This window comes from Sylvia atricapilla, chromosome 19, assembly GCF_009819655.1.
Source record: "Sylvia atricapilla isolate bSylAtr1 chromosome 19, bSylAtr1.pri, whole genome shotgun sequence".
In the NCBI taxonomy this organism is placed as follows: Eukaryota; Metazoa; Chordata; class Aves; order Passeriformes; family Sylviidae; genus Sylvia; species Sylvia atricapilla.
Window position 1 is genome coordinate 68964 of NC_089158.1, and position 247131 is coordinate 316094.

A 247131-nucleotide genomic window follows, 5' to 3' on the forward strand; every position below is an offset into this window, starting at 1 on the left:
CTTTGCATACTTTATAATTCCAGTAATTTTTTTACCATTGTGACTGTAAGTTTGGGCTACTGACAGTGAAATTGTAAATGGCCATGCTACAGGGACAGAGAGCCTACTCATACCTCTCAACCTCAGGGAGGAATTTCAAATTGAAATCAGAAACTGATTTGAACACCTACTACCATCATTCATTTGTGTATTTAATGACAATAAAGTGACACCTCTGACCTCTGTGAAAATGACAGGTTCAGGGTCTACATGTTCCAAGGCATGTGTATTGCACATTTAAATGGAATTTAAATGCACATTTAAAAGCCTCATGGACAGATTTAAAATGTTGCAGGGGGAGGATAGAAGGAAAGTGTGTCAAATGAGATTGCAGCAATGAACAGAAAAGACCAGCAGAGCTTGCAGTGGTAGGGATGAGCTAAGCACAGTTACACCTTGAGATTGTCTAAAGATTAATAAAGAGCCTAGAATATTTGCTGAATGTACTCTCTTGCCAAAGTGGAAAGACACTTTATATATGAAGCTAATAATTTATTGTTAATAAAACTGATATTTTAACAATCTAATCCAAGAATCATTAATAATCCAGACATATTTATCATGCAAAAAAGAAAGAACCTTCTATATGGAAAAGTCTCAATGATACAGTTAAAATTCTTTCACATACACTTAGTTTCTATCCCTTGGTGTGATGCTTCCCCTGGTTCTCTGGGCCCTAAGGTTGGTGGTTTCACATTTATGGTGATAGCAGGGTATTTCAGGGGGTTGTTGGCACCTGGAGTCCTCTGCTAGTAGGAATTTGATGATCATCTCGATGGTTTCTTCATCCTCGTGTTAGAGATCCATGTGTAGTCATATTTGTGTGTTTATATCTTTTTACATCTTCCTCTTTTTTATTCGTCTCTGTATCCATGTTATTTTCAGTTTTATTGTATGGTACATTTTATATATAGATTTAAAGATGTTAATTGTTTCTTTTATAGTATGTGTATAAGTATATGTAAAGTCTTTATGTTTATATGTCTCTCTTTCTGCACTCATATGGAAATTAACATTGCTTTCTACATCGCACTTTTGCAGACTTGCAAGTGAATGCTTTTAAAAGATTGAGACACAAAGTTTTACATTCATACTTTTCTTACATGGTTTCTGTGTGTCAAGCATATCCCAGAAAATAATTCCTTCCACTTTGTCTGGGAAATTACCCCGTGTTCCAAATTCTTCACATGTAAGGTATAACTGCTGGGGTTTCATTAGATATTGGTTCAATTGTCAGAAGATGTAATGGAATCCAAATTAGCATTAATAGATTTTAGCTCATCACATGTGATACACATTTCTGAATTAGGCCAGAAGTATTTTTATCTGATCTGTAAACTTAATTCATCCTGAAAAACAGATTACATTAATTTTAACTTACTGGGAAAACATACATACACAGATGAACTTTAGAAACAAATCTCTAATTCACATCTTACCTGTTTAATATCTGTGTAAGAAATGAATCTATTGCAAGGGACAGTGTACTTTCAATCCAATTTACTGGTTCCATTTACAGCCATAAACACTGGGACACAATGAAAACAGAATCTCGCATAAAAGCACAGCCTTGTTATAAAGAAAAGTATACTGGAAGTGTCAAAGCCTTTGAGTGTCACTATGATTAGTGATAAAGAGTAGAACAGTAACAAGATGTGTCATAAATGGAACACCTGTGAGATGGTGGGAGTTACAGATTAGAAACACAGCAGATATAGCAGGAAAAAAATACTACTGTGGAAGAAAAGTGGAAACAGTTTAATTTAGAGAAGTAAATCTGGAAGCAAAGGGATTCAATACCAAACACAACTGTGAGAGCCTGGGAGAAATCACAATAGATGTGACAGAACAGAAGGAGCATATGGAGGAGGCACCTCTCCTCTAAGAGAAGGTTACAGAGATAACTTTTACCTTTACATTTGTCCCCTATAAGGAAATAACTTTGCTCTCAGATTTGTTTGCAGGGATATGAACACTCAGCCTTATTTCAGATGAAAGTATCAAGTTTAGAAAAGAGTGCTCATTAAAATGTCTAAAGCTAATCTGGCTTCTTTGAACTGAAACACATTATAAAACTACATTCATATGAATATATTCTATATTCAGTTATAGAAGTAGTGGAGGCAGCTTATTGAAGGGGGCAATGGCAACCATCAGTAGGCTGGGGAGCTGCTAGAAGCCTCAAAGCCAGCATTGTTGGAGTCCAGGACATCCCCTTAGATGGCCTGGGACCCGAGGAAGGGAATTTGAGCCCTGGACAGGGGGTTGTGGAGCCGGTCCAGGGGGCTTGGAGACCTTGGCACAGAGCCCAGGAAAACACCGGGTTTGATTTTAACCCATGGGAGAGGTTTCCGACACAGAGAAAGGAATTACAAACCACCGGGATGTGAAAATAGTAGTTTAGTACAGTAGACGATACAGAATTCAGTAGTTTTAGGGTTTATAGAATAGAGGTAAATGGGGACAAGATGGTGGAATTTGGGTGGTACCTCATGTACTTCCCCTTCTTCTTCGTCCTCCATCTTTTGGGGTGGTGATGGCACAAAGTAGTTAGAGTGGATTGGAGCAAAGTAGAAATGTCACTTTTAGTGTGGGCACTGGGCATTGGCACAAAATAGTAAATAACCAATACGTAGTTATCTGTATAAATGTTAGGGGACATCCCCTGAGGCGGGCAGTCACCTCATGTCCCAGCTGCTGTCCAAACCTCGGCTGGGAGCAGAGAAAATTCTGAGATACCAAATAATAAACAACACGAGAAACCTGAAAACAGACCTTGAGGACTCTGCTTTTTTACACCGACACGACTCGGGGCTTTTAGAGGGCCAAGGACTTTAAACCACCTAAAGCTCAGGTCAGGAAACCCCCTCGACATCTGGCGTCCCTGGGTGGGCACTGAGTGGGCACCTCACCGAGAATTGGCTTCACTGGGTGCTTTCCAGTGAACGAACAAAGCCCTCTAAAGCCAGGAAGAAATCCAGAGAAGACAGGGGAAGATTTGTGGCCACAGCAGCTGACTTCAACTTCGCCTCGGACAGACGAATTCCAAGGGCCTGGACTCGTCACCCTGAGATCTGCTGGTCGGCGATCAGGACACCTCCGGGACGAATTTGAGAACATCTGCACCCTGTTCTTCAGTTTTGGTGAGACCGGTCAAATTTAGAACACATGGGGGTGGGAGTCTACCAGGAACAACTTAAGATCCTATCCACTTTTCGGGTAGTTATGTCTGCACATCCTGCAGGCCTTCCTGAAAAGGAGCTTCAAGCTCTGCTTTTGTGGGTTCGGTGTAACTTTCCACATTGTGAAACCCACGTCCTATTTGAGCCAGCATTTTGGGAAGAGGCAAATAGGGTGTTGTACCACAGGGCAACTAAAAAGGATAAAACGGCTGCGAAGCTATTGCCCGCAGGGAGAATCATGCTAGAGGCAATTTCACGTAATAAAAAGGCAGTTCCTCCTTCTTTACAGCAGCGGAGGGCTGCGCAGGAGGAACAGAGCGATGTTTCTTCTGTTGAACAGCAGCCAGCTGCTTCTCAGCAGCAGGCAGGTCCCATATCTCCTAGTGAGAATGTGGGAGGAGGGGATAGCCAGCCGCTTCCCCAGGCTACAGCAGCAGGGGATAGCCAGCAGCTTCCCCGAGATGAGACACATAAATCACAACAGCCTATCTCGGAGCCTCAAATTCTGAAACCTGATTCCCCGATGCCAGTCCCGGGAAAGAAAAAAATTGTACTTCATCCCAGCGATCAGGATAGAGACATGCTTTCTTTTGAGGCATGTCCCCTGGACATGGGACAGTTGCCCCAAGGGTGGGGGAACGGGAAGATTTAGATCGGATTCCATCTAGAAGTCCGTTTACCCCTCCCCAGACACCGCGCGAAATCGCTTCGCCATCCCTTCCTCCACCCGAGCAAGGACAGACACAACAGGGGGGAGGGGGAGTGAGCCAAACCCCAGAGCAGCAGGGAAAACAACCCCAAATCGCGCCGGCGGCGGGAGATAACACCGCGGCGCAAGGACGCCAAGGCGATGGGAGTCAATTGCGCCGGGAACAATCACACGGTGCGGACGCGGAACGTGACGGGGGGCAGCAGAAAAACACACCATGTCAGGGGGGCGCGGATCGCGGGGAAAAACAACTCGCGGGCGACCGTCGGGATTTCACGGACCGCGAGACCGGGACAAAGGGGGAGGAAAAGCCCGTGCCGGTAGCTCGGCGTAGGGTGATGATGGAGGCTACGGGAAGCAAAATGGACCAAACTGTGTCCACATCGCAAGGTGTGGGCAGAGAGCCAGGAGGGGCGGCGCAGACGCAGGCGCAGAGCCGTGCACTGCAAACCCCAGAGGCGCTCGCGGCTCACGTTGGCGCAGGCGCAGTGGGGTGGGATGTATCCCAAACCGCAGTCTCGCTGCGGGCGGGGTAAACCCCGATGGCGAGCGGGACGGGGCGGCCCCGGGGCCGGGTCGAGAGGGAACATCTCCCAGGGCGGTGCCGGGACGATGCGAGCGGGATCGGAGCAGGCGGGGGTGGTGCAAGTGTTGATGGGGTGGGGCCAGGGCGGAGAATTTCCCCAAGGGGCCGCTTCCTCACAGCAGACGCCACAAACCGTAACCCCGCCCACGAGCGGCGCCTCAATACCAACACGGCAGCCACTCAGTGATTCAATATCAGCTAGCTCGTTCAGGCGAATGGGTGCACATCCAAACATCACTGCAGTGTTCCCCAGAGATCCAGAAACGGAGAGTTTGTTACAAGCACAGCGTCTTTTGTCAGAAATAATTGAAGAGATCCCGGACAAAATATCGATCGATCGACAGGGTCCGGTTGTCGCGATGCCAGCGTCACCTAGTGGCGGGACTGCACAATTACAGCGGCCACGGCGACTGCCACACCCAGCCACTGGAGCAGCAGCGCCACCGAGTGGCGGAACACCCACATTGCATCATTTTTTCCCATTCACATATGAAAAACAGATTTATTCTCCAAAACAACAGTTCCAGCAAGAACAAATGGAGTCGTTGTCAACTTTAGGGGACCATGCAGCAACTCAACTGCACCAACAAGCATTCGCCACAGATGACAAGAAGATTCATATTACTGCTTCACAAGGCATTCCTTTCCGATCAAGAACTGCATGTCCTTCATCTCAAGCTTCTTCAATTTTATTATCTCAAGATTTTATGAAACAATTTTTTCCACAATTTAAAGAAACAGCTTTGGAATTCAACCCAGATTCAAACATTCAATTCCCTTAAGTGCTCCTTCCACTAAAAGGCAATCAAGCTCCTCTTCAGTTAACTCCACAGACGCTTTCTTCAGTTACCTTCCAACTATCTGATGGTTCAACCCTTTGTTTTGGTAATGCTGCACAAAGATCACGTGCTGCACAAAAATCCCAGCTTTATACTCCTCAACTAGAAGGGAGAGAAATATCAAAAAGAGAAATATGCCTCAAGGATGAAAGGATCACATCTCAAGAAGATGGGAACAAACAACAAATAAAGGCAGACTCCGGAATAGGAGAAGCAGTGTCACAATCAAAATCACAACAATTAATTCTTTTTTCTGAAAATTCACAGATGTCTGATGCACAGATATCCAGTGCAACAGATTGGACTGAGACAAAGAAAGAAGTATTAAAAGAACTTAGTTCAGCAGGCACAAGAAGTTTAGTATTGCCAGTGGCATACGATGCACAAGGTCAAAATGCAAGATGGGAGAGATTGGATCATGATATGATCAAAGACTTGATAAAAGCCATCCGTGATAATGGATTGGGATCCCCGTACTTCAAGCAGCTTTTGAAGGCAACATTTAATACATATGACTTAACACATTTTGACCTCAGATCCATTGCTTCGATGATTTTTACAGATTCGCAAATCCTTATCTGGGAAGCAAAATGGAGAAAAGCTCTTGAAGACCTCAGGAGAAGATACCAAAGAGGACCAAATGCAGGTATCACTGTGGCAGAAATGGCAGGTGATCCACCAAATGATGAGCCATGTCGTCAAGCAAGAGATTTACCACGAGAAGTGTTAACAGATATAAAAGAAGCACCAAGAAAAGCAATCCTGCAAATTTCACCAGCAGGAGTTCCAGAAAGTATTTATACAGAAATAAAGCAAAGCACATCAGAATCTTTCTCCTCATTCATTGATCGTCTCACACAAGCAATAGACAGGCAAGTCAATGATGAGGGAGCGAAGCCACATCTGCTTCGAAGTCTTGCATTTGCAAATGCCAACACAGAGTGCAAACGTATCATTAGTGCGATGCCAGGTCAGCCTTCCCTAGCAGAAATGTTAGAAGCATGCAGGAAAGTAGGATCACCACAGCATGTGGCATCCATTCAAGCAGACATCTTGGGAGAACGTCTAGGAAAACTTACTGAAGCCCAGACTGAAAAGTTCCAAGAGGCTTTTGCAACTCTTCGACAAAATTATTCCACAGCAGAAATGATGGCGAAACTTGTGAAAGCACAATGTTACAAATGCAGCAAACAGGGTCACTTCAAGAAAAACTGCCCAGAACATACAAAGAATGCAGATCCATCAGGTGTTTGCCCGAGATGCAGAAGAGGAAAGCATCATGCAAGCCAGTGTCATTATAAAACAGATGTGGATGGAAACCCTCTGCCTCTCCCGGGAAACTCCAAGAAGAGTCGTCAGCGCGCGATGACTCAAATCCAAATTCCACAAGTGGGACAGTTGTCAGAGAAAGTCAATCCGACACCCTCAGCAGGACAATCTTCAGGATCCCCAGTGATCCAGACCTGCTGCCACCAGGGACACATCAAACCAATGAATAGTCCCTGGAATTCTCCAGTGTTCATGATTCGCAAGAAAGCCTCAGGCTCCTGGAGATTGCTTCATGATCTCAGAAAAATAAATTAGATCATTGAAGAAATGGGTCCACTTCAGTTGGGACTTCCAGCTCTCACGATGATTCCCAGAGACTGGCCGCTTGTGATCATTGATCTCAAAGATTGTTTCTTCAACATTCCACTTCATCCATATGATGCTCCTCGATTTGCATTCTCTATCCCAAGCATCAGCAGACAAGAACCTCTGCAAAGATACCATTGGGTGGTCTTGCCCCAAGGACTCAAAAACTCTCCAACAATCTGCCAATGGTTTGTGGCACGAGCTTTGTCTCCAGCGTGGAAAAAATATCCAGAATCAAGAATCATCCATTACATGGATGATCTCCTCATCACAGCATCAACACAGCAGGAACTGCAGAAAACTCATGACTGCGTGATGGCAGAAGTGCAACGTGCAGGATTGGAAACTTCTACTTCAAAAATTCAGGAGATTGCACCATGGAAGTATTTAGGATGGAGAATCTCAGAACAATCCATAAGACCTCAGAAAATTCCAATTAGAGCAGAAGTTAAAAATCTGCAAGATCTACAACAACTCTTAGGAGAAATCAACTGGATGAGACCAATCTTAGGAATCACAAACTATGAACTTACGTCGTTGTTCAGTCTTTTAAGAGGAGACAGCAACATAAAATCTCCCAGAACTCTCATGCCAGAGGCTCAGAAAGCCCTTGAGAGAATTGCTGAAGCTCTCCAACACAGACAGGCACATCGTTTTGTAGAATCATTACCATTCTTTCTTGCAGTGTTGGGGGAAAAAGTACAATTGTTTGGTTTAATTTTTCAATGGGATGTGTCACAAGCAGACCTGTTGTTGATTTTAGAATGGATCTTTTTATCTTACAAATCTCCAAAGACAATCCTCACAAATTTGGAAATGATAGCTCAAATCATCATCAAAGCTAGGTCCAGATTGCTGACAATGGCAGGCGAAGACTTTACAATGATTTACCTGCCTTTGAAAAAAGAATATTTTGATTGAGCATTGCAAAAGTCAGAAGACTTGCAAATTGCATTGTTGAATTATCCTGGCACATGCACAATTCATTTTCCAAGTCACAAATTGCTGAAAGCAAAAATAAGTTTCAGAGAAAAGCCAAAAGTAAGTGAAGCGCAGTTGGATGCAATAACTATATTTACCGACGGCTCAGGAAAAACTCACAAATCAGTGATCACATGGCAAAATGTGACAACAGGACAATGGGAATCAAACATAAAAACAGTACAGGGTTCACTACAGATAGTGGAATTGGCAGCAGTGGTTCGAGCTTTCGAACTGTTCCCTCAGCCTTTTAATCTGATCACAGATTCAGCTTATGTAGCAAATGAGGTCAGACAGCTTGAAGATTCACTTTTGAGAGACGTTGATAATGAAGATTTAATTCATACTTGCTTTGTATGAAAACCTTATTACAGGAGAGAAAACATGAATATTTTGTCTCCCACATCAGAGCACACTCTTCTCTTCCAGGATTTTTAACAGAAGGCAACGCACAGGCAGACAAATTGGCCATGCCAATTTCAAATACTTTGCCAAACATCTTTGAGCAGGCAAAGTTGAGCCATGCATTTTTTCATCAGAATGCTCAAGCATTGATGGAAACTTTTCATATTTCCAAAAGTCAGGTGAAGGAAATCATCAGTGCCTGTCCAGACTGTCAGCATGTACAGCCTCCTGCATCCATGGGAGCAGTCAATCCAAGAGGGTTGCACAGTCTGCAACTGTGGCAGACATGTCACCAAATACCCATCTTTTGGCAAACTTAAAAATATTCATGTTTCTGTTGATACATTCTCAGGTGCAGTTTTTGCATCACTGCACACAGGCGAGAGGGCACAACAAGCTTGTTGACATTTTTTACAAGTGTTTGCATCATTAGGTGTGCTGCAAGAGGTCAAAACAGATAATGGTCCAACCTATATAGGGAAAGTGCTTGACAAATTTTTAAAGAAGTGGGGTGTTCATCATACTTTTGGTATCCCACATTCTCCAACAGGTCAAGCAATCATTGAACGAACACATCAAACACTGAAATCCCTTTTGGAAAAACAAAAAAGGGGGGAGGCAGATGCAACACCACACATGCGCTAGAACAAAGCCTTGTATGTGTTGAACTTTCTAAATGGCTCTTTCATGGAGCCCACTCTGCCAATCATCAGACATTTCTCAGATAGTACAAAAGCAAAACTAAAGGAGAGTCCTTTGGTTTTGGTCAGGAGCCCAGACACAGGACAGATTGAAGGACCATTCAAATTAGTAACTTGGGGCAAGGGTTATGCCTATGTCTCCACAGGAGCCAGACCGAGATGGGTGGCAGCAAAGAACGTGAAACCCTACCGAGTCCAAGCGCAAGCAGACGTGGACCCCAAGACTGGAAACAGGAACGCAGGCACGCAGACGGGAGCGGGTGTCAAGACAGCAGACGTCCCCTTGTTCTACATGCAAAAAAGACTTTGGGATTTGGGTTTTCTTTGGAACTTGGGTGGTGGTGCATTTCAGTGGTTCCCAGGGGAAAGAGGCCTTTGATAACATGTGTGCCTCACTCTCTCAAGGATTGCTTTGAGCAATGCAGCAGTTTGGCCCATGGCTCTGCCAAAGGAAAATGTTTGGGAAACTCTGGCCAATGCATCAGGGCTGGACACCATTTGTTTGACACACTCAAGACCAGGGAAGTCTTTTTCAACATGTTTAGTGGGGTTGCCAGTCAGTAAATGGCCGATTCCAGAAAACATCCCTCCAGCAATCTTAAAGGTCATTTCAAATCCAGTGGACAAATGGGATGTTTGGACGAACTTCCTTCCTGTGGCTCCTTTTGAACCTCAGGAATTGGAAATTCTTGGATCGGTCAGAATGAAATTTTGTGTGAAATTTAATCACTCTGGAGTGGTGGGAAACAAAACAATAGATGTCACTCCCAATCACATAATTTACAGAAAAGCATCATCTTGGTGTAATTACACTAAGATGGTAAGCAGACCATCCAACCATGTTCCAGTGCAATTGCCAAGTGGAATCTTTTTTATCTGTGGGGACAGAGTTTGGCCCGCAGTCCCTGCAAATGTCAAAGGTGGTCCATGCAGCATTAGAAAACTTTCATTGCTAACACCCAACATAACATTGCTGAGAGAGGGAGAACATAAAGAAAAAAGATCTATCCAACAACATGATTCAAAATGTGAGGACAATGTTCACACACGGACCAAGGCGCAGAGAATTGTGATTGCAATTTTTTCACCGCAGGCAGCATCAGGAGAAGCTTTGACACAATTGGACCACATGGCTTGTTGGCTGAGCAAGCATACCCGAGCCATTTCTCTTACACTGAGTGATACGTTAATGGACATTGACAGTGTAAGAAGAGCAACTATCCAAAACAGGGCAGCAATCAATTATCTTTTGCTGTCACATGGGCATGGGTGTGAAGAATTTGAAGGAATGTGCTGCATGAACTTGTCAGATCATTCTAAATCAATTCATGAAAACCTCAAACAATTGCGAGAGAGTGTAAACAAACTTGGAGAGGTAACTGGGTCATGGCTGGATGGCATGTTCAATTTTTTTGACCTTTCACCATTGTGGAAGGAAATTTTAAAAACAGGTTTATGCATCCTTTTGGGGTTTGTAATTCTTCTCATGGTCATGCCGTGTCTGTTTCAGTGTATGCGACGGCTCATGAACAAAGCTGCAAAAGAGGTCTTTTTGGTGCAAACAGGAGGGGGAGATGTTGGACTCCAGGACATCCCCTTAGATGGCCTAGGACCCGAGGAAGGGAATTTGAGCCCTGGACAGGGGGTTGTGGAGCCGGTCCAGGGGGCTTGGAGACCTTGGCACAGAGCCCAGGAAAACACCGGGTTTGATTTTAACCCATGGGAGAGGTTTCCGACACAGAGAAAGGAATTACAAACCACCGGGATGTGAAAAGAGTAGAAGATACAAAATTCAGTAGTTTTAGGGTTTATAGAATAGAGGTAAATGGGGACAAGATGGTGGAATTTGGGTGGTACCTCATGTACTTCCCCTTCTTCTTCGTCCTCCATCTTTTGGGGTGGTGATGGCACAAAGTAGTTAGAGTGGATTGGAGCAAAGTAGAAATGTCACTTTTAGTGTGGGCACTGGGCATTGGTACAAAATAATAAATAACTGACCCGTAGTTATCTGTATAAATGTAAGGGAACATCCCATCGGGGGGCAGTCGCCTCGTGTCCCAGCTGCTATCCGGACCTTGGCTGGGAGCAGAGAAAATTCTGAGATACCAAATAAAAAACAACACGAGAAATCTGAAAACAGACCTTGAAGACTCTGCTTTTTTATACCAACGCAACTCGGGGCTTTTAGAAGGCCAAGGACTTTAAACCACCTAAATCTCAAGTGAGGAATTCCTCCCCAAGATTTCAGGTTTTTCAGAGGCGCTGAGACGGATCAGTGAACTTCTTGCGAGATTGGGATTCATGCAAGCGAGGTTTGGCAACCATCTGACAGACCTCATATTAATCTGAGACCCCCACTGTTGATCCCAAACAGGATGCAGGCTCTTGCAGCCCAATGCATACAGGAAATTGCACTCTAAAAAAAAATGAAACTAGAAGTCAGGGAAGAGAATGAGCCGGCTACATGATCTACCCTAGAGACAGGCCAACACGTCTTCCTACTTGGATGGTTGCAATGGCATCATCTGGTTCACACACAGCCTTGGAGTTACAGCTGTGTGCAAGACTCCTGTCCGTGACCACTTAATATCATATCTGAAAAGGTGCTTCCCTAGAAAACTTTTAAAGGTATAGGAGGCTGTGCAGGAATTTTAAATAAATCAAAATCTCACAAGCAGCTCCTCTCAAGTTAGCTCACAGCTCCTTAGACCCTCTACCCTAAAATCCAGTGCACCACTCTTGTCCATCTTCTCTTCTAGGACCCTGTGAACTCTGCACTGACCTGAGAGACTTTGAGAACAACTACTGTTTTGCCAAGTATGCTTCATTCAGAGTTTTAGGAGAGTCAGAGAAATACAGGCTCGTTCAGGAGACTTCCTTGGTGGAAATGCTTTGAGGCATTTTGAGGCAGCTCACTGAGAAAGTGTGTTTCCTAGAGCATTTCAGAAGTCTTAAGCTTCTATGCAGAAATGTACCATACACACTCCTTGCATCAGCTACATTTTGAGTCAATTTTTTAAAACTGGCTATGGTACCTCCGGTAATGAGTGACCTCTGGGTACTGGGATGGAGGGGGACACCCACTACCCAAATAAATGTGACTCAGAGCATAACCTAAAAGCCCAGTCCTATGGTTTAAGGGCAAATGAGCCTGGTCCTGAGCAGCACCCAATTCAGCTGACCTTCCCAACAGCCCTGCAGCAGCTAGGTCAAGTTCTGCTTTTGGTTACACTGGCAGGGGACATTTGCCCATGAGGTTTGGCATTTCCAGGGGTGGAGTGCTGTTCAACACTTGCAGCATCAGCACTCCATCCTCTTAACACCTGATGTTTTGGGTTTTTTTAAAAAAAGTAAACAAATCTTTAAAATTCAATATCCATCATTCACGAATGAGTGAAATCAACACCTGAGAGCAGTGTTCTAGTTTTTATACACTGCAGCCTTGTCTGGTAATTCAGACCTCAGTGTGTCTGCAGAGAATCTGAGCATTGCAAGAGAAGTGACACCTCTGTAACTGTGAAGATAATGTGGCCCATTTGATTCACAGGCATAGATAAATTCTCCATGTGTATTAACAGAACTCAGGATACTTATTTTGTCCAAGATGAGGAGGAAACCTGGGCAATGTGGGCAAGAAAGCAGCAGGATTTATACAACCTGCCTTGCACCGAGCAAGGGCCATTGGTGCTTAGCAGGAGTGCACAGACACATCAGGGTCCCATTTGTGATCCCTACTGTTGTAACTGTGAATGTGTGCTCTCTGCAGGAGACTCTTTATCATACCACAGGGACATGCCATTTTCAATAGCAGGACAATGACATGAGCTCCTTTAACTGTGCCACAGAACACAAGGGAGCATGGTGGTTCAATGACTACCATTACTCTAACCTGAACGGGATGTACTGGATGGGTCCACATGAGACCTACGCTGATGGCATCAACTGGAAGACAGGAAAAGAATACCACTACTCCTATACGCAAATGGAAATGAAGTTCAGGCTGGTTTAACATGGTGACTGGGTGCCTGACTAGCTCCAAGAGGTGCCACTCACCAACCAAGAGAAGACACAAAACATAATGTTGTTTGGGGACAAAAATGGACCAGGATGAATATTACAGGTAGTGCCTTCTTCCTAGAGCAGGATTTCTGAAGCCAGAAGATATTGGTGCTGGTTTGAGCTCCTGTAAGCACAGACCCTATTGCTTACTCTCACTCTCTTAATCTCACCCTGACTACCACCAGCAGCCCCACTGATGCTGACTGAGCCCAAGGACCTTTTTCTGAAAAGTGCATTGAAGACATGAAAAAGTGGTAAGTTAAAGTGTGAAAAGTGATTCAAAGATCAAGTGATGAGTGGGGCTAAGGAACCTTAGTAAAGCTCTCTGATATTATCACTGTAATCACTGGTAATTTTCAGTCTAATCCATGTATATGAAAACTCCAATATGCATGCAGCCTCTTTCTGTTGGATCCAGGAGCCATCTAAAAGGCACTGAATTCCTGACCTGTCCCACTTTCCCTGCAGGCTGTGATGGAGCCATAACATAGAACAGCATGGAAAAGACTGAGCTTCCAGCACAGGGCTGTCAGCACTACCAGTTTCCCCCTTCCTTCCCCAAGTGTTCCAAGTCCTCAGCTGGAACCTCATCTTCTAGAACCACAGCAGAACTGCTCAGCACTTCCCAGCAGGATACATCTGTAGCTAGGTCCAAAGCCAGCTTTAGCCACTCTTCCAGGGCATGTTCCTAGATCTCATTAGCTGCTGTGGACCAAGAACTGTATGCAAAACAGTCTTTTCAGCAGCACATGTGGCACCAAGACAGCAGTTCCAAAGTCAAGCCTTGCACATGTGGTCATTATCTAGAGTGCCAGTACCCTCCATTTCATGTTTTTTTGAGTAGTGTTTGAGGGTGGGCTATCTGCTGGTTGGTGGACACAGTTTATCTGGTTCATGTATTGTATTTGACTCTTAGCAGAACCGAGTCTCTTCTTCCCATGCTCGTGCTGCTGGACTCCTCACCGCAGCTGACACAGGAGAGCCAAGTCCTAACTCTTCACTGCAGGGATAGACACAGACAGTGGAAATAAAGTATTTCTTTGCTTTATGTTCCTAATGTTTATTTCACTATATTTCACACAGACATGCAGGAAGGGCAGCTCCAGCAAGACAGAATCCAAACCTTATGGGTGAGAGAAGTGAGGAAGTCACTCAGCCCACCACAGCAGGTCAACAGGGTGCTAAGAAATAAATCTGAGGGTTTGTATCTCCCCACTCACTAGGTCCTGTCTCAGTTTACTTCTTTTAAGTTACACAAGAAAGTGTGTGTCGGAGCAGAGAAGTGCACATTGAAAGCCCCATAGTCACTTTTCCTTCTCTAGGAGTTCCGTCTTGTTTTTCTCCTATTCCCAATCAGATCCACATGCCGTTACCAGGAGCAGGAGCAAGGTCCCAGAGCATTCAGCTGTATCTCATCCATCAGCCACTGATGCTATCTTCCAGGAGTAGCTACTCAGTGGCACAAGGTACTACCAGAGACTCTTCTGCAGAGAAGTATGAGCAGGTGCTGACCTACTCAGCTTTAAAACAGCTAAAATGTTAGTTTGTACCACATTGTAGTGGTTTCACATTCACCAATTTCTGTTTACCGTTTTTCTGCAATGAGATAGGATTAGGAGGAAGGCAAAACAGGTTCAAAACTTGAAAGAGTATAAAGACAGATTTATTAACAAAACTACAAGAGAGAAAAAAATAATAAGAATCAGAATTAAACCTTCAAAACACTCCTCCTCTTCCCCAACAGCTTATTTTCTTTCTCATAGACAACATATAAAGACGAAACTTGGAACTCTAGATTAGTTTTTTCCACTTATAAAATAGTCTTTCATCAGTTCATTTAGAGAGAGAAGTCTCTTTTGGTTTACCATGGAACTTTCCACAAGAAAGAACAGTCTGCTTGTGGCTTTTAACTCTCACAAAAGCAGCTACTTGGGAAATCAGCAGTTGTGAAGTCCCTCCCATATTACACAGCCTCCCACTGCTGCAATGTGGGTCATGCATACTCATGGGGTATCAATTTAAAGAGAAATCTTTCCAAAAGCAAAGGCTTTTCTTCATCTCTAGGAACAGAGATCTTTTCTCTTTCTAGGGGGAGATTCTCACCTTCATCTCGTATCTCTCTCTCTGTTCAAGCTTCTCATAACATCACAGTTACTTCAGTATCTACTTAGTCCATCACAAATGCCTTTGCTTATATCTACAATCTGAATGCTCTCAACTCCCCAATGCATATTTTTTCCACAATTAAAAGGATATTCTAGCATATTACAGTCTTTTACCATAGCTCACAAAGGACTTTCAGCCTAAAACCAAGGCATCTTCTCTTCCATCTAAGATGTAACTCTTCATTCACTGACTTTGATATCTTCATATTGTCTCTTTACATGTCCCCAGTCTGACTTTTCTCTCACTCAGAGAAAAATTAGTGCTTGGCAGTTTCATCTGTGCAAGGAAAGAGTTAACAGCATGCAGAAGGCAGGATGATTCTTCCAGGCAGTGGTCAAAGGTGGTAAAATCAGGCTGCGCTGTGGGCCATTCTACACAGCTGCAGAGCCACCCCTGATCTCAGCTGCATGATCTCTTGTGCAGCCAGGGAAAGGGCTTGGCCTGAGGTCTTGGTAGCAGTGGCAGGGAGGGCAGCTAGGATCTCACAGCAGCATGCCCGCTGCTGGGGGAAGGGCCCAGTCCTGCCACGCCTCCTGAGCTGTGGCTTTAGCAGCAGATGTTAGCAGCCACTTGGGCCCGATCTGGCCAGGACAGGGCATACTCTCCTCCCTTGCCCAGGAGCCATCAGGCCCAATCCAGGTGGGACTCCTGCAGCGGTAGGACCCATCCAGCTGTGTTAGGCCCAGGGGACCATGTGGTAGAGCAAGGCCGGCCCTGCCTCCCCCTGTTACCTGTTCTGAGGCTAGCCGAAAAAGGATTTTTCCCAGGACTACTCCGATTTTTAACCTGTGTTTTCACAGAGGCATACCATCTTTCTAGTGGTTACACCAGATATCGATATTCAAACCTAGTCATTGATTGGTTATGCTATAACTTCCTTGAAAAAAATCACTCCCATGCTAAATCAGCACACAGGCCCGCTCGCAATAGCACTGTGCCCCCCAGGGACCCGGAAGAATTGTGGTGCTGGATGCCGGAACAGAAGCCAGCAGCCCTGGAGCCAGGGTCCTCGCCAGTGCCGAATGCTTCTGTGCAGCCCACACAGTGACTGCTGAGCTGCTGGCATCAAAGGCACCTGCATGACAGTCGGGCTTGCCCCCACCTTGGCACCCCTCACCTTGGCTGCCGGAACCCAGAAGTGCACTGGCAGCTCTTGAACCTGGAAGAGCCAGCAGCGTGCTGCCGAAGCCTGCTCTCACCACCACTGCGACTCCACCATGCCTGCAAGCCAAGGCTTGAATAGTTGGAGGAACCCATATCGCTGATGGATACATGAGACTCCCACAGAGAGAACCCGAGTCACTGCCCTTCTGCTGACTCCTGAGAGGAAGCCTTCTCCGCACTGCTGGTACTGGCTCCATCACTGCTCCTATTCAATACCATTCCTGCACATGATGACTTAAGAAAATGAGCCCTGATGAAAATTGCAAACATGTCTCACTCACAGGTACTTAAACTTAAAGCAAGATCCCAAGAATTATATGCACAAAAAATTTTATATAAATATGCACAAAAATTTGGGGTAGCGTAAACTGGTTAAGACCCTATTTAGAGTTAACTACATCACAGTTATCAGCCCTGTTCAATATTCTTGAAGGTGATCCTGAGATAACATGTCCAAGAGAATTAACTCCAGAAGTGAAAACTGCTCTTGAAACAGTAGAGTGGATGATAATAGACAGACAAGTTTACTTGTCAGGGATATGTCCTGAAGTTTGTATTACCGTGTTTATTAATAATCATTGTTGACTGGCATCCTACAGGAATTATTGGTCAATGGAATAAAGAGTGGTCTAACTCACTGCACATTTTTAAATGGATCTTTTTGCCCTACCAACCTAAAACGACAGCATCTACAATTTTTAAACTAATTTCACAGTTAATCATCAAATGCCATCCAAAGTGTTTTCAGTTAAAGGGTAGAGGTCCCTCAAAAATTTTTATACCAGTACAACAAGAATATTTTGAATGGCCCTTTGCAAGTAGCATACCACTACAAATTGCTTTGCATAGCTATACAGGGCGAATTACCTATCACTTACCCAGCCACAATTTGTTATGATTAAGCAAGACCGCTGTGTTATCCCTGAAATCAGTGAACCTACCATGGCTGCTGAGAGCCACCATCCTCAGGGGGTCCCAAGCAGCTGCCCCCACACTGTGACCATGGAGAGGGACATGGGCAACGTAGCTGATGTCTTCCAAGTCTTCTTTGATATTGCTGTGAACTTAGAATTAACAAAACTACCTAAATTTGAATTTGATTATGACCTATTCAACTCTAATGAAAGTCTGCTTTATTAAATGTGAAATCATCTTGCAGCATTTGGCCATGCACAAAAATAACTTCTGAAGATTCTGGTGATTAATTATGCTAACTAGTTTTAATATTTATCCTCTTAAAAATAAGCTAAAAGTTTTTAAGGGTGCCTTTTTGGAATTGGTGTAAAATCATGTTAACTACAGATGCCAAAGAGGAATGTTGTTAAGTATACTGATGCATTTGCAAAATTTAGTAACATGTGACAAAATTGAAATCAACATCAAATTGCACAATATTGCAAAACTCCAAAACCCTGTCATCTTAAATAATTTATTTGTCATTACAGTCCTCTAGTGACATCCAGTTACCTAAACCTAAGGTATTGGGACCTTGTTACTTGGGGGCATGGGTGTTGCAGTCTGTTCAAGTTGCAGAGTTACAGGGTCTGTTCTGTATCTCCTTTGTTTTGTCTAAGTTTGCGGTTTTGTCCCAAAAGTTGTTTGCTGCTCGGAGCTGTCAGTTATGCAAACCCCAACCCTTTTTCTTGAATGTTCTAAGTCAATCTTTTTACTGGACCAGTTTCTGCCAGAACCTGGTTCAGGGGTTCCCCTAATCCCCAGTGTTCCACTTGTCCATATATTGTTTTCCTTCCACTGGTTTCGTATTAGTTCCTGAAGTCCTTGTTTACCCCCCGTACCCTCCCTCTATTGGTCAGAAGCTGTTACTTACCTCTTGATTCCTCCTGATTTATAACCCACTGTGCCCAGTGCTCGGGGTCGGTCTGTCACTGGCTGTTCAGAAGAATAAACCCTTCCAGATCACACATAGACTGCCTCTCTCTCATTCTTTGCTTCCCACCTGGGCCCGCCAAACGCAGCAGTAGTAGAGCTGGACTTTTATACACTTATCTGAGGGCGGGTACAAGAACTTGGACCAATCAGAACATGGATCAGAAAAACAACCAATCAACGAACAGATCCAAAATACACCAGTGGGAGAACAGAGAAACTAGGGACTGTATGACCAACAAACCAGGGAGGAACAATCTGCATACTGCAGCAAAGACTCACAGGGCTGTTTTAGTTACCTTGCCACGAGTCACAGGGAAGTCACTTAGAAAGACCTTCCAGAGGGCAAGGCCTGCCACCTTGAAAACAGCTCATGGGCTGCACACTCTCCAAGGGAGAGCGCTCTCCTTTGTGGCAGCCTGAGGGACTGCCACAAGTATAAATTAAGATTCAATGTAATTTACCACCAAAAGGATGATGGAGTATACATCAAATTCTTCTTTTCTTGATTATCAGGAAAGTAACCATGGAATTTATGTCTCTTCTGGGTTGATGCTGTCTCCTATCCCATATCTTGGACCTTGGACTACATTGTTATGTATAACAGCTGCCCCCCCCCCCCCCCCCCCCCCCCCCCCCCCCACCTTTTGGCGGGGCCTGCCGCTTTGCTGCTCACTCTCTGGCTCGGCTGCTCACTTGCTGCTGGCTGCTGATGCTTGGCCGCTGCTTCTCTCTCTCTCTCTGCCTGCCTGTTGCCGCTCCTGCCTGCTGGCTTTCACCGCTTCTGTTTGTTTTTTTTCTTTCCTTCCTTTTCTTTTCCCTCCACCCCCCCACCCAAAGATTTTGGACCAGCTCTGGACCTGACCTGACCTGAGAAGTCGGAGAATCTCCAGGGCCTGCAGAAGAAGCTCTGCGCCCTCCCCCTCACAGTAACTTAGCATTGTTTTTTCCCTTTTCCTTGGTGTTGGGGAGTGGTTTTTTTTTTTTTTTCATTTGTCAATAAACCTGTTCTTTCCACTTTTCCTCCAAGGCATTTTCCTTCCCGAACCGAGGGCTGGGGGGGGAGGGGTGGTGGAGGTTTGTTTTTAGGGGACTCCTTTTAGAGGTTCTTCCCTAATTTATTCCAAACCAGGACATTTCTTGGTGCATTGGCTGGGAAAGGGGCCAGAGAAAGTGGAAAAACCTTAATAATAATATTGGTGGTTCTAGTTGTTTTGTGGGTGTATTGGGATGGTTTTTTCTGGACTCATAATGTCATTCAGGGTGAAGGCCTGCCCATATTTCTGGTCCCCAGGGTTTTTTGAGGTTTTAATACCTCTGGTATTGCTCCTAATACGTAGTTCTTGTGGCTGTGGGGCACTAACCAGAATATTCATTGGGCTGGGCTTGTTTGTGATGTTTTATAGGTGGGTTGTTAAGATGCCTGAATCTATTCCAGGAGTGTATAGTTCATTGTCATGGTTGTGCACTCAGTTTGTTAGGGGAGAGTTTTTTCAGCCTCTGTCTTCCCTCGTCTCCTTTGAATTGTTTACATCTCTATTAGAAAATGTTCAGTTTCCTCTGAGTGTTAAAGAGACCATCTTTCTGGCAATTAATTTAGTAAGTTTTCTCTATACTGTCTGCAGTTTATATAAAATGGAAGCTGAGATTTCCAAAGGGGCTAATGAGACTTCTGATTTAGGGGCAAAGCCCACAAAGAGGAATCTTGAGTGGAGTGGGAAATGGGAAGATATGGGCCGAATTTTAAAGGAATTTTCTGATCCTGTAGTTTAGGACTTCCCATCTGAACAAATTCAGAACTCAGCTGAAGTGGCAAAGCACTTGAAAGAAAAGTGCCATAGTAATACTAAAAAGAAAAGGATTATTGCAGTGAGCTGGGCCCTGGCACATGTTTATCGTACTCTGCTAGATACTGAAGGGCAGCAGATAGAAGAAAGGGAATAGGGAGATAAGCTAGTTACCATCCCAGTCACTCAGGCTGCAGCTAATATCCTGGGCTCCAGGCTGTTCTGGGTTGACTTGCCTCCTATCCCATATATCCATCCCATATCTTGGATACATTGTTATGTCTGGCAGCTGCCCCTCCCTCTTGGGCAGGTGCCTGCAGTTTTTTTTTTGCTTTCGCTTTCACTGCGGCTGTCGGCTTCTTTCCTGCTTCGGCCTTTCTTTGCTAGCTTGGCTGCCTTTGCCTTTGCTTCACTTTGCTTTGCTCTTTGGCTGCCCCTGCCGCCGGGTTGTTTTTTTTTTCGCTGCTTCTGTTTGGTTTTTTTTCTTTTTTTTCCCTCCTTCTTTCTCCCCACCCAAGGTTTGAACCGGCTCCGGACCTGACCTGACCTGAGAAGTTGGAGAAGTCCCGGGCTTGCAACAGAAGCGTCGCACCCTCCTCATCACAGTAACCCCTCTTTTTCCCACTATTCGGTGCTGGGGAGTATTTTTTTGTCAATAAACTGTTTTTTCCACTTTTCCTCCAAGGTATTTTTCCTTCCTGAACCCAGGGCTGGGGGGAGGAAGGGGTGGTGGAGGTTTTGGTTTAGGGGACTCCTTTTGGAGGTTCTTCCCTAATTTATTCCAAACCAGGACATTTCTTGGTGCATTGGCTGGGAAAGGGGCCAGAGAAAGTGGAAAAACCTTAATAATAATATTGGTGGTTCTAGTTGTTTTGTGGGTGTATTGGGATGTTTTTTTCTGGACTCATAATGTCATTCAGGGTGAAGGCCTGCCCATATTTCTGGTCCCCAGGGTTTTTTGAGGTTTTAATACCTCTGTGGTACCTAGGGTTATTTCATTACCCAGAAAAAGCTCTGGTATTGCTACTAATACGTAGTTTTTGGGGCCGTGGGGCACTAACCAGAATATTCATTGGACTAGGCTTGCTTGTGATGCTTTATAGGAGGGCTGTTAAGATGCTTAAATCTGTTCCAGGAGTGTATAGTTCAGTGTTACGGTGGTGCATTCAGTTTGTTAGGGGAGAAGCAGGGGGAGAGTTTTTCCAGCCTCTGTCTTCCCTCTTCTCCTTTGAATTGTTTACATCTCTATTAGAAAATGTTCAGTTTCCTCTGAGTGTTAAAGAGACCATCTTTCTGGCAATTAATTTAGTAAGTTTTCTCTATACTGTCTGCAGTTTATATAAAATGGAAGCTGAGATTTCCAAAGGGGCTAATGAGACTCCTGATTTAGGGGTAAAGCCCACAAAGAGGAATCTTGAGTGGAGTGGGAAATGGGAAGATATGGGCCGAATTTTAAAGGAATTTTCTGATCCTGTAGTCAGGGACTTCCTATCTGAACAAATTCAGAACCCAGCTGAGGTGGCGAAGTATTTGAAAGAGAAGTGCTGTGGTAATACTAAGGAGAAAAGGATTATTACTGTGAGCTGGGCCCTGGCACATGTTTATCGTACTCTGCTAGATACTGAAGGGCAGCAGATAGAAGAAAGGGAATAGGGAGATAAGCTAGTTACCACCCCAGTCACTCAGGCTGCAGCTAATATCCTGGGCTCCAGGCCAACAGCTAAATCAGACAGGGAGTCTAAGACACTAGTAGTTGCCGGGGCAAAGAGAGCATGAAAGACTGATCGACCAGTGGAGGATGAAGATGATGAAGAGGAAGGGCCCTCAAGGCCTCCCGAGGACACCCAATCAGAAGCTGGACAAACTGACATAAAATCAGAACTTGAACCAACTGACACCAAACTGGAAGCCGGACCAATTGGCCTAAGATCAAATGCCCAACCAGCTGACACAAAATCAGGAGCCACTATTGGTTCCTTTTCCCTGAAGGACCTTCGAGGCCTAAGAAAGGAATACACTCGAAGACCAGATGAGTCTATAATTAGTTGATTAGTCTGTCTTTGGGATGCTGCAGGCGAAGCTACAATTCTGGATGGCACTGAAGCAAGGCATTTGGGCTCCCTGCCACATGATCCAGTTATTGACCAAGGAATGATGAGGGAGGCTACCCCTTTCTGTCTCTGGGAACGAGTCCTGGGAAGTGTGGCACAAAGATACCTGTGTGCAGATGATCTATACATGCAGCAGACCCAGTAGAAGACCATAGAACAAGGGATTCAATGCTTGAGAGAAATGGCAGTGGCAGAGATCATCTTCTCAGATGACTTAAACATTAAGAACCCAGACTTGGTACCCTGTACACCCATGATGTGGCAAAAACTTGAACGACTTGGGCCATCTGAATACGCTTCTGCTCTAGCAATAAAGAAGCAGGAGGAGACATATGAAATCGTGCTCGATATGGCAAGGAAGCTTCGAGCATATGCTGATGCAGTACATGGCCCAACTCATGCCAGAATTGTAGCCGTGGAAACACGACTGCAGAAATTAGAAGACAAAATAGAGGACAATCATAAGAAACTCAGGGAAGATATTAAGGAGGACTTCCTCCAAATTTTGGCTGTGCAAATTAGAGGCCCTGGTATCCAACGCAGGCACACCTTTGATGGGGAGAGAAGGTACACCCCGCGAGCTGAGTTGTGGTTCTTCCTGTGTGAAGCTGGGGAAGACATGAGGAGATGGGATGGAAAACCCACTGCTGCTCTGGCACAACGGGTATGTAATTTGAAGGAAGGTAGGATTCAAAGAGGAAGTCTCACTAAACAGAAAGCAGCTCCAGTTGTTTGCAGCCAGGATGTTAAGTATGATGATGATGATAACATGTCTGATCCCCATGAAGGAGCCTCTAAGACACATATCCAAGGAAAGAAGGATAATCATGCTTAGAGGGGCCCTGCCTCTAGCCAGGTAGAGGTTAAGGAAAATCGTGTTTTTTGGACTGTGTGGGTTTGTTGGCCTGGCACATTAGAACCACAACAATATGAGGCCTTGGTTGACACTGGTGCACAGTGCACATTGCTCCCATCAAGATATGTGGGAGAAGAATCTGTTTCTATTGCTGGTGTGACAGGGGGATCACAGGATTTAACTTTGGTGGAAGCTGATGTTAGTCTGACTGGAAATGAGTGGAAGAGGCACCCTATTGTGACTGGCCCAGAGGCACCACGCATTTTGGGCATAGACTTCCTCCGAAATGGGTATTTCAAAGACCCAAAGGGATTCAGATGGGCATTTGGGATAGTGGCTGTAGAGATAGAGGGTGTTAAGCAATTGAACACCTTGCCTGGACTATCAGATAACCCATCTGCTGTAGGACTTCTGAAGGTGGAAGACCAACAAGTGCCAATTGCCACTTCCACAGTGCATCGCCAACGGTACAGAACAACTCGAGATGCAGTGATTCCCATCCACAAGATGATCCGTGAGCTGGAGAGCCAAGGGGTGGTCTGTAAAACCCACACACCCTTCAACAGCCCCATCTGGCGTGTGCGGAAGTCGGACGGAGAAAGGAGATTGTGGACTACGGGCATTGAATGAAGTGACTCCACCGCTGAGTGCTGCCGTGCCGGACATGCTGGAACTCCAGTACGAGCTGGAGTCCAAGGCAGCAAGGTGGTATGCCACTATTGACATTGCCAATGCCTTTTTCTCCATTCCTCTGGTTGCAGAATACAGGCCTCAATTTGCTTTCACCTGGAGGGGTGTGCAGTACACTTGGAACCGACTGCCCCAGGGGTGGAAGCACAGTCCTACCATTTGTCATGGATTGATTCAAACTGTATTGGAAGAGGGTAAGGATCCAGAACATCTGCAGTACATCGATGACATCATTGTGTGGGGGAACACTGCAGTTGAAGTGTTTGAAAAAGGAGAGAAGATTATCCAGATTCTCCTGGAAGCTGGCTTTGCCATCAAGAAGAGGAAAGTTAAGGGACCTGCTTGAGAAATCCAGTTCCTGGGAATTAAGTGGGAAGATGGACGGCGTCAGATTCCCACTGATGTCATCAACAAGATCACAGCGATGTCTCCACCAACCAATAAGAAAGAGACACAAGCTTTCCTAGGTGTCATAGGTTTTTGGAGGATGCATATTCCAGAATATAGCCAGATTGTGAGCCCTCTCCACCTGGTAACTCACAAGAAAAACACTTTCCAGTGGGGCCCTGAGCAGCAACACGCTTTTACTCAAATCAAACAGGAGATTGCTCACGCGGTGGCCCTTGGCCCAGTCAGGACGGGACCGGACGTAAAGAACATGCTGTATTCTGCAGCCGGGAGCCACGGTCTGTCCTGGAGCCTTTGGCAGAAGGTGCCTGGGGAGACTCGAGGCCGACCACTGGGATTTTGGAGTCGAAGTTACCGAGGGTCGGAAGCCAGCTATACTCCAACAGAAAAGGAAATTCTAGCAGCCTATGAAGGGGTTCGGGCTGCCTCAGAGGTTATAGGTATGGAAGCACAACTCCTCCTGGTACCCTGACTACCAGTGCTAGGGTGGATGTTTAGAGGAAAGGTTCCCTCCACCCACCACGCCACCAGTGCTACCTGGAGCAAATGGATTGTCCTCATTACACAACGCGCCCAAGTTGGGAAATTGAATCGCCCTGGAATTTTGGAAGTAATTACAAACTGGCCCGAGGTGAAAGTTTCAGTGTTGCAGATGAAGAACAAGAACCAGTGACCTAGGTTGAGGAAGCTCCGCCATACGACCAGTTGCCAGCAGAGGAACTATGTTATGCTTTATTCACTGACGATTCCTGTCGTGTCATAGGGATGGGTCGGAGATGGAAGGCAGCTTGTATGGAGCCCCACACGACAGGTCGTAGGGGTCACTGAAGGAGACGGTGGATCCAGGAAATTTGCTCAACTCAAAGCCATTCAACTGGCCCTAGATATTGCAAAGAGAGAGAAGTGCCCAAGGCTCTATCTATACACTGATTCTTGGATGGTAGCCAACGCTCTGTGGGGATGGCTGAAGAAATGGAAAGAGGCGAACTGGCAGCATAGAGGAAAACCAGTTTGGGCTGCTGAAGAGTGGAAAGATATTGCTGCCCGGTTAGAAAACCTACCTGTGAAGATTCTCCATATAGATGCCCATGTCCCCAGGAGTAGAGCTAATGAGGAGCAGCAAAATAATCAGCAGGTAGATCAAGCTGCAAAGATAGGGTAGTTGAAGATAGACCTTGACTGGGAGCACAAGGGAGAGTTATTCCTAGCATGGTGGGCCCATGATGCCTCAGGTCACCAAGGTAGAGATGCCACCTATAAGTGGGCACGAGACCGAGGGGTGGATTTAACCATGGACAGCATTTCTCAAGTTATCCGTGATTGTGAGATGTGTGCTGCCATTAAGCAAGCCAAGCGGATGAAGCCTCTCTGGTATGGAGGGCAGTGGTCTAAGTACAAGTATGGGGAGGCCTGACAGATTGATTACATCACACTGCCTCAAACCTGCCAAGGCAAGCGTCATGTGCTGACCATGGTAGAAGCCACCACGAGATGGTTGGAAACCTACCCTGTGTCTCATGCTACAGCCCGCAACACCATCCTGGGCCTTGAAAAGCACGTCCTTTGGAGGCACGGCATTCCTGAGAGAATTGCGTCAGACAATGGGACTCATTTTAAAAATAATCTTATTAAAACCTGGGCTAGGGAACATGGTATTGAATGGGTATATCATATCCCCATATCATATCATATGCACCAGCTGCAGGTAAAGTGGAGAGGTACAATGGGTTGTTAAAATCACCCTGAAGGCATTGGGTGGGGGATCCTTAAAAAACCTGGGAGCAGCATTTTGCAAAGGCCACCTGGTTAGTTAACACCCGTGGTTCCACCAGCGGAGCAGGTCCTGCTCAGTCCCAGCTCCTTAATATAGTAGATGGAGATAAAGTCCCAGTGGCCCGTGTTAGAGGTTTGTTGGGAAAGACAGTATGGATCAACCCTGTCTCGAGTACAGGCAAACCTATCCGTGGAATTGTCTCTGCTCAAGGACTGGGCTGTACATGGTGGATGCAAGGATGCAATGTGAGCAAGGAGCACATGGAGGAGTTCAAAGTCACCTGCTCTGCCTGGGTTTCACTGAAGAGGATGTGTTCTACACCTCTACAGAGGTACAAACTTCTCCCCAGGGTGGATGAACCCCAGGCCAGGTTCTGTTTCCAGTTGGGACAGAGGTCTGGGAGGAATATAAATTTAGTATCCCAGCACAGCTTCCCTGCTGTGCATCCCCCTCCTCCTCGAGCATCCTACCCCAGCCATTCCAGGTGGCTGTGGGGTGAGTGAGCTCCAAAAGCCAATCTCATCTCTCCCACAGCATGCCTGTCCCATGCCTGGGGGTGAAGACAATGCAGATCCACAGCTCGAATAACTCCCATGGACCAGCTCAGCTGCTCCATCCTCATCCTCCTCCAGCCCCAGCCAGGCTCAGCGCAGCCTCAGAACCTCTCATCTTGTCCATATTTTGGTTTTTCCTCCTGGATTAAACATTCAGTTTCACTGTTCTCAACTGGGCCCAAAATAAACTCCTGAGTTTCAATCACCGGCTGCTCCTGCTCCATCTTCTCTGGGATGCTCTCCTGCCCGCCCTGCCCATAGTGCTGCATTTCCAAACTCACCCAGAGATGTGAAATGCTCCAGAAAAACCCAACCAGGGCCAAGCACGGCAGTGGGCACAGGGGCTCATCCCTCACTCCATCTCTGTGGTGGCAGGGGACCCTCGCAGTCTGAGGATATTGGGACATGAGCACCCACCGATCAGGGTGACACACAAACCTTACAGCCCCCTCGAGTCTCCCCCACCACAACACTCTTAGCACCTCAACACCCTCAGCCTCAATTTTCAAGCCAAATCCCACAAGGCTCCAATCTACAGCATAGGCTTGTGCAGGGGTCACTGCAGGGTGGGGTGACAAGAGGTGACACTGCACCTTCCCCAAGTGCCTCTGAGGAGGGCAAAGGGGAGAGGATGGGAAAAGCCATCACCCAGAGCCAGACCAAAGTGTTCAGGGAAGCTCTGCTGCCACAGAGGAAAAGGCACACAAAATGCCAGAGAAACAAGACCTGCCTGTCCGACAACACGCAGACAGCAGCAGGGCAGGGAGGGTCAGTAGCTGCCAGAGGGGATGTGTCCAACTGGACAGAGGTGACCTGTCCATGAGCACCGCTTTTAATGCCAGTTTTGACAAGGATGGCAAAAGCACCTTCTCTTCAAAGCCCCCTTGGGTTTGCCTGAGTTTGGGGTAGGGAGGTCTGCAGCCAAACCAGCACTGGGAGGGCTGCATAACATCTCACTAGCAGAGCAAGACAACTATAGCAGCTCCTCACAGGGAAAAAATGGACACATTTAGGGCAGATTTAAGTTTCAAATGCAGTAACTGCATTACCAACAGCCCATTCCTACCAACACCTGCTGACAGCAGCTGCATCTGAGGCCAGGGCAAGTGCCAAGCACGTGGCTCTTCCCTGGGCATTGCCCCTGAAAGGCATTGGTTGCAACACAGGTGCAGATCCAGCAGCCCTGGGCACATCCTGTCCCCTCCCAGCAGAGCTGCAGGAGCCAACAGCATCTGCCTGTGCAGGGCTGTGCTCACTCTGTGCTCAGACAGCCATGGACACAGTCAGGTTCATGGTCATCCTGGGCCTGGCAGCTCTGCTGCCCACGGACGCTGTTCCCTGCAGAGCCCAGTGCCCAGACAACTCCACGGCCTCCAAGGTAGGAGACACCAGCCCCGGGGCTGCCCCACGCCTGCAGTGAGCTTGAGGGTGTTCTGCTAAGCCTTGGGAAAGGGGAAAATCCCACTTTGTCCCCATTGCTCCCTCCCCCAGCATATCTGCCACTGTGCTGTCAATGAAACACCTTCAACAAACGGGAAATGTTTACTGTCCAAAACGACTCGAATTACCCAGTTTTCTCAAGTTCCCAACGATGACCTTGAAACAAGGCTGGGTATTTTTTCGTGCAAATCCCCTGCGACACAGCTGGGCTGTCCTGACCCTGCTGCACCACCCAGGGCACCTACAACTGGTGCCAGCACCCTTCCCAATCCCTACACTCAGATATTTATTTTATTTCCACCCCGCCCCTCCCCCCATTCATTTGCAAATGTTTCACCTTGTCGCTCAAATGCAAGAGGGAGAACCAGCAGCACTGTCAATTTTTTGCCACGGGGAGGGTAGAAATCTCAGCGTTTCTCCTACAAACCCAGCAGCTGTCACCAGCCTGTCCCTCCCTCCCCACAGCTGCTGGGGACGTGACTGTACGTGGCAGGGGCTGCCCAGATCCCCCAGCACCGCATGGAGATGCTGCTCATCGACCACCCCTATCTGCGCTTGGATCCCGGTGCCAGCAGACAGGAGCTGCTCATCAGCCACTACATGGCTGTGTAAGATGCAGTCCCTGTGCTCTCAAGCCATCCCCTCCCTGCTACAGCCCTAAAATCTTCTAGCACAAGATATGAGCACGATTCTGGATTGGTTTCTTCAAAAGGAGTCTCTCCTGACTGCTCTGTGCATCCTCTCCCCCTCTCCCTCATCCCTTTTATTTACTTGACTTATTTATTTCAACAGTCTGCAGGTTTAGACAAGTTTTGCAGGTACAGGGGTCTCACAGGCACCAAGCCCTGCAGGCATAGGGGATGCAGGAAGGAAAAGACCTCTCTAGAAGTCCTTATGCCACAGCTGCTGACTTTGCCAGGCACCAAAAGCTGTGTCCCTCACAGGGTCAGGATTTCAGGGGACGAATTTTTCCTTCCCACGCAAGTAGCACTTTGACGTTTCAGGGTGGAAAACGTCTGACCACCAAGGAGGGGCGGAGCAATGGCAAGGCTGAGACCACGAGCTGCCACTGGAGGTCAGGCAAAGGCACAAAAGAAACACCTCGATTTTAACAGCGAAAGAAATGAACCCTGAGGAGGGGGTGGCAGATGCCCCGTGTGGGGTCAGGGCCAGAGCCAGGGTTTTGCTGGTCCTTTCCAGACCACGGCATCACCTCCTTCCCCTCTCTCTCCAGGAGGGACAAATGTTTTACCAACAACCTGACCTACTTGGAAGTCACTTCCAGGAAGTCACTTCACCACGCTGGTGAAGCACAATGAGCAGCACGGGTGGGGTTATCACCCAGCCCACGCTTTCACATGAACTGAGACACACAAAGGACACACGTCCATGTTTTACATTATCTGATGCATTTTATTCCTGAATCTCTTTGCCTGTTTGAAGCCCCGGTGGGCTCCAAACAGCTTCCCAAACTCGGGGGCACCCAGGGTATTCCTGCTCCTGGGCACTCCAGGGATCACAGCGCCACCATCCAGCCACATTAAACCCACAGAGTAATGCTGTGCCAGGAGCAAACCTGCTCCCATCCCTGCAGAACACCATACTGTTTGTGAAGTTATTTCACAATCCCCTGGGGGAGGGAGGGAACACTCCTGGCAGGTTTCAGTGAATTAATGAAGCCTCTGGTTCTGAGTCGCTTCCTCCTTGCTGAGGAAGTGGGATGAGCCAGTCTGGGGTGGGAATTGCAATCCCCTGGGATACAGTTTGAACTGACCCTTCATACCCTGACTCCCAACGCACCACATCATTCAGCGCCTTTCAACAGCAGGACAGGAGCTGAGGGGCTTGGGCTTTTTCACAACCCCAGCTCTATTTTTAGGAGACAACATTTATACAAACCAAGAGCCAAAAAAATCACCCTATTTCAGGATATTTGTCTTCACCTGCTACTGAGGGTTGAACATCAGGGACTACCGACATTGCCCACACCTGGGCTGGAGTTTATTGCTGCTGCAGCACTGAAAACCTGAATTATTGTAACTGTTCTCTCAAAGCCGAGACCCAGAATACTGAGGGGATGCTGATGAACGTGAGCTCTGAAAACCTATTACTTGTCCAGTACCAAATGCAGAGGGAAAGGATGTATTTGGGGCAGTATCTCTATGGTATGAAACTCCATCCTAAAGTAATTTAATGCTATTGCAGGACACCCAAACACACACACTAAATCAACTAAATGCATACAGCAACTTGGTTTCACCAGCAGTCAGTGACTTTCCTGAGAGCAACACTCCAGGGGTCATGGGATTTGCAAATTCCATTAAACCTAACATCTCTTGGAAAGAAGAGCAAGTTAAAGACCAAACGAGTTTATATCATAAATATTCAAAGAACAGGAATACAATATCAATACAATTCAGCATTGATATCATTGTAAAATCTCAAAATTTTCAAGCCAACCATGATGCTTCAGTACTTAGCTCCCAGGGTAGAGCATGTGGCTTTGCAGGGCCAAAGCTGATCAGATTTAACCACAAACCCATACAGCAACAGTTTTGACCCTGATAAGGCTCCCCATCATCTTGCCATGCTGCAAAGCAGCTGCTTAAGAGATTTTGAAGACACATACAGAAAACTGCCCCTATACTCTGCCTCAGCCCCTCCTGACACCCCAGAAGTATCAAAGCACCCTGCGACCCCTTTAAGTATACAGGACCAGAGGTTTTTTTGGGAGAGGGTTAAACAAGTGATGCCCAAGGTTGGTTTTGTTCAGATGTGTTCACTATGGGGGTGAGACACCCTCACACAGCCCACATCCACAGCAAACACTGGTGGGGAAATGGAGCAGCAAGAACAGGGATGTGGAACAAAGGGCTGTGCTGAGGCCACCAGCCTATAAATTGACACCTGACAAATCCTTCTCCTTCTCCAGCCCGGAACTGGAAAATAAGCACGGCCGAGTTGGGAGGAATTTCAGCACCACGCTGAGTGCCTGGGGCTGAGAGCGGAGCAGATTGTGTTTGTGCCATGGAGAACGGTACTGGGATCCCTGCGGGGGACAGGGTCACCAAAAGCCACCACAGGCCCCTCCAGGCAGGGCTTCCAGACCCCTCCAGGCAGGGCTGCACCTCCAGCTGCCAAACTGGGCTCTTGGAGACACATTTTCAGGGTGTTGGGAATTATTTGGGGGGTTAAATAACTACAGGCTTGCTTCAACTGAGATTTAAAATAGCACCCCTAAAGCAAATACCCACACCTGAGAATCCCTTCTGGGAATCCTGGTAATAGCCTGCCTACCCCTGTCAGGGGGGAATTAGGCAAGGGATTTTTGCCCTGAAATTACTGATTTTACCTTGAAACCCCTGATTTTGCACCCCTCCCCCTGCCATTCTGATGCACCAGCCAAACTGGTTGTGAGTAATTCTATCAAACCACCTGCAGTTTTGTTGTTAGAGCTCTCAGGAATTCATCAAGATTACTGAGAAAACAACAGGATCAAAAATAAGAAGAGAGCCTGAGAAACTGTCTGCAAAAAATGTAGACCCTAGATAGGGGAAGCACAACATGAGGATGGATGCTTGACCAATTGGATGTCCTGAAGGATGTGTGCCAGGCTTATAAAGAAGCAGCTTGGCCAGCCCAGAGATGTGTGCCCACGTGGACAGCAGACCTAGAATCTATATCTGGCATGTAACATAAACAATAAGTGGATTCTGTTGGAATCATGTTGGTTCTGTTATTCAGTGGCCCATTTTCCCCCTGCAATACGTGACATGCAAGTGCAGTTGTACTCTGGTGTACTCTTGAGCTGAGGAAGACTCCAAGTCTTCCTCGGGGGCTGTTCCGATAAAGGCTGGCAGTCTTCCTCACTTTGCACTTTTCACCTTTCTGAAGCATGTGCAGTCCTTCACTGGCTGGCTCAGCGTTTCCTGGTGACAGTAGATTTTGTTCCTCTTACCTTGACAAGGTGCATTCTGTTTCTCTTATCTTGACAAGGCTAAGGCGTATCCTGCTTCTTAGGCTTGTAATTAATATTTGCCGACTCTTAAGAGTTAATTCATGCTTTCATGAACTGTTGATCAGCTTCTTTCAGTTTCAGTGAGATTAAGATGTGAAAGGCTGCACTGTCTGACTGAGAAAACCTTGATATAGTCTTTGATTTGGGGTGGTGGACATCAGAAGAAAGGTTTGGCCTTGTCTTTTGCTGATACTATGCCTGTAAAGTGCTGGTTGGATGTTTCTGGGGCTGTGCTAGCTGCTGCCTTGAGCCAGAGCTCAGGATGGTGGTACTGGAGGGACAGAGAAGCTATGTGCTTGTGGAGTGCAGGGAGCTTGGAGTGGCACAGCACTGAGCCTTGTGTGTGGGAGGTATAATGCAGGTTTGTGCCAGCCAGCTGACCAAGTCCATGTGCAGGCTTGTCAGAAGCTGCACAAAGTGGGGTTATAGCACCAGCCTCCTGATAAGATTCTTCAGGAGGTTGGGTTTGGAGGCACTGCAGCAATGACATGGCAGTTCACTGAGGAGCGATGTAGCTGCACTGCTCAGCAGGGCAAGCGCCTGCAGGAAGCTGGGGCTAGGCTGCACGGAGCCTGCCCAGCATGAGACTGGCTCTGTTGGCCACCCCTGCTCTCTGGACCAACACCATGCAGAAGTGGTGGAGTGTTAACTCTGGACCCTGCAGCCTCAGGAGGTGCTGTGGTCAGTGCCCCAGGGTGCACCAAATCTGTTAGTGGCACTTGGTTCCGGCCTGCTGCCAGGATCTGCAGCCCATGCTGTAGGCTGGAGTGGGCACACATTAAACTGACCACTGGGCAGCTGTGTAGCCTGAGGAGGTGAGTGCTGGTGAGGGGCTCTGCCCCCCAGAAATTAAATTTTTGCCATTGGTTTTTCTTAACCTGAGCAGTCCATGTACTTCTGGCAAGTGTCCATTGCTTTGAATTTACTCTGAAATTAATGCCTTCTGTGCTGTTTTTACAGGATACAGCACAGGAGGCATTACTTGTGAGTAAGATATTGTTGGCTCATATGTGAGAGTTTCAGTACAACTTGGGTGTTGTGTTTTGCAGGAGAATGGCAGATCCATCTCTGAGTAAGGTTCAGAGGTACCAAAAGCTAGGAATGATTTTTGTAAGCCAGAAAATGGGAACTTGTAGGACATATTGGGGTACATAGGACAGAGGGTACTGTGGATTTAATTAGCATAACCAGTTTGATAACAAGATGTCTTGGCAAAAACAGAGCTTTGAAGATTACAAGAAGATTGGATCAAGACTGGTGACAAGAAAAGAAGATTGAATCCACTTCTGCAAGCAAGAGATGTTGTAAAATGTGTAAGTTTATCTGTGTGATGTTGAACCTAATTATTGTAGTAAAAAATTATGAGCCTTCCTAGACTAGTATATAAGCTTTTGGAAATCACAGTAAAAACAGATTCTGATCACCAGTCTCCCCTTTCTCTCTCGCAATTGTAGATAGGAGCTTGCCTGTGGGCAGGTGGGCTGGTGGTGACAGGGCCTGTATCTGTCAAGCCAGTAAGCATCATCTTATCTGGGCAGAAGTAAGGCCAGAATCTTCCTGCACAAGCTACCCCTGCCAGAGTGTGGCAAGACCTCCCCGCTACCACAGAAGAGTTTATCTGTAGCTGATATGTCAGCTCTGGACATCTTTGCTCCATGTTAAGTGATGAGATAATCCAGGCTAGCTCTCTGACTAGTAATGGTGTGATTTTTGGTTTTATCAGTTTTCTGTATGTATTTATTACTTGTTTTATACTGTTTTATAGAAGTTATAATGGTTTGTCCCATGTGCCCCATGTTTTACCCCTTTATGGTTTACCCCGGTGGTTGTTATTAATCAATCATTTATGTGACACCTGGGCCCAGTCCATCACCTCAAAGCCTCGCCCTGATGTCTGGAAAGTTCTAGTGAGGGCGCTGAGTGATTGGATGTCCCAGTTGTCCCCTCCCTTGTGTTATTGATTTGTTATTATATTTGTCATTTATGTTCAGAGTCACACCCTGGATTGGTTCCAAGCTGTCCCCAACCCCCTGCTTCTCCCCTGTTTATAAGATGCTGTCCAGAGAGGAGCCCCGCTTTTCTGGGCTCTCTGGGTGTGAGGAAGTCCCGCGTGGGCTGAATAAACCCCAGTTGAAGTTCCCCATAAGAGACCTCTCTTTATTTCTTGCCACTATTCATGCTTCTGCGGGGCAACGACCCACAGGATCGGGGATGTGTCCCAGGATATGGAACCATACCTTCACTGCAGCTCCAGTGCCAGGGCTAGCCGAGACGTGGGACATGGGTCCTGAGAGACACATTGGACCTCAGGAAGTTGCCACAAGCTAGTGAGTTATTTCTCTCTCTGGTACCAGGAGTAGAACTCCCAATAAACAACTGGGCATGAGAACAGATGTGGGGAGATAAGCTAGAAATTCCTGACTGAAGGACACTACCTTTACAACAATAAAGGCTACACAAATTTTCATGGATGTAAAAGCCTTCTACATACCCCCTGGAAATGTGCAGGGGGTCCTTTCTGGAGTTTGGACATTGTCCTGGTTTGGAATAAATTAGGGGAGAACCTCTAAAAGGAGTCCCCTAAAAACAAACCTCCACCACCCCTTCACCCCCCAACCCGGGGTTTGGGAAGGAAAATGCCTTGGAGAAAAAGTGGAAAAAACTGGTTTATTGACAAATGAAAAAAAAAAAACACTCCCCAACACCAAGGAAAAGGGAAAAAACAATGCTAAATTACTGTGAGGGGGAGGGTGCAGAGATTCTTCTGCGGGCCCCAGAGATTCTCTGACTTCTCAGGTCAGGTCAGGTCCAGAGACAGTCCAAAATCTTTGGTTGGGGGGTGGGGGAGGGGAAGAAAAGAAAAGGAAGGAAGGAAAAAAAAACAAACAGAAGCGGCGAAAGCCAGCAGGCAGGAGTGGCAGCAGGCAGGCAGAGAGAGAGAGAGAAGCAGCAGCCAAGCAGCAGCAGCCAGCAGCAAGTGAGCAGCCGAGCCAGAGAGTGAGCAGCAAAGCGGCAGGCCCCGCCAAAAGGTGGGGGGCAGCTGTTAGACATAACAATGTAGTCCAAGATATGGGATAGGGGACAGCGTCAACCCAGAACATTCCACCCCTTATCCCATATCGTGGACACACAATAAAAACTTTCATCTCACTTACTCAGACCTTTGACACTTCTACATTTCCTTCTGTTTCATGTCTGACTGATCTAATGCGCAGACAATGGTAGTAACATTCAGCACATATCACAGATTCAGATCTCCCTGAGGCAGACATTGTATTGTTCCATCTTTCTGCATTATCAACATTGGGTATCCCTGCTGTCAGAGAAATGGAGAAGGGGGGCAAAGAAGTGTAGTTTTAGGGTTGCTTTGCTCCTGGGTGATCGCCATAGTGCAGATGGAGAGCTCACTGCCTGTCTCCATCTTTCCCCTCTCTGTATCAGGGGAAAAGGGGCTTTTTGCCCAGTTTGTGAGGACTGGAGATGTCCATGCCCCTTGCTTTGTCCCTGGGGAAGCATCTGCTCACCTGAGAGTGAAGATTCTGAGATTTGAAGTCAATGTTGATGTGGTTCAGGATCAGCAGGTCTTTGTCACTTTGGATCAGTCTGGCCACGGAAGCCACCTGGTTATCATCAACTAGAAGGTAGGAGAGAGTGAGACTTCCCCACTGGTGAGAATCCACTCCATACTGAGGCTCATCACGTTTTATCCTTGTGCCTCATCCCAGTGGGGACTGCTCTGGTCCCACAGTACTGCCATAGATGTGATGTGTGGTGGAAGAAATATTTTTCCCCCAGCTCCACACATGATTTTAGGTGTAAAAGGCTGAGGGTGCCAAGTACTGGGAGGCAGAAGCAGGAGGGTTCAAGGGGGGGCTGAGTCCCCTCACCCCACCCCACCCCATCCCTAGAACTGGAGCTTTACCATGCTTCAGGGTGGAGTTCTCCTGGAAGACCTGGACCTTGCTGGAGTTCCTCACCACACATCTCATTCCTTGTGGGGCAGAGAGGTCAGTGGGAGCAAATACTCACAATCTTGCCCCAACCAAACCTGAGGGATTTGGAACATGAGCAGGACTGCAGAGCTTCAATAAAAGCAGCCAAAGCTGCTCTCCAGCCCCAGATTTGTGAAGTGTCTGAGTCCAGAAGATAGAAATGCCCATGGGGATAGAGGACCCAGATCAGGGTGTGAATCTCTGTCCTTATGTTCCTATGATTTCGGTGATGTTGAGCTCATCCTCATAGCTACCAGGGGAGAAGGAAAATGCCTCAAATGTCACTGCTTTCATCACTTCCAGGTGAGGGGGATACCTGGAGGCACCAGCAATGTAGAACCACTGTCCCAGGATCTGCAGAGGGGAGCAGAGTGGGGAAGGTTGGAGGGGCTGTGCCAGGTTTACTCACAGATACCCTGTGAATTATTAAAGCAAATGCTGTGGCCTGCGTCCTGCTGTCCCACAGCCAGGAGCAGCCCTTGTAGGTGACGTCCTTGGGCAGGATCTTTAAGGCTGTGAGTGTCTCTGGGCTATGTCCCCTTTTTGTTAAGGCAGTGCTCCAGCTCCCACGATGGCCAGTTCTTTCTGCAATGGCATTTCTCCTGCTCCGTGCCGGGCTGTCATTGCTTTCCTCCCATTAAAACCTCCCGAGGGATTAAATATTGTTTATGCAGTGAAGGGTTTGCGGATGGAGATTTCTGACCTGAGCCACTATCACTTGGACTTAAAACAGGGTGGTTAGGCATTTAGATGGTGCTGCCCAGCCTGGTTTGCAGGGAGATCAAGGTAGTAACCCCTAAAAAGCACTTGGTCATGAGATTATGAGTGCAGAGCTGCAAGGCTTCACCCCTTCCTTGTGCCTCTGTCCAGCAGTCTGAATTTTTTTTAGGAAAACAAGCATAGACAGGCAGTGAGATGAACACTGAGCTGCCATAACCTCCTCCCATATCCATAAGGGGTAGGGATGCTGACAGGAGAGGATGGGTGCCTTGGATGAGGGCAGGGCTTACCTGAGGGATGGTGCTGTTGTCGAAGGTGACCAGGACCAGTGGGGCACAGCTTTGGGACTTGGTGGCCAGGGCAAGGGGCAGCCCCAGAAACACGGTGAGGGTGGCCAACCTCTCCTGGCTGTCCAGGAGGATACTCCTGCCCTGCCAGGCTGTTGCTCAGCTTTGTCCCTTATATAGGGCTGCAAGCAATGCTGGACATCCCCAGCACCAGTGTGCCTGTTCCGCTGCTGGGCTGCTTGCTCAGGCATGAAGCAATAGCAGGTTGAGGAAATTCAACTTGCAAAATCTTGGATTTCTCCAGCATAAAAGGAGGAACCTCCCCAACCCCCCCAGCCCACCTAATGCCTCCCCAGTGCAGGCTTTTGTTCTCAGAAACTGCAATTAATTTTGTGGGTGCCTGGTGAAGTGTTCAGCAGCTTCAGGTGTGTTTAGAGACCTTGGGGACACTGAGGGCAGTGGGACATGGCTTTCCTCCCCAGGGCAAATAAACCCTTATGGAGATGGCAAATAAACCATCCATGGATATCATACAGCTTCCATGGCAGCTCTAAGAGCTCTGGTCCACACTTGCCTTGTTTCCCCTTGGGTTCTCATGTGCTCTTGGGAGGGCAGGTGCCATGGGGGATTCCATGGGGTCTTGGCTTGGCTATGAGGCAGGGAACTCATCAGTGCAGTGGGCCCAGACTTTTTAAAAACTGTAAATTACAACCTCTTTAAATGCAGCATCTTCCTATTTAACAACGCCATACAGCTCCTAATATGTTTGCATTGTAATTAAGTGTGATGATTAATTAATTAAAAGTGCTTGCAGGGTGAAAACCCTGCCCACAGTAGCTGTTTCAGGAGCTGTGGTTCAGGGGAGGGACAATCAGCCCGGGCTTTGGTGCCAGAGCAGAGCTGGTGCCAGCACTCAGCAGTGCCGGGAAGGACCAGAGCAGGGCTGAGCAAACACGACTCAGCCCCTTCCCACTGCCCCTGTTGCAACCAGCACCGGCCAAGGCAGCTCCTGTGCTTATTGTCACAGAAAACCCAGGATTATTCTCCCCTCACTCTCTTCCTTCCCTTTGCCATCCTCTTTTTTTGGGCCCTCACCCTGCTTTGTCCCCTGCTGTTGCCCTCCTCTTTTCCCCCCCTCCTCTTTTCCCTCCATCCCATTTCCCCCTACTCCTTCTCCTTCCCTTCCCTTTTTTCCCTTTCCCCCCTTTCTTTTTCCTTTCCCTTTCTTCTTCCTCTTGCTCTCCCACCCTGTGGCAGGATGGGGACAGGGATGAGGCATAGCAGTTGGGAGCCAAGGGGATCCCAATCTTGTGCATTTGCCATCATAGGGAGGTTTGGGGTGTGGGTTTGGCTCCTCAGATCACTCGAGGAAATTTCTGCACCTCTTGCCCACCTCGTTTCTTATGAAGAACCCAAAACCACAAACAACTCCAGTCCTGTTCCATTGCCTCAGTTTTAAATATTTATTTAAATTTAAAAAAAAAAAAAAAAAAAAAAAAAAAGGCTTTAAGGTGAATGAATGGTAACTGCGGCCTTGAGAAAAAACAAAACCAATGGCATGGCATGAGAAATGGAGAGATCTGGAGTATGGGGTGTGCGGGGAGGCAGCAAGTGATGGGTGTTGGTCATTTTGACCTGGGGATGAGGTATTTCTGGCAGGGGCTGCATGGAGGGTGAGGTATTAGGGACAGATCTTGTTAACCTTTTCCTATGGTTGCCGGGAACCAACCAGCAGGCAGTAGTGACAAAAAAAAATACACAAAGAGAGACTCACAGATAATTTTTTTTCCCTCAAAAAAATAAAATTCATAGTCCATGTGAGACATGAAAACTTCAAACAGGCACTGAAGAGTTTCTGATACAGTACAGCTCTGATTACATCAATAATTATTCCTTTTACAGAATTAAAGACTACCATAATTATCCTCTTTAAAAAAAAAAATCCTCCAAATTTACATATAGAGACTAAATTTCTACAAAACTTAACAAAACAAAACCCTTCCAAGCTCGGCTGGGTTCTGAAACAAGGTACCATCATGTCAGTCTTGACAGAGGAGCCGAGGAAAGAGTTGCAGAGCTGGTTTTAAATGTGAGCTTAGTCCAGGGAGTCGTGTGGGAAACTCAGTACAGCCCAACTCAACCAACTCCAAAGAGCTCTCCGAGGCTCAACACTTCTGGATGAGCAGTGTCCCTCACTCCCCTCCCAAAGCAATGAAGTGCTGATAAACAAAAAAGCAAATTTGCTTGTACATTATCCCATAAGTGATGTTGACTGTGGTGTGAGTTGTGTTATTGACACCCATGGCCACTGAAGGATCCCTTTTAAGGTGGCTGTTTCTCTGATTTAACTGTAGAACATAATCTTTTCTCTTCCCAGAGAGATTAATCTGTGGGGCTTTTTTTTGGGGGGGGGGGGGTGGTCTTTTGGGTCTTTTTTTGTGACAAGACATTATAGCACCTTTGCAACCTTAAATAAAGTCATATATATAAAATAACACACTTTTTTAAGAGCACCGGAGATTTCACAGTGAGAGGTAGAAACAAATCAGATGAGCCCATTCCCTCTCTCTATTTTAGCACCAATCTCTCCCACTCCCCTCTTTCCATTCTCTTTTCTTTGCTTCATGACTCTCCCCTACTCCAACACCACACGTGTAGAGGGGAGTGTTGATTAAACTCATGGAAGGAGAAACTTGGCTTTTTTTTTTTCTTTTTCTTTTTGCATTAAATAATATAATATATATATTTTGTTTCTTCTAATATTGCACATCAAAATGCTTCCTGTACACAGAGCAGCCAGATTCAACTTGCAGCTCCACCTGGGAGACCTGATGCAGCACATGGCCGTCCAGAGTGCAACAAGCTCTGAGAGGGAAGCTCTATTTTTTTTTAACTATTTTTTCACTGGAAAAAATATTTGGTAACTCAGGAACCAGACAAAAATGGGTGGGTGGGTGGGGGGAAAAAAAAAAACGAAAAACAACCCCACATGCTGCAAGTCGCTTGAGGTTTCTCTCAATGTTTTCTTTGGTCATGGAAAAAGCTTTCTGTGTGGAACCACAACATCCAGTCCCCCGATCCCTTTTCATTGCTCATGTCCTGACTGATGCCCACTTCCCCCACGTCCTTGTTCTTCCTCTTTTCAACCACTGGCTGAGTTCAGTAGATCATGGGTTCCTGGAGACCTTGAGCCAAAGGCTGGAGCAAGAGTTGACCCAAAAGACACAGCCTAGCTGTCCTTGCTGCAGAGAGTGAGGAGAGCCCCTGTAAGAACAGGCCAGCCATGGGACTGCAGCCTCAGAGCGTGGGTTCCATAGCTTGGTTCAAAGGAAGCAGACAGGGCCGACCTCGAGGTGATATTGCTGTCCTGGCTTTGATGGGGGCAGGTTGTAGATGTTGACAATTGGCAGCTGCTGAGGGTCTTGTGTCCGAAACGAAAAGAGGGTCCGATGCCAGTGTCCATCCTTGATCTGTGCGGGGAGGGGAGACAGAGAGGCAGCCGGTGAACAAGGGGGGAATCCTGCTTAGAAAGGAGTACGTTCCATGAGGTATAATCCTGAAAATCCCTCTGTGAGAGAAGGGACTGTCCCTCTGGCTGAGCAGGGCTGGGGTGGGTTTGGAGAGCATTTTGGGGAACCCTTTATCAGGCTGATGAAAACTGAGCTTGAGTGGTACCACCAAGACAAGCTTCTGATGCTGTGAGCCTGAATGCAGCCCAGCATCTCCTGACCGTGTGTGGCACCAGACAAGAGCCAGGGTCACCACCCCTGGGGAGTCATTCCCCCTTCTGTCATTTCACTGCTGCTATACATCACAGGCAACTTCAGAATTTCAACTTTTGCTTTCTATTTGAAGGCCATCTGCTTCACAGGAGCTGCTATGGCATCCTGGACTGGAGAGAACAGGTAAACCTGACCCTTCTCCCTTGCAGGATGAACAGCATAGGTGTTACTTGAGCCCCAGGGTGGGCTCTGGCATTTCTCTCCACTTCTTCCCTCTTTCACAGCAACATACCTTGCAATCATCAGCTGCCACTTCTGGCCTGAGCTGCCCACTGGCTTCAAACACCTGCCCATTCCAGGCCTGGAAGCGCAGGGCTTTCTCCGAGGGTTCCTCCGAGGAGCCTTCCCGCCACACAGAGGTGTTCAGGCAGTGAATGGTGATGTGCTGCACCACCTCTGAGCTCAGCAGCCGCAGGAAGTTCATCTGGACTCTCCCGATGTCAAAATCCAGCTGTAGAGGTGACATAGAGGTCATGGGGGCACTGTGCAGAGAGGCTGAGGGCAGCAGGGTTAGTGCAAGGTGGGATAGCAAAGGGAATCCCTGCCCTCTGCTTCATTCTGCTCTGGTGTCCAGAGCTGGATCTGGTGTGAATGGGAGCATGAGGATCAGACGCCAAGTCATTTTGGAAAGTTTTCATGAGGGCATAGCAGGTCCTCTGCTTTGCAGAACAAACTGGAAGGTCCTTAAGTAGGAGGAAACAAATGTAAACTTCAAATTTAATACAATTTGCAAAGCAGGTTCCAATTCATCTGCAAACAAGCCCAGGTATTGCTATTTGTATTTTTAATACAGGTACTTCCTCAACAGAAATCCAATAGCAACAACTTCACCGGAAACTTGTGTATTTAAGCTGATCTCACTTCTCCAGGTGGCAGAAAACAAAATGCGAAAGTGACCCAAACATGAAGTTACCGGTCACGTTAAGGCTATGGGTTCATTAAACACCACTGGAACACATGGCTTAGTCTTGACAAGAGCCAATAACACCTGAGGTGCAGCTTTTAACTCCTAAAAGCAGTTCTGAGTGTTACAGTCACACAAATGCTCCTCCAATCCGTGTGCTGTGTCCTTGTGGTCACTGTCCCATGTCCTGGGACAACACACACACAAACAAATATTTGGCAATAGCAGTGTAGGAAATGCTGCTCTGGGGCTGAGCTGTGCCTACCTTGGAGATAGTGACAGGGCTGAGACACGTCTGGCCACCATTGGTGAAGTTACAGATGACCTGTATGGTGTCTGACGAGCAGCCAAGGTTTGGGTCAATCCAGTAGGTACCTGAGGAAATGGAGGATTTGGGGGTTAACAAGGCCACTCAACCTTTTCTGCAAATGACAAAAGGAGAGTTTTGGTTCCTTGGTGACTGGTCCCAGGGAAGGAGACCATGTGGAACAGTCCTGGGGAGGAGGCAGCCTTTGCACATTTGGGGCTTCCTACCATCAGTCATCTTCTGTTCACAGTTCATGAGGTCCCGGCAGATGCGTGCAGGGTTTTCCTTGGTTCCCAGAGGTCTTTTGATGCTCTGAATGAGGTTGCTGAGGTAGTGTAGAGTCTTAAAGATCTCCCCTCCATGGTCCAGCATGAGAAGGTCTGGATGTTGGTAACCCTGGAGAGAAAAGAAGGCAAGTCAGGGGTGCCCTAGGGGCACTGGGTGTTGTATCCACAAGGGTTTTTGAGAAAAATCAGTGGTCAAGATCCTTGGGCTGTGCTGGCTTGGGGCCAGTGAGCCACAAGCCTTTGCATTGTCCCAAACACGACATTACTGAAAAGCTGGCAAAGTCACAGTGGCAAAGTCAGGAGGTCTGAAGCTTCACAAATCAGTGACACAACAGAACTATATCTTTTAACTGGACCTTTGCCTGCATAAATTCCAGATATTCCACTAGAACAATGACAAATCAGGGCTTTGTGTAAACTTTCTGCACACAGAAAGCACTGATGAGACCATTCCCAGTCCCCAGCTCAAGCAAATTCCCTCGTACCTCTCTCTTTAGCGCGGTGCTGGAGTCGGTCAGGGTCTGGAAAGCTGTACCAAAGCCATCCTGTTGCTGGTGTGGTGTGAAAAAGATAGAAACTGAGATTGTTAGAAGTTGAACATGCCCTGATGCAAGAAAACACTTCTCAATCCAAGGCTGCACTTCAAGCATTGCTCTGCTAACAGAGCATCTCCTGCTGGAAACTCAGAACCCTGAGTGTGTGTCTTCAGGGTTCCAGCAGCACCTTGGCTCTGCAGGACTTGTTATAATCATTAACAAACATACAGAGAATGTCAACTTACAAATGAGGCTGGAACTCTTGGCGGGCCCTGGAAATCAGAGGAAAAAAAGGGCATCAGACAGAAAGCTGGTCAGTCACTGTTGCACAGATACTCAGCCATGGCCTTTTGAAACCCCAGTTTCCCATGCTGCTCCTCAGTGCAGAGAAGTGAGAGAGACAACAATGCTGTCTCTGTAAAACTCTTGGGGATGGTTTGGACTAAAGCACAAGGAACACTGTTCCATTCACACACATGGTTTTGCATATGAGGAATGGAGCTAAGCCATAATTTCCAGTGAGGGAACAGTCCCTGTGGAGAGGAACACAGCAATCATTTCAGCTTGTTTCAATCATGAGCTCTTCCCCCATCTACGTACCGGAGGGCCAGGGTGTCCTCGTGGGCCTGGAGGACCCTAAAGACAGAGCAGTATCAGTTAGTGAAATATCTCGTTTTTATTTCCATTTCTCATGTTTTTTACTGGCAGGAATCTGTTTCCCAGCTAGATTTTTAACACCTCCCAGCAGCCTGTCCCTCAAACCTTTCAAAACACAGGGGGTGACCCCATTTTGTTCCTGCTCTGGGCACATCTGTCTAGACCTGGTCTATTCCTGCTGCATCCCATGTTCCTAGCCCTTTCAGCTCCTCAAGTATCACTAATGCCATGTCCCCAAGTACTCAACATATTCCATGTGTGCAATTACTCACCCTGAAGCTTTACACTTGCTAAGAAAAACTGTTTTATTTAAATACAAGATACCAGTCAGAAAAAGAGATGTCAGATACTTACCCTTGGACCTTGAAGACCCTGCAGGGGGAAAAAAAATATGCAGAAGCAGTCAGAAAATGCTCATTACTGACACAAAATCTCCCTGTACACCCATGTGCTGTTCCCAAGGCATCTGTGCCAAGGGCTGGGTGCTGTACTGGAGACACCACAGTTGTGGAAAACATGGTGAAGAGTTGCTGTGTTAAGGAAACGGAAATTTTACCAGCAGAGTGGTGTGGATGTGTGTACACATCTCTAATCAGTGTCTTGCCATGATTGGAACCTGATGCACCCTCTGCTCACAACAGAGCCCAGAGTGACTCTTGGTTGTTCAAAGTCAGGGACCCTCTTAGGGACACCCAGGGTGGGATGAGCACTTACCATCTCCCCACGGCTGCCTTTGTCTCCCTTGGGCCCCTGCAAAACACAGGAGGTGGCTGTCACTGACCATTCATCCACAGGCTGCTCTGCTGCGTGCTGCCCCCCAGAAGCTCCTTGGAAGGACTCAGGTGCATCTCTATCTCACCAGCTCAGGGTGTTATATTGGCGTCCCCATCCCAAAGCAAAAAATGCCATTACTGGCTGTTTTGTCAATGTCTGAGTTCATCTCACTGTTTTTTATCTCTGCCAGTGGCAGGACCGAGCTCTGAGTGGTGCCATGCTTGTGCTTTCACAAAGTGCTGACCTAATCTTTCATCTGTGTTCAGGGCAGGCAGGAATTTTCAACACTTCCCAAAATCAAGTGGTTCTCAGTTTAACATATTTATATTTAAATTTATTTAAATGTGTTCCTCCCACGTTCCTCCAGGCCAAGTTCTTTGGAAACTCTGGCTTTCAAAAATCTGTAATAACATTCTTGTCCTCCAGTCTATTGAAAACCTTGCACTTCTGTAGTGCTGCTCCTCACTTTTCAGCTAATAATCTCCTAGCAGTTGTCTATGCAGCCAGAGACTAAGCCTGCACTTTCCTGAAGCTGCTGGTCTTAAAGTCCATTTTGCTTTCCTGATTACAGCAGGATTTGAGGGTTACTTGTGCTGGCCTCAAATATCTTGGATCTCACGGACTTAAACTCTTCTAAAAAATACAGGCAGAAAAGAAGTGTGGATACTTACAGGGCTTCCCGTGGGACCCTGAATGCCCAGAGGACCAATAATTCCTTCTTTTCCCTAGAAAAGAAAAGACATGTGAACCACGTGGGACCTAACAGTCATTTTCACTAGGGCAGACTCAGTGAAGACACTGAATCTTTGCTGCTTTTCAGCAACTTGGTGGTGGTATTTATAGCTGGAATAATAATAAAAAAAAAAAATTCAAACTGCAAGTCCAAAGAGATGAGTCCTCACAGTATGGTTGACATGAGCCTTGTTAAACCTCAGAAATTCGATAAATAGAAGGATTTCAGTGCAGCTGGAGTGCTCTGTGCAGCATGGCTGTCTCCAAGCCCCATGCAGATGTGGTCACCTACAGCAGTGGGGCTCAGAGGTGGTGCCATGGCCTTGGGCACTGTGCTCCTCACAGCCCCTGGAGCTTCACAGAAACAGGGGTGAAGGAAGAAAATCCTCACAAACTAGAAAACCACTCACCATGACACCTGGTGGCCCATGTGGTCCCTGAATGCCTTTGAACCCAAGGTCTCCTGGGGGGCCCTGTGATCAAAAAGTGAGATGTGAAGTCTACTGAATAACCAAACTCTGTGTTTATGCCCTTGCTTAGAGCTCTGCTTTAAGGACAGGGGTGCTGCCTCCTGTCTCTGGGACTGGGAAGATCCAATTTGTTTTAAATTTGTTTCAAATTTGTTTCCCACTCCTGTTTTGCAAGGCTTTTACTTTTGACAGAAAACAGTTTCCTCTCACCAGGAAAATTATATGTCGATAAAATGAGTCTAAATTTCAAGTCAAGGCTCTCAGTGTTAGGGATGCACTTTGGGTATCTCAGGTGTAGGCTGATGGTTGATGCTAGCAATAGAAATGTCAGAAAGGGTGAAAACAGCCACAGAATCTCTAGGACACCCCTTTTCCTCCAACAAAGTACATGTAAGCACACACTCCTTTAAGAAATGAAGATTTAAAAAAATAAAGAAAGTTGGGATCAAAATTCAATTTCTAGAGTTCCTGCAGAGCTGCTAGCAATGCAACAAGTGTGGCATTCCCTGTCCCCAGTTACAGTGAGACTAGAAAACCAACTGGCCACCAGCAGCCTCTTACCTTTGGCCCAAACAGTCCTGCAATCCCTGGAAATCCTGCCTCGCCAAAGTCTCCCTGCACATGACAGCCAAGACAAATACAAGAACAAAGGACAACAGTAAATTCACACTGGTGGCTGGAGATGTCACTCAGAGGTGCACCAAGAGTTCAGCAGCTCCAGAGAAAAAGGAATCTGTGAGTATTCCTCAGTCTAAGCAGGACTGATGAGAAACAAGAATGAAAAAAAACCTGGAGGAGGAGCTACACAAACATCAGGCTAGAAGCAACTCTCTTGATCCCTCAGATCTCATCAATGCCACCTTTCTGCCCCCATAATGGGAGGCAAACCTACACTATTCCCAGCTGATGTTTCTGTGGCTTAGCCGAGCAGAAGCAGGATGCAGAGCATCTACTCTGAGATTGATCTTGGAATTTCTTGCTGCAAAATAACAGCCTCAAAGTTCTTTAAAACAAGCTACTCTTTTATTTCTAATAAAAAATAGACTGGCCTACTAATTCAAACTAATTTTAAACTATGCTCATTCAAGCTGTTAAAAAAGTGCATGTTCCTGCAACATAACCTCCCACTCAAGCCCAGGATAACCACACATACCTTTTAATTCTTTTCCTATTCTACTCTGCAGGGATTGTTCCTCAATTTTGTAAGAAAAACAATAATAAAATAGTTGAAAGACTGTCAAGCTTGAATCAGCACAGAGCATGTACTCTGAGAATAAAAACCCACCCTGGGTAGCATGTTCTTATGTAAACATCCTCCTTTCACCATGTTTGAGATGGTCATCCTTTGATATTTTTGGGCTTCTCAGATGTCAAAATTCAAGATGATTCAACGTTTAAAAAACAAAAGGGGTCAGAAACTTTCACCAGCTGATTCTTCTCCAGTGTTAGGAACATCAGAGACAGATAAGGCTTGTTTGGCCTTTTGGCAGGATTGTCTCCACTATTCTGACTATGCCTTTTGGGGTGTATTGCAATGGGTTGTTCACTCCGTTGTGAATGACCCAAGTGATGGGGCTTCCACCCCCTTTACTGTACAGTCATTCCTGCATCAGCCTAGAAACCTCACTGTTAGGAAGTTTTCCCTTGAAAAAAGCCATGACAGTGAGAAACTGCTTGGCAAGAAAGAACTTGATTGGACTTGATGGAGCGTAAAAAACTTTCCAAGGATACAAATTGATTTAACTCCCAATTTCTGGGTCCTGGAAAGAGAAATTGCTACCAACAGGGGACTAAGGTCTTTCCTGCATTAGGAGAATCAACCAAGCCTTTTTTACAGAGGAATTTCAGGCAAAAGCACATGGAAAGTCAGAAGGGTTTAAATGTCATGGAGTCATCTCAGCCAAAGGGACACGGTCACTAGTCCGGCAGCAAATCAGGCAGTGACAATATGAGGCAAAAGAATGTATCACTTGTGTCACAGAGACAAAATAATTTGTGAGACTGATCTATAATCAATGACAAAATGATATGTGGTGGTGTTGATTGCTACCTTTCAGCTTGAAAACTGTTAGCATAAGGTTTTACATAAAACAGCCAAACAAGTGTATTTTATTTGAGGTAGTTTGGGTTCATTCTTGTTTCATATCAGTCCAAATCTCTCTCCCAGAATCTCTCTCCTAATCTCTCTCCCAGAATCATGCTCAAGCTGGGTATGGGCTCCCCTGTAAAGACCCTCCCAGGGATCCCCCTGCTGTCCAAGGCTGTGGATCTGTACCCTCTCCTGCAGGAGGAGCCTGGGGCCAGCTCTGATCAGTTCCATCCCCACTCACCGGCTGTCCTTTGGCTCCTGGGTCACCAGGGCTCCCTGGAAGGCCTGTTCCTCCCGGTGATCCTCGCTTCCCTGTTGGGCCAGTCTGTCCAGGCAATCCTCTTTCACCCTAAAAATAACAGAATTTAAGTTAATTTCAAAGGACAAGAGCTAAACATAACAGCACTCAGCTGAAATAGCCATAGATGGAAGGCTGGAAAAGATAGCTCATTGGGATAAGGAATGTGGTTCCATCAGGGGATGCCCCAGGTCTGCTAAGACAGGTTGCTCAAGAGGCACAGGGTGAGACCAAGGTGGGCCTGGCTGTGTCTCCTCCTGGGTTGCCCACAGAGCAGGAGCCTCAGGAGACCTCTCCCACCTGGAAGGCGGTAGGGGTAGAAAGGGGATCAAATCTCTTCTCTTTGCACTTCCTACATTCTTTGTCCTGCCCTGCAGTTTCCCATAATCTCTTCCCCCAGCAGGCTGGCAATTGATGATTAATTCATGGGAAATGCTGAAGGCAGGCCAAGAGCAGGACCTCACTCCAGAGGCTGCAAACCCAACATTTCCCCCTGTGTTAACTCTACAGCTTCAATCCAGAGAGAGACTTCTGCCATCCAGTACTACATTTTGCTGCTCTCTCCCAGTCTGCCCAGACTGAGTGGCTGGAGCCTGTGCTGCTTCTGGCCCTTGGCATGGGGAAGAGCAAAGGCAGGGAGAGCCTAGGATGATGGAACAGCTGGAAAAGGGGAAACAAATTCCCCTGGAGACATGGTGTGAGTGTGTGACAAGGACACAGACTCTGTCAGACACCTCCTGTTGTACTGTCCAAGGCAGCTGGAAGGCAGGAAGTGACAGATCAAGGGCTACGTGTTGTGGAGCCCAAATTTAAATCAGATCCCAGAGCCTATCCAAACCCAGCTGGAGTCTTCCTATTTACAGAGTCTTACTACAAACGACTGAATTGCTGTGGGTCCAGTTTAGATCCTATGGTGAGCTTTGATCAGGGCAAGGACCAGGAAGAAACTCCAATGTCACAAAAGCAGCTAGTCCCTCTTTCCACCCGGTGTGATGTCCAAGCCCATACTGGCTCCAGTTGTTCTAATCCAGTAAACATGCTAAAGACCAAGCAGCAAGATTTCCCTCCAGAAGTTCAGGTCTTGCAGAGTAGCAAGAACACCTGAATCTCCCATGGAGTTTTCCATCCTGGACACCCTACAGGTGAGCTGTGGCAGTTCCTCTGCAACTTCTCCATGTTTTTTCTAGCCAGGTTTCTAATGATAGAAAACTCAAGTGTTTTTAGTGTAAGTATGTGTGTCTGCAGGCTCCTGAGCTCCATTGGTAAGGGAGGAAAAGTCTCTGGGACATTCAGCTGCTGTGTACATCAGGAAAATGGATGGAGGGATGGATGAGAAGAAAGATCTACAGAACGTCTAGCTAAGTGAAAGACGTCAGCAGGAACTGAGACCATATTAGACCTTGGAGAGCTCAAGCTCAGAGTCATCAGGCTCACAGACTGGATCACTCCCAGCAGCATATTAGGGAGTCAGAAACTCACCTTAAATCCTGGTGGTCCCTGGGCCCCAGGCAGTCCTGGCACACCGGGGTTCCCTCTCCTGCCTGACATCCCAGTCACACCTTCTTCCCCATCATCACCCTGCTCTCCCTAGAAAAGGAATACACAAAAGGTTATGAAACAAACCCCTTTCCCCCCTCTTCTCAGCTTCTGGGGGGACAGGGGAGTGGTGGGATTCTGCCCTGAGCAAGAGAGGAATAGGTTTGCAGGGGTGGGCTTGAGGACGTGGACAGACTTCTGTGCATGTGAGTGTCTGTCAGGCTACAAAGCCCAGTTTATTTACAGATCTGGTCATGCAAAGGCAGCTGCTGCCTCTATGTGCAAGTAATATGTGAAGAAGACCCACTCTGGGTACATGTAAACTGGAATACCCATAGCTGGATTATGTAATTTGTCCTGTGCCACCTTTCAGTTTTCCAGATACAACGTTGTGTTTGCTGTTGATGCCTCAAGGCTGCAGTTGAAGCTTACCAGCACCCCAGGCACGCCGTCCTTCCCAGGCACTCCGTCCACTCCAGGGGCACCCTCCTGACCCTGCCTTCCCACCACTCCTCGAGGACCTGGTAGCCCAAGGATGCCCTAAAATCACAAAGGTGTTAGAGAAGGAGCTCCCAGACAGCATTTCCTGGGGCAGAAAACTGAATTTTCACCTACCAGTGAGCCTCTGCTCCCTGCACTGCCCCTTGCTCCTTGCTTTCCTTTTTGACCCTGCAAGTAAAAAACCCAGAAAGATCTAAAATTGCAGCAGTTCTATCATAGCTCCACTTGGGACTGTGACTTCAGGGTGTGATTCTGGATAATGACTGGAAAGAGATTTATTGTCAGTTGCTCCAGTGCCGGGGAATGAACTGCTACTTGGTTTTATTACAAGTGATTCTTCGTATGTCTTGAGAGTTCTAGAGCAGGAATGAATAGCTAGAAGGCAAGGACCTGCATTTTTCCTAATATGGAGCAGATGAGGACAAATAAAGCAGGATGAACTCAAGGGAGGACTTGGTACACTGGCAAACATTAGAACAAGATGCTAAAAACCTCCATTAGCTCACAAGATGCTAAAAATCTCCGTAAGTCCTCCATTAGTTTATTGACAGCAAACCCAGGACCCAGTGAGTTCTCTAAGGGTGTTCAGAGGGGGCTTCTTTCTGAGAAGTAACTCTATTTTGGAGAGCTAATGGAAATTAAAAAGGGTGTCTTCTGTCTGAAATTTGCAATTCTGCTTTGTGAATAAAGGCAGAAAAGAAATACTCCTGAGGTTTATTAGCTGTAAAAAGAATTAATTTGTGCAGGATGAATGGAAAACTCAGCCTCATCACCTTCACGGGTTCTCTTAGTGAGGTCATGTACTAAAAGCACTTTTAAATTGAAGAACTCATTTTCTGTGCATTGTTTTCCCATCTGCAAAGGACCAGACTGGCCAGCTACATGAAGTAAATATTCCTGGGGGTGCTTGCCCTGCTATTCATTAGACCAAAAGCAGTTCCACATTGTCCATCGATGGGCAGAATTTATTTATCTTATCACCTGGTACACTTCTTGCCAAGAAGACCTAAAACTATCTTCTGGCATTACTCCCAGCATGGTCAGATCAAAAACCCTGACATCTGCCAAGAGAGAGCAGGAATTTGCTGAGTATTGAGGTCACATATTTTTATGTTTTAGCAAATAAAGTCCCTGGTCTGTGAGAGTAATTAGCAGGCTGTCATTACAGCCAGATGTGGAGGTAGAAGTAGGTATGAAGTGCCCCAATGAACCCTGAAGGACCCATGTGTCATGGGTTTTCTTGCTCAATAAGAACAAGAAGTTAGAGGGATTGTTCCAAGAAACAACTCCATGGATAAATGGACTCCAAAACCTGGAAGGTTTCAAGCCAGAAAAGTTTATGGTTCAAATGAAAGTGAGAGACTCTTGCCTGGCTCAGTCCTCCTTGGGGATGGAGACAGCACAAACAGGGCATGGGAAAGAGACCCATGGCAGGGACTTAAGACCTGCCCTGCCCAAGAGTCACCCATCATGCTGGAGCTGGAACTGTCTTGATCCAGTTCCACACAGCCAACAAACCACTAGGCTCAGACACCCACATGTTTACAGCCCTCCCACTAGGATCTCCACAGCCTTTCAAGTCATAGACCATAGGCAAAAATCCCACATGCTGGGCAAAACCATGAGAGTCCTCTTAATTAGAGTTTTTCCTTAAACTTAGTACAGCATAAATTCACCCTGCTGAAACCTACCACATCACCTTTGGATCCCTTTGCTCCTGGCTTGCCTGGTGATCCAGGATCACCCTACAAAACATAAACAAGAAAAATCTGCTTAAAATTCTCTTCTGGCAGTATCTTGCATGAAGTACAAAGGACAGCATTTTTTGTGCCCTAATAACATTGACTGTATGGAAACAATTCAGGGAAACTGCCTGTACTCAGGCCCCTGGAGAAAAAAGGAGCAGGGAACTGTCTCCAGAGAGCATTTAACAGGGCGTCGATTGGAGAAGCAGCAACCCTGCCCCTCATTTGGGTGGTGCCTGTATTTGTGGAAATCATTCACCAAATTCCAGATGGTGCCTGGAGAGCAGTGCTGGGAAGTGGGCAGGAAGGAGCCTCTGCGCAGAACGAGCAGTTTACACAGTGACTGCTGGTGCCACCCCTCTTTTGCACACTGCAGACCTTGCCCTGGTTACTCCTGGGGGTCAGGTGTTAGAAAACTGCCTATGGAGTACAGCAGAGAGGGTATTTCACTGCTCTCTTGCTGGTCTCTTCCCCATCACACCCATCTCAGCTTTTTCTCCTGGCCAGCCAGGTTGGGTTTTTTGGTCTGTATTTGTGCCAGTGGCAAAATCTGGACTAACACCAAATAAAAGGACTCCCTGCAGAGCTCTCCTTTTTCAGCTTGTTTCTGAGCCACGTTTTTAATGGACCTTTACTAAAGATAATCCAAAGTTCCTGCTTCCATCTGAATCATCTTAGGGACTACCAACCCCCAAATAAACTACATTCACCGGGGAATGCAGCAGCTCCAATAATTTCTGGGCCATATAACAGAGAACTATCATTTTTAATCCCAAAATAGAATCTGTGGTTCTTCCCATCATCCTTACAAAGAGTGGGAATTGATTCAACTTTATTTCTCAATACAAACTACATTTAATGTGCTGCTGCACTCTCAGTTGCAATAGTCACATATAAAGATCAGATGCTACTGTATAAAACAAGGGAATAAAAAGTCCTTCCCTTGAGTTTGGATTTAATTTAGTCTTTCACAAAGTCTTTCACTAGTTTGAGAGGAAACAACTTTTAAGTAGAATAATAGGGTCTCATCTCACACTGGACCAGCAGCACATCAAATGGATCATTTTCAGGCAGAGCCTTCCACTGCCATTGCCATCTCCCACCACCCATCTCCTAAGATTTCTTGCCGCCCATTCAGAAAGGATGGTTTTGGAACTGTGTGTGCTCCCTGGTTTGTCACCCATTTGTCTCAAATGTGGCTCAAAATGCCCATTCCATAGGTTGATGGAAGTGCCCACATTTCACAGCTCACCACACACTCCTCCTGCAGCTCTTCCAATCTCCCTGTTTTTACTATGCCTGGGGCACTGGGTACCTTACAATAGAGCAGCATCTCTTACCGGTAAGCCTTGCTGCCCAGGTTTTCCTCTTTCTCCATCAAGCCCTTCCTGACCCTTAAATAAAAAAACAGAGAGGGAACATGTCTTTGTTCTTTTGTGGTAATGAGAAAGAAAAATTAATGTAATGTGATTTAAGGGGCAGAAGAAGACACACGTGCCTGCATTCTGCTGATATAGAAATGGTGATGTAGAGGGTAGGGCCTATGCTCCTGTGGATATACTTTGGGAAGAGGAACTTCTCATCACTCTCAAGCAGCAAAGAAGGTGTTCTAATGCATCCCAAAATACACACAGTGCTAATGGAAGTGAAGAGTTAGAGACAGCTGTCCTAGAAAATAAGGCAGCAGCACTGCTACTCTGATGAATTCAAAATCTGTAAATTACTCTAATGGGTCACTCTGACCAGATGCTTTTGAATGGAGGTAACACTTAATTCCTGGAGCCATCGCAGATCAGCCCAAATCAGCTGAAAATGTCCTGCAAAGAGGGCATAAGAAGCACAGCAGGATAATTCATAGCCTTGTTTTTGCTTTTGAGAGAAATCTTATAAAGATTTTGGAAGTCTCCAAATCTTAAAGTTCACAGATGTTGCCATGGAAGAACCTACAGCCACAGGCACATCAGTCTTGCAATTTGTCCAGCACTGACATGAACTCTCTTGCACACACCTTGTCTGGGATATCTCCTTGATAATCACAGACACCTGTGCAAAAAAGTGGTCCTGCTCATTCTGTTAGCTTCATCCAGGGAGCTGCAGGGCAGGGCGAGGTGCTGACTTCCTTGCTTTCAGCAATGTTTTTATTGCTTTGGGTTAAGACAGCTGAATCACAGCCATGTGCAGCAGCTGACCAGGGACAACAGCAGGTTAGGAACTGGGACTGCTGGGCAATTCTGTGGGCTGATGTGGGCTGGGAGCACTTCCCCCAGGCAAACATCTTTGAATCATCCATTTGGCATAAGACTCACAGGATAACCAGTGTCTCCAGGCTCCCCTCGGTCACCTCTGTCACCAACAGGGCCCTACAAGAGCACAACAAAGACTTGAGGTGGATGTAAACAAGCTGTCATCTGCAATATCTCAATGGCTTGTGCATGTTCTACAAGTAAGGCAGCAACCCAAGTAATCCAGCCACAAAAATCACTCCAGGATTGATTAGAGAAGGGATTTAACATCTTACTCTGTCGCCAGGTGGTCCCTGTGGGCCTTCTACCTTCCCATCATCACCTTGTTGTCCCTGTGAATGAAATGTTAGTATTAATATAAACAGCAGATTTTAGAGAAGATACTTCTGTCCAGACCCAATCCAGTTCTTCCATATCACGGGAAGTCAAAGCCTCTGTTGAATTTACTCCCTTTTCATGCAAGGAAAGACTAAACAAATTTTTTTTGTTGTTTGTTTCACTGACTCTTCACGTTGCTTTTCTGATCTCTGGTGGCTGTTTTTGCCTAGTCTAACTCTCCTCCTTAAGTAACCAGGTGCAAAGGGTTATTTTCAACAATTCCTAAAACTAGGCAAGCAGGATGTAATTACGACAATATGGGAAATAGCTCTCTGCCTCTGAATTTTATTGCTGACAGTTTGACCAAACTCTTTAATCAAGCATTTCCCCACCCTTGTTGAGTGCTCTCTGGGCTGTCGTGGGAGCATGGGTGGTCTGGATGGGCTCCTTGGTTGTGTGCCACCATTGCAGGCTTGTTTTACAATCAGCCAGGTGAGACAGCCTCTTACACACTCCTCTCCTTGCTGGGATGCTCCACAGCATGAGCTCAGAGCTCAGTGTTTGGCTGGTGGATAACATCACCTGGCTTATTTATGACTGAGATCTCTCCAAAACATCCACAGAGAGATCCCTTAAGACTTGACAGAGACGCTAGCCTTTTAAATTCTGTTGTGAAAGTCACTTAGAGTCACAATGTCCTGTTTTCTCTGGAGTCTAGCTCAGAGATGGCTGTTTCTCTGCTCCCCATGGAATAATGCCACATTCCAGCTCCTCCAGTGTTTGACTACTCCACGGCAGATCCTGGCACTTTGACTCCTCAGGATGAACATGTCTCAAAGCTCCTTTAATGCAGTTTGGGGGGTTCTGGCACAGTGGAGCTGCTGTTTTGGAGGTGATTGGGTGCTCCAAGAAGCTTTGAACATCCAAATCTCCAAAGATTGCAGAGCCCCGTTTTTCACAGACTTGTGTAATTCTCAGTGTCTGCACTAGCCCTTTCTAGTGTATTTACAATTCTCTTTGATGTTCTCTTTGGGCTACTCCCCTGTTGGAGTTGCAGCTGCTGACAGTAAGGACACTTGGGAAATTTCTTGGTGAGCCTGCCTGCCTCTGAGAGAAACTTGAGTGTCAGAGAAAAGAGGTGGGGAAGCAAACCCTCACAGGCTCTGCTGATGGTTTCCAGTGCTACTGAACTTGCTGCTGGAAGCCAGCAGCAAAATACCTGGCAACTGGTTTGCTTTCTAGCCACTATCTAAGGAATGCTGACTAGAAGGGAAACAAAGCCACCATTTCTCAAGTCTCAGGGAAAAAAAAAATCATCCCAGTGTGTCTGTTACTATGCAAAGTGCAGAAGTCCTGGCACTGATTGCTTTTTCCCAAGCAGAATGTGCACACCTTTGCCATTTGGGAGCTGGGATGAGTTTGGTGAACCCAGAGAAAGCTCCTAATTCTGGGGACCCTTGAAGAGCATCAAGGCTCACAGCCTTTCTTTCTTCCCGTTTTGGCTTTGTTTCCCCTTGAGGCTAATCCCTCACCTTGTTCTCTGTCTCCTGCCTGAGAAAATCCTGCAGCCTGGTCAGCTCTAGGACTGTGCAACCAAGCTCCTCCAGAGCTCCCTGATGTCTCAGCTGCTTGAGAGAGAGATGAAAGGTCTGCACTAATTCTTTGGAAAGTTGCAGTGAAAAAAGTTAGAGTAAAGGGCAGCAAAGTAAACATGTTAGGGCACAAATGGAAAATGCATGGAGAAGAAGGGAAGGCTTGTGGTTGTTGGCTCTTGTCCCAAAGTGAGATACACCAGTTTGTAATTTTTAAAAGGATCCCATCTGGACTGCTTTAAGCAGCTGCCAAGAGCAGGCGTCTGCTCTGAGCAAGGCCTCTTTGAGGAGCTGCAAATGTATGAGATGTGGCAGACCGGCTGTCTGGGATGGCACAAGGGAGCAGGATTCCACAGCAGTGCCTCTCACCAAACCACATTCTTCTCTGAAAAAAGGAAGACCTTCCCCACTATTATATCCTCTCCTTCAGCACGGCTCCATGTGCCACGTTACTTAAAGCTCACAGAGTACTTACGGTCCCATTCCATTTTCTCTTTATTTCTCACTTTCAGGCTTCCATTTTTGTGTTCACAGGCTTGTGAGAGGTTACAGAGGTCTGGAGGGAAGGAATCTACCTGTCTTTAGGCAGGGATCCAGGCAACTCTTAGGAGATGAGGGAGGGTGGATAGGCGAACTTAGATGCAAGATTTTGTGGAGCACCTGGATGCTGCAGGAAGTGGTGCTGGAGGCTCAGTACATGATTTCATGCTCTCCTGGTTCAGCATCTTCTTCTGCTCCCATCAAGGTGTCAGCAGACCCACTGGCCTTCCAGGAGAACATGAGTGAGGAGATCCAGCTGTCAGTGGTCATTACCAGAGCTGATTTCTCTTAGCATGATGCATTGGATGCTTTGGTGGCTTTATTAGGCTTCAGCTTGGATTCTTGCACGTAGAATTAATTTATCATAACACTGCTGTGCTCTTTTAACACCAGGTCTGCTTAGGGAGTGCTCTTCTACTATCCCTTTGCAGAGCAATATCTTGTTGGTGAAGGCCAAAATGCTCCACTGAGGGATTGAGATGAATAATTTGGTGATCATTTCCTACTGAAATTACAAGAGCTTTCAAGATGGCAACTTTAAATGTTTTCAAATAAAACTACAGCCACAATTTAAGCAATAAACATACATATCTGCACATCTCAATAGCTGCAGGATCAATGGCTGACTTTGCTTTTGCTAGTCTTGACTCACAACTTTTTGCTCAAGATTCAACAGTGGAATTGCAAGAAACCTCTGGGGCACGTTCTGAGCTGACAATGTCCCTGGTCACAAGCTCTCACTTCATCCAGGGCTGGTTGTGCTCATCTAACACTTGTCAGGAAGTTCAGCAAGGCAGCAGTGGAGATAGGGAGCAGCAAGAACATCACCAGCTGTTCCTCCATGGATGTGTTTCAGCAGCAGGAAGTGAGAGAAGAAGCACAATGACCACTGTTCACCCCTAAAGCAAAACTTCTGAGGTGTGATAATGTCTTAGTGGAACGCAATAGCTTCCTCTGCCCCACTGATCCTGGGTGCACAGGGAATCCTCAGACAGAGCACAGTGTGAACAGGGTATCCTGACACCAGGAGCCTGAGCTGAAAGGATCCATTCAAAGCCCCAGCAAGGGCAAGTCTTATAAACTCATTTTATAAGGGATGAAGCTCCTGTTTGCACTACAGCTGCCCTCCCTCCTGTGTGCAGAGGCAAAGCAAAATGCTTTCTTGGTGATGGGGAGTAGAAAGAGTTCATGCATCTCTCCTCTTCATGGGGTCCTCATGACTGATCAGTTCCCATCACCATCACTTCCCTTCCCACACTTAAGGGAGAATCACAGAATGGTTTGGGTTGAAAGGGACCTTAAAACCCGTCTGGTTCCACTCCTTGGCATGGATAGAGACATCTTCCATCAGACCAGGTTGCTCCAAGTCCCGTCCAACCTGGCTGTGGACACTTCCAGGGACAGGGACGCCCAGACCTGTGGCAGTGCTTTACCACCTTCTGAGTAGAGAACTTCCTGACATCTAACCAAAATCTTCACACTTTCAGTTTAAAAGCATCCCCCTTGTCCTATCACTATCTGTCTGTTGTAGGAAGCTGCTCCCCTCTTTTAGATAGCCCTGTTTAAATACTGGAAGGTCACAATGAGCTCTCCCCAGAGCCTTCTGCAGAGAGGTCTCAGGAAGGAGGGAGCATGGCTGAGGAAGGCATGTGAAGGACACCATCAGCCCTCGGAGCACCGAGCAGCTGGTGGAGCCGACAGGAAACCATTAAAGCGTGAGTCACTGCTCCAGCCTGAACTGGTTATGGCTGTGCTGACTCAGCAAAAGGGGGAAAACACTGGGGAGAAGCGACTGTGGAAAGAGGTCTCTGAGTCAGGGCATCTGCAGCCAGGGGGCTGTTGAAAGGTAGGGCACAAGGAACATGAAGTAAGGGTGATGGGAGGAGAAACCAGCCAGCAGCTGAAGATGAGCTCATTTGTGCAGGGAGTTATCCTGACCTCATCACAGAAAGCTACAAGCCTGATTTCTTTTGGCTTGGGGGTTGAGCCAAATTCCTGTGGATGCAGGATAAATACAACCTCAGGGCTCAGGCTGGCTGGCTCAGCCTCTGGCACAAGGGCACGTGGTGTCTGGTGACACTGCTCTCCTGGCACTGACTGGCAGAGGCAAGGCTGCAGCTTTGAGGGGTCTTGTAAGTGGCCGTGTGGTCAAGAAGGCACATCTGCCACAGGGTGAGGAGAGTGCAGATGCATGGGAGTTACAGCAGTGAGAAAATTGTCTCATTCAAGGAGAAATAAGAAGGCCAGACCTCCTGACCTTACCTTTTCCCCCTTTGGCCCTGGTGGTCCAATCGGCCCTGGTGGTCCTGCATGTCCCTGTGGAGAGCAGACAGCACGTGAGGAGGCAGGAAAGAGCTGTGACACTGAAAGTCCTCCCTGGTTCCCTACCAGATCTCACAAGCTCTGGGTGGTGCATGTCAGCTTTGGAGAGACATATGGGTCACATGGGCAGAGATTAACCACATGCAGGTGATGAAAATGGAGACTTGACAAACAACAAAACACAACGTCAGAAATAAATCATGGTTTAAGAAAAACTGGCATGCTGGAGTGGCAGATTTGTTGCGTTAAGGAACAGATAAGAGCTAGGAGATGAAAATAAAATCCTTACCTGGTAACCCTTTAAGCCTGGGTCCCCTTGAGCACCCATCCTTCCTGGAGCTCCCTGGAGAGGCAAAGACAGAGGGACTGAGAGAGCAGGCAATGGTGTAAGCACGAGAGGAGGATGCCCTGGGCTCAAAGCAAAGCTCAGCACTACGTGGGAGTGTGGGCAGTCCTTCTCCTGGCCACCAGTGAGCTCTGCTGCAGCCACATGATGGGCTTTTGCTTGGCTTTAACCTCTTACACATGGAGAGCGGTGCCAGGAAGACATTCTATGCTTTTTCCAGCCTGCAGCAATACATTCCACACCTCACTCAGAGCTGCTGTTAGAAATGGATGCATCTGTGTGCTCTTCATCTACCCTCCTGCACATCTCTGTATCCAAATCAGACTTGTGCTAGGAAGTCCACCAGACTTCCACAGACCAGAATCACATCTTTAGCAGAGTGAACAAAAGGGTTTAAATCAGATTATCAGATTAAAGTGAGTCCCAAAATTTCCATATAATCCCATTTAGCGTGGAATAAAGCCCTTTCCACAAGACAGAGATGTGTCCACTCCAATAGACTGTTGCTCAGATATTGCTTTTCCTTCTTGTGAAATAATCCATGGAGGCTTTGCCAAAGACTATTATGGGAGGATATATGGTGAGATCATAATTTTTTAGTGCAGGAAAACACTATCAGCAGAACCATCACTCATTTACTACTGTTCTGAAATATAACCACTATTCCTAGTTAATAAATAACTCCTGATTTTGCACTAAGTTCTATCAAATAGAGTGCAAGAAGTTTCCTAACCAGCCTGTAATGCACAAGAGGTACTTTTATGTACCACTGCTGTCCCGCTACATTTGTCTCTTATGCCTAAAGCAAATTAACTTTCTCCCCTCTCTGCCATACTATGGCTGCTCTCTCTGGAAGCTTCACCTTCGGTACCCAGTTCAAACCCCTTCCCATGCTGTATTTTTTCTTGCTCCAAGTGTTTTAGATAAGTAGATCAAGAGTGGGTGTAGAAACAGGGCAGGAATCCAAGGCAGAGTTCCTTAAAACAACACAGCTCGACTTGGAAGCAGCTCTTGCCATGAGTGTGCAGTCTCAAAGGGGAAGATTTTAGCAAAAAATAGCTTATCAGCTGATTCAGCTGAGGAGAAATCTCCAATATTTCAGCAATTTCAGCCTATCTGGACAGTTGTGAAGAGCTGCCTGGATGCAACATGAGCAGGGCTCACGGGGCACCAACCAAGCCACCCCTATGGACTTTCCCCTGTGCTGCTCGGAATGAGGGTTAAGATGTTTTGGCCAATAAACCCATCTAACAGCATTTCCCTTTCAGTGCCCTGAGGCCTCTGCTGGGCTCCCTGCTCCATTCAGGCCCATGCCCACCACTGCCAGTCGGGTTTCTCTGTGTTGTATTCAAGCGTTTGCAGAGCTCTTCTCACCGTCGGTCCCAGGGTACCTCGGGATCCTTTAGGGCCTTGGTTCCCCTTTGGCCCCTGCTTCCCTGGGGATCCCATTTCGCCAAGCTGCCCCTGGTAGCCTTTGCTGCCCTGCAGAGAAAAGGCACTGACATCAGTGTAGGACAAAACTTCTCCTGCAGGCAAATATCAGACACAAGTAATGAAAGGGAGAACCACAGGCTGTGATGTTTTCAAAGAGAGATGTTCCTACCTTCTGGCCAGGCTTGCCCTTTTCCCCCTGTTTTCCTGGTTTCCCTTCTGGTCCCTGGAAGAGGAGAAAACAACAACAAAAGGCTGTTGGAGTGGGAAAGCAAAGCCACTCATTTTCCTAGCACACACAAACCTGAGAGCATCCTCACCCACCCATGGGGGCCAACAAGGAGCCCAGGAAGTTGTGCAGGTCAGACCACAATCCACAGGTGCTACAGCTGGGGTATGGCTGAATTTGGTCTTTAGCTGCTCCAACACATAGAAGAAAACTCATTGCTTAAAAGTGGGAAAATCTTTGTGCTCACATGACTATTGGGCAACACAGCTGAAAGGTAATACTGTGATAATTTTGATGATGGTGACTTTAAAATCACATCTTCAACATAGGTGGGTCATGGAAAACTGCCTAAATCATATGCATCCGTCTCCAAGGGTGCAAAAGAAGGATCTGCAGAAGTGGACCTACCCAGCCTCTGCTACAGAATGGGCTGAAATATGGAAAACACATTTACCCTGATTCCCACAGGAGATTTCCTCTGGTTTGCACCTGAGCTTCCATCTCTGCACCACTACTCTACCAACAGTTGTATCCTTCATAAACTTTGGCACTAAATTAACATTTTTTATACAGTTTTAGGACCCTACCAATAGAACCATTCATTCCACAGCACCTCTCCTTATTTTTACCTTGTGAAAACAGGCAGTGGTTTCCTTCTCTATCCACCTACCACACACGACCTCCTGCTCACAGTGAAAACCCTCTCCCTCTATCTGTATTATTACTGTCACCTACAGAAACCACAATCTACTGCTCAGGCTTCTAGAAATGCAGTGGGATGCAAAACTTCAGGTGGGAGCAAGCAGAGACAGGAATGCTGAGCTGCTTTCAGAACCCAGTGTGGGTGCAGAACCTGCTGCCCCTCCTTGCACCCACACCACAGAAATGTGATATGGTGAGCAGCTAAATACAGCAGCCTCTCCTTAGGGACCTCAGGGAGCTTGTTTTTTCCAGTGTTTGACCCTGTTGGCTGCAAGGGAGACAGAATATTTTGAATTTGACAAAAAGAAGCAAAAACTATAACTGAAGAAAACAATTCATACTTTTTTGGCAATTGTGACAAACTTTTCAACAGCATCTCCATACCAGAACTACATTTCTCTCTCTGCTCCCCCACCTCCCAGCTAAGAAGGTATAATTTTCACCATGGTTGGTATTGCAGTCTCAGCTGAATAAAAGCAACTTATAAAGGGAGACATTTCAGGGGGTTTTCACTTTGATCTGAAACATGGGCCTCAGAAGTGCCTGAACACAAAGGAGCAATTCTGACTTATTCCAACCCTAAAGGATTGTGCCAGTTCACCTGCCCAGAGGGAATAGCTCCATTTTACCTAAGTCAAACATTTCAGGAGTCCACCTTGCCAACACCATTAGGCTTCACAAAGAGCAGGTCCCTGCTGAGGAGCATATCAGCCTTGTTCTGTGTCTCTTCCATACTGCTCAGGGCTTTTTTTTCTTGTGTGCTATTTTTTGCTGCCACTTTCCAAGAGATCACTTTTGGAACTACTTTCCCACAGATGCTGAGCAACCGCAGTAGATGATGGGTGCCAAGCCTCCAGAATCACCCATATGATTTACACTTTTGACAGCAGTACAGAGAAGTTCTCACTAATGAAAGCATCAGAAATGGGCAGACCCTTCCAGCTTTAGAGTAGCTCACTGTGGGAGCTGGTACTCAACACCTGAAGCACAGTAACACACACTGCCCCTGCTCTGCAGCATTACCCTGGCACATTATGGCTTAAAATCTGGAGAGGGAATAGTGGAATCACTCACTAAACTTTACTGACAAAACAAAATGTGACTGAATAAAGAGACAACTGGGGCTCTTAATCAGTTGCATAGTGTTTCCCCATCAGTCTCCCCGGACTGTGCTTCGAGAGCTTGTGGAAGCACAAGCAGTAGATGCTTTCTGCAGATGGAAGAAAGCCCATTTTAAGCTAGATCTGTTCCTAACCCAGTGATGGCCAAGCCCTTAGTCTTCTCCAGAAGAGAGATGCACCCTCAGATGTGCTCCTGGAACTGCTGTGCTGTGGCAGCTCATGAAACAGAGATTTCCATGCAAAGGTTCCATGCCCAGGCTGTGAATGTGTTATATTGTCTGTAAAAAATGCAGATACCAGGACATTGATGAGACACACGCTTTATCTTTGTGCAGGTCAGATGGACCCTCTTCATGCGGAGGTCATGAGGATCTCACAGTTACTTCAGAAGAGTCTGAAGTACAGCCTAGCTCCCTCCACCAGGATACATACATCTCCCATGGAAGTTTCATGACTGAAACTTGATTCTACCCTGCATTGGAAAATGTCTTTGTTTTTTGAGAAGACAAGTTTAGGCTTTAAAGTTTCACATCTGAGAAACAGAATTTCCACACTGCTCCTAAAATCTGCCAGCATTCAAGTTCCTGCTTGCACTCACCATCACAGAACACAAATAGAGGGGCTGGAGTCATCTGGGAGAGGGTAAACAACAAAAACCAAACCAAACTTTGACAGTCCAAATCCTGGTTGCAAAAATGAGCTCAATCTACTGTGCCATGTACAAACAGCTTCTCAAACTTTCTCAGCATTCTTTCAGCTTGTTTTTTTCCCTTGGTGGTGGATGTGAGCACAGATTTGGGCTCCAAAAATCTCCTTGTACCATTTCCTCCTTATGACACATCACGGAGCAGGGATGTTCATCTGCTCCAGAAGTCTCCCCTGAGTCCTCCAGTTGGGGTGTAGCTCTTTCTCCTTTTCTGAAGTAAAAAATCATTGGCAGCATCACCAGCCACCTGTCAATAATAGTGAGAGGACCTGTCAATCACAGGAAGCCATGGAGACCTTGTTCCAAGCCTCCCTTGCTGTTCTTGACTCTCATCCACTGGTTAAAAGCTTGGCTGGTATAAAAAAAAATGGATCAAACCATGCTGGCAATGCCACCGGCAGAGACGTGGCTCAGATTTTGATTTTTTGAGTCACCTCCTCCAGAGGAATAAGCTCTATGAGTCAGGGATATTTCTGTGCTCTCCCAGCACACTTTCTAGGACTTTGGCCAGCAAGCTCTGCTGGTGAGTGGCAAGCCTACGATGTGTCTGATTTTCCTGGATATGCTTTCTCCAACTGCACAGAAATTCTGCCCAGATGAATTTAGAGGCAGTTTGACACTTGTCTGGAGTTCCCAGATATGAGATATCTCTACTTGTGATGACCCAGATGTGGTTGCTGTTGCAATCTCAGATGTTCCCAGGGCACATGCGCAGGGGTTTGCACATTTCCCAAAAATCACTGCACTGCCACACTCCACACATTGCACAGGGAAGAAAAAGCCCAGCAATGACCTTGGTCGCCTTCAAAAATAGTCCCATCCTTTTTCTCTCCATTCTTCTGACTCATCTGTCCAGGGATGAAAAAAATCAGAGCCAGAACAGGAAGAAGAAGAAAAAAAGGATAAAAATAAAATTCAATGAGATAATTTCTTCATCCAGGTTTTCCCCAAAGTACACTGGAAATGCAGCATCTTTTACTGCAGTGTGAAGTTCCTAAGGTTCCTATGACTTCTTCTCTCTTTAACAGAGATAGGAGTGAGGGCAGAAGATGTACAAAAGCCTGCACATCAAAATAATGAAATCCAAGTTCTCTTTGCTGGACTCACATCAGCTGGGTCACTGTGCCAAGGCACTGAACACTTGATGCTTTTGTTCCCGAGGTTTGTTGTATGCTTTGGGTTACTGGTTTGCTGAGAAAATATATCTTCCTTCCAAGCTTCTTCCATCGGGGCACTATTTTTAAATGGTGATTTCTCGTTATATGCAACATTCTTCACTAAAGAAGCATATCAGTATCTCCAGATGATGATGGTATTTGTGACCAGGGACACTGGAAAGCAGCAGTTTTATTAAGTCACATGCCTTCAACTATGCCAAAATATCCAAAGAAAGCAAAAAAAAAAAAAATTATAGTATTATGTTTAAAATTTCATTATCATCTTCAGTAAGGACACAGATTTACAAGGATTTTTTTAGTATAGCTTTAGATATTCCCCTAAGGGAAAGAAGAATGGCTTATTTTCCAATGCAAATTGATTAATTTTTAAAGAAATAGAAAAAGAGACTTCCAGCTGCAGATGGCCTTGTCAGAAAAGTCAGATCTATTGCCCAGCACAACAGCAACAGTGGGGGCAAATAGATGAGTAGCTCAGCTTTAAATTATCCAGACATCAACAGTTGAAGTCTATGTTCTGACAACAACATCCAGAAAAACAAAGCAAGGAAGTTGAATGAACTGCAAAGAGATATGCCCTGAACAGAGCTAAACAACAAACAGGGATAAAATCCTGACCCAAACTTCCTCACACCCAGGGATGTTCCTGCTGCAGGCAATGGTCCAGGAAAGTGGTAACAGAGATATGACTCACCCATCATGCTCTGGCTTTTGACATTCCAGAGGGCAAATATGTTCCTGCCTTCTTTGCAGCACAGCACAGGAAGGAAGCTCTCCAGGGCACAGAACTGGTGGGAGAGCTACCCAAAGCTTGCCTCAGGCTGCCTCAGGATTGCTCAGGAGTGCTGTGTAGCAGGAGCATATTTTCAAGATATTTTTTCTCTGTGTGTGTCGAGTGAAGGTCTGAAGTTGCTCCTCCCTCCCAAAAATGAGGCAGGAAGAAATAGAATCACCAGAATACAGCTACTGAGCAAAGGAAAAAAAGTGACATGGTGACAGAGAAAAAAAAAAGTGGTAGTTTGAGGCACTGGATGTCAAAAGGGCAGGAAAACCAAAAGCAGCAATAAAGGTAAGAAGCATGAACCATAGGATTACCATGCCCATATTGTCCAGGCTCAGCCAGTGAGCTCATTTAAAGGGAAATGAAAAAGCCCCATATAATTTCCTAGTGCTCTGCAATGTCTCCATATGAGAACCTCTACTTAATAAACTTTGATCGAGAGAAGCTTCCCCCCATGGAGGACAGTTCACAAGCACTCAGGAAATTAGTGGGATTATTTAGGCTGGGCATTTGAAGACATAAATGTTTTGGATTTATAAGAAACACATTTCATAATCACTCTGCCTAGCAGTAGTCTGGAAGAGGAGGAGACAGGGCAGCAGCTCCTGAATGAGTACGGGGAAAGAAGAAAGACTCAACTGTTCTCAAGAAGAAAGACCTGACTGTACTGTAAGGTTCAGAGGGTTTCTGGGAGCACTCAGAAGTAATAGGCTCTTGGCCTGCTTGCGGAAACCTGATTGAGGGAGTGCAGGTAGAGCTGGCTGGCTGTGCTCAAAGAAACAGCAAATTGTAGAAATCCTATAAAAAGGTCTTGGATGGCAAGACTACAGCCAGAGTCGCTGTGACTTTCCTTTCAGCTGAGCTCCTCAGCTTAAAAAGGGGATTCCAACCCAAAGTTGTGTATCCTGAACTCTCTGCTTAAGAGCAAACTCTTATCTGCATGCAACTGTTGCTCTAAAACTCGCTGCTTTTGGTTTTGTGGAGGAGGAGATCTATTTAACTTGATTTTCCTATGCAGTCACAGTGTAAGGCAACTAAGAGTCATGTACAGAGCAGTGCTGTGTACTCTGAGCTGCTCTGGTTCAGTCTGATAGCTCTGAACTGCCACTAACTTGTTGTTTCTGGGAAAATTATTTTTCCCCCACTCTCTTCGCCTCTACTTCCTCATCTATAAGAAAGCACAGGAGACAAAGGTGCCACTAAAACACTTGATGCATGAGTGGGAAGTGGAGGAAAAGTGCAAGGCCTCATCCCCACTGAGCTGTGAAGCTTTCATACACAACAAAACCAAAATGCTCCAAAAAATTACTGTTGGAATCTGGCAATGAGAAAGAAAAGAATAGAGAGAGCACCCAGGCAGCACAACTCTGACTGACACTCCCCCAAACACTAAGGTTAATATTTTCCTTCTGAAGGACACAGATGCCCTGGGGTTGTGGAAGAGGAGGGGAATGAAATCCTCTCTTGCAATAAGGAGGGGAATCTTGGAGCAACTGCCCAAAAAGTGTGTCTCCTTCGTCTGAGTCAGGAAAGAAACTGTGCCAAGTCAATGGGATTTATTTCAAATTCTGGCTCATGTTGACTCCTATTAACTCTAAACAAAGACCAGCTGGGATCAGCCTGCCTTCCCCAGCAGCATAGCCTGCAAGGGCCAAACAACCCCTCAGCTGCTAGAGAGCAGCCTCAGTGCTGCAAGCAGCAGTTCTCTCAGGATTGGGAAAGCTCTGTGTAGGATGCACAGGGCTCACAGGCAACCCTGGTCTACTCCAAAGGTTTCAATGGATGTGGTGGACTGAGTCACAGAGAATAGAATGGCCAAAAAAGGGGAAAAAGTCCCCCACAATAATAACACCCAAAAAACAAAGTCCAGCACGTGCCTCTCCATTAAGTGGGATGCTCAGAAAAGGCTGACCCTGGAGCCACCAGCACTGATTATCAAAGCAGGAAGAGAAGCTGATTGCAGCTATGGGCAGAGGTGCCCAGGGATGATCACATTGGTTCTAGAAGGGGAAGCAGAGACACCCAGGCCTGCAGCTCCACAAAGAGGCACTGCACTGACTCTTGGTCTCACCCTCCTCAAGGCAGAGGTTTTCAGCATATTGGACTGCATTTCTGAGAAGCTTTATTCACCTCTGGTTTTTGATGCAGGACAAATACCCGCTTATGGCCTTCTTGGGTGTTGTTCTGCATGAGGAATGAAACTCCAAGGCTCCAGGGCTGTAACTCAAGGACACACCAGGGCCAAGGGCCAACACCTTCAGGTCTGGAAACTAGGCTCCAGTATAGGAACTGGCCCCACTGATATAGCAGCTACTGGAAAGAACAGGCTGTGGGGCAGCGGTATGGCCTCTTGTGATCTCCTGGGCCCCCTCTGACTTCCTGCATGACTCTGGGCAAGCCACTTTACTATCTTCTGCATCTACTCCTAACACATTATTCAAGGGCAGAATTTGGAGTAACACTACACTACTCACTTCTTAAGATTAAGGGTGTGAGGATCTCGCTGGTACCACTGACTCACTGTCCTCCCCTGCACACCAAGCCTGGTGTTCTCCATTCCTTCCTCTGCTCAGTCAAAGGGTGACCCCACATCCTTTAGCTGGGGGAGTTTAAAAAATTTTCTTCAAGTAATTACTCCACAGACAGCCCATGGTTCCGGGCACAAACTCCAGCTTTTCCAGGAAGCAAGATCTCAGCACATTATTAAAAAAAAACCCCATAAACTCCTGCATGGAGACCAGAGATTAAAACCACTGGCGACTCCAGGATTGTCCTTCGGCAACCTCAGTGTTTTCAGGGAGCTGAACGCCATGGATGTGGTGCTGCCAGCTGAGGCTGAGCTCATGTACATGCAGTGAATGCCTGGATTCAGCGACAGCAGAACAAGGCGCTTTGTTGCAAAAAACCTTTAAATCATGTTTTCAGTGGCAGGAAACAGAAAATTACAAAGAGCAAAAACCACTCTGGGACAAATTCTGCTGTAAGTGATGTTTGGACAACTTTGCACAAGAGCAATGTGTTTAATGAGTAGAAGCTCCTGCCCCACCCTGGCACTGTAGAGCCCAGAGAGCAGCCCTATCTCAGCATGGCACTGCTGCAGCAGATCTGCTAGCTCAGAGCAGAAGGTCCATCCTGGCCAGCAAGTCTTCCTTCCACTTGAGGAAGGAAGATGTAGCTTGTAGATGAGACAGGGACAAAAATGTGATGGGAGGAATCCTCAGGATACCATCCAGAGCTGTGTGTGAGGTTGCTGTTGCTCTGGGGAGCAACCACAGCAGCAGAGCCAAGAGCCATGAGTCCACTCTGTGCTCTGTACTGGGCTGGAGAGTGTCTTGATCCTGTGAGTTCCCTCAAAAAACCTTCTCAGCTCTCCAGCCCAACCCAACTCTGTCACTCTATCCTCCTGAAGAGCAAATGAAAGGACTTTGGATCTCATTGCACCAGAGCAAAAGGATTTACAGCCCTTCAAGCTCTTCCGGGCTGATGGCGCACATCTGCATGCCACAGTAGGGCCGGCAAATGCAGCAAGATCTTCTCTGATGTAATAGTTTATGGCAATTTAGATCATTGGAGTGTCTGGCTCAAAGCTTTCTGAGTCCTGACATGGCTCGAATGACACTGCAGATAGGATTTCAGGTTAAAATTGAAGTGGAAAGAACTCCGCTCACAGTTTTGCTGAACAATGAGGGAATTTCTGGTTTCAGAGCATGTTGTATTTCAGTACTTCCAGGCTCCCCAATTGCTTTCCTGGAACTGTAAACCCCTTGCTATCAGATATCTGCCGTGTATGGCAACCAGCATGTTACAAAAACCACAGTGCAGAGCCACAGAATGCAGCTGGAAACCCATCACCTCCCTCTGCCAATTGGCCTGGGCCTTCCTCAGCCACTGCTTGATCTGTCATCCTCCCAGGGAAGGGATGAAATGCCATATTTTCTACCACTGGAGAGGAGAAGCAGCAGAGGGAAGCACTTCTTGGGGGAAGAGGTTGCTCTCAGGGCCCACTTGCCTGTGACCAGGTTGTTGGTGGCACAGCAGTGACTCCAGCCTCTAGCTTTTACCATCCTCTGATGCAATGACAGCTCTGAGAGGCACTCAGATCCTTTGTGAATGCAGGTTACTCTCCAGGGATGTTATCTGCATGTTTCAGGCTCTGTGCCACTATTCCCTCACAGCCTGACAGATGAGCAGATAAATTATCTTTTTATTTTGGCAAACCACACCGTGACACTTGCACTGCTGATAGATGCCTTTCCAGAGTTCACCAGACTGCTGTACTTTCCAGTGTCCCCACACACTGAGGAGAATATTCTTGTTGTGCCTTGCCCATACAAAAAGTCTGGATTTCCAGCCAGTCTCTCTGAATGCAGATGCCCGAACAGTCCCTGGTGCTCTGCAAGGGAAAGGGGTTTTCTGCCTTTTGTTTTTCAAACCAGGTGGCAAATGGCCATGTTCAGAAGAGAGACAAGGTCAAGTGAAGGCAATGAGTTTGTGTTAGAAGGCAGAAACCACTGGGAGGAGATAATACGTGGGCAAGCAGCTCAGGAAAGGTACACATCTCTGGAAATTCCAGCTGGATCTTGCACTGGTGCTCTGATTCCTCTCTTATGGCTAGGGGGACAACAGGAACTGGGGCTGAAGGGAGGAGCAATATGAAGTCAGACAAAGTGACCAAAAGATAGAGGATACTCATTTATCTCAGCTCCAGCTGCCTTGAGCCCTGCCAGCTACAGCTGTGAAGGTCATGGACCATCTCAGCTGCCAGGTCTGTTTGCTGAAATCCACTGGTGTTGAAACACGTACAAACTACCCCTGGAGACTTGACTGGAGCCTCCCTGCTGCATTTTGTTTGAGATTCAAAACCACACTGGAAACGGGTTTTCAGATATGTTAATGCTGGAAATGGCTGAGCCAAGTTAAAGCTAAAGATCTCTGAAAAAACGTTTCCTGAGCACTGAGACAAGTTTGCTTGTGCTCAGGCAGTCATGTGCTATCAGGATCAGGATGATTCTCTGGAAAATGAAGCCCTGCTCAGGAAAGCCAGATGTGCCTCTGATGACTCCATCAATCATCAGGTGAGTGTCTCTCCTGCAGGACCCAAAGGGGCAGCACACACCCTCTGTGCTTCCTCCAGCTTTCAAAGTTGCTCTGGGGTACATCCCTTCATCTGCCATCTCCAGGAAGCTCCAGATCCTCTAATCTCCTACCATCCTTCATACTGACCTGTTGCCACATTAGGTATGAGCTGGTCATGCCAAATTCCCCAGCTCCTATACCTGCTCTGCCAGCACCAGCCTCTGCTCCAGGCCAGGATACACAAAATGGGCTGAAAATGTACCACCAATGAAGTCAGATCATTTCAGAGCAATTGGGCACCTCATTTCCTACATCTGTCACAAGGACACTTGATAGTGAAGTGTCACATTCCTGCAGACATAAGCAAAATAAAGATTAAGACTAAACATTTCCTTGGCATTACGGACAAACCTTCAACACGTGGTGTGGCTGCAGAACCTTGTGATGAAAAGGGGTTTTTCCAGAAGTTGTTGCTGTCCATGGAGGGCATGTCCCTGCCGATCCCTTCTCTGGAGTAACACAGGGACAAGCCAAGGTTTAGGAGAGCCTTGTCTGTGTCCATAACTGCAGATGGGCATCAGCTTCCTCAAACTAACTTCCAGAAACAGAAGATGAGCTTCACACCCCCAAACGGAGCTGTGTGCTGGCACAGGTAACTGCACAGATCCTTGTGTGTGCATCTGCCCTACTGAGGGCACAAAGCATCAACATCTTCCCTGTCCCCTTTTGCAGCTGAAGAAATCCCAAGAAATACTGCTGAGGAAAAGCCCAGGAAAACAACAGTGGATCCAGGCAGGGATGTGGTGAAGCACAGATGGAAGGACTTGGGGGTATCACACCAGGAGAGGCCACATGGAGATGCAATAGCTAAAGATGAAGTTCTTAAAACCACCTAAACTGATTATTGCACAGCATAACACTGTCACATCAGAAGTGTTAAAACCATTCACAACAGGGTGGTGTGGAATCCCTCAGTATCTGCAGCACCCAAACCCAACACGCTCCCTTTCCCTGCAATCTACATGCCTCCAACACCTTCCCCAATCAATTTCGGTGCCACCACACAAATCCTGGACAGGAGTTTGTCACTTTGACGTCTGCCCTTGGCTGAACAACCTTCAGGATTTCCCCATTACAAGATCTTTTGTTATCTTAGTCCAGTAGCCTTAAAGACTCCTGTGCATCATGCAGTTTGTGGCAGGCTGTGCCTGTGGTAGCTTTTGCAGCATGTCCTCCAGAGGATGGCTTGGCTGGATATTCCAGCTCCTAACCCTCAGCTGGAAAGGAGGGGCTTGGAGCTATCTCTAGGAGTTTGCACCTCTAAGCTGTAAACCTTATCTTGACAGAAATCTAAGGAAGGACCCACTGATATTTGTACTCTCCATGGGAATGTAGAATGAAATTCTCAGTAATGGGAAGAGGAAAATGCTTCTGTCAGAGGACTTCCATATTTAAACGACACCTCATCAGCCTGTGCATTAGGTAACAGTGTCTGGCAGGGGAGGCAGCACTATCTGGAGCCTATGCAGCTCTGAAAGTCTGCCTGAGTTTAGGCATAAGGAAATACAAAGAAATATACTGAAATAGTAGATGGAAAAATAGCACTCTGCAGAAAAAAACCCAAAAACCAAAAAACAACCAAAAAACCAAAAGGGAGTAATTATGAGCAGGAATCTTGGCTCTATTGACTCTTAAAAAAAACCAAAACCAACCAACCAACCAACAAACCAAAAAAAAAAAAAAAAAAAAACAAAAAACCCACAAAACAACAACAACAAAAAAACAAAAAACAAAAAACAAACAAAAAACCCACACCAAACAAAAAACAAACAAAAAACAAACCCCCCCCCCAAAAAACCCAATCCCAAACAAAAAACCAAAAAAAAACAACAACAAAAAAACAAAACAAAACCAAGAAAAACCCCAAACCCAGCCACAAAACAAACCAGAAAAACAGCATCATGTTCCCAGGGACATGCTGGCAAACAGCAGGGACAGAATCTGAGAAAATCTGTATTTTATACTTTATAACTTAATATGGCATTTGCATGATTTTAGTATTTTTATTGGCTCTTAAAACACACACAATATAAACACGTGAACCAGCCAGAAGCACAGCACATGGAGGGCAGCTGTCCAACTGCGCCAGCCTGCAGCTGGGAAGGAGCTGTGGTGTTGGGGACCACCCTTGCCTGTGGTATGATCCCAATCCTGAAAGGGCTCCCTGTTGGGTACAGGGGCCTGTGGCCAAGGGTGGCCTTATTTGGGGCAGGACTACAGGCTTATTCTGCACATTTATGGTGCTGTACTACAGTATTAAGCCAAAACTTTCTCGTCGGGTCAGTGCTCAAATGCCAACTTCAGCCCAAAAATAACATAAATCCATCTCTTTTGCTGCTTCCATCACCTTACACCCTTCTCCCTGCCCTCCTTTTAGTCAGCCACAACACCACCAAAAGGAAAATCAACATTTCACCATGGAGCATCTACGCAGGGCTTGGCAGTACCCTGCTGGATACTCAGCTGGTCCCACCCAGCCTGGGCTGGGATTTCAGAGCTGCCTTTAAACTTGGGCCTCTTGCTCTTTTTCCACAGATGTGTGGGGCTGAAGCTGGTGTGTTCCCCAGCTGCAGGAGGGGTAAGACACAGGGGAGAAGAGGATCCCACTGAGCTGGGCTACCGCTCTGCTGAATGAGCCTTGCAAGCCCTCGCTGCTGATAACTCTGATCCAAGACAACAATCACAATGAATAACCCATGTCATCAACCTGATTAATTCCACATTTCAAGCAGAAAGGCCTGATTTGCAGAGCAGCCCACTGGGGCACTGGGCAGAACCTTCTTCCATGTGACACCACCCTGCTTCCTCTCATCCCAGAGCCAGAATCAAACTTTTTCTTTCTACAGCACCAAGATCAGACTCTAAGTGAACCAGACATTTCCAGGATATTCACTGAGGATTCAGAAGTCATATCCTACTGATTTCTTCTAGGTTTTTTTCACATTTAATGGGAAATCTTAGAAGGGAAGACCAGAAACAAGTAACCATCAGAGAAGGCACAAGGTGGCCAATTCCAAGCTCCAGCCCCAAGCCAGCTGTGGCAACCAGGGAAAAATCAGCCCTTCTCAGTCCTTTGAGTCTTTAACACTGTGTGAGGTCCATCTTCCAGATGTGTGGGAGGGAGGGAGGCACCATTTCTCAAAGCCTGTGGCAAATAGGATGCACATTTCTATGTGTGAATACCAGCTGAAAGCCCAAACCATCTCCTGGACATAGGTTTTCATGAAAACAACACACCTTACCATAATGTTCATGACAAGTGACATCTCAGGTGACTACTGGCCTAAGCAGTGTCCTGGGTCACAAACTCATCACTACAGGGAACCCACAGGTCACCAAAGGCTGGTTTCACAGACTCACTCGGACACCTGGGATGCCGGGATATCCTGGAGGTCCTTCTTTTCCCTTCATTCCTTCAGTGCCTTTTTCTCCTTTCTCTCCTTCTGGGCCTTGCTCTCCTTTGTCTCCCTGTGGAAGAGAGCAGGGTGGGAGGTTTTCATACCCACACAACACATGGGTCACTGTACAAAGCTCTTGCAAGGGAAAACCCCACCATATAATTAATATTTCAGGAGTCTGAGAGGAAGAGAGCCTGCAAGAAAAAGGATGAATGAGTCATAATACACTTGACATTTTAAAAAAAGGAGCAAACCCAGGTTTCTTTTTTTTTAAATCTCTTGGCTGAAGGAGAAGGAACTTCCCCATTACACAGAGTAACCTGAACCCCTTTAGGTCTCCTGCAATACGGCCTGAATCTCCCATGTGAATGAAGCAGGCAGACAAGATTGGAAAGTCTCCCTTGCCTCATCCAGAAGCCCTGAGCTTGGGATGCTGAAAGACTTTTAATGGGATGGGTCTGTCTGGAGCAGCTGCTCGGCTCCTGCTGCCAAACAGAATCAGCCCAGGGCTCCAATAAACACTCTGTGAAACTGTGTCACTGTGCCCTGTAAAGGATCTGTGGCCTGAGCAGTGGGTATGCTGTCAAATCACTGCTCTGACAGCTACAGACTCATAGAGTCATTTGGGTTGGAAAAGATGTTTAAGACAAATGAATCCAAACTTCAGCCCAGCTCTGACAAAACCACCACTAAACCATGTCCCCAAGTGTCACTTCTAGGGACAGTGACTCCACCAATTCCTGGTCTAATGCCTGGCCACCCTTTCAGTGAAGAAAATTTGCCCAATGCCCACTTAAAGCTCCCCTGGTGAAACCAGTCATTGAAATTTATGAAAAAATCTGACAGATAATAACATTTCAGTATTTGGCAAGATCTACCAACTGGAACACAGATGAGAAATACAATCATAGAAGTGTAAGAAGCAAATTTATATCTGTTTTTCTTTTAGCAAGATAAATAAAATATCATAAATATTTTGTATTATTCAGTACTACCACTCGAAATTATATGGAGACAATGATGAAGGCACCTTTATACTGAGAGCAACATGTGCAGCCAAGCAGCCTTGAACTGAACCATTTTCCTCTTGCACCTGTGTTGGGAGAGCTCGACAAGATTTCATCTGGTTAAAGAGCACGGACATATCTAGTTAAGTGTCCAGAGACCCATTTGGGGTGGAAAAAGCAGCTTTGGTTCAAGAGCTCTTGGGCACAGCCAGCAGTTCAACAGAATACAGAAGCCTTGATTGTCCTTAAGGAAGAGATTTTTGGTCCAACATTCAGAGATAAGCAGAAGTAGAGACACATGGCAAATAGTTTAACTAGACAGAAACAATGAACTGCATTGTTGTGGGACGGGCTGCTCTTTTTTTCTATGGAACAAAATTGTTGGTCTGTGTGGAAAGGCTGGCTGTGCAGGGACAGGAATCAGAGCCCTGTTCCAAAGGCAAGGTAGCAACTCACAGCAGTGAGATACAGAGTGAGCCCTGAGTGAGATCCTGGGGCTCTGCCAAGGGAAGGGGATCTGGTTTCTTTACTCTCTAACATTGTTCTGGTCACTGGTGCAGGGGAGAGTGATGGACAATTCCTGATTTCCCTTGCCAGGCTCAGGAATTACTGATTAGTTGGAAATTTGATCTATAAAGACTCAAATAAAATGGACAAATTGTTGGAAACCAGATTTTGAAGTACTTGACCTTTCTGGAGATCTGATCAAATGCCAAAAAATGTGGGTAGAGGAGTGAAACAGGAGAGGTTTGTTATATGTGCAGAAAAAAAGTGCTTAGAGGTTACAAGGCAGAGGCTTATTCCACAGAGGACCCAATAATCCCTTGGCCTCATCCTGGCTCTGGGAGTCACAGGGAGTGCACAGAGATGTGTGTGAGAGCTGGAACTCTGTGGGAGTGATCTTTACCTTGATCCCATCTGGCCCGAGCTGCCCACTGTCCCCTTCCAGCCCAGGTTCTCCCTGTGAACAGAAGCAAACACCATAAGGCTGTGCCTAAATGTGCTTTCCCCTGAGCTTTCTGCAGCTGGCTGACAGCAGCAGCCAGGCTGCAGTGATGGGAGCTCAGCCCTGCACTCTAAGACCCTAATGCTGAACTAGCTCTTCCTGGAGCAAGAGCAGGAATTTAGCCTCTTGCTCTATTCTGAGCCAGTTTCTCCTCCACAGACCTGCTGCTGGCCTGTGGGAAGCCCTCCTTCCCTGTGTAAGAAGGAGCTCAGTCTGAATCCATTTAACCTGGGGCTTCCTCATCCTGCTCCATCCTCCTGACCTCAGTCCTGGGAAGGGACACAGCTGCTGCCAGCCTCAGTCCATGCATTCATCCCCCCTCCCATGCCCACACAGTATATCCAGTGTTTCCCTGCTTAAAGCTGCCTTCTGCTGCAGCCTGCCCAGCCCTGCACGGATACAGCCCCTGGCAAACAGGAGGGGTCTGTTCCCACAGCTGCTCCCACACTGCCTCTTTTACACTCAGTGTCACAGTGGCATCTGAGAAGCTCAGACAGACTGGTGAGCTGATGGGCTCTGTGGAGAAGGTGCTTCCAACACCCACAGAAGGAACATGTATTTGGAAACAGGATCAGCCTGCCCAGGCTGTGGGACAGCAAGGGCAGAACCTCTGGGGAGCTGATGAGGCGCAGAAGCCCCACCAGAGGGTGGCCATACTCACTCTTTGGCCAATGAGACCTTGCTCTCCAGGGATTCCTAACTGGCCAGGATCACCCTAAAAAGAAGAAAGCACATACAGGGAGACAAGTTGTTTACTGACAGTGAGGGAGCATGAAGTACTTCCCATCGCACTCCTAATTTCAACTATTTCTTTCCTTCTCCCACACAAACACCCTCAGCTGAGTTTTCAAAGGGACTTCAAAGGCCCAGCATAGGGGCAGCAAAGAAGGACACATCTCACAGGCTCTGTTGCAATGATGCTTGGCAGGACAGCAGTCACAGAGAGGTCTGAGCTGCCTGAAGTTGCAGATCCAGAAGGCATTCTCTGGCATGGTACTTCACAGACAAGCAGCAGGGTGGGTGCAATATGGTGTGGTGACAGACACGACCAGAGCGAGGGAGAAAAAAAAACCCCAACAGCTCTTTTAGCCTCCGTCCCAGAAGAACTTGAATCTTTGATAGCAGTTAAATGAGTGAACAGAAGGCGGTAGAGCTGGCAAACAAATGCCAGTGTGGCACTGGGGGCAGGATGGCCATAGGGCAGCTCTCTCCCATGTGTGCCCATCCAAGCAATCTGCTTTGCATGGAAGAGAGCTCAGGAAATGGAGAGGATTCAAGGGAAAAAGGTTTGATATATCCATAAATGTCATCCCACAGCAAACTGCTCTGCACAGACCAGTCTTGGTTCAGCTTCTTCCAACTTGGAGAAGTAGCAGGAGAGGACTCTCACTCCACAACTTCCCAGCAAGGCTGGCAGGTAAAGGGGCATCTGCAAATCATCATGTCCTGCTCCCAGGAGGGCCAGCCAGGAGCATTGGAGCTGAAACACTCGTGCAATATCAGGATGCCAAAGACACGGTAGCTCCAGTGAAGTGTCAGAAGATTTGCCAAGGAAAACATGGCAAAGGATGGGGTGGGGGGTGGGAGTGAGGAGCAGCACAGAGGAAACTGCATTTAATTCCCACATAGAGTTTGTTCAAAAGCTCTGCTCACAGGGATCAAATCTTCAGACCAAGGGGGTTAGGATTAAATAAAGCCCCCTCTGAGCTGCTCAGCACTGGGATTTTACTCAAACAAAGAGATGGCTTTTATGTGGACAAGAAGGTGCATTCATGGGCTGGAGCAGGTCACCCTTCCCCCTTAACTATCAGAGGAGTTTAGTCCCCAGAGAGCTGAGGCTTGGAAACTGTGGCAGGACCTTGTCTGAGGGTATTTTTAAGTCCTATGATTCTTCTGGTTTCAAATTAGAAGCTGCCTGGATCTCTGAGACTCAAGGACTCTTCTCTCCATTGAGACTTTGGAGCAGCAAAGAGCTGAGCTTCATTTCCAAGGTCCCTCACAGCTCTTGAGGCACAAGATCCCTGGGATGTGACTTCCCCCCAGCGCTGACAGCCTCTCCCTGGGGATGGGGCTCAGGAATTTGTAAAAATTGCTAAAATTAGTCCTGTTTTAGCTTTTTTAAACTTTATCTTTTATTGAATGCACTATCTGCTTTGGCTGCTGGAGGGTAAACCTGCAATGTTACTCAGCCCTTCAGGAACACAAGTTGCCATTTATCTCCCTAGTCTGACAGAGAAATTGCACTCAGGGTTTTTCTTACCTTCATGCCAGGTTCACCTGCAAAACCAGGTTGTCCCACTGCACCTGGTGGTCCCTGGGAAAAAAAAAAAAACAACCAACCAACAAGATAATGAAAAAACCCATTGCAAAGAAGTAGAAAACAAGATCAAAGACATAACTCTTTTAGCAGAGCTCTCCTGGGACAGCCAAGCTCTGGTTGCAACGCAATTACCTCCCTGGAGCTGGCTCGAGGTCCACAGCATCAAAGAGGCCCCTCGTGCCTGGATTCTGGAAGGGCTCTGATCAATTCTCACATCTCCCCTCTCCCCAGCCTCCTCTGCCAAGCACCTTTCTCTTCCTCCTTCCAATCCCTCTGCTTTCTAAGGTTAGTAACCCCACCAGGGAGCAGGACTGGAACCAGCTGGGATAGGAGGGAAAAGGTCCAGAATGAGACTTGGAAGCTCTTTGCAAGGGTCCAGCAGGGTGGGCTGGTACAGTGACAGAAATGTTTGGCTATGCTCTTGTTCTTGCTCCCTGCAGCCTCACTTCTCCATTCTCACTGGTGTGAGCACATCATCTGCACCAACAGGCTCCTTCTGATGATGGTCAAGCTGCCCCACAGGCCACATCTTCCAGCTGAGCTTTTGCCCCCCATTCCCAGAGAGGCAGGGGAATGATGGTGCTGCCAGCAAAAGGGAGCTGAGGGCAGCAAGCTGATACTGAGCCCTCCAGCACAAATTTCAGCCAGATCAGCCTTGACATCCATCAGCCAGCAGTCTGTGGCTGTACAGGGCCAGAAATACCCAAAGGCCAACACCTGGGCTCAGACCAGAAATCCATGGCCCAGGCCAGACTGGCTTAGAGAAAGTTTCTTGCTTTTGTGAGAGCACAGATTCTGATAGAGGGGTTTGGCATCCCTCAAAGAGCCAAAAATGAATGGTTGACCTGGAAAAAGATAGGAATTAAGATGGAAAGATGGAAGATGTGAGAACGACCTTGCAAACTGTTCTCACTCAGTCCATGTGCAGCCCCTGATAGTGGGGTCACAGTCATTCACTATCTTCAGTACCAAGATCTATTGGGAGTTTTAATCTTTGTACATTTGCTCCTACCTCTGGGAAGAGTGGGGAATGAGAGTCTGTAAAATAAGCCCGAAGATGGGACAGTAAAGCTTCTCTTTAAAGGATTTGAGTGGTTTCTTTACTTATGATATTTGCATTCCAGACAACAATCTCCCTTTTCTTTACAGTTGGGAATAAAGGAAAAAAGAGCACATAGTCAAGGGAACTACCCAGGGAATAAAGCCAGTTCCTGGCTTGCTGAACTGGATTCAAGCAGAGGAGGGAGCAGGGTGTGTGTTGTGTATGTGAACAAAGGGTCATGTCATGCAATGAGAAAATTCAAGGTCCGGTGAAAGCAAAGATCCTGCTTTTGATTTCTCCAGAGGTACCAGTGCAGAGAAGGGCTTCTGGAGGAGTTACAGATTTGAATGAATGTCTGTACTTTCTTGGCTGGCAGCATCCAGAGTGGCTCAGTAGCAGCCTTCCAGCTCGCCAGTGTGGTTTACCATGCTGAGAGCTCACTTCATCTAGTCCAGCAGCCATGAGAATGGAAATTTTCATGACTCACACACTTTACATAGACTGCATTCAAAGCCACCTTCATGTCTGTGTTACAGCTCAGGACCTGCAGAAAGGAGCTGTGCAAGGGGCACTGGCACAAAAAGAGCCAAGACTGTATTATTTTAAGAGGAGTGAAATAAAGCCAAAAGTGCAGAGGAGTTGGAAGAAACCATGGAGGCAACCCCTGCACTCCATTGGGGCACTGTTTGGCAGCTTCTGCTCAGTTTTGGTGTGTTTGTGTCACTGCTTCATGGCAACCACGGTCCAGCAGCACCGTCAGCAGCAAAGGCGTCTCTGAGCTTCCTGCACTGGCTGCAGCAGCCTCTGCTGGGGTTGCCATGGCCATCTGGGCAGGCTGGCAAACTTGTGTCATGTCAGCAACAGCACAAGGAAAGGGAAAGACCAGCCCTCAGTCTGAATTGTTCTTATATGGGGTCACTGACTCTGCACCCTGGTGCAAAAAGTTGGTCCCTGCCATGGTCACCTTTGAAATGTATCTTCTGCTGAGAATTTGGGTCTGCACTTCCACCAGCTGGGTGTCTGTGGCCTGTGATGAAAAGAGTGCTTGAATTTCTCGTTTTCACTGCTTGTTTTGGAAGCTGACTTTCAGACTTAAGGGAAATCCTTCCTGCTCATTCCACACTGCAAGTTGTTCCCCTACACGTTTACTCCTCCCTCAGTCTTGCCACTCCTGATGGAAGGAGAAAACAAACAGGAACAAAGGTCAGACCTACCTTATGCCCCATTTCTCCCAAAGGCCCGGGTGGCCCCTGTGGTCCTTGGGGACCCTGCAAAATAGAGAAACAAGGCTCTTTTCATACAACTGCTTTCATCTCTGAAGGGCCATCACTTCCATGGTCTGTAAGATAAAACACCAGTTCCCTTCCACACCTCAGAGGAGTTCTCACTGCGCGAGATTTGGCTAGTGGGATAGAGAGACCAGTAGTGGGTGTGCTGAAGCACCTTAACAGGCAAAGAGCTCAGAAGACCCTTCATCTTCCTGGCTCCCATCTAAAACCACTGCAGTGGGTAATCTGAAAGTGTCTGGTTTACTCTTTCCCTTCACTGTCCAGTGCTGCTGTCCCTCCTTGAGGTCTGTCTCTCCCCAGTGACTCTCTGAAAGCTGTAGGCTCAGTTCTGACACCATCAGCCTCCCTCCTGCTCTCCCTTTCACTCCACCTACATTCCAATTTCTCCTGTTACATCTGACGCTGTCCCAGACCCGATCGTGCCCTCCGTTTCTACCTTCCCTTCCAAAGTCCACCCCAGGCTGCATCCTAAACTCTCCGTGGTAGATCCATGGCTCCCTTTTGCTTTCCAGGGGTCTGACCTTGTCTTTCCTTATGGCTCCTAGGACTCTAGCCAAGTCTTTCACGTCTCTGACCATGCTGGAGTTGGCAAGGACAGAGAAGCTGGGAATGGGATAAGTGGTGGGGAAGTGACAGACAGAGAAAGAAATGAAGTGTCTGTGTGCAAGGGAGGACAGGGAGAGAGACTGATAAGACACTTGCCGGGTCGCCTGGAGCCCCTTTTGCTCCTGGAGGTCCAGAAGGTCCTTGGGTGCCCTAGAAAAATTAAAAACATCAGGGTCAGGTCCAACCCAGCAGCAATCCTTCATGTCTCTTGGCAGAAATGTGGACCCCAAAAGTGTTCCAGTGACAGGAGGGAAGAGGTGGCCCTGTAAGTGTGAGATAGGGTCCAGATTCTTCCTCCTGGATCAGGACTCAAAGCTTAAGGACTTGAGGTTATGAAAGGAAGTAGAAGGGATGGACACTTACTGGGAAGCCGCGTGCTCCTGTCTCCCCAGTCTCCCCCATCTTGCCCTGTGAACACAGAGTTACAGCAATTATCAGCTGGGGATGTGCTGACACACCTGTGTGCTTTGGCCTGGAGGGTGTGAGGACATGTGGGTGTCCCCAGGAGTGGCACTTGTGGCTCTCAGAAGAGGACATACCTGCAGCCCATCTGGGCCCAACCTGCCTGGCTCCCCTGGTCGGCCCTGCAAAACAAAAGGACAAAAACGTGTCAGCAAGAGCACAAGCTGTTGGTGAAGCTCTTCTGCCCTAGCCCATCTGCTCTTGCCTTTTTGTGCCTCAACTTTCTCTTCCAGTTCCCTTCAGCTTTTGAGAGGCCAAATGCCTGGGATCATGTCCCAAGGAACACCCCAGCCAGCTGGGAGTGTGGGCAAGGGTCCTGATCCCAATGCTGGATAGATTTTACTCTGGTTACAAGACAGACTCATCCCTGCTGGTTGATCTTCATGAAGCAATTGAACATCCCTGTTCCTGGAGGAGGATGTGACCTTGATCCTGCCCAGAGCATTTCACAACAAAGTCGAGAGCAGCCCTAGCACTCACCTTGACACCTCGCGACCCTGGCTCGCCTGCGGGGCCATCAGGCCCTCTGGCACCCTGGAGGGAGGCAAAGGAGAGGCAAAAATAAGAACACAGAGGATCTGGCTTACTGGAAAATCCAGCTGTCACTTTAGCCTTGGCCACCAGGACAGTCCATGAGATCAGTCCTGGCTAAGCCAACTTATACCTGCTTGGGTTGAGCACACAGCTCAGAGCCCAGCACTAAAAGATTCTTTCTGTGTTTTGTTGCTTCATTTCTCACCGTTACCAGCACACAACACTTTTTATTCCTGTTAAACCAACTACCAACCATTAACTCAAGCCAGAGAAGAAAAGCAGGCCAGGAACAGCCTTATTTTCAGACAACATTTACATGACAACAGTTTTGCAATGCACAGACAAACTTGCAGTTGCAGCCTCATTGACAGAAAACCTTTTCCTTCCTTGAAACCTTGCCTTTCCAACACCTTTGCCCTTAACCCTTGCCACACCACACTGTGGCATGGTATAGAGGTGCACAACCTCCACTGCACAGTAACTTCACATCATCTTGGGCCCCAAACTTCTCCCAAAGAGGAAGGTATATTTGCTGGTAGCTGAGCTCCAAGCCCTCAGCTACAGCTATGTTATATTTAAAGTTCTGGTTGCTGTTAAGGACCAGGCAAGTGCTTGTGCATATGGAGGTGGGGAGGGTCTGGTACCATGCCTGGCATCTGCTCCTGGGTGTGTGAGTGGGCAGTGGGCACAAGGACCTCGTGTGTGAGGACCCTGCTGCAAATGAGCAGGTGTGAATAGCTAAAATTTAACAGGTAATGCTACAGCTTGGGCATCACTGATGAAGAGGCATCCTTGTTCTTTTAGAGGGTTCCAAGTGAGGTGAGCCCTGGGAAGAGGGTAACGATATGATCAGAGAATCACAGAAGAAATGGTTTGGGTTGAAAGAGACTTACAAGACCATCTATCTTTCAAGCTCATTTCAGAAAAGCCCTCTACACTATTTGACTCCCAGAGACCAGTGCCTCACACTGACAGAGAATAAAGAGCCACAGTGAAAGAAAATAAAAGAGTAAAAAAAGGGCATATGAAAAGACTCTATTAACAGACGTCATGTTCGTAATCAGTTCATGAGCTCAGTTAGGACTCTTAGGCACTACTGCAATGTAAATAAATAAAAACACAGAGTGGTGCTAGAATGTAGTGGTAAGAGGAATTCTGATAGCTGGCCAATGCAGAAAGGGAAAAACAGGAGCCAATGTGCTTAATCGGGATGCAAACCCAGTGCCAAAAGTAATAACGGGGCTAGGGAGCCAGTGTGTTAGAAAAGCAACTCCAGGATGACAGGCAAAGAGAGAGACTCACAAAGAAAGGCAGTGTACAGCAGAAATGTATAAGAATCCCAGCCAAATTATTACAACAGACAAACATTGTCAATATAAAATAACGCAAAAACGCCTACTGTGCTTGGCAAGGCCCTGTGTTGCCTAGAGGAGCAGAGACTGAATAACCAAGAGCCTGTATTGCACTGCCAGTATGGCACAGCTCTGAAGAATGCTCAGCCTGGTCTCCAGGACACACAGACAAACAGAGAGACAGAGAGAGAGACAGACAGACAGACAGAGGGGCTGTGCCCCAGATGGGATCCCCACAACCAAAGGGGTGTTTCACAACTGAGGCTGCACTACACAAATGTCACAGCATCTCTCATCAGCCCAAAACCCCAAGTGCAGTGGCTCATGCTGGCCCCTAGATCAGAGAGCAGTAAAGACCAAAAGTTTTATTAATCCATGTCCCTGTAAACCTCAAAGCACAATGACAAAGACCAGAAGGTCATTTAAAAGCAGGGCTACTGACAGCTTGAGTCAGGCAGCCCTGTTACCTGGAGTGGTGGAAGAGCAGGGCCTGGAGGCATCTTGGAGGCTGCCTGGGGTGACTGGGACACCCAGCAAATACCTAGACCTGCACTAGGAAGGAAGGTGTCAGCATGGGTGTCATGTTGGCACTCTGGGAAAGCACCCTTAACAGCCAAATGCTCATCCTCCCTGGAAAACAAACTGTTCCCCTTTTCTTTGAGCAGCCACTCGGATATTTTGTGCAATTATATCTTTACTGTCTGAGATGATGTGGTGACCTGCTAGTGAAGCAGGGGAAGGATGTACAGAGGGCAAGGATTCCTTGGCTCAGGCCTGGAAGAGGGAACAGAGATCAGAAGCAAGTGGGACATGGAAATTTAGAGTGATGATCCAGGTTAGAGTTGGGAAGGAAAATGGAATGAGTCTGGTCCCTCCAGACCCATCTTCTGTAGCCTGTCCTGCCCTGTCCCACCCCTTTGCCAGTGCAGGGGCTGCTTTGAGCCAGGTGGAGGCTGTTGGGTGCCCTCAGTGATGTCTGTGGCTCTCATCAGGGCTGGTTGGCTAGGAACGTGTTTATAGTATCCTCATCTCTTCCAGCAGTGCCCTGTCACCAGAATGGCAGGATTTGCCAGGGCAATCTCACTCCACAACAGTCACCCGCCTAATCGCATCACAACACATCTCATCAGTATCTGACCTGAAGAAGGAGAAAGTGACCCTCTATTCTCAAATGCATGTGGCGGCTTCATCTTCTCAGGCCTCTTAGGCTGAAACCTGGGATAAAGGCTTCCCCTAATCCATCCTGACAGGAAAAGCTACATTTAGTCATTTAGTTAAATTTTTAAAACTCTCTTTTAACTGACAATGCTGATTAGAGATTAGTGAGTGAGGTCCTGGCAGCTCTCCAGGAAGCATCCCAATGCCAGAAGCCTCAAGGTGCCTTCCCCCTGCAGACCTGGCAGCTTGGCCTTGCAAGCAGGGCTGAGCACAGTTCCTTAGCTCCCCTTGGACCCCCAGTGCCCTTGGGGCAGTGGAGGCCAGGACAGCATTTTCCTGTGCTGAGCAACACCAAGCAGCGCTATCAGAAACCCCAGACTAAACACAGGGTTACCACAGTGGCTGGATGTGAACAGCTCACAAAAGCAGAGGAACTCAGCTCCAGGCTTTTCCAGTCCAGGTAAAGCAACAGGGATATATCCTGCTGCTAAAGTAGACAGTGTTCCTGCAGAACAATGTACTCAACAACGTGTTTTTGCAGAGCAGTGCTGCATTTCCTCCAGTTAAACACATCTTCAGAGCTCAGACAGAGACAGTGACCAGCCTCTTAACAGCAGCATGAAAGAGCAGGCAGCAGCTCCTTTCCAGAAACCCAAAGCTCCTTCCTTACCCAGTTATCCAAATATTGATATTTTGCTATCACAGTCTGGCCAAACAAAAAATCATGCAGATGCTTTGAGCGAATCCAAAGGGAGACATCCCTGACCATGGATCTGGAATGAACTTTTCCTTAAACACTTCTAAGGCTTTCTCAGTCAACTAGAAAGATCCCTGGAAGCAAAACAATACCCACTTCTCTGTGAACAACAACTCAGCTGGGCTTGGAAAGGAAAATATTTTCAGGTTTGCTTAGATAATACCACTTTACAAATCCCTGGCATTTACAAATCCCTGCAGCTGGTGATGCTGGAAATCATCAAGTCCCTATGGCAGAGGCAGCAATTCCTTCCCTCGGGTATGCAGCAGCAAAGGGCCTGGAGTGCAGGTATAGTCCCCTTATCTTGGATTTGCAGGCTTCACCTGGGCAGCAGCTGATGCAGGAGCTGGATGAATGAAGAGCACAGTGGAAAAAAGAAATGTGCTTTGGAATTTGAGGAACTCCTCTGTATCACCTGAGCCAGAACCCAGAAGCAAGAGGATAAAATTCTAAAAATATTGACAGGCACCTTGGCCAGGAGAATAGGGCAAGCTAAGGCTTTACAGAGGATTTCAGGTGCAGCTTTATAATGTGAATTAAAAAATCATGGCTCTGGTTGATACTCAGCCTTTCATAGAGATTCCCAGGTTTTTGATGACATTATCCTTAGGACACCACACACATTTTCCTGCTGTGAGGAGCTGATTAGCAGAAATGTGCTTTAGGATTTAAGTGACATAGCGCAAGGGGCTTGCTGGACCAACTGCCTCCAAATTTAAACCTTGATTTGGTTAAATAATTAGGTTTAAGCATGTACATAGCTGTCACTAGCTGGATGTTAAGCACATATCCAAATACTACACTGAGTACAGATGAAGGAAAATGAGCCTGGGCTCACATGTCCAAGTTTCTTCTCCTTAGGGAAGAGAAGAAAGGAAATATTATTTGAGGAAGATTGTTCAGTATTAGTTGGGTGGAATAAACAAAGACTTGTGAAGGAACAACAGATCTGTCAGGACTAAAAAGAAGGTTACAAATTTTAAAAAGCTTCTCTTTTTAAAATACACATGTATATATTTTGACAGTATAAAAGGTATCACAACATAAATGCAGACCCCAAAACATCTCCATTGTTCTTTACAATCAAAACCATATTTGCTATTTACGCTTCCTTCAAAAGCAGAATTACTTTAATGAAGCATCCACCAAGAGAGCTCATGGAATCCACAAACATCTGGCAGGGGCTGCATTTATGTTTCCATTCTGAATTGAATTACATCCCTTCTGTAAGCTAGGATAGACAGAGGGCAGTGTCTGAAATTACAACTGAGGGATCATTTCCCCATCCTGAGTAAAGCATGAGCTGGAATCACAGGAGCAAGTTAGCAAACATGGGATACTATGTGGAACATCTTCTGGGAGCATGAAGAGAAGGAAAATGAGAATGAGAGAGCTTCAAACCAGAAATCCTCCAGGCAGGAGACCTGCTGGTTCTTACAGTATTGACTTCTCTACATCATATCCACTGAAATCAGCAGAATTTCACAGAAAAGCCAGGTTCCTCCTTTCTGCTATCTCTCTGCCTCACAGATTCTGCATGGATTATATCACTGCAGTGCTCAAACAACACCAGATCTTCACCACAGCATAGCCCAGCAATGGGAGCTGAAAGCAGCAGCACCAGCAGCAGATTCAGAGGCTCGGTCCTTGCTGGTAGAGCTTTAGACAGAGTTTTACCCCTCTCAAATACTGGTTTCCTTAGGGCAAAACCAATTCCTTAATGCCCCCTTTTCCCCAGGCACTGCCTCCTTTCTACCTCAATGCTCTGCACATCCTTGAGGTGACTTTTTGCAAGCACTGTAGCCTGTCAGGACATAGCCACTGCTGCATTCCTGGTTTGCAGGGCTAGGATGCACTTTCAAGTCTAGCTTCCTCTGTGAAGGCATGTCCAGAGGGAGTGACTGGCACAGGATCGGCTGGACTGAACATCTGGAGAGAAAATGTAAACCCAGGCCACGAAGCTGAAGGTCTCTACTACACAATATGTCATTCTGAGGATGGACAGTGCTGGTGGCAGCTGCTGTTTCACAGGATTTCTCCGGAGGGTTTCACACTCTCTCTCTGAATCAGCTACAGCCAAAGGCAGGTCCCTAATGTCCCAGAAAAACCTCCTTTCCTGGGAGCTGAATCCAGCTTTCCTCGTGGGCTGAGAACTTGAGGCCAGTGTGGATGTAAGGAGCTGAAGAAGGTTTATGTGAGGGAATCTTAGACAACCCAACTGCAGTTGCCTCTGCATGCCTGATGAAAGGAGAAGCTCAGTGGCAGGGATGGGGATGGATCCCTGGCTGGCAGCTGGGAGGAGGCAGTTCCAGGACTCCTTCTCTGTCACTGCAAAGATTAAAGGCACTCACAAAAGCACCTGATCCCTTCAGAGGATCCACCTCTCCAAGAGCCTGCACATTCACTGCCTGCATTCATCCAGAAGGTGTTTCCTGTTCAACCCTGTGCTGCAGTTCTACCTTGAGATATTTTCCACCATCCATTCAGAGCCTGCCACGAAGGAACACCTCCAGTTTCTCATCCAACATGACCATGGATGTCTCAGACAGGCCATTTAATCCCTGCTGTGCAGCACAGAGAAACTGCATTCCCCAGGGACCCCTCTGCAAGGGGAACTAGGGAGTGAACCCCATGGGCCTTTCCACCAAGGAGCACAGAGGAATGGGAGTTTTTCCCAGTCACAAATTAAAAGATGAACCTAATAAATATCTGCCAAGCTTGGATGATACTGGCATCCTTCTAGATGTGATTTTAAAGTTTAGAGCAGTTCCAGGGTACATAACTCCATGGTTACAAAGCTTCCTGGTTGGTTATTCCATTTTCTTTTGCTGGTTCCAGCTATTTGAAGGGAGCATGCACTCTGGCCTAGGGAAACACACAATCCTTGGCTGTCCTGAATCCCCCAAGCAGAAGTTGCAGGAGAAGCAGAAAGTGGGAGTAGGTAAAATGTATAGTTTACTCCAGCGTAGGTCTTTGAAAATGAAACACACAAACAGATCCTTGGAGAGAGAAATGCAAAATACGTTGTTGTTGGGGCCTTCAGCAGAACTCATGCATGATTGCTATTAACACTTTGTAAAGCAGCTGGACAAGGAAAAACAATCCAAAGCAGGAATGCTCCTGCAATAAATATTGCTTTGGAGAGGAAAGATTGGAGAGCTCAGTGGGACAAGGGCTGGATGCAACAGGCAGGAAATAAGCAGCTTTGGCAGGTCTAGAGGTTGTTGTCCTGTCAGCTGTCACCCAAACAGAGCAGGGAGAGCTACACAGGAACTGACTCTGAGTGTCTGTGAGCTCTTCACTGAGGGAAATGTGAACTCAGCACAGTTGGTGGTGCCAGGCAGTTTCTCACCCAGCACCAGGCTGGGGCTGCTCCTGCCAGGCAGGGTGAGGAGACACCTGTGCTTACAGAGTGGTACTGTTGAGGTATGTACACATAAAATCGGGGCTGGAAAAATCCTTAGAAAGGCACAGGACATGTTTATAATTTGATCTACTGACAAGGCAAAACACACCTTCCCCACATCCCTGTGAAGCCCTGCCAGGAGGTGTCAGTCCTGTGGGACTGGAGCAGAACACATGGAACACATGGGTAAAGCAGCTCAGCTCAATTTCTGTCAGCCTTGTCTCTTAATTCTATGTCATGACATAACATTTCCTCGTTGATTGTATCACAACACTTCACACCTCAGCTACTTTTTCTCCTATAGCAACAAAGGCACCTTTTCTGGTTTTCTACCTGCACCCTTTCTGGCATTCCATCTATACCTTCAGACAACTAAATCTCCATCATCCTCACCAGAAGCATCCACAAATTGTGTTTTGGTATGGCAAGCTGTGTTTTGATATGGCAAACCAGCATATCCATCAGGCTGGACCACTTCCATGATAACCCCTACTGCGAGCATCTCTCTGCCCTCACACACCCTTTGCATTCACTTCCCTGGTAAGATTTGTTTCAAGGACCTCACAGCCTCTATGTGCAGCAGAAATGTATCTGTGGAGGTGCTGCCCAACTTCTGCTCATCTTCACAACCCCAGACTGAACCATCAGATTATTTTTCCAAAGTATGGAAGAGGAGAGGGATTAAAGCTTGTGGAGAGCGCTTACCCTGCGGCCTTTCATCCCTCGGATTCCTGGCACACCACGGGCTCCTGCTGGACCCTGGAAGGGGAAAGAGGAAACAAAATGAGGAAGGCAGCAGCTTTGGTAAGACCCTACATCCTTTTGTGATCTGCAGGGACCTCAGACACAGACCCTTGTCCAGCAGATTGGTTCATTAAACAATTGCTAAAAACATCGCCGTTTTTACTCATCTATAAATGGCCTTTTTTAAAAAAAGTCATGGACTGTCTTTGGATTGTGAACATTTAGGCTAAAGATCCTGGCTGAGGTTTGTATGCTTAATGACCTACTGCCTGTTATCTGGGTCAGTGGTGTGATGTGAAGTTGAACATGCAAAATCCTCTCTACATCTATTAAAAGCAGCTGTTGCTCACATCTGTTAAAAAATAATAATAACCAGGATCTGGTTTTTAGATATCCAAATATAAAATCAAACACCTCATCTTGGGTATCCAAGTCTGATCTTTTCAGCTAAATACTGACTTTAAGTAACTCTTGCCCAGTTAATGCTGCATAAATATTGATAATGGCAGATAGATAATAATTTAATGTGGACTGTTGGTGTTGTGGATGATCCTGTTCTTACAATTACAGAAAGATTTCAAGTTTTATTTTAATCTGGATTTGAACACACATGATTCATTAATGTTCATACAGAATATGCAGAAAGACTACATTTTTTCTCTGCTAGAATATTTATCAGAGTAAAAAAAAATATTATATTTATTTAACAGGACTTAGTTCTGTATCACAGCTTTTAAACCTGATGTTTAAAGTCAGTGCCTTTCTACTGTCAGAAAAACAAACCTCAAAATGACACATTTACTCCTTGCTCTCTCAAACATTCCACATCAAAATTGGCTGTTTACATATTAATAGCTTTTACCAACTGTCAGCCCTGCAAAATCCACCATGGATCAGAACAGAATTGGACTTTGATCTTCCTACTGGCCCTGTAACTGCCATTTATTAAGAATTTGCATTTGTTCATGGCATGTAAGTTCAGGATACAAATGCTGAGCTGTTCTCACTCAGGATGGAAAAGTCAGTTGACTGTATTTGTGATCACAGTACACCTCATTTTTGGTAGTGAGGACAGTGGTGACTGACACAGGCACTGGATGTGTCAGATGTCAGTTTTATAGAGATTTTTATGATAACCATGTACTGAAATGAAATCCTTAGTTGGTGTTTGGAATCTGCTCTGGAAGTCTCAGCCTACCCCAAATAGCTTATGAAAATACAAAGACAGAAGCATTCATTTTAATGGCAAATGTTGAGGGAACAGCTAGATACCCTGCTGGAATTTCAATTAACTGCTTAGGAGAAGATGTGACCTTTAATATTCCTATATGTACGCATTATTTTCAAAACTGTATATTAACAGAAAAGATGCACCATAATGGTAAGAAAAGGAAAAAGGAATTCACAAGCCTCAGGAAGCTGAAACCAAGAGCAAAGTTTCCTGCCATTGACTTTGCTTTGCATTTCCAGTCATCCTTTGTTGAATTAATCAGCCATCACTGCTAAGGCTCATTCGAAGATTTTAACAGTTTAGGACAAACAACAACTGCATGCCTCAGGTCTGTCTTGAAAGGCAAATCACAAATGTTTGGTGGAAAAACGGCTGGAGTTAATGAGTGGGGATTTGATATTAGGAAATTATTTGATTTACTGGCTCTGTGGGGAAGTTTGGCTTATTGAATTACGACTTTTTAAAATGCAGTTGTGGAGCAAACATTTTGCTTGGACGAACTTGTTATTTGCCTGCAGGAGAGGAGGGAACTGAAGGAAGCAGAAGGACCTGAGGACAGTCTCAGCTCCCAGAGCTTTGCTGAGAGGTTTTTGTATCTCCACCTGGATCTGATGCCTCAGGTCATGCTATTGTTATGCCCCAGTCAAGACAGACAAAATTTGGCTTTACCTGAAGGTACATTTTGCGGTGCACGGGATGGTGCTCAGGGCTGTAGCTCTCTGCCACAGCTCAGAAACTGCCTCGGCCACAGGTGCTCACAGGCCCAGAGCAAGAGGGAGCCCAGTGCTCCAGCTGCCCCCAAGTCATGTAGCAGCTAACATGATGTAAAGCTGCTAAAAATGGGATATCTACAGATATCCAGCTGTCTCCTAGGCTTCTGTCAACAGCAAGTGCTCCCACGAGGGGTCACAGAGCAGTTCAGTGCTGGGGGCTGCAGGTGGCATTGTGCTGCTTTGATTGCAAGGACCTAGCTGATACCACGTTGCTGCTCCCCAGGCAGAGATGGGTACAGTTTTTCTCTTTTCCTCACCTCCACTCGCTACTGCACGATCTGTGCCCATGCAGCAGCTGTCTGCAGCCAATGCAGTGTCCCCGAGCTCCTGGTAGTGGCAGAGTTGACCCTGATTTGGAGGCCACACCTTTGGCACTTCCTGGGCATTTCACTGCTGTGATCTTCCTCCCAACTACCAGCACTGTGGGAATTCACACACTGAGCAAAATCCATTCCTTGCACCCACCCAGGACTGCCTTTTTGTTGGCTCCAGCAGCACTTGTGCTGCTGGGAGAGCCCAAACTATATCTAAAGAACATCTGTGGGAAACTGGAGCCAGCCTAAAAACTGCCTCCATGGCGATTGCATGCTCCGGCCACAGCTGCAGTGTGCAGATGAGCCTGTCCAGATGGAGGGTCTGTCTGGGGAAGCTGCTCTGCTGCTCCTCTCATGCCAGCAGGGGCTCTGACCACGAGGGTGGTCATGCTGCATGAAGTTGTCACTGTGATAAATGACGCTGATGAATCACTGTGATACATCACTTATATCATGGGGTGTGATCACCACACTGCCAACCATGCCCAGCCCAGAACACCTTGAACTAGGGAGCCTGTGTCCTACTAAAAAAGACTGAGGCTGGATTGAGACTTTTGCTTAGCTTTTTAGGGAAATGGGCTACAAAATTTTGAATTAAGCACTGGGCTTCTTTTGTGTCTCTTTCCATGTGTTCCCACGCATGTCCATCCCTTTCCCCATATCTCTTGTTCATATCAAACTCAAACAAACTGGAATACAGTTGCTTGACTTCGCCTATGAATGCCCAGGATGTGGTATTACAAGGTGATGATAGCTTTTACTTACTGTTGGTCCAGGGATCCCAGGAAAACCCACTCCTCCTGGCATCCCAGGGTGCCCCTAAAAGGGAAAGAAGAAGAAAATGCCTCCTATGAATGTCCACAATCTGCACAGATCTTCTTCCCCCAGATGGGAAGACAGGAAAAATGGTGTTGTTTGCTGCTTGCAAGATCAGGCAGATCTGACATTTATCAGGGTAAAAATCCTCAGGGGCAGAAGGAAATGGCCAGGCTGTCACTAGCCCAGCTCCAACCTGGCCAGTGATATCAGCAGCAAGATTTTCTGAACAGCCCAGAAGAGAATGGGCTAAATTAATATGAAAATATGTCTTTGGGTCTTGTACTATGGTAGACAGGAAACAAGTGTCAGAGCAAGACAAGATCCAGCTGAGGTCCCCACTGTTAAATTCCTGAATATAGGTCCCTAAAAGGCAGAGCACAGCAAGGCACAGTGACCATGATGCCCAAGCACCCTGCAATTCCAATTGCTCTGGGTAGCTTGGGCAGACCCTTGTTGGTGGGAGCTGTCTGTTCAAGAGCCAGGATGCTTGGGAACAGGCAGTCCTTCAGTTCCTGGCTGTCTCCACTTGACACAGCAGGTCTTCAGCTGATGGAGCCACAGAACACACCTTAAAAGCCAGTGTTGCACTGAACAGGGGAAACTGCTGTACACAACTGCTGGGAGAGAGGCTACACCCCAATATCCACTCAGTCAAATGCCCATTCCTATCCCCACAGACATGGGAAGAAATTGCAGCTGTCGTCATGAAACTAAAAGACCAGAAGAAGCTGCACCCTTGGCCAGGACAGAGACAGAGAGGTGGCAGCAAGAGTGATAGAATGCAGACTTACTCCTTACCATCGACCCCTTGACTCCTGGAGGGCCTGGGGGTCCCACTGAGCCACGGTCACCCTAGGAGAGAGGCAGGTGTATAGGGAAGAGTGATCTAGAGCAATGAAACAACTGAAAAAATCCACAAATTCACGTCTACGCCATCAGCTTTTTTTTTCTTTTTTCTTTTTCATTTTCTTTACCAGAAATGCTTCCAGTATTAGTCTCTTTCCATCCATTTCACCAGAGCAGTGGAAGGATTGCAGGAATTAATTAATCCTCCACATCCCAAGAGAGAGGACTTTACTCTTGCCATCAAAACCACCAAAGTATGAAGGAAACAGGCACATAACTTTCAATTCCAAACAGTGCTAGGACTGAACCCAAGGAAATTTCCAGCCCTTCCCACCTAAGGCATGAGATGCCTGTTCTGCAGTATCACAATCCCTACATGTGCTGAAATTTTCAGAGCCATGGATTTGAAGTCTGCTGTCACAAGGCCCTGCTGAGAGCAAGGAATCAAGCTGGAAAAAAAACCCCAGAGATACTGCCTGGTGCTTTCAGAGGAGGCTCAGGGTGTTTTGGGGGAACTCCCTGTCCTGTGGCTCATACTGAGACCACAATGCCAGGAACAATGACCTGGAGGTCTGATTTATGAGGTGCTCAGAGCTGGATGACTCCCCAGCCCATCCTAAAGATAGGATCCCTTCCAAAACAAGTGGTCAAAAAACTTAGTGGAGCAAGACATCACTTAATCACTGCAAAAGTCTTCCTTATCCCATAATGAGAACCATCTCACTTTCCATGAACACATCCCTGATCCAAAGGTAGGAGACAAGATGGTTAAGCCCCCACGAGCACCACTACAACCAGCTGAGGTTGAATGAAGGTTGATGAAGATGTGGCTTTAGTGATGGGACATCAACAGCTCCTTTGGGAGACCATGGCAATTCCCACAGAATTGTTTCTAGTCTCCCTCCAGCCCCAGCGATGCACTGGGAATTAGGTGTGTTAGGTTTGTATGCTCAGGAGGATGAGGCAGGAGGATTTAGCAAATGCTGCCAACTAGTTTGCATCCAAAATCTGACCTACCTTGCAACAGCAAAAAGTGTAAGGGGAAATATTTTCTGGGCTCTAAGAAGCTTATTAAAAACAAACCCCAGAGTTTGTGCTGTCACCAGCTGGCCCCTGTAAACCAATGCATGGATTTTTTTCTTCCTGAATGGATGGATTTTATTAAGTGTGTATTAATTGTATTGTTCTCTTTGATAATCTTTGGATTCTTACTGGCTTTAGTCTTAAGTTTTGCAGCTCTCAGGATGGGGATTGCTGACTCAGCTCTGTCTAATGAAAGCATATTTCCCACTTCATTTAGCTCACAAGAGTGTAGTAAGCTGTAGGATACTATGCCAACTGGAGGCCTGGTTGAGGTTTTGATTTGATGATAGCTATTTCTGTCATCCCTAAGTTTGTCCTGGTAGAGAAGCCTGATGGAAATCCCAGCTGTGCTAGAGGATCTCCAAGGGCAGATTTTCAAAGGACAGCCCGGGTTTGCCTTGACATCGATGTAATATCATCACATTACAGAGCTGATCTGGAAGTTCAGGATACCTCATGTGGTCAAGGCTTTGTCAAGGAAGGTGCAGGGCCAGATGTGAACTTAATGGAATGGAGAAAAAGTTCTTCCCATGTCTCCTGTATGGCAAATGCCTTATTCTTCATTCAATTCAGGGCTGCAGCTGCCAAAGAGACAGCTCATTCAGGCACCAATTTTCTGTGTAACCACTTTGGACAAATCACAGGCTCTTTATTCCTGTTTTCCTTTCTCTAAAATACAGCCCACATCATGTCATTCTTTTTAGTTCTTGTGGGCCTTGCCTTGACAGCTTGGACTGAGACTGATTCTGCTACTGCCCCACCGGGGCCCACAGGATGGAAAGGCCTTTCCAAAGGCTGCTATGGATAGATGATAAAATGGATCTGCAGCAAACACAGTATAACTGTCACAGAGCCTTTACATCATTACCCAGAGGACAGGGCTTGAAGCAATAAAAGTGAGAAAGAGAGCACTGATGTGTGGAATGCATAGTTTTATGCTCTCCACTATCTTTATGACTGCACTGTGAATAATTAAACCACCAATGAAAACCAGCAGCGTGCGAGTGAGATACAGTGAGTGACACAAATGATTTGTCTTTGGGAGCTGCCTCTGAATAAAAGTTTACACTCTAATAGAAAACAAATTAACATCCTTTTACATTTTTATGAGAAATAAAGCCCTTTTTATTCCCCTGAAAGAGGTTTGTGTTTGTACTGTATGCAAGAGAGCACCAGCCCTGAGTGTGCCCAAAGCAGCCAGGGGCAGCCAGATGGGATGGTCCTCACCAGATAAAAAGGGAAATATTTGGATCAGCCTTTACTTAGATGGGTGGCTACACTCTTTTACATCTGAGAAATTGCTGAGACCTCATGTTCAATGCCCCCTGGCAACCCAGAATACACCTCTGCAGAAATCTGTAACCTCAATCCCATGGACTCCTCCCATGACCAGCAACACAGGGCTGATGGATGGCTCCCTTATTCCCATAAAAACCAGAGTTGACTGTTAAATACAAACTGCCTGGCACATTATGAATGAAGAAAGTTGATTTTTCAAAGAATATTTGGCAGCATCTCCCTGGAGGGCAGCGCGTGTTAATCCCTGAATGAGAAGTAGGTGATTTTGGCCTGGTCTTAGTCTAGCTCAGACACCCTGGACGTGCTTCATTCCCAGTTGGGTGTTGCACTCACATGACAACTTAAATCTCCACAACCCTTCTCCTGCCCCAGCCTCCCATCCTGCAAAAATTACAAAAACCATTTCATTGCAAGCAATCCTACCTTTTCTCCTGCTATTCCAGGCTCCCCCACTGGACCAATGAAACCCATTAGACCCTGAGGAAAGAGAAGAGCACAACTAATTTTCAGTTTTTATTTGCGGAGAAAGTAAACAGTTCCTTTGGTCCACCTTACTGGTTGCAATAGCACAGCATCCCTCGTACAATGCTCAGTAATTCCTACTGGCTACCAGAGTGGATGGAGTTGCTCCTGGCCATGGGAATGTCTAACTCCACAGATGGTTCTGCTTTAGGAGCCAGCTGGAACAGCAGCACGAGGATCTGCAAGAACCACATCACACAGCACAGTGGATGAGGGAGGGAGGGAGGGAAGGAAGGAAGGCAGAGTCCATAGCATGGCTTTGTTCTGTGAGCTTTTCCCGAAGCTGCTGCTCCAGGAGCATCTGCAGCGGGAGCTCCTGGGTTGCACAGAGACAGAGACTGAGGATCATTTTAGTGGCTGGACTGGGTAGACTTTCTCTGGGTTAATCCAAGCTGCCTCAGCCCTTTGTGCAGACTAATTTTGCCCTGGATAGTGTCGTGCTGGTGGGATGCCAGTAGGAAATAAAGGTTCCCTCAGCCAGAGGGGCCAGCAGGGCAGTGGATCTCGCACACTACTCAGAAACTATCTTGGAACAAACCTCCAGTCTAAGCTCAGGGTTTAACAACATTCAGAATAATGAAGAGGCAAACAGAACTGCTTTTAATTTGGAAGATGGAAACAGATGCAATCTCAAGTGAAGATTCCTAAGAATTAAGATAAAGCAACCTCCCTACCAGCTCCAGTAGTTTCTGGCTCTGGAGATGCAAGGGACCATCGCCCCTGACACTGCAGGCACTCTCTCTCCTCTGTGCCATGATGGAAATACTTATCAGCCATGGGATGACAGCTACAAACACAAAAGCTCCACTATCTTGGAGGGGAGCGACCAACCTTTCTGAAGTGGTCTTTGCTTAGAAATGGCCTTTGTGTCTGGAACTGAGGCAGTCCTGGAGCTCAGGAGTGTCATCATGGCCAGGCTGCATGGACCAGACACCCGAGTGAGCAGAGCTGGACTGGGGAGAGATTGCTCAGTGCAGGAGTCAATGGGAGAGCAGAAAACTCTGCAACATCTGCCTATGCAGGGTTGCCACTGGGTGGCATTGCTGAAAGCTGCTGGATCAATTGTCCTTTCAATGAGACACAAGTGCAGGTACACAACTGTATCCAGTTTCCGAATTTTTCCAATAGCCCAAGGCCATGAGGAAGGCAAATGTTATGGCAGAGAATGGCAAAGCAATGAGATGCAAGAGGGAAGTGCATTGCTAGGCAAAAATAGACAATAAATCAAGAAAGAATACATCTCTTGTTCATTTCCAATTTCTTGGAAAACCACAGAACTCTTTTTCTCTCTCCTAGGAATATGCTCTTCAAGAAATTTCTGGTTCCTTAGGCCAGTCCCTGCAGAAGAGGGATCCCTGCTCTGCAGAAAGTGTTGGTCCCATTCAGAACAAAACTGTTTCAAACTTCTTTCCAAGAAGTGCTGCATATCCAAGCTCAGGCTTGAAGGTCAATCTTCAGACCCACTGTCCATGGCAGCCTCAGCTTCCACCCTAAAAAGCCTCTCAGTAACTGAGGTCCTGAAGCCAGGTGTACTGGTGGTGCTTCCCAAGCAGGCCTGCTGGTACTTTGCAGAGGGGTTTGCAGAGATCTGAGCACAACAAGAGTCCCCAACACCCTCCTGAGAGCCCCCACTACTGTCACAGATGTGCCGCTTGTTATGGCAGCTTGTGCAGAAACCTGCTGGCATGGCCAACACCGGCCCTGCTGCACAGGTTGGCTTTGGTATGGAAGGGGAGCACAGCCAACATTTCAGTCCAAACCAAAGGAAGATTCTGCCTGTACTGGTGCATTGTGCTACTGCACAGGGGAAGATGTCACTGTTCCCTCCCCATGTGAGAGGGGTGTCCCATGGTGTAAATGTGAGATGCAGAGCAGGGTCTTTGTAGCTTCCAACACAGTAGCTCTGGAGTGTTTGCAGCCAGCACTGTCTGCTCTCAGGTCAATTAACCAACATTGCTGTGTCTGCAAGCAGACATGAATCAGGATAGATATGTCTATGCCAAATAAATCTCAGTAAATTATCAGGAGTATAAGAAAAAACAGGGAGAGATTGGGTAATGATGTTCTTCACTGGCCAAAATGGGATAGACACTAAAGGCAAGGAGATTTAGGTTTTAAGACAGAAAGATTCAGGTTTCAAGAACTAGAAGAGCTGCCAGTGGCAAATATTTAATCAAAGCAGACATGAGTTGTGGTCATTACACTAAAATGGCTGTGGCACAATAGATTTTTCTCAGGATCCCAGGGTTGAAAAGAGGGCCTGCATCAAACAGGGCTCAGGGTAGTGTGTGTAAGGATGCACATGAAGTCCCAGCAGTGGTGGCTGCCCTGATAAAGGCCCACACTATACAGGAAAGAACGTAAAACATTTATATTAGACAGGAGTTCAGCATGTTGCTCATGACTCAGTCTGCTGTATTCCCCAGCTAAGGGGATGGTGGAAAAGGGATGGAGATTGTTAAAAAGTTGCTAGGGGCTTGGAGGGGGGGAGAGAAGGAAGGAAGGAGGGGGACTGGTGGGTTGTATTTCCTAACTCCTGTCTCGCTTTCCCCATTTATTGTCCAGCCCTGTCATAATTAAGCCCCCTCTCTTGGCTCCATCAACAGAGAGCAAGTCAGCAATGAAGCCTTGCATAAATCATAGCCCATTTGAGAGAAACAGGCGAGCCCAGCGTGAGCAGGGTCTCCCAGGGACGGGACCGCGAGTCGCTCCCAGCGGGAACCGATCACGGCCTTTCTGTTCTACTGGCCCGCTAGAACTCAAAACAAAACAAACCAGGGACAAAGGACGGGAGGGAGTAAATGTACAATCCTCCCATTCAGATGAAAGAAAGGGAAAGTAAACCAGTAAATATCACAATTTAAAGGAGGACGCTCTGACCCGCAAAGAACAGCCATGTGGTTTAACCCCCTGTGCACCAGGCTCAGCCCTGCCCTGGCTCAGTTGGGCTCCCACCACCCTGCGGAGTGAGGAAAGGGAAGGTGGAGATGTGCTGTTGCAACACAGGTCACATCAAGGAGGCTGGGAATATCACAGTGCCTGAAAATCCCTCACAGAGATGTCTGAAGGTCATAGACCTGAAGGAAAAGGTAAATGGGTTGTAAAGGAGCAGTGCTAACATGTGGGAAACACCAATGCAATTCTCTGCTCCCTTCTCAGTGACCCTCTTGATCTTGGCCAAGACAATCAGGACCTCTCCACCTGCAAACTTGACATTACAGCCCCTCTCCTTTGGAAAGGAAAAACTTGAAGGAGATGGTGCTGGTGTCCTTTGGCCAGTTATCTTAGAATACAGATATTGAGACCACATACTTTGACCCTAAAGGACAAGAGACCTCCAAGGGGCCTTGGCTGCCCTTCCCAGCACAGAGCAATGGGTACATGGCTGACCCTGACACAGCCCCAGTAAGCTGCTCCTGCTATGACAGGATCTCCCCAATCTCATTTAGGACATAAGTCAAATGAAGCTTCTTTCAGCTGGCATAACTCTTCAGTGGAATTTTCTAGTGCCAAGCAGGGGGTCCCTGGGATGGCAGTACTTTCCTGTCTGCTGGGTATTAATTCTCCCACAGGGCTCTCTGACCTTCAACATGGACATTTTGGGACATTCTCCAGCTGTGCATTCCCAGCTCTGGGACAGGAAGGTTGGTGGCCTCCCTGGCCAGAGGCCATGTATTCCTCTTCATATCCTTCTGACTCCATCTACAGGCAAGGAAGGGTTAACCCACATATTTCCAGGGTACTGGGGCACCCGGCAGCTGGAACCCTTCCAACACATGGAGACAACAAGCATCTCATGAATGATCTTCCTGAGTCTCTGTCCTTGCAATGGAAAAACAATGCATCAGGGACTGCTCTGTGGCTTAAAACCTCATTTTTCAATGAGAGCTCAAGTATCACTGGAAACCTTACTGATGTGCCTAAGACAGGGAACCTAAACAGATGTGCCTAAGAAAGGGAAGAAATCTCCAATGGATTAGATGGATGGCTAATCTCTTCTCTTGCTGTTGTGCTGAGATTTTCTGCTCTAAGAGTAACCATTTTTCAGGCAGAGCAGCAGGGTTGAGAAGTGTGACCATCCTTACCGTGGAATAGAAAACATCAAGGTCTCCACAAGAGAAAACAGGGTGAGGTGATGGTGTCTTCACTGCCAACAGCCTGGGCTCATCCTCTCTGGGCTTTGGAAAAAGCAACTCAGCCCCAACACCAACTGCAGAAGTGTAAGTGGAGGGAGGAAGGAAACTGCAACACTCCAGCATCATTCAGTGGAGGTGTGATGGGAGAAGAGGTTATTTCTCATTAGTCTGGTGAGGCATTTTTCTTCTAATGACTTTAATGGTTCAGAAATAGAAATTTTCTGGGTGATATTTCTAGACAGAGACTAATTGATTAAGAATAACACAGGCAGCTTTCCTACCACTGAGATGGTTTCAGTGTCAGCAGAGGCCAGCTGTGTTTTCTTTTCGATGAACAGTGCCTACAGTTCTCATCCAAGGTCAGTCCTGAGGGAAGTTAAAGAATAATAATCCTAATGATGCTTTGCCCTTCAAGGACAATGTCTGGTTAAGGACCTCAAAGCCTTTCTAAATATTCATTTTTAACAGTATCCACAGGCGCCACTTCAGAGCAGGAGGCACTGGGCTAAGTTCTGCTCAGGGCTGTCTCACACCTTCCACAGAAGGGGAAATTGAGGCACAAAGCACTGGAAAATGTTGCCTGAGATTGTGCAGAATCTGATAAAGCTGCAAATAGAACTCAGATGTGGGGAACAACTTTGCTCCTTCAGTACTTGCTCTTCATGGAGCAAATTAACAACCACAACACAGAAATGGCTCTAATTTCCAAATAGAAGTAATCATCTTTGATATATACTGAGGCTGGTATCAGACTGCTGGTACTGAAAAGGATCCACCTTGACTTTTTTATACTTGCTTGGTCAGAAACCCTTGAAAGAAGTGATCCCTGGCTGTTGCATAGAGGGCAAAGAAGAGCCAGATAGGCTGACAAGCAAAACCAAACCAAACCAAGCATGCTGACCATCCAGCAGGGAAAGTGTTGGGAAGGACAGCAGTGGTGAGAAGCACACCCACAGTGCCAGGGCCAGCTGCCAGCTCGGTGTGGTCATGCACACAGAATATGTTGGAGGCTCTGTGGCTTCACTTTCAAGGTTGTTGGTGGACAAGTTTGGTTGGTTTCAATCACAGAGATGTGGGAACAATTATTGCTTTTTCCTTGATGCCTGTAGTTCTGCCAAAGCCTACAGGGATAATGCATGTCCTGGGTTATGCCAGCAGAATGTTCTCTATGGAATTACAACAAAATGCAGCTCAGTGTCTTTCTTCCCCAGGGTCTGGTTTCTTCAGCTGCTAACTCCTCTACACCCCAGAAAATCTAGGGGAAGTGAAAGCAACAGAGCACCCAAAGCAGAGAGTCTGATCCTTAAAACTTTCATTAGCAAAGCCTGGAACGTGGAGCACCAGGGCTGTGGGCAGCTTTGAGATGGCCAGAAGTCCCTGGCCACTGCCCTCTGCCGGCACTCTGGGCACCCAGGACATGTTGTACAGAGGAGATCATCAAGGAGACAAGGAAAATAAGGAATTACCTGATCACCAACTTTCCCTGGTCGGCCACGATTTCCTGGCTCACCCTGCAGGACGAGACAAGGGCACATCAGTTACTTGGGGCTGCCAGCCAGAGCTGGGCACAGTGTGGCTCTTCATATGCCTATTATTTGGGCAGCAAAGTGTGAATTGGGGAAAATTTGTGAGAAACAACATCTTGCAAAAACAGCTGTGACTTGGAGGATAATCCAAAGTAAGAAACACTATTGGCACAAACATGGAGCGAACACTTGCTGTTCTGGAGCAAAATGCCCCAAAAGCTGATCCTGCTGTAGTAAAATAACCTTCAGAGAACCACACTGAAACATAAGATATCTACTGCCCTGTGGCATAGGCCCAGCCTAGTCCTTGGTATTTTAACCCAAAGTTTTACAAAGCAGAAGAAGAAAAGACAACCCAAATATTCCCAGGCAATGCTGCACCCTGATTCTGCTGTTATAAAACCTCAGACAGGCACATGTTAATGTCACATGGAGCATCCACAGGAAAACCACAGCAAGAACCTACGTGAGATAAATCCCAGTGCAGGAAGAAGGAGTTCACAGCATGAAGATGATGATGGATGAAGGAGAAAGCAGAAGGAGGAGGATTTCAAACCCACCAGGGATAAGCACAGCTGTGGCAGCATGTGGAGGAAGCTGGAGTGCCCCTGGATGGGCCATCCAGAGGCCAGGCTCATCAGTAACCAACAGTGTCTCCAGGACTGCAGCTGTATTTTCTCAGTAGGCAGATACTCCAGATGTGATGCCAGACCGCATTTTTGCTATTTACTGTTTGAAGAGGTTATTTTTGTTGGGTTTTCTCTTTCCTTTTGAGTGTGGGTTTGTGGAGTGCATTGCCCTGGGATGGCGCCTGCTGATAATTAGGCAGTGAAGATAGGAATGATGTGCATTGTTTTAGAACAAAGCCATGGAGGAGCAATGGAAAAAGAGATGGTGATGGAGGGAGAAGTTAGTTAGTATCAAAGGAGGAACACATTTGTTTATAATGGCTTAAAAAATGCACCATCATTCTTTTTAAAGAAAGAAGCAGAAGCTGAGACCCCAAAATTCTGAGAAAAAGAAAACGTCTCAGTTCTCTTGTTCTCTCTGGAATGAATACTATGGAGAGCGGTAAAGGTGAGAGAAGACATTTCCCTCATCCTTTCCTCCCTTCTATCCACTGCTTCCCTGATCAGGAACAAACTCTTTTCTTACCTTTGGACCGTTGGGACCAGGTGTTCCTGGAAATCCCTTCTGACCAGATCGACCCTGAAATACACAGAAAAACCATAAACATCAAAAGCTTGCAGCTGCTTTGGTCACAGGTGCAGCTTACATGCTTGTAAAATAAAAGATAAAACATTCATTTTCTGATCGACCTATTGCCATTTTTTGGGATATTTTACTATCTCAAGGTGACAATTAGGTTCAGACCCATTACAAAATCCTGAGCTGGCAATCTCACAGACATAACAATATTCTTTTTGCTTCTTCTAACTGTGTTTCTGTGATACATCACAGAGGTCAAAAGGACTCTCTCTGACTATCCAGTCTTTTTTCTTTCTTTTTTCCTCTACTCATTGAAAAATACTATAAATCAAGGAAGAAACACAAAGGCAGGTTATGGAGACAGTTTCCAAACAATGTAATTTATCTAAAGATTAACTGTTTAGAGGGTTTTTCAAGTTTTGAGACTTTGAGACAACACCTTGTGCAAGACACTTCCTGGACTTTCAGCCATCCTGAATCAAGCGATCAATCAAGCCCTGGGCATGACAATGATTCAGAGCAGGGCAGATTAACTTCCCAAACCAGGAGGGTTGAAGCTTTATGAGAATTTAACTACATTTTCCTTGCAAGGTCATCAGAGCTGCTAATAACTGAGTGAATAAATGACTGAAACCTACCTCTGTACCAGGGACTCCTGGTGGTCCTAAGGGTCCTTCATCTCCCTGAGGTGAAAAAAAATTAAAATAAAAGGCAAAGTAGTGAGAAAATCTGGATTAACCATGCAGCAAGAATGAAATGCCTGTAGTATGAGCAGCAGCTAAACACAGGCTGTGTGCTCAGCTGTCACGTTTTAACAGCTGAACCCTTCTCTATCTTAGAGCAGCCTCTGAGGCTTCTCAAGAAAAAAAGACCTCAAGTCAAGTTTTGCCAGTAAAAGCCATTCAAAATTTGACCAAGGCAACACCAGTTGATTTGGTCCATGATGGGCTGCATTTGGCCACTAGGATACCCTGGATATGCTGCCATAACTCTGCTTCATTTGATTTGGCAAGGATGTGAATGCTACAGAGTTCCCTTTTTCTTTCTTCCCCCCTTTCCTCTCCCTTCCCCCCCAAAAAACATGTTCCAAAATTTCCCACAGAACCACTTGGCAACTTTGTGAACGTTTCCCTTTTGCTTTCAGCTGGGACTACACATGCTGCAGGATGGAGCTATCACAAAATCTCACACAGCAATTGGACTCGGTCCTCTCCCTTGGCTCCACACCAATTCCTAATGTGATAGGATCAGATGTACAGTTTCTAAGAGACCTTCAATTAAGCTTCACAAAAATTATCTCAAGTGTCTAAACCCAACTGCCAAGAGAGAAATTAAAAGCGCCCTTGGCAGCCAGAGCCTGGATGCTCTTGTTTCGGTGGTCAGCCGTGGTAATGAAGGGGCACTGAGAGGCTGAGGGTGGGACTGGGGGTCACAACCCAGCTCCAAGGGCTCAGACAAGCCACCCACAATATGCCACATTTCCAGTGTGATGCAATTCAGTGCCCTGACCCAGTGCCCTGGGTGACCATAGTGATGAGAGCACAGTGTTGTGCTCTGCTGCACACTCAAAGTCCTTCAGCACAGCTTGCACCAAACTCCATGTCCATGTCTTTGGGCTTATTTTTACACTCACTAACTAGAGTAAATTGAAGGCAGCTTGGTCACGCCTGCCTGAACCTGGAATGCAGGGCTTCGATTCCCTTTGTATTTTGGCTGGAATATTATTTTTTTTTCCTATTTCACTGCAAATAAATGAGCTAATTTGCATTAATCCCATTTAGAGAACAAGCAGAAGAGTTCACAGAAAAAGTTAAGAATTATTAGTGCTATTAAAATGAGCGCCTGCCCATGCATGTGCTCAGTATTATTTACACAATGTCTCATGACTGGACAAACAGCTTACACTGGCCTGAGTGAGAGGAAATTACACCAATGTCACTGGAGTTACAACAGGATAAACAGTGAACCCAGACATTCTCTGCTGCTCCCGTAATGTATTTGCATCTCCAGGACAATTAAATCAATGAAAAATTGTTCCCTTCTTAATGACTGCAAGTGGAATGATGCTTTAGGTTCTGAGGTGAAGTGGTGAGTGAAAGCTGCAAGCCCAGAGGTGCGGGGCAAAATAATTTCTGCAGAGTAGCAATTCCCATTTCCTTCTCTTTTGACAGAGGGATGTTCCTCCGTGTGAGAGAGTGGAATCTGCAGGTCTCATGGTTGAAAACAACACACTTAAAAGGAGCAGAAAGCAAAAGCCAGGCCAGGGCATGTCTGTGCAAAGGGATGTGCAGGGAAAAGGGCTCTAACACCCATCTGGAGGTGGGGGAACAGGCTTTAAAAGCAAAGCCAAGGTAGAATTTAGGGTCAGCAGATGCCAGCAGTGACTGGAAGCAGAGATCACAGGTTCTGGAGATTACACAGCTTAGAGGAAGCTCCTCTTCTGCGGGTTTCTGATCACTCAGTGTAAGTATCACTCTGCCTCCATATTCAGAGGGACCAGAGAATTTTAAACCACAGACACCATTTCACCGTGCATTAATTTACAAAATTCGGCATTCTTCTTTAAATCAAACCTCTTTTGAGCTGGGGACACTCACCTCTTGTCCAGGCAGTCCTCTTGGCCCAGGTAAACCTCGTGCTCCTGGCTTTCCCTGAGAAAGAGCCAAAGGAAAAGATAGTCAGAAAATAGAAACATAAGTTCAGAAGTGCAATTAAAATGAGAAAGTCTCTTTCACAGCCATGGGACATTATCCAATGTCAATTTTGTTACAGAAAAAAATCTGAAGCAAAGAAAATGCTGCACTTGGAGGGACCTCAAGCCAAACAGACCAAGCTGAGATTCTGGCCAGGACAATCTTTAGGAATCTCCTGGGGTTTCTCTCTTCCTCCCCTTCCCACTACTTTGCTTTCCCTGGCTGCTTCCAACCCCACACAGAGCTGCAGTCTCTGCTCTACTCACCTTCAGACCTTCAGGACCGTTTTCTCCTGGTGGGCCAATGTCACCTGGGAAGCCCTGGAGAAAGTGAGGAACAGTCACAGGTGGAACTTTGCAGGTAGTGTCAGCCTGGGTGAGAGGTTTAGTTAAAGGCTAAAGGACAAGATGTGTTACATGCTGGCAGTGTCTCTGTGGGGACCACCAGCTCCAGGAGGGAATGGGACACAACAGAGTACCACCATTAGTTTGATAGAAGAGCAGCTTTTCCCACCAAAATCCCTTTAGGTTCATCTTCTTACAAGATTAATCACACAGCTAAAAGTGGCGATTTGGGTTTTAATTAATCTTTGTGAGTCAGCCCATAACCTCTGTGCTCCCATAACCTCAAGCTGCAGCCTTGGTGACAAAAGGAAGCAGGTGAGGAATTAGGAAAGGTGACGACACCCTCATTAGCTGCTGTCAGCCTGGCAGTGGCTCCTTCCCTCCCACCCACCTACCCATTGAGAAGGAAACAAAGGAATCCAAGCTTATTTCCATTAGCAACAAAGAGGAATGATTGCTAAGTGCCAGCAGTCAGCTGAGAGCCCTTCCAGACCCTTAAAAATACCAGAATGCTGCTGAGGGGAAAGCAGACCATTGGTTGCGCTGGAAGGGGCTCTCTAGCATGTTACAGACATTGTCTGGTTGCTCAAGAAGGAGAAAAATTATGGTATGCTGGGAGAAGCTCATCCTGCATCTAGGGTATCACTGTGACTGTTTCTGGGTAAGGGAAGTAAAAGGATTTTCTACTTTAAATGGTGTTTTGAGGAAGAAAAACTGTGAAAACTCCTCCACTTTATCTGTGACAAAAAAGAGGAAGGAAACCATGAGATGTAGAATGGGTCGTGAACCCATCTTGATCCTTCCTACCCCATCACAACTTGTGTGCCATCATATCCCAGCAGAGAAGTGAAGCCCTAGGCTGGAAGGGTCTGAGAACAAGGTGCTGGGACATACCTCAGGGCCAGGTGGTCCTGGAAACCCAACTGGTCCTTTGTCACCGACTTTTCCCTGCGGAAATTGGATAAACATGGGAAAAAGTGAGCTGGCTGCTGGCTGACAGGTCTCCTGTTTAGAACAGCATTCCCCTGCCAAGCTGTCCTTCCAGCTGGGCACAGAACCTTTAGAAAGGGGGATTAGGAAGCAGAGGGTGCTTGGTTACTTACCAGGGGGCCTGCCTTCCCTCGTGCCCCAGGGACCCCAGGCAAACCCTGGCTGCCCTGAGAGACACACATTTTTTCAGAACACAATGAGGCATCAAAAAGTATTCCAATTCCCCAGGCTCCAGCTTCTCTGCAGAATGAGGAGCATCTTCTAAAGACTGCACTCAGCCCTGCATGGAGCTGGGACAGCTGCACTAATGTCAGTGATATGTTTCTAAAGACAGCCCTAAATTTAGCCCCAAAGAACTTGAGCTGCTGCAGTTGGCTGTGGCTCAGAGCAGGCTTCAGCACAGGGCTATGTGCAACACTGGTCAGCCACAGTCACTATCACATTAAGCCACAGGGGAGAAGTCATTTGATCAGAACTTATACAGAGCATTAAGTGCTTCTCTGGGTCAGGGTTTAAGTTTCTGCACTCAGCAGACAAAATCTCCCGATTCTGCAGCCACTGGACCACACATATTCACACACATCCCCATCAACCCCACCTCTGCTAGAAGACATAGCCCCTAGAGAAGGCCCCCTGCAGAACTGCTTTTACTATGAGTAACTACAAAATCCATATTCTGACATGGATTTTAGAAAGGCACAGCATACCCCAAATGGGAACTATCCAAGCAGGGGAAGCTGACAGCAGGATGCAGCTAATTCTAGCTCCTAATGGATGAACTGAGAAAACTGATGGCCACTGCTACATAAGGGAAAAGAAAAATGGAGAAAACAGAAACAGTTACCTTGTCTCCTTGGAAGCCCGTATCTCCTGGAACACCTGCTCTTCCCTGATCACCCTGGGTACACATCACCAGAGAGTTAAAATGGGCAACAGCAGCAGCCAAAATGTCCAGATCGATGTTCTAGAAGGTGCTTTGTACAGCAGAACTCTCAGCACCAGCTCCACTCAAAACTGAACTTCTGGCAAGCTGGAGATCACACTGAATACAGCGACAACCCTGAACAAAGTGTGCATTTCCCAACTTGATTCTAAGGTGAGAAAGGAAACTGCAGGAGAGTGAAAACCAGGAATTCCCAAGCATAGTGTATCCATAGAAGCTGAGAGCACATTCCTCTGGCTAACAGTGACCATGATGGTGGTGAAGTCTTAAATTCAGCTGAACAGAAGAGTTCAGTTTTCAATGAATGAACCTTTTCTCTCACAAAGCTCTATAGAAAAGAAAACAATCCTCAGGGTTTCTGTGATCATATCCTAGTCCTGACATCAAACATCCATCCTCTTTCATAAGAAAACAAGGGCAACTTCTGGTAATGCTTTAGTGCTACCTCACTGCCAACATCTGAGCTGAGATTCCCTGGCAAGGGTCAGCTGGTGTTCTCTGGGACTGGGAACCCATCACTGACAATATTTCCTCACTGAATTGTCTGTATGTGCCCTTGCTGAACCAACATAACAGATTCTGACTCCCTGGGTAGAAGCCAAATTATCCCTGAAGGTTTTCCAGGGAGCAGTGGACTACCTTGCATTGGCTCTTAGCCTTGCTGTGAGCAGCTCTGGACCAAATAACCTCCTGATGCCCCTTCCAACTTCATGTATTTAGTGATTTACTGCAACAAAAGATGAGTCAATGATGTGGCAGAGAAAGGAAAATTCTACTTGGGAAGTCAAGGGAGGAATGACTACAATAACTTGGTACAATGACAAGACCCAACAAAAATAACTGCAGGAGGAACTGTGTCCCATGAACTTGGCTTCCCAGCATAGGAATAAACCACTCCAGAGCTATATTTTTAAACATAGTCCACATGGAAGACATATGGAGTCTTGCATTAGAGCCAAAGTCCACAGAGAGATGTCAGAGAAAGTCCACTTCACTCCAAAAAAGCCACCCACTTGTTATCAGAGAGCTGAAATAATTGCAACTACTTCAGTAATGTGCAGGGAATAATGAAATTGTGGAGGGTTAAGGTTTGAGTTGGTAAAAACTTTTCAAAGACAATTTTTCAGAAGAAAAATAATTAAGAACTATACAGATTCAATGATGGAAACATTTCATGGATTCATGCTAAATTTGCTTAAATGTTTTGGCAAATGCTCCCGGGACATTTCATTGAACCATCTTCAAAACAAATATTTTACATAGCAAAATTAAAATGTTGCTCTTAAAAATGTTAAATTGATTTTACTCATTTGGTTTTTAACCTAAAATATTTTAATTTGAGTAAAATAACCAACATTTTGTTTCATCTAAACTATTTTCCATCTTTTTTTCTTCTGGCAAAGCAAAATGGAAACAATCAACACAGCTTCAGTTCGGAAGAACCCCAAGTATTAGATATGACAGAAATGGCAAAAAACCAGTACTGTGTGGCCCAGCTCCGTCACAGATTTCTCTCATGTTCTCTCAATTTTCTATTTATTTTATGTAGTCCAGGGTTTAAAATACTGAAATCTACTTAATTCTGGCTCCTGACTGAAGGCTGCATGAAAACAGCCTTTCTGGAGGTTAGCTCTGAGGTTTGTGTTTATCATCAATTCTGAGGGTCAAAAAAAGAAAGATTATATTTTTTATTAAGCAATTTTCTACCCAGACAGTACAAGTGGCCACTGAAATACTGTTTCAGAAGAAATACTTGGACACTAAGTAATAAATACTAAAATAAAAGAGTTTCCTGAGCATAGCAAAATACAGGAATGAACTTTTGTTTCCAGCCTTTAGGAAAAGTGAGGCATGACAATGAAACCAGTTTTCAAACAACTCTGAGAAAAGGGCATAAGAGAGGGTAAGAAGAAAGTGAAGTGGGGAAACAAAACATATCTCAACCTGAGCTGGACTTCATGCCAGATGTTCACATTTTATTGTGATAGCACAGCAAAATGTCACACGTGAACAGTCCATCTATGGCTGTTAATCTCTTAAACCAGAACTGAGGGCTTGGGTGTCATCTTTTACCTGCCCTGGAACAGAGACTTGGGATCTGTGTCCTTAATATGAAGGAAAAATTACAGAGGAAAGAGGTCAGGCATATTTGTTATTAAAAACTGCAATGCTGAGGAAGAAAAACTGTAAAAACTGTAAAAACTGTAAAAATGCTGAGATGATGAAATGGGCCTGCAAGGACTTGGTTCATGGGGCAGGAAAAGGAATGTAGGATCTGAAATTACAAACAGTCTCTGCCCATGGGATGTTGCCTGTGCTTCAGGTTCCACCTACAAAAAGAAATGCAGCTTCAGACACCCCGAGTCCCTTTGTTACCCAACACAAACAGAGAGGGACTACAAGGGAAGGGACTGAATGCACAGCTGTGGGATGTGTTTGCTGTCTGTGGGTTGCAGAGGGAGTTGTTGTGCAAAATCCCCTCAATTTTCCTTGATTGGAAGTCTCTGTTCCCAAGACTTCCTGCTTAACAATGCAAAAGGTACTAATGCTACACAACTCCAAAGGTATTTGCCTGAGCCATGTCCTCCACAAGTTACAGATGTCCTGATTCATGAAACTCCTTTGTGAGAACAAGTAGCTGGGATTTCCTCTGCTTCCTCCACCTTTCCCCTACACTCATCACCCCACATGGTCTTCTCAAGGCCACTCTTTATTTCAGAGTTACACAGTAATTCCACTTCTCCCTGTAAGAGCAGATACAACCCTCCCTCCTTGCCTCCATGAAAACACAGGAATGGAAACAGAGGGGTGAGCTGGACCTGCCTGTCTAGCTGCTAGATAAAAAGATGTGATTTTTGCTGGAGGAGTGAGATGTTGTCCCTTATTCTGGTTCACACCTGGCCATGTGATGTGAGGACATTGTCCCAGGTGGATTGAGGTGGCAGCTCTAGGGACATTCCCGCTGCCTACAGACACCATCCAGCCATACTGTCATTCTCTGCTTTTATCAGCATCCATCTGACTCCTGCTGAACGGAGTTTTCCTCAGCTACAAAAAAATAAACCTGTACAAGGCCACGTGTCTTGGATGTGACCAAGACAGATGGGATTAACAGGAGCTTGCAGACATCCAATTAAATCTTTATCAACCCATCCTCAGGAAGGCAGGATGACCTGCAGCCTAGAGCTTGTAGGGGGAAGAAAAAGGTTTCCTGTACTGCAAGAGTGTGGGATTGTTGGGAGGATGGATAATTCCCCACTTGGAAGTATTGTAAGGATAACTCCAGAGACAGCCAGCCACAAACCATTTGGTTACTGTGACAGCAGTGGCTGGGGAAACACCAGGCATAAAGAGAGCAGTTTCTATAAAGTGATGGAGACTGAACTGTCCAGGAAGGTTAACTTTGCTAAACAGTGATTTAGATCTCTGGGATTCTTAAGATATTTAACCATTTCTCCCAAGGAGTGGATAGAGGAGTCTGTGGACTCCAGGATCTGGGGTTTAGTCCAGAAACCATCTGCAACATCTTAAGCTCGTTCTAAAGAAAAAGCCCTTCTCTTGCCTTGTCATTGCTCTCAACAGAAGTGGAAAAGCAGCACAAAGGAGAAATGGAAATTGCAGACACAGGAGTCCTGGCAAAGAGTTGCTATAATATAAGAAGAGTTGAATCAACTGGCTTGACACTACTTCCCCCCTGTGCAGGTTTGGGCTGCTAAATCATTCTCTAAAAGCAAACATCTAAGCAGAGAATAAAACATCTGACAGGAGGAGGAGAATACACTTAACGGTCATTTTCCATTGCCCTCCTGAGCAATCAGAGCCAGCAATAAACAACTGCGCCTCTCACTCTTTCAGACTAAATAAATCCTACAGCCGAAGATCTGTAGGAGGAAGGTTCTCGTGACAGTGAGACATTTACACACACAGCTTCATGCTGATTTAGCTGAAGCAGTGTGGTTTTGTGCCAGCACCACTAAATCACTGCAATCAAGGCCCCTCTCCACTTTGCTTTTTCTAAAGTGATTTATATCAGTTTGGGACAAGGCAATTTCCTCTCAGTAGGAAGCTGAACTGAGGTGAGGCTCCTTGACAGGAGCAGAGGTATCACACAACAGTTTTTCCAGGAGATCCACCTGGTTTGTTTGATACAGGTCTGCTTTTTCACACCACATCTTTCCCCCAAATGCGTTAATGCAAACTCACTGTCAGTGTTGGATCATGTCCTCCCCATCACATCATGTAAACAACATAAAAACAGTGGAATACCAGACAATTGTACAGTTACTGTCATCATCAGTGAGAGATGGGAGCTCCAAAGTGGACCTGAGCATAACTTATTTATACTCCATGGAAAAGGGGATGGGACAGATATCAAAGAAAGAAAAATCAAAACTAGAGAGTCACTAATGGAGGGAGAGTGAGAGGATGGGGTACAGATGGCCAGAGTGGAACCAGCACTACAACGCCGAATAAGAAGGAGAAACTAGAAAGGGCATTTCACATGCAAAATTAAAACACAGTGCAATAAGGGAGTATTCAGATCACCTTATCACCTTTCAGTCCATGCTCTCCAGGGTTTCCCATCAGCCCCTGAAACAAAAGACAGTTCAGAGTGTGGTTGAGCCATGGGGGAGACTTGCTCAGGTCTGTGACATTGCTTTTTGCTGATGGCTCAGAGCCACAGCACTGGCCTGGCAGTGTCTCAAGGTCAAATGCCAGACTGCTCCCAATGTGTCCATCGCACATCCTTCATGTGCTGCAGGCAGACAGCGAAAATGCTTCTGGAATTCTCCACTGACTTACACTGGTGCAGAGCACCAGTGGGGTGTTGTGTTCAACAGCCCTGCCCCTACACACACATCACTTCTGCCCATCCTTTCTCTTAGGACATTCACTACAGGAGGACTGGGAATTCCCAAAGGAGGAAGGGAACAACCTTCAGCCCAGCTGTGGAGGGATGAGAGCTCAGAGAGCTCAGATATTCCCTCACCTTTAATCCTTTTGGTCCTGGATATCCAATTGGTCCAACAGGGCCCATGTCACCCTAGTGAGAGAAAGAAAATTACTACAGTCATTAGGTGCAAACCCAAACATCCCTGCATGTGGTGTGAAATTCCTCTGATATCCAGTCTCAGTATCCCTGAAGAAATGCACTACTGATATCAACAGAAGCAGTATCCTGGCATGACTCAAGGCTCTTTGAATGTGCAGACAGTCCCTAAATAAAGGCAGCACTGAAGGGAAAAAGAGGAGAGACAGGTGGTGGAGATAGAGGCGTCTCATCCTGCTGCAGTGAGAAGTCAGCATGGCATTGTGTGTTGGGACTTGGTCTACTGCAGGAGGACAGCAGAGCTCTGGCTGCTGTGGGCATCCATGTGTGATGTACAACAGAAACTCTTCAGTGCTGGTGTTGAAATGGGCTCTGGCTGCTCTCTGCAATGAAGAGAGGCAGTGACAGGGTGCACCAGCCTGGCCTCAGTGTGTAAATAAACAGGGCAGGCTCCCTGAAGGAGCGATTCTTCAGCTGCAGCCCTAGGCCTGCAGTCATGCAGAGAGAGCTGGGCTGCAGCCGTCCCAACAGAGCCCTTTTCATACCTCCTAGCATAAAGGCTGCTTGTGGAAATGCATTTACTTAGAGCTCTGTCCACATGGTTAGTTAGGAGAGCAAGAGGCTTTAGTTACACTTAATTCTGCTCTTCAGCCTCTCTCACACCATGAACCAAACTGCAGGGTGTGTGAGGCTGCCAGAGCCTGGCTGATCCCTAGGGTGGCTGCAGGTGGCAAGAAGGAGACTGAACAGGGGCCATGTGCCACCTTCTCCATGCCCTACAGTGTGGGCCCTGCATGCACACCCTGGGAATGGAGATGGAGCTGTCCTCCACAGGGAGGACAAGGCAGGATGCATGTGCTCCCTTCTCCCCAGGAGGTCACTCTCAGTCTATCCCACCAGAGATGCTTCAGCATCCTGAATTCAGGAGATGCATTTTACCCTGAGACACAAGACCTGAGTCAGTTTGACCTGAATCTCAGTTTAAAGTTTTGCCAGTGTGGAGGGGAGAACAGGCAGCTTCTGACTCCATCATCTCCAGAAGGATCATGATCACATTTATCATCTCTAACCTTGCACTTTCTAACAAACAAAATACCTGTGAGATAATGGCAACAAGGAAAAGATAAACCTTTCCAAAAGCAAGGAGGAATATAATCCTGTCTGGACAATGCCTTCAATGGTATTGTTTTAAGTAGCAATCTTCATCTTCCACCTTTTTGACAGGAGCACATCCTTTATGCTGCTATGGCTAAAGAAGCTGCTTTCATCTCCACTAATGAGGGGAAGCAAACCTGATTCCTGGTTCCATGGAAAACCTTCCTCTCAATCCACCTCTGCCCCAATCCCCCATCTCCAAGATGGGTGTTCCACCACAGCCCCTGTCGTTCCTTTGAGGAATGTAAGATTTCTGGGTTTGTGCAATGTCTAGTGCAATGGAGACCTTCATCTAAGCTGACATACACTCCTGTAATTTAAGCTATGGAAAGGCAAAAGGGGAAAGTTTTTAACCATTCCTTGCAAGTCAAGTTTCCATGGATCATCACAGCTGAGGAGGAATCATTACAAAAGGATGCTGTAGTAGTAACAAAGCCTACCAATTCTTGTGCATGGAAGGGAATAACCTGAAACAAGTCCTGAGATCTAAAAATAAACCATACTATGTTCCGCTGGGCAACCACTAACCCCCAGCACAGCTGGCAGAGGAGGAGCTATCACCCATCCTTAAAGTCATTTATCTCCTGCTGGGGGAAAAGTGTAATGAATTTGACTAAGTACAAAATTACCTGGAATAATGATGGGATAGTGAAAGTTCATGTAAAATTCCTGTCTATCCAGAGGACAGACTGTTCTGGCCCTCACACTCTCCAGTGAACAAGAACAGTGTGTCCCTGAGGTCACTGCTTACAGGGACTTGCTTTTTAAGAGATCCTACTGTGGAATGAATGCTGCATCTTTGAAGAAGTACCCTGGCAAATGTTATCAAAAGGGCAAGCTATCATGAAAAAAAAAAGACACTAACAACAGACCTCAATCTGTTTCCTCTTGCTTGGAAAGGGTTTGCCCTCTTCCATCTCCCAATCCACCAGGAAATCCCCTCTCTCCCCAGATGTCACACCTCCCCCATACAAACAGTCATCCTCCTCACAGGAAGAAGAAAATCTTCTTCGTGTGTAGCTAGAAAGGTTGAAAGGGTTAAAGCCCGACAGTGCAGATCTCTCTTTTTGTACTTACAATGAGTCCAAGGACTCCAGGAGGACCTGGGGGTCCCAATTCTCCCTAAAAGGAAAGAAAACCCCACACAGTTATGGACACTTTATAGACTAGCAGAGACTGAAAGGCAGCTTAGCGTTTCAAGGGCTTGAGGGAAGGGAAAGACCATCACTCCTCCTTCCATCCCCCCTTTCAATCCCAGCCCCTTTCCCCACCAAACCCATCCAGCACTTCCATCTTCAAGAGTGCCCTTGTGAACACATCCTGGGAAGACACAGGTTGCTTGTTGTTGGGCAGTTATTCCCAGGGCTGACTTCCCTGCCAGGAGCAGGCTGGATGAAAGGAACATTTCACTGTGCAGGGGAGAGGTGGGAGCCTGCCTCAGGTGAGATCCAGCCACTGGCAGGGAGAGGGACCAGAGCAGGGAAGGGACACAGGAAGAGCAAGGCTGAGGTGGGAAGGAAAGGGAAGCTGCTGCTTTGGCACTGGGAAAGGTGAGGTTTTGGGAGTGGTTAAGTAGTAATAAAGCTCAGAGGGAAAGGAAGACCTGCATGAAAATGAAACTGAGTATTTTGGGGAGAGGGTAAGGCAGGTTCTGGTGCTGGCAGATGGGTCCTGGGAATGTATTTGGCACCTTGGAGCTCATCATTCCAAGGGTCAGACTGCTGATGGGGCTTGTGGAGCTGGTTTGCCTTCTCAGCTTCACCACAAACTTTCTCTGTGTGAGCTCTCCAAAGACATGCAGAAGCACTGGCAGGTGCCTGATGGCATTTTCAAGTCAAGCACAGCAGAGAAGCTCTGCCAGACCCTCACAACTGACCTATGCAGGCCTCTGAGCAGCTCAGCAACCATGGAGTACTCAGCCTGTCCTGTGTCCCCCTCAGTGGCCTCCCTGGCCACACTAACAGTGAGCTGCTTGTCAGGGCAAGGACCTGCTCTTACACACCTCCATTTCCAACAGGGCCTCTCAAAACAAGTGCACTGGAAATGCTGAACTTCCCGTTCCCTCAGACAGTCCTGCCCCTGCTCTGTATCATGCTGGCTACTTTCTTTGACAGCCCTGCTCAGTTTATGGTGCACATCTGGTGGAGTCCCCTCCAGTGCAATATAGCTCCCCTTTTATGGAAAAATTTGCCTAGTGGAAGAAGGAAAGAGAAGAGGATGCAACGTGACTGAATGTGCTCAGGGCTCCTTGGGTAAAGGGTTATGTGTGTTTATTTTATGAGAAGTGGAGTAAAGGACTATTGGGCAAGCACACACACACAAAAAAGCGTTTCATAATCTCAACCAGCCTAAAATTGCTTTTTTTTATAGCCAGTTCCTTTCCTGCATACTTGGGACATCTGTGGAGCAATTGTTCTTCATGGGTGGGATTTCTGTGTCCTCAGAGCAAGTGTTATAAGATCGGCTTCAAGCTCTTAGCCAAGGCCTGGCATTATTGGCTCAGGAAGAAGACAGAGTATCCTAGGAATGCTGAGCACAGGAGCTGCACGGTGGCCTGGGTTTTCCAGGAAGTTCTGCAGGCTCCCACAGTGGCTGGGCTGCAGGCTGGGTGGATGGTCAGCTCTTGGTCCCACCAGTTTCAAGAGGCACTTCCCAGATTTCTGACTTGTGTCATATTGATATTCCTCAAGAGAACATGTATATGTGGAAATGCATGACCTCACAGCTAAGGGAAGAGGATTTCCTCTTGGAAGAGAAGGGGATGGATTCCCCTGAGAGATGTGGACAGGACCAGTTGTTAATTTGAGCCATTCCCTGGTCTAGGCAATGGAGGATTCACAAGTGGCCTTTCCTGGCTATCAGTCCCTGACCTGTGAGGGAAATCAGGCTCTATTCTCCTTTTTCAGTGCATGAACTGGGCACTGGGACAAGAGAGGAGGAGATGAATCAACAGCCCTTTCCCACGTCTAATTCCTGTGATTAGGAACTGGAGTGCCAAAACCACTCTGGGGGAACATGGGATCCGGAATGAGACGGCTCAACAGTTCTCAGTGAGCCAGTAGGAGAGAAGAAGGTCCCTGGGGCTGGAAGAGCCTGTGCTGTGCCGGAGGGGATGGAGAGAGGCTGTCGGGTTCAGCCTTCCCCACGTGACCAGGGGATCAAACAGAGGATGTGGCAGTCGGGGCTGTGGCCACCCTCCCGCCTGTGACAGCTCAGCTGCACACCCCACCTACCAAATCTAGCATATTTGTGCGCTCCACAAACAGACTTTCTGGCATTTTTCTGTGTCTGTGACTCCACTTGTGACCCTGTGAACCTCTAAGTCAGCCCAAACAGTCTGTTTTCATTCTGTGATCTCCAAGGCACATTAATATTTAAGACCCGTTGATAAGATGAAAGAGGAGAAATCCTTCTGGATGATTTAACGGGACATTTGCTGATCTCCCAAGCTCTGGGAACTGCCATTCAGCTGACTGGCATTGAGAACATCTTCTGAATGGGGATTAGACAACTTGCATATTCAAAAGAAAACTAAGTTATTTGGGGAGAAAAAAATCTTCCTGTCCTCCAGGATTCCTGCTCTTCCTGGTGGGCTGGCTGGAAATAGCAGTACAATCAGAAAGTTTTCTACTTTGGGACTACTGATTCCACTCTGACCCATGGCTTAAGTTGACTGACGGATGGGAAAAGTTCTGCAGAACTATTCCTTGGGAACATCATTCTTTCAGTTCACTGCATTTATGATTCTTGTGCTGAATTCCCACAAAGGCTGTAGCTGTAGCTGAGCTTGGCTTGGTGGCGGGAGTTGGTTGTGAAAATAACTTTTATGCTGCATATATGATGAATGGGAACTTGCAGGCACATGTGGTGTGGGTTATTTCCCACAAATCATCCCATCAAATCCCAGAGCAGCCCAGTGATTATGTGTGAATAACCAAGGCAGCAGGAATTTCAAAGATTAATCAGTGTTGCTCACATGCTAATTCAGGGAGAACCAACAAAGTAATTCAGAAAATAATTTAGGATAATTAATACATCTGAGAACTCTTTCAAACCATGAGGACATATTCTGTGAGTAGTGGCAAACATAGCACATCCCCACAGTTTAGTGCTACAAGAGCAGAACAAATTAAACCTTATCAGCACCCAGCTACTTAAATGACCTCTGTGACCATCCTGACCCAATTCCCAGGAGACACATCCCATTCTTAAGGGTCAGATGAAGACTGAAGGGCAGGAAGAACTCAGGAGACTGGAGACTTACTCCGCATGAAGTCTCAGGGCTGGCTGAGGGATGGGGCTTGGGCTGTGGAGTCTGTCCCTCAGTGCTCCCAGACATTGGAGCAGGGAACCTGTGCCCTGTGGTATGGACAAAATGGTTCAACCCTGTTGCCAGAGCAACATCCTTGCCCTTTTTCTCTTGATTTTCTCCTAGTCACACCTGGATAAGAAAGCATCTGTCAAGACTGAGGTGCAAGGAAGGCAAGAGATGGAGACAGAGAACTGATGGCAAATGACCCGACTGTAACAGCAATCAAACACAGGGATTTTCAGCAGGGCAGGGATGTACATTTGTTTTTCAGGAGAGACAAAACCAGCCAGCAGCTGCCACCAAGCTTAAAAGCTTCACCCAGCTCATCGTAACTAGTACGATGCAGTACAATGTGCTGTTTACTACAAAAGGAAAAAAGAAAGGAAAATGTTAAGAACTTACAGGGTTCCCATCGATCCCTGGAGGTCCCCGTTCTCCAAAATTACCAGGAAAACCCTGAGAAGAGGAGGCAAATATGAATGTTAGTTATTGAGGCTCCCTGGTGTTGACAGTCAGTTATGAACCACTCCCCTTGCACCCCGTGCAGCACTCTGGAAAGCAGCAGAACACAGGGACACGTGGGACAATCAGCCTACCTCTCCTCAATCAAACCACTCACACCACACCAGCACAGCTCAACAAGACCCAAACCCCAGATTCACAAACCTCACTGCAGTGACTATATTGAAAGATGGATTGTCAATCTGAATTATTTACGGCTATCTACTAGCAGGATCATTTGCACAGCACTCCCTCCTCTCAGGACAGCACAAAGCCTCTTGGAGCCCATGCAGATGCTTAACGGAGCTGATCGGTGATGCCTGGTGAATTCTCTCCCTCTTAGCTTGCCAAAGGAGCAAATGCTTCCAAACTCATTACAGTCCACACCCCAGAGCTGTGAAAGGCCATGTTTACTACATGAAAAGTCATCACAAAAGACGACTTCATCTCATTATATCCGATACAAGTTTGGAAGACTTCAGACAGTTATAGAGAAGGGAGTGGAGGTACTGAGCCAGAGCCAGAACATGGTGGTGTGACACATTCTCTCTCACTCTTGGACAGATCCTGTGCTTTTCTAAGCACCTCCCAATTCCCTACTACAACCAAATCCCAAAGCAGCCTTCTCTTCCCTGTCCTGCCATGCTCTGAGAATTTGAACTGGGAGTCAAAGTAAAAGTGCTTTATCCCCTTCTCTGGCTCACCAGAAATACAAAGAAGAACATGGGCATGTTCTGGGATACCTGAGAGCTCAAAAGACAGGGATGAAGCAGACAGGGAGAGGAAGCTCTCTTCTCCTGCCTGCTTCTCTGTGTACTACAAACACTGGTTATCTGGGAAAAGCAAATCTGAGGGAAGTGAAATGCAACAGCCGATGGAGACAACGCTTATCTGGAAACCCATCAGACACAATGAAAACTGAAATGATCACAGCAGACAGAACAGAAAAACTATACTGGGAAACTCTGTCATCCAAGACCTCCCTTGACCTTTGAGGGCTTACAACTCCTGGTGAACAGAAAAAGTAAAAAGTTACTTGGTAAAATCTAAGGTCAGAGATGGGAGATGTGGTTAAGTCAACAAAAATCCTGCCTTTGACCTCAGAGCCAGCATTTCAGCTCTTCTGTACCAAATCCCTACAGCACAAAGGACTGAATGGACACTAACTATTAGTTGCTTGGATTCAACACTTCTATTTTGTGGGAATCACTGTGAATAGGAAAGTTGTCTGCCTTTCTCCAGCTAGGCACCACATTTCTGAGGCCTGTGCACATGCCAATAAGCTGTGGTAAGTAACCACTGGAAACAGCCTTCTGCCATCTAGAGACAAAGATGTCAAATATAATAAGAAGGCAGGGGGGCTACAATGTTCTTTAATGAAAAAAAGGGGGAAAATAACTCTGTTACATGCTGAATCAATCAGACCAGAAGAGAGATGTGCAGGGAAAGCTCATTGCTCAGGCAAGATGAAAAAATAAAAGAAGACTGCCAGAATATTTTGCTGTTTACAGTCATGTGGCTTGCCAAGGAAAATATGAGCATGCATAGACTGATACTGTACTTACACTGCTGCAGATTTCAGTCACAGCCTTCAGCATTCCCCCAGCTGCATCCTTCCTTCCTCAGAGGGCAGATCTGAGCATGGAGTGACCCATGGATGCCACTGAGCAGCAGCCTGGCCCTGCAGCTGCTGAGGTGTCTGCTGTGGAGCTGAGCTCTTGCCAGCATGGGGAGATTTTACTACTTTGAATGATACAATGAAAAAATATTGCTACAGCAGCATAACATCAGCTAGGGGAATGCTTACTCCAGACTAAAACATCACTGTCTGAATTTGGTTTAAAGCTGTTGCAGTGACATAAACAATGTGCTCCTGTGCCAGAATAAAAGAACCCAGATAAGGAACTATTTTAATGCATATGTTTCACACATGTGTTTCACTCTTTTTTTATATCTCACTTTCCAGCATTAACCTTGCTGCTTAAAGACAGGAAATCTGAGTCACTTGGTGATAGAGCTCATAGAAGTCTAACTTTTACACAGGTTTTCCAGAACTAGATCTCCAAATATCTAGAAAACCAGGTTTCTTCCTGTGTTTGGAGGGTGGAGCTGAGCACCTGAGGTGACTTGGCTAATACCACCCAGCAACCACAAGATTCAGCAATAAAACCTGTTCACAGCACACTGTGACTGCCCACAGAGGTCAGGGCTCTGCCAGTCCTCAAGATGGGATGGAAAAGGGTCAGAGTGGGAGGAAGCTGAGAAGAAAAGCAGAACAGGCCCAGGACAAAACTCAGCACCAAAGGCCCATCCTTGCCAACACCTTTTTTTGCCCTTAACACACTGCTGGCACAAGCAATTCCCAGCCCCAGCTCACTGCTGGGTTAGTGGGTGGTCCCCTGGCACTTTTTGGCCCAAGCTGTAAAGAAACCCAGAGGAGGAGACAAATGGAAAAAGAAGCTTCAATTAAACTAACCCTGGGCACCCCAGCCCAGAAGTCGAGTTCAGCACACAAGTACAGGTTTTGCACATTATATGAGGCTAAGGCTGGTGGCTATGGCATGGAGAAAGATATTTCAGCATCCATACAGTCTGCAAAGACAAACCCGAGGTTGTGAAAGCTATCCCAGCACAGCTCTTGCACAGCAGGAAACAATCAATCTTTTAAGCCCCTAATGAAAAAGAAAGCACTTCGTTTCCACGGGGTAAGCAGTAGCAGTTTAAACCACAATAACAGTTCCAGTGACCACAGTGTCCTAATTTACTGGATCTCACACATCTGTAAAAGCCATTTTTTTTGGTGCCTCTCTTGCCTGAGGCTTAAGGAGGAAGATGTTCCCCAGGAGCAGAGCTAGCACTATTCAATTAAAACAAGCAGCCCAGAAGTTACAAGCAGACTTGATTATCCCACTGGTTTCATTCCCTAAGCAGTGACACCTCTGCTCTCCCATGCACTGCTCCAACAGCCTGAGGAACCCAGACTGAGGGAGAACACATGGGGCAGGAAGTTCATTTTATGGTGCTGGCAGACAGGCAGGTCACATCTGACAGCCCATTGCAGGAGATTTTTGAAAGAGATTAAAGAATCCAGCAGATTCAGTGTCTCCTGTGAGTGCAGAAGGGGGTTTGGTACAGGAAATCCATAATTTTCAGGGTGTTTGTTTTTTTTCAGGAAGATTAGTCCCTGGAAATTATGCTTAAGAATTGGGACAGCAAAGGAAAACACCCCAGTGAAAAATACAGAGCCATGCCTCCTGCCTGCTCTGTGGAAGGGATGGGATGTACAGAGAAGGATGAGGACAGGGAAGGGAATGGCAAATGGCAGCAGAATTAGGAAGAAAATTCCCAACTAACAAGTTGTGTTGGCCAAGAGCCGGCGGGGTGCTCCTCCACAGCGCTCCAGTCAGGTATGACAAAACTTTTGGCTCTATCTCACAGCTGGGAAATTTACAGAGAGGAGGTGGGGGAAAATGTCCAGCTGAATGGATTTCACCTTGTCTAAAGAAGTTCAATGAAAGAAGCAAGATGATGCTTGGGGAGGAGTTGGAGAGAGGGCACACCAGCAGATGCTTTGCACTAACAAGGTCTGGGTGCTCCTGTGCTCTCCCCTGTCCCCAGCAGAGCTTTACAGGGGTTGCACAATTTGTCCTCACTGCACTCTGTGAACTGAGACACAAACTGATTTATCCCAAGTTACACTAAGAAGTCTGAAGCTGAAGCAGTAACAAAGTCTCTATCTTTGAGATGTTCCAATAGTGCCTTAATTCCTTTTCATCCCCGTTCCCTGCAAAGGGCATCCTTTCATACACCAGGCGACTCCTGCTGAGAACAACCAGACCTAGACCGACACTGGAACCAGCTCCTCCTGCACCAGGGGATTACATTCCCCTTCACCTCCCCTTCCTTCTTCCTTTGCTGAAAGCAAACAGAGCAGCCTGCCCTTTCTGCTGGCTGTTGTCAGCCAAAGCGCTGCTCCTGCTCGGAGCAGACACCACTGCTCCTTGTCCCTTGTCCTGGGAAGCAGCTGTCCCCCAGGAGCAGGGATCGGTGACACACACGGTGTCCTTTGCTCCCCCAAAGTCCTTTCAGGTGTTCATGTGTGCGTGGGTGTGTTGTATGTACACAACATCTGATTCAGTTTAAAGCACTTTCCCTGAAGGAGTAAGGGAGGCAGTCTGGCAGCTGCTGCTCTGAAGAATCCTGGCAGGTCTTCATGCCAACAGAATCGTTCTACAAAAATAGGATTTTATTTTCTTGATGGCTGAAGGTGAAACTGCTCAAACCAACAAGCCCTCCTGTCTTGTCTGCAAAAGACTCTATTTGCCAGTTGGCTCCAGCCAGGTGAATCACTGCCCAGGAGCCTCCCCAGGGATGAAACTTGCAAGTCAAACAATTTAAGTAAGGAAAAAGGAAAAAAAGAAAAAAAAGTGATGAAGAAGCGAGGCTGAGGGTGAGAGAAAGCCTTCACTGGAAAAAAAGAAGGAGAGTAAAACAAACAAGTGTAGCTTATGTTGGCAGCTCTGAGAGAATTCCTTTTGTGGAGAGCAGATTGAGCTCTTCTCAAGGTGGGCAGGGGGCAGCTCAGCCCCAGCAAGAGTCACCCCAAAGGGAGCCTGGCAGACCCTGTGCTCCTGCTGTGCCTCCCACAAGCTGTAACTCAACAGCTACACAGGGACCTCTGCTTTCCCTGGGGTCCAGGCAACTTTCATCCCCGCAAAGAGGGAGATGCCACCCCTGGCTGGGTATGGAGTGGAGATACTGCTGCAGCTTTGCTCCTCTGCCTCCTGAAAGGGAGCTTTGCACTCTCCCCCAGAAGACTCCACAGCTCTGTGTCACCTCCTGGGACAAAGATTTCAGGGCATTTTTAAACATAACTATCACTCTAGCTGTGGGAGTACAGCAGGAGCAATGCAAGAAAAGTTCCTGAAGCCCCTCCAGGCAAACATCACTCAAGTGAAATGTCAGCCCTTCCACACTCCTGCTCTATTCCTTTTCCACTGGTACAGGATCTTTTCCCAATCTGCAGAGCTCTAACCAAATTACCATTGCACAGACACGTTGGCCTAATGCCAGAGAGCACCAAGCCTCCCCCTTATCTATGGCAAACATTTCCAAATCCAGCAGCCTCCTATTCAAGAAAGTCAAGCAGCTTTAGAGGTCAAAACACTTTCAGACTCATAGGTGACAATTGCATTATTTTTTCTTACAATTTCTAATAATTTTTGAGCCTGATTTGTGAATAAGCTTTTTCCCTGAAGAATTAAAGATGCCTGGAAGACCTTGGTTCAGTTCCTCATGAGATTTCTGAATGATGATGGACAAGTTGCTTAGGAGCATTCTTGGAAAAAATATATCTTTGGGATTGTTCCTTTTCTTTCAATGGAAGTTATAGCCCTTGGCACCTTTCAAACCCTTTTCCCTGTATTTTCAGTACTTTGTTTTGCCCATTCTTAAAAAAATGAAATACATACTGATATTGTCCATCTCCCGAGGTTATTTCAATGGTGTAGTCATGGACAGAGGAACATGTGAGAGGTAACCATGCAAGCACCTCACCTCACCAGAGAGAGCTGGGAAACTCCAGACATGTGGAAAACAGCTAGGCCGAAAAAAGATGGTGACATTTGCTCTGGGCTCATGCCTGTGTTTCAGAGTGCTGAACCAGGCCAAGAGAGGTGGAGAGACCAGACCAGCTGCCCAGCTTCAGTGTCCAACTTCAGCATTAAAAAAAGTCACTGATTGCTCAAACCACATCTATTAAAAAAATTCAGGTTAACAAAGAAGAAAAAAAATTTACTTAAATGGCTAACAGGAAACATCTGATCCATGGGCTAAAACTCTCTCATTAATAGAGGAGCTTTGTTCATGGCTAGCTTTCAGGACCTCCACTGGACTTTTCACGAAAAACAGAATGATTAAAAGCATATCATGTTTTTAATTTAATCAGTTCCTGAAAAAGGCACCAAACACTTTGGTGCTATGCTGGGGTACTGGCACAAGACAGAGCTACTCAAGTCCTGTCCATCAGCTACTGCAGACCATTTGTGCTCCTTCCTGCAGCTCATCCTGTGGATTTACCTCTACACACAGGTCTTCAGCCCACACATTTCTCCACTGGCTTTAGCTGGCCACACCTGAGAGTACTATGAAATGCTGTTACCAGTTTTCCAAATCTCAGCTCATGAGACTCTTGGCTCACTGCAAATAAAAGGAAGGGTCTCAGCTGCATCCAAAGCAGATAAAAGACTGGAGCAAGAGAGGAGATGTTTATCATCTTAGTCCCTACAGAGAGAAGCAACATTTATTTTGTCAGTGATCTGCAGTTATGCCAGCCTCTGCAGACACATGGCAGAGCATGTCTCCCCACTGTTTGCATGGACAACAGCTGAGCCTGTTTACCCTGGCAAAGTCCCACGCTCTGACATTCAGGATGGATCTGTCTTAGCCCTCCAGTAAAACTTGGGGGAGGCTACAAAATGAAACCTTCCTGACCCAGAGGCACCCCTGCTTTTGGCTATCCAGAGTCTCCCATGAGACAGTTGATGCCTTTTCATATGATGCAAGAGCCTTCTCATGCTGGTGAGGAGGGCAGGGGTATCACATGACTTTCTGACCACGTATCAGATGAAGAAAATAACAATATATTGCAACTTGGTGCTCACAGGAGGCAGGAGTGAATACATGATAAGTCACCATGGAAGAAGACAGCACCTGGTGAGAAGGTGTGACTGTGCTCCAAGCTGAGAGCTGGAGAGGGGGATCCTGCCTTTGGTCAGCTCCTTGGAAGTACACACCAGCTCCAGCAGCCTGGCACTGCACTAGGGCTCCCAGCAAACCCTGGGGTTGGTTGCAGTGGCTGCCAGATCACTGCTGGCTCTCATACTGTGGAGGACACAGGGGAGGGACCCTACTGGACTCACACACCCCCTGATCCCTATTAATTCAAATCCATGTGCCATTTTATGGCACCTCTTCCTTGACATGTGAGCTGTCATCCTTGGCATTTCCACACTGAGCTTCAGCTGCTGAGCTGAAAGGAGAGCTCTCCAAAGTCAGTGTGTTATCTCTGCTTTGCACAGAGCTGGAGGAGCCAAGCAGCTTGTGGGACACTGCGTGTCATGGAGAGAAACCAGAATGATGAGCACAGAGATGGGCAAGGAAGCAGAAATATCTGCTTGTGGTGTTAATGGCTTGCTCATGCTGCTGTTACCAAACCCTTCCAGCCCTGGGGATGGTCCGATCCTGTGCTGTTTTGTGGGCCCTTTGGGCCAGGGCTTTTCTTTCATAAGGTGTTTGCATGGTACCTGACACAGTGAGGCTCCAAGGACCTCCAGGTTCTTAGAAAAACATAAGGAAACCTCAGGTATGTTTAGCTGACTTGTGAACAGACCTCAGATGAACCTCAAAATTACTAATAATGTCTTTGAATTAAATTTCTCCTCCTTCTTTTCTATCTCTTTTAAAAGAATACTACTAACAAAACAGATTGCAATCAAAAAATCATCAATATAAAATAGCACAGCTGGTGCAGCACTGACACTGTATGTGAAAAAGAGATAGAAGCACACATCAAAACCAAAGATGAACCAAAAGAGAGCTCAGAGCTCTTTGGATATATTTCCTGAAGTTTTGTCTTTAAGTCTTTTCCTCTATCAGAGCTTAAGAACTTCTGAAAATATTCCACTCTTCAACATATTACTGAAGTTTAATACAATCTGCAGTGCAGACAGTCTGATTGTGGCTACCCATCTTCCACAGCATAAAAATACCTTGGTGTTCCTTGAGCTAGTTCTGTCTCCTACTCTTCCCATGAGTCATTTCCTACAGTGGCAGCACAGCTCCTTCCTAAAGATGAACCAGGCCTGACACATTGCCTCTGCATGGCAAGACATGTTATCAGTCACTTCTCTTACTCTTCCCTCAAGCACCCCTGATGGGGTCTTGTTCTTATAATTCTTTTTTCCCAGCTCCTCAACTGACCATCATAAAAATCTACAAAAAACACCATAAAAAGACATTCTTTTCAGCCACTACACTGGCAAGAGTGAAGGTTTAGGGAAGCAGCTGCATCAGCTCCAGCCCCACAGCCCCACCTCTAAAACAAGCAGATCCTGAGACATACAGACTCCTGTTATTTCAGCCTCCTTTGTGCACTGGACTCCAATCATAACTCTGCCCCAGACCACCCCCAGCCCTGTCCTTCTGCAGGGCCCATGTGTTGGGATGCCCTGGCCTCCTGCATCACTGGTGTTGGGCAGGGAGAGCTGAACGGGAGGTGGAGTCAGCTGTTTCCACCACAGATTCACCATGTCACTCACAGCTCTGCAAAACTTATGTTGCCTGGAAGGGTTTCAAGATCTGACTCATGTCCAGTTCCTCTATTTTAATCATTCCCTCTTACATCATTCTCGGAGGCCCACGGTGTCACATGCAACCTCCCCCAGCCCCCCCTCCTCCTTGCTGAGCACTGATCCACTGCCAGCTCTCACCCCAAACAAAGCTAGGTACAGAAACATATGTGATACCAACTCCCGTCACCAGCTCTGAAGGCAGACAATAAGGGCTTCCAAAAGCTCCTCCCTGCAATGACAACACAGGGATAGCAGAGGAACAGCAGCCACACCAGCAAATCTAAGGGTGCAGGGATGGGAGAGACCAGAGAAATCCCAGGAGGCTCATGAAAAACCCAATCCAGCTGGGAGGCAGCACTGGCCAGGAGCTAAGTGTTGGGAAGAGAATCAGGTCAGCTGGTTCCTGCTTTCCATTTCTCCCAGAGAATTCCTGAATAACTGTGGATATCACTTAATCTTTCTGTTCAAGCTCAGAAGTTCAAATCGTCAGCACTGGCCCATTCAAGATTTCCTATTAAACCTGATATCATAAAACAGGGATGGAACTAAAATTCTCTGAGGGAACCAAGCAAAACAAAGGTGCTCATGCATAGCCATTTAATCCCTTCTCTAGATCCCAGCCTAAATGCCTCCACAGCTGAGAGATTCCCTGCTGATCTCAGGGGAGCCCCTGGCTTTTAACAGTGACCGCCAGACCGAAGCCCTTGCCTGGAAGATTACAAATCCTGGCCAACCAACAGCTGGAAGGCTTTGAGGCTGCTGCATGCTCTGTGCAGAGAGAGCAGAGCCCCTGCACCTAACGACAGTTGCTGTGTTTGTTTTGCCCTGGCCAGTGAGTCATGGTTACACCATGGGCTCTGCACTTATTCCTCACAAGGGTTTCTGGTGCAACCAGCAGCTTGCAAAAGACCTGGTATAGATTTCCAGTACTCCTCCAAAAAAATCTGCTCGACTGCTCCCCATCTCACGTGGAGGACAGGCAGGATGGACATTACACTGCTGAGGTGCGTGCATGGCTTTTGCAGTGAGAACATCAGGCTAGGACTCCTGGGAATGACCTGCTCCAGGCCACAGGGACATGAGGAAAGCTCTGGGTTTTTCCCTGTGTGGGTGAGTGGACATTTTGCAAGAAGTCTGTGAGTGCAATGATGCCCAGAGGTCAGAGGAAACTCAGGCTAACATGAAGGACAAGGTGCAAAGGCAATGAGACACAACAGAGCTCCAACCTGCCTGAGCTCTCTGCTGATTCCTGGAGCAAAAAGCTTTATCCAGCTTTCTATAGGAGGCATACAGAACTGCTTGGAAGAAGATTGATGGGGTAAAGTCTTTCCTTTCTGTCTTTTCCTTGTTTCCTTTGCTCATTTCAGTATTTTTCCCACTTGCCTGTACCTTTTTTGCTACAGTCAGCACAGCCCCCCTTGTTCTACACAGCTCTCACAGTTGTCTTCAGCCCTGCTTGCAAACACCTCTTCCTCCTGGCCAAGCTCTCATATCTACTTGGTCTCCTTGCCCCTCAAACACATCTTCCCTGATCTGTTACACCACCAAGGACAAAAAGGTTTCCATACAAAACCACACTTGCATTACACAAACCAGGATGGGACAAGGGTTGGAGAGAGTCACAGCAAGAAGAGGATAATGTGATGGAACTGATGGGAGTGTAAAGTAGGAGATGGAACAGAGCCAGTACAGACACCTGGAACACTGCAGTCATGGTTGGGAATTAAGAAGTGCATCTAGGGAAGCAATTTTCCATAGGCAGAACAAGAGGGAAGATGTTGCAGAAGAAAATCTGAGGAGTGTAAGATCCACGAGAGCATGGGAAAAGAGCATTAATGCCTGTAAATGGAGCAGAGTACGGAAGAAAGGAAGATAGCAATATCTCTATCTTTGATTTTCTTCCTGCTTGAGAAGACAGACATGGAAGATATGAAGGCACCCAGCCAAAAGCCAAATGTCTTGTTTCCAGTTTCATTCAGTAAGGTTTGCATAATAGACGAGGAAAAACTTTACCGGCCTACCCATCTTGCCCCTCTTCCCAGGTATTCCAGGGATCCCCTGCAAGGAAAAAAACACAGAGAGAGAGAGAGAGAGAGAAAAAAAAAAAAAAAAAAAAAAGAAGTTCTGGTTGAGAAATCAAACAGCCAACCAACAATACAAAGGAAAATGAGAAGAGAAAGGAGAATGCAAAACAGGCTAATGACTGTGGCATTGTTTGGGAATCAAAATGTCAGCTACTTGCAGTCGGCTGTGAGAGCAGAAGACAATTAACCTTCACCCATTAACTATGGCCTCCTGAGGACACGCGCAGGCAGCATCCCCAGGCTGGGGCTGTGCTTAGCAGGAGCAGTCATTAAGCTACTGGTCTGGAACCGAATGAAGGCCACCGCCGAGGCATTCGCTGCACAACTGCTGTTTGTGTTTCTTATTTAGTTACACAAGCATTAAATCAGCATTGCTGTAGCGCGAGGCAGGCCCCTCCCAGGCAGGCACACTCCCACAGGGTCCTGGGGCCTCTCTGGTTTCTGGAGCTCAGATTTGAAGGAGGAAAGGCTGGGATTAAACAGTGTTCATCTTCCAGTGACCTTTTTAGGAACTCTGGTAGTGGGGAGAAGGGGGTTTTTGGGTGGGCAGGTGGGAGATGTGCGAGCGGAAAAGCAAGGGATGACCTGTAAAGCTCTGAAAACTTGGGCTGGGGGAAGGCATGATGCAAAGGACGTTAGGAAGGGAGGACAGAGACACAGCTGCACACTCACAGCCCCATGATTGACTGCCCAACTCAATGCAACTGGAAATGAAGCCATTTTCAGAGAGCCCAGTACTGCCCCTTCCAAGAGCCAGTCTTTTCCCAAACATCTCCAGCCAGACACACAAAATGCTGAGCCAGTGTGGCTGGGAGGTGATTCCTGTGGGAGCAGGGAATCTCCATGTATGTTCTCCTCACCCTGTCCCACCTCACTAAGATGAACTGGCAAGGGGGAGAGGGAAGGCAGGTTTTTAAGTGAAGGAGAATATAGAAAAACTCAACAACAAGGTCTGATGGCCCTGCCTGAAGCCTGGGTTCTCCCCAGCTGAATATCAGCATTATACAGGGACACAGGTCTTCATTCAACAATAGGAAGTGACTAAGGAAGGGATAGTTAAGCATTAGGCATGTTTTCCTCCTTCCTGAGGAACTAGGGATAGAGAAGGTTACATCAGGCTCTGAAGAATTGCATTCAACCAACACACCAAGGTTTTCTTCACAAAATACTCACTCGTTCTCCATCCGCCCCTGGTAGCCCAAATAATCCTGGGAGACCAATATAGCCCTAAAGAAAAGAGGAAACAAGCAGTCAAATATGGTTCTCCATTAGCATCCAGTCAGTATGTGTTTCCTGAAGAGCAGAGCAAGCTCCAGCGTTGATCAGTGGCAGCCGTGATGAAATAAACCTTGAGGCAAGTGTATATGCCCATGGACTGCATGGTGCTGGCTTCCACGATGTAGTCCAAGGGCACATACCCTCACATCAGGGATCAGGAGGACTCCAGGCAGAAGAGGACAGCCAGAAGAAACCTTACCTGGGCTGGCTCCAAGTGCACCTGAGGGAAATGGAGCTTGGATCAAGGTTAGCAAAAGTGATAGCAAAAGTAATCCACAGACCTACATCACCCTTCATCTCTTTCTTTGCTTTTGACACTCATTTCCAACTGTCCTACCAAGCCCTTTCTGTTTGCCTTCTGTCACCCAGTGGTCACACACTGCTGTCCCTTCTGGGCAAAGCCTCCCTTTTCCTGGCACCAGGGCTGCCCCTACCCGGCAGTCAGACCTGGCTCTGCCAAAAGCCTGTCCCTGCATTACCAAGGCCTCGTGCAAACCTTCATCATCCCAAGCACTGAAGGGCCTGCATGGCCTGGGAGAGGCTGAACCAGCCATTCCAGGCTTGGGGGATTGATGTGAGGCCCAACTTGCACATCCACACTACAGGGAAACCACCTTTGCACCAACGCCTTTCACCTAAAATCCACTGCTTCCACACTCATCGGAAACTTGTATTTCCAGGTTTCCCTGTGGCCTTGGGGTCCTGCCCAGGCATGACATGCTGCACAAAACACAGTGTTACTCTTGCCTTGCCACAATGGCAGCCTTGTGTTTAATCCCTTTGCTCAGCAGCCTGGACAAAGTTACCTTGTGTGCTGAGTCTCTGCAAAGGCCCTCCTGGTGCCAAATATGCCGAATCCAGAGGAAGTGAATTTCAGCAGGGAGCCTCCTCCGTGGCACCTCTCTGTCACAGGAGCCAAGTGCTAACACTGCTTTTCTCTCATCTTTCTTTCTCTATCACTGCTAAATCTCCATCTGCCAGCCCCAACAAACTTCTTCACCAGTCCATTGCTCCCTGTGAGTTGTGTTTCCTTTAGGGACAGCACCTAGCTGGGAAATAATGCTACATTATGTCTGCTTTTGCCTCCTGAATCCTCAAAGAAACCAGCCAAACTTTTCCTGGAGAAGGAAGACTTAGAGGTGAAAGATGAAGAACAGTTCAGAGCTGGCTCCCTTGAACCACAAAATGCACATATTTTACCTTAGCAACCAATTCTGATTGACAGTGGTTGAACTGAGAAAGGGCTTCCTTGGGTATTTATAAATATTTCAGTCCTCACCACTCAGGGGTGCAAAATGGAGAAAAACTTCCAAATCTTACATTCTGCACATCCATCACCCAATAATTACACAAGGTCCTGGTTAGAGCAGTGAAAGAGATGCCCCAGGGAAAACATAAGCCCTTGCAGAAGTAGGGTGAGCAGGCTGTGCTTTCAGATTTTCCTCTCTTTTGCAGGAACTGAACATGCCCTCTCCCTTCCCAACTCAGGAATACTCCTAGCTACAGGGTCAGCATTTGTTTATTCCTTGCAGTTTTCCAAGTGATGAAAGCCAGCTGCTTGAATTTACTGCACATAGGGAAAGTATCACATGTTAAAGAAATGGGGATTTATTGACTTAGAATAGTGTTGTGAATTTATAATTGCAGGAAAAGAACAAAATGTGATTAACAAGAGCTTTAATTAGTAATAAATAAAGAATGCTTTGCAGTCAGAATAAAACCTCAGCAATTATTTTTGGTGAGCAAAACCAGAGGGGAGGGAGATATTGTTTGTATTTGCCCATGGCTTCAAAAAGCTGGTTTGCTGTTGTGCATAATGATATAAATCATTCCCAAACCACGCCTGTACCCAAATGAGCCCATATTCAGTGAGGTCAAAGACCACTGAACCACACTGATTGAAACTAAAGAGGCCTTTGGGACATGGGGCTTACAGGCTTTGATAGGAATTTGTAAAGCCATTCTTTCCTCTCCTGCAATGTGAGCTCTGAAGGGGCTGACTTTATCATCTGCATTATTGGGGAACTTTGATCAAGGTACATTCCATGTTTAATTTAAAAAACTTAACAGTGCTTCAACAAACAAGCAGTGCACAGTTCAAATCCCCCAAACCCAACAAATGAAAGCAACCAGCTTCAGAATTGCAAAATCAAGCCTAAAGTTTCTTGAGAAGCCTTTGATAAAAAGAAGCAGAGAAAAGGCAAATGAAAGGTTGCTTACCCGAGTGCCTTTAGGGCCAGATTCCCCTATGGGGCCAGGTAAACCCTAGAACAGAAGCGACAAAACAAAGACAAATGTGGACAAGCTTTAACTTAAAATACTGAGCAGTGCCAACCCCACAAGCACCATCCCTGCATGATTCTGTTTTAAGTGCTCTTTGAGCACTTAAAAAAAAAGTTCTGTTTTAAGAACTTTAAGGCTCTTACAGCTTTAAGTGCTGCATGGTTTGCTTTAAGGTTTTGCTTTAGGCGTCCAAGGAATATCAACAAAGGAGGGAAAAAAAGGACAAAATTATACAAATAACAGATCTGTCATTGTTGGGAAGCTGGGATTTGGCAGAACCTGAGACTGCTGCACACAGTGAGCCTTCCCTGGGGCTGAAGTAGAGATTTCTGATGATAAAGACCACAAGGGCTGATGCAGTGGGGTGCCCAGAGGTTGTGTTACACTTGGGATGCAAGGCACAGTGATGCTCTGTGCCCAGCAGCTCTCCATTCATCTTCCTGCCTAAGCAAACACATGCATAGCAAATGTATTCCAATACCTGCTTAGGGAACACTGATGCAGTGAGAAATTTCTACAGTCTAGAAAGTCACTTAGCAATGCAGGTACTGTGATATCTCTAACCCTTTGCAGCATCAGCCATGGAAAGGATTGGCAATTCATTCCCCATTCTAATTCTATGCCTAATGCTGCTCACTCAAAATGCTGCAAAGAAGAAAAGTGTAAAAAATGCAAAATAAATTTAGGCTCAGGCTGGGATGTGAAAGTTGGGTTGTGCTCTTTCCTGGCTCCTGCATCACTGCCAAAGATTCCAGGCATCAGAGTGAAGTTATAATACTGCCTGTGATGCACAAACCAAACCCGAGCCAAGCACTCTCTCCCATCGCTGCAGAGCCAGCACAGCTGACAGGAGTAACAAGTAGTAAAATCTCAGTAAAGTAAACAGTTCTGATGCAGGATACACACAGCATTCAGATAGGCTGAAAAAAGCTGCCTTAAAAAATAAAAAAGTCACTTTCCCGACCCAAACCACATTTTTAAGAAGGCAGGTTTGTTCTTTGAATGTCAAGGCACAAATTTCATCCTGCTTATCTGATGGGCTGAATTGCTGAACTCATTAACCTTGTATGTCCAAAATCTCTTGGACATCTTATTAGTCATCTAACACACATTCACACCTAGGAGAGTCTTTGGCATGCTCAGCTCTAAGAGCCTTTCAGAGTATGAATGGAGCATTTAATCAGGTGCATAAAGCTCTCATCCACTTCTGCCATCTGCACTTTCCAGTGTGCTAAGCAAGGTATCAGTTTAATTTTTCATTCAAAATGGGTCATACATTATTGACAGTCTGAGACAGAGAGACACAGACTCGTTCTGCAGGTCTAGTTTACATTTCATCCAATACCCTACACACTTGCACAAAAAATTCACATGCAAACTCATGATGAGTCTGAAAGACTCAGGACAGAGCATTTGGGATCTTTTACATCTGCCTGCTCTCCTGGCTTACAGAGAAATGTGGCAAAGTCCAATTAAATATGTCCATTTTAGAAAACCTAAACAAAATTACCTCACCACAGAATGTTACAGGGCTGGATGTTCTGTCCTCCAAGAGATTCCATTTTTTAGGGTCTTACAAATTCTCCTCTTTCCTTTACGCTACTCAGCATCTTACATCAGTAGGACAACGAAGTGTCCAGCCTTGATCCATTACTCAATGCACACCCCTCCATACCTAAAGTTATCCTTGTGTAAGTTTTTCAGCATGAGAACAATGACTTGATTGTCTTCCATCGTCTTTTTTTCAGCTGCAAATATGATTTTTATATATATAGTTCATGCATAACATTGTGTGTGTATACATAGGTTTATGCTAGTGCATTTTATTAGTGAGAGTTCATCTAAATCTCCTCTTCAAATAATAAATACACCTTTTTCCTTCCCAGGTTTCTAACTTGTCCAACATTAGATGCAAAATAACCCTAGAAAAGAAGGGTTATCAGCTTGCACATGTCTTTCTCTGCTCTGCTGTTCGGCTTTTTTTCTGTTGTTATACTGAAGAAAAATCCATCATAATTTGCTGTAGAAATTCAGGTTTTATCTATCATAGGCACAAAAAATACTGTCTAACAACATTTCAGAGTTGAAAGACTGTGTTATTGGTAAAAAATCTTGAGGAGGAAGGAAGGAAAATATTCAGAGATCAAATATACCAAAATTTTCTAGAGGACTGCATTGTCCTTAGCGGGGCATGTCTTTAGCTACCTGCACACCCAAATCCCTACTCTGTGCACAGCACAATGAGATTTACTGCACCTGCCTGCCAGGATAACCTTTGGCACCTGGACTTCCAGCTGGTCCTCGTTCACCCTTTGGAGAGAAAAGAAAGAAAGGTCACAAAAAGTCAGGTGAATGTCCCACTTGGGAAGAGCTTTTAACTGAATCATTGTGGGAACGGATTAATCTGATGCACGTTTATGTTTATTGAGAGGAAAACAATATTAAGGGTAGATAATGAAGCTAATTAATGAGGGGAGAAAATACATGGAAGCCAAGTCAACAGGATCCATGCACTGAGCAAGTGCTGCTGTTTCTCCTTCTCCCTTCATTTGGGGGAAAGCAGCAGAGAATCTGGAACAAGGACACTAAGAGAAGGTGTAAGGCTGCATCTGTATCTGGCATATGGAACAGTTTTGCTGGTGGGAAAGCACTGCCAAAACTCTTCAAAACAAAATGGATTCATGTAAAATATTATTTAACAGCATTGCTAACAGGGCCTGCTATTCATTGCCCTTTTTTTTTTTTTTTTTTTTTTTTTCCTGCATTACAAACATCAAGCTTAACCAAACAGAGATCAGGGAGAAAAGGGGAGGAGGGGAATGGGCTTTGGGAAGGGAATCACATATATTCAACACAATGTGGTTAGTAAAGTCCAGGTGAAATTAATGTAAAAAGACAAATAAAGGGGGAGGATGGCGAGCTGGTTTTTCTTCCCCCGAGTAAACTTAATGCGGCTGAGCAGTAAAAATTAGAAATTAAATTTAGAAACTCCAAGGCAGACTCCTCCCACTGTGGGTTGGTGCTGGGGCTGTATGTGTGCTCAGATCCTGGTGTGTGCTGAGCTGGCCGTCCACACCACAGCCAAACCAGCACCACAGCCAGCAAACCCACCCCTCCTTAAAGCTCCCCTGCTGAGAAGTGGGAAAACTCACCTGGTCTCCAGGGTGACCTAGTGGTCCAGGGTAGCCTTTGTATCCCTGTCAAAATAGCATGGAAGAGAAGAATACTAAGAAACAAAAATATAGTAAAATAATCTGGGTTTGGTTTCTATTTCTCTTTGCAGCTGGGACTAAAGTTTTGAGGAGAAATGGATTTTAGACAGCATTACACAATCTTGAAAACTTTTCTCAAGCTATTTTGTGCTTGCACCACTCAAGGCTGCTGATGTGCCCTGCTGTGGTCTGGGGTGGTACACACTCCAGAAAGTGTTGTTCCATGGACACATTTGGAGTGGTCTCCACACTCAGATCTAATTAACACCTTGAGCAAGGTTGCCCTTAATCCTCAGGAAACCACAGGCCCACAGAATGAAATGTTGGCTTTGGGCGCACTGGGGACGACAGCAACACAAGACACTTGTGTTTCAGAGCTCTTACTTTGCTTTAAAGTTTGAAATGCCACAGGAAACAACAGAACAACCATTTACTGTCACAGAAAACTTCAATTTTTCTACTTTGAACTTGTCAAGCTTCCAGCTTTTCTAATCTAATTATTACAAGATCCAGAGTCCTTCATTATGAAGCTTCTAAAAATGGTGAGCAAGCTGCCTCTCAACCTGCTGTCTCTACTGAATTAATTAGAATGAGTTTCTTAATCCACCTTGCTTACTGGCAAGTGTTTCAGGCTTCAAATCATTCCCACAGGTCTTTCATAATCCTGCTTCACTTTGTCAGTATTTCATTTTTGGGGGGGATTGCAGACACTGGAGCAGCCTGTTTGACTGCAGACTGACAACTGTGTGTCTTTTAAGGGAGTTTGCTTTCTCCTAGATTTATCTAGAGCTCCCTTCAAACAGAGTGAATTCTGTATGTGATGGACACTTCCGATTTTTCCCCTCTTCTTTATTACCTTGCCTCAACTGTTTAAAACAAACTTCATCAAGAGAAGCAGATCAGGAGATTAAACTCAGTTACAGAGATGACTGTTTAGCTGGGCTAGAGGCAAGATTTAAAATAAATAAATAAATAAATAAATAAAGGGCAGAAAATTTAACTTGAAACAAATGGGAGAGAAAAAAAAATCAACGTGGAACAATCCTCACACAAATACTAGAGAAATAACAAATTGCTTTCAAGGGTGAGTTACAATTACTTGTAGCTCAGTCCCTTCTACTCACCCTGTCCTGGCCAGGGCTCCCACCTACCTCGTCTGTGTGTGCACCCCACAGGGAGTGTCCCTGCTCTGGAAGTCATCACCAGTCACAGGGGTGAGCCAGCACTCGGCCTTTGGCTCACTCACCACACGAACCCAGGGCTGTTTCTGCTCCCAGGTCCACACCTCTGCTTAACAGCTTTTTTATTCTTCCCACGGGCTATTCCAGACCTGCAGCCTGAGCTTTTGCTGGCAGGGGGTGCAATGCTCTCAGCCTTCCTGGCCACTACCCTCTCCCCTTTGCATTCCTCCTGCCTTGTTATTTCAGACAGTCTGGCCTGGAGTGATGTTGATTCCCTTTTCACCAGTCCTCTCCTGCTTGGCTTTGCTGATATTCCATGGTTCTGGACAGAGCTGCACCTTCTGACAATGCTGACCTGAAAGACCCTTGTTTGAACCACCTCGAGGGTCCTTTCTCCAAGTGCTGGGAGAGCATTTCAGTCAGAGACTCCTCCCTGGAAGTGCCTCAGCAGCTCTTGGAGTAGGACCAGCACACAGGATTCTCTGCCCCTCTCCAGGAGTCAGCCCCATGAAACCCTCTCCTGCTCATCCTCTCCCCGGCTCCTTGACAGAGGCTCAGCAGAGAGGAGGGAGGATGCTCCACTCTGGTTGGGTGTCTGGCCTGAAGGTGAGAGCTGCCAGCAGAAACATGCCTGGGTTCAGCATCCCCAGCCATTCCCTGGCATTTAGATTTCTGTGGGGTTTTCTCCTGAGATCTCTGCCCAGTTCTTCCAGTCTGGAGCAGGAACTGTCTTGTCTCTAGAAAACTGGAGCACCAAGCTTAGAAATATCTTACTTTTCCCTGATAAGAAATACGTGCCTGGCTTGGCTGCTCTAAACCATTCTGCTCCAGCTGGGTTTCTGCAGGATGGCTGTGTTGAGCCTGCAGTGGCCACCCAAAGCAGTGATAGTCCCTTGAGATGCTCAAAGCACATCCTGAACTGAATTCTGCACCAGTTGTGTAGTGGTAAGTTAATGGCACTTAGGTTGAATGTGTAGACACTCTGCTACTGTTATGTGCTATTAATTATCCTCCTCACTACATACTCTGGGCTCTGAAGAATTTCAAACATGTATTTCTTCACAATACACCCTAGTTATTTCTGTCTCAGGTAAATTACAATGAGAGAAAACCAGAAAACCTTGTGTATATTAAAGCTAGCTGCAGTGTGAAAGTATTTACCTGCTAAAATCCTCTTCAAATAGCACTAAAATGACAGGGCAGAGGGTATGAAAACAACTGCATTTGCTCTTTCATCTAAACACTTCCTGATGATTGCAGGGCACTCCACACAAAGGCATGTGATTTAGAAAGGAAATTGCACTCCAGTGAAGGATTTACTCATCTCTGATGATATTTATAATCCACTCTCTCCTAGCTAAAGGGATTGTCCTGCACTTTGGTAGGAAACGTGAAGAATAAAGGGGGCAGGGAATGAGACCTGCATACAGGATATTTTGAAGCACTGACGATTTCCCAACTCTGTCTTTGCTCTCTGACTCTAAAGAAGCTTTGCCTATCTCACTGCTCCTGTTTTCTCCTCTGGAGCAATGATGCTGCTCTGCTGCGATCTGTCTCCAAGGCAGCTGTGGTCTACAGTCCCAAACCAAATGTCAAAGCACACAAAGATCTCATAGGCACCAGAGGAACAGGCAGACGGAACATCTAAATCCTGCCACCCTTCCTAGTCTGCAAAAGCACCATTTGCTCTGTTTGGAGGGGATGAGAAACACACCTGCTGCTTCTAAGCCAGTTTAATGTATTTATAGGTGTCGTGGAGCTAAAAAAACTTTGGGGGTGCTCTGAGATCAGCCTGTCCAATCCTACAAGTCCAATTCAAGTCTGTCAGCATTCTCAAGGCAGGCACTGAGGAGTGAGCCATGCTATCCAAAACCACATGCTGCTGGTTATGGCTCCAGTTCATGCTGCTGAGACAGTGGTTTCATTTAGTGGGAAAAGCATTTTGTTTCTCCCAGTGAAATATTTTGCCCATTTGGAGGTTTCTACATGGTGTTCTCTGATCAAAGCCCTGAGAGCCCTTTTTGCAGCACCTCCATGGAGTGAGAGCAGGGATGTCCATTTCCAAAGTGTTGCTGTTTTCCAGTAGCCAAGATATGTTGCCCACCTTCAGCCAAGCACCAGTGTATTTTCGCTGGGAAAATGCTAGCAGGAAAACCAAATTAAAAAAAAAAATTCCAAACATTTCTCCAACAGCTGTAATTTTTTTCTTAATGTAAGATGCTAATAAAAGCCAGGTTACACCAAACCCACTGCCAGACTAGTGCTACTGGGAGGTGTTTTTAAGCTGCACCAAAGGAAAAATTTCAACATCCAACTTGCTCATTACTTGAAGAAACAGAAGCATACCCTTGCCTTTACCCTGTCCTGTGGGAGTTCAGATCAGATGTGAAGGCCATGTGCTGGACTTGGGAATGTTTGTTCAATCTCTTATTCCTTCTCTGCTTTTTCCACTATGAGTGCTGGCACTCCTGACATTGCATTTTGCTGATCATAACCACAAGGTTTTGTTTTATGAGCTGTTATACCAGGAAAATGGTATTCTTTGCACCCTATTAGTTAGACCTTGTTTGTGACAGCAAAAGATCCATAATTAATCATTCAATTGCTCCTACTCCACACAGCACCCCAAGCGTGACCAGCCTTGGAGCAGAAAAATAGACTCAGCCTCTGCTCTTGGCAATTTGGTTCTAGCATAAAGCATACAACAAATAATCGTGGAGAGGGAGGGTTCCTTTCAGCCTCCTCCACATCTTCTTTCTCTCCTTGGGGTCTTAAAACACACTTGAGGAGGTGTTTGTGTGCAGCTAATTGACCTGAGAAACAGTGTATGGTCAATGGCCCATTGACTGATGAAGTGATGGAAACAAGATGCTAATTTTGACTGTTCCATTTAGCTGGGGCAATGTTGGCTTGCTGGGAGGGGGAGTCATGGCCACTGAGCGCCACTCAAACAGCTCCCTGCAACAGCTTCCAAAAAAAGAAACCAACCTACCAACACAGCCTAGTACTGGAAACTCAGCTGAAATGTCCTCGATAAAAGAAATATCTGTGCTCCAAGTATTGGATGGCTGAGGTACTGCTGTGCAGGCTTGAATGTATGGATAGAGACACACACACGCTGCTGCCTCAGGAAAACAGGGATGGATCTTGTGTTCTATCCTTACATACCCTTTTCTAGGCAGAAATTTGTTTGTGATGTTAATTGTGTTGAAGCATCAATATGGAAGCAAATAAAGTAAAATCTGACCAGTGCTGACAGTCTTCAGGAAAAATAAAGAGGGAAGGCAGACAGACACATTTTTTTAAATATGTTTTTACCAGGACAGAGTGTCATGGTTTCCTTGAAATGCTGGCACTGTTCTGAGTCCATCCTTTGAGTATTGCTGTTGGTTGGAGACCCCTTTAGATACTGCACTGGCTGCACCAGGCCTAAATTGAGCTTGCTGAGGAGCATCCAGTGTCAGGGTGCAGAGGGATGTGGAATACAAAGAAGGAACAGAATTCTGTATCCAGAATTTAATTTCATACTCTTACATAGTCTTTAGACAGTTGCTTCAGCCTATCTCCCTTGGTCATACACCTGCTAAATAGGCACAAGGCTCTTTGGGTGAATACTGGGACTTACAATTAAATCTTTCAGGCAGAGTTAAAGAAGAAAATTTTAAAATAAAATTACTGATCTAAATTCACTAGAAAAGAACACTCTTACCTTTCTACCAGGTGGTCCAGGAAACCCAGTTAAACCAGGTAAGCCCATGTCTCCCTGCATAAAGCAAGCAAGTTCAATTAGTTTTCAGCAACATTTTCCCTATGCCTACTGCAGTTACCACAATTATTTTGCTGACACCAGCCCCCAGCTATTGATATTTCTGGTTCTAATCACAACTCTTCAAAACCTGACTGGATAAGAAGAGTAGATTTAAACAACATCTCTATTAACTGGCTCATATAAATAATAACCCCAGTTAATTAATGGCAGCTGCTGCTGGAGTCCAGCTTTTCGAAAGCAGAATGAATGCCCCTCAATGATCTCATTCAGTCACATGCTTCATTCGCCTTTCAATAGGCATTGAAATCACCCAGGCAAGGAAATTTTAGATTTTAAATGCAGTAAGAACAACAGGTACCTCCTGCCAAATCCTGTGATTTGCTCTCACACTCTGCTACTGTGCTGGCTCAGCCCATGGCTCCCATTCAGATGATACTGGTGGTGTAATTATTTAACCCACCTGTCTGATATGGATTGAACCTTTGCAGGCTGCTGGTGGGAGAGTTTGTTCAGTGGCCTGTACTTCTCAAGAAGGATTGCATCACACCCCAGCTGGCAAACCCAAACCATCACAGAACGGATGAGCACATTGCTGTGAGACCTCTCCAACACCCAACCCTGCTGTGTGAGCCCACCTGGCCTCCTCTGATCAGCATCAAAACACCCTGGAGTGCCTTCTTACAGAAGTTCAACAGATATCCAGTATCTAGCTTGAAAATTGGGCATCACTCCAAACTCCTGCTGGAAACACCTTATTCCTATTACTGCTATGAGGAATAAAGCCTTGCTAACACAAGCTAAAGGTGCGCTGGGTCTCTCCTTTTTTACACCAAACACTGTCTTCAAGAAAACAGTTCCAGACCCTGCAGGTGGATGATCTCCACGTGATGCCACTCCAATATAGTGTATCAGAAATTTCAAAAGACATCTCATGGTGTTAAGTTAACAGCATCATTTCAGACTTAGCCTTCTGAATGCTTTCCTAGCATTGCCTTCCATCTTGCAGTTGTGTAGCCTCACTGTGCTTTATGGAGGCATCTGGTGTCAAATGAAGGGCCCAAGCTCCTTATGGCTGGGGCTTCCTATGAGCTGTGCATTTATAGCAAGACTTACTGTGGGAAGAAGAGAACCTGGACAGGAGTAACCAAGGACTTTGCAGGCATCACTGAAAGAGCTAATTGAGGTAGATGATGTGGAGCCCTGATTACCCAACTGTTCATTTCTAGAATTCTGTGAGGGCTTGTTGCCTCAGTAAAAACCACTCAGCTGTGAAACAGCAAAAATGGGAGTTGTAACTTATTGAAAAGAATTAGGAGAACTCTGATCCTCAGAAACTGCTAAACCCAGAAAGCATCTTTCCTTCCAAGCTGGATGCTTTGGGTTGGTTTGAGCAGCCCTTGGTGGAAACTCCTCAGGAAGGTCCATGCCTTAGAGGCCTCCACGAAGAAACCTCTACCCTGATGGGGCTGCAGCATGAGGCAAACCCCTGCTCCTCAGCAACAACATCCTTTCCTTGGCCTCCAAGGTTTTTATTCCTTACACTGGGATTGCCTCTTACTGCAGCTGCATACCCATAGTGTGGCTGTACCTCAGACATGCTACTTCAAACACTTGGCTGAAGTAGCCACATGCCTGTGGCAGCAGAGACTTCAGCTGGGCTGCAAATTGTGGATGAACTGGATAAACACTCAGACAACAACACTGTGGCAGGTGGCACCTCAGAGCACTATGATCACTGAGAGCTACCTCTCTAGTCCTGAATCCAAGATCTGAACCTTATCTCCCAGCCCTAAATCTACCTGAGCAGCTGGGATGCTTGTGGCTGCAGTGCAGAATCCCTGTGTGTGTGCACAGGTCTAAAAGCCCACTACAGCCTCAGGGTGACATCTCACCTTCTGCCCATTGCGAGCCTTTCCAGGTGACAGCCCAGGATCACCTTTCTGACCCTGAAATGAAAAACTTACATTAGTGACATAATCCAAGGGCCCAGCCCACAGATGTGGTTCTGCTTCCACCAAGCCTCCCAATTAGAAAAACATTTTGTTTTATCCCAGTCTTCCCTCACATCCCAAATGTATTAAAGTGGCCCGGAAAAGCTGTTTTGCTGGGGGTGGATTTGGTGAGTGATTGCTGCTGCTAAAGAGTTGAGTTTTAAATAGCAGTTGACAGTATTCAATTGGCTAAAGAAAAGATAACTGGAAGAAAGCAATGTCAGGACTTTTGATACTTATTAGAGCAGACAGCTGTGATTCCTTCCTTGTCTACAACTACCATCACAAAATTAATTACCAAGCCTATTACTGGGGCTTAACCATCCTTCTTGACAACTCACTAGATGCTGTTGCTTTTTTAGCTGTGAGGAGCAGATGAGACTGCAGAGAAAGTTGTACTAATTAGACACCCCCAACAGGCAGAGCAATTGTGAGGCTCCCAGGCTGGCAGAGAGCGGCACACTTGACTTTAAGTGGCAGTATTCCTTATTTTCCTCCTTAACAACTGTGATGAGGGAAATTACGGTCTGAGGCTGTGATCTTTTGACAAATACAGGCTGGAATCTCAGCAGCGTTTGATCATCTAACTCCAGCAGGTTTCTTTGGAAATGCCACTTCAAAATCTCAAGAGGTGGGAAAGTAATGTGAGCACCTAACAGGGAGAAATGCAGGTAGGAAAATCTAGAAGAGATTGAAGTGTGCCAGGTTCTTTGGGTGGGGGAGAGGTAAAGCTCAGCATACATAATATCTCCTCTGGCACAGCCAAGATGGGTATCTCAAGATCATTCACTACTTAACATCCCATGGATCATAAACAAACCACAACCTCTGTGAGCCACATCAGCACAGACAGCTGGGAGGGTTAATTAATGCCTGTCAAGTGAAGTGCTTGCAGGGAGGGGAAGACCCAGAAAGGGGCAATGCTGGTTTATTAACTGGCATTTCTCATGAGCAGCACAGAGCTCTGGTCACAGCCGGCTGAGATGCTTTTCCACACAGCCTTACTGTGAGTACATTCCATGTGTGCTTCCCATCCTGTACAGAGTGCAAACCCCACCATCCTCCTCCTGCTCCAGCAGCCACCACAAGCTGTGAGACTCAGGAGTGAGACTGCAGCTCTGGACTGTAGGGAGCACTGCTGATTCAAGGTAGATGTATCTGCACAAATTCTGAATGAACGCTGCCAGCTTTCCAAACAGTAAATGAAGTCATGCAGATAATCTTGCTTTGCATGCAGCTGTTATCAAGGCAATTCTCCCACTCCTTGAGCTTCAGAACAGTCATTGGGTGCTGCCACTGCTGGGAACAGATTAGAGCAGCCCTTGGGATCACTGGCTGTTCATTTCTACTCTGCAAAATTAATTTGCTGCAGCAGGTAGACACCCACCACTTTCCCTAAATCTTCCCATGTGCTCCATGCAATGACTTTGAGACATGGAAAAGAACTTGTGTTTTCCCCTGGGAAGCTCCAGATCACATTAGCCAAGTATCTGCTTTGCACTGGTTCTGCGTTCAGCACTGCTGAGACCATCATACAGGTGGAGAACTCAGCCAGGAGCAGGATCGCATGTCCCCAGGATTAATCAGCAATTGGATCAGCTGGATGGGAGGGCTGAAATTGTGGATTAATTGTTTGAGTCTTCTTACATAGCAATGACAACAGGGGAATTAACCTAAGTCCTGTCCATCACAAGCCATAGCACCTTTCCCACAAGCTCCTCTCTCTCCCATCCTAACTGACTGAGAACACTTCTTCCTCTTGTAAAAAAAGAAGTTGTTACCTTCTGTTGTTTGTTTTTTTGGTTTTTGGTTGGTTTTTTGTTGGGTTTTTTTCCTACCTGGGAGAAGTCTAGAGCTGTGCAATTTAAACATCTCAGTTTTGCAATCCCACTAATACTATTTTAAACATCAATGAGCCAAACTGATGAGCTACCTTGGAGAGAAAAAGCATTTGCTAAACTGAAAATTCAATATATTTCCAGCACTTTGAGAAAAGATCTACCCAGAGCAGCAAATCATCCTAATACCTGATGCCAAAAGCTTCCGGGTGAGAGATGCAAACTTAACTCTTGCAATGGCTTTCAAAAACACACCTTGTCTGACCATCTTCCCAATACCAAATGCTTTTGGGACATCCTGAGAGCTACATCTAGTCATCAGCAAAAACACCCCTTGTCCCCCCCAGCAGCTTTCAGGTGACAGATCCAGTCACAGCCCCAGCCCAGGCTGTGGCTACAGCTGTTGCAGAGGTTATCTGCAATAATCAGTCTCTGCCAACCACATGCAACAGCAATTTTACAACTGCCAAGGACAAGCAGAATACAAAGAGTGGCAAGAATCCCCCTTTAAGCAATTTCTCATCATGAATTGCTGAGCTAAGCACCACAGGCTAAATTCCCAGGTGGCACAAGCAGGTGTAATGCCACTGGAGCCAGTGGAACCATGCCCAAGCAGATCAGCAGGATTTTGGCTCAACAGCTACAAACAGCTCTGTGCAAAAGATCAGCTTCCTAAGTCCAAGGAATTACAAGTGCTCAGCTCCAGTGGTGAGAATAAAGTGTGCTCTGCACAGGGTTGACTGTGGCATGCAGAAACACAATTAAAGCACTACAGCCAGGCAGGAGACACATGAAAACACCCAGAGCCTGCAGTGCCCCACCATAGCCCTTGCACAGAGCCACCCAGCCTCACAGGGGCTCTGGTCATTCAGCTGATAAAAATTATGCTCCTGGGCCCCTTCTTAAGTGACAATGACTTGGTGTTAGTCATGGTTTCCAAGCTGTATCCATATGGGAAACTTCAATTTCCTTCCTTAGATTGCTGGTTTTTTTCTGTGGAATTAACTGCTATCTAAGCCAGACCAAGTCCAGAAGCCACTTGATGGCTCTCAGCAGGAAAAGTTCCACTTGGAGCTGCTCTGCCCTGTTGTCCAGGCTGAGCTTTCACAAGCCCACAATTTCTGGCATGTGCTGGATCTGTTAAGAATAGTCCCATCTCTGAAAGTGTCCAAGGCCAGGCTGGATAAAGATCTGAGTGACCTGGTCTAGTGGAGCATTTGAGACACTCATCTCATGCCCCCCATGGGGGTTGGAATGAGGTGAGCTTTCAGGTTCCAATCCAAACCATTTTTTCATGGTCATATGATGAAGAAATCAGGTCCCAGGTGCAGGCTGACAGGGAGTTAAAACATAAGGGGGTGAAACCTACTTTTTGAGGCAAAATCCATTTTCTGGTACTGCTGTAACACCAGAGAATTGAAGGGAAGGAGGGGAGTCAAAACTTTGGCATCTGATCCACACCTTCCAAAGAGCATTTCTGAGGTAGAGATGATGTAACCACGGCTCACCAGACTCACCCTGCTAGAGGTGAACCTTGGTCGTGGCCTGGGCTGAGCTCCAGCTCTCACATCCCATCACAAACCTAATACTTCTCTTGACAAAGCACCATGAACAGACCAACCCTGCAAATGGTGACTGACAAAAGTAAATATATCACAGAGCCTGATGACACTAGATCTCTGCTGCAGACTTACAGCTCTCCATCCACTGAGACTTCCTGCTGCCAGACTGTGCATTGAGATGGAGGAAAAATGCTTAAAGTAAGATTTAATTTCTATTAGGTGACCAAATGAATAGAGCTTTACAGCCAAATGATGATTTCTGACAAGTCTTCAGGCTAAAAGTGCTTTAAAAAAAACTTGTAGCATAGAAACATTGTTAGACTCTACAGCTTGGACCAGGCTGGATGGTAGATAAAAAAAGTTTGATTTGACTTATAAAACTCAACAAGTGTGATCTGGAAGTCATTGATGGAGAATAAATACAGAATACTAAGATGTAGAACTTTTACAGGCTCACTTTTCAGGGTGTATGAGGAATTTAAACCAGCTGCTGTTCACCAGCATGTCTCCAGTGCCTAATTTTTAACCATGTAGAGGCAGCATGCTAGGTTTCCAGAATCTTTTTCCCAGAGCATCAATAATGCTCATAACATCTCTGCCTACTGATGCGATCATGAAAAGACAAAACTATTGCTCACACCTTTCTCTGTTTGGCTGAAAAGCTCCCTGGTCCTGAAAAATCTCTGTTAAGTATTGCCTCTCCAAACTCTATTGTTCTTTAGCCCAACACAGATGTTATAAAATATAAACCTATTCCGTTGTAAACAATCATACCAAAGCAATAAAGCAATCCAAACCAGTTTTCCAGGAATGTCAGTCTTTAGGTAACACAAAGCCTTATACACGGAATGAGCTGGGAATTGAAAACCATCTTTTGGAAGGGTTTTGCTGCACACTGGGTTAGGACCCCTCCAGAGCCACATCTGTGCTCAATCCAGGAAAAGAGAGAGGCTCCAGCTGCAGGGGGTGACTCACACCTCACTGCCACCCAGAGGGAATGTGTGTGCAGGAGAAAAGGACAAAACACAGGGTCCCCGGCACTGCAGGAGGTCTGTGATCCCTCCTGGGAGACATGAGGGCATCTAGAAGGAAGCAATGAGATCAGTTTAGGAGGACTGATGGGAGTTCAGAGTTCCCAGAAACTGCAAAGGGAAAGACAGAAGGAGTTTCAGGAGGAGGAAAGCAAAGGAAGATGCTGGGTGCTGCCAGGCACTCCTGCCACTGTCCAGACCCAAAGGCAGAGGAACAGGCTGCAAAATCTAGAGGAGATAAATGAGAAGGCAAAGAAGTTCAGAGCTGGTGAAGCTCTGGAGCAAGGATTCTGCTGCCCTTGTCTGACGAAGCAGTTTGTGCCCTGGCACAGGCTTAGCTTAAGCAGGATCCTAATTTGGCAGTCTTGGAAATTCAAGAGAAACAAGTGTGGAGGCACAGAACAGGATCTCTCTGGGCTCAGAGAGAAAAGGCTCAGCTGTGCTGCTGGGGAGCCCCTGTGAGAGCAGGAGGAAGGGAGAAATAGCTTCAACCAGTGGGTTTTTGTCCAGAGCAGGATAAAAGGAAGCTGTCCCTCCCCCAGGATGTCCTGTGGGATGGGAAGGTGAAGGCTCCTCGCACCAGTTCATACTTACTTTCAGTCCTGGGGGGCCAGGTGATCCGGGGTTTCCGTGGGGGCCTGGGGGACCCTAAAACACACAAAAACCACAAAACAGAGTCAAAAGGAGATGGTGGCAATCTGCATTAACCCTGGAGCAGCCAAAAGCCTCTGGCTGTGCTGTGCCAACTTCAGCCACAGCCCCAGAGCCTTGGGGTACCCTGGCAGGGGGATGGTGGCACTGGGACCCTCCCTGGCACCCACAGAGGGAAACTCAGCTGTGGGCTCCCACTAGCCTCAGTGGAAGGGGATGTGTGTCTGTCACCACAGGACATGTCATGACACAGAGACAATTTGGGTAAACCAAACATTCCACAGGTCAGGGGAGTCCAGGCTCTGGCAGGAGCCCCAGTAGAAGGGGATGGGAGCAGGCAGAGGGGAGCAGAAGTGTGCGGGGGTGTCAACAGCTTTTTTTTTTTGTGCTCAGAATTGAAGACAGCAGAAGTAATTACTAAAGGAAAATTGTCCAGCTCTTTGGGATGAACTCATTTTCCATACAAGCAAACCAAACTCTTGCCTTTAGAGGTCGGAAAGAAAATGGATAGCCAGACAGCAGAACAGTGGGAATAGCAGTAAGTCCATGTAAACCCTTCAAATCCACATTTCACATAGTTAAATCTATCTTTTCCCTTAATTCTCACAAGCCAGTGACACTGTCAGAGTATCTACCTCAAATCACATACACCAGTATCTCCTTTGACATTATATTTTAAAAGCACCCTGCACATTTTCCGAAGACTATTTAAGGAGTTATCTGGAATAAGCAGCTAAGAATAGTTTATGCCTGGATTATACACAGCCCAGAAGCTCTGCTAACCTTTCAGGCCGAAGTACTAACAATTCTAAGTCCTCTTGAACACGTTCCTGGGAGATGAAACAACTTGAGAATTCAACTCCAAGAATACTGCCAAGAACGTGTGAAAGCTCTGCACTACCATGAGGAGGTCTTTATGTACCCTCAGGTTAGGGGAGTACAGGCAAGGGGATAAAAAATCACTCAGGCACTTTCTCAGCAAGCTGTAGGATTTCCAATGAGCATTTTGGAGCTAAAATCTTCAGGGTCTGACTTCCAGGGAAAATCACTGCAGTTAAACAGGCCACTGCCAGCCAAGTTCAGTGCCCTTGCTGCCTCCTGAGAGAACATTGGTGCACTGATCTCTATTCTGGGGGTTTTGGGGTGTTTTTTTTGTTTTGTTTTTGTTCTGTTTTGTTTTTACTGCATTTTAACAGAAAATAATGCCTTTTCAAATTGCATGTTGTGGTACAGACAGCTGCTGAATTCTCAGTGCTATTTCACATGCTGCTCTGCCTCGAGTGGCTATGTAATTAAAAGTTAGAGACCGAACTTTTCAAATGGCAGTGTTTACTCAAATTAATGTCCCATTCTTAAATTCCTTCCAAATTTTCAGCCTGAACCCAAATACATTTATTGTCCCATTCTTAATTTTCTTTCAAATTTTCACCTGAAATTCTCCTGTTTAGCCTGTCTGTGAATTTCCAGTGAAACTGAAAGAGCTTTAATTAAAATTAAGGTGCTTGAGTATCAACTTCTCACTTGAAAACCCATACAGCAGCTGCTGTAGCCAGAATACCTGAACACTGAGGGGTTTTAATTAAATTTTATCTTCCCAGCAAACTGTGGAATCACCTGCCCACCTCATTGGGTGGGACACTGAAACAGAGATTGAAAGAGCTGCTTAAGGTAATTCAGCAACTCTTTGGTGGCAAAAATGCTTCAGCCCAAGTCTTTCAAGTCTCAAATATGTAGAAAAATGAATAATGAGTAACAGAAATCAGGCCAGCAAAGTCTCTATAAAAAACATGTTCCTAAAAAGCTTGTACATATAAGCAATAATTGAGGCAGCTCTGAACAGGGTTCATAAATCCAGCCTGCTGCTGGATTTGAGGAGGGAATTCAGCTGTAATTCAGCTTTGGAGTGAGGCAGCCTGGCCCAGAGCCCACACCAGTGCAGTCATTTGAAGCTTGTGCTCCACCATAGCCCAGGGCAGGCTTACAGCAGTGTCAGGCTGGAGGGAGCAGCTTGGTGTGGTGACTCCGGGATGAAAGTGGTGGTTTCCAGGAGGAAAGCTGGAACGTGGGAACACCAGCTACCAATCCAGAGCTCCTGGATAAGAGACTACTCACACCCTCAGCAAAATCTGGTGCAGGTTCTTCCAGAGTAAACCAAAGCAACACAACCCTAAAAAGCCTTAGCCAGAAGCAGGGGAGAAGGGAGGAAGAATCCAGTCAGTTTCTAGCGATTGAAAGTGTGATTATGAAAACAGAGACTCCTGAGATAAAATGGAGCCTTTGCCACTAAGTTCAATGAGTCTGACAGAGTGTATCCAGTGTAATCCAGGCAAAGGAAGGTCAGAGACTCATCCTGTCCCTCAAGACCAATGTGGTCTTATCCTACTGGAAGTGGCCACATCCTGGTGATGAAATGATAGTGGGAAGTCCAGTCTGGCACAAAGGAAACTGCTGTGACCAGTTCTGGGCCTTGTGTTACACATCTGAAACTGCTCTGGCAGCTGTGGAGAGAAAAGGGTGTAGTCTGCCAGCAACCCTGAAAATTGTAAAAAATAATTTATCTTGATGTGCTCCAACATGGTGAGTCCTGAATCTGGGATTCCGCCCACATTCTTGGCAGAGGAGGAAGATGCTGTGTGGTACAGTTAGATGGGCTGAGTAACAAAAGGTGCAGGACAGCAGCTGCCTCAGGAGCTGTCGGCAACAGTTAATTGCTATATTTTATTCCTTTGATCCTGGATTAATTCAATTTACCACTCCCACCTAGAAATTTGGATTCTTCTAAATATATTTATCATCAATACATCAGTTTTGCTCCTCTTATCTACACACAGGGTAGGACAATGCTGAGAAAATGAAAAAATCCTACTGTATGTGTCACTATTTGCTAGCATGCACTTTTCCCCACCCACTTTAGCTTCCTCTATCTGCTGAAACAACCCAACCCAGCAGCAGGCACACTTGCATCTGAAAACTTCCCAGCCTCGTACCAGAAACTCCATGGAAACTTTTACCATGGGACGGCAGCAGCCTGAGGCTACTCAGTGGCACGGAGAGCAGAACAATCCCTGGATGTGTTCTCCAGGCAAGGAGGGCTTTCCCATCTCCCTGGAATGTCTCCTACATGAAGGATGCCACTTGAGAAGGACATGAGCCACCCAGTTCAGCTTGGGGATGCCTGGTGAGAGGACCCTGCTCACAGAAGGGCTTTTATGTCCAGTGGTTCACAGCCCACAAAAATTAACAAAAGTGTAACTGTGCATAGCTCCCCCCACAACCCTCCCAGCATTCACAAGGAAGGGGGGAAAAAATCCTCCCAACTTCTGCTAAATGCTAAAGAGCTGCAGTCAGAGGAATGACCGCTCATTTGAAACTCATTCTGTCTTGGGGTTTCACTGTGTAAAGCAACTTTTTCTGCTTCTGATCTACAGATCTCACTGTGACCCCTGGCTTTCTGAAAAAGAGCTAAATATTTGAAGTGAAGCCAAGCAAACTGTTTCTTTAAACACTTTTCAGAAATTGGAAAATCTTCCTAATGGAATGAGGATACTGGGGAATCTCCACAGCTGACTGAACTGTTTGTTTCAGGAGGGAAGCCCTGCATTTTGAAGGAAAGGGAGATTTTTTCCAACCACAGACCAAATGTAACAGGGATATGTTACACTGGGACCTCCCAGTCTTTCAGGCTTCTGTGGTTCACAGGAGGATGGCAAGTGCATCCTGAAGCATCAGGGAGTACATAAGTATTCCCTTCACCCATGCATTTGGATTTCTCCCATGGCATCTCAGAGTTTAAATAAACCAAGAGAAATTACAGCACATCAGGGTTTTTTTATTGCTGATTCTGCCTCTGACCTCTTGTATGGACAGGAATGAAACATTTCTTGTTACCTGCATTTGCTCACCTGTTGGAGAAGGAGTGACTTCCAGTGGGACCTGGCTTTCTGAATTATTTAAGTATTTTGGAAAGTTTGACTGTTGCTCTTGCTGTCCTGGGGCTCAGCAAACAAACAAGGCCAGGCTGGACAGGGCTCAGAGCAACCTGGTCTAGTGGGAGGTTCCCTGCCCATGGTGTCAGATTGGAACAAGATGATCTTTAAGATCCCTTTCAACCCAAACCATCCCATGAACCGGATTCCTGTCTGACATGTACCTGAGACTTGCTGTTTCCTCCATGTAGAGGTAAAACTGGGATTTCCACAGCCTCATCTGGAAGGCAGAGTTTAAGACCAAGTGTCACTCCTCACAGCACTTCTCTGCAGACCTGCTCCAAGTGTGGGCACTTTGCTGGTCAGACTTCACCAGTGAAAAGAGTCACAATTGGTGGTGGATGCAGATGTGCTGTCCAGAGCCCCTCATGCAGACAGTGCTGGGTGAAGCTCACAGAGCCTGGGGTGAGGCAGGAATGAGCTACTGTGGTGAAGGAATTATTGCTCCAGTGGGAGTCCTTTGTTGATAGCTCCTTGTAGAGCTTGTTGGCACATCCCTGAGAGCAAATCCCAGCCTCTGCCTCCCTGGGAGGCCCTGATGTCTGAAGAAATGCAAAGGTCAGAAATAAAACATGGCTTGCACAGAACTGGGTGGTCACCCAGTGCACCCCAGTGCCACCACCATGGAAAAGCCATGCCATGACCTGCTTGGCATTTCACATCATATAAAGCTGGGGAAATCCTTCATTGCTGACACTGCCACTCCATTAGGTCTTACACAGACACTTGATCAGGCACATGGCACATTTATTAAAGAACAGATCATGCAAGTATGGAGAGACCTCTTCTTATGTCTCAAATTCTTTAATGCAGACATGAAAGCTGAAAACCATCCTAGCTGGATAAAGATAGAGAAACCCTTCCTGGAGAGCACGCATGGCAGTACAGCAATAACTGTATAGAGAGCTTATTATCTCTAAAACAGCTCTCTACAGTTTGGAGAGCTCCTGAGATAGTGTTACTAGCCATTCCTATTGCAATATTTAACTCATTTCTCTTGGAGTCCCTCAGGAAATAATGAGAAGAAGAAACACCCAATTTTCACTTGTTAAGAAAATGAGGATTTGCTTTCATAGCTGCAGAGAGCAGAGCACAGGAATAGCTTGAATCTTTCTCAGTGGACCCCTGCTGCTGGAGTGATAGGATGTACAACTAATTCCATGCTCCTGAAATGGGGATTGGCTTTTAAAAATGGAGAAATTGTAATTTTCAACAAGACTACCACACTATCCACTCCGCTACCCTGCCTTGGATTGCTCTTGAATGCTGAGATTTATCCCAATCAGAACCTCTTCCACGCTGTTACAGAGTCTGGGATGTGTTTTTGCAAAGCAGGTGGTATTGCCTACATGTAAGAGCCACCCTCAGACTACACAGGCAGGTCTGGTGATACCCATCTGCTGAAAACCAGGAGACAGATCCATGGGATCAGCCAGATTTTCTTGCAGACTCTCACCCACCACAGTCTCACTCTCAAGGCAAAGGCTAATCATGGGTTTCATTTTACCCTAACTAATATGGGGGGAACAAAGGGAGGAGAGAACATGAGGTGTAAATTCTGCACTACACACCAGCATAAGGCACCTTCACAGCTACAGAAAGTCACAAGTTAAATGCTGCTACTGGATTTTCAAATGTGCCAGGCAACTGTCAAGCATTAATAACATAGAAATTATGCAAGTTACAACAAGGATGATTAATCTCATGCATTAGGCCATAAATTGCATTGGTGACAAGAAGATCCTTCCTTTCCTCTGCAGCCAGCACTGCAAAGTTGCCTGCAATGTTTACCTCTCCTCTGGAGCTCCAAACTTGGGCTGTGGCCTGATGGGACACCTCATGGCTTATCCATGGGCTGGTGCAAGAACTCTGCAGCTGCTTTTTTAGAGGATCAGATTAGGAGAGGTAGAACATGACCCCTGCAATGTTGCACATTTATTTTTAAGTTTTTCAAGCACAACAAAAACAAAAGATGCAAGAATTCTTAGTCCCTGACAGCTCCACTTTCCAGTGAAATCCCTAAATCCCAAATAGACACAAGAAAAAATTACCAGAAGAAACACATCCCTAAGTCAAAACAATTTAGGCACAGTCCTGTCTCCAGTGCTCCAGGCCAGATATTCATAGAGTGACCCATCTGCCCTCTCCCAAAATTAGCAGAGCCTCTTTGTAGAGGTCTGAGCCAAGCCAGGCTCAGCTGTGCTGAGCACTTCCTAACTGAGAACTCTTTCCTGGACCAATTTTCAGTATGTCTGGCAGAGACTGAGCTCAGAAATCCTCTGTTGCTTATTGTCTTCCAGGGGATCATCTTAAATAAAGGATGGAGCATGCCACAGCTGGGGAATAACAGACAATTATGACACAGCTTCTGTGGTGGTGTGTTTTGGGTTAAGTATGTTTTATTACTTAAAGGTATTTATAATGGTTTGTTCCATGTACCCCTTTGGTTATTCCCCGCTTGGTTTGCCCCAGTCACTGTTTTCTGTCAATCCTTTGTTATGTAACCCAGGGGCCCTGCCTGTCACCTCGAGGCCTCTCCTTACCTCCGGAAAGTTGTAGGGGGAGCCTCGAGTGATAGGACAGGATTCCAGATTTCCTCTCCTACCCCACCTTGGTTTGTTCCTCTGTTTGTCTATTGTGTCTTGAGCCACGCCTGAGTTACCTCTGATTGGACCCACACAGAACCCATCCCTCTGTACCACCCCCGGGATAAAAGTTACTGCACAAAGGGTGACTCTGGACTCTGTTGAGGCAGACACCCTGGGCAAATAAACCCAGTTTGGTTGACCCTTGACAGTGTCCCCTCTTTCTCTCTCGCGCCGTCACTGCCTCCAGCTAAGGGCCAGCCAGGACCCACAGGATCTCTAAGGTGACCTGGTCACTGGAGAGAACCTTTCCTGCAGCGGTGTCAGGGTTAGCCAAGGCAGGAACAGCCACGACACCGCTACAAGCTTCCATGATGCTATTTCCTTCAGAAGAAACTCAAGTGGAATTGGGATGTAGAGCTGAAATTTGGTCACTCATACAGCAGGCAGGGGATGCAGCTGGGGGACTCCAGACCTGGAGTTTGATTTGCAAACCACAGGATTCCCAGAAATAACACCAAGCACCCCTCATAAGCAATCAGTTGGGGTAGGAACCAACCTCCAGCTTTAACGGGAATGCCAAGAAATGCAAATTCTGGGCAATCTACTGATGTGGGAGCTGCCTGGACACTTGTGACTATCAGGGCTGATGATTCACTAAAAAAATTCTCTAATGTGGAACAGATTGTCCCATCTATAATCATGAGCCTGGTGCTGCCTAAAACTCCACTCACTTACAGCCCAAATCAGCTTTCAGGGCTGTTCACACAGCCCAGGGGGTCCTGCAGACCTGCATTTTACTGTTGGAGAAAGGAGACGAGTTTATTTTTGCTGGTTACTATGAGATCTCACAGGAGTGTAACAAGTGTCCTGGGGGAATGTCGACCCTCCCAGCTCTCAGCCTCCTGCTTGTTCTTTAAAGACATTACACGGGAGTTGAGTTTTAGCCAAGTATGTGTGAGGAAATCTCCCTCTGCTGCCAGGCCAGGATGCTGCCTGGATCACGCATTCAAATATCCCCTTCTTCCAGCCTCAGACGCTTCCACCTTTGCATTCACAGCCCACACCAGTGCAGTGCTGAGGAAAGGGGCTCCCTGGCTGTGGGACAGCACTATGCTCCCAGGAAAACAGCAATGTGCTGCCAGGAAAACAGTGCCAGCACTTCTCTGTATCCAGGTCAGGCACACTGCCCAGCCCTGGGAGACCCAGGCCAGAGCAGAAGGCTTTTCTCACAGCGAGCTGCAGCACTCAGCTCCAGATGTTTCCTCAGCACAGCACTCAATTTTCAAAGATCTGCATCAGAATCTCATTTGGGGAGGAAGAAATTCTGCAAGAGCCATTGCAAATTCCTGAATAGATAAGGCATTCTGCTCTAGAGCTTGAAAAGGAGTCAGAGAGCAGGCCTCAGTCTGGGGAAAAAAAAACCCTCATCTCTGTGTGTGTTGAGTCCTTGGTCCTGGACCATGGTCCCACTGATGAAGGACCTTGAACCAAACAATTTGTGAAGCTGGGGAGTACAAGCAGCAGCCAAAGTTAATATTCAGCAGTGGGTTTTCAAGAAGGAACAGATACTGGAAACAAAATGAAACAGAGATATCTCGTTCTTCTGACAGCCATTTGGAAACATTCATCCCCAGCCTTGGCTGATGCCAAACCCTAGCTCAGGGAGAATGCAAATCACCAATGTACCCTCCTGAAAACCTCCAACAGGGAATGAGGGAGAAGGAGACCAGACCTCAACAGAGAAGGGCCTGAAGAAATCATTACTCAGCCACAGGAACTACAACAGCCCTTGGAACAACAGGACAGGCAGACTCAAATACAAATGGATGGAAGTTTTTTAAGCACTTACTCGAGAACCTCTCTTGCCAGGGGGTCCTGGTAAGCCTGGCAGACCTGGTGGACCCTAGAAAAATAAAAATAGGTATTAGTGATGATTCTATAACAGGATGGTGACCCAACAGTGCTTCACAGAGACCCATAACATGATCATTTGGAGAAGACCTGGGGAGAAGGGCCAATTAGAGCACCACAGCCAAAATTTCCTTTGAACGTATGGTATCACTACAAAGGTATAAAAAGCCACACATAAAAACATCTGCAGGAGCATGTATTTCCATAGAGTAGAGGCAGAGCATCCCCATCTTTCTGCTGCAGCCTGCATTCCCAGGATCACAGCTGTGTCTCGTGCCTCCCCTCTCCTGGACCTGTGCTTTGTCGTAGGGGTAACACAACTGACTCCCAGCTTTGGATTTTCCTGCTCTGTGTTAGCACTCTGGCAAGGGAAGCACATTGTGTGTTCTAATCTCCATCAGCTGGACACATGCAGCTCTTGGTATTGTAGGTTCCTACATGAGTTACATCATCATCTATGGCTACATGTAACCCCAGCACTTTGTATTTTAGAGTAGCAGATTATAAAATGTAATAAAATTGGTCAATTCTTAATTGGAAATTCTCAATTGGAAATTCTTAAATACAGCTTTGTAGCAAAGGAAAGGTCGAGTCATACACGTGGCAGTAGTGGGGGCTCTTGGAAGAGGGTAGGAACAAAGTGGAGATATCAGGAGCCCAGCTGTGCACTGATCTGAAACAGGTTAGGAAAAAATACTTAACACCAATGAGGTCTGAATGCCTTTGAATTTGTTCATCTATTTATTTTTTTTTCAGTGGGCTGGAGAATTCAGATTTCTGGAGAGCCATCTGCAACTCCGAGTAACTCCTCAAAACTTCTTCTTCCCCAAGCCAGACATGTCTGACAGGAATAACTGTTAATTAAAGTGTCTCCCAGAGGATTTATATTCTGGTAGCTTGCTACAAAACGCAAGTTTCCATTGCTTTCAGTGGGGAGACACATCCAGAGCAGCTGACTGAAAGATGTTTGGAAGGCAGCCTGAGCTCTCTGACTGCCTGGCAGCTGGGGTGGCAGCTCCCAGGAGCAACATTCCACAGGGATGAAGGTGCAGTGCATGAGACAGGTGCAGCATGAGCCCCACGGCCACATTCTGGCCTTGCTCCCTTCCCACTGGATCATCTCTGTGGGATCTCCTCCCTGCTTGAAGCCACCACCAGGCTGGCCCTTCTGCTCAGGCTGCTACTGCCCCTGAACAGGAGCAAAAGAGCTTACGATCCCTAATACAGCTCCCAGGAGTCATCATGATTCAGTAAGAAAAAACTTGACCTAGGAGATCCCTACCCTAAATCTTGTGCCCAGAAAAAGATTTTGGTAAGAGAAAACTTGTTTGAACCATACAGGTAACCAATGGATAAATATCCCCCTAATATTACCAAAACTCCCACACATAAACAGCACATTAAGTTGTATAAATGTGATCTATTTTAAGAGCCAAACTAGGCACAGTAGGAAAAAAAAAAAAAGTCAAGGAAGGCATAAGCAAAGCCCAGTGTCCCCTGTACTATTAAATTATCAGCACAACAAATAAATGGTAACCTTTTATCCCTGTAGTAGGTAACAAGAAAAGGCTTGTTCTGTGTACAGCACAGAACAGCTAATGTCCGTCACTGTGACACACAGGGACAGTCTTCTGTCACCATATGACCCACTGCTGCTGCCTAGTCTTGCCTGCCCTGAAGATGTCCAGTCTCCATAGCATGGGACACTTCATCTGACCCCGTCACCAGCTGCTTATTGCTGGCTAACACAGTATTACTGGTCTTTGTATTAACAACTCTCACTGATACAACTGACCCTCATTTTAGCAATATCCCAGTGTTTTAACCTGCTGTTGTGCCAGCTCAGGGCCCCATGCATAATGCAATTATACAGCTGTGCAAATAGACATGTAATTGTAGGGCTTTTTTAAGCCTCATGTATAATTGTGCTCCAGAATCCCAGCTTTTATTAAAAATATCTCCCTGCCCTTTTAAGTTGGGATGATAACTTTCAAACCACGAATCCAGTGCAACTGAGGCAGCAACAGTTTTAATAGTGTTTATCAGAGATTAATCCAATCCTTAACCTCTTCTCCACCAAAACCCATCCCCATTTACACCCTTAGAAGTAAAAGAGGAGGTGCAACTGTTTGAGCACGGCATTCCCCGTGTACCGGAATTGAGGTGACCTTTTCCACCTTCCTGCTAACAGCAGCTGCAATTGTACTTGGCCACATGAGCAAAAATCTTCTCCAAAATGTGGGCTGCTCAGAACAGATTGAAGCTAACACAAAAATAAGGAGAGAGTTAATATTGGCACTGGAGTGGGAAAATACAGTTGAGAGAAAAGCCTCTAACTGGAAAAGCACAGAGCAGTACAGAATTCAGGAGTCCCTGCCACTGTGCTTTGATTTGTCACCCCTTCAGACTTATTTTTTTCCTTTTGTGAGGGATTAGAGGGATAAGGTGATGGTAGGATGTCTGGCTAAAAGGTGCAGCCACTACAGTAACTGCAGAAGGTAAGAATGTGACCACTTTTCAGTCTGAAGCCAGGCAGGGTAGAAGAGGACTGGGGCAGTGGATGGACACAGGCAGCGGTGAGGAGTGACACACTGTGAGGCCACTTTGTACTTCTCACACTTCTCAGTGGGTTGGATGGGATGTGGACTGTGCCCTCCTAGTCACTCCTTTCCCCTCTGCCTCTGCATCACCCAGCCCACGTTCTCAGACAAGAGCCCCACATCCCACAACTGGCTTTGCCTGAGGAGAGCAACGTTGAAATACGCTCAAGGAAAATGTGCATCCAGAGATGCAGCCAGAGGAGAACAGGCCTGGATCAGGGCCCAGCTACTTACAAATGATGGAGGCAGTCCCACTTCAGGCACAGGGCTCCACAGAGACAGCATGAGATCTGTCAGCCTGGTGCCCAGAGCCTGCTTGAGGGTGATGCCCACACAGCATCTCCACCCTCATCCCCAACTCAGATTGCACAGAGCCTGCAGGGACCTCTCCACTGCACCCTTTAGGGCACCTCTGGTGAATTCCATCAGGAGCAGAGGGAGTGGTTCAAGGGGCATTTCCTGCTGCTGGCAGTGGGATGAGGGTATCAGTGCTCTGCCCCTGCCCTCCCATGGCAGGGATTAGGAAGGCTGAGGCCTCCTGTGGTGAGCTTCTGCTCCTTGGCACTGTGGGATCTTGTCTCTCTGGCTCCTTGCCTGCTCCTCCTGCAAACCGATGGCAGAAAACACCCACCCTGTTATCACACAAGGCAAGATCAGAGATCAAGGAGAAACTCGGCAGCAGCAGATACTCTCTTTTCTCAAGCCAAACAGCTGAGCTGTTAACCAGCCTGAACAGTTCCTGAAGCAGCTCACAGCAGCCACAATAAAGTTTAACCCTTCTCAGTTTCCCACGGTAGCATTAGCAACGATGACCAATCCCACCAAATGATTATAGGATTTGTTCCAAGCTGCTGCTGGGAAACTTCCTGGTGCAAAAGAGATTTTTTTAAAAAACATCTTGGCTCTCTCAGGTTCAAATTGCAAATGGAAAATTAAACCATCTTGTCTGAAAGGAAAATACATTGGACCCTAAGGATAAGGGAAATCTTGCCATTTCCTCTTGCTGCTAATTTCTACCTCTGCCTCTCCCACACTGTGACCCCCCCCCCCCTTGCACTGCTTCGTCTGCTCACAGCAGTGCTGCAGTGAGCAAGCTCCAAACTCAGTAAGGCCAAACCTGCTGTGGAAGGCTTGAATTAAAGCACACTGAGTACAAGAATTAGTGCTGGAAACTGGGAAATGATTCCTGGATCAACTTGGTCAGATAGCAAAGAATTCCCATAATTGTTTCCCCGGGGGGAGTACTCAGCCTGGCAGCAAAGAGCTGAGATTTCCCAGGAAACTATTAAGCTCATATTCTAGTGCATACTGACAGATGAACATATTTACTTTAGTGTCTTTCCCAGTGTTTTTCTGCCCAGCCACTAGTGGCACAGTTCTCCTGTGACCCAGAAAAGTCTGTTTCAAAAGTGCAAAACACTGCTAAGACTGAGGAGAGAAGAGAGAACACTCTTTCTCAGGTGCTACTGCCTGTGGTAAAAGTCAACTTAAAAAGGAGTTCAGGAAACACATCAAAAGCTTCTTCCCACATTGGCAGAGTGTTCTGAGCAGTGAGTGATGTTCTCCCTGCGGATAAGAACACTGACCTGTTCTATTCCAAGCAGAAAAGAAATATTCCTGCAGGAAAAATGGTCACTGCCGCAAATCTACTCTTTAGCCTTGTACATCTGGGAAGCACCAGCAAGGAAGGACTGAACAGCTACAGGGACAGCACTGGAATTCAAAATTCCCTGCTTAGGAGAATAGAAGAGAAAGAGAAAAACTCCTCGTCTTCGACAGCCTGCCAACCTCTCCTCACCTCCCTGTCATTGCCAGGCACTGCATGGCTTCAAAACCTGCCTAAAACAAAGATAGAATTTTAGGGGGGGAAAAATCCCCAACATTTTGGTTATTTTCATCTCCAAGGCAGGCTTAGCATATTAAAATTTGGACACATCTGGGTTTCAACCATTCTAAAAACAAAAAGCCCTCATAATTCTGGCAGGAGCTGAGCTGCTGGTGGAGAGCCAGCCTTGTAACATGATTTCCTCACTAGGCACAGATGTTTGTTCTGGGTCTGTGCAGCATCTATCACACAAAGGTCCTTGTCCACAACTAGGTTCCTCGCAGAGTAGTAGCACAATACACGACAAAATATGAGTGTTCCAACTTGATGAAAGCCACTTTTCTACAGAGACATTTCAGGAACAGGCTCTGCAGGGGGTATTTTGGACACTGGAGCAATCCCAGACCTTGGAAGACAGCCTGAGAGGCTGGGAAGGAATAGAGGGATCACCTACTCTACTACTCACTTTCTATTTTTAAAAATTTATAAAAATACTTATATGTATTTGTACAATCCCAGATCCTTTGCAACACATTTACCTCAAACACACTATCATCTATCTCTCTTCAAAACTAACTTTATGTTACACAACTAGACCTCTCTGATGCTTGCTCATTTGCCTGCAAGATTTCTCTTCAGGGATATTTCCGGTTGAATCACCAGAAAATATGATCCAGTGATGTGAGCAAGGATAAAACTTTCCCCATGCATTATCCAAAGCATGCGGTCTCCCCCTTTTTATTATTAATATGACTCATTCATTAATAGACATCCAAACACGTGGTGTGTTCCCTGATTTATCATGGACTGGCAGCTCAAATAGCCTTTTCTGGTGCAAGGAGGACTGGAAATAGGCATTTCATGTACTTTATCAGCATTTCCAGTTACCTGTCTTCTCTGCCCACTGATTGAATTGGCTGGGATTGCTTCTTCAGGGAAGGAGCAGGGCTCCAAGACAAACTGCTCATGCAGAGGATGGCAGCTGGAGCAGTCTAGACTGGGGACATGCTTGGAAACACATGTGCCTTGCAGAGAGGGAGACAGGCAGGGAGGGAGGGAGAGGGAACTGTCTGCCAGGCACCACCACTGCCTCCAGCCTGGGGCTGCTGGCCCTGGAACTGAGGGTTGTGAGCACCCCTGTCCTCTGACTGGGATGTTGGGGGTGTCCTTCAAACACACTCCCTGTTCCTGAGTGCTTCCACAGCCTCTCAGTGATCCCAGCCTGCACATTCGGCATAAAGGGTGGTTTTCTTGCTCTAAAAATAACCCTTAGACTTGTCAAGAAGCTTGGCTGTAGGGACCAAAGAGCTACAGAATTGCAGATTTATATAGGAGGAGAAAGGTCTCATTTAGGGTACACTGTGCTAGACCACACCCACACCAGGGCAACGGGTTTAGCACAGCTTTACCTGGCAGGTGGTGCTAGTGGGCAGGGGAGAAGCTACAGTAGCCCCCCAAAATCTCCCTGCCAAACCTGCTGCTGGTCTAGACAACCAAATGACACCCCATCCACTGGACGATTCAAACAGCTATGACATTACAGCCTTAGTTCAAGAGTTTGACATGCTCACATAGATACTATTTTTCAGTATGCATTTTTCTTTTGAGGGGAGTTTTAGGGTATTTCCAGCCACACGCTGGGGTCATGCTGCAGGGCCTGGAGCTCTGGAGCAAGGCTGGCTGGGGTGCTTTGGGCAGTGGGGATGATTCAGAGGCACTTTTGCCAGCTGCTGAGTCAGTGCTGTGTTACTGACTTTGCACAGCATCTGGGTGTTCCTATTATTATTTCTTCCCTCAAAAGAAACCCAGACAGCTGAGATTCCAAATGCTTGTGGTTATTAATGGTTCCCAAGAAGTTTTTCTTTTTTAAGAACATATTGCCCCTCCCCCTCTAGCTGCTCAGCAAGCCCAGCACTCCTGGAAAATTAATGCTCTGCCATGATTTGCCTGTGAGGTGCAGCATCTCCATTTCCTTTTGCACAGCATCCAGGTGGTCCTTCAGGACAGATTAATACATGGAGGGTGCTAAATTTTATTCCTAAATAAATCCTTTCAGTCCTTTGCTCACACTCCTTTAACCATCAAACCCTCCCTCTACTGTTGGATGGGGCCTTTCTGCACAGCTAAGATTATCCCATAGGTTTTTTTAGTAGAATTCACAGAGCCTCAACTACAGACACCACAGAGCCTGAGTCATCACTGCCTGGCACCATGGCTGCCATTGCAATGATCAAGATGAACAACAGTCCTTTCTCTCTAGGTGGCAGGGTTCTGTGTCCTCCAGTCTGCCCAGCAATCACAGCCAAAGTGGCCCCAATCCTTGCTGAACAGGCAGAAAGCAGTTCCCTCATACACACCTCCCTGCCCAGAGTGACAATCTTCTTGAAGATACCTTGTATCAGGCAGCAACTGTGAAAACTAATTAATCACCTTATCCTGCCCTCAATGTGCCGGACAGACATGCCCAGCCCACAACCTGCCCTGGCCAGGCCAAGTGCCAGGCTGGGATATCACTGACCTCATTAAGAATGCCAGCTCTGCAGCACGAGGATGGCGCCAGGTAATTACTCAGGCACAGAACATTTATCAGCACTTGCTCTGAAACATGCTCATTTGGCCATGAACGTGCTGAATTTCTCAACATGTCATCCCCATTCCCGTATTTTCTCCTCTTTCCCTTCCCACGTCACAGACATCCAAGGAAGCGTGGTACAGAGATCTCCGAGTGAGTCACAGGAGCTGCTGAGCACTGTGTGGCAGCCAGCTCCAGACAAGCCATAACCTTTCCCTCTCCAAACCCTGATTTTGTTTCCAGCAGTCAAAGAGAATGAGGCTAGACAGAGCCTCAGAAAGTTCTCCTTTCCCTCAGTTCAGGACTCCAGTTGTTCTCAGACAGGATGGAAAAATCCTGCCATCTCTTCCCTCAGCCCTCCACCGCCTCAATCCATTTCTTTGCTATGATTCACAAGCTTGACAGATATTTTCCACTCAGGTTCAATAATAAGGTGTTTACATTGCAGGGGCTTGGAGCTTGGTCACCCTTCTGACACCTGAAGAGCAAGAAGGTGGCAGAGGTCAGGATTTTGATGGGCTTGGAGCAGGCACACAGATTCATCCCTTAAAGCTAAGTGATGTTCTACGGGAAATGCACAACTGCTGAATTTCTTCTCTTGGAAACACGCCTGAAATTACTCTCCACAAAACACAGAATCCTGCCCAAAGATCAAATTGCTGGAGCTTGTTCTGTCTACTCGGGGATTTAGCAAAACTTCTCCAAGCACCAAGACTCCACAGGGGATGGGTGCCTACAGCCCACGCTCAACCCCTGCCCTTCATATCTCCCAGGGGCAGGAAGCTGGAAGAAAACACCACTCTGGGTGACTCCAAAAAACAGGGAGAGAAATCACCACCCAGCCTGGAGATGGGACAGGAGGAAACACAAACTGCTAAGCTCCCATTGAGGACTTGGGGAGACGCAACCTTTCCACTTTAGGTGTTACTTGCACCAAGGAGCAGCTCTGCAGAGACAAGCACTGGTCATTCCTTACACCAGCCTCATTATTTCCATTGTAAACTCTTCTTTCACTATTTTAAGAAGTCAGCTGTAAAAATTCCCTCTAGGCTAGATCTTGGCAACCAAAGGGTCTGTCTGGGAGAAACTTCTTTTACATGTACAATCCCTCTCTCCTATTGACAGTTGGGGTTGAACACCAAACCCCCTAAAAGTTGGCCAGTTTAAAGATCATGTTTGCATTCTCAAATTCAAAAAATAAAAAAGAACAGCTAGCAGATAATTAGTGGGGCCTGAGTGCTTTTAGCATTACAAAACGTGTGTAAGCTTTTTTAACAGCCAATGTATACAACCTGAAAGGGGTTATTTTTTATGTGGAATGCAGTAGTTAAATTTATGAAGGAAACTTTTTGCATGTTTTAAGTGTAGGCTATGAGAAATAAAAAACAGAATGAAACACCCAAGAAAAACTTATATCATAAAACCAGATGAGACTTTGTTTAAAAAAATAAATCTTGAAGCCATCTCTGCATTTACATTTGCTTGTCTGGATTTGTGAATATAAGATACAAAGCAAATTAATAACTAGTACCCAGAAACAGTTAACTTGAGGCATGTTTGTAGCACATCTGGGTTTTCCATGGAAGATGGCCAGAGATAAACCAAGGGTGTAAAAGATAACCCCAGCCTGGCCATTAAAATTTTAGCCAGCAATTTAAAGGAAAAGAAAGTGGGATTTCTTTTTAAAAGTCTAACATGAAGCAGCAGCTTCATGAACCACAAAAAAATCTAACATGAACATGAACCACAAATGTTTCGTGGCATCCACCATCACTGAACACTCAGGTTCAAGCTGAGATTTATGCTAAAATCATGATGACCAGGTATGCAGCAGTGCTTGGCTGCCACACTTGGATAAGCTTCACAGAAACCCTTGGAGGTTGTGGTCTGCCAGACTGGGAAGAGCCACCACCAAGAGCCTGAACATACCTGAGGTCCTCTCTCTCCTTTCATTCCTGAATGTCCCAACAAAAATGGAAATGGAGTAGGTCCCAAGGAGTCGAAGATCTGATAGCCATCTGTGGCAGCCGGGGTGGTGAGGTTGAAGGCCTGTACCCTGGCTCTGGAGCCGGGCCAGGCAGACCCCAGGGGTGGCTTGGTGTAGACCAGAGGGATGACACTGGGATCCACTCTCCTGCTGGGGAATGGCACGTGCTTCTTCGGGATGGGCCCACGGCTTGGGTTCTGTGGGGTTGGCTTCAGGGTGACAAGTTGGACACTGCTGGTTGTGTTATTAGCCACCCTCATTAGCTTTACAGTACTGGGTGCTCGGGGGGGCTCAGCAGTTGAGTTTTGGTTGATTTTCTTTTTGGTTTCTTGCTTGGACTCCTTCCTGCTGGCCATGACCAGGCTCTGGCTTGTTGATGGGGCCCTTTTGGAAGTGGGAAGGGGAGTTTTCTCCCTGCTTGTGCTGGCAGTGGGCTGAGACACCCTGAGGATTGTCTCCGTGCCCTGAGGGAATGAGGACAGGGTGGATAACTGGGGTTTGGTACTTGATGGAACAGGTGGGGCCACAGTGACTTTGGTGGCTTTGGTAGTCAGTCTCGGCTGTGATGGTGGGGTTGACAGCAACGCGAGGGTTGTTCCACCTGAACCCCTCATCTTGAGGGGTGCAGTGACCCTACCATGCTCCAAGTTTGGAGCAGCAGTGGTCAGGTTTTTCAGACCCTGCAGCAAGGGTGCCATAGGCTGTGGGGTACTAGGAAAGGCACTAGGATCCCTGGGGAGGAGGGGGATGAGTGGGGGCAAGATTGGCCGGTAAGTATCTGCTTGCCTGCACTGTTTTTTCAGGTATTTACAGTAATGATGAGCTGCCTTGGCGGAAGGATAAATATCAAACTGGCAGATGGCTCCTTCAAACTGCACGGAGTGCTGGCTTATCTTCCCAAAGAGGAAAGATCCCTGAGGATCCAATGCCTCGTCATTTTTAAAATGCAAATCCGCATGTACTCTGCGTTTCCCACAAGAAGTAAATAAAGTTACAGTCTGGCCATGAATGTTGATGGCAATGTTGTGCCACTGGCCATCGTGGACATTGTAATCAAAATATACAGAGTGCTTGTGGCCCACGTAGATGATGATCTTCCCAGGCACAAACTGGAGCCCTAGCTGCAGTTTTTTCTTTTTGCTCCTGACAGCAAAGAGAAAAGCGTTGTTGATGCGGTGGGAGCAGAGGCTCAGCACGAGGAGCAGGTCAGAGCTGGAGCCTGCGGGGAGGAGGGTGCTGAGCGGCGCCTCGACACGGGCTCGCTGAGTGAAGATGACCCCTGATTTGAAAGGAATGACTCCTTGAGGAACTGCACGTGAGGAGGACCATCCACTCGATGGCCTTTTCCCTGACAGGCCCAGTCTTTGAAGAACATCCACATCTGAAAGGGAAACGCAAAGATTACATGAAGGTGCTGGGAGACCCAGGGGCTGGATGGGTGTGGAGGTGGGTGAAACCAATCCACACACAAAGGCAACAGGATACGGGAAATCCCAGCTCACGTATCTAATCCCACCCTCTCACATATGTGCTCCCATAACTAGCATGGAGAACTCACAGCTCTTCTCACATCATGTGTGGAGCAAGTGCATGCTCAATGTGATTACCAGCAATTGCCAAAAAGCATCAGCTCCATGGTGCATCTGGTGAATGCTCGTGTCCCACCAGGGACCAGCTCAGATGTGCTGGAGGGAGCGGACCTCACTACAAGGAAATTTCCAACTGAGCACCACTAGTCCTCTTCCTCTGATTTAATTCTGAGTACTGACCACATAGCTGGAAAGGAATTCGAGCAACAGATTGAGCTGAAATTGCAGAATTTTATATCCCCAGAGGGCAAGCAACAAAACTTCCAAAGGTAGCAAAAGCCTTCTATCTGTCTCTCTCCAAGCTAGTAAGCAGCAGCTTTTGATCTTTGGAGAGTTTAGGGAAGTGCAGGTGCCTCCCAGCATGAAAAATTTGCACCTAGATTTCAGTGAACTGCTCAAAGTTCTCAACAGCAGCACTTTTTTTCCCAGCAGATCATCTTACAGCATTAAATTATTTTAATAGGTTGGAACCAGACTTGCTTTGTGAAGAGCTCAGAAATTGTTTATGGCTGCCACTGAGTAGTGGAGGCAAGATTTGCCTCCTGTATAGTCACCTAGGAGCCAGGTGCCTTGCTCAAGACAGGAGGAGAGGGATTGATCCCAGAGGACCTTTCTCCCCCAACTCCAGGAGGAATTTGCAATGGACAGACAAGCAGAATCCCCTGCTTTCTGCCCCCGAGATGTATCAGGAGTCATTCACAGCCCAGATTAGCAGGCAACAGCAACAGAAACTGGGGCCAGCTGGCAGCAGCCTCAGCTGAATTACTTAACTGGAGATGCTGAGGTCTATGTGAGCAAAGCTGCAAAGGTAAATGTGCCCAGACCTGAAAAAGGTCTGATGTTGAGCAGCTAAAGGAGCTCAGCATAGAGGAAAAGGAGGCTCAGGGGGGGGACTTACTCTCTACAACTCCCTGACAGAAGGTTGTAGTCATGTGGGGGTCAGGTTCTGCTCCCAAGTAACAAGCAATAGGATGAGAGGAAAAGCCTTCAAATTGTGCTGGGGGTGTGGGGAATGGAGTATTAGAATGAAGAGTAGGAAAGGCTTCTTCACCAAAAGGTTTGTAAAGTATTGGAACAACCTGTCCAGTGGAGACACCAATTCAGTGTTCAAGACATCAGATGTGGTACTTGGGGACATCTAATGGTTTAGTGGTGAGCTTGGCAGTCCTGGGTTAACAGCTGGATTTGATGACTGTAAAGGTTTTCCAACCCAAATGATACTGTGAAGGTGATCATGACTCCTGTGACACCAGCACTAGTGACAGTAAGCTAGGAGAACTGCACTTCCTCCCCTCTTCCTGCCCAAATGCAATCCCATCACTCCTGGACCAGCCAACTCTCCCATTTCAGTGCATTTTGGGGAAGCCAGTCAGGGCTGTACAAACCCAAATACTTGGCAAGAATTCGCAAGGCAAGAATTTAACACTCAGAAAGATGGTGGTACCAATCATGGCAAACACCATAGCATTGCAATTTTCCTAGATTAAAAGTAAATCAACAGTCCTCCAAAGGAAAAAAACCCTGAGGTTTTCTAAAGGTATTTGGCTGCTTTCACCCTTAACTATTACACATTCTGCACAGAACACAATATTTGGAGAACTGGCACTTAAAGAGACCCTTGGTGTTGGCAAGAAAGGTTGTAGACTCAAGCAGTCTGAGACCTGTAATGCTGCTGGCGAGGAAGGGAGGAGAATGATGAGAAAACCTCTGTTCCTTGACTTTGGCAAAAACCTCCACCATTTTCATACATGAGAAGGAGTCAATCAGTATTTACTTTGCCTGAGTTCAGCTTTATTCCCACCTTCCTTTTTTAAAGCAGCTCGAGTCATTTTCTAGCAGACGCTACCCTGGAGAAGGTTGATCAGAAAAGCATGGAAATCTTCCCAATCTGTGGAGATGGGTAACTTACTGCACAGCATAGTCAAGTGTTAACAACCGAATTTCTCCCATACTCTGAAATCCCTGCTCCCCCACTGTTTTTATTCCATGTTGTCCAACAGGTCTGTCTCTCAGCATAGCCTTCCCCTCTCTGAATAGGGGAATCATGGCACTGTCTTCATTCTGGATGATCTCCAGAGTCCATGAAACAGCAAAGGCCAAAGCCTGGCTTTAGTGAAGTGAAGTGGGACCCTTGCCACAGACTTCAAAAGCATCAGGATTTATCCCAATGGAAATAAATTTACCCCTTAAGTAAGCAGCTAGTCTCCAGCTTCCAATTTCTATGTGTATTTTTAGGTTTTCCCTCAGAGGCAGACAGGGCTTGTCTCTGCTAGAGATGTTGCACACTTTAGGAGTTATTTATTGGGTAGCTGCTCTGCAAAGACCTAAGGATGTTTTTCCCTGCTCAGAGGATGATGCTGCTGTTTGCAATCCCAACCCAAGTGCCTCGTTAGCAACAGCATCCAGGAGTGCTTAAGGGAAAAAGGCACAATCCAAACCCTCTTCTCCCTCAAATCCCGCTATAAGGTGGAGCCAAACTCTGGATGCCTACGCAAAATCCAAGTAAAGAGTCCTCATGCAGGACATGTATGTGGACTTTCCAGCACAAGGTCCAGGAACAGAGCTCAGGGCTCCTGAGCACCCAGCCCATCTCCTCTCCATCCCACCTCCATCCCATCCAACTGTCCCTGGCTGTTGGGGCACATCTCCTGGGATACGGGATGTCATTAACTAATGTAAAATGTAAGGTAATTCTGACTTCCTGAAGCAGCTCCAAGTTTAGCAGAGGATTTTTTCCCCTTCAAACTTTTTCCTCTGCAGATTTTTCCATCAAAACACATTATTTAAAAAGAACATTCACTTAGAGCTGCCTGATCCCAAGTGCCTCAAAGCTACGACATTCCTGTAGCAACATCTGAGCAACTGGGAAAAACTCATCTATCAGACCCTGTGCATGAAGTGAGATACACAGATTGCTGAACAACCATGTGACCATCTCTGAAAAAAGGAGAAAAAAGTATTTTATTGTTCTCCTTTCCATCTCTTTCTTTCCCTCCCTCTTTCCCCACACAAAAAGCTGTATAAGAAAAAGAAGCCAAAAGGCGGGAAACAAATAACTTGCAGCTTCCCAGATTCCAGCAGCCAAGATGTGATGCCCACAGCTAGAACTGGATTGAATAAGTGCAGCAGTTCCAAAAGTTACTGCCCAGACCCTTAATCAGTGCACAGCAAATGAACTCACCTCACAATCTTTTGGACTTGTAACACTTATGGAAAGATCATCCTCTGTGTTCCCTGATTTTCCAGCATACAGGAAGATTCCTAATCCTTAGAGTAACAGCCACAGTGTTTTCAAAAGCCCACAGAATTGGCTTAATTTCATCCTCATACTGACCTATGAACAAGTTCTTACTGCTTCTGAATCTCATGTTTGAAAATCCTGGGTGATAACACAGCCTCAAGTCACCAATGTTTTCTTACAGCCTTTACCGCCTTGGAAGGTTTTATTTTCTGGTACCCAGAAGGAAGTGCTCTCTCTCATTGTGTGGAAACCAGGCCAAGTTTTTAAAAATTATTTTGACACAGAGAAAGTATCTCAGGAGGGAGTTATCAACAACACCAAGGTAAACACAATGAGAGTGAAATTAAAGAGTTTGCTTTAGGCTGATGGTAACAAAAGACATGGCCCCATCCCATAATTATCATAGGAGTAAAATGATGGATAGAGGTGAATCTGAACAGCATATTATAATCTACTTAAAAAGTGAGATGCCAAGACACAGTATTTGTTCTGCCTCTTTATGAGCTGACATAAAACTTGCTCTGAAAACTGCTTGACTAAGTAATTCAGCCAGATGTTCACCTCCTTTGCATGGAGGCAGAACTTGGAAAATATTACATTTTTCAAAATTGCTGATGGCAGGGATCTATCCTCTCCCTGTAAAAAGTGGTCCATGGGCTGGCTGACAGCTGAGTGTTGACCAAATTTCTATTTTTCCTTCATGTTTTAGAGACTGAGAGGAGAGCCCTGGAGCCTGCTAGTCCACTTAGTGTTGTCTGCTGATGGCAGGGGAAGCCGCTCACTTCCAGCAAATACCCATGTAAAGCATCCATGTGGGAAAGGTGCTGCTATTTTAAGAGGAGAAGGCTCCTTTACAAACAGATATTGCAGAGATGCTCAGCACCTACTATCAACTGTTAAAGATGAATTTTTTTGTGTGTGTTTTTGTTGACTTTGAAGCTTTTCATCTCCTTTTGTAGGGTCATTGATTATTGCACCTCAGCCTACTCCTATCCCTGCCAGCACCAGGGAGGTGATGCCTGGAAAAGGGTGAAGGTGTCACTCTTCTACAGAATATTCCCTTACAGCACAGGGATTGAACCAGATATAGCCATTCTATTATCAAACAACCTTGTGGGATTTTCCTCCCTTAAATTTGCTTTTACCTTCGGAACTCACATTATTTCCGTATGTGTGACATCCCCTGTGCTGGCAGGGACATGCCTGGGGTGCACCAAAATCAAGGAAAAATCTTTCTGCCAGAGACACTTAATTCCATAAAGCCTCAGTCTCAAGGGGCAGTTTTTAAAAGCAGTTAAGTCTTGTCAAGTGCAGGTAGATGCCAGTGACATTTTAGACATAAAGTGCTCCACTCTCACCAGTTCCACCAGACAGACCGACTCTGCAAATCTGGTGGGACACGTAATCACCTGTACAAAACCTGGTTCTTTTGCCAGCTGTTAACTGCACCATCTGTATCATCTGTACTGCAACCATCAGCAATAAATGCATCTAACTGTGCACTGGGCTCAGACATTGATTGTTAAGGTATAATCCTACAGTGGTACCAAAGCACTTGCCTTTTACTTTTGTTGAAAGGGGAAAAAAAAAAAAAAAAAAAAAAAAAAAAAAAAAAAAAAAAAGTGTAATTTACCTTCAGAATTTCCCTGTGTGAATCCCAGGAACCAGGTAAAACACAATATAGTCCAGAGAAAGCAGAATCCCCTAAAATTGGAAGAGAGGGAAAAAAATAATGCATTTCTACAACAGTAGTAGCAGTAACAAACCAAATCCCATTGTTTAAGGTCTTCTCCTTGATCCCATGCCTAGCAAAGGCAGTGACAGTGTCAGCATGACTGCAGGAAGTAGATTCAGGCTGAGACTTTATTTTTCTGCTTCAAAGTAATTTAAAGCCCGCTGAACTTAGTGGAAAGGTTCCCCAATGGTATTAGAGGCCTTGAACAAGGACCAGCCCAGTGTTTCGAGAGTCAGGGTCATCACTGCACATCCCACCAGTGCTTTTGCTGCTGCTACTCTTTGGCACTTACCCCGTCTAGGACAGAAAGAAATTTCTTTCACCAGAAAGAAATAATTGAAAGCTGGGAAGCCTAAAGCCCTGCCAGGAGTGCACATGCAGGGCTGTTGGGGACATGGGTAGGAAATGGGCTGACACTCAGTGCCCTGTGAACCTCACCAAACAAATCATGAGTTCTAATGCTTTACTGTGTGCTTGACAATATCCTTAGGATGCAAAATCCTTTATGGATCTGTTTCCCATGTTACACCCAGATGCAAAGATGAGGGCAGCTTTCAACTACTCAGCACCCTGTGCTGAGCCACTGAGAACCTTCTCACAAGCCTGGTATGGCAGGAAAGTTTAGAAAGTGGGAGATCCATAGACTTCCAACCCTGGGCTCTCACAGACCCTTTCATGCCTGACAAACCTCTCTGTTAGCTCAGCTCTAAGCCTTCAAGTGCCATTGAAAACAGCAGCTCAGGGAAAAAACCTTTTACCAGAAAGGTAGCTAAACACCCTGCCTTTCCCCCATCAGCTTCCTTGATTTGTAGCCAGCTGAAGAACATGGGAAACTCCTTGGTTAGGCTCACTTAAAGCTGTCAGTGGAAAGTCTGAAGATTGAATTCCCTCATCTACTAGAGAGGATATTTAACAGCTTCATCAGCAAAGGCTGCTGGAAGAACAGACAGAAATGTAAACTACAAAAGGTCCTCAGCCAGGAGACAGCAGTGGGACATCCACAGGTTGTCTGTCACTTCAGCCCAGCCAGTGTGAGCACGGGGCTGTGCAAAGCCATGCCAAACTGCAGCTTCCTCATCTCTCCACATCTTATGCATAAGTCACATATCAAACCACTCCTCTCCTGCCATCAAGCCTCAGCTTTAGCCCAAGACAGCATCCTCTGAGACAATGTATTACCCTGGGCCAATCCTCCCCCTGTGCAGGAGATCCTTTTCCCACAGCTAAAACAAAGCCACAGTGATTTACATCAGTGGGGAAACCTGGCCCTGAATGTAAAAATCCATCCAGGAATCCAGCCACTAACTAATATTTTAAGGCTTGAAGAGGTAAAATACTGGAGCGGTCCCACATCAACTGGAGAACAAAGGAGCTGAAGAAATCCACGTCCTCCTTTGCTGTTTTCATCACCCTGACACTGGGCTGCACATTTCAGGAGTTCTGGGACTGCTTCAGTTTATGAAAGAACAGCCAGGAACAGCCCAATCCTGGTGTTCTTCTGCCATGTCCTACAATCAGCCATATCCTAACCAGGAAACCCTAACCATGCTCCAGAGATCTTCAGCTGGGGAGCCTTGGTTCTTTTCTGACAACTTCATCCCTTGGGGCACAACTGTCAGACTGAAAACACTGCCAGCTCCAATGAGAGCTGATGTCCCAGTACCTTCAGAGAGTGGAGGAAGGGAAGCAGAATAGGATGATTCTTCATGGCCACCTCTGGAAATATTTATTTTTGCCATGAGAGAGGCTAAAATCCACTTCACAAGGCAACCTGAATTTCTGCGCTCATCTCCAACAGAGTTTAAGATGTGGACACAATTCCCTGTGTGCATGGAGCAAAGACTTGACTGCCACAGGAGGACAGAAAGGGGGCCATCACCAGCAGCAGTCCCAAGAGTTAAGAACCTGTGATCTGATGAGGATCAGGTTTGTACAACCACTGCTGCTCACAACACACTGAAGTCCCCTTTTTGGTTTGCCTTTTTTTTTTTTTTTTGAGGGATACCTTCACAACCCAAACTCCTTGTTGATTGACACAATGAGGAGAACAAGTCTTGGGGCAAAATCCAGCACGTAATTTCAGTCCAGTGACACTCCTGGGCTGTAAAGCAGACAAATGCACAGTGTGGGATCCAGCTGGCCCAAGCCCTGCTCCCTGGACCCCTTGCATGGCCAACACCGTAAGAGCTGAGAGCAGGGACGGGTGCCAAAACACTGAAGAAAAACACTTTGGCAAAATTTACCAACTTAATGGAAAAAGCAAAAGCAGCTTCCAAATGGCAGCTGTGTGAGTAATGGGGCTGTTAATTATCCCAGCATTTTTAATGCAGGCTCTTTTTCCTTTACAGCTCGGCAGTGACAGAGCTGCATAAGCAGCTTGAGTAGCAAGAGTAAAGAAGATTTTTCTCCTTATATAGAGCTATCAAACCCACCTGGCCTTTATCTAAGCTTCTTCCCATGAGCAGTGATTTCCACTAAGGCTCTATCAAGAGGTATCACTAAAGGCATTAATTTCTTTTATTTGCAGGGTCTGTGAACACCACAATGAGGATCCTGGGGCTGTTTGCCTGGAGAAGAGAATGCTCAAGAGAGAATTCAGAGCACCTTCCAGTGCCTAAAGAGGCTCCAAGAGAGATGAAGAGTGACTTTAGACAGGAGCATGGAGGGACAGGACAAAGAGGAAGGATTCACACTGAAGGTGGGCATATTTAGAATCACTATCATCATGAAGTTCTTCCCTGTGGTGAAGCACAGGCTGCCCAGAGATGCTCTGGCTGCCCCTGGATGCCTGCAATTGTCAAAGACCAGGCTGGACAGGGCCTGGAGCAGCCTGGGACAGTGGAAGGTGTCCCTACCCATGGTGGGGGGTGGAATAAGATGGACTTTGATGGTCCCTTCCAAGCCAAACCACTGCTGCAGTCACTGGGTGTAGAGGTGCCCCACAGCACACATGACGTAAGCTCACGTGAGCCTTAAAAGTTTTCCAATGCAGACACAAACTCCCTTTATAGCAAACTGAAGTTACTGACTACAGCTTAATTTTACTTCCCTACTTTTGGCAAACTCCTGTGGATCAGTCCACGGGAACTGAGCAGTGCCAGAAGTCCAAGAAAAAGTACAACTGAGAGGGACAGAGAAGCACAAATACCCCTATCCCGTTCTAACCAGACAAGTGCTGGAATAAAGCTGTGCACTGAATTAAGGACAACAGGAGCAAAACAACCTTCAGGGTAAACTTGGTCACAAATTATCCTCGAGGAAGTACCAATTTCAAAAGCTGAGGCAACCTGTAAAATAATTGTGATCAGCTAATTCCCCACTATTTCTGGAATTGGTTTGGAACAATGTCAGCTTCTTTTAAATAAAAGGTTTGCCCTGCCTTAAAATAAGAAGTCCAAATGATTTTGACTTTTTTTTTGTTTAGATGACAGGTTGAAGCTGAAGGAAATATTTCAAGGGCCCATGGTAGCCTTTAATTTTTTATTTTGTTTTCTCCCTCATTTACAGTGGAGAAATGGCTTTGAAATTGCCAACATTACTGCAAGGTGGAAAAACAATTCCCCACCACTTTTCCCCATTCAGGTCTATGTTCTTCCTGTTCAAAATACCACAAAGCCAGCTGGAGGCTGAAAATTGCTTTTCAAGAAAAGCAAATCTGCATTTCTAGCTGTGGATCAGACAGTGTATCTTAAAAAGGAGAAAATGCACGTGTGGCTTAAGATCCTTTGCACATGACTGGAGGTGATATTTTATAAGACACCCAAGCAGTTTTGACAGACAACAGGAAGCAAATCACAACCTATAAACCAAGGCTTTAAATTGTACTGTGCATCAGTTCCATCCTGGCTTTTTTGGGATAGAAATCTTATTTTGCACCAGCAACCTCCTCTGTGGAGCTTCTGGGGCTTCTGGAAATGCTGGTATTTCTCCACTCCCCCTCAATTTCTGGCAAGAGCAATGGAAACACACAACTATGTAGACATCCCAATATTGACCCTGCTCAGTCCTTTGCTGGACCTTTCCTGCAGTATAAATGAGGTAGTGACTTACACCTCCAGGCAAAGATTTTGTACACAGGCACTACTGCAAACCCCAGTGTGACAAGGGCAAAGTTTCTGAAACAACTGAAATACTATTAGCTTGTAATTCCCATTCAGCAGCTACATTTTTAAGGAAAGGTATTGAGTCGGCAAAGAGATACGGCCCATAGAAATCCATTCTTAAGGCCATTAAAAACTACTAAGGAAACAGAGTGATCTAGAAAATGTGAATATTAAGTAAGGAAAAATGAAATCCCTATTCCTGGAAGTGTTCAAGGCCAGGCTGGATAGGGCTTAGACCAACCTGGTCTACTGGAAGGTGTCCCTGTCCCTGGCAGGAGAGTTACATCCATAAATGCCTCATGTTTGCTCATCTGGCACCTACAGCTCCTCTGAGGACTTCTCCAGGAGGGCCATCCTGACTTGCAGTGCACAGAGGGTTGGGATGACGCACCAGCACAGCCAGGGTGACCTCCTGCAGACACCTTACCTTGTCCTCTCAGGGCTTTAGGCTGGCATCTGCAGACAAAGGGCTGAAGGGTCCCAAACCGCTGGTCCTTGTCCTCCTAACTGCAGCCAGACCTGTGTACTCACTGCACAGAGCTGTCCTAGAGCTGAGCTCCTCCTGCTGCCAACCTGCTTCCTCATCTGAGAGATGCCAGATCTGACTCAAACACACTCCCCAGGCAGCTCCCAGCAGCTCTCCACAGCAGAGAATCTTTCCTGGGAACCCAGTACTCGCCCTCCTCTTGGCTCCCCATCCCTGTCTGTCTGGGATATTGACTTTGCTGCTGTGTGAAGTGACAACACTCAGTGCTGGCCCTTGCCTTTGTGTTCTCCGGTAACTGGAGCCCTCAACAAACAGAAGTCTAAGTGTGATCTGTCATCTAACTCCTTTTTTGTCCTTCCAACAAACATCTTTGTATTCCTTAATTTTGTGAATGGGGTTTGGCAGAGCCATATAGAATTCCCCATTGTTTCCATTTACACTTCAGTAAAAGCGTCCATCATTTCTTCTTATGCCCCCAATAAATTGGCAAAGAAAAGGAAGGGGGAAAAAAACCCCACAAACTCTGTGTTTTCCTGAACAGAGACTTCCAACAGCCATTTCACCACAAACCTGGGCAACCTTCAGTCAGTAACAGAACATCCATGAACAGAGATATTAAGCAGGGCAGATTTTAACCCCTCAACTCATTGTAGAAAGGAGATGAAGCTTTATTTTGATAAAGCACAGGCTCAGGGAGACACATGGAAATAGGAGAGGGTGGTCCTGGACTATGATGCTGTCTCTCCCTCATGAGACACATCTCCAGGCACAATTGCCTCCTCTCTACCCCAAGCACCCAACACACACATAATTTGCTGCCCTATTGCTGAATTTGCCCTGCAGTGCCATAATCTGTCCCCAAACCACCTGCCTAACTTGAAAGCAATCCTCTTTTCCTCTTAAAAAGGATCCATACCTCCCTCCAGCCCTTTTAGGCCTTCCCAGGGGCTGACGCACCTTGATGGGTGGATGCTGCAGGACCATGTGTGCAGCTTTCTCATGCAACACACAGATGGGCCAGGCAGCCCCAGGGCAGAGCAGCACTGTGCCAACACCCCAGGGCTGTGACAGCAGGCTGTTACCCATCAGAGGTCTCCAGGAGCATCGAGCCTCCTCCATGGCCAGCATGTGGCACTGGGGCTGGAATGGGCTAAAGTAGCACAAGTGCAGTGGAACAGCACCAGTGCTGCAGCCTGGACACATGCTGGATGTGCAATGGAATGCAAACCCTGCCCTGTGTTTTGGGGGGCCTGTGCTTACCAAAAATGCATCAGCAGGAATGACCAAGAGGGTCACATTAAGCTTGAAGAGCCTGTAAAACTTTGTGTTGTTCTGGTTCTACAAACTTTGGCAGTTCAAGCACGCCCTGTGACTGCTGCTCCTTCCCTGGGGAGGCGGCCCACCCACATACGTCCACCAGCTCCTCAATCACCAGCAGAAGCTTCAGGAGTGCTGGTACCAGAGGGACCCCCAGTGCCACACAGGAATGCACCAGATCATTCACATCACAAGCTGTCTTCAGGCAGCACAGCCCTCACTCACCCCAAGGGTGGCCTGACGGGCACAGGGATATGCCAGCCCCAGGCTCAGAGCTCCCTGTCCAAGCTCGGTGGCCCCAGTGGGACCATGGAGCCGTAGGGCTGGTGGGATGCACGGCACCCTACCAAACAAATCGAAACCCAGCACCAAAAATCCCTCCGGGAGATGATGAGAAGGGCAACAGGCGACCTCTGCTGAGGAGGGACTGGAGCAGCACATGGCAGGGGGACAGGCCGGGGAACACCCTGGAACAAAAGGCGCTCCTTCCGAGGCACCAGGGCAGAGCCAAGCCAGGTTTCCCACGGCACCGCAAGGCTCCAAGCCCAGAGCCGGGCTGTGCTAGCCTGGGACACGCTGACGCCGAACCAGGCACAGATCTCCGGCAGGCCGGGAGCCACGCTGCCTACTCCTGGGTCCCTCCTTCCTAACTCAATCAGTGCTCACATGGCTCCGATTTGTCCTCAAGCAGTATCCGGCACTGGAGCAGGATCTCGTTGTCCTCATGCTTAGCGTGACCAGGGCCAGCCCGTCCGCCAGCCTGAGCAGCTGGTGCTCTGTCAGTGGCGGTGCCCTGTGCCAAGTGTCCCTCCAGCACCGCAGCCCGTCCCTTCGCTGTGACACGCTGCTCGTGCTCTTTTCAAAGGGACCTTTATCCGTCTGGTCCCCTTTGGGCTGCTCCCTTTCTGACGCCAGCCACCCTTGCACGGGTCCCAGGCGGTTCTCTCAGACCGTGCCCAGCACTACAAAGGTGTAACTGGGAGATGCTGCGTCTCCAGACACGCCGCAGCCACATCCATGCAAAAAAACCCCCAACCCAAACAAAACCCTCACACCACACGAACCCTAAAGCACTGAGATTCAGCCTTTGTCAGTACATAAACACACAGAAAACTTGTCAAGGAGAGCAGTTGCAACCTCTGGGAAGGGCTCTCCGTGTAACTCCTGTAACTCTCCGTGTAACGCACAGACTGAGCCTCTAAAGGGAGCTGCACGTTCATCCACCTCCGGCTCTAGGAACGGGGCGGCGACACGACGACCCCGGGGGTGGAGGGGGGCTGCCCCCAAATCCCCTCGCCTCGTCCCCTTCTTTCCCCCATTTCCCAGCCCAGCCGAGCAGAGAGATCCTGTACACAAGTTTTTCAAACTGCCAGGCAGAAGAATCCCAGCCTTTCCAAGGGAGTGTCGGTAAATCATCAGTACATCCGACAACGCAGCCAACGGGATTAACCCTTTGCGGGTTCCCAGGAAAATAACAACAACAACGAAACCAACAACCACAACACGTTTAACAATGAAAATAGTATCGTTTGGTCCCAGCTGTGGGAGAAGGGGGGGTGCGGGAGGGTGCGTGCCGGATCTTTTCATACACACACGGATGGAGAGGGAGCAGCGTTTTGTGTGTGCCGAGCACATGAAGAGCTGCCACCGCGTAGCTCCGCCGTGCCTCAGCCCTGCGGGCTCTCCCAGCTCCGGCGGCCAGCCCCAGGTCCCCGTGTCCCCGAGGGACAGGGTGAGGAGCAGCAGCCCCTGCTCCCAGGAGGGGCTGGAATCCCCCCGTGCCGGGTGAGGGGTGCGACAGGCAGCGGATCTCCCGTTCCTGCATCTGCCTGGGGGTTACACTGGCTCCCGGAGCAGCTCCCGGGGCTGGGAGCCCCTCTGCCGGTGCGTGGGGACTGGGGGGCTGGGGGGCTCCTCCAGGCGCCGATCCCCCGCACGCCGCAGCCCCATTTCCCCCTCTCCCGCTCTGCAGCGTGGCCTCCCTGCTCTCAAGCCCATTCTCCTCTGCAGAGTAGGAGTTTTCACATCATCCCCTGGCAGAGAGGAATGTCTTCCCCCACGCCGTTCGCAAATCCCGGGATCCCGCGGCTCCCCGGCACCCCCCAGCCCGCCCGGGATTCCCTTCCCCAGCGCCGAGGGTAGCGGAGTTTGTACTCACCCCCTGCCTGCCGCTGTAGCTCTGAGTGTGGAGACCGGCTCTGATTCCGGCTCCATCACGTTTAGTGCATTGTCTCTTTCGGGCAATTTTTGCGGCAATCCATCAGAAATCGGGGAACAAGCCGGTTTGTGGGTACATCCTTCCCGGGAGCTCGGCTCCTTGCCTCGCTAAGGGGTTCAGCTGTGTCACAGACACCCCTGGCCCGGACGGCTCACTCCTTCCTCCTTCTCTTCTGGGTCCTTTTGCTTACACAGATCTTTTAATCCCATTTAACTCCCTCTCGGCAGACTGCAATTACCTTGGAAAAAGGAGAGAGAACACAAAGTACACTCTAGGAAGCCAGGCTGGCCCATGGTCGCTGGATTTCTTGCCTTTTTTACCCCCCTCTCCTTCTAAATAATGCAGTTTCTGTGATCTCTGATTCCCAAAGTCCGTGATTTCAAGTGTTTTTTCTTAGCTGTTACTTTTTTGTTGTTGTTGGTTGGTGGTTGTAATTAATATTTTTATTTGCAATGCAGATGTGTCTCCCACCCCCTCCCCCTCCCAAGGATCTCTCCTCTGGACTTAGAGATAAGAGGAAAAGGCAGATTTTGAGAAAGGAAAATTATTTAAGTATGTCCTTACTTCCTCTCTCTGCTGCCCTCCTCTGTAATAGCGACGTATTTACGAGGAATTATACAAAATAAATAAATAATTCGGGAAAAAAGAAAAAAAAAAAAAAAAGAGAGAGAGAGAGAAAAGCAAAATAAAATTTGGCCAGGAAAACTGCGGGGAATGAATTGAAGACCCTGTCCAGGCTCCAGGGAGGGAAGCACAGGCTCTTATTTGGGCGCCTGATGAAAGTTGCAGCCGCCTGGACTCACCTCTCCAGAGCCAGGAGCCCCAAACCGGCCTCAACCCACCTTATAAAGTACCTGACATGGCTTTTCCCTTGGGATCAGCCCTTGCCCCAGGCAGCTGGGAGCCTGTGGATGGGTCTCAGTCTTGGAGGAGAAAAGCCCCCATGTCCCTGTTCCCCTCTTAGCGCTGCTCTGCCTCCCCAGGGCATCTCCAGAGCCCCTCTCCTCCCGGCACCAAGGGATGGAATCTCCATCCCGGAGGGCAGGAACAGCGGAATGAGTTTTCCTGCGCAAGATCCATCAGAACAAGCCGGACCCCCAGTCCGCTTGTCCAGCTCTGCCAGGAGTGGGGACTTCCACATGCGGATAAAAAACCTTCATTCCTGCTTCGCCTCCTCATCCGAAGTCCCAGCCAGCCAACCGTGGAGCCCTAGGGCGACAGGCAGGTCCCTCTTGTCCACAGCAAACCCCGCAGCTCCGTGGGATTCCCTCAGGCAGGTGAGGGCAGAGCTCTGAGCCGTTCCACCTCCTCCCTGCACCCCTGGGTGCCCCTGCCCTGCTCCCTTCCCCCTGTCAGCGCCTCTGCCTTGGGCACTTACTCTGCAGCGAGCTGAGAGGCTGAGCAGCATCTCCCTGCAACCCCATGGCCGTGGGCATTCATTTGTCCCAGCAGCTCACGGAAATTGCTACTTCTTAAAAAATAATAATGACAATAAAAAAAAAAAAAAAAGAAAAAAGAAGAAGAAAAAAAGAAAACTCAAACCAAGCCCCTTCCTCCCTCCTTTCCCTTCAAGGTGTCTCCTCCGCTGTGAGCCCGGAAGAGGCGGCCGGGGTGAGGGGCCCGGAGACGGCCGGGGCTCTCTGCGGTCCCCCCAAATTCAGCAGATAATCCTTCCCCGTGGGCACGTCCCCCTCGGGCCGTCGCTCCACTCGTGGGTCATGGATGCTGCAGGGATCCAGGAGAGAAGCGGGCGCTGGGAGGGACATGGATGTGAAAGAGGTGGAAGTCCTGAAGCTGCCCTTGTCCTTTTAAATAGCTGCAGCCCGGGGACTCCGGGCTGGCGGTGGTGCCCCAGGTATCCGGTTTCAGCAAACAGCAACTAATGAGTAGAGATCCAGCCTCCGAGGAGCAGTGTCAGCGCTGCCGGCGGGCAGGGGGGCGCCCCGGGCACCCCAGCAGGAGGGGAGCGGAGGGCTGCGGGTCAGGGCCCTGCCTGCTCACGGGCAGGGCAGGGGACAGGGCTGCAGGGGCTACAGGACCCCCCGGGCAAGGGGACAGGGGGCTGCAGGGGCTACAGGACGCCCCGGGCAAGGGGACAGGGGGCTGCAGGGGCTACAGGACCCCCAGGGCAAGGGGACAGGGGGCTGCAGGGGCTACAGGACCCCCAGGGCAAGGGGACAGGGGGCTGCAGGGGTTACAGCACCCCCAGGGTAAGGGGACAGGGGGCTGCAGGGGTTACAGCACCCCTAGGGTAAGGGGATGGGGCTGCAGGGGTTACAGCACCCCCAGGGTAAGGGGACAGGGGGCTGCAGGGGCTACAGGACCCCCAGGGCAAGGGGACAGGGGGCTGCAGGGCACGGGGCAGGTCCCGTGAGGTGCTGAGCACCCAGCACAGATCCGAGACACCAGTGTGGGTCCCAGCGTGATGCTGGGAGCACAAGCCCTGTGAGCCACCCCAGGGGCTCCCTCCACAAAGGTGTGCTCTGTCTTACTACTTTATCCCCTGAGATGGAGAAGGGCTGAAGCGCCTCAAACCTGGGCACAGGCACTGAATTTACACACTCCCCATGAGAAATACGCAGCAACAAATAGGGCCCCACATGGACCCAACCAAGGACCTGAACTTGAGGCTAGAGGAGAGTGATGTTACATCACATTCAGACCAGAAAATTCAAAGACCCACTGACTCAGCAATGCAGGCGTTACTGAAAAGCCTGACCTCAGAGCATGGCCAAAAGTTGGGGTTTCCACCATAAATCGGATCTCCTATATGACATCTTCTGCTGCCATGCATGCTAAGGGCTTCTCTCCCTTAATGTATATATTTGGCTTAGTTGGGGTGGCTTGCTGGGGCTGCGGGTTTGCATCTCCCAGCTTCTATAGGCAGAAGATTTTTTTCATACCTTTGCTGTGAGGTATCTACATTTTGCTTCATTTCTTGCTTTAGCAGATGAAGTTTTAAGTAGCCACAGCAAAACCATTTGAGACAAGCAGTGTTTGGGACTAGGGTTAACTAACATCCTCACAGTTCCTCTGTTCTCCAGAAAACCTTCTCAGAAGGGTGCAGCTAAGTTACACATCCAAATACTTGTAAGAAATTCCTATTCACAGAAAAATGTGTCTCAAACCCTCCTGAAAGCCCAGGAACTCAGATGACCCAAACGGTCCAGCTTTGAGGACTGTGACAACAGAGACAACAGGCAGTGACACAGCTTGTCAGAAACATCATAAAATCTCTATTTTTCTTAGCTATTTTTCCCCCAGCTGTTCTTTCCATGTTTCTCAGTCACACATTCCTCACTGAGAAACATATTCTAGCCATGCTGAAATGTTTAAGATAAAGCTTTAATCAATTAAATAAAACCCCCAACTTTGCAAATAACCGTGAGTTAATCCCTCTGAATACACCTTAGATTCTCCTGCTTATTTCTACTTTTTCTCTCTTCTGAATGCAGCAAATATTTAGTAAACTCTCTTTCCCTCAAAAAAGCCCAAACTCCACCCTACCCAGAAAGGAACAAGGCCTGGCTTTTCAGAGACAGTGACAAAGAAGAAAGGAAAAATGATGCGCTGCATCTTTTTGCAAAGATTTACCCAAAGTGGATGTGCATGGGTAGCTGGGAAGGGACTGATGATGCTTGAGGTGCAAAGCAGCTCACCAAGGACCACCATAAAACTCATTTCCAGCCTCATCCCCAAATCCTCTGCTCATATTTGCTCTGATGAACATTTGCAAACCAAACACATGCCTAAAAACTTTGCTAGCATGAAGACATAAATGTATCCCAGCAGTAGGAAAAAGGGAATTAGTTTAAACAAAAGGAAACACAACATTGCTGAAGCCAAGACTTGTACCAAGTGAATTCAGGTTCAAACATTAGACCTCATTCTTCAAAAAGAGAAAAGCCATAACATATGATCTGAATAGAAATATATTTAGCAGATTTATTTTTCTTCCCTTCCAAATTTAAATTGAAGCAACTTTAAAACACTAAATAAATGGAAGCAAAACAGCACAGCAGTGAAAATGAAAGAGAGAGAAAAAAAGGGGGGAAAAAAGAACAAAAAGAAATTGGAATGAAATGGTTTAATTAGCCAAAAAGTAAAAAGCACAGGGGAGGAGGAAATGCCAAGACACAACATGGGGAACAGGGAACAGAACACTTGCTTTTGACAAAACACACTCTCTCAAAAAAAGCAGCATGTCATTACAGCCTGAATAAATACAGCATCTTAAATATTCACCCGTATTTAGCCACTTTCCAGAAGAACCAGTACCCACCTCTTCTCAGGAGCTGTAGCTCTGTTTAGCATCAAGGCTCTCATTAATATAATTTTGTCTCCTTGCTCCTCTCAGAAAACCAAGTGTGCAGGGATCTGGGAGCCAGGGCAAGGGGTGTCACAGCTGCCCTGTGTGACACACAGTGCCCAGCTCCAGGGAGCAGAGAAACCCCAGACTGACCTGGACCTGCCAGCCCACTTTGGCTTGGCCTGGAGGACAACAGTGAATTGCAGTTCAATCATTTGCACCTTTGCCCGAGTCCAAAAAGTCTCCTGGATCACTCACTGCCCCCAGAACTCACAAGGAATTACAGCGATGTATTTGGATATATTTAGATAAATACTCCATTCAGGTTTAAAAACCAGGCAGAAGTGAAAACCATGGCACCGGAAAAAACTTGTGGGAGGGATCAAACAAACACACCAAGGAAAGGTGGGATAAAGAGCCTTTCACTCCCTGCTGGGCTGAGGATCCACACCCAGCCTGGAGCAGGAGTAGCTAAACTTGGTCCTTGGCTAAGAAGAGCTGCTGGAGCCACAGGAAAAGGAAGCCCAGAGTGTGGGGCGCAGCCCTGCCATGAAGGGGAGATGGCCCCAGTGATGCTGGGAACACAAACCCTGTGAGGAACTACTGAGGGAGCTGGGGTTGTTTGGCCTGAGGAAAGCAGGCTCAGAGGTGATCTTATCACTCTCTACAACTCCCTGAAAGGTGGCTGTGCCCAGGTCTCTTTCTCCTGGCAGCAACTGACAGAAGCAGAGGACACAGCCTTAAGCTGCACCGAAGGAAATATAGGTTGGATATTAGGAAAAAGTTTTTTACAGAAAGGATAATAAAGTATTGGAATGGTCTACCTGGGGGAGGTGGTGGAGTCACCATCTCTGGATGTGTTTAAGAAAAGACTGGATGTGGCACTTGGTGCCATGGTTTAGTTGAGGTTAGAGTTGGGTTGGACTGGATGATCCTGGAGGTCTCTTCCAACCTGGGCATTCTGTGAATTCTGTGGGAGGGCACAGCTCTGCAGCCCCACAACATGCATCACATGGAGCAGGGCAGTGGGGAGGGCTGGATCCACACCTGTGAGCCTGGCAGGGACAGGCGATCCAGCCCGCACACCAGTGGGACTCACCCCCAGCCCACACACAGCCATGGCACTCCAGGCAGTGGCACAGGAGGGACTGGCTGTGCCTGTTCCCAGCTCTGGAGAATGGCTGCTGACTCAGCACCTGCCCTGCAAACATCAGCAGCCTCAGCAGCCAGAGCCCCCAGGGGCTAGGACCCATCCCTGGCTGCTGGGATGGCATTGAGGGATTTCTGCCAAATCAGAAATACACCATTTCTATCCCTTTTTTCCATACTCGGCTGCAGTGCTCTCTCAGGTGTGTCACTCCCTGTAGAGGATTTCCTAATCCCTACAAGACTTTTCTATTCAGAACCTGCATTTAACATGGCTGTACCACACTTCTCACATCCATGAGCTCTACTCAAATGACTGGCACTAGTTCAAGCCCAGGATTAAAGGCTTCCCTATCCTGTAGCGACCTGCATGGCCATGAGGATAAACCTGCTGAAGAGCTTCATTTGCTTGCTGAAAGTCTCACCATCCAGGACAGAACCAAGATCTCAAGGTGGCCCGGCTGAGATCGGGTCAGTGGATGCTCCTAATTTGGTCTCTCTGACTTCAGCCATCACTGCAAGATTAGTAGGTTTCTGCAGAGGAGCAGAACATGCAGCACTCCTGGTTTTAGGGTTTGCTGTTTGACAGCTATTCGTGATCCAAAAGCTGCTGTGGGTTGTGTTTCTTGCTCCCAGAGTACTCTGGAAGGTATTAATTATAGAGGAGATGTACAGAAAGTTTGAAAATCATGTATATAACAGAATTGCTGCTCAGTGTTATTTCCCTCCCTCTCCACAGCCTTCCTGACAAAGCCATTCCTGTCCTGTGCCACAGGCTGCCCGGTGACATGTTTGAACTTCCGCAGCCTTTTGATGTAAAATGTTTTAAATTCTTCTTGGGAACACTAAAGGTTTTTGTCTCCTGGCTGGTGCTATGGGGATGCCACGTCTGGCAGAGACTGATCTTTCTGTGCTTTCCAGCTGCCCCATATCACACCGGGCTGCCCAGCCAGCCGAGAGGTGGGAATAGCTGTTAATCATTAAATGGGGCCTTTTGCATCGGAATGAAAGGGAACACAATGCAGCCACACAAGTCCAAGCCCACCCTTCCCAAGGAAAGGCTGCTTGCTGATTACAGCTCTGGTCTACCCTTCCATTTAGGTGTTTGGAGAATACCTACAGTTTTACAGGATGGCTGTGAAGTTATTGTTCAGCTGATGGCAGCAGCAGCAGCGTTGGGCTGACAGATCAGCCCTGACAATGTAACGCATCACCCGGCTTTGACAGGAAGACGCTACAGTTCCTAAATCCTGACTGCCTTTAAGGTATCAGGCAAAGACTGCCTGGTTTTGTGAACAACCCCTAATTTCCCTGTTTTTCCATCTGTTCTCTCTCTGGTTTAGGACCTATTCAGTCACTGGTGCTAGTGGCAAGCAACAGCAAATCAACACCAGTGGCCAGTTTGGAGCTGTGGTCTCCAGTCTAAACACCAGACCAGGCTGTTCCACTGCCTATGGTGATCCTACGTTTGAACAGAAGAATACCAAGATCCGTCTTCCCCTTTTATCATGGAAGGGAAAAAATAATTCACCTTTAAATGTCCTCTGGGCTGCTGCACATGAGGAGCAGAAGCAGTTCTCCCTGCCTGGAGGCTTGCTAGTTAAATGCAGCAACGCATCAGCAAGCACAAGCACTTTTCCCAGCAGTCTGCCAAAGGAGCTTGTTAATGCTATGGGCTCATGGAGGTGGTTGAGTGCTGTCCTGGATGAGTGCAGGTAACATGAGCTCTCTAAAGAGACAGCATATCTCTTCTCCATGAAACAGAACCACCCTGAGAGTGCCTTCCCCCTCAGAAAAGAGATCACAGCAGCAGTGCCTGCTGATCTAAATAATTTCCTGCACATTAAGGACAAAAGGACAACTGCCACTGTGGTTGCTGCTACTGTGACAGCAATTTACCATGGCAGGGAGCACACACCAGTGTGTGTGATTTCAGTCTGAATTCTGCAGGTCACATGCAGAACTTATGGCCTTTAGGCAGTCCTAGTGTGGCCTGCCAGTGTTCTGGACACCCCAGTGACACTGGGGCAGGTATGGGTCAGTGCCTGTGCCAGAGGCCTGCACCCACAACACACAACTGATGCAGGAGAGATGAACCTGACCTGTTCTGAACACTCTGCACAAAGATTTGGGAACTGCAGGCAGGAAACATTGGCATGGAGTCACTCTAGGTGCTTCTGGAGCAGGGATGCTGTTTGCTCTGATGATGAGGAACAAGCCTAAGGGCAAGAACACAGTGCTGGTGGCAGCTGGAGCTGGTGTGCACACCCAGGCAGCCTCAAGGCAAAGTTCAAAGGGAGATAGAAATCAGTCCAAGATCTTGGCCTTCAAGAGAAGGCAGTGTGTTACAGCACAAATGCCTGGGACTAGGGTTTTGTGCAAGATAGAAACTAAGCCTGAGTCAGATTCTGAGTAGTTTCAGTTGGGTAGGGAGAGGAAAAAGGGCTTAGAAAACATCAAAGCAGATGTTGGTCATAACAAAAAGTTAAGGTAATACTATTTAAATCCAAAAGGTAGTTTTTCTACTGTCTAAGCAAGGTATATTCTTTGTTTCCCACTGCTGTAGGAAGATAATCCCATGTCCTGTTGCTGGGCAGGCCCTGTGGGAGCAGTTTGCTGTGTAAAGGGAAATCATACTTGCAGGAAAAAGCTGAAGTAGAAATGGTAAGTCCAGGGCAAAGAGAAGCAAGCGTGAGACCAAACAGATTTGAGATGAGAATTTCTGCACTGGGCTCACTAATGACAATAGAAAAGCTCCTATAGCAGTGACAAGGATGAGGCAGCCCTTGCACAAACACACACACGTACATTGAGCAAAAACCTGTACTCTGCCACATCCTGAGGTACCAAAACCAAAAAGCAACTGCAATTTGGTTTGGGTAATCAGAGTTATCCAGCCATAACAAGGAACTGCCAAACCTAATCTAAGCCACAACACAGTGCTACAACAGAATTTGCTCTTGCAATGGTGCTTAGCTATTCCTGTAACCAGTCCCCACTGCTGTGATGAGAAGAGCTGAGGGGTCACTCCCTTCCCTGGAGGCTGTTTGGTGCTGAGGCTCACACACTAACCTAGATCCCAGCAGGGTTCAAGTTTGGCTTTCACTGCTCCAGTGACCTTCAGGGTGACCTGAAGCAACTTAAACCATTGCTTTTGTGCCATTATTTCCTTGTTTCCAAATTGAAGCTTGTGATATAGATCATCCTATGTGTAAAGAGGTTTAAGCCTTTCCACACCCAGCACTGCCAGTGACTGTTATTACTTTCCTGCGCAGTTGGCAGCAGCTCCTTATGCAGGAGCAAGTGTAAAGCTATTTCCCAACCAGTTTTATATTCAGTACAACCTGCCATCCTCCAGATGCACTGTTCATTACAGGCAGCTTGGTTTTATCTGGCTGTAAAGGCCTGTGTAAAAAAAAAAAAAAAAACAAACCCATGCACACACACACACACAAAAAAGCGCCCTTCTGATTAAACATGCAATTCAAATCCATCTCCTGGAGCAGAGCAGATAGTTCCTGGTGCTTTATCTGCACCGACTGAAATGCAATCTGTGCCACTTAGAGCAGAACAATGCTCTATTTCTTCATACCATACTTCACTCAAATTGTTAACACATATAGCAGAAACACAGCCCATTTCCACAGAGAAGGTCTCTCCTGACATACTCAGTGTGTTAACCCAGCGTATACAAATCTGCTTCAAAGCTAATAGGCTTTTTTTTTTTTTTTTCATCCTGCAAACACACTTCTCCACATCTGCACTCTCTTCCTCTCTCCTTCAACAGCAATAGTATTTGGTAAAGCTCTCCAAACAGAACCCACTGCAGAAAGGCTGTATTTACTGATGTTTGAGTAAGAACTATATAAGAGACCTGGTTGTGTCTCTCTTCCCCCAACCAAGAAAAAAAAAAAACCAAGTCAATAAGTCAATATTTATACATTTATACACCCACTGGTGAAATCAATCCCACCCTCCCCAAGAAGAGGGAAATAAAATGAAATTATTGAATCAGGATTTCATGGAAGGGGACTTTGTTTGCTTATTTGTTTTCAGAGTTTGGGATATGTTTGGGATTTTTTAAAAAAAATATTGTAATTGGAATGCAATTATACTGTACAGAGCAGCTTCACAGTGTCACTAAGGAAAAAAAAAAAAAAAAGGGGAGGGGTGGTGGTGCAGTGAGATGATCTTTAAAAGTCCAACCCTAAACCATTCCATGTCTCTGTGCTCTGTGATTCTGGGATATTCCAGAAATGTAGCCAAGGGAGTAAGTCCTCATTTGCAGCATCCAGTGGCATCACTGTAGAGGAGCCTTTGTACAGACCAAATCAGTCTTTTTGTGTGAAATCTCACTTTTATTCCCATTTCTCATTCTCTCAGAATCTGTGGGATCGAAGAGCCTTGTCACCGACCAGAATTAGTTCAGGGGCAAGTTTTACACTCTAAAAACCCAGGAAAAAAATGCTCTGCAGTTTCTTAGAAAACAGTCAAATCCCTCTTCACATGGAACTTCTCAACTGAGTGTCATCAGCAAACTTTTCCACTGGCAAACTCACCACAGGTAAACAAAGTTTATGCTTTATCATTGTAATCTCCCTTCATAGCCTGCCTGAACACCTGCCCTGATTCTGTTATATTGCTTTTCTCTGACTTTTCTTCATTATGAGCTAAGTTTAAGCTATTTCTTGTTAGCTTAAAAAGGGCAACTTTTAATCTCATCCTGCTCCTCAGTGTATCTTGAGATGCTCTTCTCTGAACAGCTCTGATCCTTTTCCCATCACACCCCACACTTAGCACACAAACCAGACCAAAACCCACGGCAAAACTTGCATTAATCAGCAGAATGGGATAAATGAGACAATTTAGTATTTTACATCTTCAAAAGCCTTGAATAAGCAACAATGCTCTGTTAGTTAATATTCTTGTCAGTGGCTGTGCCCCAGGCAGGCAGGTTCAGTATTTGCACCCGACACACCTCGTTATTAAAAGGCCAACAGGAGCCCAGTCATTAACTGATGTGGGTAATGAGGCTCTCACCTCTGCCTTCCTCGACACAGAACACCCCAAACAGCCATCATCTGGTGAACAGGCCATTAAGGACACAAAACCCTTCACTCTGATGTCCCTAACGTGCCTTTCCTCATCACATCCCGAAAGCACTTTGCAGGGATTGCTGTGATCCTTGATTCATCACTCACCCCAACAGCTTCCCTAAGTTCCCAGCTGGATGTACAGAAAGCTGCAGGCACAGAAAGGGGTAATTCTGAACCAGGGCGTTCTCTGGGAGCTGCATTCACCACCCCAACCAACTTCAGAAAGTGAAACCAGACCGTCTGTGACTTGTCCCATTCTGATACCAGCGAGAAGCAAGGCAAGGAGAACCCAGGAATCCATCCCCCCTCTCCCCTGACACCACTGCTCTGGGGAGGCTCTGGAAAACTCTCCTGTCCTGTGCACATACTCAGCAAAGGGACCTTGTGTAGAAAATAAAGTTTCTTTGTATCCTTCCCCCCTTCATCTTGAGCTGGCTTTTACTTTTTTTGCCCTGAAAATGCAATTATTAAACAACTGGAACAAACTACCTTCTGGGTAAAACTTCCCCCAAAGTAGTTGAAAAACAGCAAGAAATGCCAAGATTTTTATTTCCCTCCATCTTTAAAGGGGAAATAGCATTAAATTTAAATATTTGTAAATGCTACGGATTTGCATTTTATTTTATGGCATTGATTTAAAAAATTATTTCTATTTTCTAATCCAACAAAGACCCTCTTTCCCCGTGGTGATGCTAGGAGGGGACTCTCATGAAAATTACAGATTCCAGAGCTTGCAAGAGAACCACAAAGGCTTAATTATAGCTATTGACATTCCAAACACCCACTGAAGGCTTAATCTTCCCTTGGCTAGAAATAACCACACCAAATGAAGGTAGAAAACGAACATCAAACCACCTCAAGCAGAGACAACTGATTGCTGCCGTGGGGCACAGAAAGATGCCCTGGGCCCCACCTGGAGCAGACACTGATGGGGGTTGATGCTGTCATCCCACTCGTTTCCTTAGGGGCATTTATTCCCCATAAAGGAGGGCTGCAGAAGTTACCCCTTTCTCCAAGAAAGGATCTGAAGGATCTCATGTGTCTGCTGTGGGATTCAGTCCCTGTGTTCTGCATTTTTAATACATTTGTGCAGCTCCCAGACCATATGGCTGCACCCCATCCTCCTGAGGCCCTATGGAAAAGGTGCTGGATGGAAGGAAGGCTTTTCAGAGAAAGCTGTGACATTCCTTGGAATTAGCAAATGCCTTGATTGCTGTCCCCCAACCCTGTCTGCTCACAGGCTGTGCTGGCAGATCCCAAAGCTGGTGGGCAGCAGACTTCACACCCCAACAGCTGCAGTCACATCAAAGGCTGTGTGCCTACAGAGATGCTAAAAGGGGTGGATAAGGTGAAGCATCAAGGGTGATCTCAGGGAGCCTCCTGAGCATCATTCCCTCTGAGGGATCCCTGGATGAGCACACTGAGAGCAGGGCCCTGGTGATTTATGGGCTGTCTTACTGTCCTGCTCGCACAGCACGACCTTGTGACAGCCTGGGAAAGGCAGGGAGGAGCCCGAGGTGGAGGCAGCAGGAAAGACCTGGGTCATTGTCACAGGCAGAGACTGGGCGACAAAGCACAGAGCTTTCTTCAGCTACCCAGCCCAACCTTTTTCATTTCCATTCCCTCAGCAGGGGAAGTCCCCGCTGCTTTCCGCACAAGCGACAGGGTGTTGTTGGAGGGGATGGGGAAGGCTGTTCCACCTGGGCTGCCTTTGCCCCAGGGCACTGCACACCATCACCTCCTCTGCAGTCAGCACTGCAAATAACAACAGCCTCGACCACAAAGCCTCATTCAGACCAGAGCAAGGGGGTTCATGCAAAACCCACTGGGAAGATTTTAGGACCTGTAGGAATAAACTCCTGAGTGCAGGAACCTGTCTGACACTCAAATCCTGCAGCTCTCCATGGGGCCGTAGGGATCAGAAAGTCCAAGGGAAGATGGAGAGACCAAGGCTGGGTGCACTCCATAGCAGACCGGGGCTGTGTGGTGCATGAGGGTCATGGCTATGAGGAAAGCAAGTTCAGGCAGGCTTAAATTCCCTCCACTTGTATTTTTTTCCATCAGGAGCTGCTGCCTTTGCCTTGGCACTGGACAGCACAGCTGTACCTGCACCTCCTGGCACTGTCCCCCTGCCAGCAGGCAGTGGGATTCCAGCTCTGCTCCACGCAGGGGTGTTCCTGCGACAAGCTTTGATGGGAGCAGCTCCCCAGCCGGCCCCCACAGGGCAGACAAAAAGCTTTTGTACTGAGGGGAAGGTCGGAATTAACCCTTTTGAGTACCCCATGGCACGTACGTCCAGGAAATTAGTCACTTAGCAGCCTGGCCCTGTGCCCATCTCATCCCCTCCCGGAGTCACGGGTGGCACCTGCGGCCCCAGACACAACCAAGAGGCTGATGGAAAACTTCTGGAGGAAGGAGGCTGGGAAGCAGAGACCTTCTCAGGAGAAGCGTGGTCCCAAATGCTTGGTGCTCTCATTGACAGGAGTGATCAAATAAATCTCCTTAAATCTGCAAGAGAAAAAGTAAATTGAGAAAAAGCTAAAACTGAGCGGGCTGGTTATTGAAAAAAAGCAGTATTATACTTATTTGTTTCTCCTCTCCTGTGCACCAGCTTTTGTCCACCGAATAGCTACAAAATTCACTGGCATTATTCCTAATTTTACAATGATTTGGAAGAAGAGGAGACAAAGGCAAGCAAACAAAGCTAATTGCCTTCAGTGTTTTGTTTATCTGGGTTTTGTTCAGGCAAACAAAGAGGACGTTCAGGTCCAAGCTGAGTGTGGAGCCACATATCTCTTTTGCCTGGCTGGTCTGTTTCAAAACAGTTTGCAATTTTGGCATCCAGCATCTTCAGCAACTATCACTTGCAACTACTTTCTTATCTCCATCTGGTCACTATAGAAACTCTGATCACTCCAGCCACTATTACTACAGATTATTCAACCTTGCAAAACCCCTCCAAAAAAGCAGGAAGTCCTCCATGAGCCAATCCCTTGGTCATAAAAAGAACAAAGCCAGCAGGAGATTAATCACTGGATGCTATTTCCAATGCGAGAGTCCTAGCAGGAAATTTTAATAACAAAGCTATGCATTGTCACCCATCCATACCAGCAGGCTTTTGTTCTTGGAGCCAGGGAAGAACACACTGAGCACAAATGTAAATTATATGGCAGGGAGAGCTTGCTGCTGGCAGCACCCCCCAGAACATGGACTGCAGGAACCACAACCAACCAGTTCTGTGGTTGCCTTCCTTGCATCTCAGATTTCCCAACTCAGCCTGAGGGAGGCACAGCAGGATTTCCAGGCATCAGCAGAGGAGAAAAGCAAGGAAGAAGAGTCTGGGAAGGCAAATCCAGCCTGCTGTAGTTACTACAGTTGTTTGAACACAGATGTGCCAAGAACTGAGGTCTCCTATACCTGTAAGAGAGGTTCTAACAAAAAGATCACCAGATGTTAAATATGCTGGTGAGAAACAGTCCCAGGTATCTCCACAATACTTCATATGTGTCTCAGCACTGCAAGGTGGGACTGGAGAGCCCTCAAGGAGCTACACAAAAGAAAAAGGAGATTCCTAAATAATGTCACCCATCCCAAAGTGCCAAAGCCAGCAGGGTCTAGGGTTTGGGAACAGCCTGTAGTGATGCAGAGCATCAAAGCTTTCTCTTTCACGTGGTCTTCACTCTCCTCTCATCAGGGAGGGAACACAGAGGAACTGGGTCGCTGAACCCAGGAAAAAGTTGAACATGCAAATCTCAGCTGAAACCCCCAAGGCTGGCATGTCACGATCCTGTTTCTAAAGGGTGAATTTCTGCTAAGCTTGACTGAAAAATGAGCAAGATGAGCTTTAAATTAACTAAGGGGGTGGAACACATTAAATTCTGCCCAACTTGCTTTTAAATATTGAGGAAAATGAGAAAGAAAATTTAGGTGCAAGGCATTGGATAACCAGATCCCCATTTTGCATTGAGGTGGAAGCCAGGAGAGGAAAGGAGAGCAGCAGCCCACTCTAAAGTCACGTTGAACACACACCTGCATTTGACAAAGGGATTTTGGATCTTTGGTTACTTGTAAGGCTCTTAAACCCCAGCTTTCAGTAACATAGTGTAAATTAAACCCTTAATTTCAGTTTGTAAACACAGATGGAGGCAGACACACAAATGTCAAAGACTTCAAAAATGGCTGGGTCAAGCTGCTTCCACTTTTGTAACTCTTACTTGTGATCCCAGAGAAAAATCCCTGTTTCCAAAATCACTCCTCATTTGCATCCAGAAACTATCCTATTCATAGGAAAGGGTTTCCTACACCTGAATTTTATAATTAGATACACTAAGATGTTGCTCATCTTCTCTCTTTATCCCTTACTTTTTCCTTCTGGTTGTACAACACTGATAAAATGATGCTCAGTGTTTGTCAATCTTAGAATTTGAGATTCCTCCTTTTTCTCTTACATGAAACAGGCACAAAAGCACAGTGCTTCAGCACAAGCTAAGGTTGCTGTCATTCCCAAGACCATTGCCAAGGTGATATTCTCTTCCCTCCTTACAAATTACCCCCAAAACAATTGGATGCTCCCCTGGTTTGATTGGTGTCAGGTGGGAGGGGGCACAACAACAGCAACTGCCTTGAGAATACCTTGGCTGGGTTTGGAGGATCCCTGCTCCTCCCTTTCCTCCCTCCTTCTAGCCAAGGGACAAACCCAGGCTCTGGGACAAAAGAGAATTTCATACAAAACAGCAAATCCAGCTCAATTTTGCACAGTCTGTGCCTCCAGCTGCCAGCCCGGGGTGCTCCTGCTGGACCTCCCGTGCTGGATGTGCTCTGGGTGTTTGACCCTCCCAAACACAGCAAAAGGAGCAGCATTTCACACTGTTCTATCCTGGGACTGCCACAGGACAAATCCAGGGGTCACCCCAGATTATCAGGTGCTCTCACTGTCTGCAGTTCTGGCTTCACACTTCCCAGGTGTTTCCTCAGGTTGAGGCTTGGCAGTGGCAGGATCTGCAAGATTCTTCCTGGTTAGAGCAGCTCAGAGCAGCCACTGACAGGGATTTACCAGAGTTCAGAGATCCAATGGCAAGAGACATTCACAATGTATTTGAGAGGCTCAAAATAGACCTTGCATGTTCTTCCTGGACTTGCGATGCCTATGGCTGCTTTACCAGATGCCTCTTCCACACTTCTGCACCAGTGTCTTAACTTTTTTTAAGCTACTTACATCTTTGAATTACAATAGATATATTTATTTTTAAAATGCTTTAATATCACACACACACCAACACAAATGATTCATTTCCTTAGGACATTTGTGCACACAGCAAAGTATATTCCCACTGTATTGCACCAAAAGAAGCCTCACCTCATCCAAGCTCCTTCTATTATTCCACACTTCATAGAAACTCCAAACACCCAACTGGGACCTCATTGTGCTCAACTTGGTCAAGCGCAAATAAAACATTCCCAGCACTCAAAACTCCACGATTGAAATTCTGAAGAAAATGAGGGAAAGGAGCCCTGAGGGGACACTAACCTCAGTTCCTCACATGAGCTACACCTTTCACATCCCACTTCCTATCCCTATGGATGAAGCAACCTTAGGAACAACCAAAGACTTGGAACAGCTGAGCAAGCCCGGCACAGCTCGTTTTTAGTGCACTGAGCAAAAGAAAAACTCTTTATAACCTCTTCAGGCCACTCAAGTATCACATCACAGGGATTATTCCCTGTTTTCACATGATTAGAGCAGGCTTTGCACACATCAGCCATGTGCTAAAGGGAAAAAGTTCCCACAAATGTGCCTTTTTATTTTTGGAAAGGGCCTGACAGAACTATCCACTTCTATCTTTATCCCGCTCTCCTGGGGAAAACCTCATTCAGAATAAGCAGAATATTTGAAGAACACCAACAAAGAAGAAAACAAAACCACTGGAATATAAAGACAGAATTCATTCCAGTATCACAGAAATTCTGGTGCTGGGGACAGCAGAGGTGCAACAAAGTCCTAAAGCCACAGGCAGTCACTGCTCCTTCTGCAGAGCTTGAGATGGAGTTCATGGCTTCACCACAGGCTCACTTATTGTGGAGAGAAGCATGGAGCTCATCCATAGTTCCTCCCTTTGCATATTTCTCCCTCCCTGTTCCAAATTAGCGAGTTTCTGCTCACTCAGCAGAAATTAGAACGGTTTGATTTAAAAAAAAAAAAAAAAAAAAGGCAATTATTAACCTCTGCTTTTGCTTCTTGCATGCCAGGTGAGAACAAGAGTAGAAAGCAGAGAGGTGGAGTTGGAGAGGTACAGGAGTTTCCAGGCATCCAGCTGCCACTAGTAGCAAAGGTGTAAGCTGTAAAAACTCTGTGCAGTTCTAGGTTCCTCTGCAAGCACCTTGAGAAAATCACTGGAAAGCTTCACTCTTATCCAGAAATCTAATTCCATCCTTAAGCAGCAAAAATATGAACCTGTCTTTAATTATAAAGGACTGTCTCTTGTTAGCAGTTGGTCCTAAACCTGCCACGAACTAGAAGGGATTAAAACATTGCCTAGAGAAAAAAAGGAAGAAAAAAAAAGGCATAATACCCCAAAGGATTATTTGATGGTCCTATCTTAATATTTTGTTATTTTAGCAGACTTTAGTTAAGTCTTCAGACACAGGGAAGTGTTTTAGGATTCCTCCTCTATTCCTTATGAAAGGGACCTGGAAATGCTCTCACTTTGCCAAGACCTCATTTTCTGCCTTTTCTCCCATCTGCATCCACTGCCCCCCACGGCAGAGACGGCCCAGCCCCTGCTGGGGGACAAGGAGACATCCAGAGGGACACCCAGAATGACATCCAGAAGGACACAAAGGCTCCCAGGTCCTCCTGGATAATTACAGCTTTAGCCATGGGTGCCCCCTTGTGCCTTGTGAGTGATAAAGCAGAGTCAAACAGAACCCTGGAAGGGTTTGGGTTAGAATGGACCTCAAAGCTCATCTCATCTCCCCTTCAGAGGGAAAAATGAATATCCAGGGGGGTTGGACTTCACGACCAAGTGCAGGTCGGGCAGGGCTTGGAGCACCCTAGTCTAGTGGAGGGTGTCCCTGCTATGGCAGCAGGGTCAGAACTGGATGAGTTTTAAGGTCCCCCCAGCCCAAACAATTCCACAATTCTGTGACCCACGACTGATGCACACATTGGGGTGAGGATAAGCTGGGCCCACACTCAGTCAGGGGCAGGACTACATGAAGGTTGTGCCTCCCTGCCTCTCTCTCAGCAGCATCATTCAAGCTCTCTGGCATTTTGGCACAACTAAAGATGGATTTTTCCACTTCCACTGCTTGGCAGCTACTTGCTGGGGGCTGTTTGTCTCTCTCCTGCTATTTCTGCTGCAGGAGGCCAGTCCTATCACTCCTGATCTGCCCTGGTCTGAATCTCACGGCAGAAAGGAGCAGAGTCACTCTGCATCTCTGAATCCAACAATGGTCACTTCACTGCTGAGCCTCAATCAATACTTTAATGGGCCTAATTTTCCGCTTGTGATCAAAATGCCTTTAGAGCAGCACATCTCCAGATACTGCCTCTGGCATTCCAAAATAAGCAGAAACAACAAGATAACCTTTGTGAGGCTTCTCTCCTTACAATCTATAGCTGAATCTACACAACCTCATTTTAGTTTCTCCCTAACACAGGCTGGTACGTGAGAGTTGAGAAAAGCTGGATGTGAAATGGCTCCCAGCCTCTCAATTTGCTTATTATCTTTTTGGGGAGGCATGGCAGTTTCTTCATCTTTGAAAAGATGAATGGATATTTTGTCTCTGGAACCCCTCCCACAGCATGCAGATTCAACATTTGAAGTCCAAGCTAAATTTAGTTGTGAACAATTACACAAATCAAAGGGTCTGGCTTTGGGATATCAATGAAGGCATCAAAAATATAGAAACACTCTAAACCCTCCAAAACTATTCTCCTGGTTTGAATCCCTCAGGACAGACAAATTAGGGCAACAATGTCAAGGAATTTTAGATTGTTTTGTTAATTCATTCAATATTAACCAAACAGGCTTCTTTTAAGCCATTGCTAAAAAAAAAAAATTAGTATTTTTTCAAGAGTCACCTACAAAGGTTAACTCTGTTGAATACAGATATTAAAATGTAGTTATTTCCCTCTTACTGCAAAACTTACTGCATGTTTACATGGCTTTGGCTGCTTTAGGACTTGGCAGAACCTTACCAGGCTTCACTGCTTCGGTGCTAAAGGTACAATGAGAAGTTTTGGGAAAGTAGTTTCAAGATTCTAGCAGTCAATATCCTACAGGATAAACTGCTTCCCTTCAGAAAAGTGGAAATGCCAGTGGTAAAGATTCCCAGTGGTTTGCACCAGGTTTGTGGCACAGTCAGGATGTCCTCAGCCAGTGCTGAGGACAGACAAAACTCTGGGTACCAGAAAGGCCCAAGTATTTCATGTTGAACCAAAACTTTTGGATCAATTTTCAAAGTTTGTTTCAGGAAAAAATATGAAATGAAAAAGGTATTCAGTATTCAAAGGCTGTGGAAAAGGTCCTGTGTTTGCTTCAGCTTTTCCTTGTCCAGCTACAAAGCACTTAGAGTTGGGCACAATTCACAAATACCTTTGGCTGACCTGAAGTGAAAAGCTTTTAGCATGTACATAATTCATCTAGAACTCCTTGACAAGTTCTGAAATTACACATCTCCAGAGAGATTTTTCACTCAGTGCAGGTGGACAAGCAGCACCTGTGGGGGGTTATTTACTACCTACACACGAGGCTCTGGACCTGCATCATCCAGAGCACAATCATTGCCCTGGTGCTTTGGCTTCAGGTTAGGGTCAGTTCCCGAGGCAAAGCTGGTGCCTGAAGCACCCAGAATTCACATTTATTTGCCTCTCTCCTGTTTGGTGAGGACATCAAAGCCACTCAATAAATCTACATTGCAGCTTCCCCTTCCACAAAGGAGCAAACCATGTTCTGATATTTGCTCTTACTCCCCAGAAAAGCAACATCAGCTCAGGGGACTGGGGCATCAAAGGGGTGACAGAATTGTTTACACATTAAGAGTTCAGTACTTCGAAGCAATTTTAGAGATGTACCCATGGATTTCTGGTCTTCATTAAAATTAATGAAAGGTTTGTATTCAAATGCCAGTGGTCCCTCAGAAACCTCAGTCATCGTGGCTCAGAAGTTGAATCTGTCACACAAAACCTCTCAGGATGATTTACAAAGTACAAAGTTGTACATGAGTTAGTTATATGTCAAGTTACAATTATAATCTAAGGTTAAACTGCATATCGTTTGGGGGGAAAGAGGAAGAAAGGCTTCAGGACAGACAGATGGAGCAGAGTCACTAAAGGGGAGTGCAGTATTTTAGGGGGTGAGGCATGAACAGCACATGGGCTTAAGAAAGCAAAGAGCACAAAACCAGCTGGACTGAGCACTACAGAGACAGCAGGGACTCCTCTGATCACAGTGCTCAGATTTTGTTTTAAAGTGCAGAGAGCCAAAAAGGAAAAGAAACAGCAGCAAGAGAAGTGCAGCCTCTCTCACAGAAAGGGCATCTCCAAAGATTTCTATTAACCTCATATTTTACACACACACACCAGCCTCATTCCTTCCCCTCAGATGATCATATTTTTACAGTAATCATTTCTCTGGCTCTGTTGCCAAAAGCTTCTGCTTCTCACCAGTCTCCTGCTCCCAGCAGAGTGGAATGGGAATGAAATGAATCCTGAGCAGAGTCCGCCTCCAAAGACTGCCATTACCTATCTTGTACCATTACACAAATGTATTTGCTAGGAGTATCCCAAGAGGGAATGTTTTGGGGAAAGGCTTACAGCAGTTTGCAGCGTTCCTGTACTCACCACAAACTCTGTCTTTATCCATGGTGGAACCACGTTTGCACTCCTACATAGAAAAGACAGGGAATTACAGCAAACCTCAGAAATGTTGAGGAAAAATTCCTTCAAACTCTGAGAAGACTGGCTTACTATGTTATTACAATTCCCTGGAAATTGCTGCATAGTCATCACTAGAGCATAAAATTTCATCAGAAGCCTCTGAAACATTCCTGCATATGGATTCCAGGAGAAGCTTAAAAAAGAGCCTCATTTGTACAGAGGATCATAACAAACCTCTCTTTTCCATCCACAGCACCAGAGTGTGCATCTGGCAACACAGAACTTTTTGACTGCAGCCACCCACTAAATGGATTTTTGATTAGCCATGTTGTTTAAACCAATCACAAACCTTTACAGCAAACCCTGGGCAGCCAGGCAAAGGGTCAGTCCCAAAGCTCAGCCCAGTGTCACAAAATTCTTCCACTGGTTTTGGGCTGAAGTTCAAGTGAACCTCTAGATGGGGAGATGGGTTTCAGTTTAGAATTGGCAACCCTGCCTGATTTTATCAAAAGTCTCATGATGTTGGCATATTGCTTAAAATCCCAGCTCTCAGGATCTAGTGCAAGAAATTTGACTTCTGCTTCAAAACCCCCAGACCTCTCTTCATATCTAAGTGTCCTACAGACCTGAGACACAAGTTCTGCAGAATTATCCTTCAGAAGTCAGAGCAAAGAATGATACATGATGTATCATTTAAGTGTCCTTGATTTTGGGAAATGTATTGATGACTTTATTTAAACATCTGGTATTAATAGTGTGTTTCTGGAATCATTACATGGAGATTTTCTTTCAAAACCCTGACTTTAACTTGTTTGCTTTGAAATATTAATGCAAGGGAAAATGCAAGAAGAGAGAAAGGGAAATGAAACAGCGGCAAACATTCAAATATTTTTAAAAGCAGAAGGAACTATTTCCTCTCTAAAAAAACGGCTGCACTTGTTTTGCTGTGGGTTGAGATACTCCTGACTGACCTCCAGTCTCTAGAATGTGATAAGTTGAGCAGGACCTTGGAGTAAATCAACTTAAAGTCCTGGTCAATGATCTGCTTTAAAGCAGCAGACTGACTCCAAATAATCCCACAAAATCTGCACCAGCCACCGTACCTAAAGACAATTTATGAACAGTGACCATAATTTAGGGCCCAACAGAGCTGTACCTGTGATCTCTCTCTGGCTTCTCTAACAGCATTTATTTTCCAGCACTGGTTTTGTCCTTCCCTTTTCATCCTACCCCATCTCCCTCTCCCTCCTCAGACAGTGGCTCTTTCATCTGCTTTCAATAGGTGCTGCTCTACGTAATTAATTGAGTACTTAACAAGTACACTTTCTAATTAAGGTAAATAAGCCTGTACTCAGAACAGTGGCTCAGTGTTACCCAGCCCTCCTTCCTCAGAAACAGGATATTATGCGTTCCACCTCTTCAGTGGCAAATTACCGTATTAAACTAATAGAGCAGAAGCAAAAAAAAAACCCACCCCACCCCCAACCAAAACCCAAAACAACAACAAAGTCTTTTCAAGAATCATTTAGAAAAAGTTATTCTAGACCAAAACAATTTCCAGCCTTGAGTCTCTGCACTCAATGAGATCGATATTATTTGGCAGAGAATCAGACTTTAGGAAGAGAGAATGCAAAAAGCCATAGATCTCATTTTCAACCCCAAATTCCCATTTGGTGCTTCCAGTGCTCCTGGATGGGTTGGGAGGAGGCTGGAGAAAGAGGCTGGAGAACAGAATCACAGTGGGGTATGTCTCTTACCTCCCTCCTGTGGTGCCTAAGTGACTAAATGTACCCCAAAGTAACACCCAATATTAGGACTTTCCTCCTTCTTTAGGGCTGCTTCTGTGCCATGAATCCAAGAAGAAAAATTATAGGGGTTGCTTGGAAAATTCCCATCTGTCCTCACCCTTGGTCTGTATCTGAAATTTTATGTGGGTCTCCACCTCTGCTGTTAAACTCATGATGATATCCTTAATGCACAAATGACTCAAAACAGATGCATTTAAAAGCAAACTGGTTATTAACCCCACCACTTCCTCCAGGCTAAGCAGGGACATTCAGTGTCTCTTTCATGGAACAGCTCAGATTGTGGCAGCATTTGCAAAAGCTGTGCTCAGCTGAAGGAGGAAGTCTGAAGCAAGAGAGAACAGAGAGGTCAAATACAGCAGGCAATGTTCTGGCAGGGAGAAAAACCACTTTTTCTTATCCCCCCTCCAGTGTAACCAGGGAAAGGCAGCAACAGGAGTTCGGGGATGGTGGTGGCATCCACTTGAAGGCTCCACCTGGAGCAGGAGCTGCACCATCTGCAATTCCAGCCTGTGAAAAGCCAGGCAAAAGGTAGGTTTCCAATGCAATTCAAGTTAGACACCTTCTTCTATTACTGAAGGCCTTTCTGTAGCAGTGCAGATGAAACCAAAATCCCGAGGATTTCACAGTGTTCTATAAATGGTCAAAAGTGCTTCCAAATCAGCATTTGAATTTTTGTCAGTTTGTTTCCACAGATGGACTGGGAGCAAAACTCTGTTAGTTTAGGACTGAAGTACCTGAAGCTCATTAAGTCAAAGGAAAGCTTTGTGTCTTGGATTTTGGATAAGCCAATGTTTCAATAGCCTGGACAGGAAGAAGGAAGAAATAAAGAGGGAATGGAGGTGTATGGGGTAATGAGGAGTGTGAAAAGAACTGCATTCTCCATGAAATTATTCTCTGCTTCTTGTAAGCTCCTGGCTTTGAGTAGTTAGTCCAAAAATAAAGATTTGTTTGTGTTCTTCACACTGTCTCCCTGTTGTAGAGACTAGACAGAAAGCCAAACAAAATTGTGCTCTTCTCACTGTGTTTCCTTCAGCCATAAACGCCGTCATTTATGTATATTAAAAAAAAAAAAAAAAAAAAAGCCAGTAAAGTGCAGTTTAAATCTTATTTAGCTATATGTAAAAAATCAGCCAGAGCCCAGGCAGAACAGTTGGGCAGATCCTGGCTTCAAGCTCTAGTCTTTAATATTAATTTTCTCTCAAAATTCTTGTGTGCTTTGGTTTTGCAAAAAAAGTAGGAAAAAAGAGAATTCTCAAAAATTGGTTGGAGTTTGGATCAGCACAGCTGTCAGAGCTCATTTGTCTGCCAGCCAGAACCCTTGGTATAACTCTTTCCCTCATATGCCCCATGGCCTGGGCAGCACAAATGTGTCCACTAAAATAAAAACTTTTTTTTTAAATATAGTTTTTTAAAGAAATCAGGAATTATTTTCTCTGCCTGAGCCTCTCGGTCACACTCAGTTTTCCAGGGGGAAGCTGCTGCTTTTCACCAGCTCCAAAGCCTCAAGTTACACCTTCAAATAGAAATACACTTGCCTTTCCTAGAATTAAAGCCAAGGGAGAAACAATAACTCTGCTCCAGCCTGACATCCTGAGCCATGTGAGGGAGTGAGGGCTGTAGGAGGGATGGAGCAGACCAGGGAGTAGAGTTACACTCAGGGTAGTCACCAGCAGCTCCACAAACCCACTGCACTGCTGCTGTGTTAGCACTGCAAGTGGGACATGAAAGCATCATTTTAGTTGCATTTTGTTATTAATTTGGCTAAAAGGCATCACCTTCTCCAGATTGTATTAAAACAACCATTCCCTACTGAAATATCCTCTCTTCTGCCCAGCCAAATCATAAAAGCAGTGGGGTTTGGGGATGTGGAGGAGAAAAGGGCCCAGGGTTTTTTCCACTTTTTTAGGCCTGTGGAAACTTCAGAGAACTCACATAAGTGATGAAAGTCCAAAGGGCTGCAGAGTTTGGTGCTTGTTTTTGTTCCCTCTCTGCCAAGGCAGCAGCAGTTGCCTGTTCTTTCCTTCGTGCCTGGCACTGGCAGGACCAGCCTCTGCTCTGGGTACCACCACAGGCACTTGGCACACACTCCCAGGTCTGCTGTCCTGAGCTGATCCTTTTATTCCATGGCACTCATCTCAGATGGATTTCAGCTGGCTTGGTAGCCTTGCTATTAAAATAAAAACCAGGATGAATCACCTCCAGTTTATAGATGGGGAGAGTCATAAGCTTGCTGCTCCTGTTAGCCACTGTTTGTCCCACATGCCAAAATATCCACCCTTTTCTAGGCATTTCAGCCACCAAAAAACCCTCTTTTCTTCATCAGGGTGGGTGTTTTCAAAGTTTATTTTAGCCTTTAAAGAAAATAATCCTGACTTCTCCCTGTCAACTCGCTCCTGAGAGCAGCCTCCTCACACTAATTTTATTATTCATTTCCAAGTTCTGTTCCTTTGAAAGTCTTTTCTGTTCATTTAATGCTACAGCAAAAATCCTTGGGTTATTTTTATTCTGTAAACACCAATATTCGCTCTTGCAGTGACCTAAAGAGTAAGAATGCACTTCAGTGGAAAGAAGGTTGGGAAGGAAGGGAACTTGAGATAGACTTCAGATTGTGCTAAGACCTTCCCACCAAGCCCAGCAGAACTTCAGGAGCTTCATTTTGTTATTTATATTTAAAACCTGTCAAACTCTTTGCGTAAGCCTGATCCTGTTCTCCAGACAGTTATTCCTGCTGCCACTGAAACAGAGTTTTGGGATCATACAGAAATATGACATTGAGGTCTCACTCAACACTCCCCAAGAGTTTTGTTGTCAGAGCCAGAATTTTCCTGCAGCTCCCTCAGTAGTAGAAATAGATTTTTTTTTCTGCTAACAGTGAGGCTTGAGCTGGTAGAAGAAAAGAGGATTATCAGTAACATGTCAACAAAGCCACTGCATTAAACTGTGACACCTGGCCAGGACCCAGAAGAGGTCAAAAGGTGGCAGAATAGGTAGAATGGAGAGAACATGTGAAAGAAATGCTGTGAGCTCAATGCAGGCAACATTCACAGGATCCTTTCCACCACAGTAAACTGCTATTGATGCAACTAAGGCGTCAGATCCAGTACACAGACTGACTAAAGCTTGATAGCATCGATACAGGTCTGTAAATCAGATGTATCCCTGGCAAAATGCAGCCAGAGGGAGCAGGGTGCAGCCCCTCAGTGAAACTCCATGAGCAGTTAAACTGTGCAACCCATTGCTACAGGATCTCTTGGAAAGCAATTGGAAAAATCTGTCCACGGGTGTTAAATAAAAAAGGCATCATCACAAAAAAACTCCCAAAACCCAAAACCACAAAAAACCCCCCAACGACAACAACAAAAAACCAAGCAAAAACAACAACCAAACAAAAACAAAAACAAAACCCCACAACACACCACACCACCAAAAAACCCCCCACAAACCCTAGGCTGAAGTCACTGGAAAAAAAAAAAAAACATGTAGGAAAACTCTGTGCTGGTTGTCACCCTCTGGCTGGGGCAGGGTCATGACACTGGACAGATTCACACTGTGAGTGCTCCTTCATCCTCAGGGTCTCTGACTCGGGGACAGGCACTGCCTCCACCCCAAATTAGCATTGCTGATTTCTCTAGACAAGGTTAAGGTCAGTGCACAGCTTTGTGCTCCTGACACTTGAGTTTGGAACCAGGGCTTTGCCTGCATGGGGAGTGCAAAGCACAGGGGCAATAGAGAGGGAGCAGGACCAGGTAGGAGCAGAATCATCATAAACAGGGGATTTGCACATCATCTAGTAAAGCTTTCTGGGCAGGGACCATCCTGCTGGCACAAGGACATCAGCTACAGGACGTGTGTGCCTTTGATTGTAAACAGACAAGTTTAGAAGTTTTGGGTTTTTTCCCCCCCACAGGTCTGCGCAGGTCTGCGCTTGGTTTCTTCTTGTCCAAGCTAGTAAGATCTGTCCCCAAAGAGTGAAGGAATAAATCTCTTTGCATGTAATGTGAACACACAGACAAACCCCAAACCCTTGAACCCTTGAAGGGGTTGTGGAGAGTCCAAGAAAGCCACAGGTACAGAATGCAAAGGAGACAGGAGTGTTACACGTGTTTGGCAGCTGAGGAAAGTGATCCTCAGCTCTGCTGGGTCACCAGGGATGGCTGTCTTATGCAGACTACCATCTCCAGGACAAAAAATAAAAAAATTAAAAAAAAAAAAAAAAAAAAAAAAAAAAAAAAAAAAAAAAAAGGACTGGGAAGGAAGAACCCTGTTCTGGATCACAAAACATATCACTAAACCCTGGCCAAGGAGATTGGGCACCTCTGTCCTACCACTGGGGGACCCATTTCCTCTCAAAAATAAGCAAAAGGCTTCTCAGATTGGTTCTCTTCTCCCCAGAGTAAGGATTTACACACATCAGGGATTTTAGGGATGAAAAAGGCCTGTTACAAATGCCAAGCTGCTGTCCCTGGCTGCTTTGACATCCCTGCCTCCCCAAGTGTGTTCTTTCCAGCCAGTTTACCTGGCTGGTACAAGCTCCTTTCTTCCAATATCACGACAAGCAATCTTGGGACACTCAAAGAAAGGAACGACATGAACCCAAACTATTAAACAGCATTTTTAAGACAGTAAATGAGCCAGCACAGCCATCTGCCATGAGGAAGAAAAAGGGAAAGGATTGGAATTTAAGGTCTTGCAAGAAGACGTGAGCCCATCAACCGATGGAGGATTTTTGGATGTGTTTCACCACTTTTCCATGGCACAAGAGTTTAGGGCAGTGTTTGATTTGTCCCAGTCACCCCCTTTTCCTACTCCTGTATAGCCAAGAGGAAGATTGGTCCTTTGGTGTCTCATGCACCCCACTGCAGAGCTCAGACCCCAAGGACCCATCTCCTCTTCAAGCAGTGATTTCCCAAGTACCCTTCCTGGCCTGTTCTTTCTAATCCTCTACTTCTCAGAAACCTTTAAATATATATTTTAAATTCCAACCAGATTCTCGGACTTGGCAGATAAACTATGGGTCCCATAAGAGTTATATTTTCTTTGAAAGCCTTGAATGAAGCCTTTATTAAAAACTTCATTAATATTGCTACCTATATGCCTTCTCCCCACTTCCTGCACAAATCCAAACAGATTCTCCACACAGAAAGACTTTTGAAATTCGCATATTTACTTCACCCAAACAGTGAGAGTGTTACTGAGGAGTCTGTGGTAGAATCAGGCCACATGTGCCTTGTCCTGCTGGAGTTTAAAAAGATGAAGCCTTCTATTCATTAGAGATGAAAAAAGTAGATGCAAGAGGGGAGGACATAAAGCTGGGGAGATTAGGGCTCTGGACTCCTGTGCCCTGGCTCCGTGCCTTTGGCACAATTTGGCCCATTTTTGCTATTAGATTATATAACAGTCAAGAGTCATTGCAGCTCATGTGTACACTCAGTGTACATTGCAGCTCAGTGTGTACAAGGGTGTTAAAGCTGCTTTTGCCAAACTAGTCAAAATTAGTAAAGGAGCTGTTTCAAAAGTAGGACAGATCTTTTTTTAAAAATTTTTTTGGTTGTGGCCTTTTTAAAAAAATCCCAAACCACAAACACCACCTCCCTCCTCTCCCAATCCCCTGAACCATTCTGCTTTATCTATCAAGATGCCAAACAAATCCTGCTCCCAGTCCAGTCAGAGGGTGCAGGACCCTCAGCTGAAAAAGGGGTTGGCAACAACTGGGTTACAGAGGGCAATAGGAATCCAACACCTCATAACATTTCTGTTTTTAAAGGTCAGCTTCTTCCAGGTGCATTATCAAAATCTGAGCAGCAGCAGGATTAGTTACAGGCAGCAAAGGGCAACACACTGGGTAATGACGGGCAGAGAGCAGAGCAGGCACCTGGGACAGCCCCACTGTTCTCCTCCATTACATTTTCAATTTCCATTTTCCCATTCGAGGCCAAAAGACACGTAACTCTTTCTGAAAAGCTACAGCCTACATGCCATGACATGCAAGTAATCCCTCTGAAGACTACTTAAGTGTTTAAAATTATTCATGCTTGTAAATAGATCTCAGGCAAGGCAGTTGGTACAAGAAGGGCTGGAAAATGTTTCAGAGCTTCACAACCCTCAGTGTAGAGTGGTCTGTGGGGCTGACAGCCAAGTGTGCACACACTTAAGACACACAGCAATTCCAGCCCTCCTCGTGTGCAGCACCAGAGCCAGAAGAACTCAAGGAGGGGACCCTCAACTGGGCACCAAACCTCCCACACATCAAAATGACTTAGTGGTGTCATTTCCTTTGGCCAGCTTTTGACTGATGGCCTTAGAAATTCTCCTTTGACACAAACTGTGTGTAGCAAGGGTCCTGAGTATTATTAGGAAATCAGACAGAACAGACGACACATCTAAACCGATACGGCTTCCATGTCGAATTCCCGTTTATTATCAGCCCGCAGCGAGTTATATAGGTTCACCACATAGTTTACAGTTACAGGCTATACAAAGAATGCAAACAACCCTTATTTATCTAAGTCTTAAGGTGGCTAAAGTGTTAGAACTACAATTCTACATTTAGAAACCCATTACTTCCCAGAACACCTTAATATAAACTGTGAATTTTCTACTGTGCCCCTGTGCTCAGGGGCCCACAGGCTCTGCAGGCCAAAGGGCCCAGTCTGGAATTGCTCACCCTCAACCAATCCAAATATCTAAAAATTCTCAACAATTCCCCTTTTTTTTTTCTGAGCAATTTCAGACTGAGTCAGAGGTATAACTTTTGCACACCTCCTACAGCCTTTCATGATACTGCAGACCAGGCTCAATCTCCACAAATGAGAGAAATTCCTGGTGGCAGTTTTCCTGGAACACCTGTCACTGGTGTCACAGTGCTCTACCGACTGAGCTATCCGGGCTGGGTCATCGATCAAAAGAAAATGTAATAACACATATAAAGTTGAATGATTATCTATTACTTAAATACTATCTTATTGTCCCAGATTCTGCAACAGCTGAAAAACTCCTTTTCAGGGAGGGCTTAGGTAACCACCTCGAGTAAGGCTCCTCAAGTTTACCTCAAAAGTCTGTTCAGCTGTCATATATATAAGGTCAAATTGTCAAGTCAAAGTGACTTGTATCTAGTTTTTTCTTGTGCAGAAAACATCTGGGCTTGTTGTCCAAAACATCCGTCCAGGTAGAACTAGGGCCTGGCCAAGGTCCCAGCTCTAAACTGGAGTGATGTCCCTTTGTACCTTTTCAAGACAAAGCTCCTGACAATAGCAACAACAAAATACTTAATCAATTAAAAAATATGTCTTTTAAGTAATTATCTTATTTACTTAACTTACTTATTTTAGCTTACTTCTTATCTTTAAACACAACAGCCTTATAAAATAGTTTACAACCTATGACAATCCTAATATAATTTTTTTTCCATTCACAAACCTCTCAATGTTCCATCCCAGCTGTTTCTGTCAAAACCATCTTATATCTAAAAAGAACCAACTAAATTCTGTAAACTAACATATTCTAACAAAACTTAACTTTAGAATCTTAATACATTAAATCTTTAAACTTAAAATAGATCTTATTATTACTTAAACTTTATAAATCTTACATTTCACTTATACTTAACAAGGCTTAAACCTAAATCAAACCACATAAAAATCACTTTTAATATCAATAAAATACTAAAACACAATCTAACTTGGATCTAAGTACATCAAATTATTACAATTCAAAATTCACTTTTATTTTAACCAAAAAAAATGATTGCTGCATTTCCTGTCGTGTACTTTGTTTGTGATCGTGCACCTGCTCTGCAAGCATTCTGTGGTTTCCACATTTCTCTCTCTCGTGCATGAGGAGTAGGGGCTTAAAATTCTTGTGGGGCACATGTGTTTTTCCCTCTCTCTCTCTGGGACCGCTGTTTGCTCTGGAGACTGAAGCTGGAATTCTTCCATCCCCCGATGTTCATGGTGGGGGAGGGAACACCATCCACTGCCGCTGTACCATGTTGTGACCGAGCTGGTCCCGCTGCCACCACCGCCTCACCCCCACCCATGCTCCGCCACTTCCCTGCTGCCAGGAGAGGGGAGGGGCCGTGCTGCCTCGCACCGGTCTCTGCTTCACATTCCGCCTCCTGTGTCGTCCCTGGTGCCAGCCCCCCTTTCCTTCCCAGCTCCGTCCGACCCCTCGTCTTTCACCACGCCCTCAGGGTCTGGTGGCTATGCCACTTCCTGATTGGTCAGTTTGTTTTCAGAGCTGGCAAGAGAACTTCCGCTCCTGAAGTCATGAGGTCTATTCAATTCAGCAGAGCGGCAGGCAGGCGCCATTGTGCCTTTCCCAGGACAGGGACTACAAATACTAAAAAAATTCACGATCTTGGAGGACTTTTGCATCTCTCTGCTTCATTCCTCCATCCTGTTAAAAGCCTGAATGGTGGTCTCAGCAATTAGGCAGTCTCGGTAGCCTTTGTTTTCGGCCAGGAAAGTCCACAAGGTAATCAAACTTTCTTCCCAAACCACACTGAATTCCCAAGCCGTTTTTCTGTCTTTTCCACCTCCAAAGGATACAGTCCCACAGTATTTCTTCCTATTTTCTCCACTCTGTCTCATTAAACACAAGTGATGGTCTGGTTAATCTCCCTCTTTTGTTTGTTAGCTCATAGGGCTAGTCATTGTCCTTAATCGGTTCACCTCTCTTAGAGAGAATATTTGAGAGGAGCCATGTAGCTGTCTGAAACTTTCTATCCACATCTTTTCCCTTCTGTTTCTTTGTTTCACAACTTCAGCTTACCTCAGCGTACGTAGCTTACCTCACCAACCCCTGCGTGTCGCTGTGCTGCACTTTTCAAGCCACATGAACGCCTTCCGATCTCCCGCTCCCACTCTTGCCTTCCCTGCTGGGTCCGGCCGCCCGCCAGTCCCAGTCTGGAAGCAAAGGACGGAGTCTTCATGCATTAAGGCGAAAGCCCGTGTCCGGGTACTTATCTTTTCACAGAAATTGCCCTGCCGTGCCTGCGTGTGTCCCGGCAAAAACTTCAACCACATCTAAGTGCAGCATTCTGCGTCCAGAACTGCTGAATGGCCCACATCTAGGCCTCGCATCAAAACGAAAACAACAGGTCCCAAGCTCGGGCGCCACACTGTGGCAAGGGTCCCTGATTATTAGGAGATCGGACAGAACAGACGACACATCTAAACCGATACGGCTTCCATGTTGAATTCCTGTTTATTATCAGCCCGCAGCGAGTTATATAGGTTCATCACATAGTTTACAGTTACAGGTTATACAAAGAATGCAAACAACCCTTATTTATCTAAGTCTTAAGGTGGCTAAAGTGTTAGAACTACAGTTCTACATTTAGAAACCCATTACTTCCCAGAACACCTTAATATGAGCTGTGAGTTTTCTACTGTGCCACTGTGGCCTGCAGGCAGTGTGGGCTCAGGGGCCCACAGGCCCAAGGGCCCAGTCTGGAACTGCTCACCCTCAATCAATCTAAATATCTAAAAAATCTCAAGAACTGCACAGATGTTTGAACCCTTGAGCAGAGAGCAAGTCTCATTACTGGCCAGGTATCAGAAAAAGTACCACAGACCTGACCTTCAAATAGAACTAAAAAGGAGGAGATGCTTTGGTTATCTCAGTAGGACTTGTTGTCCTTCTTAAAACAAGTAGCTTGTTTTAAACTGGACTTTTTAAATTAAAATGCTGCAAGCAAAGGAAAACAAAACAGGAAAGAAAATACATTTGAACTTCTTCAGTTGGAATTCAGATTTCTGATTAAGTGTTGTGTGATCTTCCCTTCCAAAGGAACACCAGAAAATTCTGAACAAAACACGAATTATCTCACAGGAAGTTGAATCAATTATCCAAAATCCCTCTTCTCCTCCCCAGGCAGCATTCCCAGTCCAAAACATCCCCCCAACACCACTGCCGTGGGCTCCCATGACACAAACACAGGGAAGTGCTTTGGGGAACAGGCATAGAGGTCTGTTGGAAAACAGTGTGAGCATGAAGTCTCACAGAAGAATTGGATTGGAGTTTTCCTTTAAAAAAAGTTCCTATCAGAAGGAGAATGCTTTCCAAGCAGCTCTTTCTGAAATATTTTTCAGGGATAGTTACAGCCCACCCTAGTTCCTTTGGCACAAATAATCCAAATCAGAATTGCATCAGATTTTGGCTGCAGGAGGGAGATGTGGGGTAGCTGTTTCAACTCCAGGCTATGAGAGCTCTGTCCCACCCTCCTATATCCCAGTGCTTTAGCCAAGCTGCCCTTCAGCTGAGGTACACCTTGCTCTGTGCCCCAGGGCACAGCAGATGCAGCTCTGGGCATGGGTGGCATCTCACCAGAAATCCAGAGCAAAGCCAATTCCAACCCTCACACTTTCCAGTCTCTCAGTGACACTTTTTTCATGGTGCACTTCCCCAGGTGGGTTGGGAAGGTGTTTTCTTGGCACCTGGAAGGCAGTTTGACCCTCTGAGATATGAAAACCACAGGATTACTGTGAAATAGTTCAGAAATTCCCCTGAAAAACTTTTCTTCCATAAAATTCTCTGTCTTAGGGACTACCTTGGAAGGAATTGAACACCTCACAGAAATCAAAACAGAACACCTCACAAAATCCTTCCTGGGGGAGAGATTCCATCAGGAGGAGCCCCTGTATCACAGTACCACACCTGCCTGTACTATAACCCAGCATTTCCAACTGGAAATAATACATTAAATTTGAACTACTTCAGCTCTGGATAAAAATTCAGTTTTAATGGGGACCCACTGAGGGGAAAGAAAACTCTAGCACTGGCTGGTTCTTTGAAAGGAACAAAGGCCAGCAATATTTCAGCAGAGAGTATGGGAAGGGTGAATATCCATATGCAGCAGAGCCAAGGACTACTGTCTATAAACCTTTTATAGAACAAATGAAAGGTTTAAACCTTAAGAAGTTTGAGGCTGTGTTTTTTTCCCTATTTTTGGAGGAACAAACATCTGTGGGAAGTATTTATGAGACATATAATGCACCTCACATAGTACCCTAAGGGCAATCTTTAGAGAGGAAATAAAGCTTCCACACTAGGGGTTTGTTAACATTGCCACAGGAATCAGATGCAAACACAAAAGCTCACTTGTTTTGTAATGACTTGCCAAGATAAGTGTCCCTTATCAGCAATACCGTTTTCTTTTGGAAAGGAAGGGGCTCTGTGTGTACAAGCAAGTGATGGAAATCAATGAAAACAGAAGGCTTGAGAGGTCTGAATGGGTATTTTGTACTGTAATTCTAACTTGGGGCTGCGTTTTTGGGTGTGGAAATATCAAACAGACCTCCTACTGGCGGTCCTTGGCCATGGGATAAGTCACCCATTTATTTTTGCTCAGCCACAAAGCTGCTATGTAACATGGCAAGGTCCTTCCCAAGTTCCACAGGGCAGACACATCTCCCAGCAAACCCAGCTCTGCTCCCAGCCCTCCACTGCCCTTGCTGAAAATATCACCCAACTCCTGCCCACAGCCAGGGAACTCCCACAGCAGCACTTCAGGCAGGTCTTTTAGTTTGGGAAGAAAAAAAGATTGTGCAGAAGAAATGTGGGGCCTTTGGTGGTGGATCTGGGGCCTTTTCTGCTTCTGGCCCAGAAACCCAAAATGCACCAAGCTGGACTGAACTTCACGAAAGCATCACAAGCATAGGAGGATAGGCAGGAACTTCTCTGTCACAACATTCTTTCCAACAAGGAGGAAAGGACTGCAAAGATCACTTCTGATCTGAGATTTGCTCAGCAGGAAGTTGTCCATGGGCTCTTTTGGCATCCACCAGGAGCTTAACCTTGGCCTTGGAGCCACTTTAATACCTGAGAGGGACTGATGATCCCTGAATGAAGCGAGAATCTATAGGGAAGTGCTTTTCGCTTGAGCAGTGCAAACTAGAAACTAACACGTGGCATCAAGATTCAGGATAATTAAAGCAGAACAACAACAGTGGGGAGTTCTGATCAGAAAATGAATAAACTTGGCATCTCTGCTCTCAGGAGAGCATTTCAGACCTTTCTGCTGCATCAGGAGGTTGAACCAAATCAATCAGCAGCTCTCTTAAGACATCACAACACCTCTGACATTCCAGAGATCGTCACAGCACTGAAGCAGCAGCACAACTTTGGGATGTGCTGCCACCAGATCACAAGAGGTTTTCCCTCTGCCCACATCAGTTTGTCTCCCAGTAACTGTATTGGGAGGTCTGAGTGTAACATTGAGCTGCAGCACAGCCTGGCTAGAAAAGCACGGGATCCATCAGCAGGATGCATCAGCAGTCCTGTGTCAACAGCCCATGGCAGACCAGGCAGAAACTCTCTGGTTCCCACGCACATCATCTCCACAAGGCACAGGCTGTGCAGGGTCGCACGCTACTCATCAGACAGAGGGAGGCTGAAAAGTCTGGGATAAATAAAAGCAAAACAGCCCTGATAACCATCAGTGTGTCAGTGAACACTGCATTTCCCCACTGGCTTCACACACACACAGAGGAAAGGGTGCAAGAAGAGGAAGTTTTCACTGCTGTCTTGTCAGGCAACAGAGGCCAACAGACTGAAGGAATGACTGTGCTGTCATCTCCCCCAGCCAAGGCTCCCTGGATAACTGGCCAGAACACCACAGCTGAGGTTTGAATTTTCATATTTAAGGCTCCTCAGCTCAGCCCCATTCTACGTTGAGAGTGACCCAGGCTGGAACATCCTCAGAGCAATCATGGGGACATGATTTCTTTGACCTATGCCAACCACTGCTGAAAATCCAGTCTGACACTGTGATGCATTTTTGCTCCTCCATTTCTAACTCAGAAACAAATACCTACACATACTCCATTCCATAAACAAGTCTGGAGCTAGACGGGGGGATCAAGGGATTTTGTGGGATTCAGATGATACAGCCAAGGAATGCTCTAACACCATCCGTCAGAGACAAAAATTAAAAAGGCAGGTTCAAGGAAAGACATCCACCAAAAAAGCACTCATGGGCAAAGGAGTGGCTTGAACTTGAAGTAATTGTCACTTCAAACACTTTCTCTGTGTCTGTTGTGGATTTGGCACTTTGCTTGCCACAAGAAGATCGCTGTGAAATAACTGGCTGTTAGTAAGCAAGTGCCAGCTCCCTGAGACTGAGATACTCCTATTTTAGCAGGCTTCTGTCAAAAGATTGGCAGCCAGGGGAAGAATCAGAACCACCCAAAAGCCTCGTGATCCCATCCAGCTCTGTGCTGCAGAAGCAGTCACCTGCTACCACAGAGACAGGAGATGAGGAAGCTCTGAGACAAAGCAGGGAGTGCTCTGCATCAACTGCTGCATGGAGAAATCCAAAACATTGCTTTCTGGCTTCAAACCAGGAGGAGAAACAGAATTATTTCGGCGCAATCTCACTCCCTTCGGTGTGAATTTGATCATACAGTTCTTTAATGTACGTATAAAGTGGTCCTAAAACCCAGACAAAGCACTGCTGCACTGCTTTTGACCTCTTTGAAGCCTGGAAACTTCTTCTTACCTCCAGTTTGGCAGTATCCTGAGAGCAATGAGTAATTTGGAAAAATGAACTACTGTGATGCACATTACCATAATCTGCATCATACTTGATTGATTACAAGGACATCAAGTACTAAAAATGTAAAAGACCTTACCTACATCATCATCTACTGCCCCTCCCCATCCACACACCCTCCTGCCTTATCACCGCAACAAACTTGCTTGGTTTAACAGGTTTAATTTCTGACAAAGCCTTGTTACCCCTCAGGCAGGGAGCCATTCCCTTCTCCACAAGCCAGAGAAGAGCTACTCTGCTCTGTAGCTCCTGATTTCTTCCTCCCCTATGCTTCTTAAAGCAGAGTCTGCTCTTTTAGTTCTGAGTACCAATCACCCATCCCCAGGAGTCTTTGAAGGGGGCCAAGAGGTGCTCAGAACCCTCTTTGGCACTGTCCTGGGTACTTCAGCGTTGCAGAGTTTCTTAGAGAGCAAGGACATGATTTATATTTGGATTGAGGGTTGAGCAACCACAGACTGAGCCTTTGGCCTATGAGGCCTGTGGGCCCCTGTGGCGCAGGTGAAAATTCATGTTAAGGTGTCCCAGGGAATAGTGGGTTTCTAGGTGTAGTTTTGTGGCGTGAACAGTTCAGCCACCTTAAGAATAAGATAAATAGTGTTTGTTTGCATTCTTTGTATGGCCTGTCATTGTAAACTATACTAAGAATCTGTTGTGGAGATCGAGGACATGATTTATACTTGGAGTGAAGGTTGAGCAATTCCAGACTGGGCTCTTTGGCCTGCAGGGCCTGTGGGCCTCTGGGGCCTGCAGGCCACAGTGACGCAGTCAGAAATTCACTAACAAATTTACACTTCACCTTAAAGTGTCCTGAGGAATAATGGGTTTCTAAGCGTAGAAGTGTAGTACTGACACTTTAGCCACCTTAAGACTAAGATAAATAAGGCTTGCTTGCATTCTTTGTATGCCCTGTAATTGTAAACTCTGTTGTGAATCTATATAAGTCGCTGTACAGAAACAATAAAGGGAGAACAACATGGTAGCCACATTGGCTGAGACATGTTGTTTGCTCTGACCAGCCTCCTATTATACAGAGTCTCTGCAACAAGAAACTATATAATCCATCATCTGAGAGAGAATAAACTGAGAACGCCATGATAACCACATTGGTTCAACATGTCGTTTGCTCTCTGTCTGGCCTCCTATTATTTACAGTCTCTGCTACACTTCAGGGTGAATTTCATCCATGCCAATTATCCAAGTACCTCTAGTGTGAGCCCACACCATCAATGCCTGCAGAGCAGTAACTGGAATATCCATCTGCAATTATACAGGTTTGAATGGATGTTCTGTAAACATGGAATGTTCTGGGCTCTTTCACCATGCAGCTGGGCAGAGGATGGCTGCCTGATCAGTCTCATTCACAATGATTCTTCCCTCTACTTTTTTTTTTTTTTTTTTTTTTTTTAATGGTATGCTTATTTGTTTGATCTGGTTGCTACCTTCTTCTCTTAGTCCTTCCTTTTTGATTCTCAGGGCACTGAGCAGCTCCCAGCTCAGCTGAGCTGATCTCTTTTTACACTCTCTGTTTCCTTTCATTTGGATAATTTGTGCTTATGTCCCTCATAAGTCAGTCTTTCCCACATTACAGCAATCAACTGATCTGAGAATAACAAGACAAAACCCACTGTGTTCTGTGAGGCTTGTGAAGATACTGGAGGCCATATGTTCCCATCCCCAAATGGAATGTAACTTATGCTTTCCATCACAACTTGCTGCTATAAAAGCCTCTTTTATCCAGCTTAAACCTAAGCTGGTGAAGTGTCTCAGCTCCCAACTACGAGGCCAGCATCCCTCACCTGGAAAAAGGGTGTGGTGTGTGGTCAAAGAGGAGCAGCCAGGACATGCCACCCCTATGACCCACATATCCTGTTCAAACGACAGCCACTTATGCAGGAGCAGCCTCCTCCTGGACCACAAAGATACCTGGGAACTCGTGCCATAGAGCTATGCTGTGCATGTGGCACTGTGTGTGTCTGCATCACACAGCCTCCCATCCCTGTATCTGTGCTCTCTCTTCCAGCTGTGTTTTGGAACCTCACTGACAGCTGGTGTCACTCTGCTTTTTGCCTGTGTGCCAATCCCCTGCTGATGGACACTGAGTGATCCAAGACTGATCCCCATGCCTGGGGGAAGGCCAGCACTACAGCCACACTTTTCCAGGTCATCAGCCCATTCCTGTATTGAGCCTGAGTCCAAACCCACCATGAGGGGAATGGCAGCCCATAATCACCTCCATCAGCATTTAATCTTTACCATCTTATCCCACTGTACAAAACATCAAGCAATTTTAGGTTTCTTCAACTACTGCTGATTTCTTATTTATCTTCTCTGGAACACAGTCTTCTGCCCAGCCTTATTCCAGTTAAAACTCTTCACCTCTCTCCCCACACTCTGTAAAGCCTCCCCACAGGTCTTTGATTGCTGTGCAGCACCATCTTCCCACCCTCCTGCCAGCACCCACGGCTTAAGCTCACTCGGCTCTCTCCCTGCTGCCTGACTCGACCCAAGGGCAGTGACTGTATGGGATTTGAATATGGCCTCCTGCATTCCCCACCCTGCCAAACCCCTGCTCAAGTTCCTGTGTTGGCTTATCCTCCCACAGCTGCATCTGTCTCTGCTCTGGAAAACCTTGCCTGAGGTTTTGCCTCAGCTCATATTTGCCTGGAACAGCACTGGGATGATTTTGTTTCCAATCTGTTTGCTTCCCCCAGTAATTCTCCCTTTTCTTTTATCCTTTGATTTCCTCTTCAGCACCCAAGGCAAAACCCTGCACTCTCAAGGACCCTTCAGAGCCCCACCACAAACAGCAGCAAAGTGCACCTCTCTCCTTCCTCAGAGCTTTTCCAACTCTTTCCTCTCTGATATCTCAAAGGAAATCCCCCCAGACATCCAGCCTGCTGCTATCCAAGGCCACTGTTGCTCCTGAAAGCCACAGTTTGCTCTGTTGCTCTTGGAGTTCCCAAGTATGTCCATATCACTCAGTGTCCCTGTCCCAACCCGGGACCCTCCCTCGTGTAGCAGCACATTTGATGAACTGTGTGTCACAGAGACTCATGCATCCAAACAAATTCCAGTTTCTTCCATCTCCCTTGTAAAGGAAAAATTCATCCTTTGCAATTTCTTTTTACGAGACCAGCTTTTACAGACCCTCCAGCACTCGTTACGGAAAATAAGTGGAAACTCCTGATAGCAGATTATATTATTTGTTGGTTTTATATATATATATACAAGCAAAAGTGTATATTATGCACTGCCTACATTGGCTTTGCCAACAAGATTTGCTGATGCTTGCAAAAACTATAGGATAGTTGTCCAAATATGCCTGCCACTTGCTACCCATAGACAGTCATGAATTGTCCCTCTTGCTGACAAGTTAATGTTGCATCATAAACTGCAAGTTTTGTTGCTATAACACATGACTGAATTCAATATGTCAGGAAAATGATTAATTGCCCCAGAGATTTAGATCTTTAAAAATAGCAGAAATTCAAAAGCCCAATGCCCTTTATTCTAATGCTGGTAGAATTTACATCATGGCTAATAAATAACAGACTTCCTTCAGAAATTAGGTCATTAGATTATTCTATTTGCAAGTATAAAAATTCAATCAGATGGAACTGGTAATATCTGGGATACATTGATGATACTCTTGTGACATCTCAAAAGCTTGTGGGGATTATTTCAAGGAAATCTTGGTCTGACTTTCAAGTGTTTGCAAATTTAGGTGCTCCAGTATTGGGGTAAGAGAACGGAAAAAAAAAAGTTTTTTTGAAGCAACTCAGAAATTTGTATCTTATTGTATCCCAAAAGAGTGGTGCATGTCTTCACAAGGGGCAGATACTGATCTGTCTGTGACAGGGACAGAACGCAGGGAAGGGCTGGAGCTGTGTCAGGAAAGGTTTAGGTTGAAAATTAGGAAAAGGCTCTTCCCCTAGAGGCTGCTGGCACTGCCCAGGCTCCCCAGGAAATGGGCACGGCCCCAAGGCTGCCAGAGCTCCAGGAGCCTTTGGACAGCGCTGCCAGGGATGCCCAGGGTGGGATTGTTGGGGGTCTGGGCAGGGCCAGGAGCTGGGCTGGATGATCCTGGTTGATCCCTTCCCACTCAGAATATTCCATGATTCCATGAAAAAAGAACATGTGCTTTCAGCATTTGGAGCTGCAGCTGCAAGAGGTTCTTCCAAGCCCTGTCTGCATTGTACAGTACCATTATGACAAATGTGCTCTGAGCTCTCATATTCTCCAGCCATTACACTGCTTTTTGTGGAGCTGGGATGCACAAGACCATAACCGAAGGATCCAATTCCAGCGTGATACGTGATATTGAGCATTTTGGTGCTCCTTTGCTGAGTGTGCCCATGCAGCACCACAACAAAACTCAGCCTCTCTCCACCAAAACAATCAAGCCATTGTACAGCGACTGGGTTATTTCACCAAAACCAAGGGATTTCCCATCCCAAAGATGATGCACTTTTTCTAGTGCATCCACAGCCTTCACAGATGGCCTTTGCCAGGGCTTGACAGCAAATCTGCAGAGAGAACTGCTTCTGGTGGCATGCTCAGGCAAATCCTGAGACAGGTAGGAAGGGGCCACATTTCCCTTCCTGAGCCAATCCTGACCATTTTCACATACCTCTCCTGCACAGAGCAGCCTTCCCAGACTCAGCACCCCATCAAGAGTCTGGGAAGAGCTGCTGTTGCCAGGAGGCACATGGAAAAAGAGAAGTCAATTATATGTGATGGCTGGGCTGACAGTGAGCACTTCTAATACAGCTACCACACACAAATGCCAATACACTGGACTGAATCCCTTTCTTATCAGCCCTTTGTGAGCTGCAGGCTGCCAAGGGGAGCATGGCCCCCAGCAGGACACAGCCTGACCTTAGGGCCGCCTTCCTGGGGTGTGGGATTAGGGAATCTGTGCTCTGAGGCTGCAGGAAGCAGATGTGGATAAAATCCACTAGGACATTACCAGTTTGTTAAGCCAGTACCTGTGTCCGCTTCGTTTCTCCGAAGTCCTGGCAATGCAGAAAGAATCAATATTTCTCCAGTGTTGGACGATGCCTGGAATTAGAACAGGCTGCTTTTATCTGGAGCACATCTATTCCCAAGAGCAGCAGGGAAATTTGGCACATAAATGCAACCATTGACTGAATGGCTTTGTCCTAATGCAGACCTGGAGTCACACAGTGGGGAGGAGGGGGAAACCCCCTGGGGGCTGCAGGGAGACCTTGCCTGCTGCCCAGGGACACAGCTGCCCATGGGGACTCCAGAGGGGAGCTGCACACAGGGCTCTCCATCCCTCCGCTCCTGCCCTGGGGCTAGGGCTGGCTCTGACAGCAGCCACCAGCACCAGCCTTGGTGTTAAACAACACATCTGTCAGTCTGTAGCCTGTGCTCTCACAGGCCTGCTCTCCAGAAAACAGGACACAGCAGCTCTCAGGACAGAGGGCTCTTTCCTATTTTCTCCTTAAACGCCTTCCTGCTTCTCTTGGGGCACAGGAAGGTTGGTAAATAGAGCCCACGCTAGCACAGAAATACAAGCCTGGCCTGTACCTGGGTTGTTTTTTTAGAAAATGTTCTCCACTGAGGCTTTTCTGTTCCTTCCAGTCTCCACACCGAGACCCCAAGCTTTGGCCAAGCCTCTGCTCCTAACACTTTTTTGTTTTCTTAAATGGACTGAGAAGTCCTTTCATAAAGTTCACTTGAGGAAAACACATTCATCCTAGCGTCCAAGCAGGATTTCAGCTCAGCCCCTTACTCACATCAACAGTGAGCCCAGCTCATGACAGTGTCCTGGCCTTGAAGAATCACATCCATGCACAAAAATCCCTTTCTAAGATTTTTGCATCCATGTATCTGCAAGGACTTAGAGCAATTCCCTCAGCACAGCTCTTCAGGTGATGGACACCAACCTGAGGCTCTCCCTCAGCTGCCTCTGTCTGCCTGCTGCTGATGTGGTTTTGGGAAAACACAGCATTTAAGACATCTTCCCTCCCATTTTCAAGTCTGGGCACCTAAGTGTGAATATAAGTATCTGTTTTTGCAAGTGTCCTGCGGTTTTTCCAACCTTAAAGTGGGGAGAGCAGTGTTTAAAAAAATGGGTAGAAGCACTTCTGTGTCAGATTCATGCTTCAGACCTGGGTTATTCCACACTGTTTTTTGAAGGGCAAGTTCTCACTGCTGGAGGAAGGCACAATAAAGTCCAATAGTGCTTTACAGGGTGATTCATCCTGACTGAACAAACAGGTCCTGAGACTAACCATGACCCTGTTGAATGGACCTGGCCAGACAACTTGCCCATCTCCTACATTAGATTTCCATCACAATTTAGGACTGGCACAGAAATGAGCAAGAAGATAACAAGGAGATACAGAAACTCCTGGAAAATCAACCCCTGGCTGCAAAACAATTAATTAAAGTCACAAATAAGCCAACTAGAATGAATTGCCTTTCCTGGCTGTCCAGTCACAACCACCTCCCAGGACATATGAAGCATCACTATGAGATGGAGTTTCCCAGAAGTCTGTGTAGGAGGGGACCAGGAGTGGAGGCAGCAGAGAAAGTTTAGTGTCCCAGGGGAGCAGCCACACACTGCTCCAAAAGTTGACCTTCCAGTCCTCCACAATGAAGGGGAGGCTTTAATCATTGCTAAGAAAAAGCAGGCAGATGGGAAGGGGCAGATGTAATAATCTGGGGGGTTCCCTCCTGTGAGGATGAGTGGGCAGCACAAGTTTAACACAGAGGTGGAGTCTGCTTGCAAACTGGCACAACACGTTGCTGCACTGAAGGATTTCAGTTCTCACATGCTCCATTTTTCCAATCCAACAAGATTAATTTTTCCACAGAAGCAGATGCTTTTCTTGAAATATTTCTTTGAGCAGAAATGCCAAATTCTCCATCAGGCAACTGTTCTGATGGAAGCATTTTCAACGAGCCCCATTCGAGGTCTATTTCAGGACTGGCCTTTGCTGGCCTGAGTCAGTTCTTTAAATCATCATGGGTTGTTTTTCCTGCCATTACGTACTTTTTTAAAATTAAGAGCATCTCTGCTTTAACTGAGCTCCTGCTTCTGTTTAGACAAGCCCTTGTTCTGAGTCAGGTCATGAACACTGAGCACAGCAGCCCTGGCATGAGCAGGGGCTGCCGGGCAACAACCACCTCCCAGCAGGGAACCCCTTTCCCAGGAGGACTGTAGCTGTTGCACAGGGATTGCGCATCCCTCCACACTTTTCTCTTACACCTCTGCCCCCGAAAATCCAACAATTTCAAACCAATTTTAAGGCATTTTTCAGCCTACTCCACCCATTTCCAGAAGAGTCTAAAACCATTGTTTGGTTCCACAGACAATGGGTCATTGCTACTGATGAGCCAGGAATGATTTCTTTCCCTGCGCAGCTCCAGCTCAGCATTCTGCTGCATCCATGTTGCATCCCCTGCCCTTCAAGTGCAGGAGGACCAGGGTGCCAAGGAGCAGCAGATGCCACCAGGACAGCAAGGTGTGGCATCAAGCAGCTTGGGATGCTCCAACCATGCCTCCAACATCACTTCAGTGTTTTGCCACCTGTCCCAAGGAGGGCTCTGACCAAAACCCCATGTTTTCCACTACTGGGATGGGAGCTGGACTGCAGACAATTAACAGGGCAGAGTCCCATAGGTCTGACCTGCACTGAGAGCAGCAACCTCTGCCCTGAGCCACAAAACAGAGAAGCACACAGCAGGAATTTAATACATTTCCTTTAGATCGGCAAAGACCTTTAGTTCATCAGTTCCAACTGTTAGCCCGGCAGCACCATGTCCACCAGGAAAATCACGTCTCTAAGTGCCAAGCTTCTGGAATACTCCCAAAGACGGCAATTCCACCCCTTCCCTGGGCAGCCTGTTCAGTCCCTGACCACCCTGTCAGTGAAACGATTCCCCCTAATAGCCCAATGTAAACTTCCCCAGCATAACGTCAGAACATCTAATTCTAATTGCTTCTTACTTAGGAAAAGGGACTGGTCCCCACCTTGCTCTCCTCAACTGCCTGAAAGGAGGTTGTAGCCAGAAGGTCCCTAACTCAGCCTCCTTTTCTCTCGACTAAAAATCCAGCTGCCTCAGCCACTTCTCTCAAGATTTGTGCACCAGACCCTTCCCCAGCTCCATCTTCCTTCTTTGGAAGGGCAACGCTTTAAAAATTTAACAACAGCATTTAACAAACGCCACCAAATTGCTCCCCGTTGAGGAAGCCACCTGCAAGCAGCAGAGCAGCACAGACCTCGCTGCCACCGCTGCCCCTGCCCTGCACCGGGGACCTTTTCCCACAGCTCACATCTTCCCCAGGAGGAAGCCGAGGATTTGTGGCCTCCGGTGGCCCTCTTGTGGTGCAGCTCAAGCCAGGCATCGCAGCAGTTTTCAATATTTACCCGCAGCTCAAATCCCCACGTCATACCTGGGAACATCAGCGGGTTTCTCCGAGGTGCCTTTCCGGACCTCTCCAAAGCAGCACCTGTGCCGAGCTGTCCATCTCTGCAGCTCAGAACAACATCCTCTCAAAGCTGGTTTTCACAGAAGCATTAAAAAATATTTTCTATGCGTAAGAGGATTGGATTTCCAGTAAAAACTCCAGCCAAAAATCATTTGGAAGTTTGTGTTTGTTTGTTTTCTTTAAACAAATCAAAACAAACGCTGCTTTAGCCAAGAACTGAACCAGAAAGTTATTCTTGTCCCTCCACAAATAAGTCCTGTGGAACACTGGATCCTTTCAAACAACAACAAAAGCTGTACCATAAATAGAGATTACTTGTTTTCACTTCTATCATTTCCATTACAAAGACACTTCATCTTTTATTGAACTACCTCATGGTTGAAATTAAAATTTGTTTTTAAACAGAAATATTGTTCTCTTCACTCAGTGGTGAAAGCACACCAGATCAATAACACTGGTGGCTATTGGACTCCTCCTGTCATTTAGGAAGGTAGTTAAATTCACAGCATTGCCTGAAGGGAGTTAAATACATCTCTACAGAGGATCTTAGACACTGGGGCCTTGGAGTGTTGGGTCCCCTCAGCTCAGCCTCACCTCCAGCTCTCTCTAGAAACCTACAATGGCCCCATGACACAAGGATGTGTTTGGTACTGCTGGACAACCTTCAGAAAGATCCTGCACATCAGACACCTGACCCCTTCCTTCGTGCCATTCACTGGGACCATGGGGATCCACAAGGTTTTTCACTCAAGCCTGTGCTGTGAACTCCAACCAAGAAACACTGGATTAAAACCAAAAGACCTCACACGTTTCATTTGACTCCATTCCTGGAGGTGTTCCCAGGACCCCAAAGAACCTGGTCTAGTGGAAGGTGCTCTTGCCCGTGGCAGGGGATTGTAACGAGATCTTTAAGGCCCCTTCCAACCCAAACCACTCCAAGGTTCTATGATTTACAGTCAGTTTAGTGTGAGACACTTAAACAAGCAAACCTTACAAGGGTAGGCACCATTCCCCAAAACAACACAGCTTCCAGGCAGAGAAACCTGCTTTGATTGAACTTGAGCTCAGGACAGAGCCCAGAGGACCGAGCTGTATGCCCTGTGCAGGCAAAGCCAGATGATTTAATAGCTCTTTAGAGATCTGCTCTTAGAATTTGAATTTCAGAAAACAGCAACTCCAAGAAAATCAATGGAAAAGCAATTTGCTGAATGGTTAAGACCTAAGAGCCAATCCATATTTTGACCAGACCAACTTCCAAACAGCCTAAAGCACAAGGGGAGAAAGAGCAGATTTAAATGCTGAGATGCACAGGAGCCAGGAGTGCTCTGCTGCCATCTCCAGTACAGTGAGAAAACCTGCCTGTGCTTCATGCAAAATGCGTGTAGCATCCACCAGAGCAAGTTAGAAAAATCTACTGGCCATTTGCTAGGGATAAAGATTAGTTCACAGGAGACTGTCTTAAAATGACCTCCCTAAAAAGCATCTCATTCTGCTGCAGCTGGGGACTTTGGTCTGATCCCCTTGGGGCATTTCCTGCTGCCCAGATTTGAGCACTATCCCCTTTGACCATGCAGGAGGAGAGGTGAGAAGCCTGAAGAGATGATTGTGACCTGCCATAACCAACTGGGATGCAGAGATCCCACCAGGACACAAGTGGTTCTTTTGTGAGCGTCACCCAAACACCACCATCAATCAACAAACACAAACATCAGAACATGTTTAGGCTGGAACTTTGCTCTCCAAGCCTCACTGAGCTCATTTAGGGGGCTCCAGTGTGCCCCAGGCACCACTCAGGCTCGGTGCTCTTTCACTCAAGCAGGGCTCTTTACACCCTGGCACTGAGCTGTCAGCCTCAACTGGGGAACAAATAAAACAGCCAAACAACACTAATTGGTCGATGGCATCTCCTGCCAGGGATGTGGCAGCTTTTGGGCACCACCATCAGCACCCCCCAGGCTGGCCTGATGCTGCACCATGGAAAGGCAGGTACACATTTCTCCTGGCTCCCTGGTCTGCAGGGACCTTCCCGAAATTTGCGCCTACTACAGATTCAGCGTCTTGCTGGAAAAACAGAAAACTGGCACTCCACGACGGAAAACCAACCAAACAAGCCCAGGTATGGCTGCGGGGCCCTGCCAGCCCCAGGAGTGGAAGCATGAGCTCCACTGGCACGTCACCACCAGCTCCCCCCACGTGTCACCCTCTATCCCGAGGGCTCAGCACAGCCATCAGGACCCCCAGAGCACTCCCAATCCCCCCCTCAGCACATTCACACGGAGCCAGAAGGATTCTCAGTGCCTCTGGCACACACTCCCGGCTGAGGCAGGACCACCCAGCCTCAGGAGCTGCCCAGCCTGGCCGGGGAGCAGATGGAGGCCAAGTTCTCATTACTGCAGATCATTAGCTGGGCTGGAAGAGGCCTCCCCCTTATCGTTTTCCCACGTCGACACCAAAGAAGCTGCATCACTCGGCTCCAGTCTGCTGGCTCAGGTCGAGTCGAGCCTCAACCCACGGGCATTAACTCTTTCTGCATCACTGCAACACCTTTTACTGCTGTTTCAGTCCCTGAGGACATCCTCAGGAGCCAACTGCTGCCCTTAGAGGGCAGCCAAGCAACTTAAAGCCGTAGCTGGGCATGTTTCACTCGTACATATTTCCAGGACTTACAGAGTTTAATCAGAGCCAAAATTCCAGCTGAAAGGTGATTACTGTCACACTGGAGCCTTGCCAACTGCTGTCTGGGACTCTTCATTCTCCCTTACTAACAACCAGGCCAGGTGCCAGGGGGTTCCAAATAGCTGTCGGTAAAGCCTTGCTCAGCCTCCTCACCAGGGAGCCCCTCAGGCATTAGTGCCAGCACTGCCAAGGGGAGAAAGAAGTTTGGGAATGCCTAAAGCTTATATTTTCACCACCAAGTTAGTGATCATATAACTTATTGTCTGATAGCTCTTTCAGCAGCAAGGATTTTTATCAATAAAGCAAACTAGGGAAGCTTTGCATGCCAATGAGAGCGGAGGCACAGGTACAGAGGAGTGACAGAGAAGCCAGAGCCACTCTCAGTGGCACCAGAGACCACTGACACAGTTGTGAGAGAGGGATGGTCATTCCCACAGGGGAAACAAATGTCCCACAACCCTGCAGCAAACCCCTCACCTGAGCAGAAGAGTGCTCAATGCACCGGGCTGCTCCTCTGCCCACCTGTGAGCCTGAGCCCTTCATGAACTCCCTTCGTCTGGACGAGGGAACACACTGGCACTAGCGCATGTCCCAGCACTTCCATCTCAGTTCCCACAGCAAAACCACTCTCACACTCACCTCAGGAAACCCCACTCTGGGCAGCAGCTCGCTCAAAACACCTGATAAACCCCAAACTCCCACCTCAGCTGGGGGCAGATCACCTCTAATCACCTCAGGCTCTGCTCCTCCCCGAGGAGCTCGAGACTCAATGCTTAATGCTCCCTGACATTCTCTAGAGGAGTCGCAATGCCCCTAACAGAGGCTTTGATCCCATCTCTGACTGTCGTTCTCCTGAAGGGCACCTTGTTGTCATTCCCCCCAGCACCATGTGCTCTCCCTTTACAGTCCCGAAATGCTTCTTTTTGTCTCTCAAGTATTTCCCATTGCTGAGCCTCCTGCTCCTTCGGGCACAGCAATTGAGCAGCGCCCACCCCTCCGACCCACACAGATTACAGCACTCCGTGGTGGAAGTGCTCAGTCCCCGGCTGGATCCTGTGAGCAATCTACAGCTAATCAGTAATTAATTATTTGCACGTCCCTAATGCTTCCTTTCCAGGCTAGCAGAGCATTTTATGAGCATAAAAAAATCAAAATTCATCATTCCAACGCACCCAGGGATGCCAAAAGCTGCTCTGCTGCTCACATCAGCTGCTGGGACACCACAGTTTTGAGGCATGAGCCCCATCCTTGTGTGCACCATGCACATCCTCGAGCTACAGACCGCTTTCCTCTCTGCCCATTATGCACCACTGCTATCCAACAGAGCCAGGTGCAGCCACTTCCCCTACAGAACAGCAGGGACCCCCTCTCCCCCCTCCTTTTTCTTTTCCCCAACCCAACATAAGCATTACATTCTTTTTGAGCCACAGCTGAGGTGTTGAACACCATGATTTAGGAGTCTAAACACCACTAAGAAGCACGTAAGAACCCCCTGCCTGCTGCTGAAGCCTCTCTTCCCTCTCAGGGCTGCAGAGGGGAGGAAAAGGATCCCAAACCAGCAGCAGTTGCCAGCAGCAATTGGCATCCCAGCTGCAAACAACTCTCACTCCTTTGGCCCTCATAAAGAAGAGGAAGAAAGTTAAGAATGGCTTTGCCAGATGGCTGTAGATCATAAGTGATCTGTCAAAGGAAAAATAAACTGCTCACTGCTTTTCCACACAGGACTGAAACATACCTGGATTTCCACTTTGATAACATCAGAAATTCCATCCCTACAGGGAGAAACGATATTAACTTTGCAAGAGCTGGAGCTGCAGGCCTATCACCCTCAACCCCTCTGTACCCCTTCCTTGTATTTATTTAGAAGTCAACGAGGCTTTTCAAGGAAATTTGAGTCCAGCACACACCACAAGAAAGGCACATGGGATGTCCACACGGATCTGTGCTGGCCCAGGACCAGCTCCCCTTCTTCAGCACACTTTGGATTGGTGAAACTCAGAGATTGCTCCACAGAAGTCCATAAGCTGCAGCTGTTGGGAAGCTGCTCCAGAAAGGCTGTTTCTGGCTTTTCACAGAGACTAAACACCCCAAGTACTCTATTGGCTTTAAGGCAGCAAAACACAGCTAACCCTGGTAGCACCCTGGGGCACTTAGTGTTCTCTATGCCTGACCTCACCTGCTGCTGGGACAAATCCCTCTAGACCAGCCTGTTACATGCTAGTGGTCACCTCCTAAGCACCCCACACTCAGTGGTACCAGCAAAGGAGATGTGTTACCTGAGGAGAGCAGGTTTTCTCATACACACAGCCCCTGCACCCCACAAACACAACCATCCCCTGCAGCACACAGAGCTCATTTCACCCCAAGTGCACAACCTGACCTAGGACAGCAAGGGCATCCTGCACCCAGCAGAGACTCCCTGGAGAGAAGAGCAATCCCTCCCGTAATAAAGGTACCTCCCTGCCTCTTGAAACTGCTCTCACCCCCTTCCCATCAGCAGATGCTGTCTGCTGATGGCCTTGACCATCAGCACCTGGGCTAGGGCAGGACACGGGCCCAGGGCTCTGCTACCACCTGGCACCCACTGATTTGCTGCAGCTGCTGCAGGAGCTTGCGGGTCATCAGAGCATCCCAGAATCATGTGTGAGCTCCAACTGGAAGGGTTCCATACCAATCCAGTAATTCCAACCCCCTCCTCGCAGGAGTGCGTCACACTGACCTGAACATCAGTGCTTCTTGCTGGGCTCAGGTGCTTTGGGCTACACCTGCCACTTCACACTGGGAGGATCCCAGTATAGACTGGGTTCCAGTTTGTCCTGTCCCCTTCAGGTCAGGACAGACCATCCCCTGAGTCATTTCATCATACTTACACATCAATAAAGAAGTTTCCACAAATGACTAATGCTTGTGTTGGGCTTAGAGAGAGCCATAGGGTTTCATCCAATTGCTGTTGTTCCTCTGTCTCTGTTTTTGAAGGAAACTAAACAGGAATTAGTCAAAGACAGCAGATCCTGAAGCTGGATCCTTTCATAACACCTGCTCAAAAGGTGAGTAGGACAGAAGACACTGCTGTTCCCTGCCCCATTACACACCCTTATCTCCAGCAGAGACCACAATGAGCCCAACATACCTGCCAGACTTCTTCCCAGGTTTTTTGCTGCCTGATTTTTAGAGTCTTTGTGGGCCAGGTTGACTCAAGAGGCATCATCCAAATTTCCTTGTCCCGAGATTTCCCTTTTTCCCTGGTTTCTGCCCTCAGCCCACCTTGCCCACATCAAGCAGATGGTGGGTGCCCTGTGCCTCGTGCTGGAAGTGCTGTTGGCCCAAATGAAGCGTAACACGCCGAGTTGTCCCTAACAAAGGGGTCCTCTGTTTGGCTTTCCTGGGAGGGTTATTATAGCTGGCGTTTATTTTGGCCTGTGACCAAAACATGCATTAGTGTGCCTCATCCTGTGCACTTGTGTGTGTGGCTCTGACAGGCATGGGGGGCTTGCAGACGCCAGGCTGGAGGGGAGTTTTTCACGAGTTAAAAATCTCCTTCCCATACACACACTGTTCAGAGAAAATGAGCCTGGGGCATCCTGGGGCATAGTGGGGAAGGTCCATAGTGGCCCCACATGTTCCTATCCTTGCTCAGTTTGCTGTGGGGGAGTGGTAAGTGCCAGGGGCAGGCTCAGGGATCTGCCCCACAGTGCCAGCTGTGGTGACAGGCTGTGCAGTAAGTAATTTTGGTTTCTTGTAGTGGGATAATAGTCCTGAACCTGCATCATAAATGTTTCAGGAGGTAAAAAGAAAAGCAACAGGTCTACACTGTGCTGGGAGGATGGCTCTACAGCAGCTGAAGGGGCATTCCCCTTCCCAGGGCACAGAGCTGCAGGAGAAACGTGTCTCTCCACACCAGGTGATGCAGGTGCTGTCCTCCAGCCTACTTACCAGTTTCTTTGAGGATGATGCCGTCCTGCAAACTGGTGCACCTCTGACCAGGCTCAGCAGAGGCCCTTAAACTGCATTTTGTAGCTTCAAAAGAAACACCACCAGGGACAGCAGCAACAGTTCACCTGAGCCCCAGGTCAGTGCTGGGACACTCAGTCCCCCATTGCTGCTGCCATAGGTGCTGCCTGTGTGTCTCTATGTGAACAGTTCCCTGGCTGTGCTTTTGGCACGTCCTTTGCCTGAGCTGTAAACGCCAAAGCAAGACGGCATCTGCTCTCTGTGCCGTGCTGTAATTAGGAAACAATATTATTAAAACCACTTCCCATCTCTGCTTTCTTTTCATCTCCCCTCCTTCTCGTTGTTCCTCTATTCCTCCTGTACAGCCCCTGGCCTTTCGACTGAATGCTGATGAGCTGTTGTTTGGTCTAATCTGCAGTGCTTGTTAACGAGGTTGTTAACACAGTTTTGAACCACCTGCTCTGGGTTGGCTTCCCCCAAGTCCTGCCCCTCCAAATCAGAGCCCATTGCTGGGGAGGTGCTGGGTATATTGCTCTTTTCTGCTCCAGATGCTCACGGGCACAAGCTCTGCCACCCACGTTGAAACAGAACTCTGCCCAAATCCATGTGTTTTGCTGTGAGGGCATCTGTGCCAACGTGATTTTTTTGGTAAATCACTACATAAGGCATTGCATAGATATCTAGACACCTAGCCTTGTAACATTCTCTGCAATTATTTGTTTCCTAAAGGAGCATGGCCAGAGTTGGCAGACACAAAGGGGGTTACAGGGATAGAGCGCTTCTGCTGTGAGAGAAGGCTGAGAGAATTGGGTGTGTTCAGCCTGGAAAAGAGAAGGAGTGAGACTCACCTTATTGTGGCCTTCTAGGATCTGAGGGGAGCCTACAACAAAGATGGAGAGAGGGCATGAAGTGACTGGACAAAGTGGAACGACTTCAAACTGAAAGAGAGTTGGTTTACATGAGATACAGTGAAGACATTGTTCCCTATGAGGGTGGGGGAGCCCCTGGCACAGGGTGCCCAGAGAAACTGTGGCTGCCCCTGGATCTCTGGACGTGCCCAAGGCCAGGCTGGAAGGGCTTGGAGCAGCCTGGGATAGTGGAAGGTGTCCCTGCTGTGGCAGGGGTGATCTGATATGATCTTTAAGGCCCTTTCCAGTCCAAACCAGTCTGTGATTCTATGATTTCTCCCAGGCCATCCACTCCCACTTGAGACATCCAATTGCCAGCACTGGATCAGGAATGCTTTCCAGCACTCTTTGCACAGCAAGGATTTTATCTTCAATTCATGCATCTTACAGTCATATTTCAAAGATAAAACGGTGGGCACCACACCCACAGATACCCCTCCCTCTGCTGAGTGAGCTAAGTGAGAATATGTAGATGGCAAGTGGGGAGGAACAGGGCTGCAGGAAGGAACAGGAACAGTCAGGTGGCCCAAGATAACTGGAGGGGGAACTGGAGTCTCCTCTCTGCCAGACACGGCATGGCTCACACTCCCCCAGGAAGTGCTTTGAGCTCACTGAGTAGCAGCTGGGCCAGAGGAGTTGAGAACTGTTTGTATGTAGCACGCCAGGGTGTGTTAAGATGACATTTCAACCCCAGTTCAGCACACTCTGGGCACATCAGTGACACCTCAGCTCTGAGTTACCCTCCTTGAGCTGCTCCCAGGGCTGGGAGGGAAGTCAGCTGCAATTTACTGCTGGAGAAGCAGCTGGAAAGGCTCTTCCACCTGTCAGCCAGAAGACATCTGCATTTCTTGTTTTAGTACCACTTTAGTCCAGGAGTAGATGAAAACTTCTGTAAGTTGAGGCAACTTTCTAACAAGTCAGTAACATCATAAAAGAGTACCAAAAGTGTATTGAAGACATTTGTACCGTTTTCCTGTCCAATTTTCTCCTTTTGTTGAGCACTGTGTTTTGGGCTAGATGAGAACCCTGGTCTCTTCAGAGTGTTCCCATAGCTGGTACTGGGATCTGGAGTTGCAGACAATAATTTGCCAAGCACAAAGATGCCTTTGAACGTAATAACTTGCAGACAATAATACTCTTTTGCATGCTAATAGATAGGATTGTTCTTCAAATGTCTGACATTTATAGCAGTATAGATCTCTGGTGAAAAGCATACCAGGGATAGGCCCGATTTCCCAAGGCAAGTGCTGGGGAAAGAAAGGGATGGAACAGGAATTAATAGACAAGATTTGTGATTGAATTTCCCTTTAGGTTTCTGCCAATTGCTACTGTTTCCTTCCCATATTTCAAAAGCTATGACTGCCCTGAAAGGTAATTCACACAAAACCCCCTAAACAAAGCAGTGTAAATAGAGCAGCAAACGGAGATGAGCTGTAAATCGGTATCATCCACTGGAAGCTTTGCTGGCTGGTATCAACTGAAAAATCAGGGCCAGGCCTCAGTAACTCTGCTTAATATCAGAGTGACAATAGACAGGAATGCCTGCCTGGAGATGTTTGCATGAAATGGATGAATTATTAATAAACTTATTGTTATTTTTGTTCTTAAGCAGCTTGTCTCAGTACACATGTTAAAGTGGATTTCAGTCTTTCCTTATTATGCCTAACAAATATTTGGGTCCAGATGCAAAGTGGGGATGGTATTTAAATTCGGATGAGAGATGCCCAGAGGGAATTTGTGTATATGGGCCAGTGGGAAATCTAGGTTTGTGTTTGCATCCCTGCCCACCTGATGTTACTGTTTGTTTGCTTGAGTCAAGCATCTTTCCAATGGCCAACCAGCCCATAATATTGTTGGAAAACTTGTTAGGAGAAGATGTGCAGCAGGTCTTGGCACAGCACCCCAAACTCCACGTGACTCCTTGGCCAGGTTGAGTCCTGGCAATATCTCTGCTGCATTCCCAGCAGAGAGGAGAGCTTGAGGAACAGCAAGCCTTACATTTCTGGTGCTAGTTCATGGCTGAGACAGGAGCGGGAATGCTGCCATGATGTCTACTGAATAAATATGTGCTACTGCTGCTCTCATTTGTCTGTACAGTTTTGGAGGAGTTGCAGATGGCCCTTTAAATACTTGCAAGGCCTGCAGCTTTTCCAGAGTGGCTTTTTTCGTCCCCTTTCTCCAAGCTACTTGGCTGCCTACAGTAATTAATATTATCTAATGGGGTGAAGAGCAAAGCAAAGCCCTTCATATTTGAGATTATTCACACAAACAAAAATGTAAACAGCTGTCTGAGGGAGAAGGAAGAAACGGGCTTTGAGACAGGACCCTGCAGGAATGAGCTGCCTGGAGTTGTACAAAAGCCTGTGTGCCAGGATGTTTGGTGCCCACTTGGCACAGCCAAGAGATGCTGTGATGCCACATCCTGGACAAGGAGTGGGTCCACTGGCAGCCCCGGGGCACTGTCTAGGGGGTTTGATTCCCTACAAATCTCAATTCCCACAAAACCCTCTCCTCTGCAATGTCAAAACCCATCACTGTGCTCATCTGAATGGCTCAGGCTGGCTGAGAACTTCCGGGACTCATGGACTCACAAGCAGAAAAATGTCCCCCCTGTGAACCACAAGCACTTAGTTTCAGATCTGTTCCTAGACCACAGGGCTCAGGATCACAGAGCTGGATGGTGTCAGAGGACAGGGACAGGATGACAGAGCAGGTCATTAGCCAAGGTCTGACATGGCAGGTGACTCTGCTCCAAGCCAACACTGGGACTTGCCCTGGCAGGAACATGCCTGGTTGCAGGGATGGCCCTGTAGTGAACTGGGCTGCAAGCTGTTGCAATGTAACCTTTTGGAGGAGGCATTGGCTTTTAAAGTGAGCAGATCACCTCAGGAGGAGCAAATGAAGCATTTCCATTTGTATTCCCCTGCCTTTCTCCCTTCCCCAGTCCTTTGGGCACAGAAACCTTCCATATTATCCATCCCAACTTTGCTTCGATCTTGAAACAGGGCTTTTCCTCCCATGACATTTATGAAGAGGCAGTTACTTTTTCCAGGGAATTTAATACAAAAAATTCCTACCTTTGAGGCTCAGGAAAAATCTATTTGGCTGGTGCTTGTCTCCTGCAGGGCTCTCTGCAGGGGACGGAGGTGGGGACAGGAAGGTGGTAGCTGCTGGGGAGGGCAAAGGAGGAGAAGGTAACCACAGGGAGACAGCTCCAAAGGGCTGGGAAACAGCAATCCTGACTGTGGCAGAGGAAAACGTATAAAGGAGGGATGGAAACACTGACTGCCAGTGGGTGAGGTTGGATTTGCTCAGAAATGCATGGCTAGACTGTGACTCTGGGTGAATTAATGAATGTATGTACTGCTAGGGGCTCAGATGAGTGTGTTCCTGCAAAAAGGGGGGGATTTCTCTTGGCCCTGAGAGTTTGAGACGGATACTGCTGTTCTAGGGGAGGTGACAGTGACAGTGCTGCCACCCACCCAAGGCTTTGGTGCCTCATGAGCTCTGAAGAATGAAATAACTGAGGCAGCCTGTGCTGATTCCCACATCCAGGGTGAACTTCACTATTCCTGTTTTCTAGGGGTGAAATCTTGGTAGCAGAGCCAGAGATTTTGAGCATAGCACTACTGGCTCTGCTCATCCACCTTCTCTCTGCCTGCTGTGGACAGGGCATTTTGGTATCTGAGATCTGGTGAGGACTTTTCTTCCAACCAGGAGAGATATGGGAAACTTTCAAAAATCTCTGCAAGAAGCTCAAGGAAATATTTTTTGCTTGGTCAAACAGATCTTAATAATTTAAAGCATTTTTGTTTTCACAGTGATTTATTTTATATTCAAAAATCAGATCTTATTAATTGTTTCAAGCTGGAAAAACTCAAGATAACTCATTCCATAAATTTGGGAAGAGGATGTTGCGACTCAGTGGGAGCAATGTGTTTCTCTTTCTGTCTCTGACAGAATTTTTCTGTGAAATGACCTTTTGCGGTTTTCATTTTGCCACACCTGCATTGTCCAACAAGTGATGGCTCTGGAAGTGGCTTTTCCAAGCGCTTGCACCAAGAGCTGAATTTCTGCTGCTTGCAGGCAGAACAGGCGAGAGGCTGTGGGCATCATCACCATGGATATTCCCTGCAGAGAGAAATCATGCGTTGTGGGGAATGCACTTTATATAACTCCCTGGCTGAGGGAATATTTCCCAAGTTTATGTTACAGCCACTGAGCAAATCTCTTGGCAGCACAGAAGCATCTCTGTAGTACAAAGCTGGGGAGGGGAACGCTAGACCCAGCTCAGGGAGCACAGGGAGCCAAGCTGCAGCCCCAAAATATGGTTCTCAGCTTCCAAAACATCCTGGTGGTCAAGTGGCTGCCAGGCTGCAACCTCCTGTTTGCTCTCTGGCAGCCACCAGGCAGTTTGCAAGGCCATTCCTAACTGCAGGGCTGATGCTTGCAGGATTCAGGCAGGTCAAGCCCGTGGAAGCTCTGGGTGAGGGAACCTTGCAGAATGACAGTCCCTGGATGTGATTTTGTGCCTTCCTGCCCATCGTGCAGTCGCTGATGAGGCTCTGGAGTGATGTAGACCCTGGATACACAGGGTCTGCTTGTGCTGGAGGGTTCTCTCAGCATCTCCATGGGCTCTCCATGGCTCTGCCTCAGCCTCAGCCTCTGGCTCAGCAGTGCAGCCCTACATGCTCATCCTTTCCTGCTGCTCATACTTGTGGTGTGAGTAATCTGCCCCAGAGCCTCCCTCACAGGTCATGGAGCCTCTTGGGCTGACCAGAACAGGGTCATGAATTTCTGCTGCTTTCACAGCTCAGCTTGATGGCTCCCTGTTGGGTTGAGGCTGGAGTGAGCTAGGGTTTGCCCTGTCATCTCCCTGGAGCACAGCAGTGTTTTGTGGATACTCCTCCAGCAAATGGTTTTGAAATAAAAAAGTGTTGATTAACCCTGTTTCAGCAGTGTCTGTGTGACTCAGAGTGTGATGGGTATCAGGACACTCTCAGGCAACGTCCATGTCACTGCTGGCCTTCCTCTGCAACAAATGGTGCTCTGCAACAAGTTCTAATGCTAACACTAAACTTGCATATGAAAACTCCTCAATGCTATTTAGCTGGTAGCGCCTGGTCATTCCCCTCAATTCCCAGTGATGTCCCCTTGGGGCAGGTATTAGGGAAATGCTAGCTCTGAGAGCCTTGACAAATAAATCCTCTGGACCTCATTGTAAGGCTGGGAAGTCTCCCACCTCTCTGTTTTTGGAAATGAAGCACAGAGAAATGTTGCTGATCTGGAGGATGGCCTCTCTTCCAGAGCCCAGCACTGGATCTTCTGAAAGGAGAAGGAACTGGCTCCTTTCATTCCTGGTGAAACACCTGGACAGGCTTTTCTGGCTGATTGTAGGACTTGGGCATGAAGCCAGCAAATCTGCAGCCTTTGAATTCAACACTTCCCTCTCCCCTCAAAGTCAACAAGAGCTTTGTTCACCTCTGGAGACCTGAATTTCCACTTTATAAATCCAACCCCCTTCTAACCTGGCATGGGGTGCCATCAGTACTGTTATTCCATTAAATAAGAATAAAATTATCTTTTGTTCCATTTTTCTTGAAACCACAGGTCCACCCTCTGTGTGGTTAATCCCAGATCTGATTCTGCAGGTGAGAAGTCTGTGAGTTTCCAGGACAATGTGTGGCCACAGGACTTTTCACCTTTTCCTTCACACCTTTAGTAGATGTTTCTTTGAGGTGATGCATACAGAATGTTACCAAGACAATGGAAAATCCAGCCTCCATATTGCACATTTCTTCTCCAGCAGGACTTGGAGGGAATGGGGGAGGAGTCAAGAGCATTACTATTGAATTCAATATTATTGAATTCATTATTATTGAAGTCAGAAGGAGCTCCATGAGGCTGGTGGGGAGGGTTGAACTCCCCACACTGCTGACCCTGGCAAAAATTATTCACCACAGGCCCCGGCAGTGCCATTCCATGGGTGACACTGGTGGTACACCAGCACAGCACAGTGCCAGGGAATGAGGACAATGTCCAAAACATTATGCTGGCTTTGACTTCTGAAGCTGGCCCCTTTGGAAACCAGGAGTAGGAATGTTAGGTAATCCTTCATACTTGCAGCCGTGCCAGGTGCTGTGTTGGGATTTTGAGGGGTGCTGTGTGTTGCTTGGGGCCCAGAAGGGGATGAGAAATGTTTCTGCTGCAGCCCAGGGCCACAATCTGCAGGTACTTGCTGGCCAGACACCTCTTCCTGGTCTGGGGATGCAATTCTGAGCCCCAAGCCCTCAGAAGGAGCTGGGCGCCATTGCCCCACCGTGCCACATAAAGATCATTGTCCCTCTGTCCGCAATGTGCTGTCACATCCCCAGAACCGCATTCCTGCAAATCCACGGCGCCTCGGCTGCCAGCGGAGCCGCTGCGATGGGCGGCAGCTGTCGCACAGCTGGACGGGCTGTGTGGAGCAACACTGACATGCAGCGGTCGGCAGCTGCATCTCTGCCTTCCCCTGCTCACCCGGGCTCAGCCTCACCAGGGATGGCCCCAGGCCAAGCCCCACAATGATTCCCAAAAATGTAGCTACTTCCTCGTGGAAAAAACCCATCCCGGCTAGGGATCTTCCTCCCACAACAGTGGTGTTTGCCACAGAGAACTCACCTGCTCGTTAAAGAGGGGGAAATTGCTAGCAGAAGTTTCTGGGTTTTGGTGGGGTTTTTTGGTGGTTTTTTTTTTTTTTTTTTGGCGTGGTTTTTGTGGTGTTTTTTTTTTTCTTCCCTTTTTTTTCCCCCAGCATGTTCTTTAAACTCCTGTACAACTGCCCCATAACACTGCCTGTAAATGACCATGCAGCACCCCAGAGTGTGCTGACAGGCAGCTGTTCCCAGATGAAAAAGTAGCCGCAATGCTGAACCAGAGAAGGAAAAGACTGGGGGGAGAGGAATTTCAGATGTTGGAGCTCTCAGGAGCTCTGGGTGTGATGTTGGCAGCTACATTGCCCAGAAGAGTTTGGCCACACCGGGTGCCTGTGCTGAAAATCTGTCCCTTTTACCAGTGCTGATGTGTTTTGAAACCTGGCCAGGGAAACGGCACGAGGTTGGGGCTACCCTGGCTGCCAGCCCTGCTCCCCAGAGCTGTCACATGGTCACAGTGTCAGCTCATGTGGTACCTGGGTATGAGCCAGCTGTGGCCAGCTGGCCCCATCCTCTGCTCTGCAAGGGTCCCTAGACTTGAGCCCAGTTGTGGATGGATGTCTGCCAGCCTGAAGCACCAAAACCCAGGAGTGGTGATGACAGGGAACAGGCAAAAAGAGAAAAGAGGGAAATTATAACATCTGAAGCAAGGAAAATCTCCCTTTTTCCAGGTTCAGTGTCCAGTTTTTAGCAAACCAGGCATTTACAGTAAAAGTCCAGAAGATGCCGTTGTGACATGAGAAACTAGAGCAGTTCAGGGAGGGACACTTAGGAAGGAAGAAGGAGCTCCAGTCTTAGCACAGGAGGTGCTTTGGCTGGTTTGGTTCCATAGAAGAAGTCAAGCCAGGGCTGTGGTGGAGCAGCAGCTCAGTGGAAGCTTCCTGGCAATGTGTGGTGTTTTAGGCAAAAGACTGAATAAGATTCTTGAATGTGTGAGAAAGGAAACAGTGAGTAGGTGCTGGGAGAGGATTTTACCTTTGTGTGGGGCTGTGGAGACTGGTTCAGGAATTTTGCATCCAGTTCAGGTGCCTGCATTCAAGAGAGGGTGTTGGAGAGTGTTGAAAAGAGCTACAAAAATGTTTGAAAGACTGGAGAAATAGCTTTACAGGGGAGAGAACTTAAAGACCTCCATCTGCTTGCATTATTAAAAAAAAGAGGTTGAGAGGTGACTTGATGACAGTGTATAAATACCTTCAGAGGGGGAAAAGAGCAGGCATTGCAGGATCTGCAATTTAGCAGGGGAAAAAACACGGATGGCTGGAAGCAAGAGCCAGATGAAATCAAACTGGAAATTAATCACCTTCATTGTTTAAAGAAAACCTCAACAGGTCCAACATTTTGGAACAAATTCAAAGGAAAAGGGTGGTTTTCTTCAGTCTCAGTGTCCGAAAATGAAGAGCGGGGAGCTTTTCTCAAAGACCTGTGTTAGCTAAGGCACAAGTTAGCACAGAATGGCTGGAGTTTAATATGAAGATTATTGGGTTGAAACGATTGTGTGGATACACTCAACATTGCAAAAGATGTACTAGCACATCTCTTTGGGCTTATCCATCAGGTTCCTAAGCAGGATTAATGAAGAATATTAACTCAGGAGCAAGGATGAAGTGAAGAAAAGAAAGGGAAAAAAATCCACCATAGGGTTGATTTTACTTACTGGCTTTTAAGGAAAAAAAATAAATCAGAGATAAGGAAGAGCAACCCCCTTGACCCAGATACCTGCAGGTGTGGAGCAGCTGGCCAGTTATGGTCAGTCAGAATAATGCTCTGGAAGTGGCAGGATGAGTTGCTGTCCTGAATTAATGACATGAGTTTGAGAAAGAGTTTAGCTGTGCTAGTGTAGAACACTCTCCTAATGACAGCCTTGAGGCCCTTCTGAGTGCACATGCCAGATCTGCCTGTGGGACGGTGTGATTTTCCCTGCCCTGGGTGCACATCTGGTCCTTTGTTCTGGACAATGGGAAGGCCCCTTTCCTCTGCACTCCTGCCCTTGCTGCCGTTCCTGGCCCTGTTCCCACTGGCTCAGCTGAGCCCCTGCCTCCTCTCAGGCTCCTCACACCCATCCCACTCCCAGCAGCTTGGAGCCAGTTGGATTTTGGGATGTGGTGGTGCCAGGTTGTGGGTTCTCATTGCAGCAAGGAAGCTTAGGCCCGAGCACTTGGTGGAGAAGCAGAAATAAAAGGTTTTGCTTTGTTGGCTGGTGGATTGTCCGGTGTTAGAGCCCAAATGGCCACTCAGTGTCCCACCTGCAGCCCTGGGAATTTCAAGGACCTTGTGCCTTGCCTTCACACTGACACTTCTCTAAATTACTCAGGGGTTACAGGGTTTGGCAGCTGAAAAGACTAAGCACTGACAGCAGTATTGTCCCCAACACTGTCCTTGGCTGGGCTTTATTTCCCAACTCCAGCTGTGTCCCCCAGCCCTGCTGCTTGTGTGATGCTCCAGCACTGGTCACTGCCAGTAATCAGGATGAGCCCCAGCCCTGTTGCAGTCTCCCGGGGAATCACTGAAAGTGGAAAGAATCAAACACCTTGACTGTTTTAGGAGGGAGTTTCGGCTCAGAGCACAGCACCTGGCTCAGTGTGGTCAGTCCCCTGCCTTAGGCAGTATGGGAATAGTTAATAGCCTGTCTAATTTGGACATGCCTCTTAATCCCCTCCCTGTTTATGTCCTAAGTAATAACATGCTTTCAGTGAAAAAGCCCTGAGTGAAAGTGAGTGAAAGGTGAAATGTCTGTGGCAGAAAGCAAGAGATTGAAAGTGTTAACAGAGCTTTAAGGTGGGTAATAGCAGGAGATTTGTGAAAAGGATCTGGAAGAAAAGCCCCTTTTCAAAGGAATTGTAAAGTCACTGGTAGCTCAGTGTTTCACACTCAAGGATTGCCTTCACGATCTGCCATCAGAGGAGAGGATTTACTGCTCTCTTCTGTAGATGAGCACTAGAGAAACCCTTCTAAACACTTTTCTAAATCTTCTTTAAAGGGATGCTCTTCTTCTCCTACCGAGTGTCAGGGCTGTCCCTGTTTTGTGACACACATTAGCAGAAAAAATCAGGAATAAAAAGGGGAGCAGTAAGTACTTGCCATGGAGGGATGCCCCTCCAAATCCCAGTGTCCCCAGGGCCAGGGACTGGGGAGAGGGGTACAGGGTGATGCTGGAGGGTGGTCCAGGGGCTGCACTGGAGAGGAAATATGCCCCACTTGTAGATGTGTGAGGTGCTCAGCTGCAGGCAGAGCTCTTTCAGCAGCAGGAAGGATAGAAAGGGTTGCAGTGGAAATGATCTTTATTGGCAAGTGCAGCTTTGCTGAAATCAACCCATTTTGTGGGAACATGTAGGAAACTACTGATGAGGAAAAAAATCTTGAGCTATTAATTTTGACCTTCAGAGGATAATGTTTTCTTCCAAAGCATTTATTTTCAACAAATTTTTCAGTTTAGTTTTCACTTTACTACTCAAATTGATGCCATTTTAATCTTCCATGTGTGTGAGCTGCTGGTTCCTGGCTGTACCTTGGCAGTGCTGGGCTCCAGTGTCACCTACAGCAGCTTTCCAAGCTACAGCAAAAGAATCTTTCCCCATTGACACTTCTGAAAGCCTTCTCCAGCAAATTTGAGATGGACAAGAGGATTTGGAGATGAAAACACATCTGAAAGCACCACAGTTTCCTCTGGAAGAGAAACTGTACTTTCCAAGCACTCAGTCAGCAGTGCAGAGCCTGACCCTCCCTGCTCAGCCCTTCTGATCCAGCCTCTCAGAGAACAGCAATAAACATACACATTAGCCAATTTATCCTGTGTTTTGTATTTGTAGGACACTTTTGATGTGAAAAGGAGCTTAGCTTTAAATTTGTGTGACCTTGATGTGCTTAAAATTAGGCTGCTCTTTAAATCTGTGTAGAATTGGGACCACATCCCCACTGTGTCCTGCTGATGTCCCCCTGGCAAGAGAGGGTGGTCTGGCAGCTGACTGCATTGATCTGAGGTGGCAGCAGACCTGTGCCAGTGCCGGGTTTGTTTATGCTCACATAGGAGTGGTGGTGACTGCAGCACACAGCATTTGCTGCTCCTTTCACCAGGGCTGGGACTTTTGCTTCTCTCTGGGAAGTTGCAACGACAATTGTTCCCTGTTTCACCCCTGCAAGGCTTTGTGCAGATAAAAAAGGTGTGTGATTCTGCAGAGGCTCTGGGGGGCTCATGGCCAGGGCAAAGGTGAGTCCCTTCTCATCCACATCCAGGATCCAAGGCTCCCCAGCGTGGATTTGCAGGGAGCTGGAGGGAGGGGTGCTCAGGGCTCAGCTCACTGCAGTAACAGGGCTCTCCTGGGCTCACCTTTAAAGCAACATCATTATTTCAGAGACGGGCAGATTCCCTGTGAGCACAGCGTGTGAGCAAGCTGGACCTAATGGAGGAGGAATTTGTCACCTTTGGGAGCTGGGTGATGCTGTGGATGCTCCTCCTGCACACACTGCCCACCCAGCCCTGCCACCAGCAGCTGTGGTCCTGCAGAGACAACTCCCCAGGCTCTGTTTTTTAACTCACTTGCTTTAATTTATATTCAAATCAGAGGATAAATGTAGGCAATGCGTGCGCTCGGCTCAGGCAAGGCTGCTGCTCCAAAGCAACCACGGAGAAGGTGTTTTATTTTTAAAATAGATGAAGAGATGAAGACAGGGAGTTCTTCACTCTGACAATCACCTTCTTATTGCTAATGTTGGCTTGGTCATGAAAACAGAAAGATTTGTAAAAATTATTTGTTTTCCAACACACATGCTGTTTACTTGGCTCCAGCAGGGAAAATAAAGCTAAGACTTCTGCTGGTGCTTTGAATCAGTTCCTGTTGATGACCAGGTTTGTAGAGATGCTCCTGGGGATTTTAACTTCCAATCACTCTTTATTTGATGATTTAAATAAATGATAAATATGCTTATGGAATAATGAAAATATTCATGGAAGAAGTACAGCCTAAAGAATACACTGATGTCCCTTGAATCAGGGCAATGCCTGACAGGGCTCTGCAAAGGAAGTGGAGGGCACCCTGCTCAGGGGCAAGCCCTGCAAAAACCCACTGATCCAGGCTCTTAAATAAAGGTGGAAAAGTCTCCAGCACTGTGTGTGGCTCAGTCTCACAGGTCACGTGCCCTAATAAGGCACATGGGATCTCACTAACAAACCTTTGCATTTTTTGCCCTAAAATATGATCCTGACATTCTTAAAAGTGACAACACCCTTTTGCAGTGTTTTTCATGCACATGTGTGCTGACACTTCCATGTGTTGACCAGGCTGGACTCAACCTTGTGCCTCAGTGCCCACGGCAGAGTTGTTCTGCCTTGTCTTTTCTGGGCTTTGCCCACCCCAGAGCACACAGAACAGTCAAAACCTACTTAATACACATTGACTTAATGGGAATTGTGCAGCAAAATGCTGCTGGGTGCTTGGAATGCAAAGTCTGGGCAGAGGATTCATTACTCCTGGATTGCAATTAATGATAATTAAAAAAAAAAAAAAAAAAAGTTTTTGCATAGAGAGTTATGCTGGATGTCAGATTTAATATCTCATTGAATTATCAAAGCTTTCAAGTAGTGGGTGGTGGAGAGTGGCTTGGGGCTTACAAATAGGTCAGAGAAAGAGCTGGTTGCTAAATATCTGATAGAAATTTTCCACTGGGGAAGAAAATCTTGCTGATTTGATGGAATAGGAACAATTCTTGGGAGGATGTCTATTCCCTTAAAACTTATGGAAAAAGCAGGCATGGAGGCTGGGCTGCCTGCATGAGACCTGGGCTCTGGCTTTTTCCCTGGGGATCCCTCCTGCTCACATATGGATTACTCCCCTTCTCATTGCAAAATGAAAACACAAAAAGAAGGGAAGTGTGAACATTTTGGTGGCATGGTGCCAGCACAGGTCTGCTCTGTGTCTTTGGCGGCTCCAGCTGAATACCCTTGAAAGCAGCCACCAGTTTTTTGGGCGCTTGGGTTTTTGGGTTCAGCCAGGGATGGTTTGGGTCTGCTGCTCTGGGCTGTGGAGTGCTTGCAACTCTGTGTGACATCAACAGAGGGAGCGGCAGGTCCTGCGGAACTGTCCCTGCGCCGGGCCTGGGACGCGCCATCCTCCAACCCCTTCACCAGCGTCTTCCATCCCTTTCACCCAGCACCCGTCATCCAGCATCTTCCATCCCTTTAGCCAAAATTTTCCATCTCCTTTACCCAGCATCTTCCACAGCCCTTCTCCAGCCTTCAACCCAGTCTTCTGGCAGCCTGGGGGGCTGGCAATGGTTTACACCTAAGTGGGAATTCATGCCTCAGGTTTTCCACCCCTGCTGCCACTGGGATGTGGCATTACCAGGAAGGCTCTGGGTTGTGTGTACCCACAATGTGGCAGAGACAGTAAATTTTATTGTTGTGAATCTTTGTACTGATTCTCAGAGTAATTCAGCACTAAAATCAGGCAGCTGGGCAGAAGGAATCTCTGTTTTTGCATGTGATCCCATCTCCAGGGGGTGGCCAGTCCTTTTTCATGGGTCCTGCTGGGTTAAAGATGCCCGAGAACCTCTGACACTGCCAGGATATTCCCATCTCCCTCCTTTGTTGTGGTGACAGCAGAGGGACGCCTGAGGGTAAAGACGTGAAGCACTGACATGCTTAACCTTCTCCTCCCAAGCAGAGATGAGACTGAAATATTTTGGGAACCAGATGAGCAGATCTGGCAGCCTGTGCTGGGCTGGCCCTTGCAGGGAGCAGCCCTGAGCTGAGAGGTGGGCACAGAGTCCCTCTTTTGACTCCTGAGGCCATGCAAGTTCTATTCCAAACTAAGGGAATTTCTTTGTTCCTGGCAACTCTTTCCTGAATCTTTCCTCTGCTCGGTTTCTTCTTCCTGTTCCCGTAGACAACAACCTTGTGTGAACTGCTGGAGGAGACAGTGGCTCAGCAAACTCTCCTGCCACCTTGCCAGCTGTGTTCCCCCTGATCAGAGAGACCCTCTGGTCCCGTGGGGAGTGACAGGCTGGCGGCAATTATGGAAAGCAGATCTCAGAAGGGTTTGTCTCCGTGAGGGAAAAGGTGCAGCAGAGCTGCTGGGGAATAGTAATTACATTATTATGCAGGAATAAAGTCCCGTTTATTTCTGAGAAGGGGATGGGTATGGGGGAAGAGTGGTGAGTGATTGCAGAATAACTATCCTATGGCAGCTATGCTAGGCAGTGTTTCTCTTGTAGGCAACTCCTAAATATTGTGCTAGAGAAGGACTGGCCCCTGGACCGTGTGTACGTGAAGGTGGGGCTGTCCCATCCCAAAGGGCACTTGCCAGCATCCACTGGCTCTTGCAGGAACAAGAGATGATGCAAACACTCACCTGGCAGTGCCACACACCTGCGGGCAGGGCCGGGGAGCCGAGAGCCACCAATCTCCCAGTGCTCTGCACCTTCCCGTGGTTGGATGTGTAGGGATGCTGCTGCTGCTGCCCTATGGCTCTGCCCGGCCCATCCAGCTCCTCCAGCACATCCCAGCCTTGCTTCCACGTGCCTTTGTGTTGATCAGAGCGGCATTTTCCCACGGCGCGGGGCTTGCAGCGCATTCCTGCCTCGCTTCACCACGTGTGAGCCGGCGATCATCCTCGCCTGGGTCCCGTGAATAATTACTATCTGTGTCACTGTGCTTCCTCCCCCCGCGGCGCTGCCGCTCGCTCCTCCGGAACGGGGGGGATTTGGCCAAGGTCACTGCCACTGTCGGGGGATCCCCAGGTGTCACTGTCCTTATGGCTGCTTCCCGCATCCCTGCTGGGTGGGTAGAGCTCCATCACCGGGAGAGGAGCAGCACAAAGGCGCCGGCATTGCCGCAGGCCCGGAGATGGGGAGGCGGCCAGGGGGACACGGATGCAGGTGGCTGCCGGGGGCGTCGTGCCGAGAGGTGGTGACTCCCTCCCGATCTGCCAAACCCCTGCAGAGACCTGCAGCGGGATGCACGGAGCGTCACCTCCTTTCCGAGAACTGCTTCGTGCCCCCATGGGATTCCCCGGCACCTTTCTCGTTGCTTCCCCAAATTAAGACCGGGGAGGATGAAGGGGGGGGGATTTATTTTTTTTAATAAAAATTTTAAACGTAACAAAAATGTAAAGCCTTTTAAACCGTGTATTCTAACAAATTGAGCACACACACCCCCGTAAGAAAGGCAGCCGTGCGTCCGCCCGCCGCC

General features: G+C 46.8%; 3 protein-coding genes, 1 long non-coding RNA gene and 1 pseudogene across 4 annotated transcripts; 3 read left to right on the forward strand and 2 right to left on the reverse strand.

Annotated features, from left to right (window-relative positions):
- Positions 1 to 10266: 10266 nt before the first annotated feature.
- LOC136369909 (ficolin-1-like) lies at positions 10267 to 13219 on the forward strand. The gene is given in 7 exon segments (XM_066333060.1): positions 10267 to 10281; positions 11266 to 11386; positions 11389 to 11436; positions 11807 to 11941; positions 11944 to 11965; positions 12839 to 12883; positions 12885 to 13219. Coding segments are annotated over 7 exon segments (588 nt in total). The 3' UTR covers positions 13087 to 13219.
- Positions 13220 to 26226: 13007 nt separating this feature from the next.
- LOC136369896 (uncharacterized) lies at positions 26227 to 26738 on the forward strand. The gene is made up of 2 exons (XR_010745085.1): positions 26227 to 26310; positions 26514 to 26738. It is a non-coding gene; the product is annotated as an uncharacterized lncRNA (long non-coding RNA).
- Positions 26739 to 27720: 982 nt separating this feature from the next.
- LOC136369910 (uncharacterized) lies at positions 27721 to 33535 on the forward strand (annotated as a pseudogene).
- Positions 33536 to 34230: 695 nt separating this feature from the next.
- LOC136369911 (alpha-1-acid glycoprotein 2-like) lies at positions 34231 to 37241 on the reverse strand. The gene is made up of 6 exons (XM_066333061.1): positions 37202 to 37241; positions 36994 to 37148; positions 36199 to 36337; positions 35914 to 35988; positions 35516 to 35625; positions 34231 to 34278 (listed from the first exon to the last, which is right to left on the reverse strand). Exons 1-6 carry the CDS (start codon positions 37239 to 37241, stop codon positions 34231 to 34233), a joined length of 567 nt encoding a protein of 188 aa, XP_066189158.1.
- A 1430-nt stretch (positions 37242 to 38671) lies between these two features.
- COL27A1 (collagen type XXVII alpha 1 chain) lies at positions 38672 to 229859 on the reverse strand. Its single transcript, XM_066332459.1, has 62 exons — positions 229779 to 229859; positions 180408 to 180705; positions 172241 to 172311; positions 165720 to 167158; positions 156732 to 156785; positions 148252 to 148305; positions 143128 to 143181; positions 141176 to 141229; positions 136226 to 136270; positions 135330 to 135383; positions 133011 to 133055; positions 130686 to 130739; positions 129442 to 129486; positions 118979 to 119032; positions 115342 to 115386; positions 113050 to 113103; positions 112605 to 112649; positions 107961 to 108014; positions 107230 to 107283; positions 107021 to 107074; positions 106049 to 106102; positions 105687 to 105740; positions 103728 to 103772; positions 103036 to 103089; positions 101821 to 101865; positions 96120 to 96173; positions 93267 to 93320; positions 92415 to 92468; positions 89293 to 89346; positions 81861 to 81914; positions 81458 to 81502; positions 81282 to 81326; positions 81015 to 81068; positions 80238 to 80291; positions 77922 to 77975; positions 76323 to 76376; positions 75563 to 75616; positions 73611 to 73718; positions 60573 to 60626; positions 60344 to 60451; positions 58913 to 58966; positions 58564 to 58617; positions 54127 to 54183; positions 53915 to 53968; positions 52949 to 53002; positions 51555 to 51608; positions 49978 to 50031; positions 49795 to 49902; positions 49306 to 49413; positions 47770 to 47877; positions 46001 to 46054; positions 45380 to 45442; positions 44909 to 44962; positions 44178 to 44213; positions 43818 to 43835; positions 43407 to 43442; positions 43052 to 43078; positions 42756 to 42821; positions 42211 to 42379; positions 41942 to 42051; positions 41005 to 41223; positions 38672 to 40460 (listed from the first exon to the last, which is right to left on the reverse strand). The coding sequence occupies exons 2-62, from the start codon at positions 180461 to 180463 to the stop codon at positions 40314 to 40316; spliced, it is 5241 nt and encodes a 1746-aa protein (XP_066188556.1). The 5' UTR covers positions 180464 to 180705; positions 229779 to 229859; the 3' UTR covers positions 38672 to 40313.
- Between the last annotated feature and the right edge of the window lie 17272 nt (positions 229860 to 247131).

What these genes read in the sequence shown, in the direction of transcription:
- COL27A1 (XM_066332459.1), bottom strand. Translation starts at nt 180,463, where the DNA reads ATGGAGCCGGAATCAGAGCCGGTCTCCACACTCAGAGCTACAGCGGCA. An exon ending in TGGGCCCAGATGGGCTGCAG is followed by an intron (nt 81,327 to 81,457) that starts GTATGTCCTCTT and finishes CTGTGTTCACAG; the next exon opens with GGCAAGATGGGGGAGACTGG. An exon ending in GCACCGCGCTAAAGAGAGAG is followed by an intron (nt 42,380 to 42,755) that starts GTACGAGGGAAT and finishes TTTTCTCTCCAG; the next exon opens with GGTTACCAACATCCAGACCT.
- LOC136369911 (XM_066333061.1), bottom strand. Translation starts at nt 37,241, where the DNA reads ATGCCTGAGCAAGCAGCCCAGCAGCGGAACAGGCACACTG. An exon ending in GCAGCGGAACAGGCACACTG is followed by an intron (nt 37,149 to 37,201) that starts GTGCTGGGGATG and finishes GACAAAGCTGAG; the next exon opens with CAACAGCCTGGCAGGGCAGG. An exon ending in CAACATCACCGAAATCATAG is followed by an intron (nt 35,989 to 36,198) that starts GAACATAAGGAC and finishes ACCTCTCTGCCC; the next exon opens with CACAAGGAATGAGATGTGTG.